At 50.0% G+C, this 288,358-nt stretch overlaps 1 protein-coding gene, 3 non-coding genes and 1 pseudogene across 4 annotated transcripts; 3 read left to right on the forward strand and 2 right to left on the reverse strand.

Annotated features, from left to right (window-relative positions):
• Window positions 1-42,455: 42,455 nt before the first annotated feature.
• Window positions 42,456-200,909, forward strand: LOC120381574 (annotated as a pseudogene).
• TRNAA-UGC lies at window positions 119,536-119,607 on the forward strand. Its single transcript has one exon. It is a non-coding gene; the product is annotated as a tRNA-Ala (tRNA).
• A 5,523-nt stretch (window positions 200,910-206,432) lies between the features above and the next one.
• Window positions 206,433-206,505, forward strand: TRNAF-GAA. The gene has a single exon. It is a non-coding gene; the product is annotated as a tRNA-Phe (tRNA).
• A 30,226-nt stretch (window positions 206,506-236,731) lies between these two features.
• On the reverse strand, window positions 236,732-236,803 carry TRNAV-AAC. The gene has a single exon. It is a non-coding gene; the product is annotated as a tRNA-Val (tRNA).
• Window positions 236,804-249,992: 13,189 nt separating this feature from the next.
• Window positions 249,993-250,916, reverse strand: LOC120381857 (zinc finger protein 3-like; the record flags this gene model as incomplete). The annotated part of the gene is made up of 2 exons (XM_039500020.1): window positions 249,993-250,253; window positions 250,415-250,916. Coding segments are annotated over 2 exons (639 nt in total), but the record flags the coding sequence as incomplete, so codon positions are not given.
• Between the last annotated feature and the right edge of the window lie 37,442 nt (window positions 250,917-288,358).

Consider the following 288,358-nt stretch of genomic DNA (forward strand, 5'->3'; position numbering starts at 1 on the left):
CTCTAATGGTCTCTTCTGGCCATAAAGTCGACTAATTTCTGAAAAACTGAGTGTAGCATTGGGAGCAGTATCTGATGTTTTCCTGTCTAGCCGGCTTGCTGCCTAGAACGAACGCTCCTTGAGTGGGGTGATCCACAGGGAGTAGCTCAAACCTGCAAAGTGCCTGGCCAGGGGCAGGACATTAGCCCAGCAAGGGAGGGGTGTGGCAGTGACATCACAAAGGCCTTTTGCAAGACCTCAGACTATTGGTCCAAGGTGTTGGGGGGAGGTGGTGACCTCACAGAGAGATGCTGACATCAGCCAGGCAGGAGAGGGGTGAGGGAAACCTCTGACACCCCTGTGGCTTTGCTGCAGCAAGTCTCCTCCATGTCTCTCTCTGAGGACTGAGAGAGTATTCGGGTTCACGGACGTGAGCGCCAGGAGGAACCTCTTTCGAGTTTTCTCCTTCCCTTTTAGTGATTTTACTAGAAAATAGCCGTCCCTGTTTAGAAGGTAAGAGTCTCCTCGAGGGAAGGGGTGTCATGGGGTGTCACAGTTCGGATTCCGGTGGCCCCCCCATGTATGGAAGTTCCCGCCCCCTACTCTGTGTTCACAGGGCCTGAGAGCAGCATTCCACGGCAGTGATTTGCTCCTGGCTGCTGGAGCAGAGCAGCAGGCTCAGCTGTCAGAACTTCCTGGCGCTATGAAAGGGGAGGGGCCCAGCCTCTGTAGCAGGAATGCAGGGCAGGTGAGTTCACGGTGGGCATTGTGGGATACTGGCGGAGGTCAGTTATGGTGATTTAATGACCAGCAGCATTTACACTGGCACTCTGTCACTGTAAGTTTGCTGCAGAAAGCTCTAGGCCTCTCATTGAAGTGGTTTTATTTTGTCACCAAAACAGGGCAGGTTTGTCACCAGACATGGCATTGCAGTGTGTGCACCAGCCACACCAAGCTGCCGACCGAGGGAGCGTTGGGTGTTCTTCACACACCTGAGCACTATATTTCTGCTGAAACAACTTTGTAGTGCAGACCTGGCCAAAGATTCACTCACACACACAGCTTGCAAGGAAAACGTCACCTGCTCCTCTGCTTTGCAGAATCCAAACACAAGGAAAGCTTGTCAGGGCCTGGTGGAGATGGCAGGGAGTCAGGTGTGGGCAGACACTATATCTTACACCCAGACAGGCACCATGGCTTAGCTGGCTAAAGCACCTGCCTTGTAAACAGGCGATCCTGGGTTCAACTTCCAGTGGTGGCTGTTGGGGCACCTGCTATTGGCTACTGTCAGAGGACAAGATTCAGAGCTAGATGGGCCTTTGGTCTAGCCTAGTGTGGTTTTTCTCATGGTTTAAATTACACTCACGGGCACTGATGATAGAGTTACTAAAAGTTTGGGAGTTAAGCGCTGATAGATCAGTGGTCCAAGCCCCATGTAGACACCCCCCTTCCCTCTGGGACAGGGGCAGGTCTGAGCTCTCGCACCAAAGGCTCATTGTGGCTGCCAGAACCTGTGAGTGGCTCATTTCGTTTGCATTTCGTTAAGTCCTGCTTTGTGCACCATGTCTGAGAATGAAAATCCTAAACCACCCTTTGAAATGACAAATGCAGCAGGACGTGTCATTGTCCCTGCCCCAAAGCAGACAGACCAATGGAGAAATGCCGTCGAGTCCAAGGTAATATTCACTGTGGTTTTACCATTTCCACTTCCTAATCTCCCTCCTATCTGCCCAGCCCAGGTGTTCTCTGCCTCAGCTGCTGCTCCCGGCCTGCTCTAGAGTCAAACATGCAGGGCCCCCAGGGGAACAGAGGCTGGGACAAGGCAGCAGCCTGGGCTGGGCTGGGATTTCTCGTTCCCTGAGAACTGGCCTGGCTCCCTTCTCAACAGCAAACAACTCAATTCCACGCCCCCTCCCCAGAAAAATCAGCCTGGAGTCAAGGGCAGCAGGGGATGATTCCCTCGAGTTCCCAGCGAGGCAGGAGAGAACCCAGGGCCTTTCTAGCAGAGCTTATGGAACCGACGTGGGGAAACCAGCCTTTAATAACAGGCAGTTCAAGTTTAAGCTCAGTGTTTTTAACAATTTTTACAACCTTAAATCACCCTTCAATCGCAGTGTCACTATCCATAACGTTGCTTCAGCCTTATAGGTTCCCAAGTGCAAAACTCAACATCTCTTCAAACACAAGAGAGTGCAGATCAGTCAGTGTTCAGAGTCATCCCACATAAAAGAATCATGTGGCCGTTGCCTTTCCCTCCGCTCTGTTGAAAGTTTTGGTATTTTGCACAGAAACTTTCTTCCCTCAGGAGAGACCTGGGAACCAAGGCTGCCAGACAAACACCTTTAAGAGGAGGCGTAACCTGTCAAAAAATGATCTCCCTCCTTCGGTTCAGTGACAGCCTGAAATGTTACTTATCCCAGCAGAGCTGGAGGATTGAAAGCAGCTACATCAAATCCCTGTGTAGCTAGCAGGAATGAACACAAACACTCCCTGGTATCTGAAGAAATGTTTAGTTTTACCCTTGGCAAACTAGAAGTCTAAAGGGAAGGAAGGTGGTGCCATAATAAAGAGTGAAACACAAAACAATTATCATAGTTATGCCCATAGTGACTGCAAAATATTTCTATATTCTTCTTATCAGTGTATTATTTTCTCTGGCGTCTATACATTGACTAAACCTTGACCAAGAAATTGGAATCTTGATAAAATAATCGACTACCCCTGGTTACGGCAATGGACTTGATACGCACTCGGGCGTCCCTACACAGGTTCAGGTACTAACAACAGTGGCTGCCTTTTAGCCATAGCTTTTAATCAGGGCAATACATTGATCCTGTGAAATCATTTCCCAGCCGGAGTCCATTGCCCACATTCCTTTGGGCATTGGGCCACCATGTGGACGTTTCATTTCCCTCCTCAATTTCACACAGAGACACAATTTCCTGGGCACAGATCCATGAACAGCAAACCCTCCCGGTGTCGCTTGTCTGAGCCAGGGCATTCGATTCCATTGAAACCTTTTCTCCTGCAATGGCAATGGTCATGCAGACGGGACGAGGCCACCTTCACCTCTGACAGTGAGATACTGGATCAGCTCTTTCTTTACGCAGCTGCTGTTAGTCCATGAAACATCAGGGATGGATGCAAGGCTGAGTTCATGCACCAACCCCCTAAACATTTCAGTGCCCCAGAGAAATCCTGACTCTGGCTATTGGCATGATCTGGTGGAGATTCGAATAGGAACAGGACGGTCTGAATTGTCAGTGTGGGGAATGAACAACAATCTATAGCAATGTCATTAACCACAAACACACTCTAATCATGCTCCAGCCGGAAGGGAAATGGGCAGGATCCCTTGTTGTTCAGCATGGACACACCTACACTAATGCACAGCCAGGAGTGTGCTGGGGGAGCTGGTCTGAGCAATTTGAAGTGACAATTCAGTGAGAACAGAATCATTGTGTAGTGAAGCACCTATACATCAAGTAGTTGTGGCCGAGTGGTTAAGGCGATGGACTAGAAATCCACTGGGGTCTCCCCAGGCCAGTTTGAATCTTGCCAACTACAGAAGTGTTAGTGTATTGTCACTGCTCTGGTTGTAATGCCTGAGCCTCCACAGAGCCAGACCTGGTCTCACTCTGAGGCTATCTACACTTAAAATGCTGCTGTGATACTGCTATAGCACTGTGGAGTAGACAGTTGCTACAGTGAGTGGAGGGGTTTTCCATCCCTGTAATAGCTACATTGACAGAACAATCTTTCCTTTCATTTAGCACTATCTAACCATGGCTTAGGGCAGCTTAATTATACTGATTCCAGGGTTTTTCACACCCTGAAAGACGTACTTCTTACAGGGGTTATCCCATCACGCCCCCATTCCCTGGTCCTTCTCGCATGACCCGAGAGCAGCAATACCCGCAGTTCAAGAGGTGCAAACAATTAAATGTTTGTTGGGGTAAACTTCCAGCAAGCAACGATTTCCTTCCTCGGTATCGCCCTTCCCAGCTCTGACACCACAGAGGCTTGTCTGTGTCCCTGTTCCCATTCCCCCCCTTAGCAAAACATAACTCCAATTCCCCTACTCCCATTCCCATTCCCCCCCATTACTTCCTGATTGACTGCAGACTATATGGTAAAACTGGAGTTCTGCTTAGCTATACCTTAACCAATCATTTTACTGAAATGTAACTAACCAATCCCAACATATTGTAACATGGTTATCTAACCAGTTATACCCCACCACCTTAATTGCTTTACAACCAACAAATTAATTGTCCAGCAGACAGAAACAATCACAAAACCAGACAGAGATTATGCAGACAAGCAATAGGAAAGTGGAGACTACAGTGACAGAACAAAGAAATGAGGATTTCAGACCCCAGCTATTGATAAGTGAGTTGTTGCCAGACAGGATGCTATCATGGTAGAGGTTGTGGATGCTGGTTGCTTAACTGTCTGGCCCCCAGGGCAGGATTTTGAGGGTCTCCGAATGCCAGCACCCATCTTTTGTTCGCTTAAAACGTGAGCAGGGAGATTCCAACACGGCAGAACTCATGGAACTCCAGGGAACGTGTAACTTTAGGTCCGGGTGAGTGTGCCTAAAAATCAGCTGTGCTGAAGAAGGTCTCTAGGAGTTGAAAGAGATGTGCCATCTTGGCCTCCCTAAAGAGTGTCATCAAATATTAATGAAAACTAGGGTTGATAAGTCACATTCTTTGTAGCGTTAGGATTTGGGACTGGTCCAAAGTGCCAGTTTTAAGACTCTCTTTTCCTCTCTCTTGGGTGTTCTGGTTTCTGCATAGAGACGAGGTTTCAAATCCCACTCCTGACATGACCATTTTCTTTTATCTGGAGAAAATGGCCTCACTTCAATCTCCTTTGCAACAATAGAGCACCATTTGTTTAGCTTTTCTATTCCAGTAATTGTGAGAGAAGTTCCAAACTAGGGGGAAACAGGGTCTTTTCTCTCGACCGATCAATTTTTGTCTTCCTTCATTCCAAGCCATTTTCTCAGAAACATCCGTATTTCCCACACTTTTTTGTTCAGCGTTCTTTGCTTTTATGAAATTTTAGGGTCATCATTTAATTGCCCACAACTGTACTTATGACGTGAAGTGAAACCCAATATTTATTTATATTCTTGCAGGAGAGTTTTGCTTTCTGACCTGGAATTGAACAGGGGCTACCCAAGGGGGATAATGCTACTCCCTTTTCTTGCCTCATCCGAAAAAACATACATTCCTGATGCCCTTTGTTTCCTTGCCCTTTTTAGGGTAAATTTACACTTCTCAGAAGTAGAATCCTTTACAAAACCACTCAAAAGCTCAGCAGTGTCGTAAGCAATGGTTTCGGAAACGTGCCCAGCTTTTCTTTAATTTGGTGACACAGGGCCAGGCAAGGGACTGGATACAGGCCTGGATCAGAATCTTTGTTACCAGAGCTAGAATTTCTATTTAAAAAGAGCTATTTTTCTGCTGCTATTAGATTTCCAACATTGATTTCATTTTATACACATTTTCAGCATCTATTAAGGATAAATTGAACAAAAATACCACTTCTCTTTCCTCAACATCTGCATCATGAAGGGGAGCATTCCAAATAGGAAAGATCTTCTGTGGGGCATGGGTTACAAAAATGCTTCGGGAACCAAATACATGCGCATTTTGCCAAGTTAAAAATCACTTAATGTGGAATTCTCTCCCCAAATCATCTGAGAAAATAGTGACTTAAATAATTGAACTCCACTGTGATCGTATGCACTTCCCTCAGTTAGTTGGGGTTCTGCTGTTGTTCACCATTTCCGAATGGAGATTTTAAATCACTGCTGTTTCTTTGTTAGCGTGTGCAGTAAATTGGAGAGTTCTCCACTGTTGACAGAACTGCACTTGAACTTTCTCCGTGTCATCATGGAGGGGTGGGGAAAAAGCAAAGCTGAAGTGACAAATGAGGACTTTAGGAAATGGTCATTTGTCTTCAATTCTCCAAGAAATCTGAGCTACGTCCTATCGAACTGAACTAATATCCAATTGGGTGAACAAACAGCCTTCAGGAAAGAGAGAAACCCACATCACAGAGAGACAGAATACATGACAATGAAAGTATCAAGAGAAATTCCAGAGCAGGTTACATCTGACTATTTAGAATCAGGACAAGAGATTCTCCCATCACATTCTCCTCTGATCCATTCAAAGCAGCTTCACTCAGCACTCTCTCAATAGTCAGTTATGTTATTTACAAAATTGTAAGTATCCCAGCATCCCATAATGGGGGACAAAATAGTCTTCTTGCCAGAAGTGGCTTTACCAATAGATGAAACCTGGAATTTAAACACCAAATAATCACACTATGTTTGGGATCCATTCAAATTCCCCTTCCAGGTCTTTGACACTTTCATCTCCAGTCACAGCGACTCTGATATAGGAGGAAAGAAATCAAAGCATCATCTCCAAGCACAGACAGCTGAGAACTCTTCCTCAAATGACATTTTGAGAAGTGGAGGGACAGAATGTGATGAAAATAAACTCTGCACAGAGAAGCCAAAATGTAACAGTTCTGGAGTGATGGGGAAGGAGGGAATCTCTGAACCACCCCATCTCCTTCCAGTGTCACAGAGGCCGAAATGACACTTTTTCCCCTGCTCCTTTTATTTAACTATAACATGAAAAATTCCCAATGTAACTGCTCTTCAGCACAACCCAGAGCAACGTGAGAACAACTGGCAAGGATACAATCTGTATCACTGGCGACTCTAACAATCACTTTGCAATAGGAGCAATGGTATAAATGTGACGCTCCCTGGTTCCTCATAGGAAGGGCACACTCCAGTTACTTGTGGGATAATTGAGTTGATAGAAAGGACAAATGGGCCCACCTCAAAAGAAGGCAAAGTACAAAAGGCATAAATGGGCCACTCATCTGGCCAAGCTGAGGGATAACGGGGATGCAAACAGTTCAAACAGATTTAAAAAGTTACTATGTGGGAATCAGGAAAAGTATTAAAGAAAAAAAACTGATAGCCCTAGAGGTTTTTATCGTGTTCACTGCCCTTGCAGATTCTCTGATAGCTAATATGGGCTGAGTGCAAAGAGACGGTTTTCCCACATTCTCTGCATTCATAGGGCCTCTCCCCTGGTGTGGATTCTCTGATGTTTAGAAAGGCCTGATCTGCGAGTGAAGGTTTTCCCACACTCACGGCATTCATAGGGCCTGTCCCCTGTGTGGATTCTCTGATGAACAGAAAGGGCTGATCTGTGAGTGAAGTTTTTCCTACACTCACGGCATTCATAGGGCCTTTCCCCCGTGTGGATTCTCTGATGGGTAAAAAGGGCTGATCTGCGATTGAAGGTTTTCCCACACTCACAGCATTCATAGGGCCTCTCCCCTGTGTGGATTCTCTGATGAACAGAAAGGGTTGATATTTGAGTGAAGGTTTTCCCACACTCATGGCATTCGTAGGGCCTGTCCCCAGTGTGGATCCTCTGATGTCTAGAAAGGCCTGATCTTTGAGTGAAGCTTTTCCCACACTCACGGCATTCATAGGGCCTTTCCCCTGTGTGGATTCTCTGATGTTTAGAAAGGTCTGAGCTGCTAGTGAAGTTTTTCCCACACTCACGGCATTCGTAGGGCCTCTCCCCCGTGTGGATTCTCTGATGTTTAGAAAGGTCTGAGCTGCGATTGAAGGTTTTCCCACACTCACGGCATTCATAGGGCCTGTCCTCTGTGTGGATTCTCTGATGTTTAGAAAGGTCTGATCTGCAATTGAAGGTTTTCCCACACTCAAGGCATTCGTAGGGCCTGTTCCCTGTGTGGATTCTCTGATGAACAGAAAGGGAATATCTGTGAGTGAAGCTTTTCCCACACTCACGGCATTGATAGGGCCTTTCCCCTGTGTGGATTCTCTGATGATTAAGAAGGGCTGAGTAGTCACATAAGTTTTTTCCACACTCTGTGCATGTATTTTTTCTCTTTCCAATGATGATTTCCTGCTTTGTTGTGGTTTCCTTGAGGTCCTTCTGAGTTCCCTGAGAGGAAATACGTTTACCCATTTTCACCCCCGGCTGGTTTCCTTGTTCTCTCTCTGGTCTGTGCTGAATCTCACAGGATTTTTCCTCCTCATGACTCCTGGACACATTGCTTTTTGATCTTTGCCATAATGCTCTGTGTTTATCCACTTGCTGAACATTTTTCTGCTGAGAATTCTGCTCCTCTTTCTCACATGCCATTGCATCACCTGCTGTGAAAAAGACAGAAGCATCAAACAGGGATGAAAAGTGAAAAGCCAAAACAAACTAAGTGCTGGAGGGAGGTCAAATAAAAATCACAAACTGAACTCCCCCATTCTCTTCCCCAAAACAGGAGAGAGGAGGGGATCAATTTGGCTTTCAAATGCCATCCAAATTCTCAGGGGGAAGGGAGGAAGCTACTGCCTGGTGTCTGCTAGAATCTACGGGAAGCCATGAGCTATAGTTACCCTGAGGACATGACCCCTGCTGGCAACAATAATGAACTGAGAGACCTCTCAAGGGCTTGGTAGGGCATCCCAGATGTTTCCTTCAGGCACTTTCACACTCAGAGTTGGTTTAATGTTTCCTCACCTCTGCAGGAGATCTCAGGGTCTGTTTTCCCTCTGAACCCTGCAGGTCTGAGACCCATGGCTCTTCCCCTTGTTCCAGCTGGGAGATCACATCAGGTTTGGAAAATGGAAACCCTGCTCAGATGAAAGAAAACAAAGGAGTTCTGTTGATTTCATAAAACTTTCTCATAAAAAACATTCTATTAATTTAACTTTAATACTGTGTGACCCGGTGTGCCTGGGCTAGTCCTCACTGAAAATGCCAAGACCAGGGCAGGCTGAAAAGGGAGAGCAGAGGCTCCCCAAACTGGTGGTTAACACGAAAGTTAAACTCACCAACCAGTCACCAACTGTGCTTCTGATCCCCCACACTGGTTATCGAGAAACTGAAAAAAAGAAATCACACGGCCCCCTTTATTGCATCCCAGTTCTCTGGCTCCCAATCAGCACCTAGGTCCAGCACAGTGAGAGGTTATTTAAAAACTCTGCTCACATAAACAAAGTGTTCTTCTGACCCCAGAGTCAGTCACATTACTAGGTCAGTATAGGTTTGGATCTTACTCAAAATACTACGATGCCAGCCAATCATTGGCATCTAAACTAAAGGTTTATTATAAAAGAAAAAGAAATAGGGAGTTGTTAAATGGGAAAGCAGTCAGACACATTCAGAAATCTATACATCTGGTTCTTAGCAGTATTGGTGAGTTACTGGCTTGAAAGGCTCTCTGGCATACATCCACATTATTCAGTCCTTTGTTCAAGCCTTCAGTTTGTAGAGAAGTTGCTCCAGAGGTAGGAAGGGGGATTGAAGACAAAATGGAGATGATGCAGCTGCCCTTTATATTCTTTTTGCCAAGTGGCTTCTACTTCCTGTGTCCCAAACACAAGCTTCACAGCACATGGCATGGAAAAGCCTTGGAGTTCTCAGTACACAGTGTGATACAGCGTGGCCAGAGGCAGCAGGAGAGGGTTAGAAGGGAGCCTTATTCCCTGTAGAGGGAAGAAAGTTTGCTATAGATTAACTAGAGCACCTGAAGCCAATTAGAGCACCTGCAGTCAGTCACCTGATAAAGACCCTTGCTCCAATCAGACAGGGAAGGAGCTGGAGCAGAAGGATTGGTGTTGGAGCAGAGAACAGTTTGAAGGGAAGCAGAGGAAAGTTTGGAGAAGTGCTGCAGTGGGCTAAGAAGTCCAAGACCCTAGGTAAGGGGCATCTGGCTTGTGTAGAAGGAGGGCAGGAAGCCCCACAAGCTGAAGGGTGGGAGGGAAGTAGCCCAGGGAAGGAACCATCAGTTCAAGTGGTTCACCACTAACCTCAGGGCCCCTGGGCTGGGACCTGGAGTAGAGGACGGGCCCAGGTCCCTCCCTCTCCACTCCCCTCCTCTAGGACACCAGTGGGGTAATTAAAATACCGATTCAGAGGCAAGCAGTGGCGCCCTGAACCTTCCCCAAAGAAGAGAAAGCGCGAGACCCAGCATAACAGTACCGGCAATTTGCCACAGTATTTATAATAATATAATAATAATATAAAGTGTCTCTCAATTCCATACAGTGTCACTTAATAAACCAGTGAATCCCCAGGACCGGTTCCTCAGGTGTTTGAAGATGCCGAACATCTTGCTTGTGCAGGACTATAATACCCACATATATGTTGGGAACACACAGACACTGTGCTAGTCTGTTCCCCTATGTTCACTCTTCTAGAAAATTATGATCAATTGTGTTCATGGTATGGGTCAGGGCTCAATCCCCACTCTGTCACTCCGAGTGCAGAAAGTGGGGGCCCGACAGGATTCTACAAATGAATTTGTGCCACTCTAGGCTTGTATCAAACCCCCAAAGATACAGTTTTTCTCTGACCTTGGCTTGGTAAATGCTGCCACCACCCAAAGGCAAAAAAACCCCAAACCCTTGGACCCAGGAAGGAGCACTTGAGAATTCTTCCCTATGGGGCACCCTCAAGCCCTTTCACCTCCCCTCTGGGAAGGAGCTGAGAAAGAAAACAAAGGAAATTAGCTGTGGCTACCAGCTAATCAAACAACACACACAAACCTCTTAGGACACCAAAAATCCAATCCTGTTCTTAAAAGAGGAAAATTTTAGTAAAATTGAAAAGGAAAACAATACATCTGGAACTTAGGCTTTTGCTAGATCTTAAAAGAAAATTTTTGTAAGCACCCAAAATAGCTTTCTTGGGGGTTCAGCTTAAAGCTTACAAGCAAACAAAAGCATCTGGGACAGCACCGAGGAGATCCAAAAGCCAAAATAAAAAATAAACCTGATTGTGTCTGTCTAAACATTCCCTATCCAAATCATTTCTTCTAGGTATGGAAGATGAATTTTCATACCTGCTTCAAGCCATACACAGCATTGCTACTCCGTGTCGCCTTCTCCGGAGAACAAGAGACAAAGGGAAAGTTACTTTCCCATTTAAAAAAGTTCTAGCCTTTCCATTGGCTCTTTTGGTCAGGTGCCCAATACGGTTTTTTTTTTAAACCGTGTTGGCTTGTTAACCCTTTAGAGGTAAAGCAAGCAGAGAACTCGCACCAACAGGGATTTTACAGCCCACTGGCTGGCTGGGTGTTTATAAAAGGGAGATCCCTCCCCTCCTCTTCATTTATCACTGTAGGGCTTGTGAGGTACCATTTGAAAAGACATAATCTACTGAATATCCTCCTGTTAAACTGTGTAGCAACATTGTATGGAAAGTGATGAGATTTTACGGTATGATATTACTGAAAAAGCTGCAGCCCTAACCTTAAGTTCCTCAGAGACAGCAAGGCAAACAGCTGGTCAAATAGCCATTCTCCACCAGGGGGAAGGTGTGAAGAAGACATTTACATTCCATCACAGGGACACTTCAAGCTCATATCTATGACAGCCTGTCACCATGACTCAGCTGAGAACTGAAGTGGTTTCTAGTACAAAGGACTGAATTATAAAAAGAGGTGAGGAAAATGCATGAGACTCTCTCTCTCTCTCCCTCTTTTCCCTCTGCTCATGACAAATCCTGAAGAACTGAATGTGGGCGGCAGGGGCAGGTTAGGGGGAGTCCTGGCTGAAAGGAAAACCAGCCTGTCTCAGCAGATGGTGAGAGAAACATTTGTTTTAAATCCCTTTTAGCTTGTTAAGTTAAACATTAGTTTGTGTTTTATCTTTGCGTTTCTTTCATAAACAATTCTGACCTTTATGCCTCATTACTTGTAGTCACTTCAAATCTTTTTTTTCAGTAGTTAATTGTAGGAATGTTACACTTCCTAAGCGCTAAGGGGGTTGGAATGCCACCCCCGGATTTGGAGCAGCTGAAGTGATTCCCACCCCCCCACACACTTCCGGTCAGGAGGCACATAGATTAAGCGCTGATAAGGTGTGTATTTCTGGAGTACATAGTGCAAAAAGCACCAACCAGGAGAGGGGGCGAGATGTTGGCTTCAGTTTGTACATGCGTATAATAGCATGATTTATATAACCACTTATAATAAATAGACGTGGACAGCCCGTTGGGGCGCTCCACGGAACAGACTGACTGACTCGGCTCCGTCATTACTACAGTTAATAATTTTGTTTCCTTTTTTTATCTAACCAGTGTGTTTGGATTAAAGTGTGTTGGAAACGCCATTTGGAATAACAAGGCTGGTGCATGTCATTTTCCACTGATGAAACAACAGATTTCATATGAGCTCCCATTGTTCAGGCGTGTGCTGGACAGTGCAAGATGCACATTTCTGGGGGAAGTCTGGGAGCAGAGAATTTTCTGGGGTTCTCCTGTGGGGTACAGTAATTTGTGAGTCACTGACTAGCAGCACTCAATACTGTGTAGCTGGGAGTGAGTTACATGCTGGAGACTGTGTGTGAACTGCCCAGGAGTGGCTGCTCTCACAGTAGAGCAGTGTAAAAGGCACCCCAGCCTGGGGAACTGAGGGGCCACAGCTGTTAACAGTCCAGATTGTACTGGGCTTAATGTCACAGACACTCAAATTCAAAGAGTCTCCTAAAACACACAGAAAGTAAATCCATGTCCCAGAAATCGAAGTCTCCCTGGCACTGCTTCTTGCTGACAGATGGGTCCAGAGACAGAGTCCTGGGGAAGCTGGAAACATAAGCGTGGGGCTCAGTGCAGAACGGGAACAGGAAGGGCAGGGATATTATTGAATGCAGGATTTCAGCAGTACTAGATGTCAGGATAACACATATTGCAGCCCATTGGCAAACATAATCCCAAATATACATAGAAAATGATGGTTGTCTAAATTAGTTATTTCCATTGATTTATATAAGGGCAATAAGATATTCTCTGTATTACTGTCTGTCCCTTTTTAAATAATTCCTAACATCCTGTTTGCTTTTTTGACTTCCGCTGCACACTGCTGGATGTCTTCAGAGAACTATCCACAATGACAAAAAGATCTTTTTCCTGATTAGCCTAATTTTGCCCCCATCATATTGTATGTATAGTTGGGGTTATTTTTTCCAATTTGCATCACTTGACATTTATACACATTTTCCATTTTGTTGCCCAGTCACTTAGTTTTGTGAGATCTTTTTGAAGTTCTTCACAGTTTGCTTTGGTCTGAACTATCTTGAGCAGTTTAGTATTGTGACGTTATTGATATAATCTGGGACCATATAGAACATGGTTGCAACCAAGGTCCTGTAGTGGCACCAAATCTTATGTAAAGGGGGTCATATAAGGTGTCCAAGACCAGGTTATGGGTTGCTGGTTATAATTATGGTGTCTATATGTATGTATCATTTTGCAGTTGAAGTTATGAGTATTGGCTCTATCCTGTCTGTATTTCCAACTTATGCTGTGCTTCTGGGAGACATCCCAGACAAGTTGGTGTTAGCTCTGCCTAGCCTGCTTGATGGCCCATTAAGGACCATCAGCTATTCAACTGACCCATTGAGAGAAGGCAGATACGCCTTGTAACTCAAAGTATGCAGGGACTTGCCCATGTGACTCCAGACTCCATTTTGCTGTCATTTTCCACAGTAAGAACAAAGAAGTGTTCTTACACCTGGAAAAGCCTATAAAAGGTTGATGCCTCATCTCCATCTTGTTTTCAATCCTGCTTCTTACCTCTGGAGGAACTTTGCTACAAACTGAAGCTCTGAACAAAGGACTGGCTGACCCATCCCTGAGGAGGATGTACTCCAGAGACTTGATTTGAACCTGCAGTTTACTCCATCACTGCTACAAGCCTGAACTAAGAACTTTACCATTACTGCATGTAATTGATTCCATTTAACCAATTCTAGCTCTCATCTCTATCTTTTTCCTTTTATGAATAAACCTTTAGATGTTAGATTCTAAAGGATTGGCAACAGCATGATTTGTGGGTAAGATCTGATGTGTATATTGACCTGGGTCTGGGGCTTGATTCTTTGGGATCAAGAGAACCTTTTTCTTTTATTGGGGTGTTCGTTTTCATAACCATTCATCCCCAGGACGAGTGCACTGGTGGTGATACTGGAAGACTGGAGTGTCTAAGGGAATTGCTTGTGTGACGTGGTTAACCAGTGGGGTGAAACCAAAGTCCTCTTTGTCTGACTGGTTTGCCTTGCCTTAGAGGTGGAAAAATCCCAGCCTTGGGCTGTAACTGCCCTGTTTTGAGCGATTTGTCACTCTCAGTTGGGTCCCACCAGAACCGCATCGTCCCAAGTATCATCTGCAAACTTTGCCACCTCACTGTTTACCCCTTTCTCCAGATCATTTATGAATACGTTGAATAGGATTGGTCCTAGGACTGACCCTTGGGGAACACCACTAGTTACTCTTCTCCATTCTGAAAATTTACCATTTATTCCTACCCTTTGTTCCCTGTCTTTTAACCAGTTCTCTATCCATGAAAAGATCTTCCCTCTTATCCCATGATAACATAATTTATGTAAGAGCCTTTGGTGAGGGACCTTGTCAAAGGCTTTCTGGAAATCTAAATACACTATGTCCACTGGATCCCCCTTGTCCACATGTTTGTTGACACCTTCAAAGAACTCTAATAGATTAGTAAGGCATGATTTCCCTTTACAGAAACCATACTGACTTTTGCTCAACAATTTTTGTTCTTCTATGTGCCTGACAATTTTATTCCTTTACTATTGTTTCAACTAATTTGTCTGGTACAGATGTTAGACTTACCAGTCTGCAACTGCCAGGATCACCTCTAGAGCCCTTTTTAAATATTGGCGTTACATTAGCAATCTTCCAGTCATTGGGTACAGAAGCCGATTTAAAGACAGGTTACAAACCATAGCTAATAGTTCCCCAATTTCACATGTGAGTTCCTTCAGAACCCTTGGTAAATACCATCGGGTCCCGGTGACTTGTTACAGTTAAGTTTATCAAGTAGTTCCAAAACCTGCTCTAGTGACACTTCAATCTGTGGCAATTTCTCAGATTTGTCAACCACAAAAGGTTTGGGAATCTCACCAACATCCTCAGCCATGAAGACTGAAGCAAAGAATCCATTTAGTTTCTCTGCAATGACTTTCTCGTCTTTAAGGGCTCCTTTTGTATCTCAATCGTCCAGTGGCCTCACTGGTTGTTTAGCAGGCTTCCTGCTTTTGATGTACTTAAACATTTTGTTATTACCTTTTGAGTTTTTGGCTAGCCCCTTCTTCAAACTCCTCTTTGGCTTTTCTTATTACATTTTTACACTTAATTTGGTAGCGTTTATGCTCCTTTCTATGTACCTCACTAGGATTTGACTTCCACTTTTTAAAAGATGCCTTTTTATCTCTCACTGCTTCTTTTACATAGTCGTTAAGCCACGGTGGCTCTTTTTTAGTTCTTTTGCTGTGTTTTAATTTGGGGTATATATTTAAGTTGGGCCTCTCATATTGTGTTTTTGAAAAGTGTCCATGCAGCTTGCAGGGATTTCACTCTAGTCACTGTACCTTTTAATTTCTGTTTAACTAACCCCCTCATTTTTGCATAGTTCCCCTTCTTGAAATTAAATGCCAGTGTTGAGCTGTTCTTCGCACCACAGGAATGTTAAATGTTGTTATATTATGGTCACTATTTCCAAGTGGTCCTGTTACAGTTAGCCCTTGGACTAGATCCTGCGCTCCACTCAGGACTAAATCGAGAGTTGCTTCTCCCATTGCGGGTTCTTGTGCCAGCTGCTCCAAGAAACAGTCATTTAAAGTATCCAGAAATTTTGTCTCTGCATTTTGTCCTGAGGTGACATGTACCCAGTCAATATGGGGATAATTGAAATCTCCCACTATTATGGAGTTCTTTATTTTGATAGCCTCTCTAATCTCCCTTCGCATTTCATCCTCACTATCACTGTCTTTGACAGATGGTCGATAACAGATCCCTATTGTTATATTCTTACTAGAGCATGGAATTACTATCCGTACAGATTCTATGGAACATGTGGTTTCATTTAAGATTTTTACTTCATTTGAGTTTACATTTTCTTTAACATACAGTGCCACTCCCCTCCCCACCCCCCGAGTATGACCTGCTCTGTCCTTCCGATATATTTTGTACCGTGGAATGGTTGTGTCCCATTGATTGTCCTCACTCCACCAGGTTTCTGTGATGCCTATTATGTCAATACCCTCCTTTAACACGAGGCACTCTAATTCACCCATCTTATTATTTAGACTTCTAGCATTTGTGTACAAGCACTTTAAAAACTTGTCACTGTTTATTTGTCTGCCCTTTTCTGATGTGTCAGATTCTTGTGTGTGTGTGAATGCTTCTCGTCTGATCTGGCCCCTACTTTATCCTCTTCCAGCCTCTCTTCCTGACTAGAACTAGAAAATCTCTATCACTAGTCTCTCCTCTAAGACAAGTCTCTGTCCGATCCACGAGCTCCTCTGCAGCCATTGGCTTTCCGCCATCTTAGTTTAAAAACTGCTCTGCAACCTTTTTAATGTTAAGTGCCAGCAGTCTGGTTCCACGTTGGTTTAGGTGGAGCCCATCCTTCCAGTATAGGCTCCCCCATCCCCAAAGTTTCCCCAGTTCCTAATCAATCTAAACGCCTCCTCTCTATACCATCATCTCATCCACCCATTGAGACTCTGAAGCTCTGCCTGCCTACCTGGCCCTGCACGTGGAACTGGAAGCATTTCTGAGAATGCCACCATAGAGGTCCCAGATTTCAGCCTCTTTCCTCGCAGACTAAATTTGGCCTCCAGGACGTCTCACCTACCGTTCCTTATATCACTGGTGCCTACATGTACCACGACCACCGGCTCCTCCCCAGCACTACACATAAATCTATCTAGATGCCTCGAGAAATCAGCAACCTTTGTACCAAGCAGGCAAGTCACCATACGGTTCTCCCAGTCATCACAAACCCAGCTATCCTTGTTTCTAATGATCAAATCTCCCATTACTAACAGCTGCCTTTTCTTAATGCCTGGGGTAACCTCAGTGCAAGAGGTTACCCCAACACCATCTGGGAGGAGGGTCCCAATTATGGGAAGGTTTTCCTCTGCTCCCATTGACTGCTCTCCTTCCCTGGGCCTTTCAACCTCCTCAATAGCGCAGTGGCTGTCTGACCAGAGGTGGGAGAAATCTACAGTGTCCTGGAAAGCCTCATCAACATACTTCTCTGCCTCCCTTAGCGTCTCCAGTTCCACCACCCTGGCCTCCAAAGCCTCCACGTGGTCTCTGCGGGCCAGGAGCTCCTTGCACCGAATGCACACGTAAGCTACCCGCCCACAGGGCAGGTAATCATACATGCTACATTGAGAGCAATAAACAGGATAGCCCCCACTCTGCTGCTGGGCTTCTGCCTGCATTCTCTCTTACAGCTACCTAGGTTAACAACAGCGGTTTTGTTTCAATCAAGAAGTTTGTATTATAGCTTAAGTGTTTTAAAGAATGGCAAGAGTACCTCGCCCCTTCCCACTCCCCTTCCAAACTCCCTAACAAAACTCCCCATTAGCAGCCCTGTTTGAAAAGCTCCCTGGTCACTTGATCACTGCTTTACAAAGCACTCCCCTATCACATACCCCCCAGCCCCTGCTTGAGCCACTCAGGGTAGGGGGCTGGGAGCACCCCCAGTACCCCAGCCCACCCTCTCAGCCCCAAGACCTGACTCCTGCATCCCCTCCCACATAACGAGCCCTCACACCCCATGCTCTGACTCCTGCACCCCCCACACATCCTCAACTGCACCCTGAGCACCAAATGGGAGGTCCTGCACCCCCCCCCTATATTGCCACCTGCACCCCTCACACCACATGGGAGCTGCCCCAGGTAAGCACTTCACACCCCAACTTCCTGCCCCAACCCTGAGCCCCTCCTGCATCCTAAAACCTGGCCAGACCCTGCACCTCAATCTCCAGCTGCTCCTGCACCCCAACTCCCTCCCAGACCCTGCCCCCCCCGCCCGGACTCCTGCCCCTGAACACCCTGCCCTCCTGACTCCTGCACCCCTCACACCCCCAGCCCTTACTCCTTCACCCTCTCAAACACACCCCAGTTCCCTGCCCTCCTGATTCCTGCAACCACCCATAACCACTGATCCCCCACCCCCCGCCCATATCACACCCCCAGCCCTGACTCCTGCACCCCTCCCACCCAGCCTCCTGCCCACCCTGACTCCTGCCCCCCCACATCCCCACCTGCATTGCTCACATGAAACAGGAGCTGCTCCAGGTAAGTGCTCCACACCCCAACCCCCTGCCCCCACCCGCAGCCCCCGCCCACACCCTAACTCCTGGCCAGACCCTGCACTCCAACATTTTTAATTTTTAATAAAGGGCTCTTATCCAAAGCACTTTACAATAGTTAGCTAACGGCACAAACAATATACGGAAAGATCGTTAAGTGGTGCCCCAAGACTCTCAGCGATTTTCAAGTGGTCTGTGGAAAAATCAGCTGGATGACAAAAACAATCAAGGTTCCTCACTTTATTTTCATTTACTTCCTATTACTTATAGGAGGAGGAGGAAGGAAAAATAAAGAATGAAAAATGGGGGTGGGAGGGAAATGAGAGAATGTTCTTTTTCTTGCCTATGTCCCAAGGAGGGACCCCTAAAATGGAGCTGAGCACAGGGTGCCACTAACGCTAAATCCGCCACTGAGCTTCCGTCTCTGGATACCCCCAGCTGGCATTCAAGGATGCACGGAGTGTCTGTGTGATAAGTGACCCTGGGCCAGCAGCTCTGACTCCAGCAGCCTGCTCGTTACACCCCAAGCATAATTGTGGTCTGGGTGGAGAAGGCTCAGGGTTTGAGAGGTCAGGGGTAGGAAGCTTCTGCTGATTATGCCGCACCTAACCCTCAGTTTTACTTGAGCAAACAGGAGATATTTGACACTGTGCGATACGGCTCCTGTGCTCTGTTCCCAAAGTGTTCTGCAGCAGGGGAGGGTCTCTGGTAGCTTGTGTGTCACTGGCATATTGGGGTGATGCTGCAACAGGGCAGAGTAGAGGTGGCATTGTGGGGCTGGCATGAACTATCTCTCTTCTTTTCCCCTTCCAAGAACAGAGGGGAGAGGAACCCTTACCCAGCGAGGTCACATTCTCATAGGTCTCCTGCATGACATCCCTGTAGAGGGCTCTCTGAGCGGGGTCCAGCAGAGCCCACTCTTCCCTGGTGAAATACACAGCCACCTCCTCGAAGGTCACCGGCCCCTGAAAGAGCGAGAGTCCAACACTCAGTACCTGCTGCCCCACTCACAGCCCCCCCATACATGGGGAACAGGAGCCAAACAGAAACTCTGGGTGGATTGCAGTCAGAGTCCCACCCCCACCCTGCTCAGAGCATCCAGGAAACACCAGGGGGAGGGGACGAAGCGAGAGCCCCTCCTCTCTCCCAGCAGAGCCATCACACACCTACTAGCCACTGACTGATTCAGGAGATGGATCCCCTAGCAGGGTCCAGGGACAGCTCCCTGGTAGGAAGCCCAACACCCTCCCCATTCTGAAGATCTGGATGTGAAGGGAGGGGATTCTCCTCTAAGCCTCACTGGTGGGTGCCCCCTTCATATCTCACAGCAGCCGCTGGTTAGTCAGGTCGGGCTCCAGCACTAGGAGTCTGGTCAGTTTTCCCAGCCCCATGCAGCTGGGTTATTTTCTGCTCCACAAACTAGAGCATTTCCACCGCCGAACCTCCTGGATCTGTTCCTAGAATCTAGGCCACATATTAAATAACTCCCAGCAGGTTTAGCACACCCCTGTCCTCCTCCCTTTCTCCACCCTGTTCATTTCCTGCAAACCAGACTGCAACCTCCAAACCAGCCTGTGCAAACCTTCCATCTCCCACGTATTTGCTGTCCCTCTCCCGCCCTGGAGGAACCCACCAGCAACCCCCTGATCATACCTACCTGAACTGGCTCCTCTGCAGCCATTTCTCTCCCCTGTCCAATGAGAGGACAGGATGAACTGGAGCGAAACATGAACGTTATTCTGCAGCCTGGCAGGGCGAGAAGGGCAGTTGTGAAGGTTTCAGAACAGGCTTTAATTCATTTCACAGCATGATTCCCCCAGGCCCTTTTCCCGCACACAGACACCAGCGGGGGCGGACCCGGCTGCGGCTCCGCGGGGGCCGAGGCGGCTCCGAGCCTTCTCCCGGGTTCCCCGGGGCAGAGTCACGTGCCCGCCCCCCCAGCGCCCCCCCCCCCCGGGGTCTCTCACTCCCCGGGGGCTCCGGGCGGGGCTGGGGCGGGCAGAGCCCGGGGCTGCCCGGGGGGCGGGACCCAGCTGGAGAAACCCCGCAGTAACAGCGGTTAGAACCCTCCCTTCCCTGGGCTGGAGAGAGCGGAAGCGGCCCCGGGGCAGGCTGGGAGTTGTAGTTCCTGTCTCTCCCTGGACCGGAAGTGACGTTAGCAGAGGAGACGGATCTGGGCTGCAAAGGAGCGTTGGGCGCTGCGGCTCTTCCTGGCTCCCGCGGGGCCGTTGGAGCCTCTCCCGGGCCGGAGAAGGGTTGGTGCCGTTGGAGCTCTGGGCATGCGCAGATCGTGGCGGGAGAGCCCTTCATTAACCCCCCCCCGTGCCCGGCCCGCGGTCCCTGCGGTGGGGGGTGAGACCGGGCTGGGGCGGGAGGGGCGGGCGGGAAATGTCGGTTCCGCCCGGACCTGGCGGGGGGGGGGCAGGGGACCCCCGAGGAGCGGGGAGAGAAAGGGGGGGGGCTGAGATCCCCTCGGATTTACCGCTGCCCCCTCCCGTGGGGCCCCCCCTCCTCCCCCGTCCTGCCCCCGTTCTCCCGAGAGAGCCCCGAGCCGCGCCCAGGGTGGCCCCCTCCCCAACCCCTGAGAGGTTCCCTGTCCCCCGATTGTGCCCCATTTTCTCTCCCCTTCGCCAGTGGCCAGTTCAGGTCTCAGGTTTGGGGGTTTCCCCCATTTCCACCTGCAGGGATTTGTCCTTGTGCGGGTGGGAAATGGTTCCCCCGAGTGATTCCTGAGCTGGGCAGAGGGTGAATGGGCAGAGGCTGGGGGGGCCCTGAGACAGGGACACCTCTGGGCTGGGCTGGGGGGGCCACTCTCTGCTGGCAACGGGGCCTGGGAAGGGCCAGGAAGGGGAGGGAGGAGCAAGTGTCCCCCATGGAGACGGCCCAGCCCCAGGTTTCCCAGTCCAGCTACTCCCCAGCACCTGCTGGCCCTGTGAGTGTGAGGCAAGAAGAATCCATCTCATTCTGTTGTTGATTGAATATCCCTGTATAATCCCCTCCAGTTTCCCCTCCTTTCTCTTGAACTGTTAAATGCTGACGTAAAATCTCCCAGATGTTGGTGCTTCTGTCTCACATTAGCAAATATTTAGTTTGTGCCCCATTTTCTCCTCAGTTCTGAAATACTGATATAGAATTCTCAAAAATCTTCCCACTTTTCTCTCCAGGTGTGTGACTGAGATCAGGGCTCTTATCGTACTGAGCGTGGCCCTGTTCTGACAGCTGCTGCAGAGACCCCAACTGAGATCTGGGCCCTGTTCTGCCAGGCACTGAAGAGACCCCAGGTGAGATCAGACCCCACTGTTGTGCCAGGTAAAACTGAGACCTGGACCGAGATCACAGCCCCCCTTGTGCCAGGCAGCGAACGACTGCGACCCAAACCACTGCCTCCATTGTGCTGGGCACTTCAGAGACCTCGACTGAGATCTGTGTCCCCGTTGGGCCTGGCCCTGCACTGACGCGGACCCAGATCACGCCCCACCACTGTACTGGGCACTGCACAGACCCTGACAGAGATCCTGGCCCCACATTTTGCCAGATGCTGCAGGGGCCCTAAACAAAATCCGGGATCCTGTAATGCTGGGAGTTGCAGAGTCCCCAACTGAGATCAGGCCCCTGTTGCGCAGGGCTCTGCACAGACACTGACCAAGATCAGGGTCCCCATTGTGACAGGTGCTGAACAGACACCAAGGGTATCTCTACCCTGCCATTAAAACCCCCAGCTGGCCCATGCCAGGTGACTCAGGCTCACAGGGCTCAGGCGAAGGGTCTGTTTAATTGCAGTGTAGGTGTCTGGGCTCGGGCTGGGGCCAGGCTGTAGGACCCTGCGAGGTGGGAGGGTGCCAGACCTTGGGCTGCAGCCCCAGCCGGAACATGGACACCACAATTAAACAGCCCCACAGCCTGAGCCGTTTGAGCCCAAGTCAGCGGGCACAGATCAGCCGCCGGTGTCTGACTGCAGTGTGGACATGCCCACAGGGACAGAGAGGCCTTGCCACAAAAAGCTCAAAGGCTAAATAGGCAATTATTCACAGCAATAAGATTTACAGATCCATTTGTGCACCAAAGTCCAGATAGCAGCATGTGTATGTGTGTAGTTTGGTTGGGGCTGGTGTAATTGTGCCCCCAGAAATATGTACATTTCCAGCAAAACCCCTCCTACACAGTACACCCAATTGTCCACCCCTTGCCATAGGCCGTTGATCCTGCTCCTGCATAGTCATAGGAGAGGGGCACGGCCAAACATTTCCTTTGATGTGCACCATTTTTCATCACCCCTCCATTGATTCCCAGTGAGCTCCTCCCCTTCTCATTATTCCCATAGGGCTTGTAGGGCCCACCTTAGCTGCCGTTCTATTTCCAGGCACCATAGTAGCCATTACCCAGGTGCTGGCCTCCCAGTTGAGCATTTTGCATTCCCACACACCTCTTCCTCTCCCCCCAGGTCAGCCTTTTGAAGCCATCCCCCACCCACCTCATGCTAGCAGCAAGACCAACACCACAGACAAACATCACAAAACAGAGATCCATTGTATTCTGGGTTATTCTTCCGCTGGCACCAGCATGGTTGTAGAGTGTCTGAAAAACAAAAGAAACAATTTCCACCCCCCTGGTGGGATCAGATTATTTCTTAATAATAATACCAATTCCTTTTACAAATGTCCTTGCTAATTGCAGGAAAAACAGAAGAATTACCTTCAGGCTGGCCTTATTTTGTTCTATAGTCAGGCTAGTGAATTACCCCACTCACTGATCATTCATGACATTTATGAGGTGGCGTGCCTCAGTTTCCCACAGCTTCAAATTTCTGCTCTGTACATTCTCTCTCTCTCTCCTCTCTCTCTCTCTCTCCTTAGGGTTAACCTGTCCCCCTTATTTTCAGGCTTGACTTGTTTTTTCACCTCCCTTTTCTGGAGGGCCATAATCTGAGTCTTCTAGTAGCTTGTTTGTTGACCAGATGCATTCATTATTCTCAGGTTCTTTGTGCTGCAAATGGCAGTTTCCTCCTTCCCCCATCAGCTGGGTAATTTGCATCCATACAGAGTCTTTCTTGGCTTGCCTCTGGATTCAAAGCTATCAGCAGCTCAGAGACTGTTTCAAAAGGGACACATTTCACTTCCACCAGGGTTCTTATTACTGTTCACTTTCATCTTCTGCTCCAAAACACTGCTCCAAAGATCTGAAAAAGCAGCACAATCTACTATGCTCCTTTTGGAGCCCTAGCAGGATTTTAATTAAGTACCATGTTTTGTTTGCATTTCTTTTACCCCTTTTCCAATATACACTGCACCCCCCACCACTTGCTAATCACATTCCCAGACCCCACTGCCAGGCCCTCCCCACTGATAGTGACTTTCTCACTCCAGCCCCACTCCTTTCCCCTGTGAAAAGACATCACCCAGGGCTCCCTGCCGGCCATGTGAGTGTGGGGCAAGAAGAATCCCTCCCATTCTGTTGTTGATTCAATATCCTTGTATAATCCCCTCAAATTTCCCATCTTTTCTCTTCAACTGTTAAATGGTGACACAAAATCTCCCAGATGTTGGTGCTTCTCTCTTATATTGGTAAATATTTAGTTTGTGCCCCATTTTCTCCTCAGTTCTGAAATACTGATATCTAATGCTCAAAAATCTTCCCGCTTTTCTCTCCAGGTGTGTGACTGAGATCAGGGCTCTTATCGTACTGCCAGGCGCTGCAGAGACCCCAACTGAGATCTGGGCCCTGTTCTGCCAGGCGCTGAAGAGACCCCAGGTGAGATCAGACCCCACTGTTGTGCCAGGTAAAACTGAGACCTGGACCGAGATCACGGCCCCCCTTGTCGCAGGCAGCGAACGACTGCGACCCGAAGCGCTGCCTCCATTGTGCTGGGCACTTCAGAGACCTCGACTGAGATCTGTGTCCCCGCTGGGTCTGGCACTGCACTGACCCCGACCCAGATCACGTCGCACCACTGTACTGGGCACTGCACAGACCCTGACAGGGATCCTGGCCCCACAGTTTGCCAAATGCTGCAGGGGGCCTAAACAAAATCAGGGATCCTGTAATGCCAGGAGTTGCACAGCCCCCGACTGAGATCAGGCTTCCTGTTGTGCAGGACTCTGCACAGACACTGACCAAGATCAGGGTCCCCATTGTGACAGGTGCTGAAAAGGGTATCTCTACCCTGCCATTAAAAACCCCCAGCTGGCCCATGCCAGGTGACTCAGGCTCACAGGCTCAGGCGAAGGGGCTGTTTAATTACAGTGTAGATGTCTGGGCTCGGGCTGGGGCCAGGCTGTAGGACCCTGCGAGGTGGGAGGGTGCCAGACCTTGGGCTGCAGCCCCAGCTGGACCATAGACACCACAATTAAACAGCCCCACAGCCTGAACTGTGTGAGCCCAAGTCAGCGGGCACAGACCAACCTCCGGTGTCTGACTGCAGTGTAGACATGCCCACAGGGACAGAGAGTCCTTGCCACAAAAAGCTCAAAGGCTAAATAGGCCAATGGTGGGAGGCGACTCTCCATTTTACAGATGGGGAAACTGAAGCTCAGAGAGCTGAAGTAATTTGCTCAAGTTTGCCTGGAGAATTTGGGGCAAAACTGGGAACTGAACCCAGATTGTTTGAATTCTTGCCTCTCCCCTTAACCCCAAGCCCAGCGTGTGCGTGTACAGCGTTGTTTTGGTCAGTGTTTGCCTTGCATTGGCTTCCAAGGGAGGCTGTGGAATTTCCTTCATTGGAGGTTTTTAAGGCCAGGTTAGAGATACACCAGTCTGGGAATGTCTAGGGATACTTGGTGTTAGGGGGCTTAGTCCTTCACCCTCTCACTTCCCTGGTCCTTCTCGCATGAACAGAGAGCAGCAGTACCCCAAGTCCAAAGGTGCAAATAATTCGATGTTTATTGGGGTGAACTTCCAGCAAGCAATGATTCCAGTTTCCTTCCTTACTGTCCCCCTTCCCAGCTCTGACACCACAGAGCCTTGCCTGTGTCCCTGTCCCTGTTCCCATCCCCTGTTCCCATTCCCCCTTTAGCAAAACATGATCCCAATTCCCCCAGTCCCTGTTCCCATTCCCCCCCCCCATTACTTCCTGATTGACTGCAGGCTATATAGTAAAACCTGAGTTTTCTTTAGCTATTTCTTAACCAATCATTTTACTGAAATTTAACTATCCAATCCTAACATATTGTAACATGGTTATTTAACCAATTATATTCCACCACCTTCATTGGTTTACACCCAACAAAATTAATTGTACAGCAGACAGAAACAATCACAGAACCAGACAGAGACCATGCAAATAAACATACAGAACAATACAGAAGTGAGGATTTCACAACTACATTTATACAGACATAAGGGTTTTCCAGCTGTGTCTGTTGATAAGTGAGTTCTTGCCAGACAGGACGCTATCAGACCAGGTTTCCTTTTACATCTTCTAGGCTCCTCTCTTTCTCTGGAGGTGATAGAAATATCAGGGCAGGATTGTATTCCTAACAGCCCAATAGCACCTTATTTCAATGTGACTAGTTTGGAATGTGAGGATGTGACCAGACACTTCCCAGCGTATGGCTGCCTAACTACATCTTGGCTGAAGGCCTTAGCCTGTCGCAGTAAGAGAAGCCATTCCACAGACAGTGATCTTTGATTCCTTCTTATATACCTCTGTAACTAGCGAAGTGATAAGAATACACCTACATTCTTAAAGTATAGGCCTTTGCAGACAGGCCTGAATAGCTCTATCCTAACACTCCACCCTCCTTTTTTTTTAATTTTTCTTTTGGGATCCTCCTGCCCAGGTATCCCTGGAAAAGCACAGGACAGATGGCGACACATTTTCTGATAGGGCCAGGCATCAAGGTGGAAGGTGTCGATATTCCATTTGTCCCACTGCCCCTTGTGTAGTACCGTGCCCTGCACCTTCTCTCCTACGGGCATACCACACCTAGTCCAATTAGTGTCCCAGACTTCCCATTATATTGGGCCCGGGTTGTCTTGCACACTGCGGGGTGGGAAGGGCTTACTACATTACTTATAGGTTATCTGCATATGCAGCGTGACACAAGTACTGTTAACAATATACAATGCACAGCAACACCGAGTCCTGCCGCTGCAGTATGGTCCCACGTCCGAGCCACGACCGAAACACTGCCTCTCCTCCTTCGACAGGGTCCGGATCTTAATGTGTCCCGTTGCTGGCAGCTGCAGCAAGCTGCCCCTGCAGGTTTTACATGCTTTTGTCCATATTATAAGTCCATTGAATGTCCACAGAGAAATGGGTTATTGTCCAAGCCAACGTAACCACTTGGTATGGAATCAGGTGGTATGCCCTGCTTCAGTTATTCACAGCAATAAGATTTACAGATCCATTTGTGCACCAAAGTCCAGATAGCAGCATATAGATGTGTGTAGTTTGGTTGGGGCTGGTGTAATTGTGCCCCCAGAAATATGTACATTTCCAGCAAAACCCCTCCTACACAGTACACCCAATTGTCCACCCCTTGCCATAGGCCATTGATCCTGCTCCTGCATAGACATAGGAGAGGGGCACGGCCAAACATTTCCTTTGATGTGCACCATTTTTCACACCCCTCCATTGATTCCCAGTGAGCTCCTCCCCTTCTCATTATTCCCATAGGGCTTGTAGGGCCCACCTTAGTTGCCGTTCTATTTCCAGGCACCATAGTAGCCATTACACAGGTGCTGGCCTCCCAGTTGAGCATTTTGCAATCCCACACACCTCTTCCTCTCCCCCCAGGTCAGCCTTTTGAAGCCATCCCCCACCCACATCATGCTAGCAGCAAGACCAACACCACAGACAAACACCACACAACAGAGATCCATTGTATTCTGGGTTATTCTTCCGCTGGCGCCAGCATGGTTGTAGAGTGTCTGAAAAACAAAAGAAACGATTTCCACCACCCTGGTGGGATCAGATTATTTCTTAATAATAATACCAATTCCTTTTACAAATTTCCGTGCTAATTGCAGGAAAAACAGAAGAATTACCTTCAGGCTGGCCTTATTTTGTTCTATAGTCAGGCTAGTGAATTACCCCACTCACTGACCATTTATGAAATTTATGAGGTGGCGTGCCTCAGTTTCCCACAGCTTCAGATTTCTGCTCTGTACACACACACACACTCTCTCTCTCCTTAGGGTTAACCTGTCCCCCTTATTTTCAGGCTTGACTTGTTTTTTCACCTCCCTTTTCTGGAGGGCCATAATCTGAGTCTTCTAGTAGCTTGTTTGCTGACCAGATGCATTCATTATTCTCGGGTTCTTTGTGCTGCAAATGGCAGTTTCCTCCTTCCTCCATCAGCTGGGTATTGCATCCACACAGAGTCTTTCTTGGCTTGCCTCTGGATTCAAAGCTATCAGCAGCTCAGAGACTGTTTCAGAAGGGACACATTTCACTTCCACCAGGGTTCTTATTACTGTTCACTTTCATCTTCTGCTCCAAAACACTGCTCCAAAGATCTGAAAAAGCAGCACAATCTACTATAGCTCCTTTTGGAGCCCTAACAGGATTTTAATTAAGTACCATGTTTTGTTTGTATTTCTTTTACCCCTTTTCCAATATACACTGCACCCCCCACCACTTGCTAGTCACATTCCCAGACCCCACTGCCAGGCCCTCCCCACTGATAGTGACTTTCTCACTCCAGCCCCACTCCTTTCCCCTGTGAAAAGACATCACCCAGGGATCCCTGCCGGCCATGTGAGTGTGGGGCAAGAAGAATCCTTCCCATTCTGTTGTTGATTCAATGTCCTTGTATAATCCCCTCAAATTTCCCATCTTTTCTCTTGAGCCTTTAAATGGTGACACAAAATCTCCCAGCTGTTGGTGCTTCTCTTTTATATTGGCAAATATTTAGTTTGTGCCCCATTTTCTCCTCAGTTCTGAAATACTGATATCTAATGCTCAAAAATCTTCCCGCTTTTCTCTCCAGATGTGTGACTGAGATCAGGGCTCTTATAGTACTGAGCGTGGCCCTGTTCTGACAGCTGCTGCAGAGACCCCAACTGAGATCTGGGCCCTGTTCTGCCAGGCACTGAAGAGACCCCAGGTGAGATCAGACCCCACTGTTGTGCCAGGTAAAACTGAGACCTGGACCGAGATCACGGACCCCCTTGTCGCAGGCAGCGAACGACTGCGACCCAAACCGTTGCCTCCATAGTGCTGGGCACTTCAGAGACCTCGACTGAGATCTGTGTCCCCGTTGGGTCTGGCACTGCACTGACCCCGACCCAGATCATGTCGCACCACTGTACTGGCTGAAGGCCTTAGCCTGTCCCAGGAAGAGAAGCCATTCCACAGACAGTGATCTTTGGTTCCTTCTTTTATACCTCTATAACTAGCCAAGTGATGAGAATACACCTACATTCTTAAAGTACAGGCCTTTGCAGACAGGCCTGAATATCTATATCCTAACACTTGGTTCTGCCTCAACACAGGGGGCTGGAGTAGACGCCCTCTCCAGATCCCTTCCAGGCCTACACTGAAATAATTCTCTTTTGTGCTGTGTCCTGTTCTACGCTGAGCTGTTTTGCGTAGTGCCATTTGGAACTGTGATTGCCCCATGTTGTGTTGCATAGTTTTATGGTGCATTGTTTTGCCTCAACTTGTTTGGGGTCTGTGTTGTGTTGATTTGAGTTGACCTATTTTGCGTTGTGTACTTTTGTCCTAAGGTGTGTTAGTTTGCATTGTGTTGCTTTCTTCTCCTTAGTATTGTGTCATTTTATGCTGTGCAATGTAGGTTTTTGTTTTATTGTTGTTGTTTTTTGAATGGCCTGACATCATGTTGTCGTGCGGTTTTTCTCTGTATGTTGTTTTATATGTATATATTGCATCGTATCCTAGACATGTAGGGCTAGATAGGACCTCAAGATGTCATCAAGTCCAGCTCTCTCTGCCGAGGCAGGACCCAAGTATCTGTAGATTATCTCTGACAGAGCTTTGTCCTACTTGTTCTTAAAAATTTCCAGGGACAGAGACTCCCCAGCCCCCCTTGTAAGACTATTCCCGAGCTGACCTCCCTTAGCTCTGGGGACACCCACACAGATTGTAGTGTTGAGCAGCTCTGGAGAGAGAGGAGACCCCAGTGAGTGGCAGCTGGGTAAAGGGACTGAAGTTGGGAGGAGAAACATTGACGTGTCCAAGGTCACCCAGGCTGTCTGTGACCGAGCTAGAAATAGGTTCTAGGGCCACCGTACTGCTGTTCCTGAAGGTCTCTGCCACCCTGGTGTTTTACGCACTGGTGCAAACCCTTAGTACAGACAGAATTTACACTAGTGCACTCTGATTGGTAGTGGTGCACCATGTCCCTGTTTGAAGGCTTGCGGGGGATAGGGGAGGGGGGGCAGTGACCTCGCTGAGGCTGGGGCTGGCTGAACAGTGCAGCTGGGAAGGGAGGGGCAGCAGCGAGTGCTGGAGGTATGAGCCAGGAGCACAGCCCCACAGGGCTGGACACTGACTTCTCCTGACCCAGGGGACACCCCCCTGCGAGGTGGTTTGTCCAGGGATGCACAGGCTGTCTTGGCAGGGCAGTTCAGCTGCAGTCCCTGCACACCTCTTCCTGCAGCCTAAGACAGTGTGCTCGGGGGCCTTCCCAAGCTGCGGGTGACGGGGCTCTGGAGTTAACAGGGTCTGTTCCTGGCTCTGTCACAGACCCATTTAGTGACCATGGGGAAGTCACAGCCCCTCTCTCTGTAACGCTGTCTTCAGTGACTCGAGAGCACGAGCACCAGCCTCGGGCAGACTGGTGAGAAGCAGGGAACAAACCCCAAATTGGGTGCGAGGTCTGTATGGAGATTTCACCAACCAAGAATCCAGTGTAAACGCTTCAGGCTCTGTAACAGCATTAACATGGAACCACAGACAGTCCCCTTGGGTGATCCCATATATCTTTCTGAGCTCCCCCCACCCACACACACGCTATAAAAACTCCACTGCCCATGTGGGCCACAATACTGGTTTTCTGCATATAAAATCCAGGGCTGGTATTAGGGGTAGCAAGCAGGGCAACTGCCTAAGGCCCCATGCCACAGGGGCCCCCACAAAGCTACATTGCTCAGGCTTTGGCTTCAGCCCTGAGTGGTGGGGCTCAGGGACCCAGACTTCATCCCCATGCGCTGGGACTTCAGCTTTCTGCCCTGGGCCTCAGCAAGTCTAATGCCGGCCTTGCTTGGCAGCCCCCTGAAAGCTGCTCACGGCCCCTAGACCCTGGTTGAGAACCACTGCCTTACCCCACGAATCACAGCAATGTTCAGGTTACTGCCAGGCCCAAAGGACCAGTCACTTCCTTAGGTCAGTTGAATCTTAGATCTTCCAACAAAGACAACACTTGTAGCCAGTCCTGTCACAACCTGTATTAAGATTTATTTAAAAGGAAAGGAGAGTTGTTTACCAAGTTAAAGCAGGTAATCCTATAGATGCAGACGAGTTGCAATCTTAGGTTTCAAAAGTAATAGAAGCTTCTATAATAAGCAAGCTCTGCATATTCTTTAGGACTAACCCCAGCTAAGCAGCTGGGGTTCTCTTCTTATGCCTAGAAACTTTGTCCCTCAGAGTCCAAGCAGCATACAGATAATCAGTTCCTTCTGTGTGGGGTTTTTCATCGCCTTCCTACCATGTGCTCTGAGCTGGAAACTCAACTAATGGGAAGTCAAGAGCACAACAACAGTCTTGTATCTTCTTTAACATCCCATAATAGTCTCTCAGGTGTGGATGGACCTTTCCTGCCAGGCAGGGTGTAATGCATTCTGTTGTCAATCAGCACTTCACCTAGGTAAAGTCTCTCTCCTGTCTGGTGATTTACAGAGCCACAGAGGCTCACAATGGAGCTAGTCGGATGTTAACCCAGGCAGCAACTCACAAGCATTCAATGAAGTCTAAACACATTCTTATGTTCACAGTCTGTATGAGGAGTATCTACTCATTGGGACTCGCTGGGGAGCCATAGAAAGAAACAAGATGTGCTGAGGCAAGGAGGCCCCGTCTCAGAGCCCCCGGGGTCACGCTTCCCAAAAGCTAAAACTAGGCCCAGCCCATGAAGGTGGCACTGCCAGGAGAGACTGGATAAAGGCTGGAGCATCAAACGGCTTTGTAAACCTGAGAGAGCTGCCTTGGGGACAGTGACAGGGAGAATCCCCCAGAGTGACTCCTTTGATTCTGCTCGTCTCTGGCCTTTGGTTCATAGAATCATAGAACTGGAAGGGACTTTGGGAGGTTGCTAGTCCAGTCCTCTGCACTCAAGGCAGGACTCAGTATTATCTAGACCATCCCTGACAGGTGTTTGTCCAGCCTCCTCTTAAACATCCCCCATGATGGAGATTCCACAACTTCCCTACACTATTTGTTCTGGAGTTTAACCACTCTGACAGTTAGGAAGTTTTTTCCTAATCTCCATCCTAAATTCCCCTTGCTGCAATTTAAGGCCATTACTTCTTGTCCTATTCTCAGAGGTTAAGAACATTTTTTTCTTCCACATCCCTGTAACAACCTTTTATGTACTTGAAAACTATTATCATGTCCCCTCTACTCCAGACTAAACAAACCCAATTTTTCCAATCTTCCCTCATAGGTGATGTTTTCTAGATCTTTAATCATTTTTGTTGCTCTTCTCTGGACTTTCTCCGATTTGTTCACATCTTTCCTCATATGTGGCACCCACAAATGGACACAGTACTCCAGTTGTGGCCTAATCCGCACAGAGTGGAGTGGAAGAATTACTACTTGTGTCTTGCTTACAGTACTCCCTCAAATACATCCCAGAATGATGTTTGCCCTTTTGCACTGTTGACTTATACTTATCTTGTGATCCACTCTGGCCCCCAGCTCCCTTTCCGCAGTGCTCCTTCCTGGGCAGGAATTTCCCATTTTATACGTGTGCACCTGATTGTTCCTTCCTAAATGAAGCACTTTGCATTTGTCCTAATTGAATTTCATCCTATTTCCTTCAAGCCTTTTCTCCACATCATTTTGAATTTTAATCATAGAATATCAGGGTTGGAAGGGACCATAGGAGGTATCTAGTCCAATCCCCTGCTCAAAGCAGGACAAATCCCCAGACAGATTTTTGCCCCAAATCCCTAAATGGCCCCCTCAAGGATTGAATTCACAGCCTTGGGTTTAGCAGGCCGATGCTCAAACCACTGAGCTCTCCCTCCCTGGCCTATCCTCTAAAGCACTTGCAACCCCTCCCAGCTTGGTATTGTCTGCAAACTTGGTAAGTATAACAGAGGATGTTACTGGGAGGGTTTCACCATGTCTCAGAGGGTTACACCCTGGTGGGAGGGGGCTAGGCCTGTACTGGAATAAGGTTACTCTGTGCTTCACAGTGTGGCAGAACCTAGAGTGTCCATTAAAAGGGAAAAATCGGGGGGAATCAGCATGTGGAATGGACAAAAGCCCCCTCTGCATTCTCTCACATTGCCCTTCTCGTCCTGGCAGGCTGCAGATTAACGTCCACGTTTTGCTCCAGATCATTTCATTCTCCCAGAGGGAAGGAAATGGCTGCAATGGAGCTTGCTCAGGTAAGGGATTCTCAGGGAGCTGGTGGTGGGTTCTGCTTGGAGGGAGAGGAGCAGTAAATGCATAGGAGGGTAGGAGCTGCTGGAGGTGGTGGGAGGCAGGAAATATCTCGGGTGGAGAAAGGGAGGGGACAGGATGTGACAAACCTGCTGAGACTTGTGTACTCTAGGGTGTGATGGGTTGTCACCCCGGGGTGCAGTCTGGGGGGCTTCTGGGAACTGCTGTGTCCTCTAACCCTCAAGCTGGGCTGGCCCTTTTCACACTGTTTTGCTGGAGATTCAGCCAGCCTCTCCAGGCCCTGTTATCACCCAACACGACAGCAGGAGGCACCATGCAGCCAACTAAGCTACCTGAGTGCTTTACCTAAGCCACTCAAGGACAGATAGACGACGGCAGCCAATTTCCCAGCTCCCCAGCCTTGCACACTTGCTGTAGTATAAATTCAGAATTATACCATCTTATAGTGCACAGGGATCTCTGTAATGTCAGCTCATTAATAGTTCGCCTTCCCCTCGATATGGGAAAGATGTGCACAACAAGCCTGTGCTAACCAAGCTCAGCTTTTCCCCAAACATTTCACTCAAAATGCACTGATTAAGATAAAGCATAAAACAAGTTTATTAATGGCAGAAAAGTAGATTTTAAGTAATTATTGTTAGAACAAAAAAGGATCCAGAGGCGGATATGAATACAGGCTTCTTTATTGTGCTACTTGTTCCCCTTGACCCAACTATTGAGTAAGCACTGGATTAGTTACATCACACGCCTTTTATCTAAGTTTGTATGTAAACACCTACATCCGTTACAACACCCCAAAACCCCTTATTAAGTAGTAGAAACACTCATACAATTAGTATACCCACCCCTGTCCACTGTCACAGTATCATAGAGGTGTTTTTACCTTGAAAATACCGTTCTTTGCAATAATGTGTTGCCACAGATTTCCCTAAACAGCAGTTCTCAGGGTATGGAGGAAGGGTCAATGAGCAGTTCTCGGGGAGGGAGGAAGGGGCCATAAGCCAGGGCTTGTTTATGTAGCTGGGAAAGGAAGGGAGGGGGAGATAACATTTCTTTTACTTTCTTTCACACAAAGGACATTCATTCCAGCAACTACATTTCTCATGCAGCTGCATCAATGTCAGTTCTTACAAGCAACAGAGAGAGGAAAATTATGGCAACTTATTTGTTCAGCAAAGAATTCCTGCCTGCTTATGCCTTTGTCCCCAATGCATGTCAGCACATTAGCAGCTTCCCAGCTGTTTTACTGAACCCTAACGTATCCCAACAATTCTAAGTGATAGCAAACAGATCAAAGCAGATTACTTAGCAGATAACCAAAAGCTCAAACTAAGCCTAACATACTAGATGGATAGAATTTGAATTAGCAATTTCTCACCCTGACTGATGCTACAAGCAGTTCCCCAAGTTTCCATACACAAGCTAGAAATCCCTTTACCCTGTGACCAGCAGTTCCCCCAGTTCAGTCTTTGTTCCTCAGGTGTTTCCAGGAGTTCGCTTGTGTGGGAATGAGCCAAGAGATGATGTCACACCCCACCTTATGTAGCTTTTCCATATGGCGGGAACCATTTGTTCCAAACTAAGTTCCCAGTCCAGTTTGTGGGAAAATACAGGTACCAAAATGGAGTTTGTTGTCATGTGGTCTAGTCACATGTCCTAGCGTGTCCTGCTGAGTCATAGTAGCCATGACTCATAGGCTGGCTGAAACAATCACAGGAAGGCTAAGCTCTTCCACGGTCCATTGTCTTTGTTGATGAGCCATCAGCTCTGTCTGTCTTCTTCATTGTTGTACCTGAAAGGCTCGTTGTGGGTGATACCCAGAGTAAGCACATTTGAAATACAGATACAGAGTCAATATCCATAACTTCAAATACAAACATGATGCATGCACACAAATAGGATAATCATATTCAGCACATGACGCATCTTGCACAAAATGCATCATAATTATGTCCTAATCATATTATAACCATACCACTATGCTGAATATGGGGGTGTAGTGTCAGATAAGGCCTAATTTCAAGGCACGGGATTTGGGAATGTAACTTCCCCTCTTTGTGGAACAGGAAATAACCCTCCAGCCAGGGCTGGGAAAACTTCCCAGACTCCCAGTGCTGGAGCCTGAATCTACTGGCACTTCATTAGTTACCACCACCCCCAATCTTTGTGGTAACTGCAAACTTTATCCATGATGATTTTATATTCTGTTCTAGGTCATTGATAAGAATGTTAAATAGCATACGGGGAAAAAGCAATCCTTGTGGGAACCCGCTAGAAATAAATCCACTCGACCATGGTTCCCCATTTACAATCCCAGTTTTTAATCTATTTAATGTATGCTGTGTTTATTTTGTATCATTCCAGTTTTTTGTCAAAATATTGTGCTGAATCAAGTCATATGCCTTACAGAAGTCTAGACATATTACATCAATAATATTAGCTGCAACCAAACTTTTGATCTCATCTAATAAGGATATCCAGTTAGTTTGATAGGATCTATTTTCTCTAAACCTTTGTTAATAGATACTAATTATATTACCTTCCTTTAATTCTTTATTAACAAAATCCAGTATCGACAGCTCCGTTATTTTGCTCAGTATTGATATCAGACTGACACTCTTGTAATTAGCTGGATCATCTCTTTTACACTTTTTAGTATTGGCACAGCATTAGCTTAATTCCAGTCTTCTGGAATTTCCCCAGTGTTCCAAGTCCTAATTACAATCAACATTAATAGTCCACCACGCTCCTCCACCAGGTCTTTAAAAACTCTTGGATACAAGTTATCCGGACCTGCTGATTTAAACATGTCTAACTGTAATAGCTGCTGTTTAATGTCCTTGTGAGTTCTTGTTGGAATGGAAAGAGTGTCATCGTCAACATCTTATGATACGAGTACAGCATCTGTTTTTCTCCAAATCCAGGAGAGAACACTTATTGAACACTTTTACCTCTTCTGCATTATTTTTGATAATTCTGCCATTTCCGTCTAGTAATTTATCACTACCATTGTTAGGATTAATATACTTTTCAAACCTTCCTTCTTATTTTCATTGATTGGTCATTGATTTCCCTTACCAATTTTCTACAATTCTGACCTTCTAACTCAGGGGTGAGCAACCTTTCAGAAGTCTTCATTTATTCACTCTAATTTAAGGTTTTGAGTGCGCCAGTAATACATTTAAACATTTGTAGAAGATCTTTCTCTGTCTATAATATATAACTAAACTATTGTTGTATGTAAAGTAAATAAGGCTTTTAAAATGTTTAAGAAACTTCATTTAAAATTAAATTAAAATGCAGAGTCCCCCGGACTGGTGGCCAGGACCCGGGCATTGTGAGTGCCACTGAAAAGCAGCTTGTGTGCTGCCTTCAGCACCCGTGCCATAGGTTGCCTACCCCTGTGTGACGTTATTGATATAAACTGGGACCATATAGAACATGGTTTGCAACCAAGGTCCTGTAGTGGCACCAAATCTTAGGTAAAGGGGGTCATCTAAGGTGTCTAAGACCAGGTTATGGGTTGCTGGTTATGATTATGCTGTCTGTATGTATGTATCATTTTGTAGTTGAAGTTATAAGTATTAGCTTGATACTGTCTGTATTTTGTATTTGTGCCCTGCTTCTGGGTGACATCCCAGACAAGTTGGTGTTAGCTCTGCCTAGCCTGCTTGATGGCCCATTAAGGACCATCAGCTACACAATTGACCCATGGAGAGAAGGCAGACATGCCTTGTAACTCAGCAAAGTGCAGGGACTTGTCCATGTGACTCCAGACTCCATTTTGCTGTAATTTTCCACAGTAAGGACAAAGAGGTTCTTACACCTGGAAAAGCCTGTATAAGGCTGATGCCTCATCTCCATCTGGTCTTCAATCCTGCTTCTTACCTCTGGAGGACTTTGCTACAAGCTGAAGTTCTGCACAAAGGACTAATGACCCATCCCAGCTGGGGATGTTCTCCAGAGACTTGATTTGACCCTCCAGTTTATGCCATCACTGCTACAAGCCTGAACTAAGAACTTTGCCATTACTGTATGTAATTGATTCCATCTAACCAATTCTAGCTCTCATCTCTACCTTTTTCCCTTTATGAATAAACCTTTAGATTTTAGATTCTAAAGGATTGGCAACAGCATGATTTGTGGGTAAGATCTGATGTGACCTGGGTCTGGGGCTTGATTCTTTGGGATCGAGAGAACCTTTTTCTTTTACTGGGGTGCTGGGTTTTTATAACCATTCATCCCCAGGACGAGTGGCACTGGTGGGGATACTGGGAGACTGGAGTGTTTAAGGAAATTGCTTGTGTGACTTGTGGTTAGCCAGTGGGGTGAAACCGAAGTCCTTCTTGTCTGGCTCCACACCTGGCTGCCCCGCTGGCTGTACACCTGGTCTGCTTGGGGTGTAGCGAATGCAGCGCTGGTGATCCAGCGCTGCTCATCAGGTGTGGACACACACCAGCGCTTTAATTGGCCTCCAGGGAATAAGGAGATGTCCCAGAATTCCTGTTCAGCCACTCTGCTCATCAGTTTGCACTCCACTGCTCTGGCCTCAGGTGACCCGCCCCTTTAAGTGCCCTGGGAATTTTAAAAATCCCCTTCCTGTTTGCTGCAGCCAGGTGTGGAGTGCAATCAGTTAATCTTTGCAGGTGACCATGCCTCCACGTGGCAAACGAGCCCCAGCATGGAGCACTAGCGAGTTGCTGGACCTCATTAGTGTTTGGGGGCAGGAAGCTGTGCAGTCCCAGCTGCGCTCCAGCCGTAGGAATTATGATACCTTTGGGCAGGTATCAAGATCCATGCTGGGTAGGGGCCATGAGCGGGATGCGCTGCAATGCAGGGTTAAAGTGAAGGAGCTGCGGAGTGCCTATTACAAAGCCCGTGAGGTAAACCGACGCTCGGGCGCTGCCCCCACGACCTGCTGTTTTTACGGGGAGATGGATGTGATACTTGGGGGTGACCCCACTGCCAATCCGAGGACCACGATGGACACTTCTGATCAGGGTGGGGGACAGGAGCAGCAGCAGGAGGAGGAGGAAACAGCGAGTGAAGCTACTGGGATGGGGGAAGACACCCCAGAGTCCCAGGAGGCATGCAGCCAGGAGCTCTTCTCAAGCCAGGAGGAAGGTAGCCAATCCCAGCAGCCAGCAGTTGCTGAAGGACAATCAGAGGAGCGGGTTACCGGTAAGCTGCTTTTATTTTCAGGGTGGAAATGTTTCTGGAGAGGAGGTGGGGTTTGGGCTGCATGCAGGCATGCCTAGATGTGGAATAGCCCATTGATGTGGTCTATCACTTGCGTGTCGGCTGCAGTAATCTCCTGAAAAGTTTCAGCCAGAGCATGGGCAATGTGCCTGTGCAGGTTTATAGGAGAGCCACTGTGGTCTTTGTCCCAGTCAGGCTAACGCGTCCGCGCCACTCTGCCATGAGGGGTGGGGGGACCATTGCTGCACACAGGCAAGCTGCGTAGGGGCCAGGGCGGAATCCGCATTGCTGTAGAAGACACTCCCTTGCTTCCCTGGTGATCCGTAGCAGCGAGACATCTTCCAGGAGTAACTGCTGTGGAAAATGTTGGGAGACTCTTTAATGCAGATCCCCCTGTAGCTGTTTGCTGTCCCCAACGCACAGAAACCCCTGCACAGCCCTGAAGCAATCTCAGTACCCCTTACTCACCGTTTCGTGGGTCCTGTTCTGCTGTGTGCTATTATTTGTTATGGGAAAAGTATGCTAAAGTGAAGACTGTAAACTCCTTCAGTGTGTGGGAATTACTGTCTGGATGAGATAATGAACAATGCTACCCTGTTAACTGTTGCCATTTTTGCCTTCCAAAAGTGACCTTTACTGCTGGACTGCCTAGCTCCAGCACTGCTCAGAGACTGCAAAATCTAAGGAAAAAGCCGCGCAAAACCAAAGAAGACATGCTGAAAGCAGTTATTGATCACTCTGCTAGAGAGAGTAGGACTCTGCAGGACTGGAGAGAAAGGGAAAGCAGGATCCGCCAGAGGGAAAGCAGGATCCGCCAGAGAAACGCAGTGGCCAAGAGGAAGAGCACAGAGCAGCTGCTAAGCATCCTGTCGCGCCAAGCGGACTCTATGGAATCACTCGTAGCCATGCAAGCAGAGCACTACCATGCTACTCCCCCGCCCCCCCGTCCCAAAGCTTTTCCCCTTGTGCCCCAATGTCAGCTCAAACCCCCCTTCCCCAGCATCCAGGTTCTTACATCCACCAGCTGCCTCCAACACCTGTACTTTCACCAACCAGCCCTGAGAACTACAACCATTACCCTCTGTACTCAACCCCCATCACCATGCAGTATATGCACCCTGAAGTGCAGCAGTCATTGCACAGCACTCCAGACAGGACATATGCAAACTTGTGAATGTACAGTACACCAACCCACCACCCTGTCCTCTTATGTTCCTGAAATGTTGTGTGTCTGTCAAGGAAGTTTGTTTCTTTTCAATAAAAGAATTCTTGGTTTGAAAACAGTCTTTATTATTGCAGATAGTGGAAAGATACCTTAGCCCAGTAAAGAAACAGGCACTGCAAATCATTTTAGGGAATAATAAAATCCTACCACTGTAACCACTGCACTTCACTCCCATGCAAGGCAACAAACATTACTGTTGGCTTTCAGCCTCAAATTCTTCCCTCAAGGCATCCCTAATCCTTGTAGCCCTGTGCTGGGCCTCTCTATTAGCCCTGCTCTCTGGCTGTGCATATTCAGCCTCCAGGACTTGAACCTCGGTGGTCCATGCCTGACTGAATGTTTCACCCTTCCCTTCACAAATATTATGGAGGGTACAGCACACGGATATAACCGCAGGGATGCTGTTTTCCCCCAAGTCTAGCTTCCCATACAGGGACCTCCATCTAGCTTTTAAACGCCCAAAAGCACACTACACAGTCATTCGGCACCGGCTCAGCCTGTAGTTGAACCGGTCCTTGCTCCTGTCAAGCTTCCCTGTATAGGGTTTCATGAGCCAAGGCAGTAACGGGTAAGCGGGGTCTCCAAGGATCACAATGGGCATTTCGACGTCCCCTACTGTGATCTTCCTGTCTGGGAAAAAAGTCCCTGCCTGCATCTTCCTGAACAGGCCACTGTTCCGAAAGATGCGTACATCATGCACCTTTCCAGGCCAGCCTGTGTAAATGTCAATGAAATGCCCACGGTGATCCACAAGCGCCTGGAGAACCATAGAGAAATACCCCTTCCGATTAACATACTCGGATGCTAGGTGGGGGGGTGCCAGAATAGGAATATGCGTCCTATCTATCGCCCCTCCACAGTTAGGGAAACCCATTTGTGCAAAGCCATCCACAATGTCCTGCACGTTCCCCAGAGTCACGGTTCTTCTTAGCAGAATGCGATTAATTGCACTGGAAACTTGCATCAACACGATTCCAGCGGTCGACTTTCCCACTCCAAACTGGTTCCCGACCAACCGGTAGCTGTCTGGAGTTGCCAGCTTCCAGATTGCAATAGCCACCCGCTTTTCCACCGTCAGGACAGCTCTCCATCTTGTGTCCTTGCGCCGCAGGGTGGGGGTGAGCTCAGCACACAGTCCCATGAAAGTGGCTTTTCTCATCCGAAAGTTCTGCAGCCACTGCTCGTCATCCCAGACTTCCATGACGATGTGATCCCACCACTCAGTGCTTGTTTCCTGAGCCCAAAAGCGGCGTTCAACGGTGCAGAGCATTTCCGTGAATGCCACAAGCAATGTAGTGTCACACGCGGCAGGCTACTCGATATCGTCGGACTCCTCACTGTCAATTTGGAGCTGAAGGAAGAGCTCAACTGCCAAATGACACTCATCAGCACAGTCCTCAGCAGCTCGGGCTCCATTTCCCACAGAAATTGTGATTAAAACACAGCAAGCGACTCACAAACGTGGCCGGAATAACTGTGACTGCTGGAATGTGAAGCGATGCACCACGGGGCGTTGGAACAGGAAGCGGAATGACCCGCACACTTCCTTCCCCTTCCCACAATACTCAGCGCCAAAATAGGACGAGGTGCTCTGTGGGATAGCTGCCCACAATGCACCTCTCAATACAGCGCTGGAAATGCTGTCAAGTGTGGCCACACTGCAGCGCTGTTAGCTGCAAGTGTGGCCACACACCAGCGCTGTCCGTACACGGGTGCATGGCCAGCGCTGTAACTCCCAGCGCTGCAATTTTCATGTGTAGCCAAGGCCTTAGAGGTGGAAAAACCCCAGGCTTGGGCTGTGACTGCCCTATTTGAGCAATTGGTCCTGAATTGGCACTCTCAGTTGGGTCCCACCAGAACCGCCTCGTCACACCCTGTTCTAATTAATATTCTTTACTACTGACTTCCCTTTTCTTCCTTATATTTTATTTGGAGAGTGTTTCCTACCAGGGAGCCATTAGTAGGGTCCAGAGCCAGCCCCATCTCCTATATCAAACTCTGGCTAGTAGGTATGTGATAAATGTGACGCCCCTGCCTGCGTCTGTCATCTGGGAGACACAAAGTTTCTCTCTTTCTACCCTCTGATGCTGCCTGGCTGCTCTAAGCTAGGTGAGGTGAGACTCTGTTAACATGTGCCTCTCAGAGCTTCCATTTCCCTGATGCTGCTGTTCTGTGAATAGTGGGATTGTGAGTGGGGCAGCAGGTACTGAGTGTTGGACTCTTGCTCTTTCAGGGGCCGGTGACCTTCGAGGAGGTGGCTGTATATTTCACCAGGGAGGAATGGGCTCTGCTGGACCCTGTTCAGAGAGCCCTCTACAGGGATGTCATGCAGGAGAACTATGAGACGGTGACCTCGCTGGGTAAGGAGTCCTGTCCCCTGGGTTATTAGAACCTGTGGGGTCTCTGAAGAACCTGAGCAGTAATAACTTTATACCTTTATTCATCATACAAGTTTTGACAGGTTTCCTTCCCCCCTTTTTTTGCCTTATCTCCCACCCACTAGTACCATTTTTGGACATGTGCCTTTTTGGTGCTGTCACACATTTTAAAATTGCATTGAATGTATCCTTATTGGCTACATTCATAACTACATTAATCACTGTCGCTTTCATGCCTTTTCCTCATTTTAAGAGGAAAATATGCTGCCTGTAGAATTCTAAATTGAGTAAATAGGTGTGTGACTCATGCCTGGCTTGTGTGACAGTCAGATGAGCTCTTTTAGGAGAGCGTGTAATGTTGCCGTTCAGGATCCCATGGCTGAAGGGTTAAGCGAGCCGTGGGAGGGACGGAGATGGGGGGTAGTAGATATGCCAGGACATGGGGCGGGTGTGTGCAGGGTTAGAGCTAAGAAGCAGCAGGGAGGTAGGAGGCTGTGAGAGACGAGGAGAAAATACAAGAAGTTCTCAAGGTGCCGGGAGGTGGTGCTGGCTGAGAGTAATGTGAAGAAGGGGAGGGGAGTGTGGGGGAAGGGCACCCAGGAAGTGGGCTGGGTGGGTCAGTGGGAGGGAGGAGAGGTTTGGGGATTTGGAGCTGTGGGGGATCCCAGACCTTTAACCCCAAATCCCTACCGAAGCCTTGTTGCTTTAGAGCCTCCACTCCAGTTTTATTTCTGTTCAGTTTCACTTTATTATACATTTCCTCCCCCAAATATTATTCTTTTAACTCTTGACCTCCCTCTCCCACTCATTACCCCCCTCCTCACATAACCTCCCCATCTCCTATGCACAGCGACCCCGGCCACTGATCCTGAGTCCTTGCTGCATCCTCCCTCCTATAGCAGGGCCCCTACCGAGGCACAAATGGGCACTTCGTTGATGATGTGTCAGGGTGATATAGTCTGTACAATTTTTACACCTATAAGATTACATATTCCGAAGCCCTTCACACCAGTCGGGCTTATCTCTATACGCCGATACAGTCTGTTCCCTTCCCAGCTCTGATGCCGCAGAGCCTTGCCTGTGTCCCTGTTCCCGTTCTCCCCCTAACCAACATTCGACATTCATGGGGCCTCATCTGGAGCACTGTGTCCAGTTTTGGGCCCAACACTATAAGAAGGATGTGGAAAAATTGGAAAGCATCCAGCGGGGGGCAACAAAAATGGTTAGGGGACTGGAACACATGACTTCTGAGGAGAGGCTGAGGGAACTGGGATTGTTTAGTCTGCAGAAGAGAAGAATGAGGGGGGATTTGATAGCTGTTTTCAACTATCTGAAAGGGGGCTCCAAAGAGGATGGATCTAGGGGTACGTCTTCACTACCCGCCGGATCGGCGGGTAGCAATCGATTTCTCGGAGTTCAATATATCGCGTATCATCTAGACGCGATATATTGAACTCCGAACGCGCTCCTGTCGACTCCGGAACTCCACCACCGCGAACGGTGGTGGCGGAGTCGATGGGGGAGCCGCGGACGTCGATCCCGCGGCGTGAGGATGGGTAAGTAATTCGAACTAAGGTATTCGACTTCAGCTACGCTATTCACGTAGCTGAAGTTGCATCTTAGATCGAACTCCTCCCCCTCCCCCCCCAGTGTAGACCAGGCCTAGACTGTTCTCAGTGGTAGCAGATGACAGAATAAAGAGTAATGATTTCAAGTTGCAATGGGGGAGGTTTAGGTTGGATATTAGGAAACACTATTTCACTAGGAGGGTGGTGAAGCCCTGGGATGAGTTCCCCACGGAGGTGGTGGAATCTCCTTCCTTAGAGGTTTTTAAGATCAGGCTTGACAAAGCCTTGGCTGGGATGATTTAGTTGGGGATTGATCCTGCTTTGAGCAGGGGTGGGACTAGATACCTCCTGAGGTCCCTTCCAACCCTGATATTCTATTATTCCAATTTCCTTCCTCCCTCCTGTTTGACCCCATTTATAGAGTAATATTCTCAGCTATACCTTAACCAGTAATTGTGCTGAAATTTAACTAACCAATTCTAACATATTGTGACATAATTCTCTAACCCAGGCGTCGGCCACCTTCAGAAGTGGTGTGCGGAGTCTTCATTTATTCACTCTAATTTAAGATTTCATGTGCCAATAATACATTTTAATGTTTTTAGAAAGTCTCTTTCTATAAGTCTATAATACATAATTGAACTATTGTATGTAAAGTCAGTAAGGTTTTTAAAATGTTTAAGAAGCTTCATTTAAAATTAATTAAAAATGCAGAGCCTTCTGGACCGGTGGCCAGGACCTGGGCAGTGTGAGTGCCACTGAAAATCAGCTCGTGTGCCGCCATAGGTTGCCTACTCCTGCTCTAACCAATTATAAACCACTACCTAATTAACTTACACCTGGCAACATTAATTATACAGGAGAGAGAAACAATTAGAGAACCAGACTGATTAACAATGTAAAAGTGGTGGCCATAAAGATAAAGCAATACAGAAATGAGGGTTTCACAACCACAACCATTGATAAGTGATTTCTTGCCAGACAGAATGCTATCAAATTAAGGTTTCTTTAACCATCTTAAGATCCAGACAGGACTGTCTTCCTAACAGCCCAATAGCACCTTATTTCAGTGTGACTGGTTTGGGATGTGAGGATGTGACCCTTCGCTTCCCAGCTTATGGCTGCCCCTGGTGCTTAGCCAAAGGCCTTAGCCTAAGAACAAGGCCTCAGACTATCCTAGTGAGAGAAGGCCCAGACACAGGCACACTGTGATTTTGATTCTTTGTTTTCATACTCCTGTAACTAACTAAGTGATAAAAATACCCCTAAGTTCTTAAAGTCTAGGCTTTGCAGGCAGGCCTGAATATCTCTATTCTAACAGAGGGTTCTACCCCTTCCCCCATGCTGTATCTGTCTTGTCTATTTAGACTGTAAATTCTTCAGAGCACAGGCCATCTACTATTCTGCATTTGTACTGTGCCTAGCACAACGGAGACACACTGTTAGTTGGTCCTTAGGCACTAAGGTAATGCGTATGATTAATAATAATAATAACTCTCCTGCCACTTGGAGCCAAGGAAGCTGGTCTTGGGATGTTACTGCTTAAAAATGATCTGAGCTTAAAACCATGGACTATTCTTTGTGACAAGTATCCCACAAATTCCACCGACCTCCCTTGTTTTCTTTGCCTGGCATAGGGTTTCTAAATTCCAAACCTGATGTGGTCTCACAGCTGGAACGAGGGGAAGAGCCGTGGGTCCTGGACCTCCAGGCCTCTGAGAAAGAAGTGCTTCCAAGAGCTGCCTGCACAGGTGAGGACTTGGTTAAAGCAAGTCAAAAACTGTCCATGAATACAGAAAACATTCGGGATGCCCTACAAAGACCTTGTGAGCTCCCAAGTTCAGGATTGTTCCCTGCAGATGTGGAATAATTAGGCAGATGTCACTCATGGCTTCCCACCTATCCTGACTAACAACTGGCAGCAGATCCCTACCTGATCCCACTTTCCCCTGCATGTTCTGGTGAAATGCAGACCAAAACTGATCCTTCCTCTCTCCTCTGGGAAAATCAGCTCCTGATAGGTTTGATCTCTCCTGCACATATTTTGGTTTGTTCATCCCTTTTAAAATTCCTGTCTCTGAGATTTCCTTTCTCTCAGGCACAGGGAGTGACCTATGTCTGGATTCTCTCTGTCTCCCATCAGGTGATAGGATGGTGCGTGAGAATGAGGAGCAGAAACCCCAGCAGGAAGATGCTGAGCAAGGAGAACCACATGGGACGTTATCAGGAAGACCCAAAGGGAATGTTTCCAGGAGTTGTGCACTCCGAGAAACAGTAAAAGCCTCTGAGACTCAGCAGAGGCCAGAGGAGAACTTCAGTAGCGTCTCAGACGTTATTACACATGAGAGAATCAACTTGGAAGAGACAAACTACACATGCCACGAGTGCGGGAAAAACTTCAGTCAGCGCTCAAACCTTATCACACATCAGAGAATCCACACAGGAGAGATGCCCTACACGTGCGCTGAGTGCGGGAAAAGCTTCAATCGGCGCTCAAACCTTATCACACATCAGAGAATCCACACAGGGGAGACGCCCTACACATGCGCTGAGTGTGGGGAAAGCTTCATTTGGCGCTCAAACCTTATCACACATCAGAGAATCCACATGGGGGAGACGCCCTACACGTGCGCTGAGTGCGGGAAAAGCTTCAGTCTGCACTCAAACCTTATCACACATCAGAGAATCCACACGGGGGAGACGCCCTACACGTGCGCTGAGTGCGGGAAAAGCTTCAGTCTGCACTCAAACCTTATCACACATCAGCGAATCCACACCGGGGAGACGCCCTACACGTGCTCTGAGTGTGGGAAAAGCTTTAGTCAGCGCTCAAACCTTATCACACATCAGAGAATCCACACAAGGGAGACGCCCTACACGTGCGCTGAGTGCGGGAAAAGCTTCCGTCAGCGCTCACACCTTATCAGACATCAGAGAATCCACACGGGGGAGACGCCCTACACGTGCGCTGAGTGTGGGGAAAGCTTCATTTGGCGCTCAAACCTTATCACACATCAGAGAATCCACACGGGGGAGACGCCCTACACGTGCTCTGAGTGCGGGAAAAGCTTCAGTCGGCACTCAAACCTTATCACACATCAGAGAATCCACACAGGGGAGACTCCCTACACATGCGCTGAGTGCGGGAAAAGCTTCAATTGGCGATCAAACCTTATCACACATCAGCGAATCCACACAGGGGAGACGCCCTACACGTGCGCTGAGTGCGGGAAAAGCTTCAGTCAGTGCTCAAACTTTATCACACATCAGAGAATCCACACAGGGGAGACGCCTTACACATGCTCTGAGTGCGGGAAAAGCTTCAGTCAGCGCTCAAACCTTATCACACATCAGAGAATCCACACAGGGGAGACGCCCTACACGTGCGCTGAGTGTGGGGAAAGCTTCATTTGGCGCTCAAACCTTATCACACATCAGAGAATCCACACGGGGGAGACGCCCTACACGTGCGCTGAGTGCAGGAAAAGCTTCAATTGGCGCTCTGCCCTTATCAGACATCAGAGAATCCACACAGGGGAGACGCCCTACACGTGCTCTGAGTGTGGGAAAAGCTTCAGTCTGCGCTCAAGCCTCAGCACACATCAGAGAATCCACACAGGGGAGATGCCCTACACGTGCGCTGAGTGCGGGAAAAGCTTCAGTCAGCGCTCAAACCTTATCACACATCAGAGAATCCACACAAGGGAGACGCCCTACACGTGCGCTGAGTGCGGGAAAAGCTTCCGTCAGCGCTCAAACCTTATCACACATCAGAGAATCCACACATGAGAGATACCCTACACATGCTCTGAGCGTGGGAAAAGTTTCATTGAGCACTCAGACTTTGTCAGACATCGTAGAATCCACAGTGGAGAGAGACCCTACACATGCTCTGCATTTGGGAAAAGCTTCAATCAGATGTCATTCCCTATTAGAGATCAGAAAATCCCAATCGGAGAGAACTGTAAGAAATGCCTTTATTAGGGCTTCCCAAAGATTTGTTTTAAAAAAAATCACATTTGCTAATTCCAATATAGTGATCTTTGCACCATCTTCACTGTGGTCTCTCAGCTCTGCCAGATGAGTTGCCTGCTTCTGCCTTTTGCAGCTAACCCTTCTTTGGGGTCAGTCCTGTGATCTTTTCTATCAGCTCCTTTCCTTTTGACTTGTAGGAGCGTGTGTCCCTCAGACAGGAATTTCATCAGCTCCAGGTGGGGAGAGGGTTGATGCCAACAAGCTACCCTGAGGCAAAAGTTACCTGTGCTTTACATCCACTAGGACTGTACATGGAATTGGGTGCTCAAGTTAGTGATTTTGGTGTAAAAAGACAATTATAGTTGTAGAGAAGAAGCAGCCCAGGGAGTAAACCGGACAGACAATGATCAAGTGATCTCTCTCCTGCCATCCATCTCCATCCTCTGACAAACAGAGGCTAGGGACACCATTCCTTACCCATCCTGGCTAATAGCCATTAATGGACTTAACCTCCATGAATTTATCCAGTTTTCTTTTAAACCCTGTTATAGTCCTAGCCTTCACAACCTCTTCAGGCAAGGAGTTCCACAAGTTGACTGTGCGCTGTGTGAAGAAGAACTTCCTTTTATTTGTTTTAAACCAGCTGCCTATTAATTTATTTGGTGGCCCTTAGTTCTTGTATTATGGGAGTAAGTAAATAACTTTTCCTTATCTATTTTCTCCACATCACTCATGATTTTATATACCTCTATCATATTCCCTCTTAGTCTCCTCTTTTCCAAGCTGAAAAGCCCTAGCCTCTTTAATCTCTCCTCATATGGGACCCGTTATAAACCCCTAATCATTTTAATTGCCCTTCTCTGAACCTTTTCTAATGCCAGTATATCTTTTTTGAGATGAGGAGACCACATCTGTACATAGAATTCAAGATGTGGGCATACCATGGAGTTATATAAGGGTAATAATATAGTCAGTCTTATTCTCTATTCCCTTTTTAATAATTCCTAACATCCTGTTTGCTTTTTTGACCGCCTCTGCACACTGCGTGGACATCTTCAGAGAACTATCCACGATGACTCCAAAATCTTTTTCCTGATTTGTTGTAGCTATATTAGTCCCCATCATATTTTATGTATAATTGGAGTTATTTTTTCCAATATGCATTACTTTACATTTATTCACATTAAATTTCATTTTCCATTTTGTTGCCCAATCACTTAGTTTTGTGAGATCTTTTTGAAGTTCTTCACAGTCTGCTTTGGTCTTAACTATCTTGAGCAGTTTAGTATCTTCTGCAAACTTTGCCACCTCACTGTTTACCCCTTTCTCCAAATCATTTATGAATAAGGTGAATAGGATTGGTCCGAGGACTGACCCTTGGGAACACCACTCGTTACCCCTCTCCATTCTGAGAATTTACCATTAATTCCTACCCTTTGTTCCCTGTCTTTTAACCAGTTCTCAATCCTTGATAGGACCTTCTCTTTTATCCCATGACAACTTAATTTATGTAAGAGCCTTTGGCGAGGGACCTTGTCAAAGGCTTTCTGGAAATCTAAGTACACTATGTCCACTGAATCCCCCTTGTCCACATGTTTGTTGACCCCTTCAAAGAACTCTAATAGATTAGTAAGACATGATTTCCCTTTACGGAAACCGTGTTGACTTTTGCCCAACAATTTATGTTCTTGTATGTGTCTGACAATTTTATTCTTTACTATTGTTTCAACTAATTTGCCCGGTACCGACGTTAGACTTACTGGTCTGTAATTGCCGGGATCACCTCTAGAGCCCTTTTTAAATATTGGCGTTACATTAGCTAACTTCCAGTCATTGGGTACGAAGTCGATTCAAAGGACAGGTTACAAACCATAGTTAATAGTTCATAACTTCACATTTGAGTTCTTTCAGAACTCTTGGGTGAATGCCATCTGGTCCTGGTGACTTGTTAATGTTGAGTTTATCAATTAATTCCAAAACCTCCTCTAGTGACACTTCAGTCTGTGACAGTTCCTCAGATTTGTCACCTACAATTTGGCAATGTTTATGCTCCTTTCTAGGATTTGACTTCCACTTTTTAAAGGAATTCTTTTGTCTCTCAGTGCTTCTTTTACATGTTTGTTAAGCCCGGTGGGTCTTTTTAGTTCTTTTACTGTGTTTCTTAAATTGGGGTATACATTTAAGTTGGGCCTCTATTATGGTGTCGTTAAAGTGTCCATGCAGCTTACAGGAATTTCACTTTAGTCACTGTACCTTTTAATTTCTGTTTAACTAACCCCCTCATTTTTGTATAGGGCCTGGTCTAAACTAGGCGTTTAAACCGGATTTAGGAGCGTAAAACCGATTTAACGCCACACCCGTCCACACTAGGAGGCACCTTATATCGATTTTAATGGCTCTTTAAATTGGTTTCTGTACTCTTCCCCGACGAGAGGAGTAGCGCTAATATCGGGATTAACATATCGGAATAGGGTTAGTGTGGCCGCAAATCGACGGTATTGGCATCCGGGTGGTATCCCACAGTGCACCACTGACCGCTCTGGACAGCATTCTGAACTCAGATGCACTGGCCAGGTAGACAGGAAAAGCCCCGCGAACTTTTGAAATTCATTTCCTGCTTCCCCAGCGTGGAGAGCTCATCAGCACAGGTGACCATGCACAGCTCATCTGCACAGGTAACAATGCAGTCTCCTGAGAATCGAAAAAGAGCCCCAGCATGGACTGCACGGGAGGTACTGGATCTGATCGCTATATGGGGAGAGGATTCAGTGCTAACAGAACTGCGTTCCAAAAGACGAAATGAAAAAGTATTTGAAAGAATTTCTAAGGCTATGACCGATAAAGGCCACAGCAGGGACTCAGTGCAGTGCAGAGTGAAAGTTAAGGAGCTCAGACAAGCCTACCAGAATACCAAAGAAGCAAACGGAAGGTCCGGGGCAGGTCGAAAAACATGCCGCTTCTATGCTGAGCTGCATGCAATTTTAGGGGGCTGCGCCACAACTACCCCACCCCTGACCATGGATTCCGAGGTGGGGGTTGTAATCTCTGCCATGTCTGAGGATTATGCGGACGGGGAAGATGAAGATGAAGAAGAGGAGGAAGACCTAGCAGAGAGCACACAGCACTCCATGAGCCCCAGCAACCAGGAGCTTTTTCTCACCCTGACGGAATTACCCTCCTCCCAGCCCTCCCAAGCAACTATCCCAGACAATGACGCCATGGAAGGGACCTCTGGTGAGTGTACCTTTGCAAATAGCAAACATTGTTTTTTAAGCAAGCGTTTTTTAATGATTGATTTGCCTTGAGGACTTGGGATGCATTCGCAGACAGTATAGTTACTTAGAAAAGTTTGTTAACATGTCCGGGGATTGAGAGGAAATCCTCCAGGGACATCTCGATGAAGCGCTCCTGTAGGTACTCCAGAAGCCTTTGCAGAAGGTTTCTGGGCAAGGCAACCTTGTTCCGCCCACCATGGTAGGACACTTTACTACGCCATGCATGTAGCAAGTAATCAGGTATCATTGCATGGCAAAGCATAGCAGCGTATGGTCCCGGTGATTGCTGGCATTCAAGAAGCATCCGTTCTTTATCTCGCTGTGTGATCCTCAGCAAAGTGATATCGTTCAGGATAACCTGGTTAAAAATCAGGAATTTAAGTAAGGGGGATGGCCATTTTCCTACTGGGTTCGTGGACTGCAGCAGCTTAAAAAAAAAACCTTTCCTGCACGTAGCCAAGCGGGGGGAGGGGAGGAGTGAAATGCCGATGATCTTTTTTGTGTTTGGTCACCGGCGATCTTCCCCAAGCTACCAGCCACGCAGTGGTGGGGTGGGAAGGGTGTTGATTAGCAGGAGCTAGCGTGGTATTAGCCATGCATTGGGGGGAGGGGTAAATCACTGCAGAAGCCGAAAGACAGTGGCTTACCATGGCCGCATGCAAGCTGAATTCTGATGCCCGGACCTGTGTCTGTGAGATCTGTAACTCCAGAGCTGCAGGCACTCACTATTAAGATGAAAAATGCGACCTTGTAGGAAATCACATGTGCTATGTAAGGTGAATAGTGCTGTTCACTGTGAAAGAGTATAACCATTGTTCTGTAAAATGTATCTTTTTAAATATTTCTCTCCCTCATGCAGCTGCAAATCTTTCAAGCGTGCCTCCTCCATCCCAAAGGCTAGCACAGATAAGGCGGAGGAAAAAGAAGACGAGAGATGAAATGTTCTCGGATATTATGGAAGTTACACGCAATGAAAGAGCTCATCTGAATGAGTGGAAGGACGTGGTATCAAATTACAGGAAAGATGCCAGTGAACGTGAGGACAGGAGAGACACCCGAGATGAGAGGTGGTGGCAGGAAGACCGGCAGGAAAATCAGAGGTGGCGGCAGGAAGATCAGCGGTGGCGGGATGCAACTCTGGGGCTGCTGCGTGATCAAACTGACATGCTCCGGCGTCTGGTGGAGCTTCAGGAACGGCAGCAGGATCACAGAGTGCCGCTGCAGCCCCTGTATAACCACCCTCTACCCTCACCATGTTCCATATCCCCCTCACCCAGACGTGTAAGAACGCGTGGGGGGAGGCTCCGTGCACCTGCCAACTCCACCCCCGTGGACAGCCCAACCAGAAGGCTGTCGTTACTGTGAAATTTTTTTAATGGCCTTCTCCATCCTTCCTATCCTCCCAAACCACACCCTTACTTCTCTCCCTGTTTTTATAATGAATTAATAAAGAATTCATGATTTTTAAACGAGAGTGACTTTATTTGCATAAGTAAGATGTACTCGAAGGGGGAGGGTGAGTTGATTACAGGGAATGAGTCAATCAAGGGGGTTGGGTGTTCATCAACAAACACAGCAGTTACACTGTACCCTGGCCATTGATGAAGCTCGTTTTCAAAGCTTCTCTGATGCGCACCGCTTCCTGGTGTGCTCTTCTAATCTCCCTGGTGTCTGGCTGCGCGTAATCAGCGGCCAGGTGATTTGCCTCAGCCTCCCACCCCGCCATAAAGGTCTCCCCCTTACTCTCACAGAGATTGTGGAGAATACAGCAAGCAGCAATAACATAGGGGACATTGGTTTGGCTGAGGTCTGAGCGAGTCAGTAATGTGCGCCAGCGCGCCTTTAAACGGCCAAATGCACATTCCACCACCATTCTGCACTTGCTCAGCCTGTAATTGAACAGATCCTGACCACTGTCCAGGCTGCCTGTGTATGGCTTCATGAGCCATGGCATCAAGGGGTAGGCTGGGTCCCCCAGGATAACGACAGACATTTCAACATCCCCAACTGTTATTTTCTGGTCTGGGAAGTAATTCCCTTGCTGCAGCCGTTTAAACAGAGTAGTGCTTCTGAATACGTGAGTGTCATGAACCCTCCCTGGCCATCCCACGTGGATGTTTGTGAAACGTCCCTTGTGATCCACCAGTGCTTGCAGCACCATTGAAAAGTACCCCTTCTGTAGGAACTTTACACTTCTTAAGCACTAAGGGGGTAGGAAGACCGCCCCCGAATTTAGAGCGGCGGAAGTGGTTCCCCCCCTCAACATCCGATCAGGAGACACACAGATTAAGCGCCGACCAGGTGTTTACCACTGGAACACGCAGTGCATAAAGCACCAATCAGGAGAGGGGGCGAGAAGTTGGATTGAGATAGTACATGCACATAATAGGATGATTTATGTAACCATTTACAATAAAAGGACGTGGAAAACTCCCACGGGGGCGCTCCACTGGAACAGACTGACGGACTTGGCTTTATTTATTGCAACACCCTTCCAGTTTACGTACTGGGTGCCCTGGCACTCCGGTGCCAAGATAGGGATATGGGTTCCATTTATCGCCCCCCCCCCCCACAGTTAGGGAATCCCAGTGCAGCAAAGCCATCCACTATGGCCTGCACGTTTCCCAGAGTCACAACCTTTCGTAGCAGCAGCTTAGTGATTGCTTTGGCTACTTGCATCACAGCAGCCCCCACAGTAGATTTTCCAACTCCAAATTGATTCCCAACTGAACGGTAGCTGTCTGGCATTGCAAGCTTCCACAGGGCTATCGCCACTCGCTTCTCTACTGTGAGGGCTGCTCTCATCTTGGTATTATGGTGTTTCAGGGCAGGGGCAAACAAGTCACAAAGTTCCATGAAAGTGCCCTTACGCATGCGAAAGTTTCGCAGCCACTGGGAATCGTCCCACACCTGCAACACAATGCGGTCCCACCAGTCAGTGCTTGTTTCCCGGGCCCAAAATCGGCGTTCAATGGATAGAATCTGCCCCATTACCATCAGGATCTCCAAAGAGCAGGGGCCCGCGGTTTGAGAGAATTCTGTGTCTACGTCCTCATCACTGTCATCGCCGCGCTGCCGTATCCGCCTCCTCCTCGCCTCGGTTTGAAGGTCCTGGTTCAACATATACTGCACGAGAGTGCGTGAGGTGTTTAAAACATCCACGATTGCGGTATTGAGCTGAGCAGGGTCCATGCTTGCTGTGCTATGGCGTCTGCACATTTCACCAAGCAAAAAAGGCGCGAAACGGTTGTCTGCTGCTTTCAGGGAGGGAGGGGTGAGGCTGTACCCAGAACCACCCGCGACAATGATTTTTGCCCCATCAGGCACTGGGATCTCAACCCGGAAATTCCAAGGGGCGGGGGAGGCTGCGGGAACTATGGGATAGCTACGGGATAGCTACCCACAGTGCAACGCTCCAGAAATCGACGCTAGCCTCGGACCAGGGACGCACACCACCGATTTAATGTGTTTAGTGTTGCCGCGCGCACTTGATTTTATACAATCTGTTTTGCTAAACCGGTTTATGTAAATTCGGAATAATCCCGTAGTGTAGACGTACCCTGAGGGTGGGGGGAGTGCGCAGCTCCCCTTATAGCGCTATAGAGGCGCCTCTCCAGGGGTCGCAGCGGTGCTCCAAAAATTTCCGGCACCAGTGCATGTGGCAAGCACGCACACCTACTGTGGAATAGACCGGAGCAACACATCTCAAAGAACACCAGTTACGGAACAGGTAACTGTCCTTTTTAAAGGATGTCTAGATTTCATTCCTGTAGTAACAGAACTGGTGATAGAAAAGCAGGAAGAGGGAGAGAGGTGTGTGTGTACAGCTTAAATTGGTTAAATAGTCTAACTTTCAGTACTCAGTGTTTCAAAAATGTTAGACTGCCAACCTGTGTCATAGAGATGTCTTCTGTTTTTTAAAAAAAACATGAATAAAGCTACTTTAAGGGAAATTACTGCTTTGTCCAACCCTGAAGAGCTATGAGATCTTTGCTCACCAATTCTCATAAAACTTGTATTTGTTATGCCTTTTTGGTGACTTTATTTATAATAGATCATAATACTAAAGTTCATTTCACTGATTGATTTTAAAATGAAATTAGTAACTGGAAAAAATGGCCAGTATTTTTTTTAAACCTGTGACAATTATAAGCTACTGTATTCTGTCGAATCAAAAGTATATCTAAGTATAATCTAAAGTTCTCCTGCAAAATGCCGGCTGTGCAAATCCTCCTGTGGCTGGATCATTCTTGGGTTTTTATTTTAAGTACAAAATAAATATGTATAACAAATTTAAATGTATGTAATTAGTAATTTGATATGTTGGGTGGTGCCTCTTTTTATGTGTTTGCTCCCCTGATGTTAGAACCTGGCTATGCCACTGCTGTAGAGGGCTCATCACCCAGCAGCTGGGGGCCACCATGCGGCTCAGCAGGGCTGCTGGCCACGGGGCCAATGGGTGTGGATGGGCTGGGTAGGATCTCGGGAGTCACGTCTCAGGGATCTGCCCCGCTCCCCAGCACTGCTCCAGCTCTGAGCTGTCTCCACTGCCTGGGACCTGTGGGGCTCACCTGCCTCCCCGGGGGAAGAGCCACCTGGGACTGGTGCAGAGGCTGGGCCAGTCTCAGACACTCACAGGGAACAGTCGGGGGCGGGGGGGGGGGGGAGGCTCAGCTGGGTCCTGAGAGAGCCTGGCCCGGGTAGGCTCTGCTCCTGCTCTAGCCTGGCTGCTTCCACCACTCCCAAGGGGCCGGAGTTCTCCTGCCCCAGGACCAGCTCTGGCTGCGCTGCCAGCTCAGCCTGGCAGACACAGTCACCTCCCATCTGGGCCGGCTACTGTGGCTGGGGGTTAGGGTGTGGGAGAGTAGGTCTCTTGTGGGTCTGGGTAGGTGCTGGGCGGGGGTGAGGAGATCTGTGTGTGTTGTGGGGTTGTCAGTGGGGAGATCTGTGTGTGTCGGGGCACTGGGAAGTGTGGGGTCTGTGCGGGGCACTGTGCAGTTGTGGCAGTGGGGGCCACAGGGCAGTGAGGGGATCGATGGGGGGACTCTGGCCTGGTCTACACTACGCGGGGGGGGGCGGGGTCAAACTAAGGTACGCGACTTCAGCTATGCGAATAGCGTAGCTGAAGTCGAACTACCTTAGTTCGAATTTCCTACCTGTCCAGACGCCACGGGATCGAACTCCGCAGCTCCCCCGTCGACTCCGCCACCGCCGTTCGCGGTGGTGGAGTTCTGGAGTCGACGGGAGCGCGTTCGGAGTTCGAACTATCACATCTAGATTAGACGCGATAGTTCCAACTCCGAGAAGTCGAACTCTCCGCGTCGACCCGGCGGGTAAGTATGGACCTACCCTCTGGGTGGGGAGGTGCAGAGCACTGTGCAGTTGTGGGAGGGCTGTGGGGGTCTTCAGCTAGGGGGACACTGGGCAGTGAGGGGATCTGGGGGTTCTGAGTGGGTGGGGAGTGATCTGGGAGGGCACCGGGCAGGGGTTGGAGGGGGTCTCTGGGGGTGCGGCACTGGGTGTAGGAGTCGGAGGGTGCCGGGCAGGGGTTTGTGGGGTCTCTGGGTGGTGCGGCGCTGGGTGTAGGGAGTCGGAGGGGTGCTGGGCAGGGGGATTTGTGGGGTCTCTGGGTGGTGTGGCGCTGGGCGTAGGGAGTCGGAGGGTGCTGGGCAGGGGTTTGTGGGGTCTCTGGGCGGTGCGGCGCTGGGCGTAGGGAGCCGGAGGGGAGCCGGGCAGGTGGTTTGTGGGGGGTCTCTGGGTGGTGCGGCGCAGGGAGTAGGGAGACGGAGGGTTGCTGGGCAGGGGGTTTGTGGGGGTCTCTGGGTGGTGTGGCGCTGGGCGTAGGGAGTCGGAGGGGTGCTGGGCAGGGGGTTTGTGGGGGTCTCTGGGCGGTGCGGCACTGGGCGTAGGGAGCTGGAGGGGTGCTGGGCAGGGGTTTGTGGGGTCTCTGGGTGGTGCGGCGCAGGCGTAGGGAGCCGGAGGGGGGCCGGGCAGGGGGTTGGGGGGGGTCTCTGGGTGGTGCGGCGCTGGGTGTAGGTAGTCGGAGGGGTGCGGGGCTGGGGGTTTGTGGGGGTCTCTGGGCGGTGCGGCACTGGGCGTAGGGAGCTGGAGGGTGCTGGGCAGGGGTTTGTGGGGTCTCTGGCTGGTGCGGCGCTGGGCGTAGGGAGTCGGAGGGGTGCTGGGCAGGGGGTTGGTGGGGGTCTCTGGGCGGTGCGGCGCAGGGCGTAGGGAGCCGGAGGGGTGCTGGGCAGGGGTTGGGGTCTCTGGGTGGTGCGGCGCTGGGCGTAGGGAGTCGGAGGGTGCTGGGCAGGGGTTTGTGGGGTCTCTGGGTGGTGCGGCACTGGGCGTAGGAGTCGGAGGGGTGCCAGGCAGGGGTTGGTGGGGTCTCTGGGTGGTGCGGCGCTGGGCGTAGGAGTCGGAGGGTGCCGGGCAGGGGTTTGTGGGGTCTCTGGATGGTGCGGCGCTGGGCGTAGGGAGCCGGAGGGTGCCGGGCAGGGGTTTGTGGGGTCTCTGGATGGTGCGGCGCTGGGCGTAGGGAGCCGGAGGGTGCTGGGCAGGGGGTTTGTTGGGGTCTCTGGGTGGTGCGGCGCTGGGCATAGGGAGTCAGAGGGGTCCCGGGCAGGGGGTTTGTGGGGGTCTCTGGATGGTGTGGCACTGGGCGTAGGGAGCCGGAGGAGTGCAGGGCAGGGGGTTTGTGGGGGTCTCTGGCTGGTGCGGCGCTGGGTGTAGGGAGCTGGAGGGGTGCTGGGCAGGGGGTTGGTGGGGGTCTCTGGGTGGTGCGGCGCTGGGCGTAGGGAGTCGGAGGGGTGCTGGGCAGGGGGTTTGTGGGGGTCTCTGGGTGGTGTGGCGCTGGGCGTAGGGAGCCGGAGGGGTGCCGGGCAGGGGGTTGGTGGGGGTCTCTGGGTGGTGCGGCGCTGGGCGTAGGGAGCCGGAGGGGTGCTGAGCAGGATGTAGCATGGTGCAGCATGGGCCTGCCCCCCAGGGGAAGAAGCACGATGGCAGTGCAGGGCTGGGCTGGACAGCGTGGGTCTGGCAGCTCCCGGTTTGTAAACAGGGCCCTTGTACTGGGCTGGGGGGAGTGGGGCTGTCCCTGCCGTGCCATGACCCATGTCCCGTTGCCCCCGGCCAGCCCCTCGCTCTGAGGACTCTGCCTCCCTGCCCCATGTCCACATTTCCCCCATGGGGGCCCACAAATATGTTTAGCGCCAGGCCCACAAAAGGTTAATCTGGCCCTGTTTGGGGTGCAGGCTCTGGGAGGGAGTTGGCGGTGCAGGAGGGTTGCAGGCTATGGGGAGTTTGAGTGAGGGGTGCAGGCTCTGACCTGGGGCAGGGGATTGGGGTACAGGAGGGGGTGCGGACACGCGGGCTCTGGGAGGGAGTTGGGGGGCGGGAGGGTTGCAGGCTATGGGGAGGTTGAGTGAGGGGCAGGCTCTGAGCTGTGGCAGGGGATGCGGGTGCAGGGGGGGTGCAGACACGCGGGCTCGGGGGGGAGTGGGGGGGCGGGCGGGGTGCAGGCTCTGGGGAGGTTGAGTGAGGGGCAGGCTCTGAGCTGGGGATGGGGTGCAGGGGGTGCAGACACGCAGGCTCTGGGGGGGAGTGGGGGAGCGGGAGGGGTGCAGGCTAAGGGGGTTGAGTGAGGGTGGCAGGCTCTGAGCTGGGGCAGGGGATGGGGTGCAGGGGTGCAGACACGTGGGCTCGGGGGAGTTGGGGGTGGGAGGGTTGCAGGCTACGGGAGGTTGAGTGAGGGGTGCAGGCTCTGAGCTGGGGCAGGGGATGGGGTGCAGGGGTGCGGACACGTGGGCTCGGGGAGGGAGTTGGGGCGGGAGGGTGCAGGCTATGGGGAGGTTGAGTGAGGGGGCAGGCTCTGAGCTGGGACAGGGGATGGGGACAGGGGTGCAGACACGCGGGCTCGGGGAAGTTGGGGGCAGGAGGGTTGCAGGCTGTGGGGAGGTTGAGTGAGGGGGCAGGCTCTGAGCTGTGGCAGGGGATGCGGGTGCAGGGGGTGCGGACACGCGGGCTCGGGAGGGAGTTGGGGGCGGGAGGGTGCAGGCTATGGGGAGGTTGAGTGAGGGGCAGGCTCTGAGCTGGGGCAGGGATGGGGTGCAGGGGCGGACACGCGGGCTCGGGAGGGAGTTGGGGGCGGGAGGGTGCAGGCTATGGGGAGGTTGAGTGAGGGGGCAGGCTCTGAGCTGGGGCAGGGATGGGGGCAGACATGCGGGCTGGGGAGTTGGGGCGGGAGGGTGCAGGCTATGGGGAGGTTGAGGAGGGGGCAGGCTCTGAGCTGGGGCAGGGGATGGGGTGCAGGGGGTGGACACGCGGGCTCTGGGAGGAGTTGGGGGCGGGAGGGTGCAGGCTATGGGGAGGGTGAGTGAGGGGGCAGGCTCTGAGCTGGGGCAGGGGATGGGGTGCAGGGGTGCGGACACGCGGGCTCGGGGGAGTTGGGGCGGGAGGGTTGCAGGCTATGGGGAGGTTGAGGAGGGGGCAGGCTCTGAGCTGGGGCGGGGGATGGGGTGCAGACACGGGGGCTGGGGAGGGAGTTGGGGGGCGGGAGGGGTGCAGACTATGGGGAGGTTGAGGGACGGGGGCAGGCTCTGAGCTGGGGCAGGGGATGGGGGCAGGGGTGCGGACACGCGGGCTGGGGAGTTGGGGCGGGAGGGTTGCAGGCTCTGGGGAGGGTGAGTGAGGGGGCAGGCTCTGAGCTGGGGCAGGGATGGGGTGCAGGGGTGCGGACACGCGGGCTGGGGGAGTTGGGGGCAGGAGGGTGCAGGCTATGGGGAGGTTGAGGAGGGGGCAGGCTCTGAGCTGGGGCAGGGATGGGGTGCAGGGGCGGACACGCGGACTGGGAGTTGGCAGCTCGGCGCTGCACCAGGGAAGGGGCTGCGGGGTTTCACACGGACACAGACACTTTCCCACAGTCCCGGGGCGGGAGGCAGAGCCGGGGGCAGGGGGTCTGGCCGGTGGGGCCCGCACTCAGGCTCCCGGCCGGAGCAGGGGCCGCCCCGCAGTGCTGGCACAGACCGAGCGGCGCTGCGGGGTCGGAGCTCGGACAGGCCGGTGCCTGGGCCCGGGAACCCGCCCCGGCTGACACGCGGCAGAACCGAGACAGCCGGTGCCCCCGCCCGGCCCCCGGATCTGCGCGCGCAGCGGGGGCTCGGCCCGAGGGGCCCCTGTTCCCAAACGGGGTTTGTCCCACAGGGTCTGGCAGCGGCTCCCCATTTCCCCGGCCCCTCCCCGCCGCCCCTGCAGCAGCTCCACCCCCGGCCAGTGAATTTCTGCCCCGCTCAGCCCCTGGCAGCCCCGCCCCCCCGCTGCGATTTGCCCCCCGGGGCTTTTCACGCCCCCGCGGAGCGGGCAGCGAAGCGCCGGGAGCGGTGAGGGCAGAGAGCGGGCAGCGGCGACAGCGGCGGTTACTGCGCATGCTCCGTTCGGCTGCGCATGCTCAGTGCAGCCCAAGTAGCGAATCCGGAGCGGTGGCTGTTTCTGTCGTTACACCGGACCCGTCACGTGACTCCTCCTCCCGCCCCCGCGGGGTGCGTCACTTCCGGCCGCTGCGGGGGGGGAGGCTCCGGGCGCGTGGCAGAACCGGTAAGAGCCGAGCGGGGCCCGAGACCCCCCCCCCCTGGGCCGGGAGCTGGAGCTGGAGCTGGAGCTGGGGCGGGGGGTCCCGGGGCGGCCTCCGTAGCGGGGGAGGTGAGTGTGTGTCCGTGTCTCGCACCTGCCCCTCCCCCACTGCCGCCGCCCCCCCCGGGCTCCCCGCGGCCCGTGTGAGGGGGGGGAACCGTCACTGCCCGCGTGCGCTGGAGCGTCCCGTAACCCCCCCCCCGGGGCCCCTCCCCCTCCCCCCGGGGGCCCCGCACACCGCCCCTCCCCCCCGCGCTGGGGTTTGTGCCGGATCCCGCGGGACGGGGCCTTGGGGCCAACGGCGCCGCTTTTCCCCCCGCTCCTCGGCCAGACCCTGGTGGGAACCGCTCAGCTCTTATCCCTGATCAACACCTGCCCCCGTGTGTGTGTGTGTGCGGGGGGGGGTTGGTGTTTTCCCTGAATGGCCTGACGTTATGTTGTGGTGGGTTTTATTCTGTGTGATTTGTTTCATACGTATCTATTGTAGGGCAGCCTAGTGCCTTCAGCTGCCATGTCTCTGTCCAGCTCCCCCTGCTGAGGCAGGATCCGGTATCTGTAGATTATCTCTGTCCTGCCTGTTCCTAAAAACTTCCAGGGACAGAGACTCCCCAGCCCCCCTTGTAAGACTGTTCCCGAGCTGACCTGCCTTAGCTCTGGGGACACCCACACAGACTGTAGTGGTGAGCAGCTCTGGAGAGAGAGGAGACCCCAGTGAGTGGCAGCTGGATAAAGAGACTGAAGTTGGGAGGAGAAACATTGACGTGTCCAAGGTCACCCAGGCTGTCCGTGACCGAGCTAGAAATAGAGCCCAGTTCTAGGGCTGTTTTGGGCACTGAAGGTCTCTGCCACCCTGGTGTTTTAGGCACTGGTGCAAACCCTTAGTACAGACAGAATTTACACTAGTGCACTCTGATTGGCACTGGTGCACCATGTCTCAGTTTGAAGGCTTGTGGGGGGGACGGGGACACTGACTTCTCCTGACCCAGGACACCCACCCCCAGCTGTGTGCAGGGACTGCAGCTGAGCTGCCCTGCCGAGACAGCCTGTGCATCCATGGACAAACCACCTCTTCCTGCAGCCTAATACAATGGGGTCTGGAGACCTTTTCAAGCTGCGGGTGATGTGGCTCTGGAGTTACCGGGGTCTGTTCCTGGCTCTGTCCCTGACCTGCTTGGTGACCTGGGGGAAGTCACAGCCCATCTGTGTTTTCCTCCTCCCCATTGTCTACTTGGATTGTGAGCTCTTTGGGGCAAGGACCGCACTGATTGGTAGAGGTGTTAGTTAAAGCAATTTGGTGGAGGTGCGATTGTGATATGAGAAGATCTGGGTCTGAGTCCCCCATTGTGCGATGAAAGGAGAGAGGTGCATGTGTACCTTGAGCTTCCAGTCTGTCTCGTTTCTGCACTGAGCGGTGCACGTTGTCAGGAGGAAATGGGACTGTTTGCCATGGGAATGGTCAGCGGTGAGATGGGATGTGAGAGCAGTCTGTGTGCTTCACGATGGGTGAGTGAATGGAGACTGTTAACTGGAACTTCTGTGAGTAAGGATGAAAGAGTTGTAAAAAGGGGTGAAGGGGTGTTCAGTTGACCAAGTGTGCGGCTGCTTCTGGGGAGCAGACCCAGTATCTGAGTGTAGAACAGGTGTCAGTAGCTCCTGTATAGCGCAGCTCACCTAAAACCACATTCTGCCTTAGCACAGGTAAGCGCTATCCTCTTCTGTTTGCTTCTGAAAGTTGCCTTTCCCAGAGCTTTGCTGCCTTTGTGAATTGCAGAATTAGGATTACATTGGTGTGTACTTTCTCTGCATTACCTGATTATTACAAGTTTGAGTTTTGCTGATCTCTCTTCTGGAGGGGCACCAGACAGCTTCGGGCAACCTTAAATCCTGCTTTCATAAAGTTTTAATAGGTGAATTTCCTAGCTTTTTGCACAGAGCAATGTTGGCAGGAGGAGTTAGCAGGGCTATAGGCAGTTCTGGGTCTCACACAAGTTTGCAATCAGAGGCACAGGGAAGTGCAGCAAAGAATCCTGTGGCACCTTATAGACTAACAGATGTTTTGTAGCATGAGCTTTCGTGGGTGAACACCCACTTCTTCGGATGCAAGCAGTGGAAATTTCCAGGGGCAGGTGTGTATATATAAGCAAGCAAGAAGCAAGCTAGAGATAACGAGGTTAGATCAGTCAGGGAGGATGGGGCCCTGTTCCAGCAGCTGAGGTGTGAAAACCAAGGGAGGAGAAACTGGTTCTGTAATTGGCAAGCCATTCACAGTCTTTGTTTAGTCCTAAACTGATGGTGTTAAATTTGCAGATGAACTGGAGCTCAGCAGTTTCTCTCTGGAGTCTGGTCCTAAAGTTTTTTTGCTGGAGGATGGCCACCTTAAAATCTGCTATTGAGTGGCCAGGGAGGTTGAAGTGTTCTCCTACAGGTTTTTGTATATTGCCATTCCTAATGTCTGATTTGTGTCCATTTATCCTTTTCCTTAGAGACTGTCCAGTTTGGCCGATGTACATAGCAGAGGGGCATTGCTGGCATATGATGGCATATATTACATTGGTGGACGTGCAGGTGAATGAACCGGTGATGGTGTGGCTGATCTGGTTAGGTCCTGTGATGGTGTTGCTGGTGTAGATATGTGGGCAGAGTTGGCATCGAGGTTTGTTGCATGGGTTGGTTCCTGAGCTAGAGTTACTATGGTGCGGTGTGCAGTTGCTGGTGAGAATATGCTTCAGGTTGGCAGGTTGTCTGTGGGCGAGGACTGGCCTGCCACCCAAGGCCTGTGAAAGTGTGGGATCATTGTCCAGGATGGGTTGTAGATCCCTGATGATGCGTTGGAGGGGTTTGAGCTGGGGACTGTATGTGATGGCCAGTGGAGTCCTGTTGGTTTCTTTCTTGGGCTTGTCTTGCAGTAGGAGGCTTCTGGGTACACATCTGGCTCTGTTGATCTGTTTCCTTATTTCCTCATGTGGGTACTGTAGTCTTGAGAATGCTTGGTGGAGATTTTCTAAGTGTTGGTCTCTGTCTGCGGGGTTAGAGCAGATACGGTTGTACCTCAGTGCTTGGCTGTAGACAATGGATCTTGTGGTGTGCCCAGGATGGAAGCTGGAGGCATGAAGGTAGGCATAGCGGTCGGTAGGTTTTCGGTATAGGGTGGTGTTAATGTGACCACCACTTATTTGCACCGTGGTGTCTAGGAAGTGGACCTCCCGTGTAGATAGGTCCAGGCTGAGGTTGATGGAAGGTGGAAGCTGTTGAAATCGTGGTGGAATTTTTCCAGAGTCTCCTTCCCATGGGTCCAGATGATGAAGATGTCATCAATGTAGCGTAGGTAGAGAAGGGGCGTGAGTGGACGGGAGCTGAGGAAGCGTTGTTCCAGGTCAGCCATAAAAATATTGGCATATTGTGGGGCCATGCGGGTGCCCATAGCGGTGCCCCTGATCTGGAGATATATATTGTCATTAAATTTGAAATAGTTGTGTGTGAGGATAAAGGCACAGAGCTCAGCAACCAGTTGTGCTGTGGCATCATCAGGGATACTGTTCCTGACAGCTTGTATTCCATCAGTGTGTGGGATGTTTGTGTAGAGAGCCTCTACATCCATGGTGGCTAGGATGGTGTTCTCTGGAAGGTCACCAATGCATTGTAGTTTCCTCAGGAAATCAGTGGTGTCACGGAGATAGCTGGGAGTGCTGGTAACATAGGGTCTGAGTAGAGAGTCCACATATCCAGACAGTCCTTCAGTGAGAGTTCCAATGCCCGAGATGATGGGGCGTCCAGGATTTCCGGGTTTGTGGATCTTGGGTAGTAGATAGAATAACCCTGGTCGGGGTTCTAAGGGTGTGTTGATTTGTTCCGGTGTTAGTGTAGGGAGTGTCCTGAGTAGATGGTGCAGTTTCTTAGTGTATTCCTCAGTGGGATCTGAGGGAAGTAGCCTGTAAAATTTGGTATTGGAGAGTTGTCTGACGGCCTCCTTTTGGTAGTCAGACCTGTTCATGATGACTACAGCACCTCCTTTATCAGCCTCTTTGATTATAATGTCAGGATGGTTTCTGAGGCTGTGGATGGCATTGCGTTCTGCACGACTTAGGTTGTGAGGCAAGCGATGTTGTTTTTCCACAATTTCTGCCTGTGCACGTCGGCGGAAGCATTCAATGTATAGGTCCAGACTGTCATTTCGACCCTCAGGAGGAGTCCATGTGGAGTTCTTCTTCTTGTGCTGTTGGTGGGAGGGTAACTGTGTATCAGTGCGCTGTTCAGTGTTGTCCTGGAAGTATTCTTTGAGTCGGAGACGGCAAAAGTAGGCTTCCAGATCGCCGCAGAACTGTATCATGTTGGTGGGGGTGGCAGGGCAGAAAGAGAGTCCCCGAGATAGGACAGACTGTTCTTCTGGGCTGAGTGTGTGGCTGGATAGATTGACGATATTGCTGGGTGGGTTAGGGGTATCACGGTTGTGGCCCCATGTGGCAGGTAGGAGTTTAGACAGCTTACAGTCCTTTTTCCTTTTTAGAGAGGTGAAGTGGGTAATGTAGATCTCCTGTCTTATTTTAGTGAAGTCCGTTTGTATGGAAGTTTGGTTATTGATGAGAGTCTCTAGGTTGGAGAGCTCTTTTTTGATGTTTTCCTGTTTGCTGTATAGTATGCTGATCAGGTGGTTCCTCAGTTTCTTAGATAGAGTACGGCATAATCTCTCACTGTGGTCTGTGTAGTATGTAGATAGCAGTGGATTTTTTACCTTTAGTCCATTAGGTATGATGTCCATCCGTTTACATTTGGAAAGGAAGATGATATCCGTCTGTATTTGTGCAAGTTTCTTCATGAGGTTGATGACATTAGGAATGGCAATATACAAAAACCTGTAGGAGAACACTTCAACCTCCCTGGCCACACAATAGCAGATTTTAAGGTGGCCATCCTCCAGCAAAAAAACTTTAGGACCAGACTCCAGAGAGAAACTGCTGAGCTCCAGTTCATCTGCAAATTTAACACCATCAGTTTAGGACTAAACAAAGACTGTGAATGGCTTGCCAATTACAGAACCAGTTTCTCCTCCCTTGGTTTTCACACCTCAGCTGCTGGAACAGGGCCCCATCCTCCCTGATTGATCTAACCTCGTTATCTCTAGCTTGCTTCTTGCTTGCTTATATATACACACCTGCCCCTGGAAATTTCCACTGCTTGCATCCGAAGAAGTGGGTGTTCACCCATGAAAGCTCATGCTGCAAAACGTCTGTTAGTCTATAAGGTGCCACAGGATTCTTTGCTGCTTCTACAGAACCAGACTAACACGGCTACCCCTCTGATAGGGAAGTGCAATGACTTACCCAAGGTCACCCAGCAGGCCCGTGGCAGAGCCAGGAATAGTCTGGATCCAGTGCTCTCTCCACCTAGGTGCTGCGTGATTCTGAAGTTTTGCTCCCCTCTCCTGTACTTTTTGTTACGGTGGAATGGGAATAATGGTCATGCTTTCAAGTGTCTCTCTCCTCCTCCTGACACCATTTGCAGCTCCGCCTCCCCTTCTTTCAAGTGTTTGCCCTGGGCAGTGGTAACAGAGCCAGCGAGAGAAATCTCTGACATGGTCTGTGCCCCAGCTGGGCCTTCTGCTCCTGGTCCAGCAGTGCCCTAGCTCTGCGCCTCCTCCCCTATACACTCTGGCCTGCCCCTGCACCCCGTACACGTGTAACATGTGCCTTGAAACTATTCCTAGTTTGGATTTGGGAAGATTAAATTTGTTACCTTCAGCTCCCCCACACTCCAGTTTCCCCCACACTCCCCATCACACTCCCCCACCTTCAGCTCCCCCACACTCCAGTTTCAGTTGTTTGGTGGTGTCCCGATGGTTTTCGACTGATAGTTTGGGAGGGAGCAGGGCTGGACAGTTGAGTTTATAAAGTAGATGTTCAGTGTCAGCGCTTTGTTCCGTACGTATGACCCATACGCTGATCTCTGAGTCAGTGAGTCTTGACCAGTGATGAGCTTTCTGTAGACACCTTGCAGGACCATCCTCCAAGCGATGTGTTTGGTGTGGTGGGTTTGTCAGGTCTCAGGTGAGAGCTGCTGGCAAAGACCAAGTGACCCTTTGCCAAGGGATCTCTGTGTCACTGTCTGACCCCTCTAGGCCAGGGAGAGGACGACTTTATGCCAATGGCCTTCAGGACGGGTGCTGAGTTCACTGCAGTGCTCCATGTCCCCTCTCCGTTTGCCTTCTCGCTGTGCTGTCTGGGACGCTGCCCCGCTTCCTGCTCTCCAGGCGACCCCGTGTCTACTCCATGTTCCAGGCTGCTGGCAGCCCCCAGGGAGAGGCCATCCAGCCCATCAAACTGGTGCCCAACTGCTGGGCCTCAGGCCTTCTGGGGTGCAGCTCTGAGAGTCCCATTGGCCCCTGCCCCAGGGTGCTACGGGGGCACGTCCTTCTCGGGGCACCAGGTGAAACAGCAAAAGAGCCGACTGTCAGCAAACAAGGGTAAATAAAGAATGAAAGAAAGAAACGGGGAAAGTCCTGTGGACAGCTCCCATCAGGATCTGGGCCCCTCTTACTGCTGAGAGCCCTGGGAGCGTCTCAGTCCCCTTCAGAGTTTAGTGGGTCCCCAGCACAAGTTTTAACCTGCTCCCCCTTTGAGCTCCGGGATCCCCACCCTCCCTCAGTGAAGGCCAGAGCCCCGAATGCTGCCAGCCCTCTCCTTGGGGCTGGAAATGCTCCACAGAATGTTCCCTTCCCAGGGTGCCCCCCCCAGAGTAGAGTAGGTCTCTCCTGTTAACTCCTGCTCCAGTCCTGACAGGCCAGTCCAGACTAAAGCAGCAGTTTAACCCCTTCTATGCCAGCGTGGGGTTTCTATAGCCCTTCACAGGCGCCCAGGCCCAGGGAATGGCCCCCTATCAGCCCCATGCCTGAGGTGGTGGGGAGACCCACTGGCAGCATTGCCCTTGAGGGTGCTGCTCCCACTCCCTCCCCTCCCTCTTCACTGCCTGTCACCGTCACTTCCTGAGGGGTGACCCCAGGAGGTGTGTTTTGTTATCCCTTTCCCTGCCCCCTGGATCCATTCTGCCCCCTCCATCACTCACCTCTGTCTCAGGAGACAAGGTGGGTCATGGGGTGCGGGTGATGCTGTGCTGCAGATCCATCATCACTGGAGGGGTGGCAGCCTGGACCCCCCCTTGAAGGTTGCCGGGATGCTGACATGCCCTGGAGGAGAACAGGGGTTTGGTGGAGACCACAGACCATTTGGCCCACACTGTGTCCCTGTAAAGCCTGCTCTGCATTGCTGCCAATTGCTGCTGGTGGTGTTGTGCCTGTTAGTCTCTGTAGCGCTGTCCCCAGTGACTCGAGAGCACGAGCACCAGCCTCAGGCAGACTGGTGAGAAGCAGGGAACAAACCCAAATTGGGTGTGAGGTCTGTATGGAGATTTCACCAACCAAGAATCCAGTGTAAACGCTTCAGGCTCTGTAACAGCATTAACATGGAATCACAGACAGTCCCCTTGGGTGATCCCATATATCTCACCACGCAGGTGAGCCAACCTGTGTGACAGATGGTCCCTTACTCCAGGGGTTCTCAACCTTTTTCTTTCTGAGCCCTCCCCCCAACATGCTATAAAAACTCCACTGCCCATGTGGCCCACAATAACTGGTTTTCTGCATATAAAATCCAGGGCTGGCGTTAGGGGGCAGCAAGCAGGGCACAGGGGCCCCCACAAAGCTACATTGCTTAGGCGTTGGCTTCAGCTCTGAGTGGTGGGGCTCAGGGCCCTGGATTTCAGCCCCATGCGCTGGGACTTCAGCTTTCTGCCCTGGGCCTCAGCGAGTCTAATGCCGGCCTTGCTTGGCAGCCCCCCTGAAAGCTGCTCACGGCCCCCCAGGGGGCCCCAGACCCCTGGTTGAGAACCACTGCCTTACCCCACGAATCACAGCAATGTTCAGGTTACTGCCAGTCCCAAAGGACCAGTCACTTCCTTAGGTCAATTGAATCTTAGATCGTCCAACAAAGACAACACTTGTAGCCAGTCCTGTAATAACCTGTATTAAATTTTATTTAAAACCAGAGTTGTTTACAAAGTTAAGGCAGGTTAAAGCAGATGCAGATGAGTTACAGTCTTAAATTTCAAAAGGTAACAGAAGCTTCTATAATAAGCAAGTTCTGCATAGCCTGGGTTAGTCCTAAAGAATAAGAAGCTTCATAAGCTCTTGCTTATGCCTAGAAACTTTGCCCCCCAGAGTCCAAGCAGCATACAGATCATCAGTTCCTTCTGTATGGGGTTTTTTTACCCCCTTCCTGCCATGTGCTCTGAGCTGCAAACTCAGCCAGAGGGAAGTGAAGAGCACAACAACAGTCTTGTGTCGTCTTTAACATCCCATAATAGTCTATCTGGTGTGGATGGACCTTTCCTGCCAGGCAGGGTGTAATGCATTCGGTTGCCAGTCAGCACTTCACCTAGGTAAAGTCTCTCTCCTGTCTGGTGATTTACAGAGGCTCACAATGCAGCTAGTCAGATATTAACCCTGGCAGCAAATCACATGCATTTAGTAAAGTCTAAACCCATTGTTATAATTCTAATACCTCTTTTAACAATACTAACACAGGTGAGTCAGACTGATTCCAGCAATGCGTTTGTCCATGTTCAGTTAAGACTTGGGAGCTTTTGCAAGACCTAACACCTCATCTGCCAGTGTCACAGGCAGGCTGGACAGGGATGGTGTCTCTAGCCTCTGTTTGCCAGAAGCTGGGAATGGGCGACAGGGGATGGATCACTTGATGGTAACCTGTTCTGTTAGTTCCCTCTGAAGCACCTGGCATTGGCCACTGAGCTAGACGGACCATTGCTCTGACGCAGTGGGCAGCTCTTATACTCATAGTCTGTATGAGGAGTATCTACTCATTGGGACTCACTGGGGAGCCACAGAAAGGAACAAGATGTGCTGAGGCAAGAAGGCCCAGTCTCAGAGCCCCCGTGGTCACGCTTCCCACAGGCTAAAACTAGGCCCAGCCCATGAAAGGGGCACTGCCAGGAGAGACTGGATAAAGGCTGGAGCATCCAACAGCTTTGTAAACCTGAGAGAGCTGCCTTGGGGACAGTGGGAGGGAGAATCCCCAGAGTGACTCCTTTGATTCTGCTCGTCTCTGGCCTCTGATTGATAGAATCATAGAACTGGAAGGGACCTCGAGAGGTCGTCTAATAAGAACCTTTTGTGTACTTGCAAACTGTGATCACGTCCCCTCTCAGTCTTCTTTTCTCCAGACTAAACAAACAAAATGTTTTCAATCTTCCCTCATAGGTCATGTTCTCTAGACTTTTAGTCATTTTTGTTGCTCTTCTCTGGACTTTCTCCAATTTGTCCACATCTTTCCTGAAATGTGGCCCCCAGAACTGGACACACTACTCCAGTTGAGGCCTAATCAGCGCGGAGTGGAGCGGAAGAATTACTTCTCGTGTCTTGCTTTTTTTGCAACAGTGTAACACTGTTGACTCATATTTAGCTTATGATGCACTGTGACCCCTAGTTCCCTTTCCGCAGTTCTCCTTCCTAGGGAGTCATTTCCCATTTTGTATGTGTGCAACTGCTTGTTCCTTCCTAAGTGAAGTACTTGGGATTTGTCCTTACTGAATTTCATCTTATTTACTTCAGACCATTTCTCCAGTTTGTCCAGATCATTTTGAATTTTAATCCTATCCTCCAAAGCACTTGCAACCCCTCCCAGCTTGGTATCGTCCACCAACATAAGTGTAACACAGAGACTCTGCTGCTGGGAGGGTTTCACCCTGTGTCAGAGGGTTACATCCTGGTGGGAGGGGGCTAGGCCTGTACTGGGAGAAGGTCACTCTGTGCTCCACAGTGTAGCAGAACCGGGAATGTCCATTAGCAGGGGAAAATCCTGGGGGGGAATCGGCTTGTGGAATGGACAAAAACCCCACCTAAATTCTCACACCTTGCCCTTCTCGCCCTGGCAGGTTACAGAATAACGTCCACGTTTCGCTCCAGATCATCCCCTCCTCCCAGGGGGAAGGAAATGGCTGCAGTGGAGCTGGCTCAGGTAAGGGATTCTCAGGGAGCTGGTGGTGGGTTCTGCTTGGAGGGAGAGGAGCAGTAAATGCATAGGAGGGTGGGAATTGCTCGAGGTGGTGGGAGGCAGGAACTATCTAGGGTGGAGAAAGGGAGGGGACAGGATGTGACAAAGCTTCTGAGACTTGTGTAATGTAGGGTGTGATGGGTTGTCACCCCCGGGGTGCACTGTGGGGGGCTTCTGGGAACCGCTGTGCCCTCTAACCCTGAAGCTGGGCTGGCCCTTCTCACAGTGGTTGGCCGGAGATTCAGCCAGCCTCTCCAGGCCCTGTTATCACGCAACACGACAGCAGGAGGCGCCATGCACCCAACCAAGCTACCTGAGTGCTTTACTTAAGCCACTCAAGGACAGAGAAGACAACAGCCAATTTCCCAGCAGTAAGTGATAGCAAAGCGATCAAAGCAGATTACTTAGGCTTAGTTTGAGTTTTTGGTTATTTGCTAACATACTAGATGGATAGAATTTGAACTAGCAATTTCTCACCCTTACTGATAATAGAAGCAGTCCACCAAGTTTCCATATGCAAGCTTGAAATCCCTTTACCCTGGGACCAACACTTCCCCCAGTTCAGTCTTTGTTCCTCAGGTGCTTCCTCAGGTGGAGAAAGTGAATAAGGAAAAGTTATTTACTTGTTCATGTAATATAAGAACTAGGGGCCACCAAATGAAATTAATGGGCGGCAGGTTTAAAACAAATAAAAGGAAGTTCTTCTTCACACAGCGCACAGTCAACCTGTGGAACTCCTTGCCTGAGGAGATCCTGAAGGCTAGGACTATAACAGCATTTAAAAGAGAACTGGATAAATTCATGGAGGTTAAGTCCATTAATGGCTATTAGCCAGGATGGGTAAGGGTGTCCCTAGCCTCTGTTTGTCAGAGGGTGGCGATGGATGGCAGGAGAGAGATCACTTGATCATTACCTGTTAGGTTCACTCCTTCTGGGGCACCTGGCATTGGTCACTGTCAGTAGACAGAATACTGGGTTGGATGGACCTTTGGTCTGACCCAGTACGGCCGTTCTTATTCCTAGATCGATAGATTCTAGGACTGGCAGGGACCTCGAGAGGTCATCGAGTCCAGTCCCCTGCCGTCGTGGCAGGACCAAATACTGTCTAGACCATCCCTGATAGACATTTATGTAACCTACTCTTAAATATCTCCAGAGATGGAGATTCCACAACGTCCCTAGGCAATTTATTCCAGTGTTTAACCACCCTGACAGTTAGGAACTTTTTCCTAATGTCCAACCTAAACCTCCCTTTGCTGCAGTTTAAGCCCATTGCTGCTGCTTCTATCCTTAGAGGCGAAGATGAACATGTTTTTTCCCTCCTCCTTATGACACCCTTTTAGCTACCTGAAAGATTCTATCATGTCCCCTCTCAGTCTTCTCTTTCCAAACTAAACAAACCCAATTCTTTCAGCCTTTGTTCATAGGTCATGTTCTCTAGACCTTTAATCATTCTTGTTGCTCTTCTTTGGACCGTCTCCAATTTCTCCACATCTTTCTTGAAATGTGGTGCCCAGAACTGGACACAATACTCCAGTTGAGGCCTAACCAGTGCAGAGTAGAGCGGAAGAATGACTTCTCGTGTCTTGCTCACAACACACCCCAGAATCATGTTTGCTTTTTTTGCAACAGCATCACACTGTTGACTCATACTTAGCTTGTCCACTATAACCCCTAGATCCCTTTCTGCCGTGCTCCTTCCTAGACAGTCTCTTCCCATTCTGCATGTGTGAAACTGATTGTTCCTTTCTAAGTGGAGCACTTTGTATTTGTCTTTATTAAACTTCATCCTGTTTACCTCAGACCATTTCTCCAATTTGTCCAGATCATTTTGAATTATGACCCTGTCCTCCAAACCAGTTGCAATCCCTCCCAGTTTGGTATCATCTGCAGACTTAATAAGTGTACTTTCTATGCCAATATCTAAATGGTTGATGAAGATATTGAACAGAGCCGGTCCCAAAACAGACCCCTGCGGAACCCCATTTGTTATACCTTTCCAGCAGGATTGGGAACCATTAATAACTACTCTGAGTACGGTTATCGAGCCAGTTATGCACCCACCTTATAGTAGCCCCATCTAAGTTGTATTTGCCTAGTTTATTGATAAGAATATCATGCGAGACCGTATCAAATGCTTTACTAAAGTCTAGGTATACCACATCCACCACTTCTCCCTTATCCACAAGGCTTGTTATCCTATCAAAGAAAGCTCTCAGATTGGTTTGACATGTTTTGTTCTTCAGATACAGAGTCAATATCCATAACTTCAGATAACAAACATGATCCATGCACACAAATAGGATAATTATATTCGGCCAATCACAACTTTTCCAATGACACTGCACATGACGCATCTTGCACAAAATGCCTAATAATTATGGCCTAATCATTTTATACTCCTACCACTATGCTGAATGTGGGGTGTAGTGTCAGATAGGGCCTAATTTCAAGGCACAGGAGTTGGGAATGGAACTTCCCCTCTTTGTGGAACAGGAAATAACCCCCCAGCCAGGGCTGGGAAAACTTCCCAGACTCCCCAGTGCTGGAGCCGGAATCTACTGACACTTCATTAGTTACCACCACCCCCAATCTTTGTGGCAACTGCAAACTTTATCACTGATGATTTTATGTTCTCTTCCAGGTCATTAATAAGAACCAGTCCTTGTGGGAAGCCCCTAGAAAGAAATCCACTCGACCATAGTTCCCCATTTACAATCCCAGTTTTTAATCTATTTAATATATGCCCTGTGTATTTTTTATCTTTCTAGTTTTCTAGTCAAAATGTTGTGCTGAACCAAGTCACATGCCTTACAGAAGTCTAGGTATATTACATCAATACTATTAGTTGCAACAAAACTTTTGATCTCATCCAGTAAGGATATCCAGTTAGTTTGACAATCTATTGTGTCTAAACCTTTGTTAATGGGTACTAATTATATTACCCTCCTTTAATTGGTTATTAATGAACTCCAGTATCGGCTGCTCCATTCTCTTGCCCAGTATCGATTTTAGACTAACACTCTTGTAATTAGCTGGGTCATCTCTTCTACACTTTTTAAATATTGGCACAGCATTAGCTTTATTCCAGTCTTATGGAATTTCCTCAGTGTTCCAAGTCCTAATGAAAATCAACACTAACAGTCCACCACGCTTCTCCACCGGGTCTCTCAAAACTCTTGTTATCTGGACCTGCTGATTTAAACACATCTAACTGTAATACCTGCTGTTTAACATACTCATGAGTTGTTGTTGTAATGGAAAGTGTCGTCGTCAACATCTTATGATATGAGTTACATCATTTGTTTTTCTCCAAATCCAGGAGAGAAATATTTATTGAACACTTTTACCTCTTCTGCATTATTTTTGATAATTCTGCCATTTCTATCTAGTAATTGACCACTACCGTTGTTAGGATTAATTTTGTACTTAATATACTTTTTAAAACTTCCTTCTTATTTTTCATTGATTTCTGATAGCTTCCCTTACCAATTTTCTACAAATCTGACCTCCTAACTTATAGTCTTTACTATTGACTTCCCCTTTCTTCCATATATTTTATTTGGAGAGTGTTGGGATTCCTACCAGGGAGCCACCAGCAGGGTCCAGAGACAGCCCCATCTCCTGTATCAAGCTCTGGCTAGTGGGTATGTGATAAATGTGATGACCCTGCCTCCGTCTGTCAGCTGGGAGACACAAAGGTTCTCTCTTTCTACCCTCTGATGCCGCCTGGCTGTTCTAGGCAAGGTGGGGTGGGACTCTGTTAACATGTGCCTCCATTTACCTGGTGCTGCTGTTCCGTGAATAGTGGGGCAGCAGGTACTGAGTGTTGAATTCTTGCTCTTTCAGGGGCCGGTGACCTTCGAGGAGGTGGCTGTGTATTTCACCAGGGAAGAGTGGGCTCTGCTGGACCCCACTCAGAGAGCCCTCTACAGGGATGTCATGCAGGAGAACTATGAGAATGTGACCTCGCTGGGTAAGGATTCCCGTCCTCTTGGAATAGGAAATGAAGAGATAAGGTTCATGCCAGCCCCACAATGCCACCTCTACTCTGTCCTGTTTCAGCATCACCCCAATATGCCAGTGACACACACACACTGCCAGAGACCCTCCCCTGCTGCAGAACACTTTGGGAACAGCGCACAGGAGCCGTATTGCAGTGTCAAATAGCTCCTGTTTGCTCAAGTAAACTTCTTTGAGATGGGGCGACCACATCTGCACGGAGTATTTGAGATGTGGGCGTACCATGGATTTGTGTAGAGGCAATATGATATTTTATGTCTTATTATCTATTTCTTAATGATTCCCAACATTCTGTTCGCTTTTTTCACTGCTGCTGCACACTGAGTGGATGTTTTCAGAGAACTATCCACAGTGACTCCAAGATCTCTCTCTTGAGTGGAAACAGCTAATTTAGATCCGATCATTTTGTATGTATAGCTGGGATTATGTTTTCCAATGGGCTGCAATATGTGTTATCCTGACATCTAGTACTGCTGAGATCCTGCATTCAGTGATATCCCTGCGCTTCCTGTTCCCTTTCTCCACTGAACCCCACCGGCCCATGCTTCCTGTTCCCAGCTTCCCCAGGACTCTCTCACTGTCTCTGAACCTCTCTGTCAGCAAGAAGCAGTGCCAGGGAGACTTGCCCTCTCTCTGGAGTCTTTGATTTCTGGGACATGGATTTACTTTCTCTGTGTTTTAGGGACTCTTTGAAATTGAGTGTCTGTGATATTAACCACAGTGCAACCTGGACTGTTGAACAGCTGTGTCCCCTCAGTTCCCAAGCTGGGGTGCCTTTTACACTGCTCTACTGTGAGAACAGCCACTCCTGGGCAGGTAACGCACAGTCTCCAGCATGTAACTCACTCCCAGCTACACAGTATCGAGTGCTGCTAGTCAGTGACTTATAAGTTACAGTGCAGCACAGGAGAACCCCAGAAAATTCTCTGCTCCCAGACTTCTCCCAGAAATGTGCATCTTTCCATGTCCAGCACACTCCTGAACAACGCAAGCTCATATGAAGTCTGTCATTTCATCAGTGGAAAATGACATGCGCCAGCCTTGTTATCCCAGATGGAGTTTCCAACACACTTTATTACAAACACACTGGTTAGATAAAGAATAAAACAAGATAGTTAACAATCAAAAAAAATATTTTAAGATACAGATAATGAGGCATAAAGCTCAGAATTGTTTACAAAAGAAATGCAAAGATAAAACACAAATTAACGTCTAAGTTAACAAGCTAAAATGGATTCAAAGCAAATGTTTCTCTCTCCATGTGCTGAGACATGCTGGTTTTCCTTTCAGCCAGGACTCGGCCTAACCCACCCCTTCCTCCCACGTTCAGCTCTTCAGGAGTTGTCATGAGCAGAGGGAAAGGGGAGAGAGAGAGAGAGAGTCTGAAGCATTTTCCTCACCTCTTTTTATAATTCTGTCCTTTGTACTAGAAACAACTTCAGTTCTCAGCTGAGTCATGGTGCCAGGCTGTCTGTCGGAGATATGAGAATTGTGAGGGAAAGTCTACAGAAAGAGCTTTGGAGCTTTGGTCAAGCTAGTAGGCCTGAAGTATTAGCTGATCTTGCTTCTCTGTGTAAAGGGCATAGAAAGGCAGAGTGGAATGGAAAATCCCCCAGATTGGGGAACAAGTGAAGCCAGGGGGCTGGACTCGATGATCTTTCAAGGTCCCTTCCAGTTCTAGGAGATTGGTATATCTCCAATTATTTATTTTAATTTAAATCCCCCAAATTGGGGAACAATGGTTTTGTGTGCATAAGGGCCCTAGTAGGTGAAGTGGAAAGTCCCCAAACACACTGATTTGCAGTAACCGAACTTTTGAAACATAACCACAATGGAAGTGTTAGAAAAGTCAAACCACAAACTAGACTAGGAATAACAATAACAGGAAAGGCCGAATATGGAAAACTGATTGTTCAGTTTGCTTTTGACCTGCATCATATTTGGCAATATATTCCAAATAAGGAAATTAACGTGCAACGTATGTGCAATTGATTGTGGTTTTAAGCTTTAAAAGGCGTGTGTGATTTTTAGCTCAGGGGGACAGTATTCCAATAGCTGTCGCCCCCTGCGCACTTTTAACCAAGAAAAGAGCCTCAGGCAGAGCTGATTCAAAATCAATCGTGTGGTTGTTTTCCGCAACAACTTCAAGTGGTCCCTATGATGGAATGTAAATGTCTTCTTCCCACCTTCCCCCTGCAGGAGAATGGCTGTTTGACCAGCTGTTTGCCTTGCTGTCTCTGAGGAACTGGTCTGTGGGTGTTCCCCAGAATTGTAACTTTTTCCATAATCTCATACTGTAAAATCTCATAACTTTACAGATAGTGTTACTACACATTTTAACAGGAGGATAATATTCAGTAGATTATGCATTTTCAAATGATACCTCACAAGCCATACTGTGTACAAAATTGATAATTTTCTAGAAGAGTGAACATAGGGGTTGTGGCAAAGTTCCTCCTCTCCTCTAGTAGGTCCTGCGCTTATTGGCGGATTTCTTCCCCTCAGTGGTTTTCCCCTTGGGTGAAACCCACAGTCTGGATCAACTCCTCCTATGTCTGATTAGAAGTAGCGGGGCTAGGGGGGAACCCAGGCCCGCCCTCTACTCTGGGTTCCAGCCCAGGGCCCTGTGAATTGCAGCAGTCTCTATAGTGCTACTTGTAACCGCTGCTTGACCGCTACAGCTCCCTGGGCTACTTCCCCATAGCCTCCTTCAAACACCTTCTTTATCCTCACCACAGGATCCTCTTGGTGTCTGATGCTGCTTGATTGTATGGTGTTTCCTCAATCCTCCAGTAGTACCCCCTCTCAGTTCTTAGTTCCTTGTGTCTCTTGCTCCCAGCTCCTCATGCACACTTCTTTCCTCTGGCTCCTCCTCCCCAGACTGGCGTGAGCTCCCCTTTTTATACCAGGTGCCTTGATTAGCCTGTCCTGATTGGCTGCAGGTGCTCCAATCAATGTAGCTCTCTCCGGTGCCTTCTAGAAAGTTCTTAATTGGCCCCAGGTGCCTTGATTAGCCTGGAGCAACTGCCATTTTGGTTCCTATGGTACTAGGGATTTGCTTAGCCTGGAGCTAACATACCTGCTCCTCAATACTTTCCTGTAGCCATCCGGCCTTGCTCCATCACAGGGTGTAGACTGACACAGTGTCTGTGTGTGTGTTCCCAGCAGATATGTGGGTATTTCAATCCCTCATAAGCACAGTGTTTGGCATCTTCATGGACCTGGGGAACTGGTCCTGCGAATTCACTGGTTTACCAAGTGTGACACTGTATGGAATTGTGAGACACTTTGGTATTAATAATAAAATAATATAATCTTATCAAATTGCAATGAATCATGCTAGATATGCCATTTAAGGTGTCAGGGAAATGTTATGATTTTCCAAGTATGATCATTTTGTTTCTATGTCTGTATCACCTTTGTATTGTGAGTTATAGATATGTAGGGTATATCTGTATTTCCAGACTTGTGCAGTGTTTCTGGGTGACACCCCCAGACATATTGGCATCAACACTGCCTAGCCTGTTTGATGGCCCATTGAGGGTCATCAGCTGTACAATGAGCCCATGGAAAGGACCAAGGGGATACACCTATTGCGTCAGCAAGACATGCCGGGGTATGCCTGTGTAATGAGAACTCCAAGGCTTTTCCATGCCACATGCTGTGAAGCTTGTGTTTGGGACACAGGAAGTACAAGCCACATAGCAAAAGGAATATAAAGGGCAGCTGCATCATCTCCATTTTGTCTTCAATCCCCTTGCGTGCCTCTGGAGCAACTTCTCTACAAACTGAACCCTGGAACAAAGGACTGAATGACCCATCCAAGCTATGGATGTGTTCCAGACGGACTTCCAAGCCAGCAACTCACCAATACTGCTAAGAACCTAATATATCCATTTTGGAATGTATCTGACTGCTTTCCCATTTAACTTCTTTCTGCTTTTCTTTCGTTTAAACCTTTAGTTTAGATGCTAAGGATTGGCTGGCAGTGTGGTATTTTGGGTAAGATCCAAACCTATACTGGCCTGGTGATGTGGCTGACCTTTGGGGTCAGAAGATCATTTTGTTTATGTGAGCAGAGTTTTGAAATAACCTCTCACTGTACTGGGCCTAAGTGCTGATTAGGAGTCAGAGAACTGGAATGCAATAAAGGGGGCCGTGTGATTTCTTTTTTCAGCTTCTCGATAACCCGAGTGGGTGATCCCTTTTTCAGCCTGCCCTGATCTTGGCATTTTCAGTGAGACCTGCCTCTGGCCTACCAGGTCATACTAAGCACTGAAGTTAAATTAATAGAATATTTTTTATGATAAAGTCTTATGAAATCAAGTGAACTCCTTTGTTTTCTTTCATCTGAGCAGGGTTTCCTGTTACCCAGCCTGATGCGATCTCCCAGCTGGAACAAGGGGAAGAGCCATGCGTCCCAGACCTCCAGGGTTCAGAGGAAAGAGAGATCCTGAGAGCTCCCTGCACAGGTGAGGAAACATTAAACCACCCAGAATCTGTAAGTGCCTGAAGGAAACATCTGGGATGCCCAACAAAGCCCTTGGGGAGATCTCTCAGTTCATTATTATCCCTAGCAGGAGTCGTATCCTCAGGGTAACTATAGCTCATGGCTTCCTATAGATCCTAGCAGACACCAGGCAGTAGCTTCCTCCCTTCCCCCTGCGTATTTGGATGGGATGTGAAGGCTGAATTCATCCCCCTCCTCTCTCCTATTTGGGGGAAGAGTTTGGGGGAGTTCAACTCCTGATTTTTATTTGACCTGTCTTCAGCACTTGTTTTTGTTTGGTCTTCCCCTTTCCATCCCTGTTTGAGGTTTCTGTCTCTGTCACAGCAGGTGATGCAATGGCATGTGAGAAAGAGGAGCAGAATTTTCAGCCTGAAAATGTCGAGCCAGTGGGTAAAAACAGAGCATTATCGCAAAGATCGAAAAGGAATGTGTCCAGGAGTCATGAGCAGGGAAACTCCTGGGAGATTCAGCACAGACCAGAAACAGAGCAAGGAAACCAGCCAGGAGAGAAATTGGATAAATTTATTTTCTCTTGGGGAACGCAGAAGGTCCTCATGGAAACCACAACACAACAGGAAATCCTTAGGCGAAAGAGAAAAAATACATGCCCTGAGTGTGGGAAAAACTTCATTCACGGATCAAACCTTTCTGTTCATCTGAGAATCCACACAGGGGAGAGACCCTACAAATGCAGTGAGTGCGGGAAAACCTTCAATCGCAGCTCACACCTTATTGCCCATCAGAAAATCCACACAGGGGATAGGCCCTATAAATGCTGTGAGTGTGGAAAATGCTTCACTGAGAGTTCAGACCTTTCTGTACATCAGAGAATCCACACAGGGGAGAGGCCCTACAAATGCAGTGAGTGTGGGAAAACCTTCAATCGCAGTTCGGACCTTATTAGGCATCAAACAATCCACACAGGGGACAGGCCCTACGAATGCAGTGAATGTGGAAAATGCTTCACTAGCAGCTCAAACCTTTCTCAACATCAGAGAATCCACACAGGGGAGAGGCCCTACGAATGCCGTGAGTGTGGGAAAACCTTCACTTACAAATCAGGCCTTTCTAGACATCAGAGAATCCACACGGGGGACAGGCCCTATGAATGCAGTGAGTGTGGGAAAACCTTCAATCGCAGATCAGGCCTTTCTAGACATCAGAGAATCCACACAGGGGACAGGCCCTACGAATGCAGAGAGTGTGGGAAAACCTTCACTCAAATATCAGCCCTTTCTCAACATCAGAGAATCCACACAGGGGACAGGCCCTATGAATGCAGAGAGTGTGGGAAAACCTTCACTCAAATATCAGCCTTTTCTCAACATCAGAGAATCCACACAGGGGAGAGGCCCTTTGAATGCCGTGAGTGTGGGAAAACCTTCACTTACAAATCAGGCCTTTCTAGACATCGGAGAATCCACACAGGGGAAAGACCCTACGAATGCCGTGAGTGTTGTAAAACCTTCAGTCGCAGCTCGCACCTTATTAGTCATCAAACAATCCACACAGGGGACAGGCCCTATGTATGCAGTGAGTGTGGGAAAACGTTCACTCAAAGTTCAGCCCTTTCTCTTCATCAGAGAATCCACACAGGGGAGAGGCCCTATGAATGCAGAGAGTGCGGGAAAACCTTCAATCACCGCCCACACCTTATTACCCATCAGAGAATCCACACAGGGGAGAGGCCCTATAAATGCTGTGTGTGTGGAAAATGCTTCACTAAAAGTTCAGCCCTTTCCAGGCATCAGAGAATCCACACAGGGGAGAGGCCCTATGAATGCAGTGAGTGTGGGAAAACCTTCTCTTGGCATTCAGCCCATGTTAACCATCAGAGAATCTGCAAGGGAGATCAACATTGTAAAAATCTCTAGGGCTATCAAGACTTCCTTTTCTTTAATACTTTTCCTGATTCCCACATAGTAACTTTTAAAGCTCTTTGAACTGTTTGCAGCACCGTTATCCCTCAGCTTGTCCAGATGAGTGGCCCATTTTTGCCTTTCGCAGTTCGCCCTCTTTTGAGATGGACCTATTTGTTCTTTCTATTGTCCCACAAGTAACTGGAGTGTGCCCTTCCTATCAGGAACCAGGGAGCGTCACGTTTATACCATTCCTCCTATTGCAAAGTTATTGTTAGAGTCACCAGTGATACAGATTATATCCTTACCAGTTGTTCTCACATTGCTCTGGGTTGTGCTGAAGAGCAGTTATAGTGGGAATTTTTCAAATTATATGTAAACGAAGAGGAGCAGGGGCAGGAAAAAAGTATAATTACAGCTTCTGTGACACTGGAAGGAGATGGGGTGACTCAGAGATTTCCTCCTTCCCCATCACTGCAGATCTGTTACCTTTTGCCTGAGCCAGGCAGAGTTTATCTTCATCACATTCTATCCATCCACTTCATAAGTGTCATGTGCTTGCAGATGATGTTTTGACTTCTTTAATCCTATATCAGAGTCGCTATGACTGGAGATGAAAGTGTCAAAGTCCTGGGAGGGGAATTCAAATGGATCCCAAATACAGTGTGATCATTCAGAGTTTAAATTCCAGGTTCCATCTATTGTAAAGCCACTTCTGGCAGGAGGTCTGTTTTTCCCTCATTATGGGGATGCTACGATACTAAAAAATTTGTAAATAACATAACTGACTATGGAGACAGGGATGAGGGAAGCAGGTTTGAATGGATCAGAGGACAATGTGATGGGAGACTCTCTTGTCCCGATTCTGAATAATCAGATGTAACCTGCTCTGGAATTTCACTTGACACTTTCTTTGTCATGTATTCTCTCTCTGTGATGTGGGTTTCTATCTTTCCTGAAGGCTGTTTGGTCACCCAATTGGATATTAGTTCAGTTTGGTAGGATGTAGCTCAGATTTAGTGAAGAATTTAAGACAATGACCCTTTGCTAAAGGCCTCATTTATGATTTCAGCTTTGCTTTTTCCCCATCCCTCCATGATGACATGGAGAAAGCTGAAGTGCAGTTCTATCAACAGGAGAGAACTCTCTAATTTACTGGACAGGCTAACAAAGAAACAGCAGTGATTTAAAATCTCCACTCAGAAATGGTGAACAACAGCAGAACCCCAACTAACTGAAGGAAGTGCATCTGATCACAGTGTATTTCAGTTGTTTAAGGCAATATTGTCTCCGATGATCTGAGAAGAGAATTCCATGGTAAGCGGTTTTGAACTAGGCAAAATGCCCATGTGTTTGGTTCCCAAAGCATTTGTAACCTAGTCCCTACAGAAGATCTCTCCTAGCTAATCCTATGCTTTGGGAAATGCAGCATTTCATGACACAGATGTTGAGGAAATAGAAGCGGAGTTTTTGTCAAATTTATCCTTTGTAGGCGCTAAAGATGTGTATAAAATGAAACCAGTGTTGAAAATGTAATAGCTTCAGAAAAATAGTCATGTTTGAATAGAATCTCCAGCTCTGGTAACTAACAAAGATTCTGATCCCAGGCCTGTATCCAGTCCCTTCCCTGGACCTATGCCACTGAATTAAAGAAAAGCTGGGCATGTTTCATGAAGCCATTCCTCATTGACACTGCTGAGATTTTAAGTGGTTTTGTAAAGGATTCTACTTCAGAGAACTGTAAATTTACCCTATCCAAGACCAAGAATTTAGAAAGAGCTGAAGTTGAAAGAGTCCACACCCAGTTCTTGGTTTCCACCCCAGTAAAGGAAGCTATAGTGACCCAAGGAAAATTGTTTGTACAATTCCACTTCCTAGTTCAGTGTCACTGATTACACTTCCAAAGTATGCCAGGGTTAGATTGAGAACAGTCATCCTTCACTATTTTGATGCAAAGAGAGAGTGCTTCATAGGACAGTCCTTCCCTGTGATCCCAAACTGGCTGCCTGGTTGGGTAACAAGGACTTTCAGGCTGTAGAAATGATGGTAACCAATGAGGCAACGTATTTGTCAGCCTCCAATTTCAGACTTCCAGATACACGCATGTTGAGTCCTGATTCTATGGTTTTGTGTCTGATGCTGTGGCTACACAATTAAGCTGATGTTGGCACAGCTGCACCAATGTAGCTGTGCTGCTGTAGCACTGCTATAACAGATGCTCTAAGCCAATGGGAGAGATTTTTCCCATCAGACTTGATTAGTCCAGCCCCCGCAAGCAGCGGTGGCTATGTTGGCAGGAGAAGCTCTCCCGCTCATGTAGCACTATCTACACAGAGGGTTAGGGCTGTGTAACTACGTTGCTCAGCTGTGTGGATTTTTCACACCCCTAAGCAATATAGTTATCCCAATAAATGTCTTTAGTGTAGACCAGGCCTTAGTTTTCTCTTGTGTGTTATGCATCTACATTACTTCTCTACCTCCTCCTACTTTGAAAGATTAAAAAGTGTGAAAAGAGAGGTATTTTTCTCCATGATGCAAACATTCCGACATAGAGGACCCCTTCTACCAACACATATGGCTGAAGATCCTGAGATATATGAACTCACAGAAGTGGTTGGGACCTACGTTGGGACAAACCACAATAAGAACCAGGGTTCAGTTGTTGGCAATGGGGATTAAAAGAAAACTAACATATATGACAAGAATTTGTGATCTTTGAAGATGTTATTGTTACCAATTAAAATGAAATTATAGGTGACGTTATTGGTTAAAGAGTAAGAGACTGTGTGATAATCTGAATTATTTTGAAAAACTGAAAGTTGTCTTGTTTTTGTGTTTTGTTAGTCGTACAGGAAATGATGGCTAATCTTGAAAAGTTAATTTGATTTAATTTACCCTGGTTCCTCAACTGTTGCTACAGCTCTAGTACCCATCAATCCAAAGACTGAGAAATTGTGCTGGCCTTTCTATTCTATCATTTTCTGCCTTTGTTTAGTTGGTAACAGTTGGTTTCCATCACTCACGTTTGTCTGTTTAAATCTCTATCCGTTGTGAAATAAATTTTTTGCTTGTTCGATAACTGTACTCAGGTGCTGTGTGAGATACAGTAGCAATGGTCCACAGTAACAACTAGTAACCTGGGATACTTGGGGAAGAGAGGATCTGGGATTTCACCGAGTATCTGATGATCTGGGCTGGACCCCAGAGGGGGACACATTGAAGGAACTCAAGGGTTAAGGTGGCTGCTGTAGCTCAGAGGAGGGTCCTTGAGTTCCAGCAGGCTGGGTCAGTTTGGTCACTAACATCCAGCTGCCAAATGCAAAATTCCCTCTTCCTTGTGGCAGGTGGCAACAAGGAGACTCACAGTCCTCAGCACCCTGAGAAGGGTCACAATGTGTCTCTATGTTGATCCACCTGTCAAATTCACACAGGGAAAGCTCCCGATAGCACAAAACTCTGCCCTATGAAATCATGGAACATGTGCTCTTTGCTCTGTGAAAGCATGTAAAGAATCCAAGCACTGGAGGACAGGGTTTCGGTCCAGAGTGACCTAGACAAATTGCAGGATTGGGCCAAAAGAAATCTGAGGAGATTCAACAAGAAGTGCAGAGTCCTGCACTTAGGATGGAAGAATCCCAGGCACTGCTACAGACTGAGGACTGACTGAGTGAGGGGGGTTTGATAGCCTTCAACTACCTGAAAGAGCAGCAGTGTGGGCTTTCTCTTGGCCACTTTTGCTGGGCTGGGCAGGCGTCCTGGAGGCCTTTCTAGAAGAGAATTGTGAACGGAGTTAGAAAAACCAATGTGAAAACCAGAACCTCAGGTTTAGACTCATTTATTTATAATATTAAATCTTCAATTCTAGTGTCACAGTCAATACAGTTGCTTCAGCCTGATAGTTGCCCAAAGGGAAATTTAACTTCTCTGCAAGAGGAGTGGAGAGAAAGCACTTTTCACAGTCCAAGAGAGACAAGGCGGGTGAGGGTAAGAGCTTGCAGAGGACCAACCTCTGTTGGTGAAAGAGACAAGCTGTGGAGATAACCCCACACACTTCTTCAGTTCTGTGTAGCCTGGAAGGTCGTCTCTTCCATAACCAGCAGTTAGAACATAAGAACAGCCACACTGCGTCAGACCAGTTCATCTAGCCCACTATCCCGAAAGTGGCCAATGCCCGGCGCCCCAGAGGACCCCTGGGACCAACATGGATACACCACCACCAGAAACAAGGTTAAAAGTCAATGCACATGGAGAAGGATCTTGTGTTTCATTCCTTATGTCCTAGTCCCATCGTGTGGCCATTTCCTTTTCTTCCTTTCTGTTAAAAGCTTTGGTGTTTTGCACAGAAACAGTATTTCCCCAGGAGAGACCCAGGAGTGGGGGCTGCATTCCAGTACCAAACAGTCACTGGAAGGGGGCAGACAAAGGCCTTTAGGATGAGGCGTCCGTCACTGTCAAAAGATCATCTCCCTCCTGCAGGTCACTGGCAGCCTGAATTGTTCGTTATCCTCCCAGAGTCTGGGGGCTGGAATCAGCACTACCCAGCCCCTTCGTGTGTAGCAGGAACAAACACAAACCTGGTCTTTAAAACAAGCTGTCCCCTTCCTTCTCAGGGAAGATTTTGAAGTTGAGTTTCAGTTCCCCTCTCCTAGGGGTGGGGCCAGCTCCCACTGAGCTCTGTTTTCACCTTGGCCCCCTTTCAGTCACTCTGGGATCCTAACTCTGGGATCCTAACTCTGCTCCCAGCTGTCAGGCAGCTTCCAGCCCATCCACCCTGCTCACTAACTCTGTGGTCATGTGTCACTCCCTCTGCCAGCACACGTAGCCTGCAGGAAAGCTACTCCTGCCAAATGCATTGGTGGTATAGTGGTGTGTGTAGGTGTCTTCCAAGCACTTGATCTGGGTTTGATTCCCGGCCAATGCAATAGTGGCTTTTCTCTCCTGTTGTTTCCTCATCTGGAAGTGGTTTAATTTCAGTCACATTGTGTTACAATCACATTATCTATAGAATGAGACAATAAATGTGTCAAAGTCCAGCAGGTCATACAGGATGGAGGCACACAAGGGGCTGGAATGTGTCATCTGAGAAAGACAGAACCCTTGGAAACCTGCATCTCCCATCCCCTGGCCTTGCGTGTTATGATTTGAGCTGTTTGTAGGATGTTCCGGCATGATGGGGAAATGAAGTTTTGAGTCAGTTTTTGCTCCTGCAGATTCCTTTGCTGTTAGAATTATAATGACATGAACAAAAGGGAGGCAAAATAAACATAAACCCTAAGTTGCAATACAGCTGGGGGAAAGGGATGATCACGGTTAAGCCAAATACGTCAAAATAAAAATTAATACAAAAAAGGGGAGAGGGAAGAGCTCAGGTATGTGGAGATCCCCTTGATAGTTCAACGCACATTGTTAGAATCAAAGTTCAGACTTGACACTGGAAAACCTGCAGCTGCCTGTCTCTCTGAACACCTGTGATGAGCAAGATGGAGTTGGGACACCTGTTCTGCTTCAATCATTTATTGTCCAATGTCTCTGCCTTTCTCCTCTTGCTCCCTCTCCCCTGCCCTTTCCCAGGAACTCTCAGGCTACAGCATTTAGGACAAGCCAGAGCTCCCATGTTCAGCACATGAGCCTGTGTCAGAGGACGTGGGACCCCGGTCAGAACCAGTCGCCAGATCAATATGAGCCTTTATGGGCGACTTCTCTGCCTATTCTGCAATTTACACACACCCCCACTGAAGGGGGTGGGGTACAGCTCTGACTGAGAGGCCCCACAGGAGAAATTTCAGCCCAAAGACAAATTTGTGTGAAATGCTGAGAAGTGAAGAGCCCGAGCCCCCTTCCCCTCCCCCCAAATCCCCAGAACTCTAGTGTCACCCCCATGGCACCAGCACAGGGAACCCAGTGAGATGGGGTTACAGAATACAAGGGGGAGGGAGCAGGGGAGAGAGGTGACAGGGAATCTCTCTCTTTCCTTCTCTCTTCACTTTCTGTTCTTCTCTTTCCTTCCAGGAACTGCAGTCACAGCAGGGAGGGGTTTGTCTCTTTATTAGGGATCCCTCTGTGTCACGGAGGCTGCACACGTCATAGATTCTGTGGCTTCTGCAGTGGCCACTGCGGCTGACTCCGTGGCTGCCCCAGCAGCTGGCCTGGGGGCAGCCTGAGCAGTGGTTCCAAGGGTGGCAGCAGCAGCCACAGCTCAGTGGCTCCTGGCACCTGTCCCGAGGTGGCCGGAGCAGGGCTGGCCTCTGGGGCTCCCCTCACCTGGCAGTCTCTGGAGTGGCAGTGGGTCCCCGGGGCTTCTCCCTCAGCACATGGTGCCACGGGCCTCTGGACTCCCTGCGCCCACAGCTGGTGCCACGGACCCCCTGGGCCTCCCTCCCCAAGATTCAGTGAGGGGTATTTATGGTATAAGTCATGGCCGGGTCATGGGCAATGAGCTTTTGGTTTTTGCCCGTGATCTGTCCATGACATTTACTAAAAATACCTGTGATTAAATCTTCACCTTCCTCATTATCGATCAAATAAATCGAAACGCCTCCACCTGCAAGTGGATTTAGCCCAGGACCCTCAGAGTCAGCAGCTGTTACGCCCCCACTGAGCTCTCTGGTCAGGTGTCCTAGCGCTGGAAGCCTCCTGTTTAGATCCTAAAATAGCGTTTTTTGCACCGGGGGGGGGGCTGAAATTTTGGACCAGACATTGTAGCTCCACCATTATTTTCCTGAATTGCTTCAAAACAGCAAGTGTAGAAAGTCTCCTAAGGGCCAGGCTCTCTGCCATGGAAACAGTTGCCCCTGCTCTGCAGGAGTCTGTGCGTTCCACCCAGCAACGTACACACCTGCTCCGCACTGAAGGGAGGTCAGACAGTGACAGGGTTGGTAACACAAATACTTCAGACTATTAACTCCAGGTCCCTTCCTTGCTTTAACCTAGGATGTGCCAGTCACCTGGTAACCATGGTGTTATCTTCACCTTAAAATACCTCTCTGCATTTTCAGCGAGCCCTCCACCCCCTGCCCTCCCTGCAGCCAGCCCCTGCCCTCCCTGCAGCCTCCACCCCCTGCCCTCCCTGCAGCCCGCCCCTGTCTCCAGCCAGCCCCGCATGCCCTGGCTCCAGCCAACCCCTGCTGCACCCGCCCTGCCCTGCCTCCAGCCAGCCCGTCTGCAGCTAGCCCTGCACTCTCTGCCCTGCCCGCACCAGCCACATCCTCCCTGCCCTGCCTGGAGCCAGCCCCTCTCTCCAGCCAGCCCCACACCCCTTGCCCTGCCTGCATCCAGACCCTACCTCCAATCAGCCTCTGCTCTGCCTCCAGCCATCCCTATGGCCACTGGTGCCCTGCAGTTCCCAGGGCAGTAACCCTGCACACCTGCTTCAATGAGGGGGGCAGGGAGCAGCTGGGACCCACACATGTGCACACCCGAGGGTGACCAGACAGCAAGTGTGGAAATACGGGACAGGGAGTGGGGGGGTAATAGGATCCTAGATAAGAAAAAGACCCCAAAATTGGGACTGTCCCTATAAAATTGGGACATCTGGTCACCCTAGCAAACCCCCAGGACTCCTGAGTTCCATTGCTGGGTTTCCTATTGGTTCCACTGCTGGTTGTTTTCCTTTTCCGGTGGGACTTTGGGCAAGTTGCTCCCACCTCTAGGGCTCCGTCCCCAGCAGGCAAATGGGGATTTCGTACCTTCCCGCTATTGGAAAGTGCTGGGAGAATCCCCCAGCCAAAGCTGCTCTGACAGAGCTAAGCAGCATCTGACCATTCAAGGTCAGAGCGCACTGCCCAGGAGGAGGAGAGTCTGGCTCTGGGGTTTCACTTCAGCCCAGTCTAGAGAGAGGGGCCCAGCCATGGGGTTTGGCTCAAGAAGACCAAGTCTCCAATTTGTTAAGGGCGTTTTGAATTCCAGTCCTGAGCTCCAAAGTGCTTGGTGTCAGCTGCACATTTTAGAACGATACTCTCCACTCCATTTTCCAAATCATCATTCCTACTGTTTACCCACTTCCACTAGGCCCAGAACCCTGCCAAAGAAGGAAAGAGGCTGGGTTTGGAATGATTTGTTCTTGACAAATCCATGATCCCTCGTCCTAAGAATCAAATTATCCTGTAGGTGCTGCTGACAAACTGAGTGTTTAAGAATGTATTGCAGTATCTCTCCAGCTATGGAAGTGAGGCTGGCTAGTCTGTAAGGCCCAGGGGTCTCTTTGTTTCCCTTTGAAAGATAGGTCCTGTCTTGTTCATGGATGGGAAGATGTTCTTTTTCAGGGATCTCAGATGAGAACTGGGGCACAACACCTGGTTTGTTAAGGCCACAAAAATGGAGTCAGGAACCTCTTCTCTCCTGCTGGCAAAGAACCCCAGGTACCTAAAAGACAGAGACTCACATCCCTGAATGGGCTTTAGAAAAGGCAATGGTTAAAAAGTTTGGCCCCGACCATTTCTTGTTTCCGCAGACTAGACATTTTAGCAAACTTTAGAATTCCTTGGTGCTAAACACCGTGAAACTCCCCTTTCTCCGTCACAGAGGGCTTTATCGCCCCTTCTCTCACTCAGGCTCACGACTGCCCAGAGTTCGAGAATTGTCCCTGTTCCCATTGGGCAGATGGGGAGGAGCCTGAGGTATAGAGAAGAGAAGTGACCTGTCACCAGATGGATCAGACTGAACAGGTTTCAGACCTCGAGGAGGCTCTTACCTTCTAAACAGGGACGGCTGTTTTCTAGTAAAATCACTAAAAGGGGAAGGAGAAAACTCGAAAGAGGTTCCTCCTGGCACTCACGTCCGTGAACCCGAATACTCTCTCAGTCCTCAGAGAGAGACCTGGAGAAGGAGACTTGCTGAAGCAAAGCCACAGGGGTCTCTGAGGTTTCCCTGGCCCCTCGCCCCTCTCCTGCCTGGCTGATGTCAGCATCTCTCTGTGAGGTCACCACCTCCCCACCACCTTGGACCAATAGGCTGAGGTCCTGCAAAAGACCTTTGTGATGTCACTGCCACACCCCTCCCTTGCTGTGCCAATGTCCTGCCCCTGGCCAGGCACTTTGGAGGTTTGAGCTACTCCCTGTGGATCACCCCACTCAAGGAGCGTTCGTTCTAGGCAGCAAGCCGGCTAGACAGGGAAACATCAGATGCTGCTCCCAAAGCTACACTCAGTTTGTCAGAAATGAGTCGACTTTATGACCAGAAGAGACCATTAGAGCATCTAATCTGACCCCCTGCGTATCACAGGCCTCCTGTAGGACACCATAGCTACTTTGGGGGCAAACACATTCCAGAAAGGCATCTAGTCTTCATGAAATGACATCAAGAGATGGAGAATCCACCACTTTCCTTGGTAGCTTGTTTCTGTGGTGAATCATCCTCGCTGTTGAATATTTGTGCCTTATTTGTAATATGAATTTGTCTCTTTTCACCTTCCAGCCATTGGGTCTTGTTATGCCTTTCTCTGCTCCATTCAAGAGCCCTTTAATACCCAATCCTTTCTCTCCATTAAGGCACTTCAACACTTCAATGAAGTCACCTTTCAATCTTCTTTTGATCAGCTAAACAGGTTGAGCTCTTTCAGTAGCTCACTAGAAGGCATTTTTCTCCAACCCTCAGAACATTTGGTGGCTCTTTGCTGCCCCAGCTCCAATTTCACAACATCTTTTTCAAATGAGGACACCAAAACTGGAGGCAGTATTCCAGTATCAGTCTCACTGATGCCGTGTCACCTCCTGTGACGTTATTGACATAATCTGTACTGTATAGATCACCGTTGTGACCACTGTTCTATTTGTAGCCAATATTGTAGAAAGGTTGTCGCGTAAGGGGTCTATGGAGATGTCCTGATTGGCTGATTATAATTATGCTATTTCTAGATGTGTATCATTTTTACAGTTGACGTTATGAATTCCTGCCCATTTCCCCACTGGCTGGAGCATGGCTAGAGTGTGTCTGTGGTTAATGATGTTGCTGTAGATTGTTCGTTTCCTGCCTTGGCAATTCAGACAGTTCCTTTTCCCAACATATCTCCAGCACATCATTAGTTCTAATAACAGGGGCAGCTTTTCTCTGGGGCACTGAGATTTTTTGGGAAGTTGGTGGCTCCTTTCTTTCCTCACCCTGGAGTAAACTCAGCTTTTTATTCCATGGTTCATGCTTTATGGAATAACAACATCAGCCTGAAGAAAGAGGAGAGTGAATATCTCACTGCCAGGGCTGAAGGTGGCCACGTCCCCTCTGTCTGACCGTTGCCATTGCAGGAGAGAAGGTGTCAATACAATTGAATGCCCTGGCTCAGACAAGAGACACAGGGAGGTTTTGCTGTTCATGGATCCATGCAAAGGAAATTGTGTCTCTGTGTGAAACGGAGGAGGGACATGAAACGGCCACAGGGTGGTGCAATGCCCTAAGCTAAGGCAGGAGGGGGAAGGAATGGGGCTGAGGAATGACTGAAGTGGACTCACCTGGGATTGAAATGACATTTGTTTGTGTCGGGCAGTGAGAAATGTGACATTAATTCAGATGCAGGTTTGAGGCTTCTTTAGCTCCTTGTAGAACTTGAACTTGATTTCCCAGAAGGGAGAAAGGGAAAGTCTGGGGCGGCCTTGAGTCCCTGGCTGGGTCTCCTGGGCAGTGGAAAAAATCCCTTGTTTGGCCCTGCCAAGGGGATCGTGGAGGCTGAGATGCCCCTCGGCTTGGATCAAAGGGGGAGTTGGATGGAATTTATCACCCAACCCTCCCTGCTCCCCAGAGCCCCACGGGGAGAAGCTAGAGAAGGGGGAGTCATTCTTCCCCTGCGCTCCCAGAAGAGCTGCTAGCAGGGCCGCCCGGAGGCAGGGGCAAGGGGGGCAATTTGCCCAAGGCCCTGGGTCTTGCAGGGGCCCCCACAAGCAGGAGCGTAGCTGGGGGGAGCAGGGGGGCTGCCACTCCCCCACTGAGCACATTCCCCCGAAGTGGCGCCTTAGTAGGAATTTGGAATAAGGTGGAAAGATCTGGATTTCTCCCCCCCCCCCCGCAGAGTGCGGCACTGCTGATTGGCCGCCGGGGCCTGATTGAGCTGCTCCCATTGGGCCTCCAGCAGCCAGACCCCCCCTTGCACACACACACACGCTGCCTCAGCACGCTGCGGGGGAGGGGCTGTGTGCTGGCACGTGTTTCACTTTGGCTCCAGAGGCAGCCAGCGGCTCGAGCTGCCGGGTGGTAAGAGGAGTCCTGGGGGGCAGTCAGGGAGCAGGGGGAGTGTTGGGTGGTTCGGGGGGGGACTTTCTGGGGGCTGGGGCAGTCAGGGAGCAGGGGGGGTTAGATGGGAGGAAGTCTGGGCCTCTGTCCAACAGCAAAACACAAGTTTAGAAAAGCAGCCGTCAGCGGGAAGTGCTATCAGCTGGCCCGGGCAGCCTGCACGGCCCCCGGCCCGCTTGCCTGAGCTGTATTGTTAATGCATTTTAGTTGGAAGATGCAGCCTGAGTGATTTAAAGGCCCTAAACGCTGCTGAAAGAGCTGGGACAGTTGCAAGCTTTCTCTGCTGGGCTTTTCATCGGGGTCACACAATGCAAACCTGCTTGAGGCGCCGCACAAGAGAGGTTTCTTGAGGCCGTCCATGCAGCTCACAGCTTAAGCTCTTCTAAGCTTGCAGCCGTGGCACAAAAGGATTTGGGAGCAGTTAACAATTCTGTGTGGTTAAGAGATTTTCATTTCCTGGGCCCTGCTACCCAATGCCACAGGGGAGACTGAGTGAGTAGCCCGGCTTGTCCTCTGCAATCCCTTCCCTGCTTCTTGCCCTTGTGTTTGCAAGGGGCTCATTAACATGCTGCATCCAAACGCACCTTCCCTCCAGAGACACAGTCCTGGCTTCTCCTCCTTCCTCACTTTCTCCTTCTCTCCCTCTCTGGTTTTTCTCCATGCCCCGTCCCTGGTCTGTGCTCCCTCTCCATCCCATGCACTGTATCAAGCACGTCTCTGCCTCTCTTGTTTATGGGCTCTGTGCTGGGATGGCAGAGGCAGGGCTATTGTTGAGTTCTCTGCTGGGTCTGTTTGGATCAGACTCTAAAATCAAACGCTCCCTTTGCTAGCAGGATCCCTCTGCCTGCTCGCCAGGGCTTCTGGCTACACACTAGAGCCAGGTGCTAGGGCAGAAGCAGCTGCCCATGTACCCTCAATGGCAGGAGCGGTGCGTGGTCCCTCGTCCCCCCCCCCCACACACACTTTGGATTACGGGGTGTGTCTTGGTGTATATTGGGGGTCCTGTCAGGGGGCGGGAAGTGGTTGGATAGATGTGGGAGTCCTGGCAGTCTGTCTGGGGGCAGGGGTGTGGATAAGGGTCGGGGCAGTCAGGGGACAGGTAGGGTTCTAGGGGGCAGTCAGGGACCGGGGTCCCAGGAGGGGGCAGTCAGGGGACAAGGAGTGGGGGGGTGTTGGGGGTTCTGAAGGGGGCAGGAAGTGGGAGGGAGCGGATGTAATTAGTAATTTGATATGTTGGGTGGTGCCTTTTTTTTATGTGTTCGCTTCCCCTCATGTGAGACCCTGGCTACGCCGCTGCCCACGGGAATCCAGTATTCTACAGCATTGCAACTTTTTTGTCTGGAAGGGGCCCCCAAAATTGTTTTGCCCCCAGGCCCCCTGAATCCTGTGGGCGGCCCTGGAATAATGTCAAGTTTTTGCTCAGCGGGGAGGAGGGCAGAGGGGAGGGATCCTGGAAGCAGGGGAGTTGGACAGTGTGGGGAGGGGAGCCCAGCAGTGGGGGTGGGGGGCAGAGGTCTGTGGGAGGTCAGGGAAGGATCCCAGCGTTGTGGGAAGTGGGCAGCATGGAGAGCCCAGGCCTGGCACGGGCACTGGGCAGAGTGACTCTGTCCTTCTACACTCCCCCCCGGCAGGCTAGGCAGGACGGGGAGAATTACGTGTTTGTTGGTAAATGTCGATGTCTGTGTAAACACAGGACCCAATGGCAAAATATTTCCATCGATAATCATCAAACCTGACAGATGGGCAGAGTAAGAAACATGCTGCTTGAGAACGTGTCCTGTTCTAATCCGATACGGGTCCCTTCCGCCTTGGGCACCACCAGGTGGGTGTTTCATTTCCCTCCCTATTTTCACACAGAGACACAATGTCCTTTGCATGGATCCATGAACAGCAAAACCTCCCTGTGTCTCTTGTCTGAGCCAGGGCATTCGATTCCATTGACACCTTCTCTCCTGCAATGGCAACGGTCAAACAGAGGAGACGTGGCCACCTTCAGCCCTGGCAGTGAGATATTCCCTCTCCTCTTTCTTCATGCTGATGTTGTTATTCCATAAAACATGAACCATGGAATAAAAAGCTGAGTTTACTCCAAGGTGAGGAAAGAAAGGAGCCACCATCTCCCAAAAAAATCTCAGTGCCCCAGAGAAAAGCTGCCCTTGTTATTGGAACTGATGATGTGCTGGAGATATGTTGGGAACAGGCACTATCTGAATTGCCAAGGCAGGAAACGAACAATCTACAGCAACATCATTAACCACAGACACACTCTAGCCATGCTCCAGCCAGTGGGGAAATGGGCAGGAATTCATAACGTCAACTATAAAAATGATACACATCTAGAAATAGCATAATTATAATCATTCAATCAGGACCTCTCCATAGACCCCTTACGCGACAACCTTTCTACAATAGTGGCTACAAATAGAACAGTGGTCGCAACGGTGATCTATACGGTTACAGATTATGTCAATAACGTCACAGGAGGTGACATGGCATCAGTGAGAGTGATACTGGAATACTGCCTCCAGTTTTGGTGTCCTCATGTGAAAAAGATGTTGTGAAATTGGAGCTGGGGCAGCAAAGAGCCACCAAATGTTCTGAGGGCTGGAGAAAAATGCCTTCTAGTGAGCTATTGAAAGAGCTCAACCTGCTTAGCTTATCAAAAGAAGATTGAAAGGCGACTTCATTGAAGTCTTGAAGTGCCTTAATGGAGAGAAAATATTGGGTATTAAAGGGCTCTTTAATTGAGCAGAGAAAGGAATAACAAGACCCAATGGCTGGAAGGTGAAAAGAGACAAATTCATATTACAACTAAGGCAGAAATATTCAACAGTCAGGATGATTCACCACAGGAACAAGCTACCAAGGAAAGTGATGGATTCTCCATCTCCTGATGTCATTTAATGAAGACTAGATGCCTTTCTGGAATGTGTTTGCCCCCAAAGTAGCGCTTGTGTCATACAGGAGGCCTGTGATTTGCAGGGGGTCAGATTAGATGCTCTAATGGTCTCTTCTGGCCATAAAGTTGACTAATTTCTGAAAAACTGAGTGCAGCATTGGGAGCAGCGTCTGATGTTTCCCTGTCTAGCCGGCTTGCTGCCTAGAACGAACGCTCCTTGAGTGGGGTGATCCACAGGGAGTAGCTCAAACCTGCAAAGTGCCTGGCCAGGGGCAGGACATTAGCCCAGCAAGGGAGGGGTGGGACAGTGACATCACAAAGGCCTTTGGCAGGACCTCAGCCTATTGGTCAAAGGCAGTGGGGAGGTGGTGACCTCACAGAGAGATGCTGACATCAGCCAGGCAGGAGAGGGGCGAGGGGCCAGGGAAACCTCAGAGACCCCTGTGGCTTTGCTTCAGCAAGTCTCCTTCTCCGGGTCTCTCTCTGAGGACTGAGAGAGTATTCGGGTTCACGGACGTGAGCGCCAGGAGGAACCTCTTTCGAGTTTTCTCCTTCCCTTCTAGTGATTTTACTAGAAAACAGCCGTCCCTGTTTAGAAGGTAAGAGCCTCCTCGAGGTCTGAAACCTGTTCAGTCTGATCCATCTGGTGACAGGTCACTTCCCTTCTCTATACCTCAGGCTCCTCCCCATCTGCCCAATGGGAACAGGGACAATTCTCAAACTCTGGGCAGTCGTGAACCTGAGTGAGAGAAGGGGTGTTAAAGCCCTCTGTGAAGGAGAAAGGGGCATTTCACGGTGTTTAACACCAAGGAATTCTAAAGTTTGCTAAAATGTCTAGTCTGCGGAAACAAGAAATGGTCGGGGCCAAACTTTTTAACCATTGCCTTTTCTAAAGCCCATTCAGGGGTGTGAGTCCCTGTCTTTTAGGTACCTGGGGTTCTTTGCCAGCAGGAGAGAAGAGGTTCCTGCCTCCATTTTTGTGGCCTTAACAAACCAGGTGTTGTGCCCCAGTCCTCGTCTGAGATCCCTGAAAAAGAACATCTTCCCATCCATGAACAAGACAGGACCTATCTTTCAAAGGGGAACAAAGAGACACCTGGGACGTGCAGACTAGCCAGCCTCACTTCCATAGCTGGAGAGATACTGCCATACATTCTTAAACAGATTGTCAGCAGCACCTACAGGAGAATTTGGTTCTTAGGACAAGTGAGCATGGATTTGTCAAGAACAAATCATCCCAAACCCAGCCTCTTTCCTTCTTTGGCAGGGTTCCGGGCCTAGTGGAGGTGGGTAAACAGTAGATGGGATCTATCTTGGGAATACTAAGGCTTTTGACACAGTCCCGCAGGACATTTTCACAAGCAAACGAGGGAAATGCGGTCTAGATGCAATCAGTGTCACGTGGGTGCAGAGCTGGTTGAAAGCCCAGACTCCAAGGGCCCTTCTCCATGGTTGGCTGCCCAACAGAGAGGGGGCACCTCGTGGGTCCGTCAGGGATCAGTCCGGGGTCCAGTACTATTCAATAGTTTCATGAATGATTTGGAAAATGGAGTGGAGATCATGCTTCTAAAATGTGCAAATGAGACGAAGCACTTTGGAGCTCAGGACTGGAATTCAAAACGCCCTTAACGAATTGGAGACTTGGTCTTCTTGAGCCAAACCCCATGGCTGGGCCCCTCTCTCTAGACTGGGCTGAAGTGAAACCCCAGAGCCAAACACTCCTCCTGGGCAGTGCGCTCCAACCTTGAATGGTCAGATGCTGCTTAGCGCTGTCAGAGCAGCTTTGGCTGGGGGATTCTCCCAGCACTTTCCAATAGCGGGAAGGTATTAAATCCCCATTTGCCTGCTGGGGACGGAGCCCTAGAGGGGGGAGCAACTTGCCCAAAGTCCCACCGGAAAAGGAAAACAACCAGCAGTGGAACCAATAGGGGTGTCAGGATCTTGGAGGCGCTGTCACCCCCACACTAGGGCGGTGTTATGCACCCCCTGCGGCTGGCTGAGTTTCTCCATCCCTTGGCAATAAGACAGCCTAGAACCCCAACCAGGGTTATTCTATCTGCTACCCAAGATCCATAAACCTGGAAATCCTGGACGCCCCATCATCTCAGGCATTGGCACCCTGACAGCAGGATTGTCTGGCTATGTAGACGCTCCATCATCATTCCACACAAAGATGGACTACAAGCCGTCAGGAACAGTATCCCCGATAATGTCACAGCTGAACTTTGTGACTTTGTCCTCACCCATAACTATTTCACATTTGGGGACAATGTGTACCTTCAAGTCAGCAGCACTGCTATGGGTACTCGCATGGCCCCACAGTATGCCAACATTTTTATGGCTGACTTAGAACAACGCTTCCTCAGCTCTCGTCCCCTAATGCCCCTACTCTACTTGTGCTACACTGATGACATCTTCATCATCTGGTCCCATGGAAAAGAAAAGCCTTGAGGAATTCCACCATGATTTCAACAATTTCCATCCCACCTACAACCTCTGCCTGGACCAATCCACACAAGAGATCCACTTCCTGGACACTACTGTGCTAATCGATGGTCACATAAACACCACCCTATACCGGAAACATACTGAAGGCTATACTTACCTACATCTCCAGCTTTCACCCAGACCACATCACACAATCCATTGTCTACAGCCAAGCTCTAAGATACAACCGCATTTGCTCCAACCCCTCAGACAGAGACAAACACCTACAAGATCTCTATCGAGCGTTCTTACAACTACAGTACCCACCTGCTGAAGTGAAGAAGCAGATTGACAGAGCCAGAAGAGTACCCAGAAGTCACCTACTACAGGACAGGCCCAACAAAGAAAGTAACAGGACCCCACTAGCCGTCACCTTCAGCCCCCAACTAAAACCTCTCCAGTGAATCATCAAGGATCTACAACCCATCCTGAAAGACAATCCCTCACGCTCACAGATCTTGGGAGCCAGGTCAGTCCTTGCTTACTGACAGCCACCCAACCTGAAGCAAATACTTACCAGCAACCACACAACAAAAACACTAACCCAGGAACCTATCCTTGCAACAAAGCCCATGGCCAACTCTATCCCCATATCTGTTCAGGGGACACCATCATAGGACCTAATCACATCAGCCATGCCATCAGGGGCTCATTCACCTGCATATCTACCAATGTGATATGTGCCAGCAATGCCCCTCTGCTATGTACATTGGCCAAACCAGAGAGTCTCTACATAAAAGAATAAATGGACACAAATCAGACATCAAGAATTATAACATTCAAACACAGCCAGAGAACACTTCAATCTCCCTGGTCACTCGATTACAGACCTAAAAGTCGCAATATTACAACAAAAAACCTTCAACAACAGACTCCCACGAGAGATGCTGAATTGGAATTAATTTGCAAACTGGACACCATTAAATTAGGCTTGAATAAAGACTGGGAGTGGGTGGGTCATTACACAAAGTAAAACTATTTCCCCATGTTTATTTGTCCCCCTACTGTTACTCACACCTTCTTGTCAACTGTTGGAAATGGGCCATCCTGATTATCACTACAAGTTTTTTTCTCCTGCTGATAATAGCTCACCTTAACTGCTCACTCTCATTATAGTGTGGATGGCAACACCCATTTTTTTCATGTTCTCTGTGTATATATATATCTTCCTGCTGTATTTTCCACTGTATGCATCTGATTAAGTGGATTTTAGCCCATGAAAGCTTATGCTCAAATAAGTTTGTTAGTCTCTAAGGTGCCACAAGTACTCCTCTTATTTTTGCAGATAAATTAATGGAAGTGAAGTCCATTAATGGCTATTAGGCAGCCTGGGTAAGGAATGGTATCCCTAGCCTCTGTTTGTCAGAGGGTGGAGATGGATGGCAGGAGAGAGATCACTTGATCATTACCTGTTAGGTTCAGTCCCTCTGGGGCACCTGGCATTGGCCACTGTTGACTGATAGGATATGAGGTTGGATGGACCTTTGGTCTGACCCAGTCTGGCCATTCTTCTGTTCTTATGAAGGGAAGGGCAGAGCCTTGTAACAGAGTTTCTGTAGTGTAGTGGTTATCACATTTGCCTAACACGCAAAAGGTCCCTGGTTCGAAACATGGTAGCTTAATTTTTCCCAGCTCCTAGTGGCCTGTCCCTGCTGTTGTAGGAGCAGCAGTGATTTCTATGCTCAATAGGTCTGTTATACTTCCCCCATTCCCATTTTTGTCTCCTCTGCCTCTCTGAATGCCTGTGAAGTGGCTTTCTCCCTCCCCCTCCCGCTCCCTCCTGCCATGCTTGTGGGATGAAGGGGCTGGTTGAACAGCTGGAAGATCAGAAGAGCTGCTAGATAGACAAGGTGTCTGGGACTCTCATTAGGCAGCGATCACACACCCAGAGCATGGACACTGGCTGAGGTGGAGTGTGACCCACCAGATGCAGCCAAGTCATCTCCAGTCGCAGGCCATGAGGAGCAGGTCCTTAAAACGGGAAGGGGCCCTGTGCTCAGGAGTCACTCACAAGCTTGTACCTCCAGTGAACGCCCTTCGCCCCGACCGTCTGGCCAGTGGTTCGCTGCGTTGCAGTTCATTGTGCCTCAGGAAGACTTACCTTCATCGCACCGTCCATCGCGGTGCTGGGAGACACTTACCTGGCAGAATCCTGTGCCTGCCTCTTGTCTTCCTAGGGGTGGCTACTTGCAGCCCAGGAGAAGAAGGATGGTTCTGGTGAAAGGAAGACAAGCAAAGCACTGGGAGGAAATTTGGGTGTGGGCTCTGCGCTGGGGGTGGGTGGGTGGTGCAGCTCCCAAAGTGACCGGTACACACAACCCTCTGGCAGCAGCTCCTAGATGAGTGGGGCCAGGGGATCTCCATGTGCTGCTGTCTGCAGGCGCTGCCCCCAGAGCTCCCATTGGCTACAGTTCCTGGCCAATGGGAGCTGCAGAGTTGGTGCTCGGGGCAGGGGCAGCACGTGGAGACACTCCCCCCACCCCAGGGGATGCTGGGACATGCCAGCCACTTCTGGGAGCGGCACGGAGGGGCGGATGTAGAGTGGGCAGGGAGCCACCTTAGTGCTGCTGGCACATCTCTGCACACCCGTTGTGGGGGGAGGGGAGCAGAGGGCCTCCATGTGCTGCCTGGGGTAGGGGCAGTGCACAGAGCTGCCTCCCCTCCCGGGTCTATTCCAGGAGTGGGTGGGTGGGGTCTTTTGGCCTGCAAGGTGCAGCAGGTCAGACTAGATGATCACACTGGTCCCTTCTGACCTTAAAGGCTCTGAGTCTAAAAGGGAGAGGGAAGTAAAGGAATTTAAAAAAAAAAATAAACCAAGCATTGTAATACCAGGATGACTCCAACTGCTCATTATATAGTCCCACCCCTTTCTTCCTCCACTGGGTGTTTAATGACCTGTTGGGATTTGGGACACTGATTCTCTCATTCCATTGATAAACTGATACAACATGACTGTTGGGGCGTAACAGCTGCTGACTCTGAGGGTCCCGGGCTAAATCCACTTGCAGGGGGAAGTGTTTTGATTCATTTGATGGATAATGAGCACCAGCTACCAGGGGAGAAGCCCTGAGAGTCGCTGCCACTCCAGCTGCTGCTAGGGCAGGGGGGAGCCCCAGGGGGCCAGCTGCTGCTCTGGCCACCCCAGAAGTGCTGCCAGAGGCCACCAAGCTGTGGCTGCTCCTGCTGCCCTCGGGACCACTGGTCAAGTGGTCCCCAGGGCCAGCCGCATTGGCCGCTGCTTGGGCGGTCCCTGGAGCCAGTTGATTGAGTGGCCCTGGAGTCAGCCACTGTGCCCACTGCAGAAGTCACGGAGGTTGCAGGAAATCACAGAATCCGTCACTTCCACCACCTCCGTGACAGACACGGAGACAAACCCCTCCCTGCTGTGACTGTAGTTCCTGGAAGGAAAGAGACGAACAGAAAGTGACGAGAGAAGGAAAGAGAGAGACTCCCTGTCACCTCTCTCCCTGCTCCCTCCCCCTTGTATTCTGTAACCCCATTTCACTGGGTTCCCGGTGCTGGTGCCATGGGGGTGACACTAGAGTTCTGGGGATTTGGGGAGGGAAGGGGCTCTTCACTTCTCAGCATTTCACACAAATTTGTCTTTGGGCTGAAATTTCTCCTGTTAGGCCTCTGTCAGAGCTGTACCCCACCCTGTTTGCGGGGGGGGGGGGGAGAGGGGAGATGTAAATTGCAGAGCAGGCAGAGAAGTCGCCCATAAAGGGTCATATTGATCTGGTGACTGGTTCTGACCGGGGTCACACGTCCTCTGACACAGGCTCATGTGCAGAACATGGGAGCTCTGGCTTGTCCTAAATGCTGTAGAGTGTGAGTTCCTGGGAAAGGGCAGGGGAGAGGGCGCAAGAGGAGAAAGGCAGAGACATTGGAGACGAGGAATTGGGGGGAGAAGAAGGAGAGAACAGAGAGACAGTAAATGATTGAAGCAGAACAGGTGTCCCAACTCCATCTTGCTCATCATAGGTGGTCAGAGAGACAGGTAGTTGTGGGTTTTCCAGTGTCAAGTATGAACTTTGATTCTAACAATGTGCATTGAAATATCAAGGGGATCTCCACATACCTGATCTCTTCCCTCTCCCCTTTTTTAGTATTAATTTTTATTTTGAAGTGTTTGGCTTAACCGTGATCGTCTCTTTCCCCACCTGTATTGCAATTTGGGGTTTATGTTTATTTTGCCTCCCTGTTGTTCATGTCATTATAATTATAACAGCAAAGGAATCTGCAGGAGCAAAAACTGACTCAAAACTTCATTTCCCCATCGTGCCGGAACATCCTACAAACAGCTCACACAGCTGGAATCATAACACGCAAGGCCAGGGGATGGGAGATGCAGGTTTCCAAGTGTTCTGTCTTTCTCAGATGACATATTCCAGCCCCTTGTGTGCCTCCATCCTGTATGACCTGCTGGACTTTGACACATTTATTGTCTCATTCTATAGATAATGTGATTGTAACACAATGTGACTGAAATTAAACCACTTTCAGATGAGGAAACAACAGAAGAGAAAAGCCATTATTGCATTGGCTGGGAATCAAACCCAGATGAATTGCTTAGAAGACACCTACGCACACCACTATACCACCAATGCGTCTGGCAAGAGTAGCTTTCCTGCAGGCTCTGTGCACTGGCAAAGGGGGTGACACATGACCATGAAGTTAATGAACAGAGTGGATGGGCTGGAAGCTGCCTGACAGCTGGGAGCAGAGTTAGGATCCCAGAGTGACTGAAAGGGGGCAATGGTGAAAACAGATCTCACTGGGAGCTGGCCCCACACCCGCCCCGCCCCGCCCCTAGGAAAGGGGAACTGAAGCTCAACTTCAATCACAGAAAAATCTTCCCTGAGAAGGAAGGGGACAGCTTGTTTTAAAGACCAGGTTTGTGTTTGTTTCTGGTACATATGGAGGGGCTGGGTAGTGCTGATTCCAGCCCCCAGACTCTGGGAGGATAAGGAACAAATTCAGGCTCCCAGTGACCTGCAGGAGGGAGATGATCTTTTGACAGTGAGGGACGCCTCGTCCTAAAGGCCTTTGTCTGCCCCCTTCCAGTGACTGTTTGGCACAGGAATGCAGCCCCCACTCCTGGGTCTCTCCTGGGGAAATAATGTTTCTGTGCAAAACACCAAAGCTTTTAACAGAAAGGAAGAAAAGGAAATGGCCACCTGATGGGACTAGGACATAAGGAATGAAACACAAGATCCTTCTCCCATGTGCATTGATTTTAACCTTGTTGGTGGTGGTTTTGTATCCATGTTGGCCCCAGGGGTCCTCTGGGGTGCTGGGCATTGGCCACTTTCGGGAGAGTGGGCTAGATGAACTGGTCTGACTCAGTGTGGCTGTTCTTATGTTCTAACTGCTGGTTATGGAGGAGACGACCTTCCAGGCTACACAGAACTGAAGAAGGGTGCTGGGTTAGCTCCACAGCTTGTCTCTTTCACCAACAGAGGTTGGTCCTCTTACCCTCACCACCTTGTCTCTCTTGGACTCTGAAAAGTGCTTTCTCTCCACTCCCTTTGGAGAGAAGTTAAGTTTCCCTTTGGGCAACTATCAGGCTGAAGCAATTGTATTGACTGTGACACTAGAATTGAAGATTTAATATTATAAATAAATGAGTCTAAACCTGAGGTTCTGGTTTTCACATTGGTTTTTCTAACTCAGTTCCCAATTCTCTTCTAGAAAGGCCTCCAGGACGCCTGCCCAGCCCAGCAAAAGTGGCAAGGAGAAAGCCCACACTGCTGCTCTTTCAGGTACTTGAAGGCTGCTATCAAATCCCCCCTCACTCCGTCAGTCCCCAGTCTGTGGCAGTGCCTGGGATTCTTCCGTCCTAAGTGCAGGACCCTGCACTTCTCCTTGTTGAACCTCCTCAGATTTCTTTGGGCCCAATCCTCCAATTTTTCTACGTCACTCTGGACCCAAACCCTGTCCTCCAGCGCTTGGATTCTTTACATGCTTTCACAGAGCAAAGAGCACATGTTCCATGATTTCATAGGGCAGAGTTTTGTGCTATCGGGAGCTTTCCCTGTGTGAATTTGACAGGTGGATCAACATAGAGACACATTGTGACCCTTCTCAGGGTGCTGAGGACTGTAAGTCGCCTTGTTGCCACCTGCCACAAGGAAGAGGGACTTTTGCATTTGGCAGCTGGATGTTAGTGACCAAACTCACCAGCCTGCTGGAACTCAAGGACCCTCCTCTGAGCTACAGCAGCCACCTTAACCTTTGAGTTCCTTCAATGTGTCCCCCTCTGGGGTCCAGCCCGGATCACCAGATACTCGATGAAATCCCAGATCCTCTCTTCCCCAAGTATCCCAGGTTACTAGTTTTACTGTGGACCATTGCTACTGTATTTCACACAGCACCTGAGTACAGTTATCGAACAAGCAAAAAATTTATTTAACAATGGATAGAGATTTAAACAAACAAACGTGAGTGATGGAAACCAACTGTTACCAACTAAACAAAGGCAGAAAATGATAGAATAGAAAGGCCAGCACAAAAAACAGAGAGAGGAACAATAAGATACTAAAAGGACAATGGTTGGAACTCTCCATTTCTCTCAGTTTCTGGACTGATGGGTAGTAGAGCTGTAGCAACAGTTGAGGAACCAGAGTAAATTAAATCTAAGGTTTGAACTGCTAGTGAAGCATTTTCCACACTCACAGCATTCCTAGGGGCTCTCTCCTCCGTGGATTGTTTGATGCCTAATAAGGTGCAAACTGCGATTGAAGGTTTTCCCGCACTCAGTGCATTCATAGGGCCTTTCCCCTGTGTGGATTCTCTGATGTACAGAAAGGGCTGAGCTGTGAGAGAAGTTTTTCCACACTCACTGCATGTATTTTTTCTCTTTCGCCTGAGGATATCCTGCTGTGTTGTGGTTTCCATGAGGATCTTCTGAGTTCCCCAACAGGAAATAAATTTATCCACTTTCTTCCCTGGCTGGTTTCCTTGATCTGTTTTTGGTCTGTGCTGAATCTCCCAGGATTTTCCCTGCTCATGACTCCTGGACACATTCCTTTTCGATCTTTGCAATAATGCTCTGTTTTTACCCACTGGCTCAACATTTTCAGGCTGAGAATTCTGCTCCTCTTTCTCACATGCCTTTGCATCACCTGCTGTGATAGAGACAGAAACATCAAACAGGGATGGAAAGGGGAAGACCAAACAAAAACAAGTGCTGAAGACAGGTCAAATAAAAATCAGGAGCTGAACTCCCCCAAACTCTTCCCCCAAATAGGAGAGAGGAGGGGGATGAATTCAGCCTTCACATCCCATCCAAATACGCAGGGGGAAGGGAGGAAGCTACTGCCTGGTGTCTGCTAGGATCTATAGGAAGCCATGAACTATATTTACCCTGAGGATATGACCCCTGCTAGGGACAATAATGAACTGAGAGATCTCCCCAAGGGCTTTGTTGGGCATTCCAGATGTTTCCTTCAGGCACTTACAGATTCTGAGGTGGTTTAATGTTTCCTCACCTGTGCAGGGAGATTTCAGGATTTCTCTTTCCTTTGAACCCTGGAGGTCTGGGACCCATGGGTCTTCCCCTTGTTCCAGCTGGGAGATAACATCATGCTGGAAAACTAGAAACCCTGCTCAGATGAAAGAAAACAAAGGAGTTCAGTTGATTTCATAAGACTTGGTCATAAAAAAAACATTCTATTAATTTAACTTCAGTGCTTAGTGTGACCTGGTGGGCCAGGGGCAGTTCTCACTGAAAATGCCAAGATCAGGGCAGGCTGAAAAAGGGAGAGTGGATGCTACCAAAACTGCTGGTTAACACTGAAGTTAAACTCACCGACCAGTCACCAACTGTGCTTCTGATCACCCACGCGGGTAATCGAGAAGCTGAAAAAAGAAATCACGCAGCCCCCTTTATTGCATCCCTGTTCTCTGACTCCTAATCAGCAGCTAGGTCCAGTACAGTGAGAGGTTATTTAAAAACTCTGCTCACATAAACAAAGTGTTCCTCTGACCCCAAAGGCTCAGCCACATCACCAGGTCAGTATAGGTTTGGATATTACCCAAAATTCCATCCTTCCAGACAATCCTTTAACATCTAAACTAAAGGTTTAAATGAAAGAAAGACAGAAAGAAGTTAAATGGGAAAGCACTCAGATACATTCCAAAATGGATATATCAGGTTCTTAGCAGTATTGGTGAGTTGCTGGCTTGAAAGTCCGTCTGGAACACATCCATAGCTTGGATGGGTCATTCAGTCCTTTGTTCAAGGCTTCAGTTTGTAGAGAAGTTGCTCCAGAGGTAGGAAGGGGGATTGAAGACAAAATGGAGATGATGCAGCTGCCCTTTACATTCCTTTTGCCATGTGTCCTGTACTTCCTGTGTCCCAAACACAAGCTTCAAAGCACGTGGCATGGAAAAGCCTTGGAGTTCTCATTACACAGGTATACCCCGGCATGTCTTGCTGACTCAATAGGTGTATCCCCTTGGTCCTTTCCATGGGCTCATTGTACAGCTGATGATCGTCAATGGGCCATCAAACAGGCTAGGCAGTGTTGATGCCAATATGTCTGGGGGTGTCACCCAGAAACACTGCACAAGTCTGGAAATACAGATATACCCTACATATCTATAACTCACAATACAAAGGTGATACAAACATAGAAACAATATTATCATACTTGGCAAATCATAACATTTTTACTGACACCTTACATGGCATATCGAGCACGATTCATTGCAATTTTATCAGATTATATTATTATTTTATTATTAATACCAAAGTGTCTCACAATTCCATCCAGTGTCACACTTGGTAAACCAGTGAATTCCCAGGGCCTTGAAGATGCCGAACACTATGCTTATGAGGGATTGAAATACCCACATATCTGCTGGGAACACACACACAGACACTGTGTCACTGTGCTCACTCTTCTAGAAAATCATGATCAATTTTGTACACAGTATGGCTTGTGAGGTATCATTTGAAAACGCATAATCTACTGAATATTATCCTCCTGTTAAAATGTGTAGTAACACTGTATGTAAAGTTATGAGATTTTACTGTATGATATTACTGAAAAAGTTACAATTCTGGGGAACACCCACAGAGCAGTTCCTCAGAGACAGCAAGGCAAACAGCTGGTCAAACAGCCATTCTCCTGTAGGGGGAAGGTGCGAAGAAGACATTTACATTCCATCACAGGGACCTCTTGAAGCTGTTGTGGAAAACAACCACATGATTGATTTTGAATCAGCTCAGCCTGAGGTTCTTTTCTTGGTTAAAAGTGCGCAGGGGGCGACAGCTATTGGAATACTGTCCCCTGAGCTAAAAATCACACAAGCCTTTTAAAGCTTAAAACCCCAAACGACGACACATATGTTGCACGTTAATTACCTTATTTGGAATATATTGCAAAATATGATGCAAGCAATGTTGGAAATAATTAAGAAAGGGATAGATACGACAGAATATATCATATATCATAATCGTAAAAACAGCAAATAAATCCATGATACACCCACATCTTGAATACTGCATGCAGATGTTGTCGTCCCATCTCAAAAAAAGATATACTGGAATTGGAAAAGGTTCAGAAAAGGGCAACAAAAATGATTAGGGGTATGGAACAGTTATGCCAGACCTAACTCCCAGTTTCACTTGAGCAAACAGGAGCTATTTGACACTGTGTGATACGGCTCCTGTGCTCTGGTCCCAAAGTGTTCTGCAGCAGGGGAGGGTCTCTGGTAGTGTGTGTGTGTCACTGGCATATTGGGGTGATGCTGAAACAGGACAGAGTAGAGGTGGCATTGTGGGGCTGGTGTGAACTTTATCTCTTCATTTCCCCTTCCAAGAACCGAGGGGACAGGAACCCTTACCCAGCGAGGTCACAGTCTCATAGTTCTCCTGCATGACATCCCAGTAGAGGGCTCTCTGAGCGGGGTCCAGCAGAGCCCACTCTTCCCTGGTGAAATGCACAGCCACCTCCTCGAAGGTCACCGGCCCCTGAAAGAGCAAGAGTCCAACACTCAGGACCTCTTTCCCCACTCACAGCCCCACTATTTGTGGCAGAGAGGAGCCAATCAAATGGAAGCTCTGGGTGGATCGCAGTCAACAAAGTCCCACCCCCACCCCGCTCAGCGTATCCAGCAAATACCAGGGTGAGGGGACGAAGCGAGAGCCCCTTGTCTCTCCCAGCAGATCCATCACACATCTACTAGCCACCGACTGATACAGGAGATGGAGCCCCTAGCAGGGTCCAGCGAGAGCTCCCTGGTAGGAAGCCCAATAACCTCCTCATTGTGAGGAGCGGGATATGAAGGGAGAGGCAGCTCCAATAAGCCTGACTCATGGGTGCCTCCTTCATATCTCACAGCAGCCGCTGGTTAGTGAGGTCAGGCTCCAGCACTGGGAGTCTGTCAGTTTGACTAGCCCCATGTAGGTGGGCTATTTTCTTTCTTCACAAATTAGGGCATTTCCGCCTCCCAACCTCCTGGGTCTGTTCCTAGAATCTAGGCCACTTATTAAATAACTCCCAGCGGGTTTGCCACACCCTGGCCTCCTCCTTTCCCCATGCTGTGAATTTCCTGCCCCGCTCCAACCTCCAGACCAGACTGTGCAAACCTTCCCATCTCCGGTGTATTTCCTGTCCCTCTCCTCCAGCAGGAACCCACCAGCAACCCCCCGACAATCTCTACCTGAGTTGGCTCCACTGCAGCAATTTCTCTTCCCTGTCCCACGCCAGGCTGGGATGAGCTGGAGCAAAACATGGACGTCATTCTGCAGCCTGTCTGGGGGAGAAGGGCAGTTGTGGGTGTTTCAGAACCGGTTTTAGTTAATTTATCATCACAATTCCCCCAGGCCCTTTCCCTGCACAGAGACACCCTAGATTCTGCCATGCTGGGAAATGCTCAATCTGTTTATTACAATGTAGATCTGGCCCCTCCTGCCAGGCTAAGCCCAGACACATTTTTAACCTCCCTTCTCCCTCCCCTCACCCCGTAACAAAGTCTCTGAACACAAGGCTAGAAAAGAGCAGAACCAAAGGAGTCACTGTGGGGGGATCCCTCGGACACTGACCCCACGGCAGCCACACCTCAGCAGGGGGAATATGGAGTCAGGAACTGGCTTTTCCTCTGTCTGATCCTTGTTTTGTTCACTGGAAAATGGTTCTGCCCAGGGATGCAGCAATACATGTGTCTGGGTGGACTAGAGAGCTGGAAATCTCTTCCCCCTCATTTCTCCCACTGCCCCTTTCAGTCTCTCATTCCTCTGTCCTCTCTCCCTGCCCCTCTGGCTGGGAAGGTCCCATTCCTGGGGGCTTTGCTCTCCCATGGCTGGATTTTCTCCTGGCAATTGCTACTGGGAGGAGAAATGAGGAGGGGCTATTTGTGCAGAGTCACTTTCTTGCCAGACCCCAGCACTTTCCCTGAGGTCTGTCAGTTACCTGGAGACTCTGGCTCAGAATTTAGTATTAACAGGGCCCAGGGCTGCCCTAGGGGGCTAGGACCAGCTGGAGAAAGTCATCCCCTGGGCCGGGCAGAGAAGCAGCTTTAATTCAGGTCACATCCCAGCACAGAACCCCGCTGGGGGAGCAGCAGCTGCTAAGCCTGGTCTCCCCGATCACAATGGAGGCTGCAGCCTCTGACCCAGGAAGCTGAACCCCAGTATCATGAGCAGAGAGGGACAGAGCGTCTGAGCAGCTTCCCTCCTTTAGCTCTCTGGGGAGAGCAGCTAACGAGAGCCCCTCCTCACAGGGAGAATTGCTGATCTCATTTGCCCCACTGTCCATCCGGAGTCACTCCTTGTCTTTCCATACAGTGACTCTGGATTAACAATGGTCTCAATGAAACCAGAGTTCAGAAAGAATGAGTCCAGAACGCTGTGGAAGGGACCATTGTGCGGCAGCGCTGACCCCCTTCCCACCTCCCTCACCCCCACATCCAGGACAAGGACTGGACAATGGACTGGACAATCTAGGACAATGGAACTGGAAGTTCCTGCAGTTTTCAAGAGGGGAGAAGAGCAAAAATCTGTGATTTCATCTCACAGTGTCTGATAAGTGGCTAGAAAGTTATCACAGTGACTGGGCCTGGCCGGGGAGTGTCGGGCAGTGTTTGGAGCCAGGATTCTGGCATAAGCTAATCAGGGAGAAGAAGAGGGGTCAGGAGCAGCCCCCAGAGCCCCAGCCAGCCCCCCCCCCAGATATTCCCTGGGACCCAGCCCCCAGAGTCCCTGGCCAGGGACCTCAGATACCCCTCAGAGCCCCACCGGCCAGAGAACCCCCACCAGACCTTCATTGCCAGGTTGGGAATCCCAAAGGGTTCCCCCCACCAAGAGACCCCAACAGCCGAAGACCCCCCAAAAGGGACCCCCACTGGGAACTCAGTCCCTCACTGCCTGCCTATGATCCCCCCCCCACCCTCCAGCAGGACCTGCCCTGCCCTTTGCCTGGCACCCCCTCCTCCCCCCTGCGGGATCCCCTGATGCTTTACAGGGGCACCCCCTGGCCTAGCGCCGGGGATTCTCCCACACACACTCTGTGCACTGGGCACGGCAGCGATCCCAGGAGTCTGCGGGGGAAGCCCAGACAGAGCCCCTGGCACAGCACCAGGCTCCCTCTAACCCCCTGTCCCGCCTCCCCAAGAGACGCCCACCCCGGCTGTTCTGCAGCCACCAGGCCCCCAGCGATACCCACCTCCAGGACCCACAGCCTCAGGGCTGGGCACATCACACCCACCCCCTGAAACCCCAAATCTCCAGAACCCACCAACCTCACTAGGGTACCCCCTGCCCAGCCACCCAGAGGCCTCCCCACCACAATCCCCTTCAGCTGCTATCTCCCACAGCCCCACCCCACCCAGCAACACTGTTACCTCACAGTGCCTGAGAAGTGGATAGAAAGTGACCACCGCCCCCTGCTGGCCAGTCACACAGGCAGAGGGAGCCCTGGGGGATGTCTCTTGAACAGGAGAATGGAAGGCCTGGAGGGACAAAATAGGTAAGAAATGTCCATGGCCTGTCACTAGCAAATAATGGCCACCATGGATCCACCCCAGAGGTGGCTGCATCTTTGCACTGTGGGAAGCAACCCCTCACAGAGGCCATTTGCCATGGGATTTGCGATACTTCTCAACTCACACTGCGTATTTGATAACACAAGAGAAAAACACCAAGATCTGAGGGGATTTTATATCGCTGTTAACAGTGATGAGCTGCCAAAATCTTAACAACGGGTTCCCTATAAAAAGTTCTGATTTAAGGGATGTGCGACAGCATGTATTTTTTGTACCAATAGGGTTACCATACGTCCATATTTTCCCAGGAGGTGATTAAGAACCGAAAAGCCTGACATGTCCAGGAAAATACAGATGTATTTTAACCCTACCTAAAGTTCTTTTTTAAAAAGATGGGGCTGAACTAGAACTGAGCTCCGTTTCACGTGTGTGGGTGGTGATCAGGGACAGTCTCAATTTTTGGGTCTTTTTCTTATATAGGCTCCTATTACCCCTCACCCCCGTCCTGATTTTTCACACTTGCTGTCTGGTCACTCTAGGGTGTGCACATGTGTGGGTCCCAGCTGCTCCCTGCCCCCCCCCTCATTAAAGCAGGTGTGCAGGGTTACTGCCCTGGGAACTGCAGGGCACCAGTGGATGTGGGGCTGGCTGCAGATAGGGGCGTGGGACAGGGCTAGCTGGAGGCAGGGAGTGACACGGGCTGGCTGTGGGCAGGTGATGCAGACGGGCGGGCTGCGGGTGGCTGTGGGCAGGGGGTGGCTGTGGGTGGCTGTGGGCAGGGGGTGGCTGCAGGCAGGGGGTGGCTGTGGCAGGAGCTGCAGGCAGAGGCTGGCTGCGGGCAGAGGGTGGCTGTGGCAAGGGCTGGCTGCGGGCAGAGGGCGGCTGTGGGCAGGGGCTGGCTGCGGGTGGCTGTGGACAGGGGGCGGGGCAGGGGGCGGCTGTGGGCAGGGGCTGGCTGCAGGCAGGGGTGGCTGTGGGCTGGGAGTGGCTGTGGGTGGCTGTGGGCAGGGAGTGGCTGTGGGCAGGGGCTGGCTGCGGGTGGCTGTGGGCAGGGGCGGGGCAGAGGCGGCTGGGGGCAGGGGCTGGCTGGGGTGGCTGGGGGCAGGGGCTGGCAGGGGTGGCTGGGGCAGGGGGCAGGGGAGGGCTGGGGCAGGGGCAGGGGCTGGCTGCGGGCAGGGGTGGCTGGGGGTGGCTGCGGGCAGGGGTGGCTGGGGTGGCTGTGGGTAGGGGTGGCTGGGGCGGCTGGGGCAGGGGCTGGCAGGGGCGGCTGGGGGCAGGGGTGGCTGGGGCGGCTGGGGGCAGGGGCTGGCAGGAGGCGGCTGGGGGCAGGGGTGGCTGGGGTGGCTGGGGCAGGGGCTGGCTGGGGCGGCTGGGGCAGGGGCTGGCAGGGGCGGCTGTGGGCAGGGGCTGGCTGGGGGCAGGGGTGGGGCTGTGGGCAGGGGTGGCTGGAGGAGGGGCTGGCTGGGGCAGGGGTGGTTGGGGCAGGGGCGGCGGCTGGGGGCAGGGGCGGCTGCGGGTGGCTGGGGGCAGGGGTGGCAGGGGCTGGCTGGGGCTGGCTGTGGGCAGGGGATGGGGCAGGGGCTGGCTGGGGGCAGGGGTGGGGCAGGGGCTGGCTGCGGGTAGCTGCGGGTAGGGGGGTGGCTGGGGGCAGGGAGCTGGCTGGGGCTGGCTGCGGGTGGCTGTGGCAGGGGCTGGCTGGGGCTGGCTGTGGGCAGGGGTGGGGCAGGGGTGGCTGTGGGCAGGGGTGGGGCAGGCAGGGGCGGCTGGGGATGGCTGGGGCTGGCTGGGGGCAGGGGTGGCTGGGGCTGGCTGGAGCTGGCTGTGGGCAGGGGTGGGGCTGGGGCGGCTGCGGGCAGGGGCTGGCTGGGGCAGGGGCTGGGGCAGGGCAGGGGTGTAATGGGGTGGCAGGGCAGGGGGCAGACAGGGGCTGGGGCAGGGCAGGGGTGCAATGGGGCAGGGCAGGGGTGCAGACAGGGGCTGGGGCAGGGCAGGGGTGCAATGGGGGCAGGGCAGGGGTGCAGACAGGGGCTGGGGCAGGTGACAGGGGCTGGCTGCAGGGCAGGGGTGCAGACAGGGGCTGGGGGCAGGGGTGCAATGGGGCAGGCAGGGGTGCAATGGGGGCAGGGCAGGGTGCAATGGGGCAGGGCAGGGGTGCAATGGGGTGGCAGGGCAGGGGTGCAGACAGGGGCTGGGGTGCAGACAGGGCTGGGGGCAGGGCAGGGGTGCAATGGGGGGCAGGGCAGGGGGTGCAGACAGGGGGCTGGTGGCAGGGCAGGGGGTGCAATGGGTGGCAGGGCAGGGGGTGCAGATGGGGCTGGGGGAGGGTGGCAGGGGCTGGCTGCGGCGGGGGGTGCAGGCAGGGGCCTGGGCGGGGGCTGGGAGCAGCAGGAGGCAGCCGGGCACCCACCAGGCAGCAGCAGGAGCCCCAGGGCCAGAGCTCCAAAGAGCAGCAGCAGCAGCAGGGCCAGGAGGCAGCTCACGTGGCTCCCGCAGCGCAGCGCCCCCCGGCGGCCGGGAGGAGGAATTACAGGCTTCCCAGGCAGAGCCCATCAAAGCTTCCCTCGCACGGAAGCCAGTTAACAAGCGGTTCTAAAACCGCTTCTAAATTTAACAACGGGTTCGCACGAACCGGTGCGAACCGGCTCCAGCTCACCCCGGCTGTTAACGAACTAGTGGAAAAGGGGGACTGTTGGACTGGATTTTATACGACTGTCCAATACATAAACACAAAGTAATGGTTCCCCCCACCCCCACCATTGCCATGGGCAGCAGGGAGCCCTTTGAGGAGCTGATTAAAAGGGAGGGGGAGGGGGAGCTGAAAGGTCCCTGGATGAGGGAAAGGGGCAGCAGAGGGGGATGGGCAGGTGACTGGCAACTGATGGTTGAGGGTAACTGTGTTGGTAGTTAGGGGGCAACAACTGGGATTGGGAAACGGGGTCTGGGCAGTCCCCATGGGGGACACGTGCGCCTCCCTTCCCTGCCCTGGCAGAGACCCGGCATCTCCTAGAAGATCAGGGCTGGAAGGGACCTCAGGAGGTGTCTAGTCCAACCCCCTGCTCAAAGCAGGGCCAATCCCCAACTAAATCCCCAAATGGCCCCCGCAAGGAGTCAGCTCCCAGCCCTGGGTTTAGCAGGCCAGTGCTCCAACCACTGAGCCATCCCACCCCCACTCCAGGGGCAGCCATGTGCTGGGGAATGACTCAGGGCAACAATTTCCCACCTACACAAGGACAAATCGCTGCAGATCAAATGGGTGGGAAAATGCCCCTCACTAGAGAAGATTTTAAACTGACGTTTGAGACTCATGGGGAGAACGGGGGAAATCGGGGGAGACGGGAGAGCTGATCATTGGAGGGGAAAGGAGGGAAATCGCCCCAGATTTTATAGCCCGTGTGAGACACTGAGCGAGAAAAGGGGCAGAACTAGAGAGAATTTGTATCGGGGGCAAGACGCAAGGGGCACAAACAGGGACAGGATCCAGTGCTCCCTCCCCCTTCCCCGCCCGCCACTCCCAGGAATTTCCTGGCTGCCCAGAGACAGTTCAACCCCGCGTCCACTGACCTTCCCCTACAACTCCAGCTTCTCCTCCTGCCTGACACCCCCATCTCCCCCACACCACAGGATCCCCACCAGGCCCCAGTCTCTGCCCCCCAAATCCCACTGGGGCTGAGGCAGCTCTGAGGCTTCTCCCAGGTTCCCCGGGGCAGAGTCACTTTCCTGCCCAGCCCCAGTGCCCCCCCCGGGGTCTCTCACTCCCCGGGGGGCTCCGTGGGAGGCTGGACACCAGGGATGCAGGACGGCAGGAATGGGGGTGACAGGCCTCCTGTTCCTCAGTCTCACGGTGGGACCGAGGGGGTTCGTTACTCTCCGGCTCGGGAGCACTGGGAAGACCCGACCGTGGAGGGGCCGTCGCTGGGGGGGGGGGACGGCCCCGCGCAGGCGCTGAGCACGTCCTTATATCACTTCTGTGGCGGGAAAAGTGCTGAGGAGATGGAACGCTGAGGGCTGGTTTTGGCGGGAAAAACCGGTTTGGACTGGTTTGAGCCTGTCCCCTGATGGTAAACAAGTCCCCTCTCAGAGATGGAGTCCAGGGGTCAATAGTTCATATGCTCCAGATTGGATCTGATTTTAAAGCCAGTGATTTACTTCATAAACATCTTATTAACCAACTCATTGAACCTGTTGAACAGTTCATACTCCTGACACCTAACAATGAGATAAAAAAAAGAACACAGACAAACCTTGTCAGTAACAGCTAATGTCCCAACTCTGCGCTTGTTGCAGGGCTGCTGCTCAGGGACGGGAACCTCCTGGCACCCCAGCCTCCAAAATCACTCAGGCTGCACTTTCTGCACGACTAGGTGCTGGCTGAGGGGGGCATGAGAATTGGTGGCCTCTGCTGCAGGTGATGGGAATCGCAGGTATTTAAAGCCATGGCCTAGAGGAGGGAAGTGCCTAACTCCAGAGTCTGCAGCTGCCTAGGGCCAGGGCTGAGGATTTAGAGTCCCTAGTGCAGCCATTGCAAGGTTCAAGCAGGCTCAGCCCTGGCATTGCTGCCCCTCCTGCGGCTAGTAGCTGCAGCTGGCTAAGGCTGGCCTCTGGGAACTGGCCCCATGGCTGTAGCCAGAGAAGCTACAAGTGGCTCTGTGACTACTGGGGGCCATTAAGCTAGAGCAGCTAAAGACACTGGAGTTCACCTCAAGGAACAGAGGTCACCCATAGGACAGGAATGTCAGGGGGAGCAGGGAAAGAGGGAGCAGGTCAGGCTGGCAGAGGGAGCTTCCAGCTGGGTGGGAGCATGTCCAAAGTGGAAAGGAAACAAGCGTGGGGAGAGGTGGTGGTGACCAGGTAGCAGACTAGCATGTAGATGGGAGCAGAGGGAGAGAGGCTGGTGGCTTCAGATTCCCAAGGGCTAAGTCCTGACTTTGGGAAGATGGTGTTTGCAGGTGGCTGGCTCACATGGCAGGATGGGGGCTGAGGGGGGGGATCTGTCAGAACTGATCAGGTGTCTGCTGGCTTTAGAACTCTGAGCTGAGACTAGGACCACATGCCGTGACTGGTGACGTGGGGGGTACTGGAGACATGGCTAGAGAAGGTCTGAATGAGGAAGGAGATAAATTTGTGGGGAGTTTCCTTGATCACTATGAAAGTTCTGCTCACTGTGGACACTGGTAAACCCACATGGGTGTACAGCTAAATAAGAAAACCTGGGGGCTGAGGGAGCTGTGTAGGGCAATGCATATAGTCACGGAGAGGTGTGTGATCAAAATGAAAAATGTCTCTGAGGTTCAGTAGTGGGTATGCTAAGGCACCAATGGCACTGCCCCACCAGGCCCACACTCAGAGCCCACAGTGACTATATAGGGGCCTACAAATATGTTTGGTGCTGAGGCCCACAAAAGGTTAATCTGGCCCTGACTGCCTGAGCACTATTTCAGCCCCACATTTTTGGATGGATCTCCCACAGTGGGAGCTGCAGAGCACTCCCCCCGCCACACCCACCCACCCATCCACCCCCTGGTGTTGGGAGGGGAACAGGAGAAAGGACAAAAGAAGCAAGAGACAAAGAGAAAGGAGGGAGGGAGGGAGGAAAAGGTGAAACAAAAAGGACAAACCCTAATGTCTCCAGTGATTCTGAGGGACAAAATCTCAGGTGCACAATAAAATTCTGCTTCCTTAAGCTCGTGTTTTCCATGCCTAGAATTCAACTGTCACCACATGGATCAGACTGAACAGGTTTCAAACTTCCAGGAGGCTCTTACCTTCTAAACAGGGACGGCTGTTTTCTAGTAAAATCACTACAAGGGAAGGAGAAAACTTGGAAGAGGTTCCTCCTGGTGCTCACGTCCATGAACCCGAATACTCTCTCAGTCCTCAAAGAGAGACCTGGAGAAGGAGACTTGCTGGAGCAAAGCCACAGGGGTCTCTGAGGTTTCCCTGGCCCCTCACCCCTGTCCTGCCTGGCTGATGTCAGCATCTCTCTGTGAGGTCACCACCTCCCCACCGCCTTTGACCAATAGGCTGAAGTCCTGCAAAAGGCCTTTGTGATGTCACTGCCACACCCCTCCCTTGCTGTGCCAATGTCCTGCCCCTGGCCAGGCACTTTGCAGGTTTGAGCTACTCCCTGTGGATCACCCCACTCAAGGAGCGTTCGTTCTAGGCAGCAAGCCGGCTAGACAGGGAAACATCAGACGCTGCTCCCAATGCTACACTCAGTTTTTCAGAAATTACTCGACTTTATGGCCAGAAGAGACCATTAGAGCATCTAATTTGACCCCCTGCATGTCACAGGCCTCCTGTAGGACACAATAGCTACTTTTGGGGCAAACACATTCCAGAAAGGCATCTAGTCTTCATTAAATGACATCAAGAGATGGAGAATCCACCACTTTCCTTGGTAGCTTGTTCCTGTGGTGAATCATCCTCGCTGTTGAATATTTTTGCCTTAGTTGAAATATGAATTTGTCTCTTTTCACCTTCCAGCCACGGGGTCTTGTTATGCCTTTCTCTGCTAGATTAAAGAGCCCCTTAATAGCCAATATTTTCTCTCCCTGAAGGCACTTCAACACTTCAATGAAGTCACCTTTCAACCTTCTTTTGATAAGCTAAACAGGTTGAGCTCTTTCAATAGCTCACTAGAAGACATTTTTCTCCAGCCCTCAGGACATTTGGTGGCTCTTTGCTGCCCCAGCTCCAGTTTCACAACATGTTTTTCAACTGAGGACACCAAAACTGGAGGCAGTATTCCAGTATCAGTCTCACTGATGCCGTGTCACCTCCTGTGACGTTATTGACATAATCTGTAACTGTATAGATCACTGTTGCGACCGCTGTTCTATATTTGAAGCCAATATTATAGAAAGGTTGTCGTGTAAGGGGTCTATGGAGAGGTTCTGATTGGCTGATTATAATGATGCCATCTCTAGATGTGTATCATTTTTGTAGTTGATGTTATAAGTATTGGCTCTGTTCTGTCATTATTTCAAACTTGTGATCTGCTTCCGGGGAACACCCCAGACAAGTTGGTGTCAGTTCTGCCTAGCCTGCTTGATGGCCCATTAAGGACCATCAGCTACACAATCGACCCACTGAGAGAAGGCAGATACGCCTTGTGACTCAGCAAAGTATGCAGGGACCTGCCTATGGAGAGAACGCTAAGGTTTTTCTATGCCACGTGCTGGATAGAGTGTCCTTGGGACAAAGAAAGCAAAGACCACATGGCAAGAGACTATAAAAGGCTGATACCTCATCTCCATCTTGTCTTCAATCCTGCTTCATACCTCTGGAGGGACTTTGCTACAAACTGAAGCTCTAGACAAAGGACTGAATGACTCATCCCAGCGGGGGATGTACTCCAAAGACTTGATTTGAACCTGCAGTTTATTCCATCATTGCTACAAGCCTGAACCAAGAACTTTCCCATTACTGTATGTGAAGGGTTAAAATCCATGTGCATTTTATATAACAACCTGGTCTATGGATTGTGCCAGCTCTTTTCCAGACCCGAAGTCCAGACTATGGTCTAGCCCACTATGACTCTTTTGATGGTTTAAATTACACTCACAGGCACTGATGATAGAGTTACTGAAAGTTTGGGAGTTAGGAGCTGATAGGTCAGTGGTCCAGTCCTCTCACAGATGACCCCGACCCTCTGGGACAGGGGCAGGTCTGAGCTCTCACACCAAATGCCTCATTGTGGCTGCCAGAATCTATGGGCGGCTCATTTAGTTTACACTGAGGGTTGAGTCCTGCTTCGTGCACCATGTGTGAGAATGAAAATCCTAAACCGCCCTTTGAAATAACAAAAGCAGCAGGACATGTTATTGTCCCTGCCCCAAAGCAGACAGACTGATGGAGAAATGCCATTGAGACCAGGGTAATACTCCACTGCCGTTCTACCTTTTTACTTGCTAAACTCCTCCCAGCCTTGTGGGGTCTCAGAGCCCGGTACTGAGCCTGAGCCGAGATGTCTACACTGCAAATTTACCACCCCACAGCCCAAGCCCTGGGAGCCTGAGCTGGTATGGGGCAGCCCTGGGTGTTACATTGCAGTGTGGACATAAGCCTATTGTGTTTCATTTCTTAGGTTCTGCTGCCATCGTGTGGCCATTTCCTTCCCCTCCTTTCTGTCCAAAGCACAGAGCCCAGTTCCTCCAGAGGGAGAAGGACATCTTTCTTCTTTCCTTCCTCAACAGCCCCTTCCTTGGAGAGCCCTTTGCTGGGGTCTGGGTGGGGAACAGCCGTTTCTGAGGATTAATTTCATATTAATGGTGTTGATCTATAGATTTTACAGCCAGACTAGATCACTAGGTACCTCTGCTCTGACCTGATTCAGAACAGAGTCCAGAGAATTTTACCCAATGACTCCTACATCCACCCCAAGATCTTCTGGCTGAACGAGGAGGGTTCATTCAGAAAGTCATCGTGTTTGGGTGTAAAGGTGTGAAATGATGGGGAAATTGGCTCCTCTCTCAAGTTTAAATGTTGTCACTTCTACATCTAGACCGGGGTGGCCAACCTGAGCCTGAGAAGGAGCCAGAATTTCCCAGTGTAACTGCCAAACGTGCACCTTTGTATGCAACTACTGAGTCAATTGTGAACTTTCCCATCATTGTCCTTTGTTCTTAATCCTGAGGCTATTGCCCCATCATGGGGCCATTTCCCGCCTCTCTTTCATACAGAAGCACAATTTTCTTTGCACAGACACAGGAACAGCAAGATCTTTCTCTGTCCCTTGTGCAAAGCAGGGGGGCAAATTCCATGGAAACAATGGACAAGCAGGGGGCTATGGGCACATCCAGCCCTGTCCGTGAGATGTTCCCTCCCCTCTTTCTTTATGCCCCTGTTGTTATTTCATGGATTGTCTGGGATGGGGAAAAAGCTGAGATCACTCCAGGTGGAGGGGAAAAGAACCCTGAAAATCTCAGGACCCAACCCTGCTACCAGGATCACTGAGGTGCTGGGAATCTGCTTGGGAAAGGGACTGTGTGAATTGTCAAGGTGGGGAATGAATAACAATCTACAACTAGATCCACCTCATTAACCACCGACACAGGCTAATCCTGCTGCCGATAGAAGGGAAACTGGGAGCCATTCTTTGCTGTTCAGCCATGGAAACAGTGACCCAATTGCACCGCAGTGAATGTGCTGGGGAAAGCTAGAGTTTACAGGCAGGTGGAAATAGCAGATCCTAGAAACACCTGGAGCTCCGCACACCACTTCTGCCACCAGGGTGAGGTGTTGAGCTGCTCACAGCATCCCCCACCATGACCTTGCAGCAGGGGATTGCCACCCCGCCAACCCAATGCAGGGGAGATGGCTGAGTGTATCTCTGCACCCTGAGACCAGGGCAACCACTCTCTCCCCACACATAGAATCTGGCCCTGCTGAAAAGTGACCCCTATGAACAAGTCACCTCCAGGAGAGCAGGATTGGTCCTCAGAGAGGGGAATGGGCTTCTCGTGAAGCTTATAGGTCACTGGATGCTATGGAAACAGGAGGGCTCTGAGTGTAACCCATAGCACACACAACCTGCTAGGGGATATAGCTCAGTGGTTGAGCATATGCTTTGCATGTATAAGGCCCTGGGTTCAATCCCCAGCATCTCCATGATCCTTTTTTTCACCCTGCTGCTTTGCTCATGCCCAGAGGGGATGTGGCCCACCAGTCTCCCTGCAGGAGTTTCAGTCCTGCTCAGTGAGGGGCAAGTGACAATTGCATGGAAGGTCTGGGGGGGTTCTGCTCCTAAGTCACCTCGGTACGTTTAAGATTCCCACCTGCTGTGCTGCTTGGGACAATGGTAGATGAGAAGGGTGAATCCTCCAGCACTGGAGGGAAAGGTCCCATCTGCACAGACTGAGAGGCAAGGAAACAGAGGGGCAGGGTTGAGAGAGGTCAGTGATTTACTCCCAGCAGGGGACACTGTCTTTTTGAGTATCAGAGGGGTGGCCGTGATAGTCTGGATCTGTAAAAGGCGACAGAGTCCTGTGGCGCCTTCTAAACTAACAGACGTATTGGAGCATGAGCTTTCGTGGGTGAATCCCCACTTCGTCAGATGAATGGAGTGGGAATTCTGTGCCTGGCTAGCCAACTACAAAAGCAGTTTCTCCTCCCTTGGTGATCACACCTCAACTGCTAGAAGAGGGTCTCATCCTCCCTGATTGAACTAACCTCGTTATCTCTAGACTGGTTCTTGCCTGCATACTTATACCTGCCCCTGCAAATTTCCACTACATTCATCTGACGAAGTGGCATTCACCCACGGAAGCTTATGCTCCAATACGTCTGTTAGTCTGTAAGGTGCCACTGGACTCTGTCTTTTTGAGGCGAGTGCTGCTGGCTTGGGATGGTGCTGACGATGGATAGAAAAAAGGCTGGAGTCAATGACAGATGGGACCACAGAAGGGGAAGGGGAATGGCAGACCCACAGAAGGTCCTGGGTGCTCAGATGCCCCCAGTTATTGCACCCAGGCCTGTCCTAGAGAGAGAAAAGACACCGAGGGACCCAGCCCCCCTACAGTGATCCCATGGACAAGAACCTGGTTAGGAGTGGGGTGAAGGTTCCCTCTGGGCAAAGGGGAGCTGAAATCCCTCCGTGTCCTGGAATTTAAGCAATGAAAGCTTCAAACCCTGCACGGGTGTGGGCTGAGGTGCATCAGCAGAAGGTTGGGCTGGACAGGTGTGGCAGGTTTGTATCATTTTTGGTGGTGCCCAGAATGGGACCAAGTCCTGCCCCACCTGCCACACACACCTGCCTAAGGCTCTGGGAAGGAGTTTGGGTGTGGGAGAGAGAGGGGTTGGGCTCTGGGAGAGTTTGGGTGCAGGGTCTGGGCTCAGTCAGAGGGTTGTGGCGAAGGAAGCAGTGTGGGGGGCAGGCTCTTGGAGGGAGTTTGGGTGCAGGTGTGGGGTCTGGGCTGGGGCAGGGGTTGCAGGAGAGGGTGAGGGGTGCAGCATTTACCTCGGGCATCTCCCGAAAGCAACCCGCAGCCCCTAAGCTGGAGGGCGGGGGCGTCTCTGCGCACTGCTGCCCGCAGACTCCACCCCTGCAGCTCCCATTGCCACAGTTGGCAGTTGGGGCGGGGGCAGCATGTGGAGACCCCACCACCCCCACAGTTGTTCTTCTCACAGCTGGCTGATGGGGGGCAGCAGGGGAGCTCCCAAATCTGGGGGGATCTTTCTGTGCCCCACTGTTAGTTCTCCATCCTATCTCCCCCTAACCACGCACACCACTCCCCTCCCCATTATCAGTGTTTTAGAGAGACCCCTCCCTCCCTTTATGGGATACAGACTCTCTGTGACAGAGACTGACTGGGGCTCCTCTCTGCATGGCCCCAGTGGGGAAGGAAAGAGACTGGGGGAGGGGGAGAAGATGGGCAGAAGGAGTCTAATGGGGCAAAGCCAGAATAGAGGAGATTTTCTTCCTGTTAAAATGTACTGGAGTCTCATCGCTGAAAAGCCGCATCTTGAGTTAAGTTTGAACCAGCAGCCTTTCAATTACCAGGCAAAGGTGTGAACCACAGAGACTGATAACTGCCTGCTTCCCAAATGTGTTTAAAAAACATCTTCAGGGGTGCAACTGGTTAGTGCAGAGGGGCCATCTGTTGGGGTTATGAGTTCAAGCTTTCTCTCAAGACCTTGTTTCTCTTACCTGTGTAGTTTGTTTTGCCTAATTCATACACAAAGTGCTATAGTAGAAAAAGGAGAGTAAGTTCTAAAATGTAGAGGTGGGTGCATACTTTAGAAACATCCCCCCTGTGCTGCCATTAGTTCCAGCAGATTGTTCACTGGAAGGGCAAATTGATTTCTTTGCTGCTGAGAAAGATGCCAGGACAGGTCTGTAGGCACCAGATCTCCCTGCTTCTTCCAGCTCCTTCCCTGCCCCAGTCACTGCTGTAGGAGGATCCTATATGCACTGAGCCTAAACATTTTCCTGGGCCTTCTTAGCATAGTTGGCAGCATGTCAGTCTCATACTCAGTAGGGCCTGAGTTCACACCTCAGAAAAGACAATGGTTTTCTGCTCCCTGCTTCAGATTTTCTAAAGGAAATCAGAGAAAAGAAGCTATAGGAGAGTGGTTCCAAGACACTCTAACACACACAGATTTTTCTAAGGCATTAACTTTTCCTTCTCTGTGGAGTTTGTATTCTCCATAGAGCAAAATAAAACATGCAAGTCTAAGACTAATACAGTATGAAACTCAATACAGATAAAATCTCACCCTCAGTGATCTTCCAACAAGCTTCTTTTGCAGACTAGACTTATTTCTTGTCTGGGCCCAACCTTTGCACCTGGTATAGTCCTTGTTCCAGCTCAGGTGGTAGCTAGGGGATTTCTCATGACTGCAGCCACCTTTCTTCTGTTCCACCCCCTTATACAGCTTTGGTACAAGGCAGGAATCTTTTGTCTCTCTCCTGGGGAAAAGACCCAGGTTTAAGATGGATTCCTGTACCAGGTGACATGACCTGTGAGACCCCAAGCCTTCATTGTTCCTGGCCTGACTCACAGATGGTGCAGGACAGAGCCATCTCCAGTCAATTGTCCTGGTTAATGGGAGCCATCAAGAGTCCAAACCACTATTAATGGCCCACACTTTGCATCATTACAACAGGACCTCAGAGTTATAGTTCATATTTCTAGCTTCAGATACAGGAATGATCGGTTCATACAAATAGGCTGAACACACACAGTAGATAATAAGCTTTGTAATGATACTGCACAAGAGACCTTTTGCATGAAGCATGTTCCAGTTACATTATATTCACACTCATTAGCATATTTTCATAAAATCATCAACATCACAGCAGGGAAAGGGTTTTACTGCGGCACCTGGGAGCAGTTGAGTTTCATGTCCAGGCTGTGCTATGAGTTCCTCCAGGTTTCCCATGAGCACACAGGGCCCTTAGCGGGTACTCTCGATACAGGAATGGCCCAAATACAATGAAGTGATGGGAATTGCATTTTCCTTTTTAATTTTTGAATTTCCAATGACATTTCTGTTTGTGATTTCGTTTTGCTTCGTATAACTGTGTTTTCTCAGGGACTTGATATTTACCAGGCTAACTAACAGCTAATAACAGGAGACTTCCAAGCAGGGTGTGGGCGAGCGGAAAAGAACTGTAAGAGACGCTGGTTTTCGACCTTGTGTTAGATAAGAATAGAATGCAGATTGTAGCAGAAATTGCTGAGAGAAGTAAGCTATCAGAAAGGAATATGTACAAACAAAATGCAGTTGTACACTGGAGCACCTCAGTGTATGTCGCAAAAGGTATAAATGCTTGCCTTAATTGTTTATCTAACCGAGACCTACCTCGGGAGGGGAAACTCTGCCTGTCTGTACTCTCCCGAATAACTGCAGTTGCTCGAAATAAACGGCATAATATAATAACATTTAACATCCCTGTGGTGGGAAGAACATCTCAACAGCCCAATGCTGTGGCATTTAATTTCAAAAAGGGGAACTATACAAAAATGAGGGGGTTAGTTAAACAGAAATTAAAAGGTACAGTGACTGAAGTGAAATTCCTGTAAGCTGCATGGACACTTTAATGACACCATAATAGAGGCCCAACTTACATGTATACCCCAATTTAAGAAGCACAGTAAAAGAACTAAAAGAGAGCCACCGGGGCTTAACAACCATGTAAAAGAAGCAGTGAAAGACAAAAAGTCTTCCTTTAAAAAGCGGAAGTCAAATCCTAGAAAGGAGCATAAACATTGCCAAATTGTAGGTGACAAATCTGAGGAACTGTCACAGACTGAAGTGTCACTAGAGCAGGTTTGGGAATTAATTGATAAACTCAATATTAACAAGTCACCAGGACCAGATGGCATTCACCCAAGAGTTCTGAAAGAACTCAAATGTGAAGTTGCGGAACTATTAACTATGGTTTGTAACCTGTCCTTTGAATCGGCTTCGGAACCCAATGACTGGAAGTTAGCTAATGTAACGCCAATATTTAAAAAGGGCTCTAGAGGTGATCCCGGCAATTACAGACCAGTAAGTCTAACATCGGTACCGGGCAAATTAGTTGAAACAATAGTAAAGAATAAAATTGTCAGACACATAGAAGAACATAAATTGTTGGGCAAAAGTCAACACGGTTTCCGTAAAGGGAAATCGTGTCTTACTAATCTATTAGAGTTCTTTGAGGGGGTCAACAAACATGTGGACAAGGGGGATCCAGTGGACATAGTGTACTTAGATTTCCAGAAAGCCTCACCAAAGGCTCTTACATAAATTAAGTTGTCATGGGATAAAAGGGAAGGTTTCATGGATTGAGAACTGGTTAAAAGACAGGGAACAAAGGGTAGGAATTAATGGTAAATTCTCAGAATGGAGAGGGGTAACTAGTGGTGTTCCCCAAGGGTCAGTCCTAGGACCAATCCTATTCACCTTATTCATAAACGATCTGGAGAAAGGGGTAAAAAGTGAGGTGGCAAAGTTTGCAGATGATACTAAACTGCTCAAGATAGTTAAGACCAAAGCAGATTGTGAAGAACTTAAAAAAGAGCTCACAAAACCAAGTGATTGGGCAACAAAATGGCAAATGAAATTTAATGTGGATAAATGTAAAGTAATGCATATTGGAAAAAATAACTCCAATTATACATAAAATATGATGGGGACTAATTTAGTTACAACAAATCAGGAAAAAGATCTTGGAGTCATTGTGGGTAGTTTTCTGAAGATGCCCACGCAGTGTGCAGAGGCGGTCAAAAAAGCAAACAGGATGTTAGGAATCATTAAAAAGGGGATAGAGAATAAGACTGACTATATTATTACCCTTATATAACTCCATGGTACGCCCACATCTTGAATACTATGTACAGATGTGGTCGTCTCATCTCAAAAAAGATATACTGGCATTAGAAAAGGTTCAGAGAAGGGCAATTAAAATGATTAGGGGTTTGGAGAGGGTCCCATATGAGGAGAGATTAAAGAGGCTAGGGCTTTTCAGCTTGGAAAAGAGGAGACTAAGAGGGAATATGATATAGGTATATAAAATCATGAGTGATGTGGAGAAAGTAGATAAGGAAAAGTTATTTACTTACTCTCATAATACAAGAACTAGGGGCCACCAAATGAAATTAATAGGCAGCAGGTTTAAAACAAATAAAAGGAAGTTCTTCTTCACACAGCGCACCGTTAACCTGTGGAACTCACCTGAGGAGGGTGTGAAGGCTAGGACTATAACAAGGTTTAAAAGAAAACTGGATAAATTCATGGAGGTTAAGTCCATTAATGGCTATTAGCCAGGATGGGTAAGGAATGGTGTCCCTAGCCTCTGTTTGTCAGAGGATGGAGATGGATGGCAGGAGAGAGATCACTTGATCATTGTCTGTTCGGTTCATTGCCTGGGCTGCTTCTGTTCTACAACTATAATTGTATTTTTACACCAAAATCACTAACTTGAGCAGCCAATTCCATGTACAGTCCTAGTGGATGTAAGGCACAGGTAACCCTCTCTCCCCCACCTGGAGCTGATGAAATTCCTGGCTGGAAGGACACATGCTCCTACAAGTCAAAAGAAAGGAGCTGATAGAAAAGATCACAGGACTGACCCCAAAGAAGGGTGAACTGCAAAAGTCAGAAGCAGGCAACTCATCCGGCAGAGCTGAGAGACCACAGTGAAGATGGTGCAAAGATCACTAAATTGGAATTAGCAAATGTGATTTTTTTTAAAACAAATTTTTGGGAAGCCCTAATAAAGGCATTTCTTACAGTTCTCTCCCATTTGGATTTTCTGATATCTAATAGGGAATGACATCTGATTGAAGCTTTTCCCAAATGCAGAGCATGTGTAGGGTCTCTCTCCACTGTGGATTCTACAATGTCTGACAAAGTCTGAGGGTATGGCTACACTTGCAAATTTGCAGCGCTGCAGCAGGGTGTGAAAAAACACCCTCTGCAGCGCTGCAAATTGCGGCGCTACAAAGCGCCAGTGTAGTCAAAGCCCCAGCGCTGGGAGCGCGGCTCCCAGCACTGTCCGTTATTCCCCACAGGGAGGTGGAGTACGGACAGCGCTGGGAGAGCTTTCTCCCAGCGCTGGTGCTTTGACTACACTTAGCGCTTCAACGCGCTGCCGCGGCAGCGCTTTGAAGCGCTAAAGTAGCCATAGCCTGAGTGCTCAATGAAACTTTTCCCGCACTCAGAGCATGTGGAGGGGCTCTCTCATGTGTGAATTCTCTGATGTGTGATAAGGTGTGAGCGCCGACTGAAGCTTTTCCCACTCAGAGCATGTGTAGGGCTTCTCCTGCGTGGATTCTCTGATGTGTGATAAGGTTTGAGCACTGGCTGAAGCTTTTCCCGCACACAGAGCACGTGTACGGTGTCTCTCCTGTGTGGATTATCTGATGTGTGATAAGGTTTGAGCGCCGACTGAAGCTTTTCCCGCACTCAGAGCATGTGTAGGGCGTCTCTCCTGTGTGGATTCTCTCATGTGTGATAAGGCTTGAGCGCCGACTGAAGCTTTTCCCGCACTCAGAGCACGTGTACGGCGTCTCTCCTGTGTGGATTCTCTGATGTGTGATAAGGTGTGAGCGCCGATTGAAGCTTTTCCCGCACTCAGCGCATGTGTAAGGCGTCTCTCCTGTGTGGATTCTCTGATGTCTGATAAGGTGTGAGCACAGAGTGAAGCTTTTCCCGCACTCAGAGCACGTACAGGGCGTCTCCCCTGTGTGGATTCTCTGATGTCTGATAAGGTTTGAGCGCAGACTGAAGCTTTTCCCGCACTCAGAGCACGTGTAGGGCGTCTCTCCTTTGTGGATTTTCTCATGTGTGATAAGGCTTGAGCGCTGACTGAAGCTTTTCCCGCACTCAGAGCACGTGTGGGGCTTCTCACCGGTGTGGATTCTCTGATGTGTGATAAGGTTTGAGCGCTGACTGAAGCTTTTCCCGCACTCAGCGCATGTGTAGGGCTTCTCTCCTGTGTGGATTTTCTCATGTGTGATAAGGCTTGAGCGCTGACTTAAGCTTTTCCCGCACTCAGAACACGTGTAGAGCTTCTCACCGGTGTGGATTCTCTGATGTGTGATAAGGTGTGAGCGCTGACTGAAGCTTTCCCTGCACTTGTGGCATGTGTAGTTTGTCTCTTCCAAGTTGATTCTCTCATGTGTAATAAGGTCTGAGAGGCTACTGAAGTTCTCCTCTGGCCTCTGCTGAGTCTCAGAGGCTTTTACTGTTTCTCGGAGTGCACAACTCCTGGAAACATTCCCTTTGGGTCTTCCTGATAACGTCCCATGTGGTGCTCCTTGCTCAGCATCTTCCTGCTGAGGTTTCTGCTCCTCATTCTCACGCACCATCCTATCACCTGATGGGAGACAGAGAGAATCCAGACATAGATCACTACCTGCACTCCCTGTGCCTGAGAGGAAGGAAATCTCAGAGGGCTTGGCTACACTTACAAATTTGCAGCGCTGCAGCAGGGTGTGAAAACACACCCTCTCCAGCGCTGCAAATTGCAAAGTGTAGTCAAAGCCCCAGCGCTGGGAGCGCGGCTCCCAGCACTGTCCGTTATATTCCCCACAGGGAGGTGGAGTACGGACAGCGCTGGGAGAGCTCTCTCCCAGCGCTGGCGCTTTGACTACACTTAGCGCTTTAAGTGCTGCGCGGCAGCGCTTGAAGTGCTAAGTGTAACCACAGCCAGAGACAGGAATTTTAAAACGGATGAACAAACCAAAATATGTGCAGGAGAGATCAAACCTATCGGGAGCTGATTTTCCCCAGAGGAGAGAGGAAGGGATCAGTTTTGGTCTGCATTTCACCAGAACATGCAGGGAAAAGTGGGATCAGGTAGGGATCTGCTGCCAGTTGTTAGTCAGGATAGGTGGGAAGCCATGAGTAACATCTGCCTAATTATTCCACATCTGCAGGGAACAATCCTGAACTTGGAGAGCTCACAAGGTCTTTGTAGGGCATCCCGAATGTTTTCTGTATTCACGGACAGTTTTGACTTGCTTTAACCAAGTCCTCACCTGTGCAGGCAGCTCTCGGGAGCACTTCTTTCTCAGAACCCTGGAGGTCCAGGACCCACGGCTCTTCCCCTCGCTCCAGCTGTGAGACCACATCAGGTTTGGAATTTAGAAACCCTATGCCAGGCAAAGAAAACAAGGGAGGTCAGTGGAATTTGTGGGATACTTGTCACAAAGAATAGTCCATGGTTTTAAGCTCAGATCATTTTTAAGCAGTAACATCCCAAGACCAGCTTCCTTGGCTCAAAGTGGCAGGAGAGTTATTATTATTATTAATCATACACATTACCTTAGTGCCTAAGGACCAACTAACAGTGTGTCTCCGTTGTGCTAGGCACAGTACAAATGCAGAATAGTAGATGGCCCATGCTCTGAAGAATTTACAGTCTAAATAGACAAGACAGACACAGCATGGGGGAAGGGGTAGAACCCTCTGTTAGAATGGCGATATTCAGGCCTGCCTGCAAAGCCTATATTTTAAGAACTTAGGTGTATTTTTATCACTTAGCTAGTTACAGGAGTATGAAAACAAAGAATCAAAATCACAGTCTGCCAGTGTCTGGGCCTTCTCTTACTGTGACCGTCTGAGGCCTTGTTCTTAGGCTAAGGCCTTTGGCTAAGCAGCAGGGGCAGCCATAAGCTGGGAAGCGAAGGGTCACATCCTCACATCCCAAACCAGTCACACTGAAATAAGGTGCTATTGGGCTGTTAGGAAGACAGTCCTGTCTGGATCTTAAGATGGTTAAAGAAACCTTAATTTGACAGCATTCTGTCTGGCAAGAAATCACTTATCAATGGTTGTGGTTGTGAAACCCTCATTTCTGTATTGCTTTATCTTTATGGCCACCACTTTTACATTGTTAATCAGTCTGATTCTCTAATTGTTTCTCTCTCCTGTATAATTAATGTTGCCAGGTGTAAGTTAATTAGGGTACTGGTTTATAATTGGTTAGAGCAGGAGTAGGCAACCTATGGCGGCACACGAGCTGATTTTCAGTGGCACTCACACGGCCCAGGTCCTGGCCACTGGCCCAGAAGGCTCTGCATTTTTAATTAATTTTAAATGAAGCTTCTTAAACATTTTAAAACCTTACTGACTTTACATACAATAGTTCAATTATGTATTATAGACTTATAGAAAGAGACTTTCTAAAAACGTTAAAATGTATTATTGGCACATGAAATCTTAAATTAGAGTGAATAAATGAAGACTCAGCACACCACTTCTGAAAGGTGGCCGACGCCTGGGTTAGAGAATTATGTCACAATATGTTAGAATTGGTTAGTTAAATTTCAGCACAATTATTGGTTAAGATATAGCTGAGAATATTACTCTATAAATGGGGTCAAACTGGAGGGAGGAAGGAAATTGGAACAACAGAATATCAGGGTTGGAAGGGACCTCAGGAGGTATCTAGTCCCACCCCTGCTCAAAGCAGGACCAATCCCCAACTAAATCATCCCAGCCAAGGCTTTGTCAAGCCTGATCTTAAAAACCTCTAAGGAAGGAGATTCCACCACCTCCGTGGGGAACTCATCCCAGGGCTTCACCACCCTCCTAGTGAAATAGTGTTTCCTAATATCCAACCTAAACCTCCCCCATTGCAACTTGAAATCATTACTCTTTGTTCTGTCATCTGCTACCACCGAGAACAGTCTCGGCCTGGTCGACACTGGGAAGTTCGATCTATGCGCAACTTCAGCGACGCGAAGAGCGTAGCTGAAGTCGAATACCTTAGTTCGAATTACTTACCCGTCCTCACGCCGCGGGATCGACGTCCGCGGCTCCCCCATCGACTCCGCCACCACCGTTCGCGGTGGTGGAGTTCCGGAGTCGACAGGAGCGCGTTCGGAGTTCAATATATCGCATCTAGATGAGACGCGATATATCGAACTCCGAGAAATCGATTGTTACCCGCCGATCCGGCGGGTAGTGAAGACGTACCCCTAGATCCATCCTCTTTGGAGCCCCCTTTCAGATAGTTGAAAACAGCTATCAAATCCCCCCTCATTCTTCTCTTCTGCAGACTAAACAATCCCAGTTCCCTCAGCCTCTCCTCAGAAGTCATGTGTTTCAGTCCCCTAACCATTTTTGTTGCCCCCCGCTGGATGCTTTCCAATTTTTCCACATCCTAGTGTTGGGCCCAAAACTGGACACAGTGCTCCAGATGAGGCCCCATGAATGTTGAATGTTGGTTAGGGGGAGAACGGGAACAGGGACACAGGCAAGGCTCTGCAGCATCAGAGCTGGGAAGGGAACAGACTGTATCGGCGTATAGAGATAAGCCCGACTGGTGTGAAGGGCTTCAGAATATGTAATCTTATAGGTGTAAAAATTGTACAGACTATACCACCCTGTGACATCATCGACGAAGTGCCCATTTGTGCCTGGGTAGGGGCCCTGCTCTGGGAGGAGGATGCAACAAGGACTCAAGATCGGTGGCCGGGGTCGCTGTGCATAGGAGATGGGAAGGTTATGTGAAGAGGGGGGTAATGATTGGGAGAGGGAGGTCAAGAGTTAAAATAATAATATTTGGGGAAAAAAATGTATAATAAAGTGAAACTGAACAGAAATAAAACTGGAGTGGAGGCTCTAAAGCAACAAGGCTTCGGTAGGGATTTGGGGTTAAAGGTCTGGGATCCCCCACAGCTTCAGATCCACAAACCTCTCCTCCCTCCCACTGACCCACCCAGCCCACTTCCTGGGTGCCCGTCCTCCACACTCCTCCGCTTCTTCCCATTACTCTCAGCCAGCACCACCTCCCGGCACCTTGAGAACTTCTTGTATTTTCTCCTCGTCTCTCACAGCCTCCTACCTCCCTGCTGCTTCTTAGCTCTAACCCTGCACACACCCGCCCCATGTCCTGGCATATCTACTACCCCCCATCTCCATCCCTCCCACGGCTCGCTTATCCCTTCACCCATGGGATCCTGAACGGCAACATTACATGCTCTCCTAAAAGAGCTCATCTGACTGTCACACAAGCCATGCATGAGTCACACACCTATTTAGTCAATTTAGAATTCTACAGGCAGCATATTTTCCTCTTAAAATGAGGAAAAGGCATGAAAGCTACAGTGATTAATGTAGTTATGAATGTAGCCAATAAGGATACATTCAATGCAATTTTAAAATGACTGACGGCACCAAAAAGGCACATGTCCAAAAATGGTACTAGTGGGTGGGAGATAAGGCAAAAAAGGGGGGGCAAGGAAACTTGTCAAAACTTGTATGAGGAATAAAGGTATAAAGTTATTACTACTCAGGTTCTTCAGAGACTCCACAGCTTCTAATAACCCAGGGGACAGGACTCCTTACCCAGCGAGGTCACCGTCTCATAGTTCTCCTGCATGACATCCCTGTAGAGGGCTCTCTGAACAGGGTCCAGTAGTGCCCATTCCCCTTGGTGAAGTACACAGCCACCTCCTCGAAGGTCACCGGCCCCTGAAAGAGCAAGAGTCCAACACTCAGTACCTGCTGCCCCACTCACAACCCCACTATTCACGGAACAGCAGCACCAGGTAAATGGAAGCCCCGGGAGGCACATGTTAACAGAGTTCCACCCCACCTTGCCTAGAACAGACAGGCGGCATCAGAGGGTAGAAAGAGAGAACCTTTGTGTCTCCCAGCTGACAGACAGAGGCAGGGTCTTCACATTTATCACATACCCACTAGCCAGACCTTAATATAGGAGATGGGGCTGGCTCTGGACCCTACTAATGGCTCCCTGGTAGGAAACACTCTCCAAATAAAATATAAGAAAGAAAAGGGAAGTCAGTAGTAAAGAATATTAGTTAGAACAGGGGTAGGCAACCTATGGCACAAGAGCTGAAGGCGGCATGCAAGCTGATTTTCCGTGGCACTCACAATGCCCGGGTCCTGGCCACCAGTCCGGGGGGCTCTGCATTTTAATTTAATTTTAAATGAAGTTTCTTAAATATTTTTAAAGCCTTATTTACTTTACATACAACAATAGTTTAGTTATATATTATAGACAGAGAAAGATCTTCTAAAAATGTTAAAATGTATTACTGGCACTCAAAACCTTAAATTAGAGTGAATAAATGAAGACTTCTGAAAGGTTACTCACCCCTGAGTTAGAAAGTCAGAATTGTAGAAAATTGGTAAGGGAAGTGTGACATTATTGATATAAATTGGGACCATATAGAACATGGGTTGCAACCAAGGTCCTGTAGTGGCACCAAATCTAATGTAAAGGGGTCATATGAGGTGGCTAAGACCAGGTTATGGGTTGCTGGTTATGATTATGCTGTCTGTATGTATGTATGTATCATTTTGTAGTTGAAGTTATGAATATTGGCTCTATACTGTCTGTATTTCAAGCTGGTGCTGTGCTTCTGGGAGATATCGCAGACAAGTTGGTGTTAGCTCTGCCTAGCCTGCTTGATGGCCCATTAAGGACCATCAGCTACACAATTGACCCATGAAGAGAAGGCAGACACGCCTTGTGACTCAGCAAAGTATGCAGGGACTGGCCCATGTGACCCCAGACTCCATTTTGCTGTAATTTTCCACAGTAAGGACAAAGAGGTTCTTACACCTGGAAAAGCCTATATAAGGCTGATGCCTCATCTCCATCTTATCTTCAATCCTGCTTCTACCTCTGGAGGGACTTTGCTACATGCTGAAGCTCTACACAAGGGACTGATGACCCATCCCAGCGGGGGATGTTCTCCAGAGACTTGATTTGAACCTGCAGTTTATGCCATCACTGCTACAAGCCTGAACTAAGAACTTTGCCATTACTGTATGTAATTGATTCCATTTAACCAATTCTAGCTCTCATCTCTACCTTTTCCTTTTATGAATATACCTTCAGATTTTAGATTCTAAAGGATTGGCAACAGCGTGATTTGTGGGTAAGATCTGATGTGTATATTGACCTGGGTCTGGGGCTTGATTCTCTGGAATTGAAAGAACCTTTTTCTTTTATTGGGGTGTTGGTTTTCATAACCATTCCTCCCCTGGACGGGTGGCACTGGTGGTGATACCGGGAGACTGGAGTGTCTAAGGAAATTGCTCGTGTGACTTGTGGTTAGCTAGCGGGGTGAGACCAAAGTCCTTTTTGTCTGGCTGGTTTCGTTTGCCTTAGAGGTGGAAAAACCCCAGCCTAGGGCTGTGACTGCCCCCTGTTTGAGCAAGTGGTCCTGAATTGGCACTCTCAGTTGGGTCCCGCCAAAACCGCCTCGTCACAGGAAGCTATCAGAAATCAATGACCAATCAATGAAAATAAGAAGGAAGTTTTGAAAATTATATTAATCCTAACAATGGTAGTGATAAATTACTAGACGGAAATGCCAGAATTATCAAAAATAATGCAGAAGAGGTAAAAGTGTTCAATAAGTGTTCTCTCCTGGATTTGGAGAAAAACAGATGCTGTACTCGTATCATAAGATGTTGACGACGACACTCCTTCCATTCCAACAAGAACTCACAAGGACATTAAACAGCAGCTATTACAGTTAGACATGTTTAAATAAGCAGGTCCAGATAACTTGTATCCAAGAGTTTTTAAAGTCCTGGTGGAGGAGCATGGTGGACTATTAATGTTGATTGTAATTAGGACTTGGAACACTGGGGAAATTCCAGAAGACTGGAATTAAGCTAATGCTGTGCCAATACTAAAAAGTGTAAAAGAGATGACCCAGCTAATTATAAGAGTGTCAGTCTGATATCAATACTGAGCAAAATAATGGAGCAGTCGATACTGGATTTCGTTAATAAAGAATTAAAGGAAGGTAATATAATTAGTACCCATTAACAAAGGTTTAGAGAAAATAGATCCTATCAAACTAACTGGATATCCTTATTAGATGAGATCAAAAGTTTGGTTGCAGCTAATATTATTGATGTAATATATCTAGACTTCTGTAAGGCATATGACTTGATTCAGCACAATATTTTGACTAAAAAACTAGAATGATACAAAATAAACACAGCATACATTAAATAAATTAAAACTGGCATTGTAAATGGGGAACCATGGTCAAGTGGAGTTATTTCTAGCAGGTTCCCACAAGGATTGCTTTTTGCCCATGTGCTATTTAACATTCTTATCAATGACCTAGAACAGAATATAAAATCATCATGGATAAAGTTTGCAGTATCACAAAGATTGCGGGTGGTGGTAACTAATGAAGTGGCAGTAGATTCAGGCTCCAGCACTGGGAGTCTGGGAAGTTGTTCCAGCCCTGGCTGGAGGGTTATTTCCTGTTCCACAAAGAGGAGAAGTTCCATTCCCAAATCCCGTGCCTTGAAATTAGACCCTATCTGAAACTACACCCCATATTCAGCATAGTGGTATGGTTATAATATGATTAGGACATAATTATGATGCATTTTGTGCAAGATGCGTCATGTGCTGAATATGATTATCCTATTTGTGTGCATGGATCATGTTTGTATCTAAAGTTATGGATATTGACTCTGTATCTGTATTTCAAATGTGCTTACTCTGGGTAACACCCACAATGAGCCTTTCAGGTACAACAATGAAGAAGTCAGACAGAGCTGATGGCTTATCAACAAAGACAATGGACTGTGGAAGAGCTTAGCCTTCCTGTGATTGTTTCAGCCAACCTATGAGTCATGGCTATGACTCAGCAGGACATGCTAGGACATGTGACTAGACCACATGACAACGAACTCCATTTTGGTACCTGTATTTTTCCACAAACTGGACTGGGAACTGAGTTTGGAACAAAGGGTTCCCGCCATATGGAAAAGCTACATAAGGTGGGTGTGACATCATCTCTTGGCCTCATTCCCCACACAAGAGAACTCCTGGAAACACCTGAGGAACAAAGACTGAACTGGGGGAACTGCTGGTTCCAGGGTAAAGGGATTTCTAGCTTGTGTATGGAAACTTGGGGGACTGCTTGTAGCATCAGTCAGGGTGAGAAATTGCTAATTCAAATTCTATCCATCTAGTATGTTAGGCTTAGTTTGAGTTTTTGGTTATCTGCTAAGTAATCGGCTTTGATCTGTTTGCTATCACTTAGAATTGTTGGGATACGTTAGGGTTCAGTAAAACAGCTGGGAAGCTGCTAATGTGCTGACATGCATTGGGGACAAAGGCATAAGCAGGCAGGAATTCTTTGCTTAACAAATAAGTTGCCATATTTTTCCTTTCTCTGTTGCTTGTAAGAATTTACATTGATGCAGCTGCATGAGAAGTGTAGTTGCTGGAATGAATGTCCTTTGTGTGAAAGAAAGTAAAAGAAATGTTATCTCCCCCTCCCTTCCTTTCCCAGCTACATAAACAAGCCCTGGCTTATGGCCCCTTCCTCCCTCCCCGAGAACTGCTCATTGACCCTTCCTCCATACCCTGAGAACTGCTGTTTAGGGAAATTTGTGGCAACACGTTATTGCAAAGAACGGTATTTTCAAGGTAAAAATGCCTCTATGAGATGTGTAATACTGTGACAGTGGATAGGGGTGGGTATACTAATTGTATGAGCGTTTCTACTACTTAATAAGGGGTTTTGGGGTGTTGTAACGGATGTGGGTGTTTACATACAAACTTAGATAAAAGGCATGTGATGTAACTAATCCAGTACTTACTCGATAGTTGGGTCAAGGGGAAGAAGTAACACAATAAAGAAGCCTGTATTCATATCCGCCTATGGATCAACCGGCTCCTTTTTTGTTCTAACAATAATTACTTCAAATCTACCTTTCTGCCATTAATAAACTTGTTTTATGCTTTATCTTAATCACTCAAAATGCACTGAAGTGTTTGGGGAAAAGCTGAGCTTGGTTAGCACAGGCTTGTTGTGCACATCTTTCCCATATCGAGGGGAAGGTGAACTATATTAATGAGCTTACATGATACAGATCCCTGTGCACTATAAGATGGGATAATTCTGAATTTATACTACAGCAAGAGTGCAAGGTTGGGGAGCTGGGAAACTGGCTGTTGTCTCTATCTGTCCTTGAGTGGTTTAGGTACAGCACTCAGGTAGCTTAGTTGGATGCATGGCGCCACCTGCTGTCATGTTGGGTGATAACAGGCCCTGGAGAGGCTGGCGGAATCTTCAGCAAAGCCGTGAGAGAAGGGCCAGCCCAGCTTGAGGGTTAGAGGGCACAGCGGTTCCCAGAAGCCCTCCCAGACTGCCCCCTGGGGGTGACAACCCATCACACCCTAGAGTACACAAGTCTCAGCAGGTTTGTCATATCCTGTCCCCTCCCTTTCTCCACCCGAGATATTTCCTGCCTCCCACCACCTGCAGCAGCTCCTACCCTCCTATGCATTTACTGCTCCTCTCCCTCCAAGCAGAACCCACCACCAGCTCCCTGGTAATCCCTTACCTGAGCCAGCTCCATTGCAGCCATTTCCTTCCCTTTGGGAGGATGAAATGATCTGGAGCAAAACGTGGACATTAATCTGTAGCCTGCCAGGACGAGAAGGGCAATGTGAGAGAATGCAGAGGGGGCTTTTGTCCATTCCACATGCTGATTCCTCCCGGATTTTTCCCTGTTAATGGACACTCTAGGTTCTGCCACACTGTGAAGCACAGAGTAACCTTATTCCAGTAAAGGCCTAGCCCCCTCTCACCAGGGTGTAACCCTCTGAGAGATGGTGAAACCCTCCCAGTAACATCCTCTGTTATACTTACCAAATTTGCAGACAATACCAAACTGGGAGGGGTTGCAAGTGCTTTAGAGGATAGACCAGGGAGGGAGAGCTCAGTGGTTTGAGCATCGGCCTGCTAAACCCAAGGCTGTGAGTTCAATCCTTGAGGGGGCCATTTAGGGATTTGGGGAAAAAATCTGTCTGGGGATTTGTCCTGCTTTGAGCAGGGGATTGGACTAGATACCTCCTATGGTCCCTTCCAACCCTGATATTCTATGATTAAAATTCAAAATGATCTTGAGAAAAGTACTGAAGTAAATAGGATGAAATTCAATTAGGACAAATGCAAAGTGCTTCATTTAGGGAGGACCAATCAGGTGCACACGTACAAAATGGGAAATTCCTGCCCAGGAAGGAGCACTGCGGAAAGGGAGCTGGGGGCCATAGTGGATCACAAACTAAGTATAAGTCAACAGTGCAAACGGGCAAACATCATTCTGGAATGTATTTGAGGGAGTACTGTAAGCAAGACACAAGCAGTAATTCTTCCACTCCACTTTGTGCGGATTAGGCCACAACTGGAGAACTGTGTCCATTTGTGGGTGCCACATATGAGGAAAGATGTGGACAAATTGGAGAAAGTCCAGAGAAGAACAACAAAAATGATTAAAGGTCTAGAAAACATTACCTATGAGGGAAGATTGAAAAAATTGGGTTTGTTTAGTCTGGAGTAGAGAGGACATGATAATAGTTTTCAAGTACATAAAAGGTTGTTACAGGGATGTGGAAGAAAAAATTGTTCTTAACCTCTGAGGATAGGAGAAGTAGTAATGGCCTTAAATTGCAGCAAGGGCAATTTAGGATGGAGATTAGGAAGAAACTTCCTGTCAGAGTGGTTAAACTCCAGAACAAATAGCATAGGGAAGTTGTGGAATCTCCATCATTGGGGATTTTTAAGAGGAGGCTGGACAAACACCTCAGGGATGGTCTAGATAATACTGAGTCCTGCCTTGAGTGCAGGGGACTGGCCTAGGTGACCTTCCAAAGTCCCTTCCAGTTCTATGATTCTATGAACCAAAGGCCAGTGAAGAGCAGAATCAAAGGAGTCACTCTGGGAGATTCTCCCTGTCACTGTCCCCAAGGCAGCTCTTTCAGGTTAACTAAGTTGTTTGAAGCTTTAGCCTTTGTAGAGTCTCTCCTGGGAGTGCCCCTTTCATGGGCTGGGCCTAGTTTTAGCCTTTGGGAAGCGTGACCCCAGGGGCTCTGAGACGGGGCCTTCTTGCCTCAGCACATCTTGTTTCTTTCTGTGGCTCCCAGTGAGTCCAAATGAGTGGATACTCCTGATAGAGACTGTGAACATAAGAAGGGCCCACTGCGTCAGAGCAATGGTCCATCTGGCTCAGTGGCTAATGCCAGGTGCTTCAGAGGGAAAGAACAGAACAGGTAACCATCAAGTGATCCATCCCGTCAACCATTCCCAGCTTCTGGCAAACAGAGGCTAGAGACACCATCCCTGCCCAGCCTGCCTGTGACACTGGCAGATGAGGTGTTAGCTCTTACACAAGCCTCTATGTCTTAACTGAACATGGACAAACGCACAGTGGAATCAGTCTGACTCACCTGTGTTAGTATTGTTAAAACAGGTATTAGGATTATAAGAACATGTTTAGACTTCGTTAAATGCTTGTGAGTTGCTGCCTGAGTTAACATCTGACTAGCTCCATTGTGAGTCTCTGTGGCTCTGTAAATCACCAGACAGGAGAGAGACTTTACCTAGGTGAAGTGCTGATTGGCAACAGAATGCATTACACCCTGCCTGGCAGGAAAGGTCCATCCACACCAGAGAGACTATTATGGGACGTTAAAGAAGACACAAGGCTGTTGTTGTGCTCTTGATTTCCCATTAGCTGAGCTGGCAGCTCAGAGCACATGGCAGGAAGGGGATGAAAACCCCACACAGAAGGAACTGATTATCTGTATGCTGCTTGGACTCTGGGGGCAAAGTTTTACGCATCAGGAAGAGATCCCCAGCTGATTAGCCGGGGTTAGTCCTAAGGAAGATATAGAGCTTGCTTATTACAGAAGCTTCTATTGCCTTTGAAATCTAAGACTGCAACTCGTCTGGATCTATAGGATTACCTGCTTTAACTTCGTAAACAACTCAGGGGAAAGAGAGATCAGGGAGGGACCTGCTGCCAGTTGTCAGTCAGAATAGGAGGGAAGCCATGAGTGACATCTGCCATAATGATTCCACATCTGCAGGGAACAATCCTGAACTTGGAGAGCTCATAGGGTCTTTGTAGGGCATCCCAAATGTTTCCTGCATTCCCACACAGTTGTTGAGTTGGTTTAACCAATTCTTCACCTGTGCAGGCAGCTCTTGGAAGCACTTCTTTCTCAGAGCCCTGGAGGTCTGGGACCCACGGCTCTTCCCCTCGGTCCAGCTGCAAGATCACATCAGGTTTGGAATTTGGAAACCTTACTGCAGGCAAAGAAAACAAGGGAGGTCAGTGGAATTTGTGGGATACTTGTCACAAAGAATATTCTATGGTTTTAACCCCCAGCTCATTTTTAAGCAGTAACATCCCAAGGCCAGCTTCCTTGGCTCAAAGTGGCAGGAGAGTTATTATGATTATAAATCATATGAATTACCTTAGTGCCTAAGGACCAACTAACAGTGGGTCCCCATTGTGCTAGGACAAGTACAAACCCAGAATAGTAGCTGGGCCATGCCCTGAAGAATTTACAATCTAAATACGCAAGACAGACACAGAATGGGGGAAGGGGTAGAACCCACTGTTAGGTGTATTTTTATCACTTAGCTAGTTACAGGGTGTAGATGAGCAGACTCACCCCTGCGGTGCCTTCTGCTGGTGACTCCTGGGAATTAGCTCATTCCAGCTCTGGAGCGCCTTCTGCAGGCCGGTGATCCACCTGTCCTCTGGCCCCCCTGCCCCTCCCTGGACCCGGTGTCCCTTTATTTGGGGTGCTATCCACTGGCAGAACCCGACCAATCTGGGTCTCCCCTCCCAGGGGAACCCCCAAGCCACTATCCCCACTTTGCCTCAGTTACTGCCTAGTCTCCATCCAGCCCCCGTTCACGGGGGCAGGCTGCAGTGTCAGCCACTCACCACAGGCAAAGGAGTTTGGACCTGCTGCCTTTGCCTACCCCTAGGCTGCCTCTGCAACCCCCAGTACATGTTGGCTTTGTGCTAGGCCGCAGCCTGGGGCTTTCCAGGCAGGAGCTCCCCAGCTTCTCTGCCTTTCCCCAGCCCTGCTCCACTCAGGTACCCTGTGTCCAGCTCCCTGCAGCCAGGCCCTTCTTCCTCTACAGGCAGAGGGAGACTCTTGTCTGCCCCGAGTTGTCTGTCTTTCTAGGGCCAGCTGAGTCTGTCGGGGGCATGGCCCCAGCTGCAGCCACTTCCCCCAATCAGCTCAGCCTAAAGGCTGCTTTCTCCAGCCACAGCCCCCTCCCAGGGCTGTTTTTAATCCTTCAGGGCAGGAGAAAGGGACCAGCCTGCTACACAGGGGTATAAAAACAAAGAATCAAAATCACAGTCTGCCTGTGTCTGGGCCTTCTCGCACTAGGATCGTCTGAGGCCTTGTTCTTAGGCTAAGGCCTTTGGCTAAGCAGCAGGGGCAGCCATCAGCTGGGAAGCGAAGGGTCACATCCTCACATCCCAAACCAGTCACACTGAAATAAGGTGCTACTGGGCTGTTAGGAAGATGATCCTGTCCTGATAGCGCCCATCACCACCAGATAAAGAAACAGATCTTAAAATGGTTAAAGAAAACCTAAAAAAAACCAGGAGTACTTGTGGCACCTTAAAGACTAACAAATTTATTTTAGCATGAGCTTTCGTGAGCTAAAGCTCACTTCTTCGGATGCCTAGTTTGCCAGCAGCCTGTCTGGCAAGAAATCACTTCTCAATGGTTGTGGTTGTGAAACCCTCATTTCTGTACTGTTTTATCTTTATGGCCACCACTTTTACAATGTTAATCAGTCTGGTTCTCTAATTGTTTCTATCTGCTGTATAATTAATTTTGCTAGGTGTAAGTTAATGAGGGTGGTGGGATACAATTGGTTAGAGAATTATGTTTCAATGTGTTAGGATTGGTTAGTTAAATTTCAGTACAATGATTGGTTAAGCAAAGGTATAGCTGAGCATATTACTATATAAACTGAGTCAAACAGGAGGGGGAACAGGAACAGGGAACGGGGACACAGGCAAGGCTCTGCGGTGTCAGAGCGGGTAAGGGGGATACGCCGCCGAAGACCCCAGGCCCCCTGGGTGACAATCATTCCCTTGTCTCTGTCGGGTATTCCATTGATGTAGGTTACTCCCAGCCAGTCCTTAATGACCCATTCATATCACCCCATGACAGCTACGTGACAAAACACCTCACGTCTCCTGCTCTTTAGAATCATAGCAATACCAATCACAGCAGGAAACTGAGGTGTGTATTGGCATCATACAAGTATCATCAAAAGTCCCACCTCTGTCTCAGACACACACACACTGCTCACAGCCCCTGGAGAGAAAGCAAAGCACAGGAACTGGCCGTTAGTCCAGTGAACACAGTGGAGGACAAGCTGCAATCCTCACACCCTGGTCAAACAGGAGAGGCATGTGGGTCCCTGCCCATAGAGAGGGGCTGGCTGGAGGCCTGATACCTGAGGGGCCATTCCGTGAGCAGACCATGGAGGCAGGTCAAAGGCTTCGCTACCCCAGAACTGTGACATCGCAAAAGCACATTTTGGGGAATTAGGAAATCTAGTGACTCAGGTGTAATGGGAGGGAGAATTAAACTCCCCCAGTGGGAGGAGAAGGCTGGGGAATTACACACTAACATTCAGGAGCAACAGCCTCTAATTCTTCCCGAAAAGGAGAAGGTCAGAAACAAGAACTGGGCCACGCAGCCTCAGGAGGGACAGGCTCAGAGATCCAAGGAGCCTGGAGGGAGACAGCTCGTGGCTGCTGCAGATGGGGAGAGGGGGGACAAGACTCTCTCCAAACTCTCATTCTTCTTGACCCCGACCTGATTTTACGATCTATGACCCAGTCTCATGTCTTGTGGGCAATTTCATACTCGCTAGAGGTAACATGTCATGATCAGAGAATCGCTTATTAGCTTGGACCATGCGTGGAGGGGCAAGAAGGTGAACACAGATAAATGGGTTATTAAGGGCAAGTCGACACTACAGCCGGGATTGACACTCTGAGATCGATCCAGCCGTGGTTGATTTATCGGGTCTAGTAAAGACCTGCCAAATCAACTGCAGATCGACTGCAAGTCGCTCTCCAGTTCTCTGCTCCAGACTCTACCCGTGAAGGTCTCCCGTGTACCCGCCTCAGTGCACACACTGCTGTAACTCGACCTAAGCTACGTCCACTCCAGCTATGTCATTCATGTAGCTGGAGTTGCGCAGCGCAGGTCAACGGACCGCGGTAGTGTAAACATAGCCTAAGCTTGCTACAGTTCAGGGCCTTATATTAAGCTGAGGCTTTGTGACAGTGGTTATGCTGAAGCCTGGGATTTACCTGAGGTTTGGGTAGGGATTCAGGGTTAAAGGTCTGGGATCCCCCACAGCTCTAGATCCCCAAACCTCTCCTCCCGCCCACTGACCCACCCAGCCCACTTCCTGGGTGCCCTTCCCACACTCCTCCCCTTCTTCCCATTACTCTCAGCCGTCACCACCTCCCAGCACCTTGGGAGCTTCTTGTGTTCCCTCCTCGTCTCTCACAACCTCCTCCTCTCTGCTGATTCTTAGCTCTAACCCTGCACACACACACCCCATGTCCTGGCACCCCAGAATTATGTACTCCCTTCTGCTCCTCTACCACAGCTCTGTTCTCCTTCACCTGAATGGCAACATTATGTGCTCTCCTATCAAAAGAGGAGCTCATCTGACTGCCACACAAGCCATGAATGAATCACACACCTATTTATTTAATTTAGAATTTACAGGAGGCATATTTTCCTATTAAAATGAGGAAAAGGCATGAAAGCTGCAGTTACTAATGTAGTTGCTAATGTAGCCAAAAGGATACATTCAATGCAATTTTAAAATGACTGACGGCACCAAAAAGGCACATGGCCAAAAATGATACTAGTGGGTGGGAGATAAGGCAAAAAAGGGGGCAAGGAAACTTGTCAAAACTTGTATGAAGAATAAAGGTATAAAGTTATTACTACTCAGGTTCTTCAGAGACCCCACAGCTTCTAATAACCCAGGGACAGGACTTTACCCAGAGAGGTCACCGTCTCATAGTTCTCCTGCATGACATCCCAGTAGAGGGCTCTCTGAACAGGGTCCAGCAGAGCCCATTCCTCCCTGGTGAAATGCACAGCCACCTCCTCGAAGGTCACCGGCCCCTGAAAGAGAAAGAGTCCAACACTCAGTACCTGCTGCCCCACTCACAACCCCACTATTCACGGAACAGCAGCACCAGGGAAATGGAAGCTCCGGGAGGCACATGTTAACAGAGTCCCACCCCACCTTGCTTAGAGCAGCCAGGTGGCATCAGAGGGTAGAAAGAGAGAACCTTTGTGTCTCCCAGTTGACAGACGGAGGCAGAGTCTTCACATTTATCATATAGCTACTAGCCAGAGCTTAATATAGGAGATGGAGCTGTCTCTGGACCCTGCTGGTAGCTCCCTGGTAGGAATCCCAACACTCTTTAAATAAAATATATGGAAGAAAGGGGAAGTCAATAGTAAAGACTATAAGTTAGACGGTCAGAATTGTAGAAAATTGTTAAGGGAAGTTATCAGAAATCAATGATCAACCAATGAAAATAAGAAGGAAGTTTTAAGAAGTACAAAATTAATCCTAACAGTGGTAGTGGTACATTACTAGATGGAAATGGCAGAATTATCAACAATCATGCAGAAGAGGTAAAACTATTCAATAAATATTTCTCTCCTGGATTTGGAGAAAAACAGATGATGTAACTCATATCATAAGATGTTGACGCTGACAGTCTTTCCTTTCCAACAATAACTCACGAGGACATTAAACAGCAGCTATTAAAGGTTAGATGTGTTTAAATCAGTGAGTCCAGATAACTAGAGTTCTGAGTATCAGAGGGGTAGCCGTGTTAGTCTGGATCTGTAAAAGCAACAAAGAATCCTGTGGCACCTTATAGACTAACAGACGTTCTGCAGCATGAGCTTTCGTGGGTGAATACCCACTTCTTCAGATGCAAGAGTTCTGAAAGACCTGCTGGAGGAGCGTGGTGGACTGTTAATGTTGATTTTAATTAGGACTTGGAACACTTGGGAAATTCCAGAAGACTGGAATAAAGCTAATGCTGTGCCAATATTTAAAAACTATAAAAGAGATGATGCAGCTAATTACAAGAGTGTTAGTCTGAAATCGATACTGGGCAAGAGAATGGAGCAGCCAATACTGGATTTCATTAATAAAGAATTAAAGGAGGGTAATTTGATTAGTACCAATTAAAAAGGTGTAGACACAATAGATCCTATCAAACTAACTGGATATCCTTATTGGATGAGATCAAACGTTTGGTTGCAGCTAATAGTACTGATGTAATATACGTAGGCATATCAGTTGGTTCAGCACAATATTTTGACTAGAAAGGTACAAAATACACACGGCATACATTAAATAGATTAAAAACTGGGATTGTAAATAGGGAACCATGGTGGAATGGATTTCTTTCTAGCAGGTTCCCGGAAGGATTGGATCTTAGCCCTGTGCTATTTAACATTCTTATCAATGACCTAGAAGAAAATATAAAATCATCACTGATAAAGTTTGTAGTTGCCACAAAGATTGGGGGTGGGGGAACTAATGCAGTGTCAGTAGGTTCAGGTTTCAGCACCGGGAGTCTGGGAAAGTTTCCCAGCCCTGACTGGAGGGTTATTTCCTGTTCCACAAAGACGGGAAGTTCCATTCCCAACTCCTGTGCCTTAAAATTAGGCCCTATCTCACACTACACCCCCATATTCAACATAGTGGCAGAATTATAATATGATTAGGACATAATTATGAGGCATTTTGTACAAGATGAGTTGTGCGGTGTCACTGGAAAAGTTTATGATTTGCTGAATATGATTATCCTACTTTTGTGCATGGATCATGTTTGTATCTGAAGTTATGGATATTGACTCTGTATCTGTCTTTCAAATGTGCTTACTCTGGGTAACACCCACAACAAGCCTTTCAGGTAGAACAATGAAGAAGCCAGACAATGCTGATGGCTCATCAACAAAGACAATGGACTGTGGAATCGCTTAGCCTTCCTGTGAATGTTTCAGCCAGCCTATGAGTCATGGCTACTATGACTCAGCAGGGCACTCTAGGGCATGTGACCAGACCACATGACAATTAACTTCATTTTGGTACCTGTATTTTTCCACAAACTGGACTGGGAACTGAGTTTGGAACAAATGGTTCCTGCCATATGGAAAAGCTACATAAGGTGGGGGGGCTGTCATCATCTCTTGGCCTCATTCCCCACACACAAGAGAACTCCTGGAAGCACCTGAGGAACAAAGACTGAACTGGGGGATGTGCTGGTCCCAGGGCAAAGGGATTTCTAGCTTGTGTATGGAAACTTGGGGGACTGCTTGTATCATCAGTCAGGGTGAGAAACTGCTAATTCAAATTCTATCCACCCAATATGTTAAGCTTGGTTTGAGTTTTTGGTTACTTGCTAAGTAATCTGCTTTGATCTGTTTGCTAACACTTATCGCTGGGAAATTGGCTGTTCTCTTCTATCTGTCCTTGAGTGGCTCAGGTAAAGCACTCAAGTAGCTTAGTTGGATGCATTGTGCCACCTGCTGTCCTACTGGGTGATAACAAGGCTGAATCTCCAGCAAAGCCGTGTGAGAAGGGCCAGCCCAGCTTGAGGGTTAGAGGGCACAGCAGTTCCCAGAAGCCCCCCAGACTGCACCCCGGGGTGACAACCCATCACACTCTAGAGTACACAAGACTCAGCAGGTTTGTCACATTCTGTCCCCTCCCTTTCTCCCTCCAAGCAGAACCCACCACCAGCTCCCTGAGAATCCCTTACCTGAGCCAGCTCCATTGCAGCCATTCCCTTCCCCCAGAGAGGATGGGATGATCTGGAGCAAAACATGGACGTTATTCTGTAGCCTGCTGGGGTGAAAAGGGCAAGGTGTAAGAATTCAGACGGGGCTTTTGTCCATTCCACAAGTTGATTCCCCCCAGCATTTTCCCCTGCTAATGGACATTCTAGGTTCTGCCATACTGTGAAACACAGAGTGACCGTATCCCAGTACAGGCCTAGCCCCCTCCCACCAGGGTGTAACCCTCTGAGACATGGTGAAACCCTCCCAGCAGTAGAATCGCTGTCTTACACTTATCAAGTTTACGGGTGATACCAAACTGGGAGGGGTTGCAAGTACTTTGGAGGATAGAACTGAAATTCAAAATCATCTGGACAAACTGGAGAAATGGTCTGAAGTAAATAGGATGAAATTCAATAAGAACAAATCCAAAGTGCTTCATTTAGGTAGGAACAGTCAGTTGCACACATACAAAATGGGAAATAACTGCCTAGGAAGGAGCGCTGTGGAAAGGGATCTGGGGGTCATAGTGGATCACAAGTTAAATATGAGTCAACAGTGTTGCAAAAAAAGCAAGTATCATTTTGGGATGTATTAGCAGGAGTATTGTAAACAAGACACGAGAAGTAATTCTTCTGCTCTACTCCGCACTGATTAGGCCTCAACTGGAGTAGTGTGTCCAGTTCTGGGTGTCACATTTCAGGAAAGATATGGACAAATTGGAGACAGTCCAGAGAAGAGCAACAAAAATGATTAAAGATCTAGAAAACAAGACCTATGAGGGAAGATTGAAAAAAACTGGGGAAGACTCAGAGGGGATGATCACAGTTTTCAAGTACATAAAAGATTGTTACAAACATGCCAGAGAAAAATTGTTCTTCTTAACCTCTGAGGATAGGACAAGAAGCAATGGACTTAAATTACAGCAAGGGCGGTTTAGGATGGAGATTAGGAAAAAAAACTCCCTAACTGTCAGAGTGGTTAAGCACTGGAATAAATTGTCTCGGGAGGTTGTGGAATCTCCATCACTGGGGATATTTAAAAGCAGGCTGGACAAACACCTGTCAGGGATTGTCTAGATAATACTGAGTCCTGCCTTGAGTGCAGGGGACTGGCCTAGATGACCTCTCGAGGTCCCTTCCAGTTCTATAATTCTAAGAACCAAAGGCCAGAGAAGAGCAGAATCAAAGGAGTCACTTTGGGGGATTCTCCCTGTCACTGTCCCCAAGGCAGCTCTCTCAGGGTAACTAAGTTGTCTGATGCTCCAGCCTTTATCCAGTCTCTCCTGGCAGTGCCCCCTTCATGGGCTGGGCCTAGTTTTAGCCTTTGGCAAGCGTGACCCCGGGGGCTCTGAGACTGGGCCTTCTTGCCTCAGCACATCTTGCTCCTTTCTGTGGCTCCCCAGCAAGTCCCAATGAGTAGATACTCCTCATACAGACTGTGAACATAAGAGCTGCCCACTGCGTCAGACCAATGGTCCATCTAGCTCAGTGGCCAAGGCCAGGTGCTTCAGAGGGAATGACCAGAACAGGGAATCATCCAGTGATCCACCCCGTCACCCATTCCCAGCTTCTGGCAAACAGAGGCTAGAGATACCATCCCTGCCCAGCCTGCCTGTGACACTGCCAGATGAGGTGTTAGCTCTTGCAAAAGCCCCCATGTCTTCACTGAACAGGGACAAACGCATCGCTGGAATCAGTCTGACTCACCTGTGTTAGTATTAGGTATTAGGATTATAAGAATGCGTTTACACTTTATTGAATGCTTGTGAGTTGCTGCCTGGGTTAACATCTGACTAGTTGCATTGGGAGCCTCTGTGGCTCTGTAAATCACCAGACAGGAGAGAGACTTTACCTAAGTGAAGTGCTGATTGGCAACCGAATGCATTACACCCTGCCTGGCAGGAAAGGTCCATCCACACCAGATAGACTATTATGGGACGTTAAAGACGACAAAAGACTGTTGTTGTGCTCTTGACTTCCCAGTAGCTGAGTTTCCAGCTCAGAGCACATGGCAGGAAGGGGATGAAAACCCCCACACAGAAGGAACTGATGATCTGTATGTTGCTTAGACTCTGGGGGGGCAAAGTTTCTAGGCATAAGCACGAGATCCCCAGCTGCTTAGCCAGGGTTAGTCCTAAAGAATATGCAGAGCTTGCTTATTATAGAAGCTTCTATAACCTTTGAAATCTAAGACTGCAACTCGTCTGCATCTATAGGATTACCTGCTTTAACTTTGTAAACAACTCTCCTTTCCTTTTAAATAAGTCTTAATACAGGTTATGACAGGACTGGCTACAAGTGTTGTCTTTGTTGTGAGATCTAAGATTCAATTGACCTCAGTAAGTGACTGGTCCTTTGGCATGAGGTCAGGCTTGACAAAGCCCTGGCTGGGATGATTTAGTTGAGGATTGGTCCTGTTGGTGTCACTAGGCATAGATAACTCAGGAGAATGGCTCTGGGCCTATGTGAACCAAAGTACCTCTATGTGAAGTGCTGCTGTTAGCCTTACTAAACTTTTGTAACCTCTTGTGCTATGTGCTGACTGCTAGCAGCTGCAAGGCCAGTTGGTACTAAATGCAGCCAATACTAGATAAGATAGGCGGAAAGCAGATGCTGTAATTAAAGTTATATGCAGGAGAAAGTAGCCCCACACAGTGGAAAAGTACAGATAAAGAAAACAAGGGGGTATAAATGCTGGGACCCCGCCTGCGTGTGGGTGTGTAGGATTTGAGATTGCTATATCTCCCTTGCACCTTATTTGGGCTCAAATAAACTTGGTTTGCTTCTCCATCCTGGTGTGTTAATTAGTGCGACGCACACCGGGCAACGAACCCCGCTGTTGCCTCCCTCGGGCCGTCTGGGCCGGCAACAGTCCTGCTTTGAGCAGGGGGTTGGACTAGATACCTCCTGAGGTTCCTTCCAACCCTGATATTCTAGGATTCTATGACTGGCAGTAACCTGAACATTGCTGTGATTCGTGGGGTAAGGCAGTGGTTCTCAACTAGGGGTCCTGGGCCCGCTGGGGGCCGCTAGCAGGTTTCAGGGCAGGGGCCAAGCAAGGGCAGCATTAGACTCACTGAGGCCCAGGGCGGAAAGCTGCAGTCCCAGCGCATGGGGCTGAAGTCCAGGGCCCTGAGCCCCACCACCCGGGGCTGAAGCCAAAGCCTGAGTAATGTAGCTTTGTGGGGCGCCTGTGGCACGGTGCCCCGAGAGAGGAAGAAAGTGCCCTGAGGACACAGCCAGAGGGCTGAGCCCTGACACACGACTGGCTCAGAGGGTCTCTGCAGGCAGGAAGGGCTCGCAGCGAGGGAAGCCTGGCAACTGATGGTTGGAGGGGTGAAGAGGTTTGGGGTATGGCGGGGGAAGAAGCGTCTGGGACTGGATAACCTGGGGCTGGGCACTTGCCATAGGGGACACTTGCTCCTCCTGTGCCCTTTCCACACCCTCTTGCGAGGCGAGAATGACCACCCTGTCCCCACCCCCAGTGGCAGCCATGTCTCAGGGCTCTCCCCAGTTGACCCACTAACTCTCCTCCCATTTGGGGTATAGCTCGGGGAACAAATTACCACCAAGATGAATCCAGCTGGCTGCTGCCTGTTCTGGTGCCACAGGGGCCTCTGGTGGGTGAAAGGCAGTATCTTCTTCAAGCCAAAAAAAAGAAATTCTGCGCTGGACGTGAATTCTGTGCGTACGCAGCGGTGCAGAATTCCCACATGAGTAACTCACACCAGGCACAAACACAACCTGCTCACTCCCATCTCTTCTCCCTATGTGTCGAGTCCCAGAGCTGCTGCTGTCATTAATGCACACAGGCTTTCACTCCCGTTAGTCCTGGCAAGACCCAATCCAGTGACAGGACTGAACCCTTATTTTCCTATCACATGGGACAGTCTCAGCTAAGGGGGAGGTGAGATGGGGAGCGGGTACAGAGGGAAAGTTGTTCTACCCATGTTGGTCCCAGGATAGCAAAGAGGTATTTTTAATTGGTTCTAAAAAAATTACCTCCCCCACCTTGTCTCTCCAAGAGATCTGAAAGTGGCAGGAGGAGACAAACAGGAAGACAGAGCTCAGGACTCTAAACCAAACATTTCAAACCCCTGAAAGAAACTACATTTCCCTTCTGCCCCTGGGTATGTTTGTATCCTCTATGAGGGACCACCCCATTCCCCTCACAGCAGCAACGGGAGACTGCAGCCAGCCCCAGATGGTCTTTCCCAATCCTGGGATGTTTGTTGTGACAAAGTTTGTATGTGGTGGGTGCACGGGCTGGGGACACCCGGACTGATCTGCAGATTGGAAAGTCAGGGCATCTCTAGCACAGCTTGGGGGCTGTGGGCAGGGGGAGCAGTTCTGGAGCTGGGCCTCTGTCCTCTCTAGCTCCCATGGCAGATGGCTCTGGCAGCATCAAGTGGGTCCATCACTGCAGGGGAAGGTTGGGGCCGTGTCTGAGATCAGGGTGAGAATTGGAGGGGGGTCTATGCCCAAGAATGGGGGATGGAATTCACCTCCCCACCCCTCTGCAGAGCTCAGCAACTAGGGATTTATCCAGTGAAGTGAAATTCACTCTGGGTGACTTTGAGCCAGCCACGGAAAGCTCCTTATGCCTTCGGTTCCACACTGGCCCCAGGAGTCGACTAGTTCTCCCTCCCCAGACTGCCGGGGGCAGCCAGGGATCATTAGTGGGTTATGGGCATTAGAAGATGAAAATTCACTAACAATGATATTTGTGTGTTTATTATTAAATCCCCAGACACCCACCAATCCCCGTCCTCCTTCCGATGAGCTATAAATATCTAAGGGACTCAGCTACTGATCCTGCAGTCAGTTCCGGCCCTTCCCCACTTTCTAAAGCAGCACTTTTAAGGACAGGGCAAGGAAACATGGAAATACTTTGAACCAAATTCCAGAAGCTGCTGAGCATGGAGAAGTTAAAATGAAACCAAGATTCCGTCTCTCCAAGGACCCTAGTGCAAAATAACAGACGCTCCCCAGAAATCTGAAATGGCCACTTCATAACTGATAAAATGTTATTAATCTGTTCACTTCTGGGAATTACCACTAAGAGAAACAACCCAGTGACGGTGATTTCCTGAGGAAAAGATCTCATGTGTCTTTAGATCATACCGATTTGTAACCTGGAACGATATACACTAAAATGCCTAATTCGTAGCCCTACGGCAATTGCCTGGTGTCACTACAGGGCAGAATTAAGGTTGGTGCCTTAGTTGTGAATTTCCATCCCCTAGCATATTGCAATTGCTGGTAAGTGGGTTTGACAAAATTCATTTTGTCTATTTCTTTCTTTTAATTTCAATAGAGTGCGATATTTTTTTAAGCCCTTTTTTCAATGTTTACAATTTCAATGTTCAGAGCTGTGGGAAGTTATGGGGGTCATCAGACAACAATTATTTAATAACAGTAACTGTTGAGATTCCAAAAGCCAAATCATATAACTGTTCAAAGAGAAATTGTCAATGTCACACCCAAAATATACAGTGTAAATATCCTTAAATCAAACTCCACTTTCTCCAGAAGCGTTTCTGTATATTACCTATATAAATATTTTTCATCTGTGTGTGTGTGTGTCTATATGTACAGTAAAATCAACATTTGCTGCAATTTATTCATAAAAATCCAATCCTTTCAAGCATAATTTTAAGTAATGAAATACTTGAAGTCTTTCACTTCCTAGACTGGAATGTTTCACTTCAGGATAATTACACCCTCCTTGTGATGTATTTTACTCTCAGTACTGTAACCCCCTCATGATGTAGCTCCTGTCTAGGAGCTCTGCTGAAGCCAGTGGCATTATGATCAGGTGAAACTGACATGAGCAGAGACACATGGGGGAGGGTGGAGGACGAGGTAACATGGAGGCTACCAGAGTTGAACGTGGCCGTTAGAGCAAACGCTCTCTCAGCCTCTCCTCTCTCCCACCTCCCAGAGTCAGTAATTCTGAATCGTTCCCTGAAATCTAAATAGCCCCAGTATGAGAGACAGTGATTAACGCAGGTATCTTAGGGGCTGCAGCGCCAACCCCCTGCCTGGATGAGGAGGGTGAACAATTGCAGTAGAAATGGGTTAGGTTGGGAGAGGGCACAGCTGATGTGGGACTGGGAGCTGAGTTGACCAAGAGGCCAGAACTCATGGGGGGTTTTGGAGAAGAAGTCAACAGGACTGGGTAGAGGCATTTCAGTGTATGTATTTAATTTAGAAACTTTTCATTCACATCTAAACACCTTGGAGCTAAGCTGGATTGATGCCTTTCCACTTACAGTGGTACAGTTGTAATTAGGTGCTTAATCAGATGCTCATGCAACACAAAGCAGTCAATAATGGGTGTGCTTTCATTCATTAACTTGACTGTGTGCTGTGCATCGCTTTGAAAAAAAGATGCTGTGAGGGAGTGTCAAAATTTTAGGCATTAAGAAATGGTAAGTAGGTGTCAGTTCATTTCTCATGCATTCCTCTCCTAATTTTAATTTCAGTTTTGAATCAGTATTAATACCATGTTGTTTTAACAGCAGTAGGGTCCATTTGTATAATTGTTTGCAAGATTTCATTGGATATTGTGACCCAGCCGTCTTCACCTTTTATTTTGAGATTCCTAAATACAACCCAGCGCACCTCTCCTGACAGACTGCAGGCCCTGGCTGGTGACATGTTCCTTAGACAGCAAACACCTGACGAGCCCTTTCGCCCTAAAATGCGCATTTGGCTCTTTGACATTGCTTTATCCGCCCCACCAGAAAACGCTGTAGGGAACCCGGTCATTACAGCCGACCGTCACTAGGTACCATTCTACCAGCTCTGGGCCAACATTCAAATGGTTCTGTTTGTTCATCTTTCATTCAGCTTTGCAATTCTTAGATCCCATTTAAAAACTGGAAGTGAAATAACCAAAGCAAGTTACGAAGAGAGCGGCATCTGGCATAGGTGGGGGTAAAACAATAAATGGAAAGAACTGACTATGCAAAAAGGAACATCGCAAACTATCAGAGCCCCAGACTCCCGTCCAACTGAACCCACCCCAGGCAGGCATATCAAGCTGGGTCCCTGAAAAATCGCCCAGCCCGTCTGGCAGTGAACGCTGCGTGTTCCAGGCAGAGCTACGGTGTGTGCGTCTGCTCTGCTGACGTGCTGCTTTGCTACGGAACGAGCCACGGCCACAGGGAGCAGAGACATGGACTCCTACAAAACACAATCCCAGATACACCTCCAATGCCGCATCCCCCCCACCTCCCCACTGTCTGCCATCCCCGCTCCCACCTCCACATGGCCATTCTCAGCCTACTGCTAACACTTCCTCCCAGCCTTCAGCACTATAAATAAATAAAACATGGTGTTACAAAAGGTAGATCGTGCCACAGAAACCTGATCTGGATGTCAGTAAGGCTTTTGATACAGTTCCACATGGGAAACTATTCATTAAATTGGAGACGATGGGGATTAATATGAGAACTGAAAGGTCAAGAAAGAATTGGTTAAAGGGCAGTCTACAAGGGGCTCATATTGAACGGTGAGTTGTCAGGCTGGAGGGAGTTACTAGTGCAGTTCCTCAGATCAGTCTTGGGACCAATCTTACTCAACACTTTTATCAGTGATCTTGGCACAAGAAGTGGGAATGGGATGCAAAGCAGGGAGGGATTGCCAATATGGAGGAGGACAGGAAAATCATACAAGAAAATCTGCATGTCCTTGAAAGCTGGAGTAATAGAAATGGGATGAAAATCAATAGTGCACAAATTCGACTTGTTAGTCCCCAAGTGCATAATTTTGCGATAAGATGGGGATTTATCAACTGGAAGTGACAGAGGAGGAGAAAGACCTGGCTGTATTGGTTGATCACAGGATAATTATGAGCTGCCAATGTGATGCAGCCGTGAAATAGGTTAATGCAGTCCTAGGATACATCAGGTGAGGTATTTCCAGCAGACACATGAAAGGGTTAGTGCTGTTATACAAGGCACCGATGAGACCTCATCTGAAATACACCTCTACCTTCTGCCCTTAAAGTCTGTGAGTCTATAAACTGTGCCTTGCGTTGCACAGACACTGATGGAGATTAGGGCCCCATCATGCAGCACATGGCAGAGACCCTGACTGAGATCAGCAGCCCCATTCTGCTGGGCACGGCACAGACAGAGAGGGACAGTCCTTGCCCCAAAGAGATCACAATCCAAGTAGACAATGGGGAGGAGGAAAACAGAGAGGGGCTGTGACTTCCCCCAGGTCACCAAGCAGGTCAGGGACAGAGCCAGGAACAGACCCCGGTAATGCCAGAGTCCCGTCACCCGCAGCTTGGAAAGGTCCCCAGACCCCATTGTATTAGGCTACAGGAAGAGGTGGTTTGTCCATGGATGCACAGGCTGTCTGGGCAGGGCAGCTCAGCTGCGGTCCCTGCACACAGCTGGGGGGTGTCCCCTGGGTCAGGAGAAGTCAGTGTCCAGTCCTGTGGGGCTGTGCTCCTGGCTCATACCTCCAGCACTCACTGCTGCCCCTCTCTTACCAGCTGCACTGTTCAGCCAGCCCCAGGACTCAGGGAGGTCACTGCCCCCCATCCCCCATCTCCTGCAAGCCTTCAAACAGGGACATGGTGCACCAGTACCAATCAGAGTGCACTAGTGTAAATTCTGTCTGTACTAAGGGTTTGCACCAGTGCGGCAGAGACCTTCAGTGCCCAAAACAGCAGTACGGTGGCACTAGAACCTATTTCTAGCTCGGTCACAGACAGCCTGGGTGACCTTGGCCACGTCAATGTTTCTCCTCCCAACTTTAGTCTCTTTCCCCAGCTGCCACTCACTGGGGTCTCCTCTCTCTCCAGAGCTGCTCACCACTACAATCTGTGTGGGTGTCCCCAGAGCTAAGGCAGGTCAGCTCGGGAATAGTCTTACAAGGGGGGCTGGGGAGTCTCTGTCCCTGGAAGTTTTTAAGAACAAGTAGGACAAAGCTCTGTCAGAGACAATCTACATATACTTGGTCCTGCCTCGGCAGAGAGAGCTGGACTTGATGACATCTTGAGGTCCTATCTAGCACCTGTTCAGCACCTGTCACAATGGGGACCCTGATCCTGGTCAGTGTCTGTGCAGAGCCCTGCACAACAGGAAGCCTGATCTCAGTCGGGGGCTCTGCAACTCCCGGCATTACAGGATCCCTGATTTTGTTTGGGGTCCCTGCAGCATTTGGCAAACTGTGGGGCCAGGATCCCTGTCAGGGTCTGTGCAGTGCCCAGTATAGTGGTGCGACGTGATCTGGGTCGGGGTCAGACCCAACGGGGACACAGATCTCAGTTGAGGTCTCTGAAGTGCCCAGCACAACGGAGACAGCGTTTTGGGTCGCAGTCGTTCGCTGCCTGCAACAAGGGGGGCCGTGATCTCGGTCCAGGTCTCAGTTTTACCTGGCACAACAGTGGGGTCTGATCTCACCTGGGGTCTCTTCAGTGCCTGGCAGAACAGGGCCCAGATCTCAGTTGGGGTCTCTGCAGCAGCTGTCAGAACAGGCTCACGCTCAGTACGATAAGAGCCCCAATCTCAGTCACACACCTGGGGAGAAAAGCGGGAAGATTTTTGAGCATTAGATATCAGTATTTCAGAATTGAGGAGAAAATGGGGCACAAACTAAATATTTGCCAATATAAGAGAGAAGCACCAACATCTCGGAGATTTTGTGTCACCATTTAACAGTTGAAGAGAAAAGATGGGAAATTGGAGAGGATTATACAAGGATATTGAATCAACAACAGAATGGGACGGATTCTTCTTGCCCCACACTCACATGGCCGGCAGGGAGCCCTGGGTGATGTCTTTTCACAGGGGAAAGAAGGGGGCTGGAGCGAGAAAATCACTATCAGTGGGGAGGGGCTGGCAGTGGGGTCTGGGAATGTGACTAGCAGGTGGTGGGGGCTGCTGGGTTGGGCAGGGTGGGGGAGGGGAAGTAGCTGGGAGGGGAAACCTGGGGCTGGGCCGTCTTCATGGGGGACACTTGCTCCTCCCTCCCCTTCCCGGCCCTTCCCAGGCCCCGTTGCCAGCAGAGAGTGGCCCCCCCAGCCCAGCCCAGAGGTGTCCCTGTCTCAGGGCCCCCCCAGCCTCTGCCCATTCACCCTCTGCCCAGCTCAGGAATCCCTCGGGGGAACCATTTCCCACCCGCACAAGGGCAAATCCCTGCAGGTGGAAATGGGGGAAACCCCCCAAACCTGAGACCTGAACTGGCCACTGGCGAAGGGGAGAGAAAATGGGGCACAATCGGGGGGGGGGGGACAGGGAACTTCTCAGGGGTTGGGGGAGGGGGGTCACCCTGGGCGCTGCTCGTGGCTCTCTCGGGAGAACGGGGGCTGGACGGGGGAGGAGGGAGGTCCCCACGGGAGGGGGCAGCGGTAAATCCGAGGATCTCAGCCCCCTTCCTCTCCCCGCTCCTCGGAGGTCACCTGCCCCCCCCCCGCCCTGTCCGGGCTGCACCCACATTTCCCCTCCGGCCCCAGCCCGGTCTCACCCCCCAGCCCCCGCCCCACGCAGGGACCCCAGGGTTAATGAAGGGCTCTCCCGCCGCGATCTGCGCATGCCCAGAGCTCCACCGGCACCAACCCTTCTCCGGCCCGGGAGAGGCTCCAACGGCCCCGCGCGAGCCAGGCAGAGCCCCAGCGCCCAACGCTCCTTCACAGCCCGGCTCCGGCTCCCAGCTGACATCACTTCCGCTCCGGGGAGAGTCAGGAACTACATCTCCCAGCCTGCCCCGGGGCCGCTTCCGCCCTCTCCAGCCCAGGGAAGGGACGGTTCCAGCAGCTGTTACTGCGCATGCTCCGTGCGAGCCCCGCTGGGGGCGGGAGAACAAAGCTGCTGCTGCTGCCGCCTGCGCGTGAGCCGGGCCCGGGCTGAGCCGCTGCTGCTCCCCGGGGGGACTCGGCGAGGGGGGGGCGGAGCTTTCTCCAGCTGGGCCCCGCCCCGGGCTCTGCTGAGGCTCCCGGTGACGGAGCCCGGGGGGCGGGGCAGGTCCCGGCTCTGCGCGGTGCCCCCCCCCCATCGCTGCCCCCCCGGGGGCCCGGAGCTGCTGCAGCGCTGAGGCCGGGAGGATCCTTCCCGCAGCGAGTCTGAGCCGCCCCCCCCCGGCTCTGCTGTGCCCGGTACCGGGGGGGTGAAGCGGGTCCCCCCGCCCGGTGCCCCCTTCCCCGCACGGGCAGAGCGGGGCAGCCGCGGGGGGACCCCCGGGAACGGGGCGGTGACCCCGGCTCCCAGCCCGGGGCAGGGCGCTAGGGGAGGGGGGGACGGGAGAGGGTGTGAGGAGAAATTAGTGGGGGGGCCGGTTCCCAGATCTCTGACCCCCCCCCCCCCCCCGCACACTCACTGCATCGTCCCTGCCCAGGGTCACTGCCCTGTGACCGAGGTGAGGAGCAGAGAGAGGAAGAACCAGCCCCGGACTCTCCCTGTCCCCCCTGCGGCAGGAGTGCGCTGCCCTGGGGGCAGGGTCAGGGGGACCCCCCCCCAAGGGGCTCCTTTGGGTCTGGTCTGGTCCAGGGTTTGGTTCACACCCTGTTGCTGGGAGGGCTTCAAAATGTCTTGGTTTGTTACTGCTGCTGGGGGGAGCACAAGGGGGAAAGCAGGGGCCAGGTCTGTGCTGCACTGTGGGGACTGAGCATGTTCCCAGCCTGGCAGAATCTACAATCTCTGTCTGCAGGGAAAGGGCCTGGGGGAATCGTGATGTGAAATGAACTGAAGCCTGTTCTGAAACCTCCACAACTGCCCTTCTCGCCCTGCCAGGCTGCAGAATGACGCCCACCTCTCGCTCCAGCTCGTCCCAGCCTCCCATGGGACAGGAGAAATGGCTGCAGTGGAGCCACCTCAGGTAGGGGTTATTGGGGGGGTTGCTGGTGGGTTCCTGCTGGAGGGGGAGGGGCAGGAAATACTGAAGAGGTGGCAACTTCTGGGGAGTTAGGTCTGGGTGAGGATAGGGAGTGGGGACAGAGTGTGACACACCTGCTGGGACTTGTCCTAGGACCAATCCTATTCAATTTATTCATAAATGATCTGGAGAAAGGGGTAAACAGTGAGGTGGCAAAGTTTGCAGATGATACTAAACTGCTCAAGAAAGTTAAGACCAAAGCAGATTGTGAAGAACTTCAAAAAGATCTCACAAAACTAAGTGATTGGGCAACAAAATGGCAAATGAAATTTAATGTGGATAAATGTAAAGTAATACACATGGGAAAAAATAACCCCAACTATACATACAACATGATGGGGGCTAATTTAGCTACAACGAGTCAGGAAAAAGATCTTGGAGTCATCGTGGATAGTTCTCTGAAGACGTCCACGCAGTGTGCAGAGGCGGTCAAAAAAGCAAACAGGATGTTAGGAATCATTAAAAAGGGGATAGAAAATAAGACTGAGAATATATTATTGCCCTTATATAAATCCATGGTACGCCCACATCTCGAATACTGTATACAGATGTGGTCTCCTCATCTCAAAAAAGATATTCTAGCACTAGAAAAGGTTCAGAAAAAGGCAACTAAAATGATTAGGGGGTTGGAGAGGGTCCCATATGAGGAAAGATTAAAGAGGCTAGGACTCTTCATCTTGGAAAAGAGAAGACTAAGGAGGGATATGATAGAGGTATATAAAATTATGAGTGATGTTGAGAAAGTGGATAAGGAAAAGTTATTTACTTATTCCCATAATACAAGAACTAGGGGTCACCAAATGAAATTAATAGGCAGCAGGTTTAAAACAAATAAAAGCAAGTTCTTCTTCATGCAGCGCACAGTCAACTTGTGGAACTCCTTACCTGAGGAGGTTGTGAAGGCGAGGACTATAACAATGTTTAAAAGGGGACTGGATAAATTCATGGTGGCTAAGTCCATAAATGGCTATTAGCCAGGATGGGTAAGAATGGTGTCCCTAGCCTCTGTTTGTCAGAGGATGGAGATGGATGGCAGGAGAGAGATCACTTGATCATTGCCTGTTAGGTTCACTCCCTCTGGGGCACCTGGCATTGGCCACTGTCGGTAGACAGATACTGGGCTAGATGGACCTTTGGTCTGATCCGGTACGGCCGTTCTTATGTTAACATGGGCCTAGATCCTCAGAAGAAACACTTGGGTGTTGGGGGAGAAAATTCCCTAATTTGTGAAACAGGAAACAGACAAAGCAACTCCCTGGGCGGGGCTGGGAAAGCTGACCAGGTTTCCAGTGCTGACCCCTCAGCCTGCTAGCCAGAGGCTGGTGTGACATGGAAAGGGGGCACCCAGCAGGGAGGTGTAGGGAAGATGTCCCGGCCCCTCACATCCAGCTGCTGGCAGTGGGGAGGGTGTTGGGTTCCCTGCCATGGGGCTGTGCCTGGACCCTACTGGGGGCTCCATCTCCTGTATCAGCCTCTGGCTAGTAGGTCTGTGGTGGATCTGCTGGGAGAGACAAGGGGCTCTCACTTCGTCCCCTCACCCAGATGTCTCCTGGCTGCTCTCAGCAGTATGGGGATAGGACTCTGCTGACTCTCTCAGAGCTTCCATTTGATTGGCTCCTTTCCTCCATGAATAGTGGGGCTGTAAGTGGAGCAGCAGTTACCGAGTGGTGGACTCTTGCTCTTTCAGGGGCCGGTGACCTTCGAGGAGGTGGCTGTGCATGTCACCAGGAAAGAGGGGGCTCTGCTGGACCCCACTCAGAGAGCCCTCTACTGGGATGTCATGCAGGAGAACTGTGAGAATGTGACCTCGCTGGGTAAGGGTTCCTGTCCCCTCGGTTTTTAGAAGGAGAAATGCAGAGTTAAGGTTCATGCCCTTCCCCCAATGCCACCTCTGCTCTGCCCTGTTTCAGCATCACCCTGACATGCCAGAGACACCCACACTAGCCCTCTCCCCTCCCCTGTTACAGAGCGCTCTGGGAACAGAGCAGTACAGCAGAATGTCTAACATGTTCTTCTCTTTGCTAAGATAATATTTGGGTTCAACTCCATCATGGCAAACAGAAGCTTCCTCCCCCTGGCCTGCTCTCCAGTACTGAACCTCCTGCACCCAGGCCATCTGAGACTTGCACAGTGTTACTACCCCCTTGCCCTCAACCTGAGTTTTCCTTTTGAGTCACTGCCTTCACTTACCCCTCACTAAGCCCCACAGATCACTCGATGATACGCCCCAGGGTGCTGACAACCCCATGGCAAGAACACGCCCTTGGACACCTTTGCTGACCAAGCCTACAACACTCAGCATGGAAATGAGGCAGAATTGCCCCCAAGTTTCACATGCACCTCTGCATAGCACAGTCACAGCTCTGCCCAGCTGCTCCAACCCATCCCTCCATCAGCCAGTCACAGCTACAGCTGGCCCAGTGCACACAGCTGGAGGCATGCGGATAGGTGCTGGGATTCCCACCTGTGAGCACAGCACAGACAATGTCTTTGTCTTAGTCTTTCCTCGGGTCGATTATAGGTTCATAGATTTTAAGGCCAGATGTGACTATTAGGTCGTCTACTCTGACGTCCTTCATACCACAGACCATAGAATTCATCCCGTTACTGCTGCATTGAGCTGAATACCTGAGTCCCTGTGGTAGTTGGTTAACCTTTGCACGGCCCACACAGAACCATTCTCACTGGTTCTGGCCAGCTACAGGGTTAAGGGTTGGGGGAAAGTTTACATTAACTTTTCATTTCCTGGTCTGCAGAGGTTTAATTTTACTCACCGTCCATATGGTGCAAGGCAGGAGACAGCACTGGGCAACCTTAACGCTGCATTAATGTAGCTTATGAGCATTTAGTTTCCTGTTTTAAAAAATGGGTGCTTTTGCCGCTATAGCTGTGTCTGTAATTGAGCTTTGGCCAGCAGAGCCATGTTGGATGGTGTGCGTGTGTGCGCATGCGTGTGGGCACTTTTTCACAGCTTTAAACAATAGAGCTGGACGGGCAAAGCTTTTAAGAGCTACCTAAGACCTACCTAACTAGTTCTTCGACAGACACCTGACACGCCCCCTTTGGGTGAACGAATATGCGTGTACCTGGTCTGTGGGATCCCAGTAAAACATTAGGCACCCTGTGCCCTCTACCGGGTGGCATCAAGAGGTCCATGATGAGTCACATCCTTCTCCTCCTCCAGTCGCTGCATTAGAGTGTCTTTAGAATGAGCCGGCTGACCCCCGTTCCAGCCTTCTGTTTGGGTTCCACGGGGCTCTGTCCTTGGGCCTCTTCTTTTCTTCCTCTGCACCTTATTTCTGGGGAATCTCATCCGCACACACACATTCAACTACCATCTCTGTGCTCCTAACTCCCAGTTCTGCCTCTCTGCTCCTGGCCTGTCTCCTTCTGTCGCAACTGAAATCTCTGCCCTTCTCTCTCTCTCATCTCCTTGCTGATGTCCAGCCATCAGCTAAAGATCAACAGCTGAAGCAAAGCTCTTAATATTCCCCCAAGCCCTCCCCCCACCTTCTTTCTCTACCGCCGCAGACAGCACCATTGTGCTGCCTGTCACTCAGGCCCATAACTGTGCACACGGAGCTCCCTCTGGGGCCTCCTATCCAGGCTGTGCCTACACCTGGCATTTTCTCTTTGCGTAACATCCTTAACAATTGGCCTTTCATATCCATCCGCGCAGCTAGAGCTCTTAGTCATCCTCTCCTGTCTCAGTTACTCCAACATCCTTTTCTCTGACCTCACCTTGCGCATCTCCATTCAGAAGGAAAAAGCGCCCTCCTGGTCCTCGAACATGACTTATGAGGGAAGGTTGAAAGAACTGGGCATGTTTAATTTTGAGAAAAGAGTGAGTGAGGAACTGAGAACAGTCTTCAAATATGTCAAGGGTGGTTATAAGAGAGCAGTGATTAATTGTTCGTCACGTCCACTGAAGGTAGGAGGAGAAGTAATTGGCTTGATCTGCTGCAAGGGAGGTTGAGGGTGGGTAACACCAAAACCTTTCCAACGATAAGGATAGGGAAGTGCTGGAATGGATTACAAAGAGAGGTTGTGGAATTCTTGTCCCAGGAGGGTTTTAAGAACAGGTCAGACAAACTTCTGGCATATTTACACCTGATCCTGCCGCAGGGCGATGGGAATGGAGTAGATGACTTCTTGAGGTCCCTTCCAGCCTATATTAGAAGATTTTAGGATTCATTGCCTTAGCCCTTTGCTTTGATCACGTCTCCTGGTGGAGAATTCGGACCTCTTTTGTGGATCGGCTGCAGGTACAAATTTTGTTCCTAGAGCCCTGAAAATCTGCAGATATCCATGGGCCATTTTTGCGGATCGCAGATCGGATGCGGATATAAATTTTGTATCTATGCAGGGCTCTACCTGTCTTACTTCTGTCTATACCTACAACTTAAATCTATTGCGTACACAGTGACTACATCTGAAATAACATATGAGATCACCATAACAATGATCAGTGAATGATAAAACAAACTAATTGGCTCCATGAACCACGGAGACTCTTCCTTTTCCATCCCCACCTGCAAGAGCCGCCGTCTCTCTTCTCTGCATGTTCTTTGGATCTTCGAATTTGTCCCTCCTGAAGTCACATGGCCTGATTCTTATTTTTCACATTCTCCTTTGGCAGAAGAATTGGTCTGTGGCTCTTGAACTACACCATCTAATTTGCCAGCTTTCTCCACACACAGTGTTTTTTATGCTCCCTCCCTTTATACCTGACTCGCTAGGTTCCCTAATGCCGCAGGATGTGCTTTCCTGACATCTAATGCTGCTGAGATCCTGCCTTCAGTGATATCCCTGCCCTTCCTGGTCCTTACTCCACTGAAACCCCCCAGCCCATGCTTCCTGTTCCCAGCTTCGCCTGGACTCTCTCTTTGGCTCTGGACCTGTCTGTCAGCAAGAAGCAGTGCCAGGGAGACTTGCCCTCTGTCTAGAGTGTTCACTTTCTGGGAAATGCAGTTCCAGTCTCTGTTTTTTAGGAGCCTCTTTGATAATGAGTGTCTGGCTGTGTGTGTTCCCAGCAAAGATGGGGATAGTTAAATCCCTCCTAAGCAGAGTGTTCTGCACCTTTGAGTACCTGGGGAGCTGGCCCTGCGATTTTATTGTTTAAAATGGACTGGGGTTAAACTAATAGAATGTTTTTTATGATAATAGATGGCCTATGAATTCCCTGGATCTCCTTTTTCTTTCCCTTGAGCAGGGTTTCCAGTTTCCCAACCCTCTGTGATCTTCCAGCTGGAAGGAGGGGAAGAGCCGTGGGTCCTGGATCTCCCTGGTTCAGTGGAAAGCGAGATCCTGGGAAGTCCCTGCACAGGTGAGGAACCATCAAACCAACCCAAGAACTGTAAGTGCCTGAGAGAACCCGCTGGGATTCCCACACAGACCCTGTGAGCTCAGGACAGTCCCCAGCAGATCTCACTCCTGGCTTCCTACAGATGATGATTGACACCTCGGCTGGAGCTCCCTCCCTTCCTACTGAGTGTTTGGATGGGATGTGGGCAGGGCCGGCCTTGGGGAAATGGCACCTGGGGCGAACTTGCATTTTGGTGCCCCTGGCTCCCATGGGCTCCTAGGCAACCCACGTTCCCTCCCCCAACCTCTGCACTGTGTCCCTTTGCCCCAAATGCCTGCTCCCCCCCCTGCACCCCTAATCTCTACACCCATTCATTCCTAACCTCTGCCCCCCTCGTGCACCACAACACCTGCCCTCTCCTGAGCCCCTAACCCCAGCCCTGTGCCCCCTTCACCCCAGCCCTTGCACTCCACTCCTGTGCCACAATCATTAATGATCTGGAGGATGGCGTGGACTGCACTCTCAGCAAGTTTGCAGATGACACTAAACTGGGAAGAGTGGTAGATACGCTGGAGGGTAGGGATAGGATACAGAGGGACCTAGACAAATTAGAGGATTGGGCCAAAAGAAACCTGATGAGGTTCAACAAGGACAAGTGCAGAGTCCAGCACTTAGGGCAGAAGAATCCCATGCACTGTTACAGACTAGGGACCGAATGGCTAGGAAGCAGTTCTGCAGAAAAGGACCTAGGGGTTACAGTGGATGAGAAGCTGGCTGAGTCAACAGTGTGCCCTTGTTGCCAAGAAGGCTAACGGCATTTTGGGCTGTATAAATAGAGGCATTGCCAGCGGATCGAGAGACGTGATCGTTCCCCTCTATTCAACATTGGTGAAGCCTCATCTGGAGTACTGTGTCCAGTTTTGGGCCCCACACTACAAGAAGGATGTGGAAAAATTGGAAAGAGTCCTGCAGAGGGCAACAAAAAATGATTAGTGGGCTGGAGCACATGACTTATGAGGAGAGGCTGAGGGAACTGGGCTTGTTTAGTCTGCAGAAGAGAAGACTGAGGGGGGATTTGATCACTGCTTTCAACTGCTGAAGGAGCGTTCCAAAGAGGATGGATCTAGACTGTTCTCAGTGGTAGCAGATGACAGAACAAGGAGTAATGACCTCAAGTTGCCGTGGGGTAGGACTAGGTTGGATACTAGGAAAAACTATTTCACTAGGAGGGTGGTGAAGCACTGGAATGGGTTCCCTAGGGAGGTGGAGTCTCCTTCCTTAGAGGTTTTTAAGGTCAGGCTTGACAAAGCCCTGGCTGGGGATGATTTAGTTGGGAATTGGTCCTACTTTGAGCAGGAGGGTGGACTAGATACATCCTGAGGTCCCTTCCAACCCTGATATTTTATGGTTCTATGCACCCCTTCACTGCTACGCCCTGCACCACTCTCCTGTCCCTCAACCCCTGCACTGTGCCCCCTTTGCCTCTAACCCCGGCATCCTCCTCCTGCACCCAAGTGGGGAACCTGACCAAGATGCACAAAGCAGCTGGCATTGCTGCTCGCTCCCCCACTGGACTGCTGCTGCCCCGCCCCACACAGTCCTGTGGGGCTGGGAGAGAGCAAGGAGCGATGTCAGGGCTTCCTGCACCCAGGTCACTTTCCCTGCAGGCTGTGTAAGGGGAGGGCAGGAGATCAGCTGCTCCTGATGTCTCAGCACAGCCCAGGTGGGGAAGTGACCTGGATGCAGGGAGCCCTGGTGTGTGTGTGAAGGTAGTATGTGCCTGAGTGAGTGAGCACGCTGTCTCTTTAAGAAAGTTCTCAGAGTCAGGAGCCTGAACTAGGCTTGTTCAGACACAAGCAGCTGCCGGCAGCTCTGGCCCCAGAGAGGCAGCAGCACACGCAGATTCCCCCTGTCCCGTCACCCTGGCTCAGTGGAAATCGGGTACCTGGGTTGGGGGGAGGGGATCACGCCCCCCATCAATCAGCACCTCCCCCCTGCAGAGCAGTCAGGAGGATGCTCCCAGTCGGGGTGGACGGGCGACTCCGGGGTGAACAGGGGATGGGGGGACAGGAACAGCAGCAGCTGCACCCGTGGAGCAGGGCGGAGAGGGCCCCTCTGCTCCGGAGCAGTCACCTGACTCTGACGGCTGGTCGTCCAATTTCCCCCTGCAGCTCAGGTCTATCCCACTCCCCCACGCAGCTGCTTATCTGCCTCCCTGTGCCGCGTTCATCAGCCCAGCGAGCCTCTCGGCAGCAGGTCAGGTGGGAATCCAAACCCTGCGCCCGGCACCCCTTGGGTGGGGCACCCGTCGGCCCCTAAAGGCCGGTCCTGGGTGGGGAGCAGAATTGATCCCTCCACTGTCCCCTGTGGGAAGAGTTAGGGAGTTCAGTCCCTGATTTTTATTTTCTGTCTCTCCAGCACTTACTTGGGTTTGTTCTCTGCCTTTCCATCCCCAGTTCTGAGATTTCTCCTCTCTTCTAGCAGGTGATGGGGTGGTGAGGAGAGCGAGAGCAGAATCCTCACCAGGAAGATGCTGAGCTCGCCGAAGCGCATGGGGAATTACTGCGAAGAGCCAAAGGGAGCGTGTCCAGCCCCCATGAGCAGGGAAAAGCTGGTGAAAGTTACCCCAGACCAGAGAGAGAGCAGGGAAACCACTCAGAGGAGAGAGTGGATGAACCCATGGATTGTCAGGGAACTCACAGGGACCTCAAGGAAACTATGTCCCAGGAGAAAATCCTCACGGAAAAGCGAGAGACTACGTGTAGTGAGTGTGGGAAAAACTTCCACTACCGCTCAGCCCTTATTCGACATGAGATAATCCATACGAAAGAGAGACCCTACAAATGCTGTGAGTGTGGGAAAAGCTTCAATCGTACCTCAGCCCTTAGTAGGCATCAGCGAATACACAGAGGAGAAAGACCTTATGAATGCAGTGAGTGCGGGAAAAGCTTCACTCAGAGATATACCCTTAACTCTCATCAGAGAATCCACACAGAAGAGCGACCCTACAAATGCTGCAAGTGCGGGAAAAGCTTCACTCAGAGATCAGCCCTTATCTCTCATCAGACAACGCACACGGGAGAGCGACCCTACGAATGTTGCGAGTGTGGAAAAAGCTTCTCTCGGAGCTCAAACCTTACTATGCATCAGAGGATCCACACAGGAGAGAGACCCTATGCATGCAGTGAGTGCGGGAAAAGTTTCAGTCACTTCTCCTCCCTTATCTCTCACCAGAGAGTCCACACGGGAGAGAAACCCTATGAATGTTGCGAGTGTGGAAAAAGCTTCTCTCGGAGCTCAAACCTTACTATGCATCAGAGGATCCACACAGGAGAGAGACCCTATGAATGCAGTGAGTGCGGGAAAAGTTTCACTCACCTCTTCTCTCTTACCTCTCACCAGAGAGTCCACACAGGAGAGAAACCCTATGAATGCAGTGAGTGCGGGAAAAGCTTCTCTCGGAGCGCAACCCTTGTTACACATTACAGAGTCCACACCGGAGAGAGACCATATGAATGCTGCGAGTGTGGGAAAAGCTTCACTCATAGTTCAGGCCTTTCTAAACATCAGAGAATCCGTAAAGGAGATAAACTTCATAAAAACCTTCTCTAGAGCTGTCAGAAGATTTTTTCTTTAATTCTTTTGACAGTTCCCAGGCAGTGAGTGTTAACGCTGTTTGCATCTTTTGCACACTGTAGTTCCTCAGCTCCCACACATGAGTTGCCCAATTTTGGAGCTCGCCCGTCTTTGGGGTGGATCCTGTGGTCCTTTGTATCAACTCCATTGTCCTGCGAGTCATGGGAGTGTGTGTCCTTTCTACCAGGAATGTCATCACCCCAGGTGGGGGAGATGGGGGGTGTCTTCAACCAGCTACATTGAGATAAAATCTACGTGGGTCTCATCACTGTGGTTGCCATGGAGTTAGCTAGCTTGAGTTCACTTTCCTGATGTAATAAGACAGCTATTCTTGCAGTAAAGACATGGGCTATGGATAGTCAGTGGGGTTATCTAGCACATTTCCTCCTGATCTGACCTAATCACCGTCACCTTTCCTTGTCTAAACAAACCTGGAGATTCACATTTGTACTCCTCCTCCCAGTGCAAAGTTATTGTTAGAGACGTCAAGTTCCTCTTTGAGGACAGATTGTCTCATTCCCAGTTGTTCTCACATTACCCTGGGTTGTGCAGAACAGCAGTTATTTTGTTGACTTTTTTCTCATTTAAAATATATTTAAATATGATGAAGAGCTGGAGCAGTGTCAGGGAAATAAGGGTCATTTTAGGCTCTGTGACACTGGAAGGAGATGGGGCGACTCAGACATTCCATCCTTCCCCATCACCCCAGAACTGTTACCTTGTGCCTGAGCCATGCACAGTTCACCCCTTCGTATTCCTTCGCTTCCCAACGTGTCTGGTGGGGTCATGTTCTTGGCTGTCCATGCTTGGGAATGGTGCTTGTACACGTCTTTGATCCTAAATCAGAGTCAGTCTGGCAGGAGATGAAAGTGTCAGACTTGGAAGGGGATTTCAAATGGATCCCAAGCACCGTTCAAATCCCTTTTCCCTCAATGGCAAAGCTGCTTCTGGGAAGGTCGGCTGTTTTTCTCCCATTATGAAGGTGCTAAAACTCCTGTAAATAACACTAATGAGAGACGTATCAGAGGGTAGCCGTGTTAGTCTGGATCTGTAAAAGCAGCAAAGAATCCTGTGGCACCTTATAGACTATCAGACTTTTGGAGCATGAGCTTTCGTGGGTGAATACCCACTTCGTCGGATGCATGAGAAAGCGCTGGGTGAAGCAGGTTTCAGTGGATCATGGGAGAATCTCTCATCCTGATTCTGAGACATCAGATGTAACCTAGTCTGGAATTTCACTTTTAAATTAAAATGAAAGTGTCTTCTACCTCTCTGTGATATGGGTTTTCTATCTTTCATGAAGGCTCCTTGGTCATATAACTGCATGTTAGTTTTGTTTGACAGAATGCAGCTCAGATTTTTTGGGAAATTTCAGACAAATTACCATTTTTTTACTTCAGGTTTGTTTTTCCCCCTATTCCTGCATGATGACATGAAGAAAATTCAAATGCAGTTCAGTCAACAGGAGAGAATACTCCAAGCTGTTGGACATATTATCAAAGAAACAGTCGTATGTTTAAATCTCCACTCTGAAAAGGTGAACAGCAGCAGACCCCAAATGGGTGCAACTGACCGAAGTAAGTGCACAGGGTAGTTCAGTTGTTTAGGTCAATATTGTCTCAGATGATCCAGGGATAGAATTCCACAGCAAGTGATTCAGAACTAGGAAAATGCCCAGGTATTTGGTTCCCAAGGTATTTGTGACCCAGTCCCTACAGGAGGTTACTCCTGAAGAGATCTCCTAGCTAATCCCAACATTTGGGAAATGCTGTCTGTGATGAGGTGCATCCACCCTGACCTGGCACTGCTAGGGTTAACTGCGCCATGTGGGCTGAAGAGGCCACACCCCCTCACCCTCTCTGGGCATGTGCCGACTGGAGACGGAATATAAACGGGAGCAGCTCAGCCTGGGCGGACTGGGAACAAACCTATGTTGTTGGCACAGGGTGTCGGGGCGGGGGAGCCCAGGGCTGGGGTGGCAGGGGCTGTGGGGGTGGGAAGCCCAGGGCTCAGCAGGCTCCTCTGGCGGGGACCCCAGGGCTGAGGTGGGGGCAGCCAACATTTTTTTGCTTGGAACGGCAAAAACCTAGAGCCGACCCTGCCTCCACGCACCGTGAGGTAGGTATGAGCAGATCATTATTATCCCTACTCGAAAGAGGAGAAGCTAAGGCTGAGAAAGGAGAATTGACTTGTCTTAGGTCACACACCCAGCCAGTGGCGGAGTTGGGAATAGAACCCAAGAGCCCTGATTTTCAAACTTACCATCGGATCTTGAATTTCAGACAGTGAATGACCTGAATAAAGTGCTCTGATGAGCTCCAGACCAACAACAGTGATAGTAATTATTCAGCAAGTATTTGAGCAGTTCACGATTCTCTCTAACATTGCAGTTCTCCTCAGAGACCATTAATGCAGAGAAGCAGCAAAATTCATCAAACATAGAACTGGTTCTGACTTATTTCATTGCTCTTAAAAGAGAACAACAAGGACCTGAGTCTCGTCCCTGTCAATAACCCCCTGCTCAGCCAATCAGGGATAGAGACTGAGGACGGGAGGCTGAGGGTTCTCACCAGAGAGCCCAAAGGATGGCCCAGGTCATAGATGGGGATCACTGCCCGAGCACTATTTCAGCCCCATATTTTTGGGTGGACCTCCCACAGTGGGAGCTGCAGAGCACTCCCCCGCAACACACACACACACACACACACCCTCCTGGTGTTGGGAGGGGAACAGGTAAAAGGACAAAGGAAGCAAGAGAAAAAGAGGAGGGAGGAAGATGGGAAGCAAAAAGAACAAACCCTAATGTCCCCAGTGATTCTAAGGGACAAAATCCCAGGTGCAGAATAAAGTTCTGCCTCCTTAAGCTCGTGTCTTCCATGCCTAGAATTCAACTGTCACCAGATGGATCAGACTGAACAGGTTTCAAACCTCCAGGAGGCTCTTACCTTCTAAACAGGGACGGCTGTTTTCTAGTAAAATCACTAAAAGGGAAGGAGAAAACTCAAGAGGTTCCTCCTGGCGCTCACGTCCGTGAACCCGAATACTCTCTCAGTCCTCAAAGAGAGACCTGGAGAAGGAGACTTGCTGAAGCAAAGCCACAGGGGTCTCTGAGGTTTCCCTGGCCCCTCGCCCCTGGCTGATGTCAGCATCTCTCTGTGAGGTCACCACCTCCCCACCACCTCTGACCAATAGTCTGAGGTCCTGCAAAAGGCCTTTGTGATGTCACTGCCACACCCCTCCCTTGCTGTGCCAATGTCCTGCCCCTGCCTAGGCACTTTGCAGGTTTGAGCTACTCCCTGTGGATCACCCCACTCAAGGAGCGTTCGTTCTAGGCAGCAAGCTGGCTAGACAGGGAAACATCAGACACTGCTCCCAATGCTACACTCAGTTTTTCAGAAATGAGTCGACTTTATGGCCAGAAGAGACCATTAGAGCATCTAATCTGACCCTCTGCATATCACAGGCCTCCTGTAGGACACAATACCTACTTTTGAGGCAAACACATTCCAGAAAGGCATCTAGTCTTCATTAAATGACATCAGGAGATGGAGAATCCACCACTTTCCTTGGTAGCTTGTTCTTGTGGTGAATCATCCTCGCTGTTTGAATTTTTGTGCCTTAGTTGTAATATGAATTTGTGTTTCTTCACCTTCCAGCCATTGGGTCTTCTTATGCCTTTCTTTGCTAGATTAAAGAGCCCTTAAATACCCAATCTTTTCTCTCCATTAAGGCATTTCAATTAAGTCACCTTTCAATCTTCTTTTGATAAGCTAATCAGGTTGAGCTCTTTCAATAGCTCACTAGAAGGTATTTTTTCCAGTCCTCAGAACATTAGGTGGCTCTTTGCTGCCCCAGCTCCAATTTCACAACATCTTTTTCAAATGAGGACACCAAAACTGGAGGCAGTATTCCAGTATCAGACTCACAGATGCTGTGTCACCTCCTGTGATGTTATTGACATAACCTGTAACTGTATAGATGACCATTGTGACCACTGTTCTATATTTGCAGCCAATATTACAGGGAAGTGGTCGTGTAAGGGGTCTATGGAGAGGTTCTGATTGGCTGAATATAATGATGCTTTTTCTAGATGTGTATCATTTTTTTGTAGTTGACATTATGAATATTGGCTCTATGCTGCCTGTATTTCAAACTTGTGCTCTGCTTCAGGGAATGATACCTTTGTTTAATTGATGAAAACATAAACTAGACACTTAGAGGATTGGAACTGATTTCAGCTGATGGACAGGTTTGCTAGGTTTTTATGCATTTGGACAGCAAAATGTTGAGTGTTCACATTCATTTCAAGCATCCTCGTATGGTGGAGCTCCTGAACATAATGGAGAATGGAAATGAAATTTTTTTTCAAGAGGGCACCTGGGTTTGAACAAAGGACCACTTGATCTGCAATCAAACACTCTACCACTGAGCTATACCCCCATTACAACAGGAATATGGAATCGTGGTCTCCAGGACTTTGAAGGACAGACCCTGCTTCATCGAGCTCCTTTGCCATTCCCAGACCACAGGTGGTTTTAAAAATGGGGTTTGATTAAACTTCTTAAATGTGGTAAACACCACAGCTTGCACACCCACTGATATAGCTTCTCCCTATGACAGAGCTGCCACCTCCTGGGGAAGTGGATTGACTATACCAACAGGAAAACTCCCCCTCAGCATGGAGCAGTGGTTCTCAAGCTGTGGGTCAGGACTGTAAAGTGGGTCGTGACCCTGTTTTAATGGGGTCACCAGGGCTGGCATTAGACTTGTTGGGTCCTGGGGCTGAAGCCAAAAGTCTGAGCCCCCCCCCGGGCTGAATCCCTCAGGTTTTGGTTTTGCCCTCCCCCCACCGGGGCTCAGTCTTTGGCACTCTCCCCCCCACCAAGTGGGGGGGCTTGGTCCCTCTTTCCAGGGCTATGTATTAAGTTATTTTGGCAGAAGGAGGTTGCAGTGAAAGGACGTTTGAGAAACCCTGGCATAGAGCATCTCCATTACTGAGCTGCAGCAGCATAGCCTCACTGTTTGAAACATTGACCTGGCCTTAGCCTCTGAATATGTCTAGGCTTGGCTCCCTATGGCACTGTTGTGATCAGACGCTGAAAGTACAGCCATGGAGACACCACACACCAGCCTTGCCTAGCTGGCAAGGATCAAACCTTCACAGAAAGACACCCATGGTTTTCTAGCCCAGCTACCTAAGGCCTCAGCCACAACCACTTAACACAGGGGCCTTTCTACACTCTGGTTCTGTTCTCACTGAAGGGTCATTACAAATTGTTTGCTCAGACCAGCTTCCCCAGCACACTCACTGCTGTGCAGCTCTGTACGTGTGGCCATGGCTGAACAGCAAGAATTCCTGCCCATTTCCCTACTGGCTGGAGCATGATTAGTGTGTGTTTGTGGTTAATGATGTTGCTGTTGATTGTTCATTCCCTGCCTTGGCAATTCAGACAGTCCCTTTTCCGGTTGTATTGCCAGCACCTCTGTGATTCCAATAACAGAGGCAGGTTTTCTCTGGGCACTGAGATTTTTGAGGGCGTTGGTGGCTCCGTTCTTTCCTCACCCTGGAGTAAACTCAGCTTTTTATTCCATCCTTGATGACTCATGGAATAACAACAGCAGCAAGAAGAGGAGAGTGAATATCTCATTGCCAGAGGGAAGGTGGACGCATTCCCTCTGTCTGACCATTGCCATTGCAGGAGAGAAGGTTTCAGTGGAATCGAATGCCCTGGCTCAGACAATAGACACAGGGAGGTTTTGCTGTTCATGGATCTGTGCAAAGGAAATTGTGGGTCTGTGTGAAAATGAGGAGGGATATGAAATGCCCATGTGGTGGTGCCTAAGGCAAAAGGGAACCCTAGAGGATTAGAACAGGATAAGTTCTCAAGCAACATGTTTCTTACTCTGCCCATCTGTTAGTTTTGATTATTATCGATGGAAAGATTTTGCCATTGGGTTCTGTGTTTACACAGAAATTGACATTTACCAACAAATACGTAATTCTTCCAAGCCTGCCTAGTCTGCCGGTGGTGAGTTTAGAGGGACACACTCACTCTTCCCACCCCCCATGCCAGGCCTGTGCTCTCCAGAATGTCGACTTCCCACAGAGCTGGGATCCTTCCCTCATCCCCCCCCAGACCACTGCCCCACCCCCACTTCTGGGGTCCCCTCCCAACACTGTCCAACTCCCCTGCTGGCAGGATCCCTTCCTATTCCTTTCATTTCCTGCCTCCCCTCTGAGTGAAAGCTCTCCATTGTTCCCACACTGGGAACTGAACCCCGGCCACCTGGGTGAAAACCAGGAATCCAGATCACGAGACCATATGGGACTTGTATAGTCAATAGCACGTTTACACATTCACACCCAACAATTCAAAGTAGCCATTCAAAAAAACTTCAAAAACAGACTTCAAAGAGAAATTGCAGAGTTACAATTGATTTGCAAACTTAACACCATTAATTTGACCTTGAATAAGGACTGGGAGTAGCTGGCTCAGGACAAAAGCAATTTTCCCTCTCTTGGTATTGACACCTCCCCATCAATTTTGGGGAGAGGACCACATCCACCCTGACTGAATTAGCCTTCAACACTGGTTCTCCCCTTGTACGGTAACTCCCGTCACTTCGTGTTCCAATCTATATTTATGCCTCTATCTGCAATTTTCACTCCATGCATCTGAAGAAGTGGGCTTTTTACCCACGAACGCTTATGCCCAAATAAATCTGTTAGTCCTTAAGGTGCCACCGGACTCCTCATTGCTTTTAATACTAAGCTGATCTTAACCCTTTCAGTACCCTTACAAACTCAGATGCTTCTCACCACAGGCTGGCTGGGGGCTTTTCAGCCAGGCTCTCCCCTTTCATCAGCACTTCAGTTGCTTGGTGTGGGGGTGTCTGTAGACGCAGGTGGCAGAGAGAGATAAAGCCTGGCAAATGTCTCTCCTTTTATCATGTCCTTTCTTCCCTCATGGCTTTGCCCCCCCGTACCCCCCTTCAGAGTCAGGTGAGCATCACTGCGTCTCTCCAAGCAAGTCTGAGCAATTCCCCTGGGGTGTCCTCATGCAGGTGAGTCATTGCATTGTAGCTCCCTTGCTGGGCAATGGCTGTCGATGGGTTGTTTGACACCCTGTCCGGGTGTTGGTTACTTTCCTTGCTGTTGCCACTGGGGAGCTAATATTTGGCTGACTCCCCCACCTTACAGCACAGTGACAACCACACTGCACAATTCTCATAACTTCCTATGCATGAATGGTCTACATCTATGGGTAGAGAAATGACTTTCAGCAGATCATATCCTTTCCCTGATACCTTACAAGTCATGCTCTATATGTAAGATCACAATGATATGAAAATGAGGATTATGGGGGTTACAGCCGCTCCCCCAAAGGTATAGAATGTCACACTGAGATTCTGTGTTCATTTGTTCTGTAACAGCATTACAGAGATCCAATGACTGACCAATGGCATTTCCAAGTGCTAAAATAGCAAGCGATGTCGGTCTCTCATTGGCCATCAGCGACTGAAGATGTGGTTTAATGAGCCGGAGCTTCAAGGTGAGGGTGGCTCTGTCCACTGCCTTCCATTGCGCTGCTGGGCCCCAAGTCCCTGGTGGCCAATATGTGACGCTGGGATAAGAGAGTGAGGTGGCAAGTGGCGGCAGGACTTTTGTCACCAGGGTCTAGCTGCCCAACTTCCTCCTGGTACTGCTGGCCCCCCATCGCCTTCAGGTAACCCAGGAACTAAGGCAGGAATAGGGTGAGGAAGCAAGTAAAGCCGAGCAAGGAAGGCAAAAGTGAATCTTGTCTTCATGGGCCGCTCGCAATGACGTCCTTTTTCTGTGCCACAGCTGACAACAACATCCCAGACAGAAAAGCAGGAGGCCAAAAAGAAACCGAGCAGCTGCTGAAGTAGTTCAGTTGGGAGCGTGCTAGACTAACAGGCTCTTCTATCCCCCTTTGTGCACGGGTGGGATGTTTTCTGAAAGTGCAGCAGTTCCTTTAACTGCCATGAGTCCCTCATTTCAGGCTATGCAGCAGGAAAAGACAGCATGGGCTTCTGCACCGAGCTGGCCCACCTGACCTTTCATTCTTCTCTTGCTCTTTGTCAGCAAGGGGAAGAAAAAGTAGCTCTCCCTCAAGCTGGAGTCACAAGGGTGACATAAGGACGACTTCCTGAGTGCCCGCTCCAGTCCTCTGCTCTGCCAGCTGACCCATCGAAGGGCTGCCACCACTTTCTCCAGGTTTGTCCATCGGTCTGTGCCAGGGTGAGCAAGAGCCAAGCAGATGGAGTTTCTCTAGTGTAGTGGTTATCACATTTGCCTAACATGCAAAAGGTCCCTGGTTCAAAACCAGGCAGAAATATGCTGGCTTCCTTTTCCCAGATCCCCTTGCTGTTCAGGAAGGTCTCCTCCTTCTCCTATTGGCCTGTCCATGGGATAACTCCAACCCCTGCATGACAGAGGGTGCTGACAGCAGTGGAGAAAGCACCTTGGCATCAGGCTGGAGAACCTAGAGGAGTGCGGCGTGTTACCTTTTGGAGGCTTGTGGCTTGGCCTCCTCTGCTGTTGGAGGTTGGCCGGTGGAGGCCGGCTCCTCCTGCTGGCCTCCTCTGCGTGACTTGCCAAAGGAGGAAGTGAGGCAGGAATGGGGCAAAAGAGGAAAGTCGAGCTGAGGAAGGCAGGGCAGAAGCTAAGCGCCTCAGTGCAGCTAAGTGGGGTTAGTAGAGCGTCACCATTCGTTCTGCCAAGCCTGAGGAGGTGCGGTTGGCTGCTGGGAGGCAGAATCCTGTGCCTGCGTCTTGGCTTCCCAGGGGTGGCTCCTTGCAGCCCAGGAGAAGCGGGGTTCTGGGGGGAAGGAAAAGCAGCAATGGCGAGGCTGAGTGGGCTCCTTTCTGGCCGAGATGGTGAGTCTGGGAGTTGCCTGTAAGCCATAAGTGGACTTGGTGCAGTGAAAACCGCTGCTCCATTCTGGCTGACCTGGGGAAGCCATTAATGACTTGGGAGTGGGGGCAGGGCACTGCCTGTGAGCAAAGTCGTCTTCTTCTCTCCTGCCATGGGGAGCCCGGCCTTAAGCCTGCCCAGCATGCACTACAGCTCGACCATTAAGCCTTCCTGTGGCATAACTGAACTACGGCCTAGCGTAATAAGGTGTAAAGTTTAGATTGTGAATTTATCTTTAATTTCCATGGTAACTTACTTTGATCTTTTATGCCTACCACTTATAATCCTTAAAACTCCATCTTTCCGTAGTTAATAAATCTGTTTTATGAAACTGGTGTATTTTGCTTGAAGTTTTTGGGAAATCTCAGCTCCATTACAAGGCTGGTTCATGTACTATTCACAGTGAGGGAGGGGTGGACCCTGCATAATAAGATCACTATTGTGTCATACAGGAGGCCTGTGATATGCAGGGGGTAAGATTAGATGCTCTAATGGTCTCTTCTGGCCATAAAGTTGACTCATTGCTGAAAAACTGAGAGTAGCATTGGGAGCAGCGTCTGATGTTTCCCTGTCTAGCCGGCTTGCTGCCTAGAACGAACGCTCCTTGAGTGGGGTGACCCACAGGGAGTAGTTCAAACCTCCACAGTGCCCGGCCAGGGGCAGGACATTGGCACAGCAAGGGAGGGGTGTGGCAGTGACATCACAAAGGCCTTTTGCAGGACCTCAGCCTATTGGTCCAAGGTGGAGGGGATGTGGTGACCTCACAGAGAGATGCTGACATCAGCCAGGCAGGACAGGGGTGAGGGGCCAGGGAAACCTCAGAGACCCCTGTGGCTTTGCTTCCGCAAGTCTCCTTTTCCAGGTCTCTCTTTGAGGACTGAGGGAGTATTCGGGTTCACGGACGTGAGCGCCAGGAGGAACCTCTTTTGAGTTTTCTCCTTCCCTTTTAGTGATTTTACTAGAAAACAGCCGTCCCTGTTTAGAAGGTAAGAGCCTCTTGGAGGTTTGAAACCTGTTCAGTCTGATCCATCTGGTGACAGTTGAATTCTGGGCATGGAAAACTCGAGCTTAAGGAGGCAGAAGTTTATTGCGCACCTGGGATTCTGTCCCTTAGAATCACTGGGGACATTGGGGTTTGTCCTTTTTGTTTCCGCTTTTCCTCCATCCCTCCCTCCTTTCTCTTTGTCTTTTGCTTCTTTTGTCCTTTCTCCTGTTCCCTTCCCAACAGCAGGAGAGGGGGGGGGGTGTATGTGTGTTGCGGGGGAGGGCTCTGCAGCTCCCACTGTGGGAGGTCCACCCAAAAATGTGGGGCTGAAATAGTGCTTGGGCAGTGATCCCCACCAGTGACCTGGGCCATCCTTTGGGCTCTCTGGGGAGGAACCCTCAGCCTCCCGTCCTCAGTCTCTACCCTGATTGGCTGAGCAGGGGGTTATTGACAGGGAGGAGACCCAGGTCCTTGTTCTCTTTTAAGACCAAGGAAATAAGTCAGAACCAGTTCTATGTTTGATGAATTTTGCTGCTTCTCTGCATTAATTGTCTCTGAGCAGTTCATGATTCTCTCTAACCTTGCAGTTCTCCTCAAATACTTGCTGTATAATTCCTGTGCACTGTTGTTGGTCTGGAGCTCATCTGAGAGCACTTTATTCAGGTCATTCAGTGTCTGACATTGAAGATCCGATGGTTAGTTTGAAAATCAGGCCTCTTGGGTCCTATTCCCAACTCTGCCACTGACTGGCTGTGTGACCTCAGACAACTCAATTCTCCTTTCTCAGCCTCAGCTTCTCCCTCTTTCAAGTAGGGATCATAATGATCCGCTCCTACCTACTTCACAGTGCGTGGAGGCAGGGTCGGCTCTAGGTTTTTTGCCGCCCTAAGCAAAAAAATTTTTGGCTGCCCCCATCCCAGCCCTGGGCTCCCCCTCATGTAGGAACTTTACACTTCTCAAGCACTAAGGGGGTTGGAAAACCGCCCCCGGATTTAGAGCGGCTGAAGGGGTTCCCACCCCCCCACACTCGATCAGGAGACACACAGATTAAGTGCCGACCAGGTGCGTACCACTGGAACACGCAATGCATAAAGCACCAATCAGGGGAGGGGGCGAGGAGTTGGATTGGGGTTGCACATGCGCATAATAGAATGATTTATGTAACCATTATAATAAAAGGATGTGGAAACCCCCCGCTTGGGGCGCTCCACCAGAACAGACTGACGGACTTGGCTTCATTTATTGCTACACCCTCACACCCTCCTGCTGCCCAGGCCCTGGGCTCCCCCCCCCCTGCACCCGCTGCCGCCGCAGCTCTGGGCCTCCCCACACCTGCTTCCCCCTGCCACCCCACCCCTGGGCTCTTCCCCCCCCACCCACACCCCCCTGCCATTCCAGCCCTGGGCTCCCCCGCACATCCTGTGCTGCCCCAGATCTGGGCTCTTCCCTTCCCCCCCAACAATGCTCCCCAACCCACACACCCCCTGCCGCCCCAGGCCTGGGTGCTACCCCCCACCTGCACCCTCCTTCCACCCCAGCCCTGGGTCACTGGTAACTCGCTCCCAGGATGGGTCATTCAGCAGGAATTTTGGATGTGCACAGAACACAGACAGGATTGGTTCCCATATGGTTACAGAACTGCAGTAAAATGGAACAATTTTCAGCTTGTGTGATTGGAGGATACCTGGATGCATATTATAAGACTTTCCTCCATAAATGAGGAAAAGTTGAGGTGCCTTTATTATTCTTTGTTTCTATAGGGAATTTGCCAATGCAATATCACTGTCTTCCTTTCAAACAAACAAAACTAGAAAAAAAATGGCAATCACTGTTGAAAATAGCAACTCCAGTTCTAATAACCCCTGGGAAGCATTTCTTGCTCAATTTTATCCTACTTTTTCTACAGCAAATGACAGTGGATCAGTATATTTGATTTGGGAGAAATGAAGTAACAGCTGCCCAAATTGAGCTTGAGCACTCCTGAATGTTGAGGTGTTCAGATCTGGAAGGCAGGTGTTAGAGTCTCTTTCTGAACATTAGCTAAATCTGGAAAGGAAAAGTCAATTTCTGCTTCCATGACTCAGAAGGGGAAATCCTCCTATGTGCCTGGTACTGTATCTAGATGTAAGTGGGGGAATGGTCCTGCTATTGTGGGGAACTTTCCTGGCTTCTGCACTACCCCGGTGAAGTGGGCTGGCAAAGGATCTGAGTCCTCACTCCCACTTCCTTTACCGAGAGGCCTCCCTGCCCTTGAGGACTCCCCTGCCACTCTCCTGTCTGGCAGAGTCCTCGTAACCCCAACAAGGCTGGGCCCAGGATTCCTGGGGGGCTCAACCCCCAACCCTTCTGTGGTCACCCAGGACAGGGGCTAAGGTGTCCCTCTCTTTGCACTGCGCACCTCCCTGACCCACTGATCACATCATACAATTTAAAGCAAATACAAGTTATTTAACAATCAAATTTAAAAAATAAGAAAAAATGGGAAAGGTTAAAGGAAAACACATCACCCCGCTCTGGGGCAGGGACCATCACAAAAAGTGTCTCTGGACATCAGGGCACTTCACAGTCTGTTCCTTGTAGGTCCCAGGCCACCTCCTCAGGCCCTGGCTGTGCTGCAGGGACGCTGCAGGTTGGACACTTGCTCTGGCGGTGGCCACACACTCTCAGCTCTGGGTGGCAGGACCCTTCTCCGCAGCATCACCCCCGCCCTGTCAGGGTTACGATCCCCCTCCAAGTCTGGCCTGCAGGGCCTCTTGGCTGAGGCGTCTCCCTGTGCTGGGCCCACTGCCCAGGGTCCCCCTCGCTCTCCCCAGCTGCTCACCGCACCCAGCTCCGGACTGCTCCAGCTCCGCTCTGCCTCAGCACGGCTGCTGCTGCTGCTCTGCCTTCAGCTCCCTGGGCTGCTTGTCTGGCCTCTCTGGCTCCAGTTGTTACAGCTCTGCTCCCAGGGCAGGGCTGCTCTCTCTGGGCTGTGCTCTGGCTTTGGGGCTGCAGCTCTGCTACCATCAGCTCAGCTTGGGTCCCCTGCTCTCTCCTTAGCTCGGCCCCACTCCATGTGACTCAGACAATTCCAGCTCACAGGGAGGACGGGACCCCCCTGGCCTCCTGACTCCTTGAATAGCCTGCCCGCCCTGTCAATCAGGCTGCCCTGGAGCACTGGCCTCTCCACATTGTTCCTGGGGACTGTCAGTCTCAGGCTCCTGATTTCCCATCGACCCCTCCTTTAGTGCTGGGCGCTAGCAACCAAACACCCCACTGAATGTTAATAAGGGGCAACAGTCCCCTTACATAAAGCATCTAAATCCCCTGGGCACAGCTCGCCAGGGCACAGCTTGGGAGCTGCACTGGGAATAGATCCTGCAGGAAATCCCTTCCCCCCCTCTGCTAGCTTGTGTTTTGTTACAGCCCTGGAGATAATCCCGCTGCCTGCACGTGTTCCGCAGAGAACAGAGGAGCAAATTCTCTCCCTGTTCCCCCTTCCACAGCCATTAAAGGACGGAATAAACCCCCAGCAGCGCCCTGCCCCCACGGAGTCCCCCTGTGTAAGGAGAGAGATGTGCAGTGACTAGGGCTCCAGCTCAGCGTCACCAGGTTTATATAACTTTTGGTGATGCCCAGAATGGTCCAAGTCCTGCCCGTCTTTCTCGCCCCAAAGCTGTGGGAGGGAGTTTGGGTACATGAGGTGCAGGCTCTGGGATGGGCAGGGGTTGGGGTGCAGGGGAGGCGGGGGGTGGACCCTGGGAGGGAGTTTGGATGTGGGCTCTGGGCTGAGGCAGGAGTTGGGGGCAGTGGTGGGCTCTGGGAGGGAGTTTGGGTGTGGGCGGGTTGTGGGATCTGGGCTGTGTCAGAGGGTTGGGGTGTGGCACCTATCTTGGGCAGCTCCCGAGTGACCCACACCCCATCTGGCAGCAACTCCTACATGGAGGAGGCCCGGGGCGTGGGTCTCCTGGCACCACTGCCTGCTGGCACCACCCCTGCAGCTCCCATTGCCGCAGTTCCAATGGCAGAGTTGGCACTTGGGGTGGGGGCAGCGTGCGAGAGACATGCCCCACGGGGGCTGCAGGGATGTGCCAGATGCTTCTGGGAGTGGTGCGCCGTGCGGAGAGAGGGTGGGCAGGAATCCACTTTAGTCCCGCTGTACTGCCGGTAGTGGTGGCAGGAGCCCCCAGACCCTTTCAAATCATCCGGGGCCAGCTGCTCAGGCTTTCTGACTTTCTGATGGGGAAGCAAGGGGAAGGCACATGTGCCCCTCATGAGCAGTTCTGGGGAGTCTTTTTAGGGCTCCTGGAGTAGGCAGCAGAGAGGTGCAGCCTCACCACCAAGTCTGTTTCCCTGGAGGGGAGAGGGGGCTGCAGGGTGATCTCCCACCTCTTGCATCCGACGAAGTGGGTATTCACCCATGAAAGCTCATGCTGCAAAACGTCAGTTAGTCTATAAGGTGCCACAGGATTCTTTGCTGCTCCCACCTCTGTGCATCCAGCAGCCTGTGCTCCCCATTGCCATGCTGGAGCCTCCACACTTATTTATTGACAAATAAAATTAGCAGAATTTTAAAATATTGTGCACAGAATTTTTTTGGTGCAGAATCTCCTCAGGAGTGAGACTGACTCAGGGAGCCTCCTTGGATTGTCACTGCTTGGTGAACCACTCAGCCACCACACCAATGCACAGAGAGTGCCAAGCCCCACTGCTATGTGGGGCTGGGGGCTGGGGTTGGGTCATACACATTCAGACTGTGCGCTCCCCCCGCTACAAACCGCTGCTGATTTCCCAGTTAGGACATTAGCTGTTACCGATAAGGTTTGTCTGTGTTTGGTTTTTTTAATCTCATTGTTAGGTGTGAGAAGTATAAACTGTTCAATAGGTTCCATTAGTTGGTTAATAAGATGTTTATGAAGTAAATCACTGGCTTTAAAATAAGATCCAATCTGGAGCATATGAACTATTGACCCCTGGACTCCATCTCTGAGAGGGGACTTGTTTACCATCAGGGAACAGGCTCAAACCAGTCCAAACCGGTTTTTCCCGCCAAAACCAGCCCTCAGCGTTCCATCTCCTCAGCACTTTTCCCGCCACAGAAGTGATATAAGGACGTGCTCAGCGCCTGCGCGGGGCCGCCCCCCCCCCCAGCGACGGCCCCTCCACGGTCGGGTCTTCCCAGCGCTCCCGAGCCGGAGAGTGACGAGCCCCCTCGGTCCCGCCGTGAGACTGAGGAACAGGAGGCCTGTCACCCCCATTCCTGCCGTCCTGCATCCCTGGTGTCCAGCCTCCCACGGAGCCCCCCGGGGAGTGAGAGACCCCGGGGGGGGGGGCACTGGGGCTGGGCAGGAAAGTGACTCTGCCCCGGGGAACCTGGGAGAAACCTCAGAGCTGCCTCAGCCCCAGTGGGATTTGGGGGCAGAGACTGGGGCCTGGCGGAGGGGATCCTGTGGTGTGGGGGAGATGGGGTGTCAGGCAGGAGGGAGAAGCTGGAGTTGTAGGGGAAGGTCAGTGGGATGCGGGGGTTTGAACTGTCTCTGTGCAGCCAGGAAATTCCGGGGTGGAAGTGGCGGGCGGCGGGCGGGCGGGCGGGGAAGGGGGTTAATTGGATCCTGTCCCTGTTTGTGCCACTTGCCTCTCGCCCCGATACAAATTCTCTCCAGTTCTGCCCCTTTTCTCTCTCAGTGACTCACACGGGCTATAAAATCTGGGGCGATTTGGCCCCTTTCCCCTCCAATGATCAGCTCTCCCGTCCCCCCCGATTTCCCCCGTTCTCCCCATGAGTCTCAAACGTCAGTTTAAAATCTTCTCTAGTGAGGGGCATTTTCCCACCCGTTTGATCTGCAGCGATTTCTCCTTGTGTAGGTGGGAAATTGTTGCCCTGAGTCATTCCCCAGCCCATGACTGCCCCTGGAGTGGGGTGGGATGGCTCAGTGGTTGGAGCACTGGCCTGCTAAACCCAGGGCTGGGAGCTGACTCCTTGCGGGGGCCATTTGGGGATTTAGTTGGGGATTGGCCCTGCTTTGAGCAGGGGGTTGGGCTAGAAACCTCCTGAGGTCCCTTCCAGCCCTGATATTCTATGAGATGCCGGGTCTCTGCCAGGGCAGGGAAGGGAGGCGCACGTGTCCCCCATGGGGACTGCCCAGACCCCAGTTTCCCAATCCCAGTTGTTGCCCCCTAACTACCAACACAGGTACCCCCAACCATCAGTTGCCAGTCACCCGCCCATCCCCCACTGCTGCCCCCTTCGCTCATCCAGGGACCTTTCAGCTCCCCCTCCCCCTCCCTTGCCCTTTCAATCAGCTCCTCAAAGGGCTTCCTGCTGCCCATGGCAATGGTGGGGGTGGGGGGAACCATCACTTTGTGTTTATGTATTGGACAGTCGTATAAAATCCAGTCCAACAGTCCCCCTTTTCCACTAGTTCGTTAACAGCCAGGGGTGAGCTGGAGCCGGTTCACACGAACCCGTTGTTAAATTTAGAAGCGGTTTTAGAACCACTTGTTAACTGGCTTCCCTGCGAGGGAAGCTTGGATGGGCTCTGGCTGGGAAGGCTGTAATTCCTCCTCCCGGCCGCCGGGGGGCGCTGCGCTGCGAGAGCCATGTGAGCTGCCTCCTGGCCCTGCTGCTGCTCCTGCTCTTTGGAGCTCTGGCCCTGGGGCTCCTGCTGCTGCCTGGTGGGTGCCCGGCTGCCTCCTGCTGCTCCCAGCCCCCCCCCACGTGTGAGTGTCTGCAACCCTCCCCCGCCCAGAGCCCCCTGCCTGCAGCCCCCTGCCGCAGCCAGCCCCTGAAACCCCTCCCCAGCCCCTGTCTGCACCCCTGCCCTGCCCCCATTGCACCCCTGCCCTGCCCCCAGCCCCTGTCTGCACCCCTGCCCTGCCCCATTGCACCCCTGCCCTGCCACCCCCATTGCACCCCTGCCCTGCCCCCAGCCCCTGTCTGCACCCCGCTGCAGCCAGCCCCTGTCACCTCCCCAGCCCCTGTCTGCACCCGCTGCCCTGCCACCCCATTGCACCCCCTGCCCCCAGCCCCTGTCTGCACCCCTGCCCCTGCCTGCACCCCTGCCCTGCCGCCCCATTGCACCCCTGCCCTGCCCCAGCCCCTGTCTGCACCCCCTGCCCTGCCAACCCCATTGCATCCCCTGCCCTGCCGCCCCCATTGTACCCCTGCCCTGCCCCTGCCCCTGTCTGCACCCCTGCACTACCCCCATTGCACCCCCACCCACAGCCCCTGTCTGCACCCCTGCCCTGCCACCCCCATTGCACCCCTGCCCTGCCCCAGCCCCTGTCTGCACCCCTGCCCTGCCACCCCCATTGCACCCCTGCCCCAGCCCCATCTGCACCCCTGCCCTGCCCCCATTGCACCCCTGCCCTGCCACCAGCCCCTGCCTGCAGCCCCTGTCACCAGCCCCAGCTGCCCCTGCCCCAGCCACCCCTGCCCCCAGCTGCCCCTGTCCCCTGCCCCCAGCCAGCCCCAGCCAGCCCCTGCCCCCAGCCAGCCCCTGCCCACAGCCACCCCTGCCCCACCCCTGCCCACAGCCGCCTCTACCCGCAGCCAGCCCCTGCCCCCAGCCAACCCTACCCCCAGCCACCCCTGCCCCAGCCACCCCTGCCCCACCCCTGCCCACAGCTGCCCCCTCCCCCACCCCTCCCCACAGTAACCCGCAGCCAGCCCCTGCCCACATCCCGCCCCTGCCCCCAGCCACCCCCCTGCCCACAGCCACCCGCAGCCAGCCCCTGCCCACAGCCGCCCCATCCCCGGCCCACAGCCACCCGCAGCCAGCCCCTGCCCACAGCCGCCCTCTGCCTGCAGCCAGCCCTTGCCACAGCCACCCCCTGCCTGCAGCCAGCCTCTGCCCACAGCCACCTGCAGCCCGCCCGTCTGCATCACCTGCCCACAGCCAGCCCGTGTCACTCCCTGCCTCCAGCAGCCAGCCCCACATCCACTGGTGCCCTGCAGTTCCCAGGGCAGTAACCCTGCACACCTGCTTTAATGAGGGGGCAGGAGCAGCTGGGACCCACACATGTGCACACCCTAGAGTGACCAGACAGCAAGTGTGAAAAATCGGGACGGGGGTGAGGGGTAATAGGAGCCTATATAAGAAAAAGACCCAAAAATTGAGACTGTCCCTGATCACCACCCACACATGTGAAACGGAGCTCAGTTCTAGTTCAGCCCCATCTTTTTAAAAAAGAACTTTAGGTAGGGTTAAAATACATCTGTATTTTCCTGGACATGTCAGGCTTTTCGGTTCTTAATCACCTCCTGGGAAAATATGGACGTATGGTAACCCTATTGGTACAAAAAATACATGCTGTCACACATCCCTTAAATCAGAACTTTTTATAGGGAACCTGTTGTTAAATCAGAACTTTTTATAGGGAACCCGTTGTTAAGACTTTGGCAGCTCATCACTGTTAACAGCGATATAAAATCCCCTCAGATCTTGATGTTTTTCTCTTGTGTTATCAAATACGCAGTGTGAGTTGAGAAGTATCGCAAACCCCATGGCAAATGGCCTCTGTGAGGGGTTGCTTCCCACAGTGCAAAGATGCAGCCACCTCTGGGGTGGATCCAGGGTGGCCATTATTTGCTAGTGACAGGCCATGGACATTTTTTACCTATTTTGTCCCTCCAGGCCTTCCATTCTCCTGTTCAAGAGACATCCCCCAGGGCTCCCTCTGCCTGTGTGACTGGCCAGCAGGGGGCGGTGGTCACTTTCTATCCACTTCTCAGGCACTGTGAGGTAACAGTGTTGCTGGGTGGGGTGGGGCTGTGGGGAGATAGCAGCTGAAGGGGGATTGTGGTAGGGGGAGGCCTCTGGGTGGCTGGGCAGGGGGTACCCTAGTGAGGTTGGTGGGTTCTGGAGATTTGGGGTTTCAGGGGGTGGTTGTGATGTGCTCAGCCCTGAGGCTGTGGGTCCTGGAGGTGGGTATCGCTGGGGGCCTGTTGGCTGCAGAACAGCCGGGTGGGCGTCTCTGGGGAAGCGGGACAGGGGATTAGAGGAGCCTGGTGCTGTGCCAGGGCTCTGTCTGGGCTTCCCCGCAGACTCCTGGGATCGCTGCCATGCCCAGTGCACAGAGTGTGTGTGGGAGAATCCCGGCGCTAGGCCAGGGGTGCCCCTGTAAAGCACCAGGATCCCGCAGGGGAGGAGGGGGTGCCAGGCAAAGGGCAGGGCAGATCCTGCTGGAGGGCGGGGGATCCTAGTCAGGCAGTGAGGGACTGAGTTCCCAGTGGGGTCCCTTTGGGGGTCTTCGGCTGTTGGGGTCTCTTGGTGGGGGGAACCCTTTGGGATTCCCAAACTGGCAATGAAGGTCTGGTGGGGGTTCTCTGGCCGGTGGGGCTCTGAGGGGTATCTGAGGTCCCTGGCCAGGGACTCTGGGGGCTGGGTCCCAGGGAGTATCTGGGGGGGGGGCTGGCTGGGGCTCTGGGGGCTGCTCCTGACCTCGCTTCTTCTCCCTGATTAGCTTATGCCAGAATCCTGGCTCCAAGCACTGCCCGGCATTCCCCGGCCTGGCCCAGTCACTGTGATAACTTTCTAGCCACTTATCAGACACTGTGAGGTGAAATCACAGATTTTTGCTCTTCTCCCCTCTTGAAAACTGCAGGAACTTCCAGTTCCATTGTCCTAGATTGTCCAGTCCATTGTCCAGTCCTTGTCCTGGATCTGGGGGATGAGGGAGGTGGGAAGGGGGTCAGCGCTGCCGCACAATGGCCTCTTCCACAGCGTTCTGGACTCATTGTTTCTGAACTCTGGTTTCATTGAGACCATTGTTAATCCAGAGTCACTGTATGGAAAGACAAGGAGTGACTCCGGATGGACAGTGGGGCTAATGAGATCAGCAATTCTCCCTGTGAGGAGGGGCTCTCATTAGCTGCTCTCCCCAGAGAGCTAAAGGAGGGAAGCTGCTCAAACGCTCTGTCCCTCTCTGCTCAGGATACTGGGGTTCAGCTTCCTGGGTCAGACGCTGCAGCCTCTGTTGTGATCTGGGAAACCAGGCTTAGCAGCTGCTGCTCCCCCAGTGGGGTTCTGTGCTGGGAAGTGACCTTAATTAAAGCTGCTTCTCTGCCTGGCCCAGGGGATGACTTTCTCCAGCTGGTCCTAGCCCCCTAGGGCAGCCCTGGGCCCTGTTAATACTAAATTCTGAGCCAGAGTCTCCAGGTAACTGAAAGACCTCAGGGAAAGTGCTGGGGACTGGCAAGAAAGTGAATCTGCACAAAAAGCCCCTCCCTATTTCTCCTCCCATTAGTAATTGCCAGTAGAAAACCCAGCCATGGGAGAGCAAAGCCCCAGGAATGGGACTGTCCCAGCCCAGAGGGGCAGGGAGAGGACAGGGAAGGAGAGACTGAAAGGGGCAGTGGGAGAAATGAGGGGGAGAGATTTCTGAACCCAGACACATGTATTGCTGCATCCTGGGCAGAACCACTTTCCAGTGAACAAAACAGGGATCAGAGAGAGGAAAAGCCAGTTCCTGACTCCATATTCCCCTGCTGGGGTGTGGCTGCCGTGGGGTCAGTGTCCTGGGAATCCCCCACAGTGACTCCTTTGGTTCTGCTCTTTTCTAGCCTTGTGTTCAGAGACTTTGTTAGGGGGTGAGGGCAGTGAGAAGGGAGGTAAAAAATGTGTCTGGGCTTAGCATGGCAGGAGGGGCCAGATCTACATTGTAATAAACAGACTGAGCATTTCCCAGCATGGCAGAATCTAGGGTGTCTGTCTGCAGGGAAGGGGCCTGGGGGAATTCTGATGTGAAATTAACTAAAACTGGTTCTGAAACGCCCACAACTGCCCTTCTCCCCCAGACAGGCTGCAGAATGACGTCCATGTTTTGCTCCAGCTCATCCCAGCCTGGCGTGGGACAGGGAAGAGAAATGGCTGCAGTGGAGCCAACTCAGGTAGAGATTATTGGGGGGTTGCTGGTGGGTTCCTGCTGGAGGAGAGGGACAGCAAATACACCGGAGATGGGAAGGTTTGCACAGTCTGGTCTGGAGGTTGGAGCGGGGCAGGAAATTCACAGCGTGGAGAAAGGAGGAGGCCAGGGTGTGGCAAACCTGCTGGGAGTTATTTAATAAGTGCCCTAGATTCTAGGAACAGACCCAGGAGGTTGGGAGGTGGAAATGCCCTAATTTGTGAAGAGAGAAAATAGCCCACCTACATGGAGCTAGTCAAACTGACCAGACTCCCAGTGTTGGAGCCTGAGCTCACTAACCAGCGGCTGCTGTGAGATATGAAGGGGGCACCCATGAGTCAGGCTTATTGGAGCTGCCTCCCTTCATATCCGGCTCCTCACAATGGGGAGGTTATTGGCTTCCTACCAGGAGCTCTCCCTGACCCTGCTAGGGCTCCATCTCCTGTATCAGTCGGTGGCTAGTAGGTGTGTGATGGATCTGCTGGGAGAGACAAGGGGCTCTCTCTTCGTCCCCTCACCCTGGTATTTGCTGGATACGCTGAGCAGGGTGGGGGTGGGACTTTGTTGACTGCGATCCACCCAGAGCTTCCATTTGATTGGCTCCTCTCTGCCACAAATAGTGGGGCTGTGAGTGGGGAAAGAGATTCTGAGTGTTGGACTCTTGCTCTTTCAGGGGCTGGTGACCTTCGAGGAGTTGGCTGTGCATTTCACCAGGGAAGAGTGGGCTCTGCTGGACCCCACTCAGAGAGTCCTCTACTGGGATGTCATGCATGAGAACTATGAGACTGTGACCTCGCTGGGTAAGGGTTCCTGTCCCCTCGGTTCTTGGAAGGGGAAATGAAAGATAAAGTTCACGCCAGCCCCACAATGCCACCTATACTCTGTCCTGTTTCTGCATCACCCCAATATGCCAGTGACACACACACACTGCCACAGACCCTCCCTGCTGCAGAACACTTTGGGAACAGAGCACAGGAGCCGTATCGCACAGTGTCAAATAGCTCCTGTTTGCTCAAGTGAAACTGGGGGTTAGGTCTGGCATAACGGTTCCATACCCCTAATCATTTTTGTTGCCCTTTTCTGAACTTTTTCCAATTCCAATATATCTTTTTTTTTGAGATGGGGCAACAACATCTGCATGCAGTATTCAAGATGTGGGTGTATCATTTGCTGTTTTACAAATATGATATATGATATTTTCTGTCGTATCTATCCCTTTCTTAATTATTTCCAACATTGTTCGCTTTTTTTCACTGCTGCTGCACATTGAGTGGATGTTTTCAGAGAACTATCCACAGTGATTCCAAGATCCATCTCTCGAGTGGAAGCAGCTAATTTAGACCCCATCATTCTGTATGTATAGTTGGGATTATGTTTTCCAATGGGATGCACTATGTGCTATCCTGTCATCCAGTACTGCTGAGATCCTGCATTCAGTGATATCCCTGCCCTTCCTGTTCCCTTTCTCCACTGAACCCCACCAGCCCATGCTTCCTGTTCCCAGCTTCCCCAGGACACTTTCTCTGTCTCTGAACCTCTCGGTGCATCCTTGAATGCTGGCTGGGAGTATCCAGACAGGGGATCTCCAGCAGCAGAACACTGAATCTCACCCAGGATTACAGATGACACAACTCCTCACTGCTCTGGATTGCACCCCAGCATGTGAAAATGGCCTAGGTTGGTAGTGACATTTCTTGAGACATGCAGAGTCTTGCTCCCATATCACCAGGTGTGATAACGATAACAGGAAAGGCCGAATATGGGAAACTGATTGTTCAGCTTGCTTTTGACCTGCATCATATTTTGCAATATATTCCAAATAAGGAAATTAACGTGCAACGTATATGTCATTGTTTGGGGTTTTAAGCTTTAAAAGGCTTGTGTGATTTTTAGCTCAGGGGGACAGTATTCCAATAGCTGTTGCCCCCTGCGCACTTTTAACCAAGAAAAGAGCCTCAGGCTGAGCTGATTCAAAATCAGTCATGTGGTCGTTTTCCACAACAGCTTCAAGAGGTCCCTGTGATGGAATGTAAATGTCTTCACACCTTCCCCCTGCAGGAGACTGGCTGTTTGACCAGCTGTTTGCCTTGCTGTCTCTGAGGAACTGCTCTGTGGGTGTTCCCCAGAATTGTAACTTTTTCAGTAATATCATACAGTAAAATCTCATAACTTTACATACAGTGTTACTACACATTTTAACAGGAGGATAATATTCAGTAGATTATGCGTTTTCAAATGATACCTCACAAGCCATACTGTGTACAAAATTGATCATAATTTTCTAGAAGAGTGAACATAGGGGTGTAGACTGACACAGTGTCTGAGTGTGTGTTCCCAGCAGATATGTGGGTATTTCAATCCCTCATAAGCACAGTGTTCGGCATCTTCAAGGACCTGGGGAACTAGTCCTGGAAATTCACTGGTTTACCAAGTGTGACACTGGATGGAATTGTGAGACACTTTGGTATTAATAATAAAATAATATTATAATCTGATAAAATTGCAATGAATCGTGCTAGATATGCCATGCCAGGTGTCAGTGAAAATGTTATGATTTTCCACGTATGATAATTTTGTTTCTATGTTTGTATCACCTTTGTATTGTGTGTTATAGATATGTAGGGTATATCTGTATTTCCAGACTGGTGCAGTGTTTCTGGGTGACACCCCCAGACATATTAGCATCAACACTGCCTAGCCTGTTTGATGGCCCATTGAGGGTCATCAGCCGTACAATGAGCCCATGGAAAGGACCAAGGGGATACACCTATTGAGTCAGCAAGACATGCCGGGTATGCCTGTGTAATGAGAACTCCAAGGCTTTTCCATGTCACGTGCTGTGAAGCTTGTGTTTGGGACACAGGAAGTACAAGCCACACGGCAAAAGGAATGTAAAGGGCAGCTGCATCATCTCCATTTTGTCTTCAATCCCCCTTCCTACCTCTGGAGCACCTTCTCTACAAACTGAACCCTGGAACAAAGGACTGAATGACCCATCCAATCTGTGGATGTGTTCCAGACAGACTTTCAAGCCAGCAACTCACCAATACTGCTAAGAACCTGATATATCCATTTTGGAATGTATCTGACTGCTTTCCCATTTAACTTCTTTCTGTCTTTCTTTCCTTTAAACCTTTAGTTTAGATGCTAAAGGATTGTCTGGAAGGATGGAATTTTGGGTAATATCCAAACCTATACTGACCTGGTGATGTGGCTGACCCTTTGGGGTCAGAAGAACACTTTGTTTATGTGAGCAGAGTTTTTAAATAACCTCTCACTGTACTGGACCTCGCTGCTGATTAGGAGTCAGAGAACTGGGATGCAATAAAGGGGGCTGCGTGATTTCTTTTTTCAGCTTCTCGATAACCCGTGTTTGTGACTGGTCGGTGAGTTTAACTTCAGTGTTAACCACCATTTTTGGGAGCATCTGCTCTCCCTTTTTCAGCCTGCCCTAACTTTGGCATTTTCAGTGAGAACTGCCCCTGCCGCACCAGGTCACACTAAGCACTGAAGTTAAAGTAATAGAATGTTTTTTTATGCCCAAGTCTTATGAAATCAACTGAACTCCTTTGTTTTCTTTCATCTGAGCAGGGTTTCTAGTTTTCCAGCGTGATGTGATCTCCCAGCTGGAACAAGGGGAAGAGCCATGCGTCCCAGACCTCCAAGGTTCAGAGGAAAGAGAGATCCTGAGATCTCCCTGCACAGGTGAGGAAACATTAAACCACCCAGAATCTGTAAGTGCCTGAAGGAAACATCTGGGATGCCTAACAAAGCCCTTGGGAGGTCTCTCAGTTCATTATTGTCCCTAGTAGGGGTCATATCCTCAGGGTAAATATAGATCTTCTTTGAGTGCTTGCTCATATCCATTCCAGTAAGTGTGCGTGCTTGTCGGAAGATTTTTACCCTAGCAACACTCGGTGGGTCAGCACCGCTATAGCACCGGATATATACCCCTCCCGACCAGGGGCGGCTCTACAAAGTAGGCTGCCCCAAGCAGCGGAGCGCTGCGCCGCCTTCCCAGTCCCGCGGCGGGTCCTCTTCCCGCGGCTCCGGCATCCTGGGGAGGGCGGCATTTGGCTCGTGGAGCTCCGCCGGCATGCCTGCGGCAGGTCCACCGGAGCCCGGACGAGCGGACCTGCCGCGGTCATGCCTGCGGAGCTCAACCGAGCCGCGGGAAGACGGGACCCGCCGCAGGCATGACTGCGCAGGTCCGCTCGCCCCGGCTCCGTGGACCTGCCGCAGGCATGCCGCGAGCTCCACCGAGCCAAATGCCGCCTCCCAGGATGCCGCCCCAGCGGCGCTGGCCCGCTGGTGCCTAGAGCCGCCCCTGCTCCCGACCCATCCGCCCCTCAGTTCCTTCTTACCGCCCGTGACGGTCGTTGGAACAGTGGAGAGTGGCTTTGCTGACCTCCATATCCCTAGCTTCTTGTAGTTATTTACTCTTTATCATGTATATAGTTCAAGTTCTTGTAGTTATAGTTAATTTTAGTACGTATTTTAATAGTTAGTGTATATAGTTAAGCGGGGGATTTGGGGAGTAGCCCCCTTTCCTCTGACCCGGTGTGGGCTCATGCCCAAGGCACCGGGATTTAATCCCTGCTCGGTGTGCCAGAAGCCGATGCCGGTGGGGGATCCTCATGACTGCTGCCTAAAATGCTTAGGAGAATCCCACCTGACAGACAAGTGCCGAATTTGCAAGTTGTTCAAGCCAAGAACGAAGAAGGAGCGGGACTTGCGACTAAAGCAGCTCCTTATGGAATCGGCCCTTAGTCCTGCGGTGGCGGTGCCGGCACCGTCCATCCAACCTGTGTCAGTGAGGAGCGCACCTTCGGCACCGGATCGCTCCAGTACCAAAAAGGACTCCCGGCACCAGCATCTGCCGGCACCGGCTCCCCGGCACTGCTCCCTTTCCCCGACTGGGAAATGACGTACTGCTCCGACCCCATCCTCGCAGAAGGAGCACACATCAAAGTCCATCTGTCGGACCCCGGTAACTGCTGCGGCACCGCCAACACCGACAACGCAGTTGGCAGCTCCTCCTAGCGCGGCACCATCAATTCCGGTACTGCATTGAGTCTGGTGCCACATAGCTCCCCGGCTCATGCTATGTTCGAGCTCACTCTCCCTTGTACGCCGGAGACCTTCTCAATGGCAAGAGAGCTCATCGCGCTGACGGAGTCGATGCAGCCTCAACCCCCGGCACCACCGGTGCGGGTTATCCAATCCATTGGCAAGCTGGCCCTGATAAGGCCTCCTTCCGTCGGTCCACCGGAGAGACGTCTTTCCAGGTCGCGGTCTCGGAGACATTCCCGCTCCTGCCGTTCCCAATTCCAGCACCGCTCGCAGTCCCGGCACCGCTCTCCATCGCAGTACCGGTCGTACTCGCGGAGACTTTCAAGATCTCTGTCACCGGACAGATACTCCTGATACCGATCCGGCTCTCGGTACCGATCTTAGTCGTGCGTCCCGCAGTCACTCCCGGCACAGGGACTCAAGATCCCGGTCGACCTCCCGGCACCGGCACGGTAGTAGGTCCCGGTCTCGTTCATGGCACTGACAAGACCGGTACCGCTCACCGGTACCGCCCCGGGACTGAACGTCAGGAACAGCAGTACCCTAACAGGGTCTCTCGGCCCCGCCGTGGCCTTCGAGACACATGTCAATGTCGTCCCAGGCTGGGAGTGCTTCTTACCACCAGGACTGGGCATCTGATATTCCGTGCCACCATCCAGAGGCACAAAGCCAGGAGCAAGGTCCTCATCAATGGGCCTTTTGGACTCCGTGGGCATATCACGAGGCCCAAGGTGCCCCACTTGTGGCTCAGCACTCCGGCCCCTCAGAGCACAGGGTTCCTGAAGTGATTGTAAGCCATCCTCCTCCCGCGGGCACGGACGAAGATCCACTTCAATCTGCAGACCCGGAGATTCCACCTGATGCAGATGGTGCTCCGCCGGTCCATGACCCACCTCAGGACCCGTTGGTACCGGGCCTCTCCTCCCCCTCCTCTCCTGATGAGGCAGTGGCAGGAACATCCTCCTCTGGTCCTCCGCCTATTGATCTCAGGGCCCATCAAGACCTCTTGCGGAGAGTAGCACAAAACATGAATTTGCCAGTGGAGGAGGTTGCTGAAATAGAGGACCCTGTTGTAGACATATTATCTGCGGATGCGCCTCGAGTGGCTCTCCCGTTCATCCGCACTATTCAAGCCAATGCAGACACAATTTGGCAATCCCCAGCTTCTATTACACCTACAGCTAGGGAGTAGAGAGAAAATATATGGTCCCCGCAAAGGGGTACGAATATCTCTACACCCACCCACCTCCCTGCCCCCTGGTTGTCCAATCCGTGAACGAACGGGAGCGTCATGGCCAGCAAGCACCGGCTCCTAAGGTGAAGGAGGCTAGGCACATGGACCTCCTAGGCCGTAAGGTCTACTCGGCTGGAAGCCTCCAACTTAGGGTGGCAAACCAGCAGGCCCTCCTAAGTCGTTATAATTTTAATACGTGGGTGTCTGTGGGGAAGTTTGCACAACTCCTTCCCCAGGAGTCCCACGCAGAGTTTACGGCCCTACTAGAGGAGGGTAAAAAAGTGGCGAGAACTTCCCTCCAGGCCTCTCTGGATGCAGCGGACTCAGCAGCCAGAACGCTTGCGTCCGGGGTAACGATGAGACGCATCTCCTGGCTACAAGCTTCAGGCCTTCCCCCAGAATTGCAGCAGACAATTCAGGATTTACCTTTTGAGGGCCAGGGCCTTTTCTCGGATCTGCGCAGAGCCTCAAGGACAATCGAGTCATAATGCGCTCGTTGGGTATGCACACGCCGGTGACCCAACATAGGTCCTTCTGGCCCCAACCATACCGCCCTTATAACCAGCCTAGACCGCGACAGAATACGACCAGACGGCGCGGCAGGGGCAATCGGTGGAGACAGTCTGGCCTTCAGGAAACCAAAGTCAAGCGCCCCTAAACCACCTACGGGGCCAAAACAAAACTTTTGATGGGATGTTTGAGGACGGCCCACCAGTTTCCCTGCCGGATCCTTCTCCCTCCTTCTTCAACCGCCTCTCCCATTTCCTCCTGCATGGTCCCAGCTCACCTCCGACCGTTGGGTCCTTTGCACGGTGGAAACAGGATACCACCTCCAATTTGTTTCTCCACCCCATCCCACCCTCCCCACCCGTCCGTCTTCAGGGACCCTCTCACGAGCAATTCCTCTTACAAGAGGTTCAGGCGCTCCTAACGCTGGGAGCCATAGAAGAGGTGCCAGAGGACATGAGGGGCAAGGGGTTCTGTTCCTGCTACTTTTTAATCCCCAAGGCAAAGGGTGGTCTACGACCGATCCTCGACCTGCGAGAACTCAACAAATTCATGATAAAGCTCAAGTTCCGCATGGTATCCCTGGGAACCATCATCCCATCCCTGGATCCGGGAGACTGGTATGCCACTCTCGATATGAAGGACGTGTATTTCCATATCGCCATTTACCCGCCGCACAGACGGTTTCTCCGTTTTGTGGTCAACCAACAGCACTTCCGGTTCACGGTGCTTCCCTTCGGTCTTTCTACGGCCCCGAGAGTCTTCACCAAATGTATGGCCGTTGTAGCTGCCTCCCTCCGCCGTCATCGAATACACGTCTACCCGTACCTCGACGATTGGCTCATTCGAGGGACTTTCCAGGCGCAAGTATCACAGCACCTGTGTGTTGTCAAAGACCTCTTTGGGAGGCTCGGCCTCATGATCAATGTAGAAAAGTCTACCCTGACTCCAACGCAGAGAATAGACTTTACTGGAGCAGTTCTGGACTCCAATCTGGCCAGGGCCTGCCTTCCTCTGCCACGTTTTCAGTCAATGTCTTCGATCATTCGAAGTTTTCAATCCTTCCCGACAACGTCGGTGCGCACCTGCCTCGGTCTATTAGGTCACATGGCGTCCTGCACCTTTGTGACCAAGTACGTGAGACTGCGACTTCGGTGCTTCCAAACCTGGCTTGCTTCTCTATACGGTCCACACAGAGACAATATAGATTCGGTGATCACTATCCCCAGGACGGTTCTCGACTCTCTCACTTGGTGGCTGGACCTCACTGTAGTTTGCGCAGGGATGCCGTTCCACCCTCCTCAACCCTCGGTGGCACTAACCACAGACCCATCATCTCTGGGTTGGGGTGCCCACCTCGGGAACCTTCACACTCAAGGCCTCTGGTTGCCCCAGGAGCTGACCCTGCATATCAATGTCAGGGAGCTGAGGGCAGTCCGTCTAGCATGCCAGGTGTTTCGGGTCCATCTCCAAGGCCACTGTGTATCTGTGTTCACAGACAACACGACGACCATGTATTACATAAACAAGCAGGGCGCGGCGTGCTACTCCCTACTTTGCCAAGAAGCCACTCACCTGTGGAACTTTTGCATAGCCCACTCAATCGATTTGGTAGCGTCTTTTCTCCCAGGAGTCCAGAACACTCTGGCAGATTGCCTCAGCAGATCCTTCCTGTCTCACGAATGGTCGATCCGTCCTGACATCATCCATTCCGTTTTCCGGAGGTGGGGCTTTACCCGCATAGACCTCTTTGCCTCCCGAGAGAACAGGAAATGCCAGGTGTTCTGCTCCTACCAAGGATGCTCCCTGGGCTCCCTCTCAGACGCATTCCTCCTCCCGTGGACAAGGCACCTATTTTATGCCTTTCCGCCATTTCCCCTTGTTCACAGAGTCCTTCTCAAGCTCCGCAGGGACAGAGCCAACCTGATCCTCATTGCTCCAGCATGGCCGAGGCAGCACTGGTACACCCTGGTTGTTCGACCAGAGGAAGGCAGTGGCGGATCCGATTCCCCTGCCACTGTGGCCGGACCTCATAACACAGGACTTCGGCAGGCTTCACCACCCAGACCTGCAGTCCCTTCATCTCACTGCATGGCTCCTGCGTGGTGGAACCAATCCGAGCTCTGCTGCTCTGCTTCGGTACAACAGGTCCTCTTGGGAAGTAGGAAGCCTTCCACTAGGATGACTTATCTCGCCAAGTCGAAGCGTTTCTCGCACTGGTGCGATCAGAGTAACTTGGTCCCAGGACAGGTTTCCATCCCTACTATCCTGGATTACCTCTGGTCCCTCAAAGAGCAGGTCCTGGCGGTCTCTTCTATAAAGGTTAATCTGGCAGCTATTTCCGCCTTCCACCCAGGTGAAAGTGACTGTTCAATTTTCTCTCACCCCATGGTTTCCAGGTTCCTTAAGGGACTGGAACGGTTGTACCCCCAAGTCCATCACCCAGCCCCCACCTGTGATCTAAACCTGGTGTTGACCAAGCTTATGGGGGCCCCCTTCAAGCCTATGGCCACATGTTCCCTGCTGTACCTTTCCTGGAAGAAAGGTCGCTATCACCTCGGCGCTATCACCTCGGCGAGGCGAGTCTCGGAGCTTCGTGCCTTGACGGCTGATCCCCCTTATACGTCTTCCATAAGGACAAGGTACACCTGCGGCCACACCCCTCTTTCCTCCCTAAGGTGGTGTCTGCTTTTCATGTCAATCAAGACATTTTCCTCCCAGTTTTTTCCCCAAAGCCGCACTCATCGCGCAGGGAATAACAACTACATACTTTGGATGTCCGTAGGGCTCTCGCCTTTTATACAGAGAGAACAAAACCCTTCCGGCGTTCACCTCAGCTCTTTGTAGCAGTGGCAGACCGCATGAAGGGCATGCTGGTCTCTTCCCAACGGATCTCATCTTGGGTAACATCCTGCATCAGAACGTGCTATGAATCGGCTCACGTTCCTGCTAGCCATCTCACTGCCCATTCTACGTGGGCGCAGGCCTCTTCTGCCGCATTCCTGGCTCATGTTCCCATCCAGGAAATATGTAGGGCGGCTACCTGGTCATCGATTCACACCTTTGCCTCACACTACGCATTGGTCCAACAATCCAGAGACGATGCAGCCTTTGGCTCAGCAGTTTTGCATTCTGCGACGTCTCACTCCGACCCCACTGCCTAGGTAAGGCTTGGGAATCACCTAACTGGAATGGATATGAGCAATCACTCGAAGAAGAAAAGACGGTTACTCACCGTTGTAAATGTTGTTCTTCAAAATGTGTTGCTCATATCCATTCCAAACCCGTCCTCCTTCCTCACTGTCGGAGTAGTCGGCAAGAAGGAACTGAGGAGCGGATGGGTCGGCAGGGGTATATATCCGGCGCTATAGCGGCGCCACTCCAGGAGGCGCCCAGCCGACCCACCGAGTGTTGCTAGGGTAAAAATCTTCCGACTAGCATGCACGCAGCGCGCACACCTAACTGGAATGGATATGATCAACACATCTCGAAGAACAACAGTTACAATGGTGAGTAACCGTCCTTTTTGGGAGCAGGAAGAACTGGACTCGCAGGCGCAGGGAGCTCTACTGGAGTGAAGACTAATGGACAGGCACAGGGAAAGGAAACCAAAGCATTTTCTACAGCAGCCTGGCTCAAGGGCATTGGCCAGTGTGGACTGTATTGTCTTCTTTGCTTCCCTGTGCTAATCTAAGGACTTTCCAATGCTGTGTTTCAGTTGACTAATAAACCCTGCTATGTTTTAAAGTCTGCCCAGTGTCACAGCAAAAACTTGCTCTGTGCATTGACTGAGGAACCGTCACTGAACAGGAGTGTCGTTCAGCTGGACCTGCTGGCAGAGCTCACAGGTTGAAGTAGGAGTGTTGAAGCCAGAGGCTCAGTCTCAGGTGTTGAAGCTACATGGCCTGTCCTTGTGGAAGAGTGGGACCCTTGGGGTCTAGTGCACTCAAGGGCACTTCCCAAGGACGGTTTAAAAGCCAGGGCATTGCAGAGATCCTATGGATCCATGACAGTGCCAGAGGTTCAGCCTTATGGGAAAAGATATCAGACAAGAAAAGGATCTAAATGCGTGTTTACCATCGCTCCCTCTCAGTCCTCATGGGAATCCCTGATCAGTTCCAGTGTGTATTAAAACCGTCCTCTAAGGCTCACCTCTTGGTTATCAGGCCATGTCAGTTTTGTTACAGGGTTTTCCCTTCACCCTTCCACTTCCCTGGGTCTTGTCACACAGACAGGAAGCAGCAACTGACCAGAAGTCCGAAGCGCAGACAATGCCATGTTTATTGGGGTTAGTTTCCAAGCAACCATATTCCGAAGCCCTTCACACCAGTCGGGCTTATCTCTTAGTCTGTTTCCCAGTGCTCTGTTCCCAGCTTTGATGCTGCAAAGCGTTTACCCCGTGTCCCCCTTACCCGCTCTGACACCGCAGAGCATTTTCCCCATGTCCCCATTACCCGCTCTGACACCGCAGAGCGTTTACCCCGTGTCCCCCTTACCCGCTCTGACACCGCAGAGCATTTACCCCGTGTCCCCCTTACCCGCTCTGACACCGCAGAGCCTTGCCTGTGTCCCTGTTCCCTGTTCCTGTTCCCCCTCCTGTTTGACTCAGTTTATATAGTAATATGCACAGCTACACCTTTGCTTAACCAATCATTGTACTGAAATGTAACTAATCAGTCCTAACACATTGAAACATAATTATCTAACCAATTGTATCCCACTATCCTCATTAACTTACATCTAGCAAAATTAATTATACAGCAGATAGAAACAATTAGAGAATCAGACTGATTAACAATGTAAAAGTGGTGGCCATAAAGATAGAACAATACAGAAATGAGGGTTTCACAACCACAAGCATTGAGAAGTGATTTCTTGCCAGACAGGCTGCTGTCAAACTAAGTTTTCTTTAACCATCTTAAGATCTGTTTCTTTATCTGGTGGTGATGGGCACTATCAGGACAGGATCATCTTCCTAACAGCCCAATAGCACCTTATTTCAGTGTGACTGGTTTGGGATGTGAGGATGTGACCCTTCGCTTCCCAGCTTATGGCTGCCCCTGCTGCTTAGCCAAAGGCCTTAGCCTAAGAACAAGGCCTCAGACGGTCACAGTAAGAGAAGGCCCTTACAAATACAGACAGTGATTTTGATTCTTTGTTTTCATACTCCTTTAAGTAGCTAAGTGATAAAAATACCCTAAGTTCTTAAACTATAGGCTTTACAGGCAGGCCTGAATATCTCTATTCTAACAGTGGGTTCTGTCCCTTCCCCCATTCTGTGTCTGTCTTGTCTATTCAGATTGTAAATTCTTCAGGGCATGGCCCAGCTACTGTTCTCTGTTTGTACTGTGCCTAGCACAATGGGGACCCACTGTTAGTTGGTCCTTAGGCACTAAGGTAATGCATATGATTTATAATCATAATAACTCTCCTGCCACTTTGAGCCAAGGAAGCTGGCCTTGGGATGTTACTGCTTAAAAATGAGCCGGGGGTAAAACCATGGACTATTCTTTGTGCCAAGTATCCCACAAATTACACTGACCTCCTCATTTTCTTTACCTGCAGTAGGGTTTCCAAATTCCAAACCTGATGTGATCTCGCAGCTGGAACGAGGGGAAGAGCTGTGGGTCCCAGACGTCCAGGGCTCTGAGAAAGAAGTGCTTCCAAGAGCTGCCTGCACAGGTGAGGACTTGGTTAAACCAACTCAAAACTGTGTGGGAATGCAGGAAACATTCGGGATGCCCTACAAAGATCCTGTGAGCTCTCCAAGTTCAGGATTGTTCCCTGCAGATGTGGAATCATTATGGCAGATGTCACTCATGGCTTCCCTCCTATTCTGACTGACAACTGGCAGCAGGTTGCTCCTGATCTCACTTTCCCTGAGTGTTCTCATGAGATGCAGACCAAAACTGATCCCTTCCTCTCTCCTCTGGGGAAAATCAGCTCCTGATAGGTTTGATCTCTCCCACACATATTTTGGATTGTTCATCCCTTTTTCCATTCCTCTCTCTGAAATTTTCTTTCTTTCTGGCGCAGGTAGTGACCTATGCCTGGATTCTCTGTGTCTCCCATCAGGTGATGGGATGGTGAGTCAGAATGAGGAGGAGACACTCCAGCAGGAAGATGCTGAGCACAGAGACCCACGTGGAACTTTATCAGGACGACTCAAAGGGAATGTTTCCAGGAGTTGTGCACTCCCAGAAAACCAAAAGCCTGTGAGACTCAGCAGAGGCCAGAGGAAAACTTTAGTAGCCACTCAGACCTTATAACAAGTGACAGAATTAACTTGGAAGAGACACGCCACATGTGCCATGAGTGCGGGAAAAGCTTCAATCAGAGCTCAAACCTTACCAGACATCAGAGAATCCACACAGGGGAGACGCCCTACACGTGCGCTGAGTGCGGGAAAAGCTTCAATCGGCGCTCAAACTTTATTAGACATCAGAGAATCCACACGAGGGAGACGCCCTACACGTGCTCTGAGTGCGGGAAAAGCTTCAATCAGAGCTCACACCTTACCAGACATCGGAGAATCCACACAGGGGAGACGCCCTACACATGCTCTGAGTGCGGGAAAAGCTTCAATCAGAGCTCTGTCCTGAGTACACACAGGAGAATCCACACAGCGGAGAAGCCCTACACGTGCTCTGAGTGCAGGAAAAGCTTCAGTCAGAACTCGGACCTTATCAGACATGAGAGAATCCACACAGGGGAGACGCCCTACACGTGCTCGGAGTGCGGGAAAAGCTTCAATCGGCGCTCAAACTTTATTAGACATCAGAGAATCCACACAAGGGAGATGCCCTACACATGCTCTGAGTGTGGGAAAAGCTTCAATCAGAGCTCTGTCCTGAGCACACACAGGAGAATCCACACAGGGGAGACGCCCTACACGTGCTCTGAGTGCAGAAAAAGCTTCAATCAGAACTCAGACCTTATCAGACATCAGAAAATCCACATGAGAGAGAACTGTAATAAATCCCTTGACTAGGGCTGGGCAAAATTTAAAAAAAAAAATCACATTTCCTAATTCCCACATAGTGATTTTTGCACCATCTTCACCGTGGTCTCTCAGCTCCACCAGATGAGTTACCTGCTTCTGCCTTTTGCAGCTCACCCTTCTTTGGGGTCAGTGTGATCTTTTCTATCAACTCCTTTCCTTTTGAGCTAGGAATGTTCATCAGCTCCTGGAGATTTGATCCCAACAAGGTACAGTGAGGCAAAAAGTATCTGTGCCTGACATCCACTAGGGCTGTACATGGCGTCGTCTGCTCAAGTTAGTGATCTTGATGTAAAAAGACAATTATAGTTGTAGAACAGATGCCCAGGTGCAGGGGTTGGCATTAGCTTTCCCCTTCAACTGACCTAAACTCCATCACTTTTCCTAGTCTAAACAAACCCTGAGCATTACTGTTATACTGTTCCCCCATTTCAAAGCCATTGTTAGTCATCGAGTTCCCCTTTTGGAAATAAATTGTTTCATTCCCAGTTGCTCTGATGCTGTTTCAAGTTGTGCTGGAGAGCAGATATTTTTGCTACCATTTTTCTCACTTAAAATATATTGAACTATAACAAAGAGCAGGAACAGGGCAGGGATAGGAAAAATTGTCATTTCACCCGCTGTAAAAACGGTAAATCAGAGGGATTCCCAACGAGAGGCGTACAGCTTTCTGCCCCGGGGCTACAGTGCCATGGTACCAGTGTAGGCACCCTAGTCGATTACAGTGCTGTGATTGGCCTCCGGGAGGTGTCCCACAATCCCTGTTCTCGCCTCTCTGGTCTTTGGTTTGAACTCTACTGCACTCCCTCAGGTGACCAACTATGAACCCCACCCCTTAAATTCCTTGGGAATTTTGAAAGTCCCAGTTCAACAGAGACTAATTATGGTTATAGACCCATCCTGAAATTAGAGCAGGATATTGTAAAGCTTTATCTCATAGTACAGTAACACAATTCAAACCTGTCGGCACAGAGGAGAAAGCACTCCTTCAGTTCACATTTATTGCTACTGATCTCACTGACAAACTTCCTTTTCTCAGTACTGCTCCAGGTGTTTTCTCTCTGTTCCCTCCCAGCTGTGGTTACAGGACTGCAGCAGCTCCCCAGGGCCAGCTTTGCTCTTTCACTTACATCCTTCACTTGTTTGGACAGAGCTGTGTCTGCCCCCAGTTTAATTCACATCTGAGAGCTCAGGTACCAGCAGATCGTTACAAAGGCTAAATTCCCATCACCACCAGTGGGAGGTTATCCTGGGCTGCCAGGGCTGCAGGATTTAGCCCATGGTCAGTCAAGGTGCTACAGCAGCTGCACTCTTACATTGTGAGTCCTGCAACTTCATACCAAACTGCTCTGCCATAGTCTGCAGGGGGCCTGACTTGCTGAGAATCTGGCAGAAGAGAGACTCTGGAGTAGAGAAGGAAAATGTCCTCAGCAGTCACAGCCGGCAGGAGCAGGGAAGGTTCGGTTTATTTTTAAACTCCTCTCCCTGCTCAAGCCTTTAATCATTCCTGTGGCTCTTCTCTGAACGCTCTGCAATTTATCAGGGACAACAACCAACCAACCAAACCAGGCTGTTCTGCGCAATGTAACAGTCTATTGCCTTTCAAGGCTGACTATAAATCAGCTCGTTCTATTCACCCAAGAGTTCCACTTTAAGGGCTTTTTGTTTTCTAGTTCCAGTCAAACCCTGTGCAACAGCATCATTGTTAACTCATCATCTGGTCATTTCACATTCACATGTTCAAAAAGTGGGCGGGTCTAAGTCTTTCCTCCCACACCAACATGAAAAAAATCAGTGACAGAAAATGCCCTAAAGCGCCTCTGCTGCCTTGAACAACAGCCTGGGGAAATACACGAGGGGAAGTGCTTTCCTCTCTCCTCCTGACACCGGGTAACATTTCTGTCTGTCCTTGAGATCCTGCCACAGGGACAGGCTTGAGGATGCAAATGACATGTTAAGGCTTCGTTGGTTTGCACGTTCCTTTACTCCTTCATTAGTGATAAGGGTGCGTGAGCGTGAAATAATCCCACTCTGACTTTCACACTGGAGGCAATTTTCAGGCTCACAATAAAAAAACACAAATTTCTTTCTAACCTGAGCAAGTTGAATCGAGTCATTGTGAGATGATAAATCCGGAGCCCCAGGCTGACTTTCTGTCATCACATGTTTTTAGAGTAGATCACATTCACTGGGTGGGTCTTCTGCTGGGAAGTGTCTCTCTCCAGTGGCAGCACCCAGTGCACATTCCCACTTACAAACTCATCTTCAGTATATCGGCCACTGAACCTAGCGAGGGGAGGGTCCCGTGGTCGGGCTCCAGCCCTGGATCCCGAGCCTGGCAAGCCCGAGTCAGCCGGCCTGGGCCAGCTGTGGGGTTTAATTGCGCTGCAGACATACATGGGTGTCACAATCCCAGCTTTCTCCTCAGGGACTCAAGCCCTCGCCCCCGTGACAGGCAGGAGCGTCGCCACTGTACTCGTGAGGTCGGAACTGACACTGCCCCTGCACAGGGACCCAGGAGCGGCTCCTTGGCCAGCTGTGGCTGGCAGGAGACCCAGCGAGGCAGGAGCTGCTCTGGGTTCTCGGCAGGGGAGAGTAACTGGGAGAAGGGGGGAGTTTGTCTCTCATTTACAGGGAGCTTTGCCAGAGTGGAGCCTGTAGGTCACATGCTGGGGGGCTGTGACGGGCACACAGGCTCCGTGCTCTGGAACAGCTCGGAGTCAAACCCAGGCAGGAGCCTCCTCAGTGTGACTCCCCAGGACGCTCTCACTGGGGAAGCCTCCTTGGCTTCAGCCCCTCCTGGGACTGACCTTGGACCTTTCAGCCCCCCTGTTCCACACCAGGAGCTTCCTGCAGTGAGTCCACCTGAATCGGACACCTCGGAAAGCCTCACCCTCCCCGAAGGGGAGTCCTGCACCCCCAACTTCCACAGTCCCCAGTGACTCTCAGCCAGCGCTGTACAACAGAAGGTTCGTTAGGGGTCTGGGATCCAGCCTGGGAAAGTTCTGTGTTCGCACAGGAAGCAGGAAGATTCAGCAACGTCCATCTTGGGCAGACCCCGAACTCAGAGCCTGGGCTCTCCCCTCGAGTCCCCAACCAGCAGACTCCTTGCTCCCAACAGCCCGACTCAGCCAGGCCCTTTGCCCCTCGTCTGTCCTCTGTCCTGTTTCCCTGGCAACCTGCTCACCTGGCCTCCAGCTCGTTCTTTGTTCTCCGACTCCTCCCAGCCAGCTGGCCTCTTGCAGCAGGTGCGCCCTGGCCATCGGTTGCTAGGAGACAGAATTTGTGGCCATTGTCTGGGCCCAGGCAGCCAGACAGCAGCCACACCTGCCCTTTGGGGGTCTCTGCCAAGATTTAACCCCCTTGTCCCACCACCGAGATCCGTGGTCCCAAAACACTTCAGGGTCATGCCCCACCCCTGTCCATGCTCCCCAAGTCGTGGCTGGGAGTGGGGCCGCAGCTAAGGGGAAGGGACACAGACAGGAGTAAGGGGCTGAGGCAGGGGCCAGAGCTGGGGCTGGAGCCAAGAGTGGAGCTGGGTGGCTCCTCCTCCCACCCCCATGGGGGCTGGCCCGGGCCCAGTTTCATCCCTCTGAATGTTACTCCATCCCCCTGGCAGGGGGCACCCCACATTTTGGACCTTTAACCTAGATAATCGTGCCACAAATAGGGGAAACTGAGGTACACACAAGCTGCAAACAAAACATCCAGAAAATTCCCACTTCGTCACAGGGGTGTCAGTGGGGTCTGAGCTGGGCAGCAGCACAGGAAAGTGGGGAGGTTAAACTGCAAAACATCCCCCTGTGTTCCCACAAAAGCCTCTCGTTTATCCCTAACCCTCCCCCTGAAAATCTCCACCCCTGCCCTGGCACACAGAGACCCCCTCACTCCTACACAGATTTTTTACTTTTCTTACTTGTCCTTGGCCTTCCACAAACATTGTTCCCATCAAAATGACCCAGGGCTTTTACAACGAGAATGAGAAAACAAACTAAATCAAACCCAAAGAAACCGCTATCGACCTCCCCACCACACACACTTTGGGTCTGAATTTTTCCACTGACATGTTGAGGCAATAAAACACTCACTGCTCTTGTCCAGAAACAAACCTAAGCCCCCCATGCAGTACCTGGGGCATCTATGTCTGACCCACCAAGGCTTCATCTCCTTTGGGGAGATTTCCAGCTGCCCAATTCTGCTGCTATTCCAGGAGAGCAATTCCAGACTCCTGTCAGCATTTATCTCAGCCCCGTTCTGGGCATCTCAGGTTTCTCTGGGAAAGGGCAGCTTGTTGTTCTATGGTCCAGTGATCCTCCTCCAAATCGAGCTAGAACCTCGGACTCCTTCCCCTTCCCCAGGCTGGGGGTGGGGAGGCATTTCACAGAGCTCTCGGAGCTATAGCCCGTGGCTAAGGAGAGAGAAAAGCCTCCTATCCCCTCTGCTCTGGGGCTGGGTTTCTCTCCTGAAGCCTCTGCCCCCACCTAGTCCCTTAAGGCTCATCCCTGACCCTTGCTGCTCCTTGCTATAGACTGTGAAAGGAGCGGAGGCAGTGCAGGAGCCTTCTGGGGATGCAGATCTGAGGCTTTGGGAGAGACACATTGTCTGAGACATCAGAGCGCTGCAAACCCTGCAGCCACCCCCTCAATCCGGGGCCTGTTCCAGCCCTGAGTCTGGGCTGCTGCGATCCCTCCCCCAGAGCAGGGCGCCCACAGATTACAGCCTGGATATAGGCGTGCGAGACTAACTCCTGCTTTCTGACGGGCCTCCCTAGACCAAGTAGCGTCCCAGGCAAGACGTGTCTTCGGAACCCCCCAGCCCTGCTCCATATGTTAAACCATTGCATACCTTATTTTTATTGCATTTGTAGCTCATTTCATTATTTTGATGCACAATCTGGAGGCATGATTTTCTCTATCATATAAGACAATAAATGTTCATGCTAGGATGTGTAAATCTGTATTTATTCATGCCGTATATAAGCAAATGAAAAAATCATTTCTTCTAAGCATATAGAAACTTTTAATTTTGACAGTAACTGAAATGTACTAACATCTAGCAATGGAGCCCTCACCAGCACAGGGTGGGCTGGTATTAAATAGTGGTACAGTCGGAGACAGACAGCGTTAGGATGTTAACCCCAGGCCCTTTGTTCAAAGGTCGCTTCTCTTGCCTTTCCCCCATGAACTGAAGCACAGCATTTGAGAGATCCAGAGACTAGTTGATGACGTTTCCAAGGGCTAAAATAGCAAGCAATGTCCATCTTGCATTGGCCAGTGTTGACTAGAGAGATGGTTTATGGAGAATAAACTTCAAGGTGAGAAGCAGCAGCCCAAAAAGGCCCCTGCAGGTGCTGAAGTAGCTCAGTTGGGAGAGCGTTAGACTGAAGATCTAAAGGTCCCTGGTTCAATCTCAGGCTTCAGCAGACTGTTTCATCCCTCTTCATGCAGCAGTGGGCTCTTTCCTGGAAACACAGCACTGCCTCTACTCAATGCAAGACCCTCATTTTGGGCTTCACTGCAGGAAAAGGCAGCATTGGCTTCTGCACCCAGTTGGCTCACCTGACCTTTCTTTCTTCTCTTGCTGCTTCTCAGCAAGGGGAAGAAAAACAAGCTCCCCTTCAAGCTAGAGTCACAAAGGTGATGTAAGGATGACTTCCTGATCCCTGGCTCCAGTCCTCTGCTCTTCCAGCTGACCCATCAAGGAGCTGCTGCCAGTTTCTCCAGGTTCGCCCATCAGTGTGTGCCAGGGTGAGCACCACCAAAGTGCAGGGAATTTGAGGGCAGGGCAGGGCAGTGCACTGTAATGGAGTTTCTGTAGTGTAGTGGTTATCACATTTCCCTAACCTGCATCAAGCCAGCTAGGCAGAACTGACACCAACTTGTCTGGGGTATCCCCAGAAGCAGAGCACAAGTTTGAAATACAGGCAGCATAGAACCAATATTCATAATGTTAACTACAAAAATGATACACATCTAGAGAGAGCATCATTATCAGCCAATCAGAACCTCTCCATAGACCCCTTACACAACAACCTTTATACAATATTGTCTGCAAATAAAGAACAGTGGTCGCAACAGTGATCTATACAGTTACAGATTATGTCAGTAAAGTCACAGGAGGTGACACGGCATCAGTGAGACTGATATTGGAATAGCCTCCAGTTTTGGTGTCCTCATTTGAAAAAGATGTTGTGAAATTGGAGCTGGGGCAGCAAAGAGCCACCAAATGTTCTGAGGGCTGGAGAAAAATGCCTTCTAGTGAGCTATTGAAAGAGCTCAACCTGTTTAGCTGATCAAAAGAAGATTGAAAGGTGACTTCATTGAAGTGTTGAAGTGCCTTAATGGAGAGAAAGGATTGGGTATTAAAGGGCTCTTGAATCGAGCAGAGAAAGGCCTAACAAGACCCAGTGGCTCGAAGGTGAAAAGAGACAAATTCATATTACAATTAAGGCACAAATATTCAACAGTGAGGATGAGTCACCACAGGAACAAGCTACCAAGGAAAGTGGTGGATTCTCCATCTCTTGATGTCAGTCAATGAAGACTAGATGCCTTTCTGGGATGTGTTTGCTCCAAAAGTAGCTCTTGTGTCCTACAGGAGGCCTGTGATATGCAGGGGGTCAGATTAGATGCTCTAATGGTCTCTTCTGGCCATAAAGTTGAGTAATTTCTGAAAAACTGAGTGTAGCATTGGGAGCAGCGCCTGATGTTTCCCTGTCTAGCCGGCTTGCTGCCTAGCACGAACGCTCCTTGAGTGGGGTGATCCACAGGGAGTAGCTCAAACCTGCAAAGTGCCTGGCCAGGGGCAGGACATTAGCCCAGCAAGGGAGGGGTGTGGCAGTGACATCACAAAGGCCTTTGGCAGGACCTCAGCCTATTGGTCCAAGGTGGTGGGGAGGTGGTGACCTCACAGAGAGATGCTGACATCAGCCAGGCAGGACGGGGTGAGGGGGCAGGGGAACCTCAGAGACCCCTGTGGCTTTGCTGCAGCAAGTCTCCTTCTCCAGGTCTCTCTTTGAGGACTGAGAGAGTATTCGGGTTCACGGACGTGAGCGCCAGGAGGAACCTCTTTCGAGTTTTCTCCTTCCCTTGTAGTGATTTTACTAGAAAACAGCTGTCCCTGTTTAGAAGGTAAGAGCCTGCTCGAGGTTTGAAACCTGTTCACTACACTAGGAGGTGGTGGGAGGCAGGAAATATCTTGGGTGGAGAAAGGGAGGGGACAGGATGTGACAAACCTGCTGAGACTAGTGTAGTTTAGGGTGTGGACAAGGGAGTTGGGGGGGAGGGTTGCAGGCTTTGGGGAGGTTGAGTGAGGGGGCAGGCTCTGAGCTGGGGCAGGGATGGGGTCCAGGGGTGCGGACACGCGGGCTCGGGGGAGTTGGGGGTGGGAGGGGTGCAGGCTCTGGGGAGGTTGAGTGAGGGGGCAGGCTCTGAGCTGGGGCAGGGATGGGGTGCAGGGGGTGCGGACACGGGCTCTGGGGGAGTTGGGGCGGGGGTTGCAGGCTATGGGGAGGTTGAGTGAGGGGTGCAGGCTCTGAGCTGTGGCAGGGGATGGGGTGCAGGGTGGGTGCGGACACGCGGGCTCAGGGAGGAGTTGGGGGCGGGAGGGTGCAGGCTATGGGGAGGTTGAGTGAGGGGTGCAGGCTCTGAGCTGGGGCAGGGATGGGGTGCAGGGGGCGGACACGCGGGCTCGGGGAGTTGGCAGCTCGGCGCTGTAGCAGGGGAAGGGGCTGTAGGGGTTTCACACAGACACTGACAGACACTTTCCCACAGTCACAAGGCGGGAGGCAGAGTCGGGTGTAACGCCAGAAACAGCCCCGCTCGGATTCGCTGCTTGGGCTGCACTGAGCATGCGCAGCCGAACGGAGCCTGCGCAGTAACCGCCGCTGTCGCCGCTGCCCGCCTCTCTGCACTCACCGCCCCGGCGCCAGTGGGCCCCGCTGGGGTGACAAGCCCCGGGGGCAAATCGCAGCGGGGGAGGGGCTGCCAGGGGCTGAGCGGGCAGAAATTCACTGGCCGGGGTCGAGCTGCTGCAGGGGCGGCGGGGAGGGCTGGGGGAAATGGGGAGCTGCCAGACCCTGTGCGGGACAAACCCCGTTCGGGGAACAGGGGCCCTCGGCCGAGCCCCCGCTGCGCGCAGATCTGGGGGTCGGGCGGGGGCACCGGCTGTCTCGGTTCTGCCGCGTGTCAGCCCGGGGCGGGTGGGTTCCCGGGGCTCGTTCTTAAAGGCACCAGCAGCCCAATTCCCAGACTGTCAAAGCTCAGACAGCGCGGCTGCTCTCGATCCTGTACAAGCGCTGCGGGGCTGTTACTGCTCCAGCCGGGAGCCTGAATGCGGGGAAATACCGTACAGACGCCCCCTCCCTCCCTCCAACTCTGCCTCTCACATTGTGACTATGGAAAAGTGTCTTCTATCATTTTCTATGTCTCTATGAAATCACTGCAGCTCTTTTCTCTTATACAATGTGCTGATTTGGTGACTCCTCCCACAGCCCACATGTCTGTACCTGAATCCCTGCCCCAGGTCAGAGCCTGCACCCTCACTCAACCTCCCCAGAGCCTGCAACCCTCCCACCCCCCAACTCCCTCCCAGAGCCTGCACCCCAAACAGGCCCGGATTAACCTTTTGTGGGCCCGGCGCTAAACATGTTTGTGGGTCCCCATGGGGGAAATGGGGACATGGGGCAGGGGGCAGAGTCCTCAGAGCGAGGGGCTGGCCGGGGGCAACGGGAGCTGGATCATGGCACGGCAGGGACAGCCCCACTCCCCCCAGCCCAGTACAAGGGCCCTGTTTACAAACCGGGAGCTGCCAGACCCACGCTGTCCAGCCCAGCCCTGCACTGCCATCGTGCTTCTTCCTTGGGCGGGCCCATGCTGCACCATGCTACCCCTACGCCCAGCGCCGCACCACCCAGAGACCCCCACAAACCCCCTGCCCAGCACCCCACCGCCTCCCAAAGCCCAGCGCCACACCACCCAGAGACCCCCACAACCCCCCTTCCTGGCACCCCTCCGGCTCCCTACGCCCAACGCTGCACCACCCAGAGACCCCCACCAACTCCCTGCCCAGCACCCCTCTGGCTCCCTACGCCCAGCGCCGCACCACCCAGAGACCCCCACACACCCCCCTTCCTGGCACCCCTCCGGCTCCCTACGCCCAGCGCCACACCACCCAGAGACCCCCACCGACCCCCTGCCCAGCACCCCTCCGGCTCCCTACGCCCAGCGCCGCACCGCCCAGAGACCCCCACGCACCCCCTGCCCGGCACCCCTCTGACTCCCTACGCCCAGCGCCGCACCACCCAGAGACCCCACCAACCCCTGCCCAGTGCCCTCCCAGACCACTCTCCCACCCACTCAGACCCCACAGATCCTCTCACTGACCAGTGCCCCCATCTGAAGACCCCCACAGCCCTCCCACAACTGCACAGTGCCCCACACCTTCCCACTCTGAGCCCCTACAGATCCCCTCACTGTCCAGTGTCCCCCCCCACCCCCCCTGCACGGTGCCCCACCCAGACCCCCAACACTTCCCAGCACCCCCATACACACAGATCTCCCCACTGACAGCCCCCCAACACACAGAGATCTCCCCACCCCCCAGTGCCCAGCACCCCCCCGACCCACTAGAGACCGACTCTCCTACACCCTAACCCCCAGCCACAGTAGCCGGCCCTGATGGGAGGTGACTGTGTCTGCCAGGCTGAGCTGGCAGCGCAGCCAGAACTGGTTCTGGGGCAGGAGAACTCCGGCCCCTTGGGAGTGGTGGAAGCAGCCAGGCTGGAGCAGGAGCAGAGCCTACCCGGGCCAGGCTCCCTCAGGACCCAGATGAGCCTCCCCCACTGTCCCCTGTGAGTGGCTGAGACTGGCCCAGCCTCTGCACCAGTCCCAGGTGGCTCTTCCCCGGGGAGGCAGGTGGGACCCCACAGGTCCCAGGCAGTGGAGACAGCTCAGAGCTGGAGCAGTGCTGGGGATTGGGGCAGATCCCTGAGATGTGACTCCTGAGATCCCACCCAGCCCACCCACACCCATTGGCCCCGTGGCCAGCAGCCCTGCAGAGCACACACCTCTCTCTCCCTGCTTTCCTATCACCAGTTATGTTACTACAGGAATGAAATCGAGACATCCCGTAAAACAGCTAGTTCCACATTGTTCTTCAAACCTCAGATCATTGAAATGCAGCTTTGCATTTGAGATACTATATGACTGTAGTACACTTTGCACTGCCTGCATCTACACTGACATCAGGAGAGGAGAAGAGGACAAGACTGTCCCTAGCATATGTGATTTTAAAGAAAGGTGAGACACACCCACCCACTATCAATACAACAAGAAGGGAGAACAGTAGCTGGTGCCAAGAGAGAAGATGCGATGAAACCCTTCTGTACCCACAACTGATGTCTGAAAAGCATCAGTCACGCTGCAGATCAAAGAAAGAAAGAGCAGCCAGTTTCAGACAGATAGGATCCTTATGACCAATATAGGAGAAGTGCACTTCCTATAGCAGTTTCCCAACATAGTTTTCTTATGGATTTATTTATTAAGCAAAAATTAAGATTAGAGTCTAATTTAAATTATGTACATTTTCAGTGTTAGTTAAGTATGAAACTATTGCAGCTACTTTTATTTTACTCCTGCCTTCATAAAAAGCTACCGAGTTATAACAGATAATTACAAAGACTAAAGTACATGCTTTAATATAATTAGGACCGGGCAACCCAAGATGAAAACTACACCGTGGAAGAGTCCTACAACCAGGTATTGGAGGCCAATCCCTTTATCAATGGAATCCTCAACCAAAATATGAGGAAGGAGAAAAGTCACCCTCAAACTTTTGACAATAGCTCAAGGTCAGACACCAAGGAGACCAGCACCATTCGTATTCTGGTTTTGGATAAAATACTTGATCTTGCCTACATCATAGAAACCTTCCTCTCCAAGTCTACACCCCACTACACCTTTTAGCAATAAAGTAACCATTAAACAAGTTCTGAATCAGTCGTCTTCCCAATTTAGTTTTAACAATAAAGCTGCAACGTAAGTAGCTATGGGAGATGACAGTGCAACTACTAGGTATTGGTGGGGGAAAAGTGTGCTACTAATGTCCTGGATATACTGGCAGGGCCGGCTTTAGGCCAGCTCAACCAATTCCCCTGAATCGGGCCCTGCCCCTAAGAGGGTCCCGTGCCCAAGCCCCGGTTCGTTGTATGGGCAAGTCGGTGCACTGTACCGGGGTGGCCCGGCTTCTCCAGGGGACAATTTAAAGGGCCTGGGGGCCCTTTAAATTGCCACTACAGCCACACAGCTAGAGCCCTGGGGTAGGGCTGTGGGGATCTGTGGGCTACTTAAAAAGTCCGTGGCTCCCGTTGCTTCTATCGCCCCAGCCCTTTAAATAGCCACTGGAGCCCCGCCGCTCCCCCAGGGCTCCGGCAGCTGTGTACATGGCCAGGGCTGTGGAAGCAGGGGAGCCCCAGGCGGCTGCTGCTACCCTGGTGGGGGAGGGAGGAGGAGGAGGGAGCACTTACCATACCGGGTGGTCTGTACCCCCTGTACCTGCACCCCCTGCCCTGTCTCCAGCCAACCACTCCCTGCCCTGTCTCCAGCCAACCCCTGCCGCACCCCCCCTGCCTGAAGCCAGCCATTCCTGCACTCCTCTGTCTTCAGCACTGCCAATCTATGCCGCACCCCCCCCCATGGCCCTGCTTGAAGCCAGCCAGCCCCCCCCCACCGTCTCCAGCCATTGCTGCACCCCTTGCCCTGCCTGCAGCCAGCCCCATGTCCACTGGTGCCCTGCAATTCCCTGGGCAGTAACCCTGCACACCTGCTTCAATGATGGGAGAAGAGAGCAGCTGGTACCCACACACATGTGCACACCCTAGGGTGACCAGACAGCAAGTGTGAAAAATCGGGATGGGGTGGAGGTTAATAGGATCCTATATAAGAAAAAGACCCCAAAACTGGGACTGTCTCTATAAAATCGGGACATGTGGTCACCCTAGCACACTCCCAGGGAGTGGCGGGGACCCACACATGTGAAGCGGAGTTCATTTCTAGCTCAGGCCCATCTTTGTAAAAAAGAACTGTAGGTAGGGTTCACATACAGCCGTATTTTCCCAGACATGTCAGACTTTTTGGTTCTTAAATTGCTGTCCGGGAGGAATTTTTAAAAATGGACATATGGTCACCCTATTGGTACCAAAAATACATACTCTGGCACATCCTTTACATCAGAACTTTTTATAGGGAACCGGTTGCTAAGAAAGGAAAGGCTTTTTTTTAAACCTTTTTTTTATTTTTTTAAAAGTCATCCCTGCTGGGGCCCCGCCGAAAATGTTTGAATTGGGTGGGCCCCAAACTTCCTAAAGCCGGCCCTAACTAGTCTGTTCAGTGTTATAGCTTTTAATATGCTACTGCAAACACTGTAATAGAGCATTAATGTCCCAATGTACTGTAGCTTGTTTTAACTTACCGTAATACTAGACGTGGTGCATGTGAGCATTGCCGTAACGAGGGCAAGGCGAGCGAGGCACTTGCCTCGGGCACGGAAAGTGAGGGGCTCAGAAAGTCTCTCCTTCAGCGGCAATTCGGCAGCAAGTCCTTCCCTCTGAGAGGGACTGGGGACTCGTTGCCAAGTTGCCGCTGGTCATCAGCAATGGAGAGGGGCGGCACATATGGCTCTTTTGCAGAAATTCGTTGGTGGATCCTTCCCTCCAATAGGGAAGAGCCGGACATGCTGCCTCTGTTCCTTGCCTTGTGTGCAAAAATCCCTAGTTACGGCTCTGCATGTGAAGCTCTCTTAAAAGCTGACACTACAGTAGTGATATTCCCAAGCCAGCATGCATAGGGCTGGGAGTGGGGAATGCTAACACACTTTCATACATAGCATGAGAAAAGCACAATTTAATTCAGTGAGTTAAACACAGTGTGAAACAGCAAATGCAGTGGTATGTTTGATGTGGAGGAGTAGTCTAATAGCAATACATGTAATGAATTTGGGAAATACAGTATAATGTATATTTCATGGTTTGCTTCACTGGAAACTATAATTGAATTTCTAATTTTTTAAATAAACAGAGTGAATTACTTCAAAATGATATATTATTGCTTCCTTACCACACACCAGGTCATTGGGTTATTGTGGTAAGATGTTTTATATTGTACTATAATTTTCCTTGTTGCGGGTTTTCAGTGAGTTCAGTGCATGCAAAGGAAAGAGGAATGTGAATGTTATAAAAAATTGCTACTGTCACTTTACATTGTTCATGTATCCTGGAAGAATACATTCTGTAAAGAATTGATTGATTTCACAATATGCTTATATCTTGTGTGTTACTGAGACATTACAAACAACAATATGTTAATTGCATAATGATTGTTGATAAATCAGTATAAAGTTTTTGAAAAAAATCTCATTACCAATACAATTTGTGAATATATTGAAACTTACAGATAGCCTTGATGCAAAAAAGGAATTGTTAATAATTGACCCCTTGTGTGATGAGATCAGATATGAAAGAACATGCCTGAGGAATTGGAGGTGATTTATTAGATACTTACTTTTACATTGGACATTAACTGTTCCACTGAAACTTTTTTAAAGGGAATGTAACAATAGTGAGACTAATATCTTCCTGTTAGCTACAAGTAAACATTGAAACAGCATGTACTTCTACTGAATATGCTTAATAATGGACTTTGAGTGAACTTGTGTGACTTGACTCTGGGGAAAGACTTCACAGAATGTGGACACAAATCAGTAGCATGTTGCATGTTTGAGAATGTATTATCATCAACATGGGGCACAGCAAATCAGGTGATACTTTGTGTAAGTGTGAGACAATAATATGAAAACAAGTGTGTATATATGTGAGCAATAAGTCATTTCAATTACTAATTAAAAAGAGAGAGAATGGATTTTTATCTATGTCCAGAAACCAGAGGGGGGGAAAAAAGGAAAGCAAAGCTCATTTATGCAGTCTGCTAATGTACTCTCTAAAAATTTCAAAAACTTCATCAAACGATTAACTGGTAAATCCTCATCTGATTGGAACAGTAAAATTGTTCTGCATCCCAGACAAAGTGATGGCCACAACTGCGGACCACTCATCTTAAAGTTATTGAATACTGTCGGAGAAAAACTCAGTTCTCGCTTTTTCTTTGGGTGCAGCAAAATCAAATACTTTATTATTTCTCCAGCAATTACAATAGAGGGAGAGAGTGCCCTAGGACACAGGGTCGCCCCAGTCCCGGACAGGTCTCTCAACAGGTAAACAATTACAGCAGCATTTACACCTTTGTTACAGACAATAACAAGCAATAATACAGACAATAATGAGCAACAATTGCATTTTGTTTATACATAAGCCATCCTGCTATCTTATTTTTCTCACTTCTAGGAAACACCAGTCTACATATTTGGTTATCAGTTGCAAGGTCGTAATAACTCCTTACACAGTTCTTTCCTTCTCGCCTCACACCATCCTCGCTTCTACAAGTCTCACGTCATTAGGGTTACAGTGTGGCCTAACTCTTGCTAACTACTAGCCTGACTCTTGCTAACTGACTGACATGCATTAAGATCCCTTCAAATCCTTGTTAATTCTTTCCCTACTTCCACAATACCAAATTGCCATTAATATTGGTTATGTATGTTTACTTATCCATGTTGAAAGTAAATGCCAGAGATTACCAGTGGGCACTGCACCGGTGTCCTTGCCAGGGTGTACGGGGTGCGCTTCTGGTCCCAAGAAGGGATGGAGTCTCCAGTGGAAGGTGCGGTGCTTGGGGACCAGATTCTACCAGCCAGCCCTTCCTGACAGCTGCTGCTGCTGCTGCAGTGGCCAGGAGCACCAGGTGCTTGTAAATCACTGTAACCCAGAGCCCCTTTCGCTCCCTCACTGTAGGCAGCCCTGCCAGGAGCATTCAACAGCATTGCCGGACCCTGTGGCTGGGCCGCTGATGCGGGGGCGATGGGATAAAGGGGGCAGCGCCGTTAAAGCATAAAGCACTGCCACAGCGGAAGTGTCATGTCAGCCATGTATGGGCCGGACCAGTGGACAGTTCTTACCGGTACACTGGACCGGCCCACTTTCACCTCTGGTAATTATAATGTGTATTCTAAATATCTGTGTTGTTAGGTTGCAGAAACGTATTTGCAGCACAAAGACATCAGTGCGGTAGAAACAACACAAGAGGCTAATACTGCGTTTAGAAGACATATAGCAATTCTTCTAATGAAGGAGTCAGGTAATTACTTTCTTCCATGTCTTGTGGACTCATTGGGCACATGTGAAGATAACATGAAGAGTGGAACTTTGTCACATAGTAGACAGTTATTTTAATACCCCTAAAGTGGGATATCTCATAGGTTTGGTTCTATACTGGTGACTGTGAATCAATAATATCTCTAAGTACTCAAAAATTTGAATGGGGTGAATGATTGCTATTGATCGACCAGTTGAATGAAATTTGCATTTTTAGATACAGGTGCAGTAAAGTAAAAATTTGAGAAAATATGATTCCAAAAAAAGAAAAAAAAAGTTCAAACCATTGACTGCATTAAAATATTGACAAGTAATAAATTAAGATTTGCATTTTCAGTGTTGGTCGTACTATATTCATCATTTCATAACGCTATAATTATTTTTAAGAAAGCGTGGAGGACTACTGCATATACTGCAACTTTATCAACTGTGAAAAAGAAATTGAGGATTGCACGATGGTAAGAAATGTAGGATTGAATGAGAAATATATGCCATAAACTGGCTAAGGATCATAATTCTTGTAAAAATTCCACAACAGTAATCATTTTCTTCATGCTGATATAGTCATATATTAGGTAACGCTCCCATGTGGAAGGAACAGCATGAGTGAATGCAAAGTATGTGTAACATTATAACTTCTATGATTTCATTTCTTAATTGTTACTTATCAAAGGTCCAGTGTGATTCTTGCAAGAGGTGGGCATGTATACCCTGCATTACAGAAGGAACCAATCAAGAAAACCTGACAGATGAGAAGAAAGAGTACAGCTGCAAGAAATGTGCATAGTTCACTTCATTACCCCCCCAAAACAATAAAAAACCCATAGTTTAAATGCCTCTGTTTCAAAACATAATGCAATCCTGTGACAGAACCAGGAACAGACCCTGTTAACTCCACAGCCCCGTCACCCGCAGCTTGGAAAGGCCCCCGAGCACACTGTATTAGGCTGCAGGAAGAGGTGTGCAGGGACTGCAGCTGAGCTGTCCTGCCAAGACAGCCTGTGCATCCCTGGACAAACCACCTCGCTAGGGGGTGTCCCCTGGGTCAGGAGAAGTCAGTGTCCAGCCCTGTGGGGCTGCGCTCCTGGCTCATACCTCCAGCACTCACTGCTGCCCCTCCCTTCCCAGCTGCACTGGTCAGCCAGCCCCAGGCCTCTGTGAGGTCACTTCCCCCCGCCTCCACCACCTCAAACCTTCAAACTGGGACATGGTGCACCAGTACCAATCAGAGTGCACTAGTGTAACTTCTGTCTACACTAAGGGTTTGCACCAGTGCCTAAAACACCAGGGTGGCAGAGACCTTCAGTGCCAAAACAGCAGTACGGTGGCACTAGAACCTATTTCTAGCTCGGTCACAGACAGCCTGGGTGACCTTGGCCACGTCAATGTTTCTCCTCCCAACTTTAGTCTCTTTCCCCAGCTGCCCACTCACCGGGGTCTCCTCTCTCCAGAGCTGCTCACCACTACAGTCTGTGTGGGTGTCCCCAGAGCTAAGGCAGGTCAGCTCTGGAATAGTCTTACAAGGGGGGCTGGGGAGTCTCTTTCCCTGGAAGTTTTTAAGAACAAGTAGGACAAAGCTCTGTCAGAGACAATCTACAGATACTTGGTCCTGCCTCGGCAGAGAGAGCTGGACTTGATGACATCTTGAGGTTCTGTCCAGCACTACATTTCTAGGATGCCATGTGATATATACGTACAAAACACAACATCCAGAGTAAAACCCACCACAACATAATGTCAGGAAACTCAGGGGAAAAAAAAGAAAAAACAAACAACAAAAGCCACAGCATAAAATGACAATACAGAGGAAAAGAAAACACGATGCAAACTAACACACCCTAGGACAATATCACACAACGAAAAAAAAAAAAAAGAGCTCATCTCAAACCAACACAGCACAAGCACCAAACATGCTGAGGCAAAACAATTCACCGTAAAACTGCTCCACAACATGGTGTGATCACAGTTCCAAATGGCACCATGCAAAACAGCTCAGCGTAGAACAGGACACAGCACAAAAGAGAATTATTTCAGTGTAGGCCTGGAAGGGATCTTGAGAGGGCGTCTACTCCAGCCGCCTGTGCTGAGGCAGGACCAAGTATCCCTAGACATTCCCAGACTGGTGTATCTCTAACCTGGTCTTAAAAACCTCCAATGAAGGAAATTCCACAATCTCCCTTGGAAGCCAATGCAAGGCAAACACTGACCAAAACAACGCTGCACACACACACGCTGGGCCTGGGGTTAAGGGGAGAGGCAAGAATTCAAACAATCTGGGTTCAGTTCCCAGTTTTGCCCCAAATTCTCCATGCAAACTTGTTAGACACCGGCGGCTGGCCCGTGCCCATTGACTTGGGCTCACACGGCTCAGGCTGTGGGGCAGTTTAATTGTGGTGTCCATTTTCCGGCTGGGGCTGCAGCCCAAGGTCTGGCACCCTCCCACCTCGCAGGGTCCTACAGCCTGGCTCCAGCCCGAGCCCAGACATCTACACTGCAATTAAACAGCCCCTTCATCTGAGCCCTATGAGCCTGAGTCACCTGGCATGGGCCAGCTGGGGGTTTTTAATGGCAGGGTAAAGATACCCTTGGTGTCTGTTCAACACCTGTTACAATGGGGACCCTGATCTTGGTCAGTGTGCAGAGTCCTGACCAACAGGGGAGCCTGAGCTCAGTTGGGGGCTCTGCAACTCCCGGCATTACAGGATCCCTGATTCTGTTTAGGGCCCCTGCAGTATCTGGCAAAATGTGGGGGCAGGATCTCTGTCAGGTTCTGTGCAGTGCCCAGTACAGTGGTGGAGTGTGATCTTCATTAGGGTCAGTGCAATGCCAGACTCAGCAGGATCTCTGAAGTGCCCAGCACAATGGAGGCAGCGGTTTGGGCCGCAGTCATATGCTGCCTGGCACAAGGGGGGGGGGGGTGTGATCTCGGTCCAGGTCTCAGTTTTACCTGGCACAACAGTGGGGTCTGATCTCACCTGGGGTCTCTTCAGTGCCTGGCAGAACAGGGCCCAGATCTCAGTTGGGGTCTCTCCAGCATCTGGCAGAACAGGGCCACACTCAGTATGATAAGAGCCCCAATCTCAGTCACACACCTGGAGAGAAAAGGGGGAAGATTTTTGAGAATTTGATATCAGTATTTCAGAACTGAGGAGAAAATGGGGCACAAACTAAATATTTGCCAATATAAGGGACAAGCATCATGTGGGGAGATTTTATGTCACCATTCAAGAGAAAAGATGGGAAATTGGAGGGGATTATACAAGGATATTGAATCAACAGAATGGGATGGATTCTTCTTGCCTCACACTCACAGGGAAAAGGAGTGGGGCTGGAGTCAGAAAGTCGCTGGCTGTGGGGAGGGGCTGGCAGTGGGGTCTGGGAATGTGACTAGCAGGTGATGGGCGGGGGGAGTAGCTGGGACTGGGAAACGTGGGGCTGGGCAGTCTGGGGCGGGGTGGGGCCCTTGATCCTCCCTCCCCTTCCTGGCCCTTCCCAAGCCCCGTTGCCAGCAGAGAGTGGCCCCCCCAGCGCAGCCCAGAGGTGTCCCTGTCTCAGGGCCCCCCCAGCCTCTGCCCATTCACCCTCTGCCCAGCTCAGGAATCACTCGGGGGAACCATTTCCCACCCGCACAAGGACAAATCCCTGCAGGTGGAAATGGGGGAAACCCCCCAAACCTGAGACCTGAACTGGCCACTGGCGAAGGAGAGAAAATGGGGCACAATCGGGGACAGGGAACTTCTCAGGGGTTTGGGGGAGGGGGTCACCCTGGGTGCTGCTCGTGGCTCTCTAGGAGAAAGGGGGCAGGACGGGGAGGGGTCCCCACGGGAGGGGGCAGCGGTAAATCCGAGGGGATCTCAGCCCCCCCCCTTTCTCTCCCCGCTCCTCGGGGGTCACCTGCCCCCCCCGGCCATGTCCGGGCTGCACCGACATTACACGTGTACCATCAGAAACATGAACCTATCCCGATTTGCTACTTTGGCTGCACTGAGCATGCGCAGCCGAACTGAGCATGCCCAGTAACCTGCGCTGTCGCCACTGCCCTCTCTCTGCCCTCACTTCTACTCACCATTTGCTGCCTGCTCTTTGGGGGCGTTTAAAATGCTCAAGGGGGCAAATCGCAGCGGGGGGGGCTGCCAGGGTCTGAGCGGGGGACACAAATTTACTGGCCAGGGGGGTTCAAGCTGGTGTAGGCAGCGGCAGGAGAGGGGCTGAAGGGGAAAAATCGGGGGTGGGGGGTGGGAGCCGCGGTTAAGCCCAGGGGGGGAGACGCTGCCAGACCCTGTGCGGGGACAAAACCCCCGTTTAGGGAGGGGGAACAGTGGCCCCTCGGGATGAGCCACCTGCTGGGCTCGCAGATCTGGGGGTGTCGGGGTTGTGGGGGGGGGGGCACCGGCTGTTTTCAGTTGTGCCCCGTGTCAGCCCTGGAGCAGGGGGCGGGTTCCTGGGGCTGGGGCTTAAAGGCACCGGCAGCCCGATTCCTACACTGTCAAAGCGTAGACAGCGCAGCTCCTCTATCTTATATAAGTGCTGCGGGGCTGTTACTGCTCCAGCCAGGAGACTGAATGTGGGGAAATACCGTACAGACGCCCCCTCCCTCCCTCCCTCCCTCCCTCAAACTCTGCCTCTCACATTTTGACTATGTAAAAGTCTCTTCTATCATTTTCTATGTCTATATGAAATCCCTGCAGCTCCTTTCTCTTATACAACCTGCTGATTTGGTAACTCCCTCCCAGAGCCCACATGTCTGTACCCCCTCCTGCACCCCAATCCCCTGCCCCAGGTCAGAGCCTGCACCCCTCACTCAAACTCCCCATAGCCTGCAACCCTCCTGCACCCCCAACTCCATCCCAGAGCCTGCACCCCAAACAGGGCTGGATTAACCTGTTGTGGGCCCGGTGCTAAACATATTTGTGGGTCCCCATGGGGGAAATGGGGACATGAGGCATAGGGCAGAGTCCTCAGAGCGAGGGGCTGACTTGGGGCAATGGGATATGAGTCATGGTACGGCAGGGACAGCCCCACTCCACCCAGCCCAGTACAAGGGCACTGTTTACAAACCAGGAGCTGCCAGACCCATGCTGTCCAGCCCAGCCCTGCACTGCCATTGTGCTTCTTCCCCTTGGGTGTGGGCCCATGCTGCACCATGCTACCCCCTGCCCAGCACCCTCTGGCTCCCACGCGCAGTGCCACACCACCCAGAGACCCCACAAACCCCTGCTCAGCACCCTCCAACTCCCTATGCCCAGTGCCACACCACCCAGAGACCCCACAAATCCCTGCCCTGAACCCTCTGACTCCCTTCACCCAGTGCTGCACCATCTAGAGACCCCCACAAACCCCCCTGCCCAGTGCACTCCCAGATCACTCCCCCACCCACTCAGAACCCCCCCACAGATCCTCTCACTGACCAGTGCCCCCCAGCTGAAGACCCCCCACAGCCCTCCCACAACTGCACAGTGCCCCACACCTTCCCACCCAGAGCCCCCCTACAGATCCCCTCACTGTCCAGTGCCCCCACCACCACAACTGCAGTGACCCGCACAGACCCCACACTTCCCAGCACCCACACACACACAGATCTCCCCACTGACAGGCCCCCAACACATAGATCTCCCAGTGCCCAGCACCTACCCAGACCCCTAGAGACCTACTCCCAAACCCTAGCCCCCAGCCACAGTAGCCGGCCCTGATGGGAGGTGACTGTGGCTGCGAGGCTGAGATGGCAGCGCAGCCAGAACTGGTCCTGGGGCAGGAGAACTCCGGCCCCTTGGGAGTGGTGGAAGCAGCCAGGCTGGAGCAGGAGCAGAGCCTACCAGGGCCAGGCTCTCTCAGGACCCAGCTGAGCCTTCCCCCCAACTGTTCCTCAGAGAGTGGCTGAGACTGGCGCAGCCTCTGCACCAGTCCCAGGTGGCTCTTCCCCCGGGGAGGCAGGTGGGGCCCCACAGGTCCCAGGCAGTGGAGACAGCTCATAGCTGGAGCAGTGCTGGGTAGCGGGGCAGATCCCTGAGATGTGACTCCCGCGATCCTACCCAGCCCACCCACACCCATTGGCCCCGTGGCAAGCAGCCTTGCAGAGCACACACCTCTCTCTCTCCCTGCTTTCCTATCACCAGTTATGTTACTACAGGAATGAAATTGAGACATCCCATAAAACAGCTAGTTCCACATTGTTCTTCAAACCTCAGAGCATTGAAATGCAGCTTTGCATTTGAGATACTATATGACTGTAGTACATTTTGCACCGCCTGCATCTACACTGACATCAGGAGAGGAGAAGAGGACAAGACTGTCCCTAGCATATATGATTTTAAAGAAAGGAGAGACACACACACCCACTATCAATACAACAAGAAGGGAGAACAGTAGCTGGTGCCAAGAGAGAAGATGCAATGAAACCCTTCTGTACCCACAGCTGATATCTGAAAAGCATCAGTCACTCTGCAGATCAAAGAAAGAAAGAGCAGCCAGTTTCAGACAGATAGGATCCTTATGACCTATATAGGAGAAGTGTACTATAGCAGTTTCCCACCATAATAAATAAATCCATAAGAAAATTAACCAAAAATTAAGATTAGGAGTCTGATTGAAATTATGTACATTTTCAGCATTAGTGTAGTATGAAAATATTGCAGCTACTTTTCTTTTACTCCTGTCTTCATAAAAAGCAACAGAGTTATAACATATAATTACAAAGACTAAAGTACATGCTTTACTATAATTAGGACCAGGCAATCCAAGATGAAAACTACACCGTGGAAGAGTCCTACAACCAGGTCTTTGAGGCCAATCCCTTTATCAATACAATCCTCAACCAAAATATGAGGAAGGAGACGAGTCACCCTCAAACTTTTGACAATAGCTCAAGGTCAGACACCCAGAAGACCAGCGCCATTCGTATTCTGGTTTTGGATAAAATACTTGATCTTGCCTACATCATAGAAACCTTCCTCTCTCCAAGTCTACACCCCACTACACCCTTTAGCGATAAAGTAACCATTAAAGAAGTTCTGAATCAGTCGTCTTTCTTCCCAATTTAGGTTTAACAATAAAGCTGCAACCTAAGTAGCTATGGGAGATGACAGTGCAACTACTAGGTATTGGTGGGGGAAAAGTGTGCTACTAATGTCCTGGATATACTGGCAGGGCCGGCTTTAGGCTAATTCAACTAATTCCCCTGAGTCGGGCCCTGCCCCTAAGAGGGTCCCGTGCCCAAGCCCTGCTTCGGTGTATTGGCAAGAGTCAGTGCACTGTACCGGGGTGGCCCGTCTTCTCCAGGGGACAATTTAAAGGGCCTGGGGGCCCTTTAAATTGCCACCACTGCCACACTGCTGGAGCCATGGGGTAGGGCTGTTGGGATCTGTGGGCTACTTAAAAAGTCCATCGCCCCCATTGCTTCTATTGCCCTAGCCCTTTAAATAGCCACTGGAGCCCCGCCGCTCCCCCAGGGCTCCGGCAGCTGTGTACATGGCCAGGGCTGTGGAAGCAGGGGAGCCCCAGGTGGCTGCTGTTACTCTGGTGGGGGAGGGAGGAGGAGGAGGGAGCACTTACCATACCGGGTGGTCTGTACCCCCTGTACCTGCACCCCCTGCCCTGTCTCCAGCCAACCCCTGCTGCACCCCCCCTGCCTGAAGCCAGCCATTCCTGCACTCCTCTGTCTTCAGCACTGCCAATCTATGCCGCACTGCCAATCTATGCCACACACCCCTATGGCCCTGCTTGAAGCCAGCCACCCCACCCCACCCCACCCCACACACCCCTGTCTCCAGCCATTGCTGCACCCCTTGCCCTGCCTGCAGCCAGCCCCATGTCCACTGGTGCCCTGCAATTCCCTGGGCAGTAACCCTGCACACCTGCTTCAATGATGGGAGAAGAGAGCAGCTGGTACCCACACACATGTGCACACCCTAGGGTGACCAGACAGCAAGTGTGAAAATCAGGATGGGGTGGAGGTTAATAGGATCCTATATAAGAAAAAGACCCCAAGATTGGGATTGTCTCTATAAAATCGGGACATCTGGTCACCCTAGCACACTCCCAGGGAGTGGCGGGGACCAGGGGCGGCTCTATACCCCAGCGCGCCAAGCAGGCACGTGGGGCGGCCCTTTCCCGGGGGGGCGGCAGTTGGCTCCGGTGGACCTGCGGTCTTGCCTGCGGCAGGTCCGCTGTCCTGGGCTCGGTGGACCTGCCGCAGGCAGGCCTGCGGAGCTCAACCGGAGCCGCGGGAAGAGGGGACCCGCCGCGGGACCGGGGAAGGGCGGCGCAGCGCACCGCGCTGCTTGGGGCAGCCTGATTTCTAGAGCCGCCCCTGGCGGGGACCCACACATGTGAAGCGGAGTTCATTTCTAGTTCAGGCCCATCTTTTTAAAAAAGAACTGTAGGTAGTGTTAACATACAGCCATATTTTCCTGGACATGTCAGACTTTTTGGTTTTTAAATTCCTGTTCGGGAGGAATTTTTAAATCTGGAAATATAGTAACCCTATTGGTACCAGAAATACATATTCTGGCACATCCCTTAAATCAGAACTTTTCATAGGGAACCGGTTGCTAAGAAAGGAAAGGCTTTTTTTCCCCACCTTTTTTTCCTTTTTTTTAAAGTCATCCCTGCTGGGGCCCCGCCGAAAATGTTTGAATTGGGTGGGCCCCAAACTTCCTAAAGCCGGCCCTAACTAGTCTGTTCAGTGTTATAGCTTTTAATATGCTACTGCAAATACTGTAATAGAGCATTAATGTCCCAATGTACTGTAGCTTGTTTTAACTTACCGTAATACTAGAAGTGGTGCATGTGAACATTGCCGTAACGAGGGCAAGGCGAGTGAGGCATTTGCCTCGGGCACGGAAAGTGAGGGGCTCAGAAAGTCTCTCCTTCAGCGGCAATTCGGCAGCAAGTCCTTCCCTCTGAGAGGGACTGTGGTACTCGTTGCCAAAGTGCCGCTGGTCGTCTTCAATGAAGAGGGGCAGCGCATACGGCTCTTTTGCAGAAATTCGTCGGTGGATCCTTCCCTCTAATAGGGAAGAGCCGGACATGCTGCCTCTGTTCCTTGCCTTATGTGCCAAAAATCCCTACTGACGGCTCTGCATGTGAAGCTCTCTTAAAAGCTGACACTACAGTAGTGATATTCCCTAGCCAGCATGCATAGGGCTGGGTGTGGGGAAGGGGAGTGAATTTAGGTATAAGTAACATCTCTCACACCAAACAGGAACTTTTACGAAGTTCATTATTATGCCTTGTCTTACAAACACCAAAAACTATTATTACATATGCAGAAAGGTCAATAATCACCCCCTCCCCATATATACAGAGTTGTGCTTCTGCATATAGTATCTATGTCAGATTAATATTGAGTTACCAGCTGTTCAGGAATCAGTCAAGAGTCAGCTGCCAAGCCACATGTTGATTCCTATTGCAAACTGTATGGGTGACCCTTGAGGCATTCTGAAGCAAGAGATTACTGTAAAACTGTAAATAAGACATAGAAAGAATAAAATTTTCCTAGGTTTTGTTTGTCAGATTTATTGTATTATGTATAGTAGGTGTTTAATATAAAAACCAGGTAGTATGGTTTACAATGTTTTAACAAGAGATTATTCTATTACCATTATCCAGTCAACTTGCACACTATTTTGAAGTAGTGATAATTCACAGAGAGAGAAAGAAGAAAGCTGAATTTAGATAATTATTAACCAGATTCCTGGTTATTCACCAGCCACTTTGCTTCAGTCCATGGCATAAAGCATCATAAACCCAGGACAGTATTGACAAGATAATATTCACCTCGAATTTGCATCTGCTACACTCCCCGCCCCCGCCTCATTCCCAGTCACAATATTCAGGATATAGCCTAGTGAGAAAGTGGCCTGGCTGAAGCATGTAGCTGCCAACTGAAAACTAGTACTGAGTACAATAGCCTTGAGAACATTGCTTAATTCTGAGCACTGTGTCTGCAGTGAGATGCAGGGTGGCCCTGGTGCCATGGCACCATTGTAAAGTCGATACTGACTGTAATCCCATAGGCGGCAGGTTTGTATAATTTTTGGTGGTGCCCAAAATGGTGGTCTATCTCCCCCCTCACGCTCTGTAAGCCGATATAAAATTAAGCTACAACGCATCAGAAACACACGATTACAAGGGTCATTTAAAAGTGGAAAGTGAGAAGCAGCACTTGCCTGCTTCAATATACGGTATTAAATTTTGTTACACCTGTTGTGCCAAATTGGGAATGTTCTTAATGTTTTCTCTGAATACTGTGTGGATGCCTCAGTTTCCCCTGCAAGGTGCCAACTGAAGGTGTTGGGGACAAAGAGATCAGGTGGCCTCCTTGTCCAGAAGAGATACAAAGGCTAGAGGAGGGAGTGTCAGTTTGGAGCTGGCTGGGGAAATGGGGAGAGGCCCAGAACTTGGGTCTAGGCTCCCCACCCTCCAAGATGGACCTGACTGAGGGGTCATTTTCTGTACCTACAAGCTCTGTTTAATCTGTGTTCCTGTTGTCTAACAAACCTTCTATTTTACCGGCTGGCTGAGAGTCACGTCTGACTGCAGAGTTGGGGTGCAGGGACCGCTGGTTGCCCCATGACCTGCCTGGGCACACTCGCTGCAGAAAGTGCACGGTGTGGAAAGAGCTGAATGCTCCAAGGTCAGACCCAGGAAGGTGTAAGCTTCTTATCTTGGAGACAGTACGCTCAGAGGGAGGAGTCTCTCGCAGAGTCCTGACTGGCTTTGTATGGAGTAGTTCCAAAGCATCACAGCATCCCCTTCCACACCATGGGCTTCCCGGAAGTCCGCACAGGCACTGACACTCCCTCCTCTGCCCTCTCTCTTTTCCAGGCATTAGGAGGCCATCTGATCTCTTTGTTCTCCAACACCTTCAATTGGCAGCTTGCAGGAGAGTGGCCCAGGCCATCCGGTGCCCGGAGACAGGGTTTCGGCCATTCTCTGTGCAGACAGCATCACACTGGCCCTCCAGGGCTCTACAACAATCACACCCCCTTATCCCACCATCTAGATCCTTGAGAAATGCATATGGGAAACTGAGGCACCCACACAGTCTTCAGAGAAAACATTAAGAACATTGCCACTTTGTAACACCTGTATACAACTACTTATATACTTTAAAGGGGTGTAAAATAATCAAGTATTGTGCTAAACACAATGATACTGCAAACTGACCACCACATTTCAGTTGCACATTTTTCCCCCTTAGGTGAGGGCTCTGGGGTGGGGCAGGGGATGAGGGGTTCACAGTGCAGGAGGGTGCTCAGGTTTGGGGTGCTGGCGGTGCAGGCTCTGGGGTGGAGCAGGGCTGGGGATAAGTAACTTGGGATGCAGACAGGCTGCCCCAGGTCTAGGACCAGAGCGGACTCTGCCCCATTATCAGCAGCAGCAAGCTCCAGTGGAGGGATCCTCCTCTCCCCACAGCACACTCACTCTGCAACACAGTCACTGCACATGCTCCTAGGGACTCTCTCAGGTCCAGAAAGCCCACTCGCCTCCCCTGCGGTGGGTATTGGGTGGCACAGAGTCCCTGGGTGATGCTCTGGAACTGCTCCCAACCAAGCCAGTCAGGACTTTGGGGAGCCTCCTCTCCCTTGGAGCAGACTTTTCCAGGGCAAGAATCTCACACATCTTCATTCTCCTGGGTCTCTCCTTAGTGCATTCAGCATCCTCTGCCCCTCCATGTGCTTCCCACAGTGATCCCACCCCAGCGGTGTTCAAGGGAAAGCCACAGGGTCCTGCACCCCCAGTTTTCAGTCAGATGTGACTCTCAGCCAGCCAGTAAAACAGAGGTTTGTTCGGTGACAGGAACACAGTCTAAAACAGAGCTTGTAGGTACAGCAAACAAGATCCCACAGCTGGGTCCATTCTGGGGGCAGTGAGCCAGATCCCCATATGCACTTCCCTCATCATCCCCAGCTAGCTCCAGACTCCCAAACCCCCTCCAGCCCCTCCTCTCTGCTCAGTTCTTTTCCTGGGCCAGGAGGTCACCTGACCTCTTTGTCTCCAACACCTTCAGTTGGCACCTTTGCAGAGGAGGGCCCAGGCCATCAGTTGCTAGGAGACAGAGTGCCAGGCATTTAGGTGCACTGGCCCTTTGCTCTGTAGCAATCAAATACCTTGATCCACCACCTACATACTTTAGAACGGCATAGGAGACACTGAGGCACCAACACAGTATTCAGAGAAAACATTAAGAACATTCCCAGCTCGTCACACCGGGGTGGGGGGCTGCCAGCAGGTGTGGCCTCCCACCCTGCTATTCCCTGCGTGCTTAAGCACCTCGAGCCCATATAAGCTGCGGCCCCTGTCATCCCCTTCAACAGGAAAACTCCTTGGACCGTTTCTGGATGCCACTAAAAATATAAAAATCTGCTTCCCTGCTGTTAATTTACTGCTACAGGAGACTTGATGCAGTGACATACTTTCCCTATATTCCATCAAACTCTGCATCACATCTCTTGAGTATTTAAAAGAGTATCTCATATTTGTCTATGTAAAGTATCAGAACTGTTTACAAATTTTAGGATTGCCTTTGCTGCATTACTCTTGCCTGTGAATCCAGCTCTTACAGTCCCATTTGGTTTCACCGCACTGGGGAACACAAGTCACACAAACAATGTCCTTAGACACTCCAGTCTCCCAGTATCACCACCAGACCCACTCATCCTGGGGATGAATGGTTATGAAAACCAACACCCCAATAAAAGAAAACGGTTCTCTCGATCCCAAAGGACCAAGCCCCAGCCCCAGATCAATATACACATCTGATCCTACCCACAAATCACGCTGTTGCCAATCCTTTAGAATCTAAAATCTAAAGGCTTATTCATAAAGGCAAAAAGGTAGAGATGAGAGCTAGAATTGGTTAAATGGAATCAGTTACATAGAGTAATGACAAAGTTCTTAGTTCAGGCTTGTAACAGTGATGGAGTAAACTGCAGGTTCAAATCAAGTCTCTGGAGAACATCCCCCGCTGGGATGGGTCACTAGTCCCTTGCATAGAGCTTCATTTCCTAGCAAAATCCCTCCAGAGGTAAGAAGCAGGACTGAAGACAAGATGGAGATGAGGCATTAGCCTTATATAGGCTTTTCCAGGTGTAAGAACCTTTGTCCTTACTGTGGAAAATTACAGCAAAATGGAGACTAGAGTCACATGGGCAAGTCCCTGCATACTTTGCTCAGTTACAAGGCGTATCAGCCTTCTCTGCGTGGGTCGATTGTGTAGCTGATGGTCCTTAATAGGCCATCAAACGAACTTATCAGAGCTAACACCAACTTGTCTGCAGTGTCACCCAGAAGCAGAGCACAAATACAAAATACAGACAGTACAGAGCCAATACTTATAACTTCAACTACAAAATGATACACAGACATATAGACAGCATAATCATAACCACCAACCCATAACCTGGTCTTAGCCACCGTATATGACCCCCTTTACCTAAGATTTGGTGCCACTACAGGACCTTGGTTGCAAACCATGTTCTATATGGTCCCAGTTTATATCAATAATGTCACACACACACAAATGAGTGGAAGCGTGCGCGTCATTCATCCAATAGGTCAATTTGGCACATTAGCCAGGAGGAAGCAAATCGTGAGCGTTTTCGACCGCAAACCCCATCCCTCCAGATTTGCAACCATCCCTGGACCGGTGACAGGTGCATAGGCAGCCAAGTCATTGGAAATAATCAAGGAGGAAGACAGTGGAGGACATGAAAGGGGCCACTCTGGTTATCACCTTGGGGTCAGGGGAGTGCACTGTACCCCCAAACCTTACCTCCCCTTTTCACATATTCACACTCAAAAAAGTGAAAGTGCGCGCCTCATTCATCCAATAGGTCAATTTGGCACATTAGCCAGGAGGAAGCAAATCGTGAGCATTTTCGACCACAAACCCCATCTCTCCAGATTTGCAACCATCCCCGGACCAGTGACAGGTGCATAGGCAGCCAAATCATTGGAAATAATCAAGGAGGAAGCCAGTGGAAAAAATGAATGGGACCACTCTGGTTATTACCTTGGGGTCAGGCGAGTGCTCTGTACCCACAACCCTTACCTCCCTATTCACGTATTCACACATAAAAAAGTGAAAGAGCATGCCTCAAGCATCCAAAAGATCAGGGTTCAGCAACCTTTCAGAAGAGCTGTGCCGAGTCTTCATTTAGTCTCTCTGATTCAAAGTTTCACATGCCAGTAATACATTTTAATATTTTTAGAAGGTCTCTTTTTATGGCTATAATATATAACTAAACTATTGTTGTATATAAAGTATACAAGTTTTTTAACATGCTTAAAACGCTTCATTTAAAATAAAATTAAAATGCAGAAACCCCAGAACCCTGCAATAGGTCAATTTGGCACATTAGCCAGGAGGAAGCAGAATGTGAGTGTTTTTGACCACAAACCCCATCCCTCCAGATTTGCAACCATCCCTGGACCAGTGACAGGTGCATAGGGAGCCAAGTCAATAGAAATAATCATGGAGGAAGCCAGTGGAGAAAATGAATGGGGCCACTCTGGTTACCACCTTGGGTCAGGGGAGTGTGCTGTACCCACAAACGTTACCTCCCTTTTCACGTATTCACACTCAAAAAGTGGAAGCACTCATCCAATAGGTCAATTTGGCACATTAGCCAGGAGGAAGCAAATCGTGAGCGTTTTCGACCGCAAACACCTTCCCTCCAGATTTGCAACCATCCCTGGACCAGTGACAGGTGCGTAGGGAGCCAAGTCAATGGAAATAATCATGGAGGAAGCCAGTGGAAAAAATGAATGGGGCCACTCTGGTTACCACCTTGGGTCAGGGGAGTGTGCTGTACCCACAAACGTTACCTCCCTTTTCACGTATTCACACTCAAAAAAGTGGAAGTACGCGCCTCACTCATCCAATAGGTCAATTTGGCACATTAGCCAGGAGGAAGCAAATCGTGAGCGTTTTCGACCGCAAACACCTTCCCTCCAGATTTGCAACCATCCCTGGACCAGTGACAGGTGCATAGGGAGCCAAGTCAATAGAAATAATCATGGAGGAAGCCAGTGGAGAAAATGAATGGGGCCACTCTGGTTACCACCTTGGGGTCAGGGGAGTGCGCTGTACCCACAAACGTTACCTCCCTTTTCACGTATTCACACTCAAAAAAGTGGAAGTGCGCGCCTCATTCATCCAATAGGTCAATTTGTCACATTAGCCAGGAGGAAGCAAATTGTGAGCGTTTTTGACCGCAAACCCCATCTCTCCAGATTTGCAACCATCCCTGGACCAGTGACAGGAGCACAGCCAACCCCGGACCAGTGACAGGTGTGTAGGCAGCCAAGTCACTGGAAATAATCAAGGAGGAAGCCATTGAAAAAAATGAATGGGGCCACTCTGGTTATTACCTTGGGGTCAGGGGAGTGCTCTGTACCCACAAACCTTACCTCCCTTTTCACATATTCACACACAAAAAAGTGAAAGAGCATGCCTCAAGCATCCAAAAGATCAGGGTTCGGCAACCTTTCAGAAGAGCTGTGCCGAGTCTTCATTTAGTCTCTCTGATTTAAGGTTTCTCATGCCAGTAATACATTGTAATATTTTTAGAAGGTCTCTTTTTATGGCTATAATATATAACTAAACTGTTGTTGTATATAAAGTATATACGTTTTTTAACATGCTTAAAACGCTTCATTTAAAATACAATTAAAATGCAGAAACCCCCAGAACCCTGCAATAGGTCAATTTGTCACATTAGCCAGGAGGAAGCAGAATGTGAGTGTTTTTGACCAAAAACTCTGTCCCTCCTGATTTGCAACCCCATTTGGCACATTAGCCAGGAGGAAGCAGAATGTGAGTGTTTTTGACCAAAAACTCTGTCCCTCCTGATTTGCAACCCCATGGATCAAGCGGCAGCAAGTCCTGAGCAGGAACCCAGATGGTTATGTTGTGCGGCAGAAACTGCTACTAGTAGCAAAACGGGAGGGTTTCGAAATGTGATGGTACACCGGCCAGACTTGGAGGGGGATCGTAACCCTGACAGGGCGGGGGTGATGCTGGGGAGAAGGGTCCTGCCACCCAGAGCCTGAGAGTGTGTGGCCACCGCTAGAGCAAGTGTCTAAACTGCAGCGTCCCTGCAGCACAGCCAGGGCCTGAGGAGGCGGCCTGGGACCTACAAGGAACAGACTGTGAAGTGCCCTGATGTCCAGAGACACTTTTTGTGATGGTACCTGCCACAGAGTTGGGTGATGTGTTTTCCTTTAACCTTTCCCATTTTTTCTTATTTTTTAATTTTTATTGTTAATTAAATAACTTGTATTTGCTTTAAATTGTATGATGTGATCAGTGGGTCAGGGAGGTGCGCAGTGCAAAGAGAGGGACACCCTAGCCCCTGTCCTGGGTGACCACAGCAGGGTTGGGGGTCGAGCCCCCCAGGAATCCTGGGCCCAGCCTTGTTGGGGTTACGAGGACTCTGCCAGACAGGAGAGTGGAAGGGGAGTCCTCAAGGGCAGGGAGGCCTCTGGGTAAAGGAAGTGGGAGCGAGGACTCAGATCCTTTTGCCAGCCCACTTCACCGGGGTAGTGCAGAAGCCAGGAAAGTTCCCCACAATAGCAGGACCATTCCCCCACTTACATCTAGATACAGTACCAGGCAGGGGCGGCTCTAGAAATCGGGCTGCCCCAAGCAGCGCGGTGCGCTGCGCCGCCCTTCCCCGGTCCCGCGGCGGGTCCCCTCTTCCCGCGGCTCCGGTTGAGCTCCTGCCGGCATGCCAGCGGCAGGTCCACCGGAGCCCGGGACAAGCGGACCTGCCGCAGTCATGGCTGCGGGAGCTCAACTGGGGCCGCGGGAAGACTGGACCCGCCACAGTCATGCCTGCGGCAGGTCCGCTCGTCCCGGGCTCCGGTGGACCTGCCGCAGGCATGCCGGCGGGAGCTCCACCGGAGCCAAATGCCGCCCCCCGGGAAACGGCCGCCCCAAGCGCCTGCTTGGCACGCTGGTGTCTAGAGCCGCCCCTGGTACCAGGCACGTAGGAGGATTTCCCCTTCTGAGTCATGGAAGCAGAAATTGACTTTTCCTTTCCAAATTTAGCTAATGTTCACCTGCCTTCCAGATCTGAACACCTCAGAATTCAGGAAGCTCAATTTGGGCAGCTGTTACTTCATTTCTCCCAAATCAAATATATTGATCCACTGTCATTTGCTGTAGAAAAAGTAGGATAAAATTGAGCAAGAAATGCTTCCCAGGGGTTATTAGAACTGGAATTGCTATTTTCAACAGTGATTGCCATTTTTTTTCTAGTTTTGTTTGTTTGAAAGGAAGACAGTGATATTGCAGTGGCAAATTCCCCAGAGAAAGAAAGAATAATAAAGGCACCTCAAATTTTCCTCATTTATGGAGGACAGTCTTATAATATGCATCCAGATATCCTCCAATCACACAAGCTGAAAATTGTTCCATTTTACTGCAGTTCTGTAGCCATATGGGAACCAATCCTGTCTGTGTTCTGTGCACATCCAAAATTCCTGCTGAATGACCCATCCTGGGAGTGAGTTACCAGTGACCCAGGGCTGGGGTGGCAGGGGGTGTGTGGGTTGGGGAGCATTGGTGGGGGGGAAAGGGAGAGCCCAGATTTGGGGCAGCACAGGAGGTGTGGGGGGGGAGCCCAGGGCTGGAATGGCAGGGGGTGTGGGTTCGGGGGGGGGGGAAGAGCCCAGGAGTGGGGTGGCAGGGGGATGCAGGTGTGGGGAGGCCCAGAGCTGCGGCAGCAGCGGGTGCAGGTTGGGGGGAGCCCAGGGCTTGGGTAGCAGGAGGGTGTGAGGGGGAGCCCAGGGCTGGGATGGGGGCAGCCAAAATATTTTTTGCTTAGGGCAGCAAAAAACCTAGAGCCAACCCTGCCTCCATGCACTGTGAAGTAGGTAGGAGCGGATCATTATTATCCCTACTTGAAAGAGGGAGAAGCTGAGGCTGAGAAAGGAGAATTGACTTGTCTGAAGTCACACAGCCAGTCAGGGGCAGAGTTGGGAATAGGACCCAAGAGCCCTGATTTTCAAACTAACCCTCGGATCTTGAATTTCAGACACTGAATGACCTTAATAAAGTGCTCTCAGATTAGCTCCAGACCAACAACAGTGACAGTAATTATTCAGCAAGTATTTGAGGAGAACTGCAATGTTAGAGAGAATCGTGAACTGCGCAGAGACTATTAATGCAGAGAAGCAGCAAAATTCATCAAACATAGAACTGGTTCTGACTTATTTCCTTGGTCTTAAAAGAGAACAAGGACCTGAGTCTCCTCCTTGTCAATAACCCCCTGCTCAGCCAATCAGGGTAGAGACTGAGGACAGGAGGCTGAGGGTTCTCACCAGAGAGCCCAAAGGATGGACCAGGTCATTGGTGGGGATCACTGCCCGAGCACTATTTCAGCCCCACATTTTTGGGTGGATCTCCCACAGTGGGAGCTGCAGAGCCCTCCTCTGTGTCTCTCTCTCTCACACACAGTTTCTCTCTCTCTCTCTCCTGCTGTTGGGAGGGGAACAGGAGAAAGGACAAAAGAAGCAAAAGACAAAGAGAAAGGAGGGAGGGATGGATGGAGGAAAAGCGGAAACAAAAAGGACAAACCCCAATGTCCCCAGTGATTCTAAGGGACAGAATCCCAGATGCGCAATAAAATTCTGCCTCCTTAAGCTCGAGTTTTCCATGCCCAGAATTCAACTCTCACCAGATGGATCAGACTGAACAGGTTTCAAACCTCGAGGAGGCTCTTACCTTCTAAACAGGGACGGCTGTTTTCTAGTAAAATCACTACAAGGGAAGGAGAAAACTTGAGAGAGGTTCCTCCTGGCGCTCACGTCCATGAACCCGAATACTCCCTCAGTCCTCAGAGAGAGACCTGGAGAAGGAGACTTGCTGAAGCAAAGCCACAGGGGTCTCTGAGGTTTCCCTGGCCCCTCGCCCCTGTCCTGCCTGGCTGATGTCAGCATCTCTAACACGGCTACCCCTCTGATACTTGATCTCTCTGTGAGGTCACCACCTCCCCACCACCTTGGACCAATAGGCTGAGGTCCTGCAAAAGGCCTTTGTGATGTCACTGCCACACCCCTCCCTTGCTGTGCCAATGTCCTGCCCCTGGCCAGGCACTTTGCAGGTTTGAGCTACTCCCTGGGGATCACCCCACTCAAGGAGCGTTCGTTCTAGGCAGCAAGCCGGCTAGACAGGGAAACATCAGACGCTGCTCCCAATGCTACACTCAGTTTTTCAGAAATTAGTCGACTTTATGGCCAGAAGAGACCATTAGAGCATCTAATCTGATCCCCTGCATATCACAGGCCTCCTGTATGACACAATAGTGAGTTTATTACGCAGGGTCCACCCCTCCCTCACTGTGAATAGTACATGAACTCGGCCTTCTGGCTAAGAGAAACATTATCTAGAGCTGTGATTTCCCAAGAACTTCAAGCAAAATACACCAGTTTCATAAAACATATTTATTAACTACGGAAAGACGGAGTTTTAAGGATTATAAGTGGTAGGCATAAAAGATCAAAGTAAGTTACCATGGAAATTAAAGATAAATTCACAATCTAAACTTTACACCTTATTACACTAGGCCGTAGTTCGGTTATGCCACAGGAAGGCTTAATGCTCGAGCTGCAGTGCATGCTGGGCAGGCTTAAGGCCAGGCTCCCTATGGCAGGAGAGAAGAAGAAGACTCGGCCCCTGGAGGGGCAGGCTGGGGCTTCCTGGATCCCATTTGCTCACAGCCAGAACCCTGCCCCCACTCCCAAGTCATTAATGGCTCCCCCAGGTCAGCCAGAATGGAGCAGCGGTTTTCACTCCACCAAGTCCACTTATGGCTTACAGGCAACTCCCAGACCCACCATGTCGGCCAGAAAGGAGCCCACTCCGCCTCGCCATTGCTGCTTTTCCTTCCCCCCAAAACCCCGCTTCTCCTGGGCTGTAAGGAGCCATCCCTGGGAAGCCAACAGGCAGGCACAGGATTCTGCCTCCCAGCAGCCAACCGCACCTCCTCAGGCTTTGCAGAACGAATGGTGATGCTCTACTGACCCCACTTAGCCGCAATGATGTGCTTACTTTCTGCCCTGCCTTCCTCAGCTCGACTTTCCTCTTTTGCCCCATTCCTGCCTCACTTCCTCCTTTGGCAAGTCACGCAGAGGAGGCCAGCAGGAAGAGCCGGCCTCCACCGGCCAACCTCCCAGGGCAGAGGAGGCCAAGCCACAAGCCTCCAAAAGGTGATACACCGCACTCCTCTAGGTTCTCCAGCCTGACACCAAGGTGCTTTCTCCACTGCTGTCAGCACCCTCTGTCATGCAGGGGTTGGAGTTATCCCAGGGACAGGCCAATAGGAGAAGGAGGAGGCCTTCCTGAACAGCAAGGGGATCTGGGAAAAGGAAACCAGCATATTTCTGCCTGGTTTTGAACCAGGGACTTTTGCGTGTTAGGCAAACATGATAACCACTACACTACAGAAACTCCATCTGCTTGGCTGTTGCTCACCCTGGCACAGACCGATGGACAAACCTGGAGAAAGTGGTGGCAGCCCTTCGATGGGTCAGCTGGCAGAGCAGAGGACTGGAGCCGGGGCTCAGGAAGTCGTTCTTACGTCGCCCTTGTGACTCCAGCTTGAGGGAGAGCTTCTTTTTCTCCCCCTTGCTGACAAAGAGCAAGAGAAGAATGAAAGGTCAGGTGGGCCAACTCGGTGCAGAAGCCCATGCTGCCTTTTCCTGCTGCATAGCCTGAAATGAGGGACTCGTGGCAGTTAAAGGAACTGCTGCACTTTCAGAAAACATCCCACCCATGCACAAAGGGGGATAGAAGAGCCTGTTAGTCTAGCATGCTCCCAACTGAACTACTTCAGCAGCTGCTCGGTTTCTTTTTGGCCTCCTGCTTTTCTGTCTGGGATGTTGTTGTCAGCTGTGGCACAGAAAAAGGACGTCATTGCGAGCGGCCCATGAAGACAAGATTCACTTTTGCCTTCCTTGCTCGGCTTTACTTGCTTCCTTGCCCTATTCCTGCCTCAGTTCCTGGGTTACCTGAAGGCGATGGGGGGCCAGCAGTACCAGGAGGAAGTTGGGCAGCTAGACCCTGGTGGCAAAAGTCCTGCCACCACTTGCCACCCCACTGTCTTCTCTCAGTGTCACATATTGGCCACCAGGGACTTGGTGCCCAGCAGCGCAACGGAAGGCAGTGGACAGAGTCACCCTCACCTTGAAGCTCCAGCTCATTAAACCACATCTTCAGTGGCTGATGGCCAATGAGAGACCGACATGGCTTGCTATTTTAGCACTTGGAAATGCCATTGGTCAGTCACTGGATCTCTGTAATGCTGTTACAGAACAAAGGAAAATAGAATATCAGTGACACATTCTATATCTTTGGGGGAGCGGCTGTAACCCCATAATCCTCATTTTCATATCATCGTGATCTTACATATAGAGCATGACTTGTAGGTATCGGGGAAAGGATATGATTGGCTGAAAGTCAATTCTCTACCCATAGATGTAGACCATTCATGCATATGAAGTTATGAGAATTGTGCAGTGTGGTTGTCACTGTGCAGTAAGGTGGGGGAGTCAGCCTGATATTAGCTCCCCAGTGGCAACAGCAAGAAGAGTAACCAACACCCGGACAGGGTGTCAAACAACCCATCGACAGCCATTGTCCAGCAAGGGAGCTACAATGCAATGACTCACCTGCATGACGACACCCCAGGGGAATTGCTCAGACTTGCTTGGAGAGAAGCAGTGATGCTCACCTGACTCTGAAGGGGGGCGGGAGGGGCAAAGCCATGAGGGAAGAAAGGACATGATAAAAGGAGAGACATTTGCCAGGCTTTCTCTCTCTCTGCCAACTATGTCTACAGACACCCCCACACCAAGCAACTGAAGCGCTGATGAAAGGGGAGAGCCTGGCTGAAAAGCCCCCAGCCAGCCTGTGGTGAGAAGCATCTGAGTTTGTAAGGGTACTGAAAGGGTTAAGATCAGCTTAGAATTAAAAGCAATGAGGAGTCCGGTGGCACCTTAAGGACTAACAGATTTATTTGGGCATAAGCATTCATGGGTAAAAAGCCCACTTCTTCAGATGCATGGAGTGAAAATTGCAGATAGAGGCATAAATATAGATTGGAACATGAAGTGACAGGAGTTACCGTACAAGGGGAGAACCAGTGTTGAAGGCTAATTCAGTCAGAGTGGATGTGGTCCTCTCCCCATAATTGATGGGGAGGTGTCAATACCAAGAGAGGGAAAATTGCTTTTGTCATGAGCCAGCTACTCCCAGTCCTCATTCAAGCTCAAATTAATGGTGTTAAGTTTGCAAATCAATTGTAACTCTGCAATTTCTCTTTGAAGTCTGTTTTTGAAGTCTGTTTTTTTGAAGGGCTACTTTGAATTATTGGGTGTGAATGTGTAAAGGTGCTATTAACTATACAAGTCCCATATGGTCTTGTGATCTGAATTCCTGGTTTTCACCCCGGCGGCCTGCATTCAATTCCCAGTGTGGGAACAATGCAGAGCTTTTGCTCAGAGGGGAGGCAGGAAATGAAAGGAATGGGAAGGGATCCTGCCAGCAGGGGAGTTGGACAGTGTTGGAAGGGGACCCCAGAAGTGGGGGTGGGGCAGTGGTCTGGGGGGAGATGAGGGAAGGATCCCAGCTCTGTGGGAAGTTGACATTCTGGAGAGCACAGGCCTGGCATGGGGGGTGGGAAGAGTGAGTGTGTCCCTCTAAACTCACCACTGGCAGACTAGGCAGGCTTGGAAGAATTACGTATTTGTTGGTAAATGTCAATTTCTGTGTAAACACACAACCCAGTGGCAAAATCTTTCCATCGATAATAATCAAAACTAACAGATGGGCAAAGTAAGAAACATGTTGCTTGAGAACTTATCCTATTCTAATCCTCTAGGGTTCCCTTTTGCCTTAGGCACCACCACGTGGGCATTTCATATCCATCCTCATTTTCACTCAGACACACAATTTCCTTTGCACAGATCCATGAATAGCAAAACCTCTCTGTGTTTATTGTCTGAGCCAGGGCATTCAATTCCACTGAAACCTTCTCTCCTGCAATGGCAATGGTCAGACAGAGGGGATGCATCCACCTTCCCCCTGGCAGTGAGATATTCACTCTCCTCTTCATGCTGCTGTTGTTATTCCATGAGTCATCAAGGATGGAATAAAGAGCTGAGTTTCTCCAGGGTGAGGAAAGAAAGGAGCCACCAACGCCCTCAAAAATCTCAGTGCCCAGAGAAAACCTGCCCCTGTTATTGTACTCCACCTTCCCCCTGGCAGTGAGGTATTCACTCTCCTCTTCATGCTGCTGTTGTTATTCCATGAGTCATCAAGGATGGAATAAAGAGCTGAGTTTCTCCAGGGTGAGGAAAGAAAGGAGCCACCAACGCCCTCAAAAATCTCAGTGCCCAGAGAAAACCTGCCCCTGTTATTGGACTCCCAGAGGTGCTGGTGATACAACAGGAAAAGGGACTGTCTGAATGGCCAAGGCAGGGAATGAACAATCTACAGCAACATCATTAACCACAAACACACTCTAATCATGCTCCAGCCAGTAGAGAAATGGGCAGGAACTCTGGCTGTTCAGCCATGGCCACACATACAGAGCTGCACAGCAGTGAGTGTGCTGGCGAAGCTGGTCTGAGCAAACAATTGGAAATGACCCTCCAGTGAGAACAGAACCAGAGTGTAGAAAGGCCCCTGTGTTAAGTGGTTGTGGCTGAGGCCTTAGGGAGCTGGGTTAGAAAACCATGGGGGTCTTTCTGTAAAGGTTTGATCCTTGCCAGCTAGGCAAGGCTGGTGTGTGGTGTCTCCATGGCTGTACTTTCAGGGTCTGATCACAACAGTGCCACAGGGAGCCAAGCCTAGACATATTCAGAGGCTAAGGCCAGGTCAATGTTTCAAACAGTGAGTCTATGCTGCTGCAGCTCAGTAATGGAGATGCTCTATGCCAGGGTTTCTCAAATGTCCTTTCACTGCAACCTCCTTCTGCCAAAATAACTTAATACGTAGCCCTGGAAAGAGGGACCAAGCACCAAGCCCCCCCACTTGGGCGGGGGAGAGTGCCAAAGACTGAGCCCCAGTGCGGGGAGGGCAAAACCAAAGCCTGAGGGATTCAGCCCTGGGGGGGGGGGGCTCAGACTTTTGGCTTCAGCCCCAGGACCCAACAAGTCTAATACCAGCCCCGGTGACCCCATTAAAACAGGGTCACGACCCACTTTGCGGTTCTGACCCACAGCTTGAGAACCACTGCTCCATGCTGAGGGGGGAGAGTTTTCCTGTTGGTGTAGTCAATCCACTTCCCCAGGAGGTGGCAGCTCTGTCATGGGGAGAAGCTATATCAGTGGGTGCACAAACTGTGGTGTTTCCCACATTTAAGAAGTTTAATCAAACCCCATTTTTAAAACCACCTGTGGTCTGGGAATGGCAAAGGAGCTCGATGAAGCAGGGTCTGTCCTTCAAAGTCCTGGAGATCACAATTCCCTGCTCTTGTTAACATGGGGGTATAGCTCAGTGATAGAGTGTTTGATTGCAGATCAAGTGGTCCTTTGTTCAAACCCAGGTGCCCTCTTAAAAAAAAGAAAAAAAAATTCATTTCCATTCTCCATTATGTTCAGGAGCTCCACCATACGAGGATGTTTGAAATGAATGTGAACACTCAACATTTTGCTGTTCAAATGCATAAAAACCTAGCAAACCTGTCCATCAGCTGAAATCAGTTCCAATCCTCTAAGTGTCTAGTTTATGTTTTCATCAATTAAACAAAAGGTATCATTCCCTGAAGCAGAGCACAAGTTTGAAATACAGGCAGCATAAAGCCAATATTCATAATGTCAACTACAAAAAAAAGATACACATCTAGAGATAGCATCATTATAATCAGCCAATCAGAACCTCTCCATAGACCCCTTACACGACCACTTCTCTGTAATATTGGCTGCAAATATAGACCAGTGGTCGCAATGGTGATCTATACAGTTACAGATTATGTCAATAATGTCACAGGAGGTGACACAGCATCATTGAGACTGATACTAGAATACTGCCTCCAGTTTTGGTGTCCTCATTTGAAAAAGATGTTGAGAAATTGGAGCTGGGGCAGCAAAGAGCCACCTAATGTTCTGAGGACTGGAAAAAATACCTTCTAGTGAGCTATTGAAAGAGCTCAACCTGATTAGCTTATCAAAAGAAGATTGAAAGGTGACTTCATTGAAGTGCCTTAATGGAGAGAAAAGATTGGGTATTTAAGGGCTCTTTAATCTAGCAAAGAAAGGCATAAGAAGACCCAATGGCTGGAAGGTGAAGAGAGAGAAATTCATATTACAAATAAGGCACAAAAATTCAACAGCGAGGATGATTCACCACAAGAACAAGCTACCAAGGAAAGTGGTGGATTCTCCATCTCTTCATGTCATTTCATGAAGACTAGATGCCTTTCCGCAATGTGTTTGCCTCAAAAGTAGCTATTGTGTCCTACAGGAGGCCTGTGATATGCAGGGGGTCAGATTAGATGCTCTAATGATCTCTTCTGGCAAAAAAGTCGACTAATTTCTGAAAAACTGAGTGTAGCATTGGGAGCAGCGTCTGATGTTTCCCTGTCTAGCCGGCTTGCTGCCTAGAACGAACGCTCCTTGAGTGGGGTGATCCACAGGGAGTAGCTCAAACCTGTAAAGTGCCTGGCCAGGGGCAGGACATTGGCACACCAAGTGAGGGGTGCGGCAGCGACATCACAAAGGCCTTTTGCAGGACCTCAGACTATTGGTCCAAGGTGGTGGGGAGGTGGTGACCTCACAGAGAGATGCTGACATCAGGGAGGCAGGACAGGGGTGAGGGAAACCTCAGAGACCCCTGTGGCTTTGCTTCAGCGAGTCTCCTTCTCCAGGTCTCTCTTTGAGGACTGAGAGAGTATTCGGGTTCACGGACTTGAGCGCCAGGAGGAACCTCTTTCGAGTTTTCTCCTTCCCTTTCAGTGATTTTACTAGAAAACAGCCGTCCCTGTTTAGAAGGTAAGAGCCTCCTGGAGGTTTGAAAGCTGTTCAGTCTGATCCATCTGGTGAGAGTTGAATTCTAGGCATGGAAGACACGAGCTTAAGGAGGCAGAACTTTATTCTGCACGTGGGATTTTGTCCCTTAGAATCACTGGGGACATTAGGGTTTGTTCTTTTTGCTTCCCTTTTTCCTCCCTCCTCTTTTTCTCTTGCTTCCTTTGTCCTTTTATCTGTTCCCCTCCCAACACCAGGAGGGTGTGTGTGTGGGTGTGGGCGCGCGCACGTGCGCTCTGGAGCTCCCACTGTGGGAGCTCCACCCAAAAATGTGGGGCTGAACTAGTGCTCGGGCAGTGATCCCATCAGTGACCTGGGCCATCCTTTGGGCTTTCTGGTGAGAACCCTCAGCCTCCCATCCTCAGTCTCTACCCTGATTGGCTGAGCAGGGGGTTATTGACAGGGAGGAGATTCAGGTCCTTGTTGTTCTCTTTTAAGAACAAGTAAGTAAGTCAGAACTAGTGTGGCAGAGCTCTGACCCTGCTCCGGTGGGTCCTGCGCTTCTAGGCGGTTTATGCTGCCTCAGTGGCTCACTGTGACCCTCCACATAGCTCTTCTCTCTCTAGGGCCAGGGTTACAGTCTGCTGAGCCCTTTTCATCATAGGCTGCAAGGAGGTTGGTGAGAGAACTCCCACAGTCTCTGTTCAGCCTCCTGTCCTGACAGGGACCTGACTTCCCCTTCCAGAAGATGTTCCTGTAGTGGTGGGTTGGGGGGAACCCGGGCCCGCCCTCTACTCCAGGTTCCAGCCCAGGGACCCTAATGGTAGCAGTTGTTGGCAGCCAACCTTTCACTGCCAGAGTTGCTACATTTCCCTGGGCCACTTCCCCACAGCTCTCCTGCTTCTCCCTTCTTCTCCCTTACCTTAGGGCTCCCTTAACGATGGTTTGAGGGTGTCTTCAGTAACCAGCCCTTCAGCCGCACTTCCTCTCCTCTGGCTCCCTGGATCCCCTGCCTGACTGGAGTGAGCCCTTTGTATAGTATCAGCAGGGCCTTAATTAGAGTCAGGTGGTCACATTAACTGAATGGCCTCACCTGACTCTTTACAGCTTAATTAGAGTCAGGTGTTCTCATTAGCCTGGTGCAGCCCCTGCTCTGGTCAGTCAGGGAACAGAAAACTGTTAATCCAGTGGCCAGTATATCTGCCTTCTGCTATACCCACCTGGCTTGGGTCTATCACACTAGCGATACCCAAGAAGTAGAAAGAAAAAACAATTCAGCTTGTAAATTCCTTTTGCTGTCTGCTTGCTCACAGCTTGAAGCCTCCTCTTAACAAAGACCCTTGTTAAAAAACTTAACACCTCTGCCCTCAGGCAGCTTTCTAAGCAGCTAGAAAGGAGAGAAAAAATAATTCACACCGCTGCTCACCATGTGAAGGTTTTTCCCCCCACTTTGAACTTTAGGGTACAAATGTGGGGGACCTGCATGGACACTTCTACGCCTAATTACTAGCTTAGATCTGGTATACTGCCATCACCCAGAATTTCAGTGTCTGGGACACTGTTACCCCAAAACTTTCCCCTCCCTTGGCAGCCTTGAGAGGCTTCACCAATTCCCTGGTGAACACAGATCCAAACCCCTTGGATCTTAAAACAAGGAGAAATTAACCATTCCCCCCACTCCTTTCCCCTCACCAATCCCTGGTGAGTCCAGACCCAATCCCCTTGGATCTTAAAACAAGGAAAAATCAAGCAGGTTCTTAAAAAATAAAGCTTTTAATTAAAGAAAGAAAGGCAAAAATCATCTCTGTAAAATCAGGATGGAAAATACTTTACAGGGTACTTAGATTCATATAGTCCAGAGGAAACCCCCTCTAGCCTTAGATTCAAAGTTACAGCAAGCAGAGGTAAACTCCTTTCAGCAAAAAAAAGGGACATTTACAAGTTGAGAAAACAAAGATAAGACTAACACGCCTTGCCTGGCTAATTACTTACAAGTTTGAAACATGAGAGACTGATGCAGAAAGATTTGGAGAGCCTGGATGGACGTCTGGTCCCTCTTAGTCCCAAGAGCGAACAACAACAAAACAAAGAGCACAAACAAAAGACTTCCCAACACCAAGATTTGAAAGTATCTTGTCCCCCTAGTGGTCCTCTGGTCAGGTGTCAGACAGGTTTAGTGAGCTTCTTAACCCTTTACAGGTAAAAGAGACATTAACCCTTAACTATCTGTTTATGACAGGCCCAAACTCTCCAGTGCTTGGATTCTTTACATGCTTTCACAGAGTGAAGAGCACATGTTCCATGATTTCATAGGGCAGAGTTTTAGGGATATTTTGAGTCAGGGAGCTATGCTATCGGGAGCTTTCCCTGTGTGGATCTGACAGGTGGATCAACATAGATGCACACTGTGACCATTCTAAGGGTGCTGAGGGCTGTGAGTCTCCTTGTTGCCACCTGCCACTACTAAGAAGGACTTTTGGCAGCTGGATGTTAGCATCCAAGCTCACCAGCCTGTCAGGCACTCAAGCACCCTCCTCCACAGCAGCCCTGACAGTTGACAATAGAGACACCTTAACCCCTGAGTTCCTTCAATGTGTCCCCCTCCGGGGTCTAGCTCCGATCACCAGATACTCGGGGTATGTCTATACTACCTGCCAAATCGGCGGGCAGCGATGGATCCAGCGGGGGTCGATATAGCGCGTCTAGTGTAGATGCACTAAATCGATCCCCGAGTGCTCTCCCCTCGACTGTACTCCAGCTCAGTGAGAGGCGCAGGCAGAGTCTACGGGGGAGCTGCAGCAGTCGACTCACCGCAACAAAGACACCACAGTAAGTCGATCTAAGTACATCGACTTCAGCTACGTTATTCATGTAGCTGAAGTTGCATAACTTAGATCGATCCCCTCCCCTAGGTTAGACCAGGGCTCAGAAAAATCCCAGATCCTCTCTGCCCAAAGCAATGGTACATCCCAGGTTACCAGTTTTACTGGTATCACACGCAGCACTTGAGCACAGTTATCGAACAAATGGAAATTTCTTTACCACGGGACAGAGTTTTAAAAGGAAACAAATGTGAGTGATGGAAACCAACCATTACCAACAAAACAAAATCACAAAATGCAACCTACACTTTAATAGCTCCCTTCCCTATCTAAATAGACTGACGTGTGAGGTGACAGTCTATTGCAGTGATTGCTAGTCCCTAGGAGCCAGGCCTCTGCCTTTCTTGAAGCACCACTGGTCATTAGTGATCTCCTTGGTGAATGGACCCAGAGTGTTTCTCTCCACCCTGTCATAAACTGAATCAGTCTTTTGTGTATATTCACAGGAAGGACCATTTCCTCATTGTCATATTGTCCTTTTCACTTCCACAGGGTTTCGATGTCTATAATTTGTCTTTGATAGTTTTCCATTGGCTTTTCTGGGCTGGTGCAAAGGCTGACAATGCAGCAATACATCGCATAACTGGCTAGCAAGGGACGGGTGACAATTCCCTCCCACTTGAATGGGCTGTCCCCAACAAGACCTGTGATTGGGGTGACTCCCTTTCATGACAATACTATATGGGCATAATGTTCCATATACTTACATTACTCCTTCAATAGGACTCACACCCACCTCTTGAAGTGATCAGGAGTAACAATAATTTACAAGGTTTCAGTACAGATCTCACTGCTATGTTTCCTGGATAAATATCATAAAAATCAGTGCATTAGGTGGGATGAGTTTGTTGGGTCTGAGACAGGAGTTTCTTGTGAATTACTCTGACCTCTTTGCCAACTGGCACCAAAGAGCATTTATCACACATACACTGATCTATACAGCCACACTCTGATATAACAGAAAGGCCAGCACAAAAAACAGAGAGAGGAACAATAAAATACTAAAATGACAATGGTTGGAACTCTCCATTTCCCTCAGTCTTTGGACTGATGGGTACTAAGAGCTTTTCCCTCAGTTGAACCAGGTGATTGGATACCTGGCTCAGCCCTCCATACTAGCAGCTCTCTCACATACAGGGAGATGGGTCAAAATTGGAATTGATGTCACGACTCGCTTCCCAGAGGGGATCAACCTGCCTAAAGCTGTGTCTACCCTTCAAACACTGGAAATATTCTTCTGACAACCTAACACTGTCTACACTGGGGCTCAGCTCACATGAACTACTTCTCTCAGAGGAGTGGATTTTTCACACCCCTGTCAACATAGCTTTTCAGTGTAGACCAGCCTTTAGATGGCTTTTTGATATGAAAGGCAGTGGACTTCAGCCTTTTCCTTGGTATTGATGGTTGACAACTGCAGTTTCCTACCTGCTGGACACATCCTATGACAGATGTCAGGCCTTTCTTTTGCAAATTAGAGAAGTGGGGAAGTCAGTGACCCTTACAGTGTAAGTGGGTATGTAGCAGGGTGGACCCCTGCTCCAGCCCTGAAGGGGTTAAAAATAGCCCTGGGAAGGGGCTGAGGCTCAAGAAAACAGCCTTTAGGCTGGGCTGATTGGGGGAAGTGGCTGCAGCTGGGGGCCACGCCCCAAACTGAGCCAAGGGCCTTATAAGAAGGCCAGGGAAGCCAGAAGCACAGACAGTCTTTCTCTGCCTTCAGAGGGAGATGGGCGTGGCTGCTTAGGAGCTGAGATAAGTACCTAGGGTGAAGCAGGGCCGGGGAAAGGCTGAGGCGCTGAGGAGCTCTAGCCAGGAAAGCCCCAGGCTGCGGCCTAGCACAAGGCCAACGGGTACTGGGGGTTGCAGAGGGCAGCCCAGGGGTAGGCCAAGGCAGCAGGTCCAAACCCAACCCTGCCAATGATGAATAGGCTGATACTGCAGTCTGCCCCAGGGTGTGGGGCTAGACAATGACTGACAGTAGCCACATACTGAGGCAAGGCAGGGATAGAGGGTGGGGGTTCCCTGAGACAAAAGGGGAAGCCCAGAGCAAAAAGGGGTTACTGCCAGGGGGCAGCACCCCGGAGAAAAGGGGCACCGGGTCCAGGGAGGGACACGGGGGCCTGAGAACAGGTGGATCACCAGCCTGCAGAGGGCGCTCCGGTGCTGAACAAAGCTAATTCCCAGAGTAACCAGCAGGAGGCGCCGCAGGGGTCAGTCGACCCGTTTACAGGGTAAAAACTTATACAAATTGTCTCCTCGAGTAGTTTTCCTTTAATAGAAATTGACTTTGAAGTTCAGTAAAATATGCTCTATTTGAAATTTACAAAAAAATAAAATCTATATGGGCCCAATAGTCTCTTCTACACGCTAACACCTATTCTCCCACCCCAACTTTTGGAGTGAGGTTTTCTACCAGAACTCCTTACACTACAGGGGGTAAATTAAATCAAATTAACTTTTGAAGATTAGCCATCATTTCCTGTATGACTAAAAAAAGAAAAAAACAAGACAACTTTCAGTTTTCCAAAATAATTCAGATTATCAAACAATTAGTGTCTTACTCTTTAACCAATAACTTCACCTATAATTTCATTTTCACTAGTAACAGTAATATATTCAAAGATCACAAATCCTTGTCATATATGTTAGTTTTCTTTTAATCCCCATTGCCAACAACTGAACCATGGCTCAAGTTGTGGTTTGTCCCAACACTTCTGAGAGTTCATATATCTCTGGTTCTTCTGCCATGCGTGTTGGTGGAAGGCATCTCCTATGTGGGAATGTTTGCATCATGAGGAAAAATACCTCTCTTTTCACACTTTAAATCTTTCCAAGAAGTAGGAGGTAAGGGAGAAGTGATGTAAATGCATAAAACACAAGAGACAACTGTCTGGTCTTCACTACAGACATTTATCGGTATAATTATTGCTCAGAGGTGTGAAAAATCAACACAGCTGAACAACGTAGTTACACAGCTCTAATCCCCTGTGTAGATAGCGCTACAACAGCAGGAGAGCTTCTCCTGCCAACATAGCCATCTGAGACAATATTGATTTAAGTAACTGAACTACACTGTGCTCATATGCACTTCCCTCAGTTAGTGGGGGGTCTGCTGTTCACCATTTCTGAATGGAGATTTTAAATCACTGCTGTGTCTTTGTTACCATGGCCAGTAAACTGGAGAGTTCTCTCCTGTTGACAGAACTGCACTTGAATTGTCTCCAAGTCATCATGGAGATATGGGGAAAAAGCAAAGCTGAAGGGAGAAATGATGACTTTAGCAAATGGTCATTTGTCTTAAATTCTCCAATAAATCTGAGCTGAACTAATATCTAATTGTGCGACCACACAGCCATCAAGAAAGATAGAAACCCAGATCACAGAGAGATAGAATACATGACAATGAAAGTGTAAATTGAAATTCCAGAGCAGGTTACATCTCATTATTTAGAATCAGGACAAGAGATTCTCCCATCACATTATCCTCTGATCCATTCAAATCTGCTTCGCTCAGCACTGTCTCCATAGTCAGTTATGTTATTTACAACATGTTTAGTATCCCAGCATCCCCATAATGGAGGAAAAAACAGCTACCTTGCCAGAATTGGCTTTACCAATAGATGGAACCTGGGATTTAAACTCTAAATGATGACACTGTATTTAGGATCCATTTGAATTCCCCTTCCAGGCCTTTGATACTTTCATCTCGAGTCATAGCAACTCTGGTACAGGATTAAATAAGTCAAAGCATCATCTCCAAGCACAGACAACTGAGAACACTTCATCACATGACACTTTGAGAAGTGGAGGGGTAGAATGTGATGACGATAAACTCTGCCTGGCTCAGACAAAAGGTAACAGTTCTGCCGTGATGGGGAAGGAGGGAATCTCTGAGTCACCCCATCTCCTTTCAAGTATCAGAGGGGTGGCTGTGTTAGTCCAGATCTGTACAACGTGACAGAGAGTCCTGTGGCACCTTGTAGACTAACAGACGTATTGGCGCATAAGCTTTCGTGGATGAATCCCCACTTCGTCAGATGCATGGAGTGGGAATTTCCAGAGGGGTGTATAAATATGCAAGCGAGAATCAGACTAGAGATAACAAGGTTAGTTCAATCAGGGAGGATGAGGCTCTTCTAGCAGTGGAGGTGTGAACACCAAGGGAGGAGAAACTGCCTCTGTAGCTGGCGAGCCAGTCACAGTCTTTGTTGAATCCTGAGCTGATGGTGTCACATTTGCAAATAAACTGAAACTCGGCAGTTTCTCTTTGAAGTCTGGGTCTGACGTTTTTTTGCTGCAGGATGGCTATTTTTAAATCTGCGATTGTGTGTCCAGGGAGACTGAAGTGTTATCCTGTAGGTTTTGGTATATTGCTTATGCTCCAAAACATTTTTTAGTCTATAAGGTGCCACAGGACTCTGTCGCTTTTTACATCTCCTTCCAGTATCACAGAAGCGGAAATGACACTTTTTTCCTGCCCCTGCTCCTCCTCTTTTAAATGTAATATGAAAAGTTCCCATGATAACTGCTCTTCAGCACAACCCAGAGCAACGTGAGAACAATTGGCAATGATACAATATGTATCATTGGTGACTCTAGCCATAACTGCAATAGGAGGAATGGTATAACTGTGATGCTCCCTTGTTTCTTATGGGAAGGACACACTTGAATTACTCATGGGACAATGGAGTTGATAGAAAGGACAAATGGGTCCACCTCAAAGAGGTCAAACTGCAAAATGCAAAAATGGGCCACTCATCTGGCCAAGCTGAGCGATAACGGTGCTTCATGCAGTTCAAACAGCTTTTAAAAGTTACTCTGTGGGAATCAGGAAAAGTATGAAAGTATCGATAGCCCTGGAGGGTTTGTGGTGTTGATCCCCCTTGCAGATTCTCTGATGGCTCACATGGGCTCAGTGGCAAGACAAGGTTTTCCCACACTCACTGCTTCCATGGGGTCTCATACCTGTGTGGATTCTCTGATGGCTGATAAGCTGCTGGCGGTAAATGAAGTTTTTCCCACACTCACGGCATTCGTAGGGCCTCTCCCCTGTGTGAATTCTGAGATGGGTAAGAAGGTGCGAGCTGTGATTGAAAGGTTTCCCACACTCACGGCATACATACGGCCTCTCTCCTGTGTGGATTCTCTGATGCCCATTAAGGTGAGAGCTGTGAGTGAAGCTTTTCCCACACTCACGGCATTCAAAGGGCCTCTCCCTGTGTGGATTCTCTGATGTTTAGAAAGGGCTGAGCTGCTATAGAAGCTTTTCCCACACTCACTGCATTCATAGGGCCTCTCCCCTGTGTGGATTCTCTGATGAGTAATAAGGTTTGATCTGCAATTGAAGGTTTTCCCACACTCACGGCATTCATAGGGACTCTTCCCTGTGTGGATTCTCTGATGCTGAGAAAGGCCTGATCTCCTAGAGAAGCTTTTCCCACACTCACTGCATTCATAGGGCCTCTCGTCTGTGTGGATTCTCTGATGATGAATAAGGGCTGAGCTGCTAGAGAAGCTTTTCCCGCACTCACGGCATTCATAGGGCCTCTCCCCTGTGTGGATTCTCTGATGTTGAGAAAGGTTTGAGCTGCTAGTGAAGCATTTCCCACACTCACGGCATTCAAAGGGCCTCTCCCCTGTGTGGATTCTCTGATGCTGAGAAAGGCCTGATCTGTAAATGAAGGTTTTCCCACACTCACGGCATTCGTAGGGCCTGTCCCCTGTGTGGATTCTCTGATGGGTAAAAAGGGCTGATCTGCGATTGAAGGTTTTCCCACACTCACGGCATTCGTAGGGCCTGTCCCCTGTGTGGATTCTCTGATAATTAAGAAGGGCTGAGTAGTCACATAAGTTTTTTCCACACACGGTGTATGTATTTTTTCTCTTTCCAATGATTTCCTGCTTTGTTGTGGTTTCCTTGAGGTACTTCTGAGTTCCCTGAGAGGAAATACGTTTACCCATTTTCACCCCCAGCTGGTTTCCTTGTTCTCTCTCTGGTCTGTGCTGAATCTCACAGGACTTTTCCTCCTCATGACTCCTGGACACATTGCTTTTTGATCTTTGCAATAATGCTCTGTGTTTATCCACTTGCTGAACATTTTTCTGCTGAGAATTCTGCTCCTCTTTCTCACATGCCATTGCACCACCTGCTGTGAAAAAGACAGAAACATCAAACAGGGTTGAAAAGTGAAAAGCCAAAACAAACTAAGTGCTGGAGGGAGGTCAAATAAAAATCACAAACTGAACTCCCCCATATTCTTCCCCAAAACAGGAGAGAGGAGGGGATCAATTTGGCTTTCAAATCCCATCCAAATTCTCAAGGGGAAGGGAGGAAGCTACTGCCTGGTGTCTGCTAGAATCTACGGGAAGCCATGAGCTATAGTTACCCTGAGGATATGACCCCTGCTGGCAACAATAATGAACTGAGAGACCTCCCAAGGGCTTGGTAGAGCATCCCAGATGTTTCCTTCAGGCACTTTCACACTCAGAGTTGGTTTAATGTTTCCTCACCTCTGCAGGGAGATCTCAGGGTCTGTTTTCCCTCTGAACCCTGCAGGTCTGAGACCCATGGCTCTTCCCCTTGTTCCAGCTGGGAGATCACATCAGGTTTGGAAAATGGAAACCCTGCTCAGATGAAAGAAAACAAAGGGGTTCCATTGATTTCATAAAACTTTGTCATAAAAAACATTCTATTAATTTAACTTTAATACTCGGTGTGACCCGGTGTCCCTGGGCTAGTCCTCACTGAAAATGCCAAGACCAGGGCAGGTTAAAAGGGAGAGCAGAGGCTCCCCAAACTGGTGGATAACACGGAAGTTAAACACACCGACCAGTCACCAACTGTGCTTCTGATCCCCCACACTGGTTATCGAGAAACTGAAAAAAGAAATCACACGGCCCCCTTTATTGCATCCCAGTTCTCTGACTCCCAATCAGCACCTAGGTCCAGCACAGTGAGAGGTTATTTAAAAACTCTGCTCACATAAACAAAGTGTTCTTCTGACCCCAGAGTCAGCCACATTACCAGGTCAGTATAGGTTTGGATCTTACTCAAAATACTACGATGCCAGCCAATCATTGGCATCTAAACTAAAGGTTTATAAGCAAGAAAGCATCTAAACTAAAGGTTTAGTATAAAAGAAAGAAAGAAAAAGGGAGTTGTTAAATGGGAAAGCAGTCAGACACATTCAGAAATCTATACAGCTGGTTCTTAGCAGTATTGGTGAGTTTCTGGCTTGAAAGGCTCTCTGGTACACATCCACATTATTCAGACCTTTGTTCAAGCCTTCAGTTTGTAGAGAAGTTGCTCCAGAGGTAGGAAGGGGGATTGAAGACAAAATGGAGATGATGCAGCTGCCCTTTATATTCCTTTTGCCAAGTGGTTTCTAATTCCTGTGTCCCAAACAGAAGCTTCACAGCACATGGCATGGAAAAGCCTTGGAGTTCTCAGTACACAGTGCGATACAGCGTGGCCAGAGGGCAGCAGGAGAGGGTTAGCAGGGAGCCTTATTCCCTGCAGAGGGAAGAAAGTTTGCTATAGATGAATTAGAGCACCAGCAGTCAGTCAGGTGATAAAAACCCCTGCTTCAATCAGACAGTGTGGGCATTGGAGCAGAGAGCAGTTTGAAGGAGTTGGAGCAGAGAACAGTTTTGAAGAGAGACAAAAGGAAAGTTTGGAGGAGTGCTCCAGTGGGCTGAGAAATCCAAAGACCCTAGGTATGGGGCACCTGGCTTGTGTAGAAGGAGGGCAAGAAGCTCCTCCACAAGCTGAAGGGCAGGAGAGGGAAGTAGCCCAGGGGAAGGAACCGCCAGTTCAAGTGGTTCACCACTAACCTCAGGGCCCTTGGGTTGGGACCTGGAGAAGAGGGCGGGCCCAGGTCCCTCCCTCTCCACTCCCCTCCTCAAGGACACTAGTGGGGAAATTAAAATACCGATTCAGAGGCAAGCAGTGGCGCCCTGAACCTTCCCCAAAGAGAAAACGCGAGACCCAGAATAACAGTACCAGCAATTTGCCACAGTATAAAGTGTCTCTCAATTCCATACAGTGTCAGTTAATAAACCAGTCAATTCCCAGGACCGGTTCCTCAGGTGTTTGAAGATGCCAAACACCTTGCTTGTGAGGGACTAGAATACCCACATATATGTTGGGAACACACAGACACTGTGCTAGTCTGTTCCCCTATGTTCACTCTTCTAGAAAATTATGATCCATTTTGTTCATAGTATGTGTCAGGGCTGAATCCCCACTCTGTCACTCCGAGTGCAGAAAGTGGGGGCCCGACAGGATTCTACAAATTAATTTGTGCCACTCTAGGCTTGTATCAAACCCCCAAAGTTACAGCTTTTCTCTGACCTTGGCTTGGTAAATGCTGCCACCACCCAAAGGGAAAAAACCCCAAAACCCTTGGCCCCAGGAAAGAGCACTTGAGAATTCTTCCCTGTGGGGCACCCTCAAGCCCTTTCACCTCCCCTCCAGGAAAGAGCTGAGAAAGAAAACAAAGGAAATTAGCTGTGGCTACCAGCTAATCAAACAACACACACAAACCTCTTAGGACACCAAAAATCCAATCCTGTTCTTAAAAGAGGTCAATTTTATTAAAATTGAAAAGGAAAACAATACATCTGGAACTTAGGCTTCTGCTAGATCTTAAAAGAAAATTTTTGTAAGCACCCAAAATAGCTTTCTTGGGGGTTCAGCTTAAAGCTTACAAGCAAACAAAAGCATCTGGGATAGTGTAGAGGAGATCCAAAAGCCAAAATAAAAAATGAACCTGATTGTGTCTGTCTAAACATTCCCTAGCCAAATCATTTCTCCTAGGTATGGAAGATGAATTTTCATGCCTGCTTCAAGCCTTACACAGCATTGCTACTCCGTGTCGCCTTCTCCGTAGAACAACAGACAAAGGGAAAGTTACTTTACCATTTAAAAAAGTTCTAGCCTTTCCATTGGCTCTTTTGGTCAGGTGCCCAATACTTTTTTTTTTTTTTTAAAAACCCTGTTGGCTTGTTAACCCTTTAGAGGTAAAGCAAGCAGAGAACTCGCACCAACAGGGATTTTACAGCCCACTGGCTGGCTGGGTGTTTATAAAAGGGAGATCCCTCCCCTCCCCTTCATTTATCACTGTAGGGCTTGTGAGGTACCATTTGAAAAGACATAATCTACTGAATATCCTCCTGTTAAACTGTGTAGCAACATTGTATGGAAAGTGATGAGATTTTACAGTATATTACTGAAAAAGCTGCAACTCTAACCTTACGGTCCTCAGAGACAGCAAGGCAAACAGCTGGTCAAATAGCCATTCTCCACCAAGGGGAAGGTGTGAAGATGACATTTACATTCCATCACAGGGACACTTGAAGCTTGTATCTATGACAGCCTGTCACCATGACTCAGCTGGGAACTGAAGTGGTTTCTAGTACAAAGGACTGAATTATAAAAAGAGGTGAGGAAAATGCATGAGAGTCTCTCTCTCTCCCCCCTTTCCCTCTGCTCATGACAACTCCTGGAGAACTGAATGTGGGCGGCAGGGGCAGGTTAGGGGGAGTCCTGGCTGAAAGGAAAACCAGCCTGTCTCAGCAGATGGTGAGAGAAACATTTATTTTAAATCCCTTTTAGCTTGTTAAGTTAAACATTAGTTTGTGTTTTATCTTTGCATTTCTTTTGGAAACAATTCTGACATTTATGCCTCATTACTTGTAGTCACTTCAAATCTTTTTTTTCCAGTAGTTAATAATTTTGTTTCCTTTTTTTTAATCAAACCAGTGTGTTTGGATTAAAGTGTGTTGGAAACTCCATTTGGAATAACAAGGCTGGTGCATGTCATTTTCCACTGATGAAACAACAGATTTCATATGAGCTCCCATAGTTCAGGAGTGTGCTGGACAATGCAAGATGCACATTTCTGGGGGAAGTCTGGGAGCAGAGAATTTTCTGGGGTTCTCCTGTGGGGTACTGTAATTTGTGAGTCACTAACTAGCAGCACTCAATACTGTGTAGCTGGGAGTGAGTTACATGCTGGAGACTGTGTGTGAACTGCCCAGGAGTGGCTGCTCTCACAGTAGAGCAGTGTAAAAGGCAACCCAGCCTGGGGAACTGAGGGGACACAGCTGTTAACAGTCCAGATTGTACTGGGCTTAATGTCACAGACACTCAATTTCAAAGAGTCTCCTAAAACACACAGAAAGTAAATCCATGTCCCAGAAATCGAAGTCTCCCTGGCACTGCTTCTTGCTGACAGATGGGTCCAGAGGCAAAGACAGAGTCCTCGGGAAGCTGGAAACATAAGCGTGGGGTTCGGTGGAGAACGGGAACAGGAAGGGCAGGGATATTATTGAATGCAGGATCTCAGCAGTACTAGATGTCAGGATAACACATATTGCAGCCCATTGGCAAACATAATCCCAAATATACATATAAAATGACAGGGTCTAAATTAGTTATTTCCATTGATTTATACAAGGGCAATAAGATATTCTCTGTATTACTGTCTATCCCTTTTTAAATAATTCCTAACATCCTGTTTGCTTTTTTGACTTCCGCTGCACACTGCTGGATGTCTTCAGAGAACTATCCACAATGACAAAAAGATCTTTTTCCTGATTAGTCTAATTTTGCCCCCATCATATTGTATGTATAGTTGGGGTTATTTTTTCCAATTTGCATCACTTGACATTTATACACATTTTCCATTTTGTTGCCCAGTCACTTAGTTTTGTGAGATCTTTTTGAAGTTCTTCACAGTTTGCTTTGGTCTGAACTATCTTGAGCAGTTTAGTATTGTGATGTTATTGATATAATCTGGGACCATATAGAATATGGTTGCAACCAAGATCCTGTAGTGGCACCAAATCTTATGTAAAGGGGGTCATATAAGGTGTCCAAGACCAGGTTATGGGTTGCTGGTTATAATTATGGGGTCTATATGTATGTATCATTTTGTAGTTGAAGTTATGAGTATTGGCTCTATCCTGTCTGTATTTCCAACTTATGCTGTGCTTCTGGGAGACATCCCAGACAAGTTGGCATTAGCTCTGCCTAGCATGCTTGATGGCCCATTAAGGACCATCAGCTATTCAACTGACCCATTGAGGGAAGGCAAATATGCCTTGTAACTCAGCAAAGTATGCAGGGACTTGCCCATGTGACTCCAGACTCCATTTTGCTGTCATTTTCCACAGTAAGAACAAAGAAGTGTTCTTACACCTGGAAAAGCCTATAAAAGGTTGATGCCTCATCTCCATCTTGTTTTCAATCCTGCGTCTTACCTCTGGAGGAACTTTGCTACAAACTGAAGCTCTGAACAAAGGACTGACTGACCCATCCCTGAGGAGGATGTACTCCAGAGACTTGATTTGAACCTGCAGTTTACTCCATCACTGCTACAAGCCTGAACTAAGAACTTTGCCATTACTGCATGTCATTGATTCCATTTAACCAGTTCTAGCTCTCATCTCTATCTTTTTCCTTTTCTGAATAAACCTTTAGATTTTAGATTCTAAAGGATTGGCAACAGCATGATTTGTGGGTAAGATCTGATGTGTATATTGACCTGGGTCTGGGGCTTGATTCTTTGGGATCGAGAGAACCTTTTTCTTTTATTGGGGTGTTGGATTTCATAACCATTCATCCCCAGGACGAGTGCACTGGTGGTGATACTGGAAGACTGGAGTGTCTAAGGGAATTGCTTGTGTGACGTGGTTAACCAGTGGGGTGAAACCAAAGTCCTCTTTGTCTGGCTGGTTTGCCTTGCCTTAGAGGTGGAAAATCCCAGCCTTGGGCTGTAACTGCCCTGTTTTAAGCGATTTGTCACTCTCAGTTGGGTCCCATCAGAACCGCATCGTCCCAAGTATCATCTGCAAACTTTGCCACCTCACTGTTTACCCCTTTCTCCAGATCATTTATGAATACGTTGAATAGGATTGGTCCTAGGACTGGCCCTTGGGAACACCACTAGTTACTCTTCCCCATTCTGAAAATTTACCATTTATTCCTACCCTTTGTTCCCTGTCTTTTTAACCAGTTCTCTATCCATGAAAAGATCTTCCCTCTTATCCCATGATAACATAATTTATGTAAGAGCCTTTGGTGAGGGACCTTGTCAAAGGCTTTCTGGAAATCTAAATACACTATGTCCACTGGATCCCCCTTGTCCACATGTTTGTTGACACCTTCAAAGAACTCTAATAGATTAGTAAGACATGATTTCCCTTTACAGAAACCATATTGACTTTTGCTCAACAATTTTTGTTCTTCTATGTGCCTGACAATTTTATTCCTTTACTATTGTTTCAACTAATTTGCCTGGTACAGACGTTAGACTTACCAGTCTGCAACTGCCAGGATCGCCTCTAGAGCCCTTTTTAAATATTGGCGTTACATTAGCAATCTTCCAGTCATTGGATACAGAAGTCGATTTAAAGACAGGTTACAAACCATAGCTAATAGTTTCCCAATTTCACATCTGAGTTCCTTCAGAACTCTTGGTAAATACCATCTGGTCCCGGTGACTTGTTACAATTAAGTTTATCAAGTAGTTCCAAAACCTGCTCTAGTGACACTTCAATCTGTGGCAGTTCCTCAGATTTGTCACCCACAAAAGGTTTGGGAATCTCACCAACATCCTCAGCCATGAAGACTGAAGCAAAGAGTCCATTTAGTTTCTCCGCAATGACTTTATCGTCTTTAAGGGCTCCCTTTGTATCATTACTCCAGTGGCCCCACTGGTTGTTTAGCAGGCTTCCTGCTTTTGTTATTACCTTTTGAGTTTTTGGCTAGCCCCTTCTTCAAACTCCTCTTTGGCTTGTCTTATTACATTTTTACACTTAATTTGGTAGTGTTTACGCTCCTTTCTATGTACCTCACTAGGATTTGACTTCCACTTTTTAGAAGACGCCTTTTTATCTCTCACTGCTTCTTTTACATGGTCGTTAAGTCACGGTGACTCTTTTTTAGTTCTTTTGCTGTGTGTTTTAATTTGGGGTATATATTTAAGTTGGGCCTCTAATATCGTGTTTTTTAGAAGTGTCCATGCAGCTTGCAGGATTTCACTCTAGTCACTGTACCTTTTAATTTCTGTTTAACTAATCCCTCATTTTTGCATAGTTCCCTTCCTGAAATTAAATGCCAGTGTTGAGCTGTTCTTCCCACCACAGGAATGTTAAATGTTGTTATATTATGGTCACTATTTCCAAGCGGTCCTGTTATAGTTAGCCCTTGACTAGATCCTGCACTCAACTCAGGACTAAATCGAGAGTTGCTTCTCCCATTGCGGATTCTTGTACCAGCTGCTCCAAGAAACAGTCATTTAAAGTATCGAGAAATTTTGTCTCTGCATTTTGTCCTGAGGTGACATGTACCCAGTCAATATGGGGATAACTGAAATCTCCCACTATTATGGAGTTCTTTATTTTGATAGCCTCTCTAATCTCCCTTCACATTTCATCCTCACTATCGCTGTCTTTGACAGGTGGTCGATAACAGATCCCTATTCTAATATTCTTATTAGAGCATGGAATTACTATCAAAAGAGATTCTATGCAACATGTGGTTTCATTTAAGATTTTTACTTCATTTGAGTTTACATTTTCTTTAACATACAGTGCCACTCCCCTCCCCACCCCCCAAGTATGGGGAGATCCAGTGGACATAATGTACTTAGATTTCCAGAAAGCCTTTGACAAGGTCCTCACCAAAGGCTCTTACGTAAATTAAGCTGTCATGGGATAAAAGGAAAGGTCCTTTCATGGATTGAGAACTGGTTAAAAGACAGGAAATAAAGGGTAGGAATTAATGGTAAATTCTCAGAATGGAGAGGGGTGTTCCCCAAGGGCCAGTCCTAGGACCAATCCCATTCAATTTATTCATAAATGATCTGGAGAAAGGAGTAAACAGTGAGGTGGCAAAATTTGCAGATGATACTAAACTGCTCAAGATAGTTAAGACCAAAGCAGATTGTGAAGAACTTCAAAAAGATCTCACAAAACTAAGTGATTGGGCAACAAAATGGGAAATGAAATTTAATGTGGATAAATGTAAAGTAATGCACATTGGAAAAAATAACCCGAACTATACATACAATATGTTGGGGGCTAATTTAGCTACAACGAGTCAGGAAAAAGATCTTGGAGTCATCGTGGATAGTTCTCTGAAGATGTCCACGCAGTGTGCAGAGGCGGTCAAAAAAGCAAACAGGATGTTAGGAATCATTAAAAACGGGATAGAGAATAAGACAGAGTATATTATTGCCCTTATATAAATCCATGGTACGCCCACATCTCGAATACTGTGTACAGATGTGGTCTCCTCACCTCAAAAAAGATATTCTAGCACTAGAAAAGGTTCAGAAAAGGGCAACTAAAATGATTAGGGGGTTGGAGAGGGTCCCATACGAGGAAAGATTAAAGAGGCTAGGACTCTTCAGCTTGGAAAAAAGGAGACTAAGGGGGGATATGATAGAGGTATATAAAATCATGAGTGATGTTGAGAAAGTGGATAAGGAAAAGTTATTTACTTATTCCCATAATACAAGAACTAGGGGTCACCATATGAAATTAATAGGCAGCAGGTTTAAAACAAATAAAAGGAAGTTCTTTTTCACGCAGCGCTCAGTCAACTTGTGGAACTCCTTACCTGAGGAGGTTGTGAAGGTTAGGACTATAACAATGTTTAAAAGAGAACTGGATAAATTCATGGTGGCTAAGTGCATAAATGGGTATTAGCCAGGATGGGTAAAGAATGGTGTCTCTAGCCTCTGTTCGTCAGAGGATGGAGATGGATGGCAGGAGAGAGATCACTTGATCATTGCCTGTTAGGTTCACTCCCTCTGGGGCACCTGGCATTGGCCACTGTTGGCAGAGAGATACTGGGCTAGATGGACCTTTGGTCTGACCCGGTACGGCCTTTCTTATGTTCTTATGACCTGCTCTGTCCTTCCGATATATTTTGTACCCTGGAATAATTGTGTCCCATTGATTGTCCTCACTCCACCAGGTTTCTGTGATGCCTATTATGTCAATATCCTCCTTTAACACGAGGCACTCTAATTCACCCATCTTATTATTTAGACTTCTAGCATTTGTGTACAAGCACTTTAAAAACTTGTCACTGTTTATTCGTCTGCCCTCTTCTGATGTGTCAGATTCTTGTGTGTGAGAATGATCTGGCCCCTACTTTATCCTCTTCCAGCCTCTCTTCCTGACTAGAACTAGAAAATCTCTATCACTAGACTCTCCTCTAAGACAAGTCTCTGTCCGATCCACGAGCTCCTCAGCAGCTATTGGCTTTCCCCCATCTCTTAGTTTAAAAACTGCTCTGCAACCTTTTTAATGTTAAGTGCCAGCAGTCTGGTTCCACTTTGGGTTAGGTGGAGCCCATCCTTCCTGTATAGGCTCACCCATCCCCAAAGTTTCCCTAAACGCCTCCTCTCTACACCATCATCTCATCCATTCATTGAGACACTGAAGCTCTGCCTGCCTACCTGGCCCTGTGCATGGAACTGGAAGCTTTTCTGAGAATGCCACCATAGAGGTCCAAGATTTCAGCCTCTTTCCTTGCAGACTAAATTTGGCCTCCAGGACATCTCACCTACCGTTCCTTATGTCATTGGTGCCTACATGTACCACGACCACCGGCTCCTCCCCAGCACTACACATAAATCTATCTAGATGCCTCGAGAAATCAGCAACCTTTGTAACGAGCAGGCAAGTCACCATACGGTTCTCCCGGTCATCACAAACCCAGCTATCCTTGTTTCTAATGATCAAATCTCCCATTACTAACAGCTGCCTTTTCTTAATGCCTGGGGTAACCTCAGTGCAAGAGGTTACCCCAACACCATCTGGGAGGAGGGTCCCAACTATGGGAAGGTTTCCCTCTGCTCCCATTGACAGCTCTCCTTCCCTGGGCCTTTCATTCTCCTCAACAGCGCAGTGGCTGTCTGACCGGAGGTGGGAGAAATCTACAGTGTCCCGGAAAGCCTCATCAACATACTTCTCTGCCTCCCTTAGCGTCTCCAGTTCCACCACCCTGGCCTCCAAAGCCTCCATGCGGTCTCTGAGGGCCAGGAGCTCCTTGCACCGAATGCACACGTAAGCCCCCCGCCCACAGGGCAGGTAATCATACATGCTACATTGAGTGCAGTAAACAGGATAGCCCCCACTCTGCTGCTGGGCTTCTGCCTGCATTCTCTCTTACAGCCACCTAGGTTAACAACAGGGGTTTTGTTTCAGTCAAGAAGTTTGTATTATAGCTTAAATGTTTTCAAGAATGGCAAGAGCACCTCCCCCCTTCCCACTCCCCTTCCAAACTCCCTCACGAAACTCCCCGTTTGCAGCTCTGTTTGAAAAGCTCCCTGGTCACTTGCTCCCTGCTTTACAAAGCACTCCCCTATCACATACCCCCCAGTCCCCAGACCTGACTCCTGCATCCCCTCCCACATAATGAGCCCTCACACCCCATGCTCTGACTCATGCACCCCCCCCATTCCTCAACCACACCCTGAGCACCAAATGGGAGCTCCTGCACACACCCCTCTACATTGCCACCTGCACCCCTCACACCACATGGGAGCTGCCCCAGGTAAGCACTTCACACCCCAACCTCCTGCTCCAACCCTGAGCCCCCTCCTGCATCCTAAAATCTGGCCAGACCCTGCACCCCCATCTCCAGCTGCTCCTGCAACCTAACTCCCTCCCAGACCCTGCACCCCCAGCCCTGACTCCTGCACCCTGAACACCCTGCCCTCCCTGACCCCGGCACCCCCTCACACCCCAGCCCTTACTCCTTCACCCCTCTCAAACACACCCCAGTTCCCTGCCCTCCTGATTCCTGCAACCACCCATAACCACTTATCCCCACCCCTGCCCATCACACCCCCAGCACTGACTCCTGCCCCCAGAACACCCTGCCCTCCCTGACTCCTGCCTCCCCACATCCCCACCTGCATTGCTCACATGAAACAGGAGCTGCTCCAGGTAAGTGCTCCACACCCCAACCCCCTGCCCCAAACCACAGCCCCCGCCCCCCCCCAAACACCGGGCCCGACCCAGCACTCCCACATTTTTAATTTTTAATAAAGGGCTGGTATCCACAGCGCTTTACACTAGGTAGCTAACGGTACAAACAATATATGGAAAGATCATTAAGTGGTGCACCAAGACTCAGCGATTTTCAAGTGGTCTGTGGAAGAATCGGTTAGACAACAAAAACAATCAATGTACCTCACTTTATTTTCATTTACTTCCTATTACTTATAGGAGGAGGAGGAAGGGAAAAAAAGAATGAAAAAATGGGGGTGGGAGGGAAATGAGAGAGTTTTTTGTTGCTTATGTCCCAAGGAGGGACCCCTAAAATGGAGCTGAGCACAGGGCCCCACTAACGCTAAATCCGCCACTGAGCTTCCTTCTCTGGATACCCCCAGCCAGCAGTCAAGGACGCACGGACTGTCTGTGTGATAAGTAACCCGGATCAGCAGCTGACTCCAGCTGCCTGCTCGTTACACCCCAAGCATAATTGTGGTCTGGGTGGAGAAGGCTCAGGGTTTGAGAGGTCAGGGGTAGGAAGCTTCTACTGATTATGCCGCACCGAATCCTCAGTTTTACTTGAGCAAACAGGAGATATTTGACACTGTGCGATACGGCTCCTGTGCTCTGTTCCCAAAGTGTTCTGCAGCAGGGGAGGGTCTCTGGTAGTGTGTGTGTCACTGGCATATTGGGGTGATGAGGCAACAGGACAGAGTAGAGGTGGCATTGTGGGGCTGGCGTGAACCATCTCTCTTCTTTTCCCCTTCCAAGAATAGAGGGGACAGGAACCCTTACCCAGCGAGGTCACATTCTCATAGTTCTGCTGCATGACATCCCTGTAGAGGGCTCTCTGAGTGGGGTCCAGCAGAGCCCACTCTTCCCTGGTGAAATACACAGCCACCTCCTCGAAGGTCACCGGCCCCTGAAAGAGCAAGAGTCCAACACTCAGTAACTGCTGCCCCACTCACAGCCCCACTATACATGGGGGACAGGAGCCAAACAGAAGCTCTGGGTGGATTGCAGTCAGAGTCACACCCCGACCCTGCTCAGAGATTCCTGGAAACACCAGGGGAGGGACGAAGCGAGAGCCCTCCTCTCTCCCAGCAGAGCCATCACACACCTACTAGCCACTGACTGATTCAGGAGATGGAGCCCTAGCAGGGTCCAGGAGAGCTCGCTGGCAGGAGCCCAACAACCTCCCCATTCTGAAGAGCTGGATGTGAAGGGAGGGGAATCTCCCCTAAGCCTCACTGGTGGGTGCCCCCTTCATATCTCACAGCAGCCACTGGTTAGTCAGGTCGGGCTCCAGCACTAGGAGTCTGGTCAGTTTTCCCAGCCCCATGCAGCGGGGTTATTTTCTGGTCCACAAACTAGAGCATTTCCACCGCCGAACCTCCTGGGTCTGTTCCTAGATCTAGGCCACATATTAAATAACTCCCAGCAGGTTTAGCACACCCCTGTCCTCCTCCCTTTCTCCACCCTGTGCATTTCCTGCAAACCAGACTGCAACCTCCAAACCAGCCTGTGCAAACCTTCCCATCTCCCACGTATTTGCTGTCCCTCTCCCCCCCTGGAGGAACCCACCGGCAACCCCCTGATAATACCTACCTGAACTGGCTCCTCTGCAGCCATTTCTCTCCCCTGTCCAACGAGAGGACGGGATGAACTGGAGCGAAACATGGACGTTATTCCGCAGCCTGACAGGGCGAGAAGGGCAGTTGTGAAGGTTTCAGAACAGGCTTTAATTCATTTCACAGCATGATTCCCCCAGGCCCTTTCCCTGCAGACAGGCACCCTAGAGTCTGCCATACTGAGAAAGGCTTGATCTCTTTGTACAGTGTAGACCTGGCCTCTCCTGCCAGGCTAAGCCCACAGAGACATTTTTAACCTCTCGTCTCCCTCCCCTCACCCCGTAACAAAGTCTCTGAACACAAGGCCAGAAAAAAGCAGAACCAAAGGAGTCACTGTGGGGGATCCCCTCAGACACTGACCCCATGGCAGCCACACCCCAGCAGGAGGGATATGGAGTCAGGAACTGGATTTTCCTCTGTCTGTTTCTCATCTTTTCCACAGGAAAGTGACTCTACCCAGGGTGCAGTAATACATCTGTCTGGGCAGATTAGAGATCTGGAAATCTCTCTCCAAACTCTTCTCTCCCATGGCCCCTTTCAGTCTCTCTTTCTCCTTCTATCTCCTTTTCCCCTCTCCCTGCCCGTCTGGTAGGAAAGTCCCATTCCTGGGTAGTTTGCTCCCCCATGGCTGGATTTGCTCCTGCAATTGTTAATTGGATGAGAAACGAGGGGGGTCTGTTTGTGTGGAGTCATTTTAAGGCCAGACCCCAGCATTTTCCCTTCGTTTCTTTCAGTTACCTGGAGACTCTGGCTCAGAATTTAGTATTAACAGGGCCCAGGGCTGCCCTAGGGGGCTAGGACCAGCTGGAGAAAGTCATCCCCTGGGCCGGGCAGAGAAGCAGCTTTAATTCAGGTCACTTCCCAGCACAGAACCCCGCTGGGGGAGCAGCAGCTGCTAAGCCTGGTCTCCCAGATCACTATGGAGGCTGCAGCCTCTGACCCAGGAAGCTGAACCCCAGTATCCTGAGCAGAGAGGGACAGAGCGTTTGAGCAGCTTCCCTCCTTTAGCTCTCTGGGGAGAGCAGCTAATGAGAGCCCCTCCTCACAGGGAGAATTGCTGATCTCATTAGCCCCACTGTCCATCCGGAGTCACTCCTTGTCTTTCCATACAGTGACTCTGGATTAACATTGGTCTCAATGAAACTAGAGTTCAGAAAGAATGAGTCCAGAACGCTGGGGAAGAGACCATCGTGTGGCAGTGCTGACCCCCTTCCCACCTCCCTCATACCCCAGATCTAGGACAAGGACTGGGGGGCACAATTTTCCAAATGGAACTGAAAGTTCCTGCAGTTTTCAAAAGAGGAGAAAAGCAAAATCTGTGATTTCACACTAACAGTGACTGATAAGTGGATAGAAAGTTATCACAGTGACAGGGCCTGTGACTGGGGAATGCCCGGCAGTGCTTGGAGCCAGGACTCTGACACAAGTTGATCAGAGAGAAGGATCATGGTTAGTAGCAGCCCCCAGACACTCCCCAGTACCCAGAGCCCAGACCCCACAGCCAGGGGCAACAGACACCCCCTAGCCAGGGTCCCACCAGATATTCCCTGGGACACAGCTCCCAGAATCCCTGGCCAGGGACCCCAGATACCCCTCAAAGCCCCACTGGCCAGGGAAGCCCCACCAGACCATGATTGCCAGGTTGGGAATCCCAAAGGATTCCCCCCACCAAGTGCCCCCAGCAGCCAGGGACACCCCGCCAGGAACTCAGTCCCTCACTGCCTGCCTAGGACACCCCCCTGATTTCCAGCAGGATCTGCCATGTTGTTTGTCTGGGACCCCCTCCTCTGCCCTGATGCTTTTCAGTGGGACCCTTCACTTTGCTTGCCTGGCATCCCCTGAGCTAGTGCCAGAGCTCCGCTCCCCCACCCCCCCCGTGCACTGGGCAGGGCAGCGATGCCAGGAGTCTGCGGGGGAAGCCCAGACAGAGCCCCTGGCACAGCACCAGGCTCCCTCTAACCCCCTGCCCCACCCTCAAGAGATGCCCAACCCCACTGTTCTGCAGCCAACAGCGACACCCACCTCCAGGACCCAAAGCCTCAGGGCTGGGCACATCAGAACCAACCCCCCCTAAACGTCCAGAACCCACCAATTTGATTAGGGTCCCACCTGCCCAGTCACCTAAACAACTCCCACTACCACAACACCCCTTCAGCTCCAGCTGAAATCTCCCCACACAGACACCCCTTCCCCCAGTGCAACACTGTTACCTCACAGTGCCTGAGAAGTGGATAGAAAGTGACCACCGCCCCCTGCTGGCCAGTCCCACAGGCAGAGGGAGCCCTAGGGGATGTCTCTTGAACAGGAGTATGGAAGGCCTGGAGGGACAAAATAGGTAAGAAATGTTCATGCCTGTCACTAGCAAATAATGGCCACCCTGGATCCACCCCAGAGGTGGCTACATCTTAGCACTGTGGGAAGGAACCCCTCACAGAGACCATTTGTCATGGGGTTTGGGATACTTCTGGACCCACACTGCACTCAGAGTGACCTCCTCATCCCATGCCAGCTGGAGAAAAGAAAAGGGTCCAGCCAACTCTCCCGTTACCAGCTGGGGACCACTGATCCCCAAACAGGGGGAGGCCTCGAGGTTTGATGTGTATTAAAGATGTGGCTGGTCTCTTTCTTCAGCAAACATTTTAACACAGATAAAGGGGGGAAGAAATGGTTCTCAAAGGAGAGGGGAAAGATCAACACTGGGAAATTTAACCCCTGCAACCTCCAGGATGGAGAATGATTCAGGGCAACAGGTTTCCTCTAAGAAAGGAGAAGTTCCTGGGATTGAGAAACATGGGAACAGCCCCAAACACGAAAGGATTTTTAATTGATATTTGATAACGTAGAACTGAAAGAGAAAGACTGGAAATCTGAGAGATTTTGGCTCTATTTTTGCAAATAATAGAGAGGAAAGTGGAAAATCAAAGGGATTTTATATCAGTTTATATCTGATGTGCAGTAAAATGTCAGTGTTTCACATCAGTATTTGTTAAATGAATAGAGAGGAAATGGGCAACATTTGCAAACATTTAATATCTATGTTCAAGAAGCTGAGAAAAGGTGTAAATCTGAGATTTTCTTGGTATTTTATAATTAGAGAGACAGGGGAAAAATCTCAGGGCATATTCAATTAGAAACAACAACTAGAGAGAAGTGGGGCAAATGTTTAGGGTATTTTATATCAACCTTTGAGATTTGCAGAGAAAACGTGTCACAAACTATACAACTGGAGGTGGAAAATCAGACTCCTGGAGAGACCAGGGGGAAATGGGGAGACGGAGAGCGGCTCATTGGCGGGAAAGGGGCGAATCTCCCGGATTTTACAGCCCGGGTGAGACACTGAGCGAGAAAGGGCAGAACTGGAGAGAATTTGTATCGGGGCGAGAGGCAAGTGGCACCAACAGGGACAGGAGCCAATTAACCCCCTCCCCCTTCGCCCGCCCGCCACTCCCCGGGAATTTCCTGGCTGCCCAGAGACAGTTCAACCCCCACGTCTCACTGACCTTCACCCCTACAACTCCAGCTTCTCCTCCCTGCCTGACACCCCCATCTCCCCACCACCACAGGGGATCCCCACCAGGCCCCAGTCTCTGCCCCCAAATCCCACTGGGGCTGAGGCAGCTCTGAGGCTTCTCCCAGGTTCCCCGGGGCAGAGTCACTTTCCTGCCCAGCCCCAGCGCCCCCCCCGGGGTCTCTCACTCCCCGGGGGCTCCGGGCGGGGCTGGGGCGGGCAGAGCCAGGGCTGCCCGGGGGGCGGGGCCCAGCTGGAGAAACCCCCCCCCGGCCGGACCCCCCCGCACAGACCCCCCCAGGGAGCAGCAGCGGCTCAGCCCGGGCCCGGCTCACGCGGAGGCGGCAGCAGCAGCTTTGTTCTCCCGCCCGCAGCGGGGCTCGCACGGAGCATGCGCGATTTTACCTGCTGAAACCTTCCGTTACCTGGGCTGGAGACAGCGGAAGCGGCCCCGGGGCAGGCTGGGAGATGTAGTTCCTGACTCTCCCTGGAACGGAAGTGACGTTGGGGGGAGAGACCAAGCCGAGTTGCAAACGCGCGCGGGCCCCTGCGGTTCAGCCTGGCTCGCGCGGGGCCGTTGGAGCGTCTCAGCCCGCCCCTGCCCCGGTGAGTGAGAGACCCCGGGGGGGGTCAGTGGGACGTGGGGGGGCGAAGGGGGGAGGGGGGTTAATTGGCTCCTGTCCCTGTTGGTGCCACTTGCGTCTCGCCCCCGATACAAATTCTCTCCAGTTCTGCCCCTTTTCTCGCTCAGTGTCTCACCCGGGCTGTAAAATCCGGGGAGATTCGCCCCTTTCCCCGCCAACGAGCCGCTCTCCCGTCTCCCCCATTTCCCCCTGGTCTCTCCAGGAGTCTGAGTTTCCACCTCCAGTTGCATAGTTTGTGACACGTTTTTTCTGCAAATCTCAAAGGTTGATATGAAATACCCTAAACATTTGCTCCACTTCTCTCTAGGGGCTTGGCTACACTTGCAAGTTGCAGCGCTGGTAGAGGCTTTCCAGCGCTGCAATTACACCCCGTCCACACCTGCAGGGCACAACCAGCGCTGCAACTCCCTGGCTGCAGCGCTGGCTGTACACCTGGCCAGGTTGGGGTGTAGCGATTGCAGCGCTGGTGATCCAGCGCTGCTCATCAAGTGTGGACACACACCAGCGCTTTTATTGGCCTCCGGGGAATAAGGAGATATCCCAGAATGCTTTTAACTAAAATTACTCCCTTTGTTTTGTTATGCAGCCTGTCTTTGTTTTGTGAACCTCCGGAGCTCCGTTTGGAGCTCCGTTTCTACCGGAGCTGCTAATCAGCTCCTGTTTGCTGTGATCAATCTGTGAACAATCAAATGAGATCCTCCTCCCTGTTGTGAACAGCTCTGTGGAGCTCCTCCGTTGCCGCTGCTGCTATCTAAAAAACAAACATAGCTCCTGTTTGCTGTGATCATCTGTACCTGGCTGTAAACAATCAAATGAGAGGCAGGCAGGGAAACAGCGGGGAGTCGTGCAGGCTGTTTGCAATTAAGAGTTAAGACTAAGGGGTCAGAAAAATGTTCTGATTTTTCAAGTCAGGAAGCTAAACACACAGTGTTGGCTCCAAAAATCCCCTCTCTCTTTCCCCCCGCGCCCTGTCACACTCGACCCCGCGCCGCCCCCCGCGGGGGAAAAGCACGTTGTGGCCACTTGAATGCTGGGATAGCTGCCCATAATGCATCACTCCCAACAGCGCTGGAAATGCTGCAAATGTGGCCACACACCAGCGCTGGTAGCTGTGAGTGTGGCCACACACCAGCGCTGCTCCTACACAGCTGGATGACCAGCGCTGCAAACTACCAGCGCTGCAAACTGTAAGTGTAGCCAAGCCCTAGTTGTTTGTTTCTAATTGAACATGCCCTGAGATTTCCCCCTCTCTCTAATTATAAAATAACAAGAAAATCTCAGATTTGCCCCTTTTCTCAGCTTCTTGACCATAGATATAAAATGTTTGCAAATGTTGCCCATTTCCTCTCTCTTCATTTAACAAATACTGATGTGAAACACTGACATTTTACTGCACATCAGATATAAACTGATATAAAATCCCTTTGATTTTCCACTTTCCTCTCTATTATTTGCAAAAATAGAGCCAAAATCTCTCAGATTTCCCCCCTTTCTCTTTCACTTCTACGTTATCAAATATCAATTAAAAATCGTTTCATGTTTGGGGCTGTTCCCCATGTCTCTCAATCCCAGCAACTTCTCTTTTCTTAGAGGAAACCTGTTGCCCTGAATCACTGTCCATCCTGGAGGTTGCAGGGGGTTAAATTTCCCAGTGTTGATCTTTCCCCTCTCCTTTGAGAGCCATTTCTTCCCCCCTTTATCTGTGTTAAAATGTTTGCGGATGAAAGAGACCAGCCACATCTTTAATACACATCAAAGCCAGAGGCCTCCCTCTGTTTCAGGATCAGTGGTTCCCAGCTGGTAATGGGAGAGTTGGCTGGACCCTTTTCTTTTCTCCAGCTGGCATGGGATGAGGAGGTCACTCTGAGTGCAGTGTGGGTCCAGAAGTATCCCAAACCCCATGACAAATGGTCTCTGTGAGGGGTTCCTTCCCACAGTGCTAAGATGTAGCCACCTCTGGGGTGGATCCAGGGTGGCCATTATTTGCTAGTAACAGGCATAAACATTTCTTACCCCACTCCTTTCCCCTGTGAAAAGACATCACCCAGGGATCCCTGCTGGCGACGTGAGTGTGGGGCAAGAAGAATCTGTCCCATTCTGTTATTGATTCAATGTCCCTGTATAATCCCCTCCAATTTCCCCTCCTTTCTCTTGAACTGTTAAATGCTGACGTAAAATCTCCCAGATGTTGGTGCTTCTGTCTCACATTAGCAAATATTTAGTTTGTGCCCCATTTTCTCCTCAGTTCTGAAATACTGATATCGAATTCTCAAAAATCTTCCCGCTTTTCTCTCCAGGTGTGTGACTGAGATCAGGGCTCTTATCGTACTGAGCGTGGCCCTGTTCTGCCAGGTGCTGCAGAGACCCCAACTGAGATCTGGGCCCTGTTCTGCCAGGCACTGAAGAGACCCCAGGTGAGATCAGACCCCACTGTTGTGCCAGGTAAAACTGAGACCTGGACCGAGATCACGGCCCCCCTTGTGCCAGGCAGCGCATGACTGTGACCCAAACCGCTGCCTCCATTGTGCTGGGCACTTCAGAGACCTCGACTGAGATCTGTGTCCCCGTTGGGTCTGGCACTGCACTGACCCCGACCCAGATCACGCCCCACCACTGTACTGGGCACTGCACAGACCCTGACAGAGATCCTGGCCCCACGTTTTGCCAGATGCTGCAGGGGCCCTAAACAAAATCCGGGATCCTGTAATGCTGGGAGTTGCAGAGTCCCCGACTGAGGTCAGGCCCCTGTTGTGCAGGGCTCTGCACAGACACTGACCAGGATCAGGGTCCCCATTGTGACAGGTGCTGAACAGACACCAAGGGTATCTCTACCCTGCCACTAAAACCCACAGCTGGCCCATGCCAGGTGACTCAGGCTCAGGGGGCTCAGGCGAAGGGGCTGTTTAATTGCAGCGTAGATGTCTGGGCTCGGGCTGGGGCCAGGCTGTAGGACCCTGCGAGGTGGGAGGGGGCCAGACCTTGGGCTGCAGCCCCAGCTGGAACATGGACACCACAATTAAACAGCCCCACAGCCTGAGCCATGTGAGCCCAAGTCAGCGGGCACGGGCCAGCCGCCGGTGTCTGACTGCAGTGTGGACATGCCCACAGGGACAGAGAGACCTTGCCACAAAAAGCTCAAAGGCTAAATAGGCAATTATTCACAGCAATAAGATTTATAGATCCATTTGTGCACCAAAGTCCAGATAGCAGCATGTGTATGTGTGTAGTTTGGTTGGGGCTGGTGTAATTGTGCCCCCAGAAATATGTACATTTCCAGCAAAACCCCTCCTACACAGTACACCCAATTGTCCACCCCTTGCCATAGGCCATTGATCCTGCTCCTGCATAGTCATAGGAGAGGGGCACGGCCAAACATTTCCTTTGATGTGCACCATTTTTCATCACCCCTCCATTGATTCCCAGTGAGCTCCTCCCCTTCTCATTATTCCCATGGGGCTTGTGGGGCCCACCTTAGTTGCCGTTCTATTTCCAGGCACCATAGTAGCCATTACCCAGGTGCTGGCCTCCCAGTTGAGCATTTTGCATTCCCACACACCTCTTCCTCTCCCCCCAGGTCAGCCTTTGAAGCCATCCCCCACCCACCTCATGCTAGCAGCAAGACCAACACCACAGACAAACATCACAAAACATAGATCCATTGTATTCTGGGTTATTCTTCCGCTGGCACCAGCATGGTTGTAGAGTGTCTGAAAAACGAAAGAAACAATTTCCACCCCCCTGGTGGGATCAGATTATTTCTTAATAATAATACCAATTCCTTTTACAAATTTCCGTGCTAATTGCAGGAAAAACAGAAGAATTACCTTCAGGCTGGCCTTATTTTGTTCTATAGTCAGGCTAGTGAATTACCCCACTCACTGACCATTTATGAAATTTATGAGGTGGCGTGCCTCAGTTTCCCACAGCTTCAGATTTGTGCTCTGTACACACACACACACGCTCCTTAGGGTTAACCTGTCCCCCTTATTTTCAGGCTTGACTTGTTTTTTCACCTCCCTTTTCTGGAGGGCCATAATCTGAGTCTTCTAGTAGCTTGTTTGCTGACCAGATGCATTCATTATTCTCAGGTTCTTTGTGCTGCAAATGGCAGTTTCCTCCTTCCTCCATCAGCTGGGTATTGCATCCGCACAGAGTCTTTTTTGGCTGGCCTCTGGATTCAAAGCTATCAGCAGCTCAGAGACTGTTTCAAAAGGGACACATTTCACTTCCACCAGGGTTCTTATTACTGTTCACTTTCATCTTCTGCTCCAAAACACTGCTCAAAAGATCTGAAAAAGAAGCACAATCTACTATGCTCCTTTTGGAGCCCTAACAGGATTTTAATTAAGTACCATGTTTTGTTTGCATTTCTTTTACTCCTTTTCCAATATACACTGCACCCCCCACCACTTGCTAGTCACATTCCCAGACCCCACTGCCAGGCCCTCCCCACTGATAGTGACTTTCTCACTCCAGCCCCACTCCTTTCCTCTGTGAAAAGACATCACCCAGGGATCCCTGCTGGCCATGTGAGTGTGGGGCAAGAAGAATCCATCCCATTCTCTTATTGATTCAGTATCCTTGTATAATCCCCTCAAATTTCCCATCTTTTCTCTTGAGTCTTTAAACGGTGACACAAAATCTCCCAGATGTTGGTGCTTCTCTCTTATATTGGCAAATATTTAGTTTGTGCCCCAATTTCTCCTCAGTTCTGAAATACTGAGGTCTAATGCTCAAAAATCCTCTCCTGCCTCCTCCAGGCTGATGCGGGTCCCCACGTGTCCCACCCCCTGCGTGGGGCCCGGGAGCGGGGCCAGGCCTGGGGAGGAGCCGCCCCCGCGCCCCTGCCCCTTGTGTGGCAGCGGGGCCATGGCTGGGGCCGGAAGCGCAGCACGGGGGCTCCTGCAGCCCGCGGGGCAGCGCGGTGGGGCCGAGGGCAGCGCGGGGCGGGCAGGGCCGGGGACACGCGTGGGGTGGACACGCTCCTGCCGGGGGCAGGGTCAGGGCTGGGGGTTGGGTGGGGTGCGGTTATTACCTGGGGGTCACAAGCCCCCCCCCAGCTCTGCCGCTCTCCGGGAAAAGGCCGGGGGGGGGTGGAGTCTGAGAGGCACCGGCTGGGAGAGGGGGCGGGGCCGGGGGAAAGGATGAGCGGTGGGGGGAGGGTCTGGCTGGCCCCGGGGGCTTCCCTTACGTGGGTAGAGAGAGTGGAAGCGCCCCGGGGCAGGCTGGGAGATGTAGTTCCTGACTCTCCCTGGACCGGAAGTGACGTTGGGGGAGAGACCAAGCCGAGTTGCAAACGCGCACGGGCCCCTGCGGCTCTGCCTGGCTCGCGCGGGGCCGTTGGAGCCTCTGCTGGAGCCGTTGGAGGGTTGGTGCCGTTGGAGCTCTGGGCATGCGCAGATCGCGCGGAGAGCCCTTCATTAACCCCGCCCTGTGCCCGGCCCGGCCCTGCCCGCTGGAGCCGCCCTGGGGCCGCCCGACTCCGCCCGCCCGCTGCGGAGCTGCAGCCTCCAGGTCCCGGAGCGAGCCCCGGGCGGGGCCAGGCGGTGACTCTGCCCCAGTGCCCGGGGACCCGGCATCTCGCAGCGCCGGGATCTGCTCCGGGGGCAGCGCCGCGGGGGCTCGGAGCTGCTGCCCCCGCGGGAGCCCAGCGCCCCCCGGGCCCGGCCAGGCTCTGCCCTGGGGCTCCGCGGGGGCTGCCGGGGGGAGGGACCCAGCCCCACTGGGGTCCCTGCGTGGGGCTGGGGGGGGGAGATGGGGATGTGGGTGGGGGGAAGGGGCGGGCGGGAAATGTCGGTGCAGCCCGGACATGGCTGGGGGGCAGGGGCAGGTGACCCCCGAGGAGCAGAGAGAGAAAGGTGGAGGCTGAGATCCCCTCGGATTTACCGCTGCCCCCTCCCGTGGGGACCCCCCTCCTCTCCCGTCCTGCCCCCTTTCTCCCTAGAGAGCCACGAGCAGCGCCCAGGGTGACCCCCTCTCCCCCAAACCCCTGAGAAGTTCCCTGTTCCCCCCCCCAATTTTGCCCTATTTTCTCTCCCCATTGCCAGTGGCCAGTTCAGATCTCAGGTTTGGGGGTTTCCCCCATTTCCACCTGCAGGGATTTGTCCTTGTGCGGGTGGGAAATGGTTCCCCCGAGTGATTTCTGAGCTGGGCAGAGGGTGAATGGGCAGAGGCTGGGGGGGCCCTGAGACAGGGACACCTCTGGGCTGGGCTGGGGGGGGCCACTCTCTGCTGGCAACGGGGCCTGGGAAGGGCCAGGGAGGGGAGGGAGGAGCAAGTGTCCCCCATGGAGACGGCCCAGCCCCAGGTTTCCCAGTCCAGTTACTCCCCAGCACCTGCTGGCCCTGTGAGTGTGAGGCAAGAAGAATCCATCCCATTCTCTTATTGATTCAGTATCCTTGTATAATCCCCTCAAATTTCCCATCTTTTCTCTTGAGTCTTTAAACGGTGACACAAAATCTCCCAGATGTTGGTGCTTCTCTCTTATATTGGCAAATATTTAGTTTGTGCCCCAATTTCTCCTCAGTTCTGAAATACTGAGGTCTAATGCTCAAAAATCTTCCCGCTTTTCTCCCCAGGTGTGTGACTGAGATCAGGGCTCTTATCATACTGAGCGTGTCCCTGTTCTGCCAGGTGCTGCAGAGACCCCAACTGAGATCTGGGCCCTGTTGTGCCAGGCACTGAAGAGACCGCAGGTGAGATCAGACCCCACTGTTGTGCCAGGTAAAACTGAGACCTAGACCGAGATCACGGCCCCCCTTGTCGCAGGCAGCGCACGACTGCGACCCGAACCGATGCGTCCATAGTGCTGGGCACTTCAGAGACCTCGACTGAGATCTGTGTCCCCGTTGGGTCTGGCACTGCACTGACCCCGACCCAGATCATGTCGCACCACTGTACTGGCTGAAGGCCTTAGCCTGTCCCAGGAAGAGAAGCCATTCCACAGACAGTGATCTTTGGTTCCTTCTTTTATACCTCTATAACTAGCCAAGTGATGAGAATACACCTACATTCTTAAAGTACAGGCCTTTGCAGACAGGCCTGAATATCTATATCCTAACACTTGGTTCTGCCTCAACACAGGGGGCTGGAATAGACGCCCTCTCCAGATCCCTTCCAGGCCTACACTGAAATAATTCTCTTTTGTGCTGTGTCCTCTTCTACGCTGAGCTGTTTTGCATGGTGCCATTTGGAACTGTGATTGCCCCATGTTGTGTTGCATAGTTTTATGGTGCATTGTTTTGCCTCAACTTGTTTGGGGTCTGTGTTGTGTTGATTTGAGTTGACCTATTTTGCGTTGTGTACTTTTGTCCTAAGGTGTGTTAGTTTGCATTGTGTTGCTTTCTTCTCCTTAGTATTGTGTCATTTTATGCTGTGCAATGTAGGTTTTTGTTTTATTGTTGTTGTTTTTTGAATGGCCTGACATCATGTTGTCGTGCGGTTTTTCTCTGTATGTTGTTTTATATGTATATATTGCATCGTATCCTAGACATGTAGGGCTAGATAGGACCTCAAGATGTCATCAAGTCCAGCTCTCTCTGCCGAGGCAGGACCAAGTATATGTAGATTGTCTCTGACAGAGCTTTGTCCTACTTGTTCTTAAAAACTTCCAGGGAAAGAGACTCCCCAGCCCGCCTTGTAAGACTATTCCAGAGCTGACCTGCCTTAGCTCTGGGGACACCCACACAGATTGTAGTGGTGAGCAGCTCTGGAGAGAGAGGAGACCCCAGTGAGTGGCAGCTGGGTAAAGAGACTGAAGTTGGGAGGAGAAACATTGACGTGGCCAAGGTCACCCAGGCTGTCCGTGACCGAGCTAGAAATAGGTTCTAGTGCCACCGTACTGCTGTTTTGGGCACTGAAGGTCTCTGCCACCCTGGTGTTTTAGGCACTGGTGCAAACCCTTAGTACAGACAGAATTTACACTAGTGCGCTCTGATTGGCACTGGTGCACCATGTCCCAGTTTGAAGGCTTGCAGGAGATGGGGGATGGGGGGCAGTGACCTCCCTGAGGCCTGGGACTGGCTGAACAGTGCAGCTGGGAAGGGAGGGGCAGCAGTGAGTGCTGGAGGTATGAGCCAGGAGCACAGCCCCAGAGGGCTGGACACTGACTTCTCCTGACCCAGGGGACACCCCCCAGCTGTGTGCAGGGACCGCAGCTGAGCTGCCTGCCAAGACAGCCTGTGCATCCATGGACAAACCACCTCTTCCTGCAGCCTAATACAGTGGGGTCTGGGGACCTTTCCAAGCTGCGGGTGACGGGGCTCTGGCGTTACCGGGGTGTGTTCCTGGCTCTGTCCCTGACCTGCTTGGTGACCTGGGGGAAGTCCCAGCCCCTCTCTGTTTTCCTCCTCCCCATTGTCTGCTTGGATTGTGATCTCTTTGGGGCAAGGACTGTCCCTCTCTGTCTGTGCAGAGCCCAGCAGAATGGGGCTGCTGATCTCAGTCAGGGTCTCTGCCATGTGCTGCACGATGGGGCCCTGATCTCCATCAGTGTCTGTGCAACGCAAGGCACAGCTTATAAACTCACAGACTTTAAGGCCAGAAGGTAGAGGTGTATTTCAGATGAGGTCTCATCAGTGCCTTGTATAACAGTACTAACCCTTTCATGTGTCTGCTGGAAATACCTCACCTGATGTATCCTAGGACTGCATTAACCTATTTCACGGCTGCATCACATTGGCAGCTCATAATTATCCTGTGATCAACCAATACAGCCAGGTCTTTCTCCTCCTCTGTCACTTCCAATTGACAAATCACCGGCCAGGGCCTGCAGTCTGTCAGGAGAGGTGTGATGGGTTGTATTTAGGAATCTGAAAATAAAAGGTGAAGACGGCTGGTTCACAATATCCAATGAAATCTTGCAAACAATTATACAAATGGACCCTACTTCTTTTAAAACAACATGGTATTAATACTGATTCAAAACTGACATTAAAATTAGGAGAGAAACGCATGAGAAATGAACTGACACCTACTTACCATTTCTTAATGCCTACAATTTTGACACTCCCTCACAGCATCTATTTTCAAAGCGATGAACAGCACACAGTCAAGTTAATGAATGAAAGCACACCCATTATTGACTGCTTTGTGCTGCATGAGCATCTGATTAAGCACCTAATTACAACTGTACCACTGTAAGTGGAAATGCATCAACCCAGCTTAGCTCCAAGGTGTTTAGATGTGAATGAAAAGTTTCCAAGGCTTTGGCTACACTTAGCACTTCAAAGCGCTGCCGCGGCAGCACTTTGAAGCGCTAAGTGTAGTCGGAGCGCCAGCGCTGGGAGAGAGCTCTCCCAGCGCTGTCCGTACTCCACCTCCCTGTGGGGATTAATGTACAGCGCTGGGGCTCTGATCACACTGGCGCTTTGCAGCGCCGCATTTTGCAGCGCTGGAGAGGGTGTTTTTTCACACCCTGCTGCAGCGCTGCAAATTTGCAAGTGTAGCCAAAGCCCAAATGGGTCACTTGCTGGAGGATTCTCTGCAGCTTGAGCGCTTCAAACCACAATTTGAAGACTTCAGTAACTCAGACGTAGGTTAGGGGTTTGTTATAAAAGTGGATGGGTAGGATTCTATGGCCTGCTTTGTGCAGGAGGTCAGACTAGATGATCATAATGGTCCCCTCTGACCTTTAAAGTCTGAGTCTACATGGCAGAATGGTTAATGAAGAAAATACACTGAAATGCCTCTACGCAGTCCTGTTGACTTCTTCTCCCAACCCCCCCCCATGAGTTCTGGCCTCTTGGTCAACTCAGCTCCCAGTCCCCCATCAGCTGTGCCCTCTCCCAACCTAACCCATTTCTACTGCAATTCTTCACCCTCCTCATCCAGGCAGGGGGTTGGCGCTGCAGCCCCTAAGGTACCTGCGTTAATCACTGTCTCTCATACTGGGGCTATTTAGATTTCAGGGAACGATTCAGAATTACTGACACTGGGAGGTGGGAGAGAGGAGAGGCTGAGAGAGCGTTTGCTCTTACGGCCACGTTCAACTCTGGTAGCCTCCATGTTACCTCATCCTCCCCCATGTGTCTCCACTCATGTCAGTGTCACCTGATCATAATGCCACTGGCTTCAGCAGAGCTCCTAGACAGGAGCTACATCGCAAGAGGGTTACGGTACTGAGAGTAAAATACATCACAGGGAGGGTGTAATTATCCTGAAGTGAAACATTCCAGGCTAGGAAGTACTTCATTACTTAAAATTATGCTTGACAGGATTGGATTTTTATGAATAAATTGCAGTAAATGTTAATTTCACTGTACACACACACACACAGATGAAAAAATATTTATATAGGTAATATACAGAAATGCTTCTGGAGAAAGTGGGGTTTGATTTAAGGATATTTACACTGTATATTTTGGGTGTGACACTGACAATTTCTCTTTGAACAGTTATATGATTTGGCTTTTGGACTCTCAACAGTTACTGTTATTAAATAATTGTCTGACGACCCCCGTAACTTCCCACAGCTCTGAACACTGAAATTGTGAACGTTGAAAAAAGGGTTTAAAAATAAATATCGCTATCTATTGAAATTAAAAGAAAGAAATAGACACAATGAATTTTGTCAAACCCACTTAACAGCAATTGCAATATGCTAGGGGATGGAAATTCACAACTAAGGCACCAACCTTAATTCTGCCCTGTAGTGACACCAGGCAATTGCCGTAGGGCGACGAATTAGGCATTTTAGTGTATATCGTTCCAGATTACAAATCGGTATGATCTAAAGACACATGAGATCTTTTCCTCAGGAAATCACCATCACTGGGTTGTTTCTCTTAGTGGTAATTCCCAGAAGTGAACAGATTAATAACATTTTATCAGTTATGAAGTGGCCATTTCAGATTTCTGGGGAGCGTCTGTTATTTTGCACTAGGTCCTTGGAGACGGAATCTTGGTTTCATTTTAACTTCTCCATGCTCAGCAGCTTCTGGAATTTGGTTCAAAGTATTTACATGTTTCTCTGCCCTGTTCTTAAAAGTGCTGCTTTAGAAAGTGGGAAGGGCAGGAACTGACTGCAGGACCGGTAGCTGAGTCCCTTAGATATTTATAGCTCATCGGAAGGAGGACGGGATTGGTGGGTGTCTGGGGATTTAATAATAAACACACAAATATCATTCTTCTTAGTGAATTTTCATCTTCTAATTCCCATAACCCACTAATTATCCCTAGCTGCCCCCGGCAGTCTGGGGAGGGAGAACTAGTCAACTCCTGTGGCCAGTGTGGAACCGAAGGCACAAGGATCTTTCAGTGGCTGACTCAAAGTCACCCAGAGTGAATTTCACTTCACTGGATAAAGCCCTAGTTGCTGAGATCTGCAGAGGGGTGGGGAGGTGAATTCCATCCCCGATTCTTGAGCAATTCTCACCCTGATCTCAGACACTACCCCAACCTTCCCCTGCAGTGATGGACCCACTTGATGCTGCCAGAGCCATCTGCCATGCGAGCTAGAGAGGACAGAGGCCCAGCTCTAGAACTGCTCCCCCTGCCCACAGCTCCCAAGCTGTGCTAGAGTTGCCCTGACTTTCCAATCTGCAGATCAGTTCGACTGTCCCCAGCCCGTGCACCCACCACACACAATCTTTGTGACAACAAACATCCCAGGATTGGGAAAGACCATCTGGGGCTGGCTGCAGTCTCCCGTTGCTGCTGTGAGGGGAATGCGGTGGTCCCTCATAGAGGATACAAACATTCCCGGGGCAGAAGGGAAATGTAGTTTCTTCCAGGGGTTTGAAATGTTTGGTTTAGAGTCCTGAGCTCTGTCTTCCTGTTTGTCTCCTCCTGCCACTTTCAGATCTCTTGGAGAGACAAGGTGGGGGAGGTAATTGTTTTAGAACCAATTAAAAATACCTCTTTGCTATCCTGGGACCAACATGGGTACAACAACTTTCCCCGTTGTACCCCCTCCCCATCTCACCTCCCCCTCAGCTGAGACTGTCCCATGTGATAGGAAAATAAGGGTTCAGTCCTGTCGCTGGATTGGCTCTTGCCAGCACTAATGGGAGTGAAAGCCTGTGTGCATTAATGACAGCAGCAGCTCTGGGACTTGACACATAGGGAGCAGAGACGGGAGTGAGCAGGTTATGTTTGTGCCAGGTGTGAGTTACTCATGTGGGAATTCTGCACCGCTGCGTATGCACAGAATTCACGTCCAGCGCAGAATTTCTTTTTTTTGGCTTGAAGAAGATACGTTCTGCCTGAGCAGTGCTACAGTTCTGCCTTTCACCCACCAGAGGTCCCTGTGGCACCAGAACAGGCAGCAGCCAGCTGGGTTCATCTTGGTGGGAATTTGTTGCCCCGAGCTGTACCCCAAATGGGAGGAGAGTTAGTGGGTGCAACTGGGGAGAGTCCTGAGACACGGCTGCCGCTGGGGGTGGGGACAGGGTGGTCATTTTCGCCTCGCAAGAGGGTGTGGAAAGGGCACAGGAGGAGCAAGTGTCCCCTATGGAGACTGCCCAGCCCCAGACGCTTCTTCCCCCACCGTACCCCAAACCTCTTCACCCCTCCAGCCATCAGTTGCCAGGCTTCCCTCGCTGCCAGCCCTTCCTGACTGCAGAGACCCTCTGAGCCAGTCGTGTGTCAGGGCTCAGCCCTCTGGCTGCGTCCTCAGGGCACTTTCTTCCTCTCTCGGGGCACCGTGCCACAGGGGCCCCACAAATCTACATTGCTCAGGCTTTGGCTTCAGCCCCGGGTGGGGGCTCAGGACCCTGGACTTCAGCCTCATGCGCTGGGACTGGAGCTTTCTGCCCTGGGCCTCAGTGAGTCTAATGCTGCCCTTGCTTGGCCCCTGCCCTGAAACCTGCTAGTGGCCCCCAGGGGGCCCAGGACCCCTAGTTGAGAACCACTGCCTTACCCCACGAATCACAGCCATGTTCAGGTTACTGCCAGTCATAGAATCATAGAATCTCAGGGCTGGAAGGAACCTCAGGAGGTGTCTAGTCCAACTCCCTGCTCAAAGCAGGACCAATCCCCAACTAAATCATCCCAGCCAGGGCTTTGTCAAGCCTGACCTCATGCCAAAGGACCAGTCACTTACTGAGGTCAATTGAATCTTAGATCTCACAACAAAGACAACACTTGTAGCCAGTCCTGTCATAACCTGTATTAAGATTTATTTAAAAGGAAAGGAGAGTTGTTTACAAAATTAAAGCTGGTAATCCTATAGATGCAGACGAGTTACAGTCTTAAATTTCAAAAGGTAATAGAAGCTTCTATAATAAGCAAGCTCTGCATATTCTTTAGGACTAACCCAGGCTAAGCAGCTGGGGATCTCGTGCTTATGCCTAGAAACTTTGCCCCCCCCCCCCCCGAGTCCAAGCAGCATACAGATAATCAGTTCCTTCTGCATGGGGTTTTTCATCCCCTTCCTGCCATGTGCTCTGAGCTGCAAAGTCAGCTAATGGGAAGTCAAGAGCACAACAACAGTGTTTTGTCATCTTTAACATCCCATAATAGTCTATCTGGTGTTGATGGACCTTTCCTGCCAGGCAGGGTGTAATGCATTCCATTGCCAATCAGCACTTCACCTAGGTAAAGTCTCTCTCCTGTCTGGTGATTTACAGAGCCACAATGCAACTAGTCAGATATTAACCCAGGCAGCAACTCACAAGCATTCAATAAAGTGTAAGCGCATTCTTATAATCCTAATACCTAATAATAACACAGGTGAGTCAGACTGATTCCAGCGATGAGTTTGTCCCTGTTCAATGAAGACATGGGGGCTTTTGCAAGAGCTAACACCTCATCTGCCAGTGTCACAGGCAGGCTGGGCAGGGATGGTGTCTCTAGCCTCTGTTTGCCAGACGCTGGGAATGGGTGATGGGGTGGATCACTGGATGATTCCCTGTTTTGGTCATTCCCTCTGAAGCACCTGGCATTGGCCACTGAGCTAGATGGACCATTGCTCTGATGCAGTGGGCAGCTCTTATGTTCTCATGTTCACAGTCTGTATGAGGAGTATCTACTCATTGGGACTCACTGGGGAGCCACAGAAAGGAGCAAGATGTGCTGAGGCAAGAAGGCCCAGTCTTAGCGCCCCCGGGGTCACGCTTGCCAAAGGCTAAAATTAGGCCCAGCCCATGAAGGGGGCACTGCCAGGAGAGACTGGATAAAGGCTGGAGCATCAAACAACTTAGTTACCCTGAGAGAGCTGCCTTGGGGACAGTGACAGGGAGAATCCCCAAAGTGACTCCTTTGATTCTGCTCTTCTCTGGCCTTTGGTTCTTAGAATTATAGAACTGGAAGGGACCTCGAGAGGTCATCTAGGCCAGTCCCCTGCACTCAAGGCAGGACTCAGTATTATCTAGACAATCCCTGACAGGTGTTTGTCCAGCCTGCTCTTAAATATCCCCAGTGATGGAGATTCCACAACCTCCCGAGACAATTTATTCCAGTGCTTAACCACTCTGACAGTTTGGAAGCTTTTTTCCTAATCTCCATCCTAAACCGCCCTTGCTGTAATTTAAGTCCATTGCTTCTTGTCCTATCCTCAGAGGTTAAGAAGAACAATTTTTCTCTGGCATGTTTGTAACAACCTTTTATGTACTTGAAAACTGTGATCATCCCCTCTGAGTCTTCCCCAGTTTTTTTCAATCTTCCCTCATAGGTCTTGTTTTCTAGATCTTTAATCATTTTTGTTGCTCTTCTCTGGACTGTCTCCAATTTGTCCACATCTTTCCTGAAATGTGACACCCAGAACTGGACACACTACTCCAGTTGAGGCCTAATCAGTGCGGAGTAGAGCAGAAGAATTACTTCTCGTGTCTTGTTTACAATACTCCTGCTAATACATCCCAAAATGATACTTGCTTTTTTTGCAACACTGTTGACTCATATTTAACTTGTGATCCACTATGACCCCCAGATCCCTTTCCACAGCGCTCCTTCCTAGGCAGTTATTTCCCATTTTGTATGTGTGCAAATGACTGTTCCTACCTAAATGAAGCACTTTGGATTTGTCCTTATTGAATTTCATCCTATTTACTTCAGACCATTTCTCCAGTTTGTCCAGATGATTTTGAATTTCAGTTCTATCCTCCAAAGTACTTGCAACCCCTCCCAGTTTGGTATCACCCGTAAACTTGATAAGTGTAAGACAGCGATTCTACTGCTGGGAGGGTTTCACCATGTCTCAGAGGGTTACACCCTGGTAGGAGGGCGCTAGGCCTGTACTGGGATAAGGTCACTCTGTGCTTCACAGTGTGGCAGAACCTAGAATGTCCATTAGCAGGGAACAATGCTGGGGGGAATCAGCTTGTGGAATGGACAAAAGCCCCGTCTGAATTCTTACACCTTGCCCTTTTCACCCCAGCAGGCTACAGAATAACGTCCATGGTTTGCTCCAGATCATCCCATCCTCTCTGGGGGAAGGGAATGGCTGCAATGGAGCTGGCTCAGGTAAGGGATTCTCAGGGAGCTGGTGGTGGGTTCTGCTTGGAGGGAGAAAGGGAGGGGACAGAATGTGACAAACCTGCTGAGTCTTGTGTACTCTAGGGTGTGATGGGTTGTCACCCCGGGGTGCAGTCTGGGGGGCTTCTGGGAACTGCTGTGCCCTCTAACCCTCAAGCTGGGCTGGCCCTTCTCACACGGCTTTGCTGGAGATTCAGCCTTGTTATCACCCAGTAGGACAGCAGGTGGCACAATGCATCCAACTAAGCTACTTGAGTGCTTTACGTGAGCCACTCAAGGACAGATAGAAGAGAACAGCCAATTTCCCAGCGATATGTGTTAGCAAACAGATCAAAGCAGATTACTTAGCAAGTAACCAAAAACTCAAACCAAGCTTAACATATTGGATGGATAGAATTTGAATTAGCAGTTTCTCACCCTGACTGATGATACAAGCAGTCCCCCAAGTTTCCATACACAAGCTAGAAATCCCTTTACCCTGGGACCAGCACATCCCCCAGTTCAGTCTTTGTTCCTCAGGTGCTTCCAGGAGTTCTCTTGTGTGGAGAATGAGGCCAAGAGATGATGACACCCCCCCCCCCACCTTATGTAGCTTTTCCATATGGCAGGAACCATTTGTTCCAAACTCAGTTCCCAGTCCAGTTTGTGGAAAAATACAGGTACCAAAATGAAGTTAATTGTCATGTGGTCTGGTCACATGCCCTAGAGTGCCCTGCTGAGTCATAGTAGCCATGACTCATAGGCTGGCTGAAACATTCACAGGAAGGCTAAGCGATTCCACAGTCCATTGTCTTTGTTGATGAGCCATCAGCACTGTCTGGCTTCTTCATTGTTCTACCTGAAAGGCTTGTTGTGGGTGTTACCCAGAGTAAGCACATTTGAAAGACAGATACAGAGTCAATATCCATAACTTCAGATACAAACATGATGCATGCACAAAAGTAGGATAATCATATTCAGCAAATCATAAACTTTTCCAGTGACACCGCACAACTCATCTTGTACAAAATGCCTCATAATTATGTCCTAATCATATTATAATTCTGCCACTATGTTGAATATGGGGGTGTAGTGTGAGATAGGGCCTAATTTTAAGGCACAGGAGTTGGGAATGGAACTTCCCGTCTTTGTGGAACAGGAAATAACCCTCCAGTCAGGGCTGGGAAACTTTCCCAGACTCCTGGTGCTGAAACCTGAACCTACTGACACTGCATTAGTTCCCCCACCCCCAATCTTTGTGGCAACTACAAACTTTATCAGTGATGATTTTATATTTTCTTCTAGGTCATTGATAAGAATGTTAAATAGCACAGGGCTAAGATCCAATCCTTCCGGGAACCTGCTAGAAAGAAATCCATTCCACCATGGTTCCCTATTTACAATCCCAGTTTTTAATCTATTTAATGTATGCCGTGTGTATTTTGTACCTTTCTAGTCAAAATATTGTGCTGAACCAACTGATATGCCTACGTATATTACATCAGTACTATTAGCTGCAACCAAACGTTTGATCTCATCCAATAAGGATATCCAGTTAGTTTGATAGGATCTATTGTGTCTACACCTTTTTAATTGGTACTAATCATATTACCCTCCTTAAATTCTTTATTAATGAAATCCAGTATCGGCTGCTCCATTCTCTTGCCCAGTATCGATTTCAGACTAACACTCTTGTAATTAGCTGCATCATCTCTTTTATAGTTTTTAAATATTGGCACAGCATTAGCTTTATTCCAGTCTGCTGGAATTTCCCAAGTGTTCCAAGTCCTAATTAAAATCAACATTAACAGTCCACCACGCTCCTCCAGCAGGTCTTTCAGAACTCTAGTTATCTGGACTCACTGATTTAAACACATCTAACCTTTAATAGCTGCTGTTTAATGTCCTCGTGAGTTATTGTTGGAAAGGAAAGACTGTCAGCGTCAACATCTTATGATATGAGTTACATCATCTGTTTTTCTACAAATCCAGGAGAGAAATATTTATTGAATAGTTTTACCTCTTCTGCATGATTGTTGATAATTCTGCCATTTCCATCTAGTAATGTACCACTACCACTGTTAGGATTAATTTTGTATTTCTTAAAACTTCCTTCTTATTTTCATTGGTTGATCATTGATTTCTGATAACTTCCCTTAACAATTTTCTACAATTCTGACCGTCTAACTTATAGTCTTTACTATTGACTTCCCCTTTCTTCCATATATTTTATTTAAAGAGTGTTGGGATTCCTACCAGGGAGCTACCAGCAGGGTCCAGAGACAGCTCCATCTCCTATATTAAGCTCTGGCTAGTAGCTATATGATAAATGTGAAGACTCTGCCTCTGTCTGTCAACTGGGAGACACAAAGGTTCTCTCTTTCTACCCTCTGATGCCACCTGGCTGCTCTAAGCAAGGTGGGGTGGGACTCTGTTAACATGTGCCTCCCGGAGCTTCCATTTCCCTGGTGCTGCTGTTCCGTGAATAGTGGGGTTGTGAGTGGGGCAGCAGGTACTGAGTGTTGGACTCTTTCTCTTTCAGGGGCCGGTGACCTTCGAGGAGGTGGCTGTGCATTTCACCAGGGAGGAATGGGCTCTGCTGGACCCTGTTCAGAGAGCCCTCTACTGGGATGTCATGCAGGAGAACTATGAGACGGTGACCTCTCTGGGTAAGAAGTCCTGTCCCCTGGGTTATTAGAAGCTGTGGGGTCTCTGAAGAACCTGAGTAGTAATAACTTTATACCTTTATTCTTCATACAAGTTTTGACAAGTTTCCTTGCCCCCCCCCCTTTTTTTTGCCTTATCTCCCACCCACTAGTATCATTTTTGGACATGTGCCTTTTTGGTGCCGTCAGTCATTTTAAAATTGCATTGAATGTATCCTTTTGGCTACATTAGCAACTACATTAGTAACTGCAGCTTTCATGCCTTTTCCTCATTTTAATAGGAAAATATGCCTCCTGTAGAATTCTAAATTAAATAAATAGGTGTGTGATTCATTCATGGCTTGTGTGGCAGTCAGATGAGCTCCTCTTTTGATAGGAGAGCACATAATGTTGCCATTCAGGTGAAGGGAGAACAGAGCTGTGGTAGAGGAGCAGAAGGGGGGGAGTACATAATTCTGGGGTGCCAGGACATGGGGTGTGTGTGTGCAGGGTTAGACCTAAGAATCAGCAGAGAGGGAGGAGGTTGTGAGAGACGAGGAGGGAACACAAGAAGCTCCCAAGGTGCTGGGAGGTGGTGACGGCTGAGAGTAATGGGAAGAAGGGGAGGGGAGTGTGGGGGAAGGGCACCCAGGAAGTGGGCTGGGTGGGTCAGTGGGCGGGAGGAGAGGTTTGGGGATCTAGAGCTGTGGGGGATCCCAGACCTTTAACCCTGAATCCCTACCCAAACCTCAGGTAAATCCCAGGCTTCAGCATAACCACTCTCACAAAGCCTCAGCTTAATATAAGGCCCTGAACTGTAGCAAGCTTAGGCTATGTTTACACTACCGCGGTCTGTCGACCTGCGCTGCGCAACTCCAGCTACATGAATGACATAGCTGGAGTGGACGTAGCTTAGGTCGAGTTACAGCAGTGTGTGCACTGAGGGGGGTACACGGGAGACCTTCACGGGTAGAGTCTGGAGCAGAGAACTGGAGAGCGACTTGCAGTCGATCTGCAGTTGATTTGGCAGGTCTGTACTAGACCCGATAAATCAACCACGGCTAGATCGATCTCAGAGTGTCAATCCCGGCTGTAGTGTCGACCTGCCCTTAATAACCCATTTATCTGTGTTCACCTTCTTGCCCTCCACGCATGGTCCAAGCTAATAAGCGATTCTCTGATCATGACATGTTACCTCTAGCGAGTATGAAATTGCCCACAAGACGTGAGACTGGGTCATAGATCGTAAAATCAGGTCGGGGTCAAGAAGAGTGAGAGTTTGGAGAGAGTCTTGTCCCCCTTCTCCCCATCTGCAGCAGCCACGAGCTGTCTCCTCCAGGCTCCTTGGATCTCTGAGCCTGTCCTCCTGAGGCTGCGTGGCCCAGTTCTTGTTTCTGACCTTCTCCTTTTCGGGAAGAATTAGAGGCTGTTGCTCGTGAATGTTAGTGTGTAATTCCCCAGCCTTCTCCTCCCACTGGGGGGAGTTTAATTCTCCCTCCCATTACACCTGAGTCACTAGATTTCCTAATTCCCCAAAATGTGCTTTTGCGATGTCACAGTTCTGGGGTAGCGAAGCCTTTGACCTGCCTCCATGGTCTGCTCACGGAATGGCCCCTCAGGTATCAGGCCTCCAGCAGCCCCTCTCTATGGGCAGGGACCCACATGCCTCTCCTGTTTGACCAGGGTGTGAGGATTGCAGCTTGTCCTCCACTGTGTTCACTGGACTAACGGCCAGTTCCTGTGCTTTGCTTTCTCTCCAGGGGCTGTGAGCAGTGTGTGTGTGTCTGAGACAGAGGTGGGACTTTTGATGATACTTGTATGATGCCAATACACACCTCAGTTTCCTGCTGTGATTGGTATTGCTATGATTCTAAAGAGCAGGAGACGTGAGGTGTTTTGTCACGTAGCTGTCATGGGGTGATATGAATGGGTCATTAAGGACTGGCTGGGAGTAACCTACATCAATGGAATACCCGACAGAGACAAGGGAATGATTGTCACCCAGGGGGCCTGGGGTCTTCGGCGGCGTATCCCCCTTACCCGCTCTGACACCGCAGAGCCTTGCCTGTGTCCCCGTTCCCTGTTCCTGTTCCCCCTCCTGTTTGACTCAGTTTATATAGTAATATGCTCAGCTATACCTTTGCTTAACCAATCATTGTACTGAAATTTAACTAACCAATCCTAACACATTGAAACATAATTCTCTAACCAATTGTATCCCACCACCCTCATTAACTTACACCTAGCAAAATTAATTATACAGCAGATAGAAACAATTAGAGAACCAGACTGATTAACATTGTAAAAGTGGTGG

This window comes from Mauremys reevesii, linkage group 14, assembly GCF_016161935.1.
Source record: "Mauremys reevesii isolate NIE-2019 linkage group 14, ASM1616193v1, whole genome shotgun sequence".
Classification (NCBI taxonomy): Eukaryota; Metazoa; Chordata; order Testudines; family Geoemydidae; genus Mauremys; species Mauremys reevesii.